We start from the raw sequence: 245,269 nt of genomic DNA on the forward strand, positions 1-245,269 counted from the left end.
CATATCGCTGCATCCCTATCCCTACAAAACTCAAAATGCTGTTTGACATGTTCAAAATCAGATATAGTGCACTGCCATAAAATGCATTAATAAAGTTCTAAGTTTCACCCTTCAATTTTCTATGGAATAACAAATTAAGTGTCTCTGTTTATTAAAGGGTTAATAAAATATTTATATAAAAAATAATTATTGTGCCTTCGTATGCTACTAGAAATTTAAGAAGTTTACTACCGATTCATCGCGACTTATCTTGTTATCCACAGAATAAAGTAAAGTTTTAGAACAACTGAGCAGGTTTCGTTTTTCATCCGAATTTACATGTTCTCCTCATAGCCTACCTCAATTTTTAAAAACAACAGAGGCACAGCTGTTGATTTCAGATATCGTCGTACATTTCCCTCGTCTGATTTGAAATCGTCTCGTGAGAAATGATCACTGCACAGCCTCAAAACTTCGAGAGACTGAATGGGTAAACTCGTATCCCGTTGAACCGCGAGCAGCCAGAGCCTCAGTCGCTCAGGATCATTGAGTGGGAATCTGTGGAAAGTCAGCCTTTCCCCTGGAGATAACGCCCGCGGACGTAATCTCACTGCTTTCTGTCGGTTGAAGCATCCAGGAAAAGCACACATACGCACCATTTTGAAAAAAGAAACAAATACAGCTCTGAATCACATTTAAATTAGAGCATATAACCCATGAAGCGTGTGTCCTCTGTTGTAAATAGCGCTCGCGGTTGTATCGTTATCACGTTACCCCTGTCGTAAAACGCGCATGTGTCAAGATTCATTCATGCACTTTCAGCTTGAGTTTTATACCCTTCTCTCGGTCCCAAAAACAATAATCATAATGAAACGGCTATTTTAAAAGATTGTCCCTAATGCTCTATGTAACTTAGTCATGCCATGATACATATTATTTCTTTCCCTCGGTCAGTCTCGACTAACTTGACCTAAAGGTGAAACGTAGAGCTCTTAATAGCCAATCAAATCTAAGGAGGCGAGGTTTTTAAAAAATGTTCACTAAAAAAAATATGTATGTAGATTTATAACACTTACTATACTTATTATTACACTACATTTACATAAAATAAAACTAGTTAACGCTCTTTGTAAAATTGACAGTAAAATTAACATATTCTGACTGCCTTCATCCACCTCTCTTTTTTTCCCTCTTTTTGAATGTTGTGAACACTATGTGTTTTTCTTGCTATTTTCTTATTCAACACTATTAGTCCTGGTGATATGTGAAAATGATGTTCGCTTTTTCATAAAAGCACGAAAATAGTGGTAGTACACATACATTTTGGAGCCCTGCACATTTTCAGAAATGGAGCCATCGCAAAAACACTTATGGCGACCATTTTGCTTTCCGCCATTACTTGAATTATGTATTTTGTATTATATCTCCTGAACCAAACAGGATAACTTGGGAAATGTGATGTCTGACCCTATGTTTTGATGGTCAAGGATTACAATGATACCATACAACATCATAAACTGTTCATGTCCCTGAATTCACCTAAACATTTTATGATATTTTATATGGTATGATTGTAATCCCTGGTCATCAAAAGATAGGGTTATACATCATAGTTTCTGTGCTATGTTTGATTCAGGAGATGTGATACAACATACATAATTTGGTTAGGGCGGAAAAGTAAAGTGGTTGCAATGGTTATCACTAGGCGTTTCAGTCCCAGTGTAGTCCCCCATGACATAATGTGGTTTATTTTGGTCAAAAATGACCCAATACTGGTTTCTAAACATTCATTTGACATAGTTAACCCCACTCTACCATAAATCAGAATATATATCCAGGATTATTTAAAATAATTACTTTGATTTTAGTGCTAGTTCTTTTTCAACATTCTTATTTATAATAATTCCTCACCAAAATATAGTTTTATTAATACATTTTAATGCTTAAACTCTTTAAAATATGTTGCGTGTTGCGTCCCTAATATATTGAACAACTGTTACTCTGATGGAAAGTCCATCTGAACACACCCCTCTAATCACATGACTCAGGAAGTAGAATACTTTTTGGCTGCAAACTATTTATAAGCTGAGAAAATATCACACCGACCTTAATTCAATCCTTTTTCAATGTTTTAGAATGAATCATTTATGTGGTAAAACATAAAATGTCCACATTTATAATGGAAACTGATAATTGTTTCTAATTTTGAAAATATGGTTAATAGGTTAAAAATCATCCTCAGTGATCACTGCGCACTAGCTTGTTGTTCATTACATCAAATGGTTTGTATGTATTTGTCTGGAAATTGCTGTTGTCTGCTGCAGAAAAGCACCAACACTACAGGGTACGTCATGATGCAGACCCTGAAATAAGGCAGATTACCTTAATAAAGAGAAGGTGAGGTGGATAAACATCATTGAAGAAAATAGCTAAGGAAATTAAGCTGTGGCCCCCTTTTAGTTTAGGTCGCCCCTGACTGGGATGCCTTATGTATGAAGAATTTCTAAATAGGAGAACAATTGACCATTATTTCTAAATAGTGTTGTTTTAATTTGCCCCAAAGCAGAAGCGTACCCGTATATGTATACGTGGTGGCTCAGAAGTGATCAGGGGTTAGGGGCATTTAAATTTAAACCCAATGCACGGGGTCCATCAATAGCGGACATTCTCTCATATGAGTGCCGTTTTACTGTAAAATGATAGGTAACACTGATTAATTACATTAAACAAAGGGGCCATGAATATATTCTCCTTTCACAGAATACAGACTAAACAAAGATGAATTATTAAAAACAGTCAGGAAGATTATGAGGAATGCTGGAAGTTTAATAAAAGAAAGGAAAAACAAAAACAGTAGTAGCAATTATTTAAGGCATAAAATGTGTTAAATTTCACATCTAATTTGCTATGACTGAACAGCTAGGAATTGCCAAGAATGCACCAGTTTTTATAACTACATTAAAAGAAGCAATGCCTCAGTCTAATAATTTTTTTAGAAAAAAAATCAAACATACTAAAAAAAAAAGAAAATGCGATCACAGGGACGTAATGGACATATTAACAGATGTTCCAGCGTCAATGGTTCATTTCTTCGTCCCGTTACTCTGTGCTTTGGCTTTCTCCTTTTCCAAATATTTCTGATAAGAAGAAAACAACATGTTTAAAAAAAAATATACTGAACAACAACAAAAATGTCAATGTAATAATGCTAATATTGACTAATAAAAAAAAGTGAATCCTCAAAATGTAAAGCATAAAGATCTCAGTCCTGCTCTGACATCATTGATCAAGGATAGATAAAAGGAAAATATATATCACCTTAAGTTTATCGTAGTGTGCTTGGCTACTGCAGTGAATTTTCTTAGCAGTGTCCTCATTAGAGTAAAACAGGAAGCAGATTCTGCAGTAGTACCCCATCTTCACAAACTCCACACCTGAAACAGGACAAATGAGATTCATTAATGAGGCTTCTTCTTATAATAATAATAATGAAATATTTACTTAGTGGGGGTCCATCACTTTTTACAATCCATTTATGGTTTGGTTTAAAGCATTTTATAGCAAGCCAAAAAATGATTTAGTGTCGCATCTGTTCAAAAAGCTGAAGAAAATTCATATAAAACATCTTAAGTCAAACACCTTATTTCTTGTGAAAAACAAAGTCATCTTACCCACTGGGACATTAGGATCATATGGCTCTAGGGTAGAATGGCTAGTTTCAGGCTTTATTTCAGATGGTGCTATTGTAATTGTCTTTTCCTCAGTCTTCACACTCTTCTCTGAAGCAACAGTTTCTTCATCTTCAGCCTCCTGGTCAAAGGATACATCAAGCAAAGCAGTGGTTGAATCAATTCTCTTTCTTTTCTTTCTTTTTTTTTTTTTTAATGCTTTGTCTACTGCTTGGGGGGGCTGAATTCACTACGTTTAGACTGCCGATAAATGCTGCCCAAATCTGATTTTGCTCACATGCGACTCACATCTGTTTCGCATGACAGTGTGAACAGCACAAACCATATGGAATCTCATCTTTTCAATAACGATTATATCGGAATCCATGCGACTTTTACGTCACGCTAGATCAACATTCATCACAATTCTGAGTTCATGCGAGTCACTTAAAAGATTTTACATGCCTGACATTTTCGAGAGTTGCTAAAGGTAGAAGGACAGTGATGTGTCAGAACTCAAAAGTATTACAATGACACCTCTTAGTCCAGGTGATATGTACATTTTTTCATAAAAGCATGAAACTTGGTACTCTTGTACAGTTTGGGGCCCTGAACATTTTCAGAAATGGAGCCATCCCAAAAAGTCTTGTGGTAAACATGGCAGCCATTTTACTTCCACCATAATCAAATTATGTATTTTGCATTCTATTTCCTGAATCAAACATAAGATGTCTACTCCAATGTTTTGATGGTCAAAGATCACAATGATACCATATAACACATTATAAACTGTTCAGGTGAAAAGCTAATAGTGAATTCAGGGATGTGAGAAGGAAATCGCAGTATCTGAGAACCTACTAGACTTTATAAAAAATAATAGTCTGTTGCTTGCATGCATGTTGTGTAGAGTTTAAAATAAGTTTAACCAAAGCTTGATTCTTTGGTTCATTAACCTTGATAATACAGTGACTGTGTAAAGAGTAGAATATTCAATATGATCTTTCAATATGAAAAATTATTTCCAAAATTCTGGAGAAGCTTTTTGTTTAAAAAAAAAAAAGATTGTTTTCTTAAATCATTCTTTGATAAACTATAATCAGTTTGGGTTTCGAAGCACCCGCTAAAAAGCTATGGCTTTGATGAAAATCACAGAAGATATTACTACAGAATTGGAGAATAAAAATTATACGTTGGTGTTTATTGATCTTAAAAAGGCTTACGACACTCTTGATCATGGTATATTGATATCTAAATTACCGACATACGGAATTAGAGGTGTAGTATTAGTTATTTAGTAAATAGACAACAATATGTGGCGTATATAGGCCATGAAGCATCGTCCGTCATGATGGCTGACAGCCATTGCTATGAATGCTATTGTTAGACCAATTCAAAAATTGTCTTCATTTGTGTCTTTCTTTATTCTATTGTATTTATTTGTGGTACTTTTTCAATTTAATTAAACAATTTACATCAAGCTTCTTTGTGTTGTGTAAATTCTTAACAAAATTACCCCACTGTAAAAATGCAATGAGGGCAAACATCAGGCAAGATAAATAATCATTTTGTTTGAAAAAAAAAAAAAAAAAAAAAAAAAAAACGCGTAATCGCTTACTTTTATGTCGTCTGTGTTAACTTCCGTATGACAGCATATGCTGCGTGACGTCTTTTTATCATACTGGACTGACCATATACGGGTCGGTCCAGGGCCATGATCTGATCACACTGGAATCTGATATTGGCCACATTCAAACAATGTGAAAGAAAAAAAAGGGTCTGAGCAATAAATAGGAATTGAGCACCAAGGCTCACAGTATGAAAGTTTTAAACTCCAAAAACAACCGATCATGTCGTTTGACAAGTTGTAATCAGATATAAGGCAGACTCGTAATGTTACAAGAGTGACGTAGTTTTAAAACACTCCATGGAATATCAAATGAATTTCTATGTTTCTCCACCACATTCCTCTCGGTCAGGTTGTAGCGCAAACATTTGTGCCAAGAGCACTGGAGCTGTCAGATAAAATTTCATCTTTTGTGTTCTAACCTCATCCAATTCATAATATGAACAAAAATAATGAAGTCACTCACAGGTTCAGTCTCCATATTCTGGAGCTCTGATGTGTCTTCGCATTGTTTCTCCTCTGACTCTTTCTTCACCTCAGGAGTGATTTCTGCTGAAACATTTTGACTTTCCTTCTCTTCATGACTCTCCATCTCTTTAGCTTTATCAGCGACAGGCTCATCCACTTTGATCTTCTTGACAGAAGGTTCTTCCTCTTTCTTGTCTTTACTTTTTCCAGATGAGTTCCTCTGAGCCTCATCCTCTTCGGAGCGTTCTCTCTTGAGTGACCGTTTATCCTCGGTCTCTGGGCTTGGAGGTCTTTGTCTGTGAGAAGATAAAATTATCAAACAGATTTCCATGTAACATTCTTTGGAAATCCATTTTATTATTTTCCATTAAAAAAAATCTTAAATGTCCAACTCACCCACGTTTCAGCTGCTTATATTTCCTGCTCACGTAGACAACCAGTCGTTTGCCTTCAAATTTAGGTCGATTTTCTTTGTAGGCCTCTGCCATTTTCTCTGCATCTTCCCCTCTTTCCATCTCAATGAAGCACTGAGAAAATATACAAATATTATTTATTTTGTCCTTGTAAATCCAATAGAAAGTTACATTTTTATAATCACCTCACTGCGCAATGGATTCAGAAAATATCTTCTGATTTTTCCAAATGGTTCTGCGATTTTTAGAAGTGATGCATCTGAGCCTTTGAAGGGTGGAACATTACCAATGTAGATGACTCTGCCACTCTGTAGATGTTGCACAGATATTGGCGACGTTAGCTTTTGCTTTTAGATTCACATTTTATTCATGGTATGGTGAGCTAATAAGCCCAAATCTTACCTGGATGGTTGCATAGGTGTGTGAATGAAAAACCTTCACAGGTTTTCCACACACAGATGGTAAGACATTTCCACTGTAGAAACTAACCATTGCTCTTGCCTCTTGTTCATTGGAGAACTCCAGAAATGCCTAACACAGAGCACAACCACAATTCATCAAGGAAAAATCTCTACAATCTGTCTCTACAACAGACAGAATGCCACAAAGACATGTGGCATCGGTCAAGCATAGGGTTGGGTATTGTTTAAATTTTAACGATTCCGATTTTGCTTATTGATTCATATTGTTATTGATTCCTAATTTTGATAGAATAAATGTAAATGAGATAAAAACACTTTTTTTAAGCCATATTACAATACATTTCATTGTGGCTGAATACCATGAACAAAATCAACAGGCTAAAGAGCACTTACACAAGGAACTTTTGCCTATGGTTTAAAAATACCATGAAAACAACTAACCAAATGAATATAAAATTCAAGTAAAAGAAAACACTCTTTAAAAATTATTTATAAATAAATAAATACAACAGAACAAAGATACAAAGTTAAGGTTTTCAGGTATTCAGATATAGAAACTAATCAAATGTAAAATAACTGCACATTATGAATAAAATATACAGCATACATTACAAATATAGTTAAATGTTATTCAGTCTTTTGTTGTTTAATTAACGTTATTATTATAGAGAAGGCAGCAGCAATAGTATAGCATCAGAAATCTGCATGAATAGCTGCAGTGAATGAAGCGGTCTGAACTATCAAGAACAGAATATATCTGAGAGCTGTTACCTCAGGCCTCACGTCTAAGACCAGGTTCCGCACCACTTTACCAAATGGCTTGGCAAGATTAAGGATTTCATCTAGATAACCGTAGCCACGTTTAAATCCAACGACATTCACAACTCTCAATCCCTAAACAAAACACACATTCATATTTTTTCCAATAAATAAATCAATGCACAGAGATTAGTTGTAAACTATTTTAAAACGACAATTAAAAAGTGACTTACTCCACTATCCTTGGAGCTTCCTGAAACATTAAAGATGAAATAAAGCATTATTAAATGGACTGACTTTGGTTTAAAAAAAGTCAGAGAACACCGACATAGTAGTTTATTAACAATATGACTACAATCTTTTATTATTATTTAACACTGTCAACTCAGTCATTGACATGCATTGACACTGTTCAAGGGCATTACCTGATGTGTTTGTAGCTTTGGACTTTGAGTCTTGTCTCTCGCCTTCCTCCTCTTCTCCTAGCTCATCAAGAGTAACAAACTCATCCATGTTCTCAGGAAAGTCAGTTTCAGTTTGACTGTCCTAAAAGCAGATACAGATAGTCAAGCAGATTTGCATGTCAAAATAGTGAACATGCAATTTATATTAAAGGAGTAGTTAGAAGTAGCTCCAAAGATGACAAAAGAACACCATAAAAGTGGTCCATACGATTGTACAGCTTCAGAAAACTTGGAATGGTTAAAAAACCAGTTTATGGAACATAAAAAAAGTTACTTTTTAAGTTAAAAGGTTAAAATATTATTTCAATAATTAAAAAAAAAGTTTTTTAGGTTAACTAAGTTATAGTAACACAGTAAAAAAAAGACTACAAAGACTTCTGTAAAGACTACAAGCACTAGTTCCCACCCTTTCAAACTCGCCCATAGGTGGTTGGACCTAATGCCCTAACAGACGCATCACAGGTCAGCGCCAGATCAGTTTGATTTCAACGGGTATAAAGTTTTGAAAATAAGGACAAGGGTACTGAATATGCAGACAGATGCATTATGGAGGATTGGGATTACACAAAGTCAGACAGTTTTTTGAAAGCTAAGCTAGGATGCTCTTGCTCAGTGGAGAAAGCTAAGTATTAGGGGTTACCATCCCCTTTTTCCGGACATGTCTGGCCGTCGATGTCCAGGATTCAGATTTTGCTTTCTGCAGTCGCCGTTCATTGTTTACATGCACATATTTTGTTTCAATCTAACTGAATTCATTCTGATTGGTAGTATTTACGTGAACGCTAAAGAAGTGATCGGTTGATGTGGGTTTTAACATTGCTAAGAAAATTCCCGCTCCTCCGTGAGAGATACGAGACCGGAGCGTCTTACAGTTGTCGCTCATCAGTAATTACGCCACCGGCCTCACGCGGTTCTCCACTTTCGGGGTGGGACTTAACATGCCGATTGGTTCTTACCACTTGTACTTTCTGCCCGATGGCGCACGTTCGTCCCATCCATCTCACGGTCAATGTCCGCTGATAACAAACGTCTACTTTTATATCTAGCATTACGTGCATTCTGAATACACTTAGGGTGCTCATCTCTTTTCTGCAGTTTTGTTAATTACCTCGTTAGTAAACCAATCGCACACAAAAGCAGCACAGCTTGAATCTCCTCCATACAAAACTCAAAACACACTCAAAACTCAAAACAAATGCGCAGACTGGGAGGAGCAGTCGCACACAGTTCAACGTCACTGCATAATCTTCCCGCCCTGGAACGGTACTTTAGTCCACGGTGTAAACGCAGTAAGCAAGCGGTCTGGGGCAAAAAAAGTTCCTATGAAAAAAAAGTTCAAATAGTTCCTGATAATTGCGGTGTAAATGCGGCTTTAGAATGGCTTAAGCAGAGGCATTTCACTTCAGATTATGTGCTAATGTGCAAAAGATCCTACCTGCTCTTCGTTGTCCTCCTCAGCACCCTCATCTTCTGGTTGGTCATCATTCTGTTCCTCAAGGTCTTTAGGAAGTTCATCTGTGTTCTCCTGCTCAGCCTCAGATGTTGTAGGTTCCTCCTGTGGAGTCTCTTCCTGTTTTTCACCAGAGTCTTTTTGGTTTTCTGTGGTCTCATCGCTGGATTCATTTCTGGCTTGCTGCTCTTCAGGGTCCTCCTCATCCTCTTTGTTGGCGTCATCAATATCTGGTGCTTGTTCACTGGTTTGCTCTGGATCACATGATAGGTCGACATCATCTGCAGAGGGATCTTCATCAAAACCCTCTTCGTCTCCATCACGTGCTTCCATAACATCAGCTTCATCTCCTGCCCCATCTCCCAGGGCCTCTACTTCCTCAGGCTTTGGTTCCTCTTTTTTGTTATCAGAGCTCTCTCTGGCTTTGGAAGTAGAGGACCTTTGATTCTTTGATGAAGGTTTTTCCCCAGTTCTGCTGGTGGCACTGCTGCTACCGCTTCTCTTACGGGCTGGTTCTTCTCTTCCTTGGTCGCCCTTTCCTGGTGGGACCCTGGAACAACATGTATAGCACATTTGGTTTTGTTTTCTTTCTAAAGATATCATTGGTCTCTCAGGATAGTAAGGAAAACTTACGTTAGAGTCTTATACTTTGTGCAGATGTTCAGTCGAATAGATCTTCCACTGATAGTCAAAGGATTGACAGTGTAGTACTTCACCAACATCTCTGCATCCTCAGCATTGCCCATTTGAACAAATGCCTGTTTTAAAAATGATCAACATATACATTCATTTCCAGGACATACATTTTTAAAATGTATGTTCTGGAAATTGCTGCAAATGTAACTTGCCTCATCATTAAGAAAGAGATGTTTCTCAACAGTACCAAATCGACGAGATATTGTGAGGAGCTCCATTTTCTTGTCACTCCCTCGTGGTAAATTGGAGAAAAACACCACCTGGCTGACTCCTCTCTTCACAGGCCTAGGGTCTCTGCCTGGCCTTCCACTTTTCTGTATTGATAAAGCAAATAAGCTTAATTGAGCCATTATACTTATTTATACTTAACTAATTAAAAAAAAAATCATCTTACCTCAATTGCCATCAGTTCCTTTGACAAATAAATGTGTATCTCTTTCCCATGCAAAATGGCTGGTTTTCGCTGATAATAATTAGCCATGGCTAAAGCCTCCTCATGAGTCTGCAGCTCCAGGAAAGCCTTTGAGAGAGAAAGAACGATTTACTTTATTTCATTATCATGACTTTTGATCTTGAATAACTGTTCATACATGCAGACTCTACCTTGTTTTTCAGTATTAGATTCTCACAGATGGTGCCAAAGGGTTTTGCCAAGTCAAACAGGCTGTTTGTTGACATCGGTTTTCTTTCGTATTTTACCACGACCACCCTACTTCTTATCTAAAATAAAGATATTTATTAGTGCAAGCACCAAGATATCCATCCACTCAAACAAAAGATCCCATACTGAAAAGGACATCCTTGCAGAACTGCAATTTAAAGGCGTGGTAAAACACATTTTTTCAAAGACTTGATTGTGTTTGTGGGGTGCACTGTAACATGTTCATGCTTTGTTTTTTTAAAAATGTAATTTAATTTATTTTTCCTTTATTCTACACTGCTCTGTCCCTCGTAAAAACAGTCTGATGGTTTCCGGGTTCTATGAAGCCAGTAACTCAAAAATACGCAATGGGCTCAGATTGGTTTGCTGGCCCAGTGTGTTGTGATTCGCTCATTTCTCTATATGGCTCTGGATTTGCTAACCGCCTGGTGCACGTTTTTCGGAAAAGTCACACCCCTTACCTTTACTGGTAGTTTGTGTGTTATAAACAATAAATCCATACCAATTTGAGCCTGAATCGAACCCAGAGAATGTTAGTGAAGATGATTGAGCAGAACCTGTTCAAGAACGGCTGTTAAACGACATTTCAGAATAGTTTGTTTTTTGTTGTTGTCATACTTTTTAGATACGCTGTTTTTAGAATGATTGTCAAATATCTGGCACCAGAACTAATAACCATTAATTATCAAAACGAACACTAAACATTGGCTTTACTATAGTAGCCAAATCAAACACAGAACCATGTTTAGCATGCCTGTAGATAAACATATACATAAAAGCTCTAACGTTAATCAAATAATAATTTACACTAATTCCAACTTCGCTGTTGAGATTTAAAAAAAAATATTTGTAACGTTAGGTGTTAGTCGGATAACGTTAAGCATGAATTTGAATGAGCATTTAACAAACTGTTTTGCAGAGCCAAACAGCATTGTCATTTGTTTACTTCCTTACTACAACGTAAAATGAACAATAGAAACTATTACAGGAAAACACATCAACGAAAAATAAATCATACTTACAGGGCTTACATGGCCTGTAAACAATAGCTTCTGTTCTTAAATTTGGAACTGCTCCATCTTTCAGGACAAGCCGTTGTGCAAATCCTGCATTGAACTCTTATGGAAGCTTTCCTCCGTAAAATGTGCAGCACAGAGAGCACGCGTGAGATTTGGATAATAATTATGAGGGACCGAGTTAAAAATAAAATGTAACCACTGATCCCTAACTCCCCCGTCCCCAGTAAGGCTGAACAAAGTGGACCTGCATTTACGGCATTGCGGCAACAACACTCCAGCCTACTATACTACAACAACTCTTCTCCAAAGCAATATAAAATAGACTCGCCCACTTTATTTAGTATTCTCGGAGGAGGGGTTTATGTAAATATTGGGGTTTGTGACATCAGCAACCCTGGAGAAATGTTGTGTAGTCCTTATCGGCCATTTGCTGTAGTTCTTAGAAATGTATTTCTTTAAAAGCAAATATCTCCCTTTAAACTTTGTGTCGTAACTTCGCAGATGTTGTTTGTTAAAACAGCAACATTACACACTAGCTAAAGTTAGAAAAGTGAGATTGTGTTTTACCACCCCTTTAAACAATAACAGATAACACATTCAGTGCATTATTACCTTGGGTGCCGCTGCATATGATGTCATTTTATTTGTCATTCCCACACTGGAATCAGAGCCTAAAAAAGTTGTTCAAAAATTGCGTGACCGATTTAAATTAAGCAGCTAAACAATAAGACACAGGGAATTAACAGTGTTAATGTAGCAAAGTTCTGAAATGAATACAAATTCAGCTATAAAAAGACTACAGCATCATCATTATTCAGCTCAATTTAGTTCAATAACACTGTCAATACGTTGCAGACATCAAAAGAAATGTTTGTCATCTTCAAGTTACTTTTACAAGTTAACAAAGTGCATCTTTAAAGATTACAGAAACTCTTCTTTGATTACTGAATTTACTGGAATCTTTATTCATCATATGACTACTTATTGCTTTAGGGGTAAAACTTATTTTACAGGGAAAAATAATTTAGCGCGTGTAGAGGTGTAACTTAGTGCACCTTTAACCCAAGTCACAAGTAAAGCCTTACATTCAAACAAAAAAAATTGTGGAAAGATAGCAGACCAGGCTACATCCTCTCATGGATTTATTACCCCAGCTGGAGCTCATCCCTGTTCTCTGTAGACCACCACCAATTGGAGCTGGTCCCAGCAATCCATCCGAACGACTCTTTGAGTCCATGGAAAGGGATGTCGACCTGAGAGGAATTCATGTTTAATATGCTTTTCTATACAGATGCTTGTAATAAGCAGGATGTATCATAGGATGCATCATGAAAAAAAAAAATAGTAACATACATGCGACTAGAGGGCATTTGAGGATCCCAGTCCGGGTACCTATAAAACAACAGGAATGAGTTTTTAGTTATATATGTATATTTTACAAGGTGAGGTTAGCATTTAATCAAATTGTTCATGTTCTTATTTTTGCTTTTCAACTGAACCTTCTGGTTATCACCATGAACTGAGCAGTATCCACTGGATAATGACTGATGATCCAATAATAGATCCATAGTGGACCTGTACTGTAGGCCAAGTTTAGGCTTGTTTCTAAATGACTATCAAGAAGGTTTTCTATTGAAGCTAATTTCAGCCACCACTAAATAAAAAATAAAGCTAATTTCTACTCATTCATCTCACAATTCTGACTTTTGTCTTCTTCTCAGAATTGCATGATATAAACTCGTAATTGTGAGTTATAAGGTCAGAATTGCATGATATACAATTGTGAGTTTATATCTCTGTTATGAGAAAGTAAATAAAAAATAGCATTTATCTTTTAATTCCATGGTTAAAACATGCTTCTGTAGTTTAACATCTGAACAATCAGTTCACCAGTTTTCACTAAGTAGTCTACTTACATTTGCAGAAGGAGTTTGCGGTTTTCAGAGTGACGAATCCCAGTCGTGTGTTGAGTCCATTCCTTAAACACAAGGAAGGATGAAAAAAATATCCTTAATAAATTACATGACCTTTATAATAGTAATTAGCTGACAAGCCTTGAAGCATACTGAATAGAAGAGCTAACTTGACAAGCTACCCTTCCTGGCTATGAATGCAATCTACAAATGAGTACTGTAATGGATCTAAAAAAGTAGTTCTAGATACTAAATGTCCTAACTGGAACCAAGCATAAAGAACAAGTCAGAAATACAGCTAACAGCAGTGTATACTATAAGTGTTCAATGAGATTTATGGCCATTTTCTCTTACACAAAATTGACACTGAGAAAAACTAAGAGGTGCTGATTTAAATGCAACAAATGATGCATAAAGATGGTCTTCTGAACAAGTAGGACTCAAGAAAAGGAAGTGTGTGTGCAGGAGCCAAGCAGCTTGAATTACTCACCATGACAGAGTGCACATCAAAATCACAAAGGGAGCACACATGGGGAAACATGAGGGGCATGACTCCCAAGAAATCCTGCACTTTTCTCTGAGACGGGGTGCCCATTCTTCTCTGCATGAACATGTCGTCAGATGTTGATGATGTTGACATGCCAAGGTTGCGGTAGGAATCATGAGAAAGCTCAGAATATTGGCGGTCTCTGCCGCTACCGCTCCTGTAATCTAACATGTCGTACCCTCGACCAGATGTCTCTTGCATGGAAGAATAACCAAAGTCACCTTGTGAGCGGCTTTGAGTCTGCCCACTGGGACGGTCCAACCGTCCACCCTGCACGTCGCCCCAATCGTCTCGGCCGCCTCTGTACGAAGTTTCTGAAGAAAGAGTCGGCAGATCGCTAGCAATGTGGCGGCCGACTTCCATCTTGCGGTTCTTAAGTTGCATGATAAGATGGGGCAAGGTCTCCACACTGATGTTCTCCTCTGGAACCTGTGCTAGTGCGTCCAGATCAGTCGGCGACAGACCTAGGCTGGCGAACAGTTTCATGGTATTGCTAATGTGGCTACCTGCTCGGCGGTGCAGCTGAGAGTCGTGGTCTTTTCCCTCCCCTCCACCCAGACCAGACATGCCACTATGTGACTGGGAAGATGAGCCGTAGGGGTCCGAGTGCGTCTCACCCATACTAAAGTTCAAAGTCTCAGCGGCAGCCAAAAGCCCACGGCCAACAGCAAAGCCTTTCTGAGCATCAGAACCGGTCAATTTCTGGGACATGTCTTTGAAATGGTGGTGCTTTGGCGAGTGGAAGAAGAGAACAATAAAGTGAATCAAAAAGTCCCCAAAAAGACAATCCGTCAATTTAAGCCTGGATCGAGAAAAAGAAGCTCCTCCAGAATGAAACAGCTCTGCAGAAACACAATGGAGCAATGATTTCTAGCATGCTCACAAAATGGTTAGCAGTGGCATAGGAAAGCAAGACAGTGAGCTCCACAAATCCATACAATGCAAGTAACAGAAGTAAAACTTATTTACAATGACAGAGGTACAAATGGTGCACTGACCAAATAGTCCATAAAATGAAGATTTACAAGTACCATGAAGAGCAATCAGTATAATTTAATAAGAAAGTTCAATGGAGCTTTGAAGGGGGGAAAAACTTCAATCAAATTTAGATCCTTAAAATGTGTATGGGAAAGACATGGAAAGGATTGCAGTTTCTTGGTCAGGAGAGAACCAAAGAGAGACAGTGTTCATGTCTTTACGTTGTACTGTATGACCCAAAACAAAAAGAGATCAATGAGCAAAAAATAAGTGATATAAAGCTAATCAACTTTAATGCTTAACTGCAAAAATAATTTGGCATCAAGTCGTCTTGACAACAGACAAACAAATAATCGGGCTCAAGTAAAATATAAGGGTGCAAAGAGAGCAGATGGTTATCTGAACAAGATTAGCATCTTCATCCAAAGAAAAGCGAAATTTTATACATTAACTGTGACTTGAAACTGGTGGTCATAATGGAAAAGACTATATCAAAATGGCCAAAAAATAGAAAGAATATCATGTGACACTTGACAAGCTATTAATTTTTACTATTTTATTCAGATGGAAACAAATGATGTAAAAGTTTGTCATCGCTGTTTTTGGATAATATTGTTTTCGAAAAGCTGAAATAACGTTCTAAGAAAAGTGTATAAAATGGGCTGCCATGCAGACCGTGCCAGTACCATGAAGTCAAAAAAAAAAGGTTAACAAATAATGACAATGTTATAAAAGTAAAAAATAAAACCAAATTAGTTAACATAGAAAGTTTTGATGGACATTATGAACATGTTTCACATGGACAGGAACAATCAAAACTGTAGGCACTAGCTATATTAGTGAAAAATATAAAAAACAAAATTACTAAGCAACAGAATTTAGCATACCTTTAAACCGAACTCACTAGTGCAAAACCTTAAATAGAAATAATTATATGTTTTTCTCCGAATTATAAAAAGCATTATAGAGTTCCAGCCATATATCACTGCATAGCACCCACTGGAGAGATTGTTTTTTTTTTTTGTTGTTGTTGTTTTGTTTTTTGCATAATGTTTTTATCTTCGAATTGAAGAACATCACATAAACACAGTTAAAAAAGACTTTTAAAAAATCCCAAAAGGAAAAATGCTTCTGGAACCAAGGCCGCTGAAAAAGTTCACGTTCCAAAAATGAAAAGTGGAAAGAGTCCATTGTACAATTGGGTCTAGTCGTCCATGACTACGGACCATTGGATAAACTTCTGATGTACAAGGCACACAAAAAAGGGCAACAATTCGGGGGTTTCGTCGTCATTTGATTGGTTGAATTCTAAAGGAGACTTGCAATGCATTCTTTAATGGTCTGCCTGGAAACAAAGCCATTGTGATGCCAAGCCCCCTCAAGGAAGAAGAAAGCCTGAAGTCATGTTTACAACTGTGACAATGAGCGCTTATCAGGATCAACTAAACGCTGGATTTTTGAAAGTTTGTGAAGTTCATGATATATACTCTTTTAAAGACATCCAAGAGTTTGAGGCACTTTGTTGAAAAGAAGAGATATTTTTACTGTTTTGCCGATGGGATATGGGAAGAGTATTATTTTCCAAGCCTGATTTGAAATTGTCAGAACGAAGTCTACAGATGTGTCCAACCGTCTCTTGGTGAGCCATTTGGGCAGTAAATTTGAACAAAGTTCTTGAAAGTATGATTTACTGGTCGCATGCTGTTCTGTTATTGTATGAACATCAACTTTCCATGTTCATACCCCTAAACATAACGCAAAACAAAACAAACTGCAATTGGTTGCTGCTTACATGTCAGTCTGGCCTCTTGGCTGGTCTTTGACCAATGAAAGTTGCAAAGTCCCTTTCAAGGAAAGTCTGTTAATTTGGCAGCCATATTTGCAAAACCTCTGAAATTGCAGATTCTCCCATTCATAAATAATAGAGTGAATATTCTTTCTAAATCTAAAGTCTTTGATGGAGTCCAGACCTTCTGTCGTCAGTCTGAAGGTTTGGCTGTGTGAGACTAGCAGTTCAAAATCCTTAAATTTAAAGCATTCTGCGCAGTAATGAAATGCAAATTGGTCAAGACCAGAAAGGATGGTAGAAGAGTAACGTTATAAAAACTATGATGCAAGCCATAATGCAACTACAGCTGCAATGGCATAACTTGCAAAATGACAACACTGTATCGATGAGACTGATTAACTTAAGTTAGTTTGAAATTATATGCATACAATTATATGCATTAGTAAAGAAAATATATCGGAACAGAGTAAGTTAACTAACAACATGAATTCATGATATTATTAATCTGTATTATGCAGAAATATGAATTTAAAACCATAAAATGTTTTTGTACAATATATTAATAGCATAGCGTTAAGTCTTGCAAATGCTGAAGAAACATACCACATCACATAAACATATTGTATGTATATTATATCTTTAAATGTAAGGTTAGTGTCCGCTGAGCGTGAATCAGAGGTTAACTAATACGATAACACTTACGAACAATCAGATAAACGTTACATTAAATGCAAATTAAGTTAAACGTAAAACTTTATTTAGGCGAAGATTTCTGACACATGGACGATTAAATCCAAGAAAATAGCCGCTTTAAACGCAACACGGAGTGTGAAAATAACTAACTAAGAAAATGCCACCGGACTATGTGCACAACAAGGCCTAAACAGCAACCGCTATCTAAAATATACAATTATGTAGCTTTGGTTTATAGTCAGTAAGTTAATTAAAACAAATTATATAACATTAAATCCTTTATTCGAATGCAACGAGTTGCTACTTACATTTTTTTTCTTATTCTTCTCAACCTTCGGGATGAAGTCCTTTGGGTCGCACGAGTAAAATGAGACGAAGCGCTCTGGCAACCGCGCACAACGTGAACTAGGAAACGATTACGAAACAGAATTTCACTTCCGAGGTGAATTTCAAAATAAAAGCACTAATAATAAAATAGGTGTTTGACAATGCTCTTGGATGATGCAAACAGCCTTGACTTGCCCCTGAAGAAAACAAGCTATCGTGTGTGGTTCACACTTGCAATAAGCTAAATTCAAAAAAAAAAAAAAAAACTTTCTAATCTAGGCTACTTTCCGAAAATGAAAACCCATGTTGGTGTTGGAAAAATAAATGTTTAAGATATAGCCTCTTGCCAAAATCCTAGGCTACTGTGGGGAGGAAAGCCACAGCATTGACTACATTTTTGCTTTATTTTGTTTATGTTAGTTATTGGGGTTTCATTTATAGACCTATTGCTATAAATGATGACATAATCACCCTAATTGTTTTGCTGTCGAGGAATAAAGCTCTGATCTGTGACGAAGACACTCAGTGGTGGCTGGAGAAAAAAAATATTCTAGGTGGGGCTGTTTGTACGGGGGTCGTCATTGTTTACGTTTGTCGCGTTGCATCATGGGAATCGAAACACCGCTAGATACCTGCAATTTGATTGTTTTGCACGTTTGGAGGAGGATTTACAGAAGAGGATGGTTCACTCTTGCTGTGTGGTCGATTGTAGGCCTACGGCTTGTTGGGGGCCTGATAAAAAGTTTTTCATTTTATTTTAAATAAATAAATAAATAGAACACTGATCAATGAAGACTTACCCGGCTTTGCAGTGAGCAGTGATTATTTCTCCATTCTGCGATCACCCATGCTAGATGCGAATCACGCTGTGCTTGGCCAGGTCTAACCTCTGCTTTTACAGACTGATCTCATGAAATGGCGCATGTATAACACGCCAATTCCTATTTCCAACACGCATAATCGCTTTTCAGCGTGTTTATGAATGCCATTGACTTAATGTTACATTACTGTATATAAATATGACCTACCCCAACCCCGTCCCTAAACCTACCCGTCACTGTGGTTAATACCATTTATGAGTCTTCCCCTACCATCCAAGGAAAAAAATATCGCTCCCCAGATGTAGATCTACATTTTGCTTCAGTTAAAGGCATAGATATCTCAAAATGCATAAAGACAACGCCACTTGATTTGAAAGTGGCGTCTATGTTTAAGCAAAAGTCAAGATGTCATGTTGATTTTAGCACTATCACTGCTTTCTGTTTGGCAGAAAAGATCAGCCCAACTTTTCGAGAAGCAAAATAATCATAGGCCTCCCGACTTTTGAAAGCCTTTAATCTTTCATGAGTGAAGGGTCCAGGGGTTTCTATTAAATAAGAATAAATGTCTCCCCAGCAGATTATAGTGACCAAGACACGGAGCCAACGTTTATTGACATCCCAAATCACATATGGGCTTTGAATAACTTCAATTTTGTCACCAATACAAATTTTGAGCTTCTCTCCAAACCTCCGGTCGTCAGATATTAAAGTGCTTATATATTGTGGATTTTGCCTGCTAACTCTCTTGAAAATGATTGTCGTGTCTTTACAGCCGGTCATTCTATTTGTTTTCTTGCCACACAACGACTCGCGCATGCGTACAATGATGTCAACAAAGATCCTCCTATTGGATGACACTAGAAAAGTGTGCCTACTCTGAACGGAAAGGGACACTAAGGAAACCACATCATGCCTGTAGAGAGGAAACATTTGGAGTTACACATATGGATTGGCCATTAGAGCTACATATGGAAGGTCTCTGTGGTGGATCCACCCAAGGGTGGCATCAATACCGAACGGCTCTGCCAAAGGGAAAACCATGGGCTCGCCGACAAGGAAGCTGTACCGTGGATGAATACAAATGTGGGATCACACGTAACAGGGGTGCCCAACCCTGCTCCTACCGGTCGACTGTCCTGCACAGTTCATCTCCAACCCTAATTAAACACACCTGCCTTTAATTTTCAAGTGATCCTGAAGACCTTAATTGGTTGCTTCAGGTTTGTTTGATTAGGGTTGGAGATAAACTGTGCAGGACAGTCGATCAGCAGGAGCAGGGTTGGACACCCCCTGATGTAGGAAAATCAAAATACATAGGCACCTAGTCTAGCACAGGGGCTGACCTACTGGGAATACACACGAGTGCTAGACCTAGCGCCAGACGCCTCCCCCACGTCTGTCAGCCAAGGGGGCTGGAGTAACTCCAGGATTTGATAGGCGCGAGGTAGCAGGATAGGCGTATTCCATCCATTCCAGAGGGAATGCCACTGCAAACAAGACACGAAAGGAGTCCCCTCCCTTACTGGCAACTTGTAGACAGTACACGGGAGGACACAGACTCTACATGCTCTACATAAAACCTTGCAAAGGTGTTAGGTGTCACCCAGCCCACAGCTCTAAAAGTATCTGCCAGCGAGGAGGCAAAACTCAGAGTGGAGTGAGCTTTCACCCCAAGGCACAGCTGGTCTTGAGCTGCCAAGACTATGGCATCCACTATCCAGTGGGCCAACCTCTGCTTGAAGACAGCCTTTCCCTTCTGCTGGCGTCCACAGCAGACAATAACCTGGTCTGAGGTTGTGAAGTTCTGTGTGCGGCCCACGTACATGTGCAAAACTGGACAGAGCAAGGGCTGGGTCTGCCTCCTCCAGGGGCAGTGTTTGCAAGTTCACCACCTGGTCTCTAAAAGGGAGTGGTGTGTCGGGGTCTCAGGATTATCGAGAGCTGGCTGGCCCGAATTCTAGGAACGATTTGTCGACCGAAAAAGCCTGCAGGTGTAACCCCTCACACCTGGGTCCAACTGGACCCGCTCCGAGTGGGCCTCGAACCCGGGTCTCCAGCATGAGAGTCGGGCGCTCTAACAAGGAGGCTAAAGACTGCAGCCTCTAGCTTCTGTCGCTAGAGAGCCTATTGAGATCGGGGAGTGAGGTTTACCCGCACAGCAACTACTAGCTGGCCTCCGTTACACTCACTCCCCTAAACCTCACTCTCATCCGGGTCACGGCACCAATATAACCCCTCACACCCGGGTCCAACTCGACCCGCTCCGAGTGGGCCTCGAACCCGGGTCTCCAGCATGAGAGTCGGGCGCTCTAACAAGGAGGCTAAAGACTGCAGCCTCTAGCTTCTGTCGCTAGAGAGCCTATTGAGATCGGGGAGTGAGGTTTACCCGCACAGCAACTACTAGCTGGCCTCCGTTACACTCACTCCCCTAAACCTCACTCTCATCCGGGTCACGGCACCAATATAACCCCTCACACCCGGGTCCAACTCGACCCGCTCCGAGCGGGCCTCGAACCCAGATCTCCGGCATGAGAGTCAGGCGCTGTAACAAGGAGGCTAAAGACTGCAGCCTGAAAAAACAGTCGAACAGAAATGCTAAATACACAAGTATGGTGTAAATACCAGACAAAAATAAATCTATCAGTGTTTGGCGGTGTTGGTTCAAATAAAATCACACAAGAACTAAAAAAGTGAAGCATTCAGTGTTCTAGTCAATGAGATTAAGGACATGAAAATGAACAAATTTCACTGGGCCTGAGATGAACATGTCTGATTAGTGACCTGGGAAAACTCAGAATTCAGCTGTTCAAAGCAAGAGCATTGCCTACAGAGAGAATGAGAATGTGAAGCTACGTCAAGTGGCTGTTTTGTAATTTACAATTATAATAAACTCCAAGAGTCATACTCGCAAAGATAATGTTAATTAAACCAAACAAAATCAAAGACTTTTAATGAACACTCAGGAATGTGAACATTTTACACTACTGAAAAAAAGAGAGAAAAAAAAAAAACATTACATCATGCTCAGTTTTCTCCCTGACTTTTGCAATCCTGCTCATAGCAGGAATGAAGTATGGAGATATTTTTTTTTTACAATCACAACAGAAAACTCGCTAGCAGAAAGGCGCAATCATCCTAATATAGTTACCCAGACCTCAACATGACGTCAGCTTCACAATCTCTATTGATGAAAAAGTAAAATGAATAATGAACGTTCATGTGATGGTTTTTATATTGTAGAGCAGAATAGTGTTGTCTAATAATTTTCAGGCTTTTGTGCAGTGCCACATTTAATTTATTACCACCTATCTTAGGGCACTGCACAAGAGTCTAAAATTATGGCCAATGTTTTGCTGTTAAGCTAAACAAGGTTAAGTGATCAAGGGTTTAGGGCTTTTAAATGGACGTTCTGTTAATAGCGGACATTCACACACCATAAGCAATGGAATTAAAATAATAGCTAAAAGAAACAATCACAATATGCCCATTATGTCAAAAGGAATTTTATGGGATCTTATATTACAGGGCAGAGAAATTAATTAGGAAAAAAAAATTCTAATTTGTGCAGTTTTACTGTAGAATGCTGGGTAACACCAATTAATTACATTAAACAAAGGGACCATGAATATCTCCTTTCACAAAATACAAAATAAAATATATTAAACAGTCAGACAGAGTATGAGGAATGCTGGTTTAAAGTTTAATAAAAGAAAGGAAAAACAAAAACAGTAGTAGTAGCAATTTAGGTGTAAATGTTAAACTTCACATCTAAATCGCTATGACTGAACAGCTAGGAATTGCTTATGAATGCACCAGCTTTCATAACTACATTAAAAGAAGCAATGCCTCAGTCTATGATTTTTTTTATTATTTGTTCATACCGAACAAAAGAGCTGAACACAAGAAAACAAAAAATGACAGGGACATAATGGACATATTAACAGATGTTCCAGCATCAGTGGTTCATTTCTTCGTCCCGTTACTCTGTGCTTTGGCTTTCTCCTTTTCCAAATATTTCTGATAAGAAGAAAATAACATGTTTCAAAAAAAATATATATACTGAACAACAACAAAAATGTCAATGTAATAATGCTAATATTGACTAATAAAAAAAGTGAATCCTCAAAATGTAAAGCATAAAGATCTCAATCCTGCTCTGACATCAAGGATAGATAAAAGGAAAATATATATCACCTTAAGTTTATCGTAGTGTGCTTGGCTACTGCAGTGAATTTTCTTAGCAGTGTCCTCATTAGAGTAAAACAGGAAGCAGATTCTGCAGTAGTACCCCATCTTCACAAACTCCACACCTGAAACAGGACAAATGAGATTCATTAATGAGGCTTCTTATAATAATGAAATAATAATAATGAAATATTTCCTTAGTGGGGGTCCATCACTTTTTACAATCCATTTATGGTTTGGTTTAAAGCATTTTCTAGCAAGCCAAACTGATTTAGTGTCAAATCTGTCCAAAAAGCTGAAGAAAATTCATATAAAACACTAAATTAATAGCTTTATTAAGTCAAACACCTTATTTCTTGCGAAAAACAAAGTCATCTTACCCACTGGGACATTAGGATCATATGGCTCTAGGGTAGAATGGCTAGTTTCAGGCTTTATTTCAGATGGTGCTGTTGTAATGGTTTTTTCCTCAGTCTTCACACTCTTCTCTGACGCAACAGTTTCTTCATCTTCAGCCTCCTGGTCAAAGGATCAAGCAAAACAGTGGTTCAATCAAGTATATCCTGTTAGCAGTGAGAAAGCATTTTCAAAAGTACAATCTTTTGTCTATTGCTTGGAGAACTTGTCTGGGCTGAATTCACTGTGATTCTCCTAAAACAACCCACCACATCGTTTGACAAGTTGTAATCAGATATAATGCGCAGTCATAATGTAACAAGAGAGTGACTTAGTTCTAACACTCCATCTTGTAGAATATCCAACTAATTAATATGTTTGTAGCTCCCATGATGTTTCTACATCACATTTCTCTCACTGTGGTTCGCACGTTGCAAATCATAATTTTCATAAACACCTAGAAGTGCTGAATGAAAAGTTAACTTGTTCACTGTTTGCTGGGTTGTGAATGGCACACATATCATAATTCGGATGCTGGAGTATTTATTAATTTTGCCAGAGAGCCTTGGAGCTGTAGCCAGAAACAATTTTTCATGCACTTCTATCCAGACAACCTTCTTTTCTACTAAAGACAAAATGTCATATGGGTTTGGAAGAACAAGAGGGTGAATAAATGATCAAATCATCTCCGGGACACAAATGAAGACCTTATTGATGAAATCTGAGAACTTTTTATCCTTTGTTTCTAAAGAGAAACGATGGGCACATGTACGATCCCTAGTTGACATTGTGACTATTGCAGAATCACACATCACAATGTCGATACTGAAACGATGTATCGTGCTGAAACAATATAAAGTGTTGCCCTACATATGAGATAAATAATGAAGTAACTCACAGGTTCAGTCTCCATATTTTGGAGCTCTGATGCGTCTTCGCATTGTTTCTCCTCTGACTCTTTCTTCTCCTCAGGAGTGATTTCTTCTGAAACATTTTGGCTTTGCTTCTCTTCATGACTCTCCATCTCCTTAGCTTTATCAGCGACAGGCTCATCCACTTTGATCTTCTTGACAGAAGGTTCTTCCTCTTTTTTGTCTTTACTTTTTCCAGATGAGTTCCTCTGAGCCTCATCATCTTCGGAGCGTTCTCTCTTGAGTGTCTGTTTATCCTCGGCCTCTGGGCTTGGAGGTCTTTTTCTGTGAGAGGATAAATTTTTGTCAAACAGATTTCCATGTAACATCTTTGGAAACCATTGTTTTCCCAAGAAAAAAAAAGTCCAACTGACCCACATTTCAGCGTCTTAAATTTCCTGCTCACGTAGACAACCAGTCGTTTGCCTTCAAATTTAGGTTGCTTTTCCTTGTAGGTCTCTGCCATTTTCTCAGCATCTTCCCCTCTATCCATCTCAATGAAGCACTGAGCAAACAATACAAATATCATAAACACCAAATCATTTATTATTGCCACATAAATCCATCAGAAATCGTTCTATTTTTGCAATTACCTCATTGCGTAATCGATTCATATAATATCTTCTGATTTTTCCAAATGGTTCAGCGATTTTTAGAAGTAATGCATCTGAGCCTTTGAAGGGTGGAATATTACCAACGTAGATGACTTTTCCACTCTGTAGAAGTTGCACAGATGTATGCGTTAGAGTCACATACTTTTTATTCATGGTGAGTTAATTAAGACCAAGTCTTACCTGGATGGTTGTATAGGTGTGTGAATGATAAACTCTCACAGGTCTTCCACACACAGATGGTAAGGCATTCCTGGAGTAGAAGCTAACCATTGCTTTTGCCTCTTTTTCTTTGGAGAACTGAAGAAAGGCCTACAACACAGCACAAACATTTAAGGAAAACAAAATCGTACATTTCAGGCCATCTCTGAGAATTTCTGATTGACAGAACACCACGAAAACATGTTCCCTCCAACCAAATGGGAATGAATTCATAAACACAGCTTGCCAATGAATAATAAACATATTATATACAGTATTATTATAAACATATTATATATTAAACATATTATAAACAATATACATACATTCTTAAATGGTCTAGCATCAGAAATCTGTTTGGATAGCTACACTACAGTAAAGCTGCAGTGAATGAAGCGGTCTGAACAACCAAGAGGAGAATATCTGAGAGCTGTTACCTCAGGCCTCACGTCTAAGATCAGGTGCCGGACCACTTTACCAAATGGCTTGGCAAGAGCAAGGATTTCATCTTTATAATCGTGGCCACGTTTAAATCCAATGACATTTATAACTCTATATCCCTACAATTAGAACATACACATAATTATTCAACACAATCAATAAACTAATGAACAGTGATTAGTTGTAAACTATTTTAATAAATTTTAAAGTGCCCAAGAAGTTAGACTTACCCCACTATCCTTGGAGCTTCCTGAAACATACAAGATGAAATAAGTCATTTTAACAGACTGACTAGAGGGGGGAAACATGCTCAATCAGCAGCTATTTAGAGACTACACAACCATTTAAAAGTTTGGAGTCGTAAGGATTTTTTTGTGTGTTTTTGGCAGAAGTCTCATTCTGACCAAGTCTGCATTTATTTGATCAAAAATACAGTAAAAGTAGTAATATTGTGAAATAGTTAAAATTTAAAATAACCCGTTTTTTGTTTTAAAACATTTTTAAATGTAATTAAAGCTGAATTTTCAGCATCATTACTCCAGTCTTCAGTATCAGATGATCGTTGGTTCTCTGAAACATCGAGTGGTGAGATCCACCAGACCTATGGGAAGGGCATCCGCACCTGACCTCTGCAGAAGCATCCAATTGCACTAAGTCTGGCCTGACAGACAGAAGCGCGTGTCCAATGCTCGGGAAGGGACCCACCCTTTACCAAGAGTATAAAACACTAGCACGCGCCATCTTACCTTAGTGAGCAAATACGGCCCTCTCAAGCAACAAGCGGGGCAAGCTTGGTGGATCTCTCAACTCGATGTTTCAGAGAACTGAGGGTTAAGATTATTAACCTATTGTTCTCTTTCATCATCTCATGTTTGAGATCCACCTATGGGAGATATGGACAGCTCCTCGATTGCCCAATACACTACAATGAGGCGGTCACAAGGAAACCACCACACAAAGTGAGGAAGCAAAGAATAGCATATGGTAACATGCATTTGTGAATAAACCTGACCACACACATAATGGTGAATATATGGTGCCAGGGGCAGATTAGAAACATGCTTAGTGACTTTAAAGTGCTGGACTAGGCAGCCCAGACTTAAAGAGGGGTGGAAGGCCTAAGAGCACAAATCTACAGAGGGCCGACACCCAGGACAGAATGAGCTACCAGGGTTCTGGTGACATCAAGCAGGTAGTATCAGACAAACGTATGAGGAGAGGCCCAGCTTGCAGCGGCACATGTCCTGCAAAGAGACTCCCTTAAATAGAGCCCAAGAGGCAGCCATACCTTTGGCATAAAGGCCGGGTTGGGCCTGAGAAAAACCTCATCTCCACTGAGAGAGAATTTAGTGCACGAAGGATGAACAGAGAGTGCATGCATATCACTATCAAAACCAGAGGGCATAGTAGTTTTTACAGACAATATGACCGTAACCGGACTTAAAACTGACTGCGAAATCCAAAGAAAAGAGCCTTGTCATGGATCACTGCTAAAGCCACTGACATTGGGCATTACCTGATGTGTATTCAGCTTTGGATTTTGAGTCTTTTCTCTTAGTGTTCTCCTCCTCCACTAGCTCATCAAGAGTAACAAACTCATCCATGTTCTCAGGAAAGTCAGTTTCAGTTTGACCCTCCTAGAAGCATATACAGAAATAAAATAGTGGACATGTAATTTACAGTTGTAATCAAAATTATTTAACACCCATTGAAAATCATAAGCAAAATTTACAGACGTTCGGCTGTTTGCAATGAACAAATCAAACAAAATGAATTGAGGTCTCAACCCAACTCATATTTCATAAAATTTAGTTAATATTTAACTAATATATTTAAGTTTTCCTAAAATTCAACTGAACTTCAACCCTACTTTTAATGACGTCTGTAGTCTCAAAATGCTAATCAAGAGTTTAATTAGTTGCAGCAGGTGTTCTTGAGCTAGAAAACATGAAATACCTGAACTGGCTAGGTTCATTGAGTGTCACATTTGACTGCATGTTAGAAATATGGATTAGTCAAAGGAATGGTCCAAAGGCTTAAGAGAAAATATCACTTCCCTTCACAAACAAGGAACAGGATACAAAATATAGTAAAGGCACAGTTTCACTATGAGATTTCACATAGTGAAACAGCACAAAGCTTCTAGGTTGCACGTCACACACAGGCTCACTATTGGCAAACGCTGGTCATGTGTGTGATGCATGTGACATACAACCTAGATGCTTTGCGTAGTTTCACTTTGTGAAATCTCGAGGGCCACAGAGGAGGAAATTAATAGTTGAATAACGTTCGAATAAGAGTCGTTATTTTTGTTTGTTTATTGCGCACAAACAGTATTCTTGTCACTTGATAAACCTAAGATTGAACCACTGTAGTCACTCAGACTATTTTAACGATGTCTTTCATAACTTTTGGGCCGGCCAGTTTAGGTCCCTTAAGAAGCCAATGGAGGAGTGATCCAGCTGAACATCCAGAATGATATGCAGAACACTGATACGCATTTTACTGGCTTTGAGGCGAAGTCTCTCAGTTGAGTCTTTGAGACAAGTTTCATCATCGGCGAAAAGCACAATGTTGTTGGCAAAATTTAGATCCGTCAGGCGATTTAGGTCCATTCAAGGGATGCCTGCTCCAATATGCTTCCTGATAAGCAATATGGGTTGAATAAATTCGATTACAAGTGTATATTAAAACCCTAAAGAGGGCAAAACAGCATCAGAAAAGTAGTCTATGAACTTGTACAACTTCAGAAGACTTGGATTAAAGCGGTTTGTGAAATATAAAAAGAGTTACATAAAATATTATATAAATGGTAAACATTCTAAGTTACCGTACGACGAACAGTGGAAAAACCTATATTTACATATATTCTATTAGCAGGCGCTTTTATCCAAAGTGACTTACAAGTGAGGAATACGACAAGCGATTTATCTATAGAGGCAATAAACACAAGAAGTGCTATTAACAAAAAAGTTGTATGCTTTCATAATGTGGAAAAGATCTGCATGCACATTCTTCAAAATATCTCCTGTGTTCATGAGGGGTGAGTAAATGTTTAACACAGAATATATATATTTTTTAGTGAACTATTCCTAATCCTTTAATGCCCATGGCATTTTAGATGATGTGCTACTGTGCAAAAGATCCTACCTGCTCTTCGTTGTCCTCTTCAGCACCCTCATCTTCAGTTTGATCACCATTCTGTTCCTCAAGGTCTTTAGGAAGTTCATCTGTGTTCTCCTGCTCAGCCTCAGATGTCGTAGGTTCCTCCAGTGGAGTCTCTTCCTGTTTTTCACCAGAGTCTTTTTGGTTTTCTGTGGTCTCATCGCTGGTCTCATCCTCTTTGTTGGCGTCATCAATATCTGGTGCTTGTTCACTGGTTTGCTCTGGATCACATGATAGGTCGACATCATCTACAGAGGGATCTTCATCACACCTGTCTTGGTCGTCGTCACAAGCTTCCATAACATCAGCTTCATCTCCTGCCCCATCTCCCAGGGCCTCTACTTCCTTAGGCTTTGGTTCCTCTTCTTTTTTATCAGAGCGCTCTTTGGCTTTGGAAGTAGAGGACCTTCGATTCTTTGATGAATGTTTATCAGCAGTTCTGCTGGTGGCACTGCTGCTACCGCTTCTCTTACGAGCTGGTTCTTCTCCTCCATGGTCATCCTTTCCTGGTGGGTCCCTGGAACAACATCATGTATAGCACATTTGGTTTTGTTTTCTTTCTAAATATATCATTGGTTTCTCTGGATAGAAAGGACAACTTACGTTAGAGTCTTATACTTTGTGCAGATGTTCAGTCGAACAGATCTTCCACTGATAGTCAAAGGATTGACAGTGTAGTACTTCACCAACATCTCTGCATCCTTAGAATTGCCCATTTGAACATATGCCTGTTTTTTTAATATAAGAAATATGAGCCATGTCAAATATCTGCAGTATATTATAATATACTGTGTAATTTGGTTAGTTTCACAATCCCTTCTTTTTCAGCAATTTTCAAGTATATAAGATTGTAATAGCATCCCCTTTTGAAACTTCACTAGAGTTTGTAAGCTTGATTCATTGATTCATCTTTATATCAGATTAAAGTTTTAACGAATCATTTAAACATTCTGATTTGTTAGCATCACTCAAAATAAGTTCATAAAAGTCATGAACTTATTTTGCATGACAAAAGCAAAAAAAAGTTCAAATATGTAGATGATTACTGCCAGTTATTATAATATAATGTTATATTGGCACATTAATAAATTATTATCATTTAAATATTATTCTTTCCCTTCACCAAACAAAGAGCAGTGGGAAAAAAAACATGGACAATGCCTGGATTACAAAACATTTACTGTATTTTACATGATTCCTGTAGTTCACAGTAGAGTGACGTTGCAAAATTATGGTTCCTTAGATATTAAAATAGTTAAATTAATTATATACTGTATATAATAATAATAATTCACCCTTTAGACTATTGAAGATTATTATTATTATTATTATTGAAATAATAAAATAATAAATAAAAAAAATCTATGAAACAGGACAGATTTTAATAATGCATTTTCTGAAAATTGCTGCATATGTAACTTACCCCTTTATCTACAAACAAATGTTTCTCAACAGTGCCAAATCGACGAGCTATTTTGAGGAGCTCCATTTTCTTGTCACTTTCCCGTGGCAAATGATAGAAAAACACCACCTGGCTGACATCTTTCTTCTCTCTGGTTCTAGTTTCTCTGACCGGCCTTTCACTTTTCTGTATTGATAAAGCAAATAAGCTTAATGGATCTAATTGCTTGATTTGGTTAACTTTTAACAAAAGAAGAGGAGGGAGGCAATTAACCTTACCTTAATTCCAATCAGTTCCTTTGACAAATAAACTTGCATCTCTTTCCCATGCAAAATGGCTGGTTTTCGCTTGTAATAATTAGCCATAGCCAAAGCCTCCTCATGAGTCTGCAGCTCCAGGAAAGCCTTTGAAAAAATTAAACAAATAATGAATAAATAAAACAGACTTAATGGCATGATTTACTCAAAATGAGCATTCTTATTCCAAATTACGAATGGCTGCTTATTACATACACAGGCAATACCTTGTTCACGTTCTTCAGTACTAGATGCTTACTGATGGTGCCAAAGGGTTTTGCCAGGTCAAACAGGCTGTTTGTTGACTTCGGTTTCCTTTCGTATTTCAACACGACCACCCTACTTTTTATCTAAAAAAAACAAAACGAAACAAAACAAACACACACCAAGATATAGCCATCCACATTCAAACAAAAGATCACAAACTGAAAAGGACATCCTGATTATATGAAATAATAATAATAAAATATATATTTTAATTGAGGGTGCATTTTTAATGCAACAGAACTGATGGACCATTTAACAAAAACAGATAACATTGTGCATTATTACCTTGGGTGCCGTTGAATATGATGTCATTTTACTTGTCATTCCCAGACTGGACTCAGACCCTAAAAAAGTTGTTTAAAAATTGTGAGAATGATTGAAATTCTTAGCCAATGCGTCAAGTCAAGTGAATCACATTTATTTATATAGAGCTATACAACACAGATGGTTGGAAAGCAGCTTCACAGTAAGAAACGAAAAAAATAACAGTGATAGGCCGTGTGTCCACCAAAGCGTTTTTAGACGCTCTGCTAAAGACGCCGTGCTTTGGACGCTTAAGAGCGTTTTGGCAGTGCAGCGGTTTTTTTGTTGAAACGTTTCGTTGCTATGATACAGAATATCCGCAGCAGTTGAATGTTGTGACAGTTGGTCGGTGTGATATTAGTCCCGCGCCTCCTCCACTGTGATTGGACGACTGGGTAAAAAGTGATAGTGAGGAGCGCTGCGTTTATCCAAAGTTGAACATTTTTCAACTCCCAGCGACCAGTAAAAAACACTGGGCGCTTCAGCGTGAAAAAAAGGCTCAGCGCCTCGGTACGCTCATGGCGTTTAAAAAACGCGGCGCTCCCATTGAAAACAAACGCCAGGCGCGTGGAAAAACGCTTTGGTGGACACACCGCCATAATGTTGCAAAGTTCTTCATTATGAAACTAATACAATAAAAAAAAACAGTCCTGTATACACATCAATTTAGTTGGATGCTGATTCAATTTAGGTTAATAACATGGTCAGTGTTGCAAAGTCACAAGAATCATCTTCAAGTTACCTGTACACGTTCTTTGTTAAAGCTGCTGTAGTTAACTTTTGTAAAAAAAAAAATTTTTTTGTTAAACTGTTATTGATCAAAATTACTTAATGCAACTTTAACCAAAAAGAATTGACCAAACCAGGTTGAAACTGAAAGGAAGATAAATGTATTCCACATATATGCTCTAAACAAGACAGAGTTGAGTTGTTCCATGAAAGTGGATTACTGCTTCAACAAAAAGATCAACTTGTAGAAAAGTAGCAGACCAGACTGCATCCTCTCACAAATGTATTACCCCAGCTGGAGCTCATCCCTGTTCTCTGTAGACCACCACCAATTGAATCTGCTCCCAGCAATCTATCCGAACGACTCTTTGTGTCCAAGGAAAGGGATGTCGACCTGAGAGGAGTACATTTTTTAAATGTGCTTTTCTATACAGACACTTCTAAAAAGTAGGATTTATCATACATATAAGAGCATATACACACACACACACACACACACACACACACACACACACACAAAAAAAAACTAGTAACATACGTGCGATTAGAGGGCATTTGAGGATCCCAGTCCGGGTACCTATAAAACAACAGGAATGAGTTTTCACATGTTTTTAAATTACAGAAATGTAAATGTTGAACACTTGCAGAACAAATTCATTTTTCAAAAACGGATACAACTTCTTTATTTCTGTTTTTGAACTGAACCGTCATGTTCGAAATAGGTAACTGTTTAACCTATTTAGAACAACTAAAAGGTTCATAAAAGAATAGATTCATTAGCTTTATGAATCCGATTCACTTTTCTGTGGTTCTCGGAAGAAGTAGTTGTCTTATTTGGGTAAACCTCTATAGTGTCGAATGGGAGACGACGGCAGTCAAAATTCTAGTATTACCCCCCCCCCAAAAAAATATATATATATATAGCATTTTCAAACTTTTCAAAAGAGGTAAAAATTAAATATTGATTACGTAATACGACAATGTCAATTAGAAACAGCAGCTTTAATTCTTTTTTTGCCATTTACAAGTGTTGAGTTAAATGCGTATTAATTAATAATAATAATAATGAAAATCTTTACTAGATTTGCAATATTGATTACTGTGAAACCTGGAAACACATCATCGCAGTCTGTGAAAATAGTTAATACTTTCAAACTAGACAGAATTTTAATTTGTGGGTGAATTTCTTTTTATTATTATTATTATTATTTTGATAGTGGAATGCTGTCACTCCAATAAAAGTGACAGAAAAACAAATGAGATTTTACAACAATTCCTCTCTCACAGCTATTATGGAGCATGAAAAGAAGGCATGAAATATAGAGCACAATATAGGCTAATTTATGATGCTGCTTTTTCAAGCTAGACAGCAGTAGTAAATGCTTCAGGTTATTAACATGAACTGATAGTGGATAACTCAATCCCAATCCCCAGTTCCACGTGGCCAAGTGTCGAGGTGTCCATGAGAAAGACATCTAACCCCAGCTGTCCCCGACAAACTGGATGCCTTGTATGGCTGACACCGCCGTAGGTGTATGAATTCGTGTATGTGAGGCAAAATGTAAAGCACTTCGGTGGCCATTGGGTCTGTGAAAGCGCTATATAAATGGAGTCCATTTACCATGTATAACTGGGTAATGTCTGATCCAAAAGATCCATAGTGGAACTGCACCTACTGTAAGCCAAGTTTAGCTATGTTTCTAAGTCAAAGTGACTATCAGAAGGTTTTCAACATCTGAACAAACAGTTCACACAAAGGAGTCTACTTACATTTGCAGAAGGAGTTTTTGGTTTTCGGAGTGACGAATCCCAGTCGTGTGTTGAGTCCATTCCTTTACAAATACAGGGAAGGGAGAAAAAATACACTTAAAAATTAATAATACAAAAAAAGCCTTGACATACTGGATCACAGCTAACTGGACAAGCTACCCTTCCTGGCTATGAATGCAATCTACAAACGTACTGTAATGGATCTAAAATGAGTTCTAGATACTAACTGTCCTAACTGGAACCAAGCATAAAGAACAAGTCAGAAATACAGCTAACAACAGTGTATACTATAAGCGTTCATTGAGATTAAGGGCCATTTTATCTTTTAGGGCCATTATATCAAATTTAATACTATGCCAAACTCAGAGGTGTTGATTTAAATGCAAAAAAAAATATATGTTTAAAGAGGTTCTTCTTCAACAAGCAGGATTCACGAAGAGGAAGTGAAGTGTGTGTGCAGAAGGCAACCAGCATGATTTACTCACCATGACAGAGAGCACTTCAAAATCACAAAGAGAGCACAAATGGGGAAACATGAGGGGCATGACTCCCAAGAAATCCTGCACTTTTCTCTGAGACGGGGAGCCCATTCTTCTCTGCATGAACATGTCGTCAGATGGCGATGACGCTGACATGCCATGGTTGCGGTAGGAGTCACAGGAAAGCTCAGAATATTGGCCGTCTCTGCCGCTACCGCTCGTGTAATCTAACATGTCGTACCCTCGACCAGATGTCTCTTGCATGGAAGAATAACCGAAGTCACCTTGTGAGCGACTTTGAGCCTGCCCACTGGAAAGGTCCAATCGTCCGCCCGGAATGTCACCCCAGCTGGCTTCCATCTTGCGGTTCTTAAGCAGCATGAGAAGATGGGGCAAGGTCTCCATGCATAAGTTCTCCTCTGGAACCTGTGCCAGTACATCCAGATCAGTCGATGACAGACCTAGGCTGGCGAACAGTTGAACGGTATTGATGTTGCTGCCCGCTCGGCGGTACAGCGGAGAGTCATGGTCTTTTCCCTCCCCTCCAACCAGACCAGACCGGGATCGGGACCGGGACGACGAGCTGTAGGGGTCCGAGTGTGTCTCACCCATACTAAAGTTCAAAGTCTCAGAGCCAGCCAAAAGCCCACGGCCAACAGCAAAGCCTTTCTGAGCATTAGAACCAGTCCGTTTCTGGGACATGGCCTGGAAATGGTGGCACTTTGGGGCGAGTGGAAAAAGAGGGGAACAAAGCGAATCAAAAAGTCCCCAAAAAAGACAATCCGTCAATTTAAGCCTGGATCGAGAAAAAGAAGCTCCTCCAGAATGAAACAGCTCTGCAGAAACACAATGGAGCAATGATTTCTAGCATGCTCACAAAATGGTTAGCAGTGGCATAGGAAAGCAAGACTTTCCTGCATATATATATATATATATATATATATATATATATATATATATATTATATGCAGGAAAGAGAGGGAAAGCATTGCAGTTTCTTGTTCAGGAGAGAACCAGGGAGAGATATTGTTCATGACTAGTATTCTGTGCCCAGTGCTAAATATGTAAATGAATAATTGCTGGATCAAAACAGCAATTAAAAGGTGCTGTGACCGACACTAACCGACCGTATAACTTCAGTTTACCCAGAACATACAATAATGTCACTTAACTGTAAGAGCATCATTCACAAGTTTCTGCATGGCCCGAACTACAGCCTAGTGTATTATTCTGTGAAGGCATGTAGGCTATCGCTATGTTGAGATCAAAAATCATTCAGTTGATATTCTCTCACCAACAAGGTCGGAGCCTTTTCCTTTAAATCGATTTCTGATTCTGACTGATCTATCTCGTTGCTCGTGTCTCCCGCTATCCTAATTAGCATTAGCAGCAATTCCACATTCGGGATCATTACTCATTATTTTCCATAATGTAATGATAAAAATTAAACTTTCATATATTTTAGATTCAATGCACACCAACTGAAATATTTCAGGTCTTTTAATGTTTTTAATACTGATGATTTTGGCATTCAGCTAATGCTAAGTTCACACTACAGGATTTTAAACCTGATTTATGCCCGATTTGCAAATCGTTGAGCTCGCCGACAGGTCAGGGTGTTATCGCGTGCAAATCGCGGGGGATTAGCGGATGATGAACGCTTGCCAATCTGTTAGTATGAAAGAGCCAACAACGCAGCGAAAACGCTCGCAGACGGGTCGCCGAGCCCAGAAAAATATCTAGCCTGCTAGATATCCAGAGCCATCGCGCGACACAAACAGAGTGATGTCATGAGTACAGCCAATCATAGCAAAGCATGGGTTGAGGACACCAGGTAAATCTTAGTTTTTCTTTTTTTTTTTTTGCTTTTTTTTCCTCAGAGCAGATCGTCATGCAAACAGTGTGCAGCACTAGTTTCTGTCTGACGTCCATAGTTACGTGTTTTGTTCTCTTCTTCGCTGGGTATTGGCGCAATATTTATTTGTTTATTGCGGGGTTTTTTATGACAAAACATGGTTTGTAGACAAGATAGAATCGTTGGGTGACAGATAATGAAAACCCCAAATTCCTGTCTCAAAAAATTAGCATATCATGAAAAGGTTCTCAAAACGAGCTATTAACCTAATCATCTGAATCAACTAATTAACTCTAAACACCTGGAAAAGATTCCTGAGGCTTTTCAAAACTCCCAGCCTGCTTCCTTACTCAAAACCGCAATCATGGGTACGACTGCCGACCTGACTGCTGTCCAGAAGGCCATCATTGACACCCTCAAGCAGGTAAGACACAGAAAGAAATTTCTGAACAAATAGCCTGTTCCCAAAGTGCTGTATCAAGGCACCTCAGTGGGAAGTCTGTGGGAAGGAAAAAGTGTGACAAAAAACGCTGCACAGAGAGAAGAGGTGACCGGACCCTGAGGAAGATTGTGGAGAAGGACCGATTCCAGACCTTGGGGGACCTGCGGAAGCAGTGGACTGAGTCTGGAGTAGAAACATCCAGAGCCACCGTGCACAGGCGTGTGCAGGAAATGGGCTACAGGTGCCGCATTCCCCAGGTCAAGACACTTTTAAACCAGAAACAGCGGCAGAAGCACCTGACTTGGGCTACAGAGAAGCAGCACTGGGCTGTTGCTCAGTGGTTGCATGTCATTTGGAAATCAAGGTGCCAGAGTCTGGAGGAAGACTGGGGAGAAGGAAATGCCAAAATGCCTGAAGTCCAGTGTCAAGTACCCACAGTCAGTGATGGTCTGGGGTGCCATGTCAGCTGCTGGTGTTGGTCCACTGTGTTTTATCAAGGGCAGGGTCAATGCAGCTAGCTATCAGGAGATTTTGGAGCACTTCATGCTTCCATCTGCTGAAAAGCTTTATTGAGATGAAGCTTTCATATTTCAGCACGACCTGGCACCTGCTCACAGCGCCAAAACCACTGGTAAATGGTTTACTGACCATGGTGTGCTCAATTGGCCTGGCAACTCTCCAGACCTGAACCCCATAGAGAATCTGTGGGATATTGTGAAGAGAAAGTTGAGAGACGCAAGACCCAACACTCTGGATGAGCTTAAGGCCGCTATCGAAGCATCCTGGGCTTCCATAACACCTCAGCAGTGCCACAGGCTGATTCCCGCCACGCCGCACTGAAGCAGTCATTTCTGCAAAAGGATTCCCGACCAAGTATTGAACTGCATAACTGAACATAATTATTTGAAGGTTGACTTTTTTTTGTATTAAAAACACTTCTTTTATTGGTCGGATGAAATATGCTAATTTTTTGAGACAGGAATTTGGGGTTTTCATGAGCTGTATGCCGAAATCATCAGTATTAAAACAATAAAAGACCTGAAATCTTTCAGTTGGTGTGCAATGAATCTAAAATATATGAAAGTTTAATTTTTATCATTACATTATGGAAAATAATGAACTTTATCACAATATGCTACTTTTTGAGAAGGGCCTGTATATGCTGAGGGCCAATAGCAAAACATAACCTCCAAATACATCTGCATTAACTTGCTCGGTCTCTCACATGCACACACTGTCACCATGAAATGCACTTGTGTATGCTGGAAAGTTTAAACCCAAATGCCGGAACGCAAATATCCAAAATCTTGTCTGTAACAGGACCCAGTTCAAATAAAGCACTGTATATGACCACAAACTAAAAACATGTAATCCATTAACTAATTTTAGGGCTATCTGACGTATGGCTCCAAACAAATGCACTTCCAGTCCAATACTGCATTAATCTTAATTTGTCTCAGTTCTGATGCTCAAACACATTGCAATCACCAGTTAGCATGTCCTGACGTTATCTTGACACGGTCAACAATTGTTTGCTTCCCTCATTCATTGCAAGTGACATCTATTGCTCTCTGGTTACCTATATACCAAGTTAAACCCATACTCCAGCCAGTGTTTCCAAGCAGTGGAACTAAAAAGACATTGAAATAGAGCATAATGGCTCTTACAACACAAATTATATGTTGTGAAGATATTTACAAATCTTTATCATCTTAGGCTAGAGTTGAACAAATGTGGGTACTTTCTAATCTTCTCACACAATCTCTCATTCATGTAGACATCCATTGTTGTCTATCGCAGCTTTTCTTGACGCAGGACCGACCAAGCAGATGTTAGACTGACATTTAACGCAACCAATCACAGTTCGTTTTGTTTCACGTCATGTTTAGGGGCATGAAAACATATTGTCTATGTCTTTACAATAAAAGACTGGCGTGCATCTAATAAACAATCAATTGAAGAACATGTAAGATTACTGCAACAATGGAGCCGCAAACTTTACATAGGCCTACTTTTAAAAATCCAGCGTTTAGTTGAGCCTGGTAAGCGCTCATTGTCAAGTTATAAACACAACAGGGTTCTTCCACGAGGGGTTTTGCTGTCACACGGCATTTGTTTCCAGGCGGACTGTTGAAGAACACGTCTCCCGGACATCCTGTAGAATTCAACCAATCAGATCGCGACTTCGAAACTCCTGAAGAGCTTCTAGAAAAATGTGCCATATGCATCAGACTTTCAGCCAACGGTCTGTGGGTGTGACATCTAAAACTGAAACTACCCTACACCTGACCTTAACCTTAACCAGTGAAATTGAGTAAGATTGATGAGATCGCCGAGCAGATCAGTTCATGCAGTTTATTGTTCACCGAGTACTAGTATGTCATTATAGGTTTATCTCCACCAAAAGTGTTTATTATAAGCAAGACACTCGCGTTGCTAACTTATGGCATTCTAGAACCATTCTAGAGCCAGATGGGCAAGGACCTCTGAGGTCAGAAGGTCATCTAGTTAAGGGGGCTTAAAGGGTTGGTAAGTGATAAATCAAAGCTAGCAGTAAAGGGCATTTTGTCTATGGAAAACTACTGGGAAGCTCTGCAGGGAAAAGGACCTTGAAAGAGCAGTATAAAGATTGCCCATTTCTTCCTGTCTGTGTCTCACTCACTCCACAGGGTAACTGCTGTGTTGGCGAATGGGCCTATTCTTAAAAAAGAATAAACTTCTCTTTTATACATTTGATTAAGAGTTGTTCTTTTTTTTTACTATATTTTTAAATGTAATTTATTTCTGTGATATGGCAAAGCTGAATTTTCAGCAACCATAACTCCTGTCTTCAATCCAATATTGCAGTATTTAATTATTTTAAAATATATGAACGTTACCCTTCGTAATCTTTAATTAAATTAACGTCCACTCCCTCTAGCAATCTCATCTTTGACGACGCGTTTACTGTCGCTGTCACTCACATGACATCACAGCAACAACAACTAACGTTACAACAACAACAACAAGTACAGCTTACACTTTTTCCTTCTACATAGGCCGTTTGAATCGAAAAACACTATCGCAACTTCCGTTTTGGAGCATTCTCTCTGTGCAGTAGCAAACTAATGACAACCAGAAAGGACGGTGAAAGGATATAGCCAAATGCAGAATATTGGAAAGGAACCTTCCATATGCTTACGAAATATCCCACATCAGATAAACACGATTTTTTTACAGCCTTAATAATTAACCTAACTTAAGTGCCCGCTGAGCGTGGATACGATAATTACATTCATCTCACTTACGGACAATCAGATAACATTAATCGCAAATTGGTTAACTTTACTTAGGCGAACATTTATGAAGCACGTTCTTAAATCTGAGAAAACAGACACGTTAAATGCAACTCATGAACGAAGGTTGATGATAAAAACTAACGTTAAGAAAAAGAAAGCAAGCCACGGGCCTGAATGTGAACGACAATGTCAGGTTTATTATATAGCCTTTACTTAAAAATCAAGTTAAATAATTGTATAAATTATTCTAATGCAGTGTGTTGCTGCTTACATTTTCATATTTTTCTTCTTCCCGATCCAAAACTTCGGGTTAAGGTCCTTTATGTCGCACAAAATGAAACGCTCAGTCAACAGAATCACGTGAAGGTGGAAACGAGAAACGACTACGAAACAGGATTTTACTTCCGAATCCGAGATGAATTTCAAAATAAAAGCACTAATAATAATCAAAACAATCCAGAGCTGTGTCCTAAAGTCGTTCCCTATACCGGGCAGCCATTTGTATTGCACTCACTCAATCCCATAATGTACTGTAACTACAACCAATGTACACTCAATCGGCTAACCGGTAAGTTAGCTGCTAACGTTAGTTTGCATCACTGCAGCCCGTTCCCACGAGAAAAAAAACAAACAAGATTTTTCCACAGGCTCTTAAAGTATCGCAACAACAACGACAAAATCAGCTATGTGATCAACAAAAGTTTATGATACTTACACGTTTTGTCCATCAAGACCATTTTCAAAGATTAACATAACGAGCTGTTAAAGCGGATTGAGTTTACCTGTTCGGCGTGATGACGTTTATTCTCCTCGACCGCCTAATGCATGAAAAACAAAAAAAAACAAAAAAAAAACAGTTGATAGCAACCTACCCCTCACGGTGAAGTTAATTAGGTTTGGTTTTTGTCTGGAAAACAAAGAGTTTTATTTTGTAATTCATTTCATGTTATGTTTTGGAAAGTTTTTCATTCACAAATGCTAAACCCATTTTTTTAAATCAGTGGATGAATGAACTATTGTGCAAATCTTTAAAATGTGTTAAAAAAAAACAGAAAGGCCTTAAAATGATGTATCTTTTGGATATGTTTAGATTAATTTAAAAAGCACCTTTTGATTTAATTTAATTTTGTATGTATTTTCATTTAATTAGCCTATTTGTTTGTTCTTTTGTGATTTTTTTTGTTTTTGTACAATGCTCAACCTAAGGCTGAATAATAGAGGTTATATGCAGAGATTTAATAATGTATCTTGTTTGTTTGTTATTGAAGCATGATAATAATAAAATAAAATTAAAAAAAAAAAAAAACTTGATTGCAACCGCTTTTTCAAGATGCAACACTAGCTTAAAAAAGTGGGGTAATACAGTATACTGATTTTATATTATCGGATAAAACTACTTGGTTACTATCGTAACCTCAGTTCCCTGAGAGAGGGAACGAGTATTGTGTAGGCTAGCTATTGTGCGTCAGACGTGCTCATAGGCTGTGCTGCAGCAACTGCACATCCAATGGCACGGGCGACTCTGACGTGCAACCAATGGGCTAGCCTTATGTCAGAGCCCGCCAAGGGTGCATGACCCAGCCTATAAAGACCCCTGAATTCGCCATTATAGCAGGTTTATACGACTGAAACGACAACTTTAACCGTTTCTCTTGTGCGGCCGGCTACGCAATATAAAGTGATATGAATAAGTTTTGGCACCCATGCTAAAGTTGCCTAAAAAGAGGAATAAAAAATCATCTTTCAGATATTGATCTTAATGCCTTAATTAGAAAAATGAGGAAAAGTCCAACCTTTAAGGACACCAATTTTCTTTGTGAATGAATAATGTATCATAAATAAATAACTGTTTTTCCTTAAAATACAGGGTGCATAAGTCAGGGCACCCCTATGTTAAATTCCCATAGAGTCAGGCAGATTTTTATTTTTAAAAGCCAGTTATTTCATGGATCCAGGATAATATGCATCCTGATAAAGTTCCCTTGGCCTTTGGAATTAAAATATCCCCACATCATCACACACCTTCCACCACACCTAGAGATTGGCATGGGGTACTTTCCATAAGATCATCTTTCAATGCAAATCAAACCAGCTATTAGGCTAACTGAAGTAAAACCATGCCAATCTCTAGGTGTGGTGGAAGGTGTGTGATGATGTGGGGATATTTTAATTCCAAAGGCCAAGGGAACTTTATCAGGATGCATATTATCCTGGATCCATGAAATAACTGGCTTTTAAAAATAAAAATCTGCCTGACTCTATGGGAATTTAACATAGGGGTGCCCTGACTTATGCACCCTGTATTTTAAGGAAAAACATTTATTTATTAATGATACATTATTCATTCACAAAGAAAATTGGTGTCCTTAAAGGTTGGACTTTTCCTCATTTTTCTAATTAAGGCATTAAGATCAATATCCGAAAGATGATTTTTTATTCCTCTTTTTAGGCAACTTTAGCATGGGTGCCAAAACTTATTCACACCACTGTACTTGTTTCCTCTCTCCGGGTCAGGGAACTGAGGTTAAGATAGTAACCGAGTAGTTCCCTTTCAAATGGTCACTGCTTGGCTATAAGCAGAGTTAAAGATACATCTTTTAGGATTTTACCACTGGAGCTGTCAGTTTGCCTAGTTTCGCGATTATTAAACATCAAGCACAAACTATGCAAATTAGCAGCCATTTGGCGCACCTAATTGTCTAAATTCACTCACTTGTTTTCATTCACACATTCAAGTGAACTAGGCCTATTAATGCACTAAAGTAGCCTGGTGTTTGTCAATGCTCTCGGTTGACGCAAACAGTCTTGACCTGTCCCTGAATAAAACATGTATATGGTTCACACTTGCAAACAATACAATTTTACAAAACTGGGAAAATAAATACCAATATGAAAACCCATATATGTTGGAGTTGGAACAACGGATAAGCTTAAACAAATATATATATTTCCCATGATGTGGGGAGGGCTTTTTTTCCGGCCATAGCTTTACATTTTAGCCTTTTATTTATGCATGTCATTTATTAGGGGTTACTTTATATTTCTATCATTTATGATACTTAAATCATCCCCTAAATTATTTTGATGTTGATGAATGTTGAGGAATGAAACTGACCAGTGATGATGTCATCAGATTTTTAAAATATTCTGAGCAAAGCTGTCAGTTTATGATTATCTTGATCTGACTGAGGCATCCACACAGCAGTTGTGCTCTGTACTCAGAGCTTTTTGAGAATAATCTACAGTATCTTCTTTTAAGGACAATCGAAATGACAGCATCTTACAATTGGTTTTCAGGTGAGGATATCGGTCAACCAGGGGTCATCACGGCTCGTAAATAATTTGCACCCAGATGTGACCGAACGTGTGTTGCATACAATATACCACCCATTTGGACCACTTTCTGTGTCCGTGTGCAGAGATACAATGACCAACAAGTCTCGTGGATATAGTTGTGTAACCTTTGAACACCGTGAAGCAGAAAATACCTTGGCCTAAAGGCTCTGAAATGTTCTGACCTCATGGGCAAACCAGTGCGCATCATGAGGGGCCATGCAATGGGCAAAGAAAGCAGCTCCCAAGACAAATTTGTTGAACAAATAAACTGGACCAAACTAATTGAGCAATTACGGGGAAGAAGGTTTGCAAATACTAGTACAACACTTATTCAATTAAATTTATTTAGTTATATACAAATGAAAACAAGGCTGTGACACAGTCCATTCAATGGGTCATACTGTCTTAAAAGCATAGGCCTATCTAATTTTTACTGGACAAGAGTTTTATTTTAATACCACACGATGTTCTAAAATCGTGCTAGGTTTCCATGCGTCAGTTTATTGATCATCGCCATCTACATCATAAACCCATTCATATATCCCATCCTCGTCTACACAAGACTCATGGTAGCAGGCCTTACAGTTGCTACATCGGATCCATGCTTCAGAAGCTTTCGGATCATCATCTGCGCCGTGTTTTATGAGGCAGCCCCCGCAGGAAGTGGTTTTAAATGGTTTTTGTTTTAAATGTTCATTAGAAAGAATGTGTTCTGTGTCTTTGTGGAAATGTGGTATTGTCTTGGCTCTGGGCGTCTTCGTACCCCTGCTACATTTTTGAATGACCACAAAGTCTTCGAATGATGTCACTTCAACAGCTAAGCCGCTTTCTGTGCTGCAACGTGCAGTGTCTTCAGTGGGCGGCGTGTGACTTTCCAAACGGGATGGGTTGGCAGGAGGAGGCTCGTGCTCAATGAAGGCCAACTCATTCAATGGGAACATCCCCGTTGTTCTGAACCCATCCTGGGCTCTTTCCACTGTTGCAGTTGTCTTCCATGCTTCCATAAAAACAGAACAATAATGTGCTTTGGGTAACTTCGTGCTTGCATATTGCTGGTTCCACTTGCGACTCACTTCACACCAGTTGTGTTTGAGACTCCTAAACAGAGCTCTGTTTTCCAGTTGCAGTGCAGGATAGCATATGACTTCCACGTTGTTCTGTTTCATTAGATTGAAAAAGCCAAGGTTGAACACGTGACTGCTTTGGCCATCGAGGAGCAGAAGGTGGGGTCTGGCGTCATCTTTTGGGAGCTGTGCCACAAACATTTCGCCCCACTCAACAAAAAGTTCTGCTGTTATCCAGCCATCATTCGACGCTCTAATGCAAACGTTTTCCATGGATTCGTTCAACCACTTACTTCTCACCCCATTATCTTTTAAAATGAGAAGCGGAGGAGCAAATGTACCACTGGCATTGAATGCTGATAGTACCGTGGTGGCAGTTTCCTCTTCCTCCTCAGCTTCAAACTGAAAGCAGGGCTCTTCTCCTTCCCTGACATTTTGTTGAGAGGAGATGTCATCTTTTAGTCCTGATAAATCACACTTCCAAATACGTGAGGGGACGTCTTTAATTCCCAAGGCATCAAGGGTGATTTCATACATTTTAAACCATTTCCCCAGGCCTTCTTCATTCTTCTTTGTCGCTGGAGATATGGCCCCTGGTTTCTTTATCTTCAGCTCTGGGTTTCGCTTTATAAAGCCCTCGTACCAGTGATAGCCCGCCTTTTGCTTCTCTTCTGAAAACCCACGGAAGCCCTTTATCTTGGCAAACTCAAAAGCAAGAGACTGAACATCAGTCCTCCTTAACGGGAAGCCTCTCTGTGAAAGCAAGGTGAGAAGATGCACTAACTCCTGCTCAGATTCAACAGGGATGAATGGCTTTCTTCCAGACGCATGCTCTGATCCCTCAACAAGCCCTTTCACGCGTCTTTGAAGGGTTGTTTTTGGCACGTTCCACTTCCTTGCGAGCAATCGCAGCGCAGGCCTCCCTGACTCGACCTGCTCTTTATATTCCTCTATTGCAGCTTTCATTTGGTCTTCTCTCCACTGATTCATCTTCAGACCTTTTCTTCCTTTATGCTCTCCTTCATCTTGCTGTTTTCTCTGCAGTTTTCCTGACTTCTTTGGGTTAGGTGCCATTTTTCTATAAAAAAAGTGAGAATTTAGTTGAATTAGTTTTAATATTCTGGGCCGTCTACTCCGATCAAATTATTCATGAGCATTTAAGTATATCTGAAGGCCTATATATATATATATATATATATATATATATATAACTTATTAAAATGTTTAACGCAATTAACACAGCATCTGTTAATTTTTGCCATACTTTGGCTACCTTTACATTATTTGATCCCCCTCTTATTCATGCAAATGCTTTTAAACCCTTCAAGCACGACAAGACATTAGAGACCACGCTGCCTGTGAATGTGCAACACATTCTCATCCTAGGGTGTCATATAGTGACACTTTTTTAATTTTGTTTAAATCCAACGCACATGGCACCCTTTAGCGTCTATATAACACGCACAGAGCTTTGTTCGGTTATGGGTAGGTTTAGTTCTGGGGTAGGGTTAGGGTTACACCACTAGGAGGCGCCTTCTGGCCCATATATATCTGCATCTCATATTGACGCTAAAGGGTGCCGTGTGCGTTGGATGTAGACGAAATGTCAAAAGCATCAGTATATGACGCCTTAGGATGAGAATGGGCTGAAATGTCTTGTCTATGTGACGCACACACGACAGAACGTGCCAGAATGTAGTTTGCGTTTGAACTAACAATAACACACAATTAAGCCAAAATGACAGTTTTGTGAAGGAACCTCCTAACATTAGAGCAGTCTTAAATTAGTTAAATAGTCTTAAATGAACGCAAAGAGTTGTGAGAAAATGAGGTGCGTGTGAGATCTGCATTATGTGCAGCAGCGGCTGGTTTTAAAGGGACATTAGCTAATGCCAGTAAAGTTAATCAAAGAACAAAGGTACAATTATTACTCACTGCTCTTGACTAAAGAGCTTTTGTAGCCTTAATAAGGATTAGTCTGTATTTAATTTATAATTCAATACAGTGCAGACTGTTTAATTAATAATTTTACTCCATTTCATATTGTTCTGCATATGTTAGACAGAAAGGAAGGGCACAGGTAAATTTGACAGTTAGTATGGGTTTATGGTGAAATTCACTTAAATTAAAAATTGTTATATTTTTTGAAACCTAATAAATGTTTTAAAAAAAAATGATAGCTTTCAATTACAATGTAATGTTGAATGGCTATCAATGTTTAAAACTGAGGGGAAAAATCATTTTTATCCAAAAATCAATAGCCATATTGGTATCAGTGATAATGACCGACATTCATAAAAGGATGCCATTAAACAAGTATTTAAAATATACCATCTTTATGTTGTCTCGATATTAATTTGGAGATTAACTGAACTTATTAAATTATAAAATATATAAACTAAATATAAACCAATAAAAACGTAAGTGTTTTTAATTGCGATTAATCACAGAATTGTGCACTTAATTGAGTAAATTTTTTATTGATTGATTGACAGCACTAATATATATATATATATATATATATATATATATAAAAATATAGTCCTGTGCAAAAGTATGAGACACATTAGTATTTTCACCCCATTTGATATTACATTGTGGGTTTAAATGAATAGGTTTGGACTTGCTGCTTTTAACCCAATGACTATGGTGACACCAGAATAAATATATTCATGATTCTGAAGCTGAAAATACAGAATTATTGTAGACGAATATTCTTGCACTCTTTTACTGACTAGATATATTTAAAATAATGTCGGCCACTTTTTACTGGTAACATAAGACATTTGACATTATCAGAGCCCACAAATATTCCCCCATTGCATTATTATACATTATAATCAAGATTAATATATAGTAGTTTAATGTAGTACTGGCACTAAACCTCTGAAAGAATTGAATTTTTTCTCACACGGTATTTTTTATTTTGGAGAAACTATCCACAATACATATTGTCACTATCCACGATACGTATTGTTGAATTTTTCTATTGCGATATATTGTGGCACGATATATTGTTACATCCCTAATCCTGTGCCTTGTTTGTGAAGGGCGATTATATCTTCTCTTAACTTTTTGGACCGACGGTACTGCAGTACTCTCATGGCGTACTGAGCCTACATTTAAATTATTTAAAGTACAAGCCAATGTAACATGAATGTATATCATATACGTATATATCAATGAGACGAGGGTGATTTCTTACGTTTTCAACCACTTCCCCAGCCCTTCTTCATTCATCTTTGTCACTGGTGATATGGGCCCTGGTTTCTTTATTTTCAGCTCTGGGTTTCGCTTTATAAAGCCCTTGTACCAGTGATAGCCCGCCTTTTGCTTCTCTTCTGAAAACCCACGGAAGCCCTTTATCTTGGCAAACTCAAAAGCAAGAGACTGAACATCAGTCCTCCTTAACGGGAAGCCTCTCTGTGAAAGCAAGGTGAGAAGATGCACTAACTCCTGCTCAGATTCAACAGGGATGAATGGCTTTCTTCCAGATGCATGCTCTGATCCCTCAACAAGCCCTTTCACGCGTCTTTGAAGGGTTGTTTTTGGCACGTTCCACTTCCTTGCGAGCAATCGCAGCGCAGGCCTCCCAGAGTCGACCTGCTCTTTATATTCCTCTATTGCAGCTTTCATTTGGTCTTCTCTCCACTGATTCGTCTTCAGGCCTTTTCTTCCTTTATGCTCTCCTTCATCTTGCTGTTTTCTCTTCAGTTTTCCTGACTTCTTTGGGTTAGGTGCCATTTTTTCTATAAAAAGATAAAAGTCAGAATGTTGTTGAATAAGGTCTAATATTTTGGCCCCAACTACTCCAATTAAATTATTCATTAGCACAAATAGTATCTATCTATCTATCTATCTATCTATCTATCTATCTATCTATCTATCTATCTATCTATCTATCTATCTATCTATCTATATGCTGTATATACACACAGTGTATTGTAAGTAATTCTGTATGTAATGTGGTTAATGACACATTCACTATAATGACAACAATACAATCATGTAAAGATGTCAATCAGACATGTTAATGAAATATGTGTATCAAATATTTGAAATATTTTATATCAAAACAATTGTTATAATAATTGCCCCAAACAGTCTCATATTGTAATGTGAGACTGTTTCCAGATAAAGCTGAAATGTTCAAGTTCAAACTTCAACCAGTGTTAGAGAAACATTAAATATCATATTAGCATCGGGTTTTACCTATATGCTACAGTGGGACTATTAGAAAATATTTGTGACATGCTTGTGACATAATAAGTCTTGTAGGATGACGAACGATCATATTTTATTAGAATGGCTCTGAAGTGTCCCACATTAATGGACAGCTAATGTCCCACTTTATGTTACCTTACGCCTTAAGCTAAGCTAAATGGGTCACTACTCTATACATCCTTACAAATAAGATTATGCGACCTTTTTAAAGCCCATTGAATCATTACTTTGAAAGAAAAGTACACAACGCAATATTTTATGAATTATTGCTATTTTCATGAAAATGACTGTAGGCAGAGCATTTGTCTTACCATGTGGTTGTTGTTGCGATCGCTTGTTGAAGCTTGACCACGCCCACCACAAAGTGACGTCAGGTCAACGAAAACAGCACATTGCAGATTTGGCGTAATTATTCATGATTGTTTAAATATGACCCACTTTACCTGATATCTGGAAATGCAAAGATTTGTTTTTCTGCAGTCACTACTACAACCATTTTTTTGTTCGTTTTGTTTTTTTGCAATCACTAAACCGGATTTCATTCAAGGCAGGTTATGACGTGTACCCTTATTAACGAGGATGGAAAGGCCATACAAAAGGTTTCTAAATGGCACAATCAATTTACAGACCCTGACATTTCTTAATTACATGCTATTTACCAGACACTTTTTATTCAATCTCATACTGCATCTCAAATGCATGAACAGTCCCATTAAAACAGCCCGTGGTGGTAGTGCATTATTACAGGAATAATGATGAAAAAATATGAAATGATGCAAAACAAAAATTAATAGTAGCCTACATAAATAATAGTAAAATAACAATGGATCAGGAGGATTAGCATTCATTAAGCATATCCTCATATACATTTCAAATACTATATGAAACATTATAAGGGCTATAATATCATAGAGAATTAAAAAAAAAAATAATGCTTAATGTTCCTTGGTTTTTGTGTGCATGTGATTTTGTTAAAATGACATTTCATTCTAATGCTGATCATTTACTCTGCTTTGAACTTTGTATACTCTACTGACCTTTAAGGACAAGTAAATTGCCACAATATCAGACAATGTCTAAAAGAACAAGCCAATGCAACATTTTGATGCATGTGTGAGACAAGGCAAAATTCTGCACAGCACTCCTTTATATTTTATCGATCCAAGTGTAAAATAAATAAAAACGTTTCACTCCCAATATGTTTATTATTAGGGGTTAGAAAGTAAATACTGTAATCTTGAGATCATCCAAGATGTAAAAATGTCAGTAATTTGAACTGAAAAGAATAATTAAAGCTACAGTAAAAACTGTTAACTGGTTAACCACAAGTCACCTTGTCATAAACAATCAAAAATATATTTTTTGCATGTTTGTTTATTTGAAATGATGTTTTATACTGATAATCTGTCATGTTTCTTGAAAGGCTGAACTTGAAGTCCGAACCAGCAGAGGGCAGTGTAACACTTTAAAATATAGCGGTCAGATGATGACATGTGGTTACGTACAAAGTTCGGTTAGTTTTTTGAGAATATTTTTGAAATTGGCCACTCTATGTAAAGTGTGCTCTGCACAGTTTCTCATTGATTTGCCCATCTTATAACGTCCGTCCTGTGATGCTTTTAAGCAGTATTGAAGGGGTTCACTTACTTAGCCTACATTCTGGAAGGTAGAAAGGTTGCAGAATGTACAGTATGCTATCAACATAAAACATATAATGCTACAAAATGTATAGATTTGACATTAGTGGAAAAAATCAGGTGGAGAGGACTAAACGAATCTAACACTTTATAATAATGCTGATTAGTTAACATTTTGTTAAATGGATTAACATGAACTAAGGGCAATACATTTTGTTAAAGTGTTTATTAATCTTTGCTAATGTTAGTTAATAAAAATAGGCTATAGCTGTTCATTGTTTGTTCATGTTAGTTCACAGTGCTACAACCTTTGATTTTAATAATAGTAAATGTTGAAATTAATATTAACTAAGATTATTAAATGCTGAAGAAGTATTGTTCATTCTTAGCTCATATTAGTTTAGCCTACTAATGAACTTTATTGTAGCCTAAAGAGTTACCCCTTCATCCCATCTCTTTCTGCAGATCTGGGACATGCATAATCTTGCGGTTTTCTTCATAAAATTAATTTTGTTTATCTAGTTTCATGTGTATATGCATATTCATGGATTATCTAAATTTATTCATCATACATAATGACTGATTGTGCCGCCTAGGAGTTCATCCCGGGTTTCCACTTCAATGCAGTCAATTTTAAACTCTATTTATGATGGTGATTATTGACTTGTTCTTTCAACTAAAAAGTGACTAAAAAGAAAGGGTAACACTTTACTTGAAGGGGTGTTCATAAGACTGACATGACACCTTCATAACCATAACATGACATATGTCTTGAATATGAAGTAGGCACGTGACAAAGTAGCTGACAGGTTATGATGTAGGCTATTGGTTTATGTCAAGGTGTCATGACAAAGACATCTCAAACAATGTCATATTTGCATTAAACAAGTCATAACTGAGCAAATTACACTTAATGCCAGTTGTCACAAATGCATTAAACTTCCTTCATATTTAAAACATTTGTCATGTCATGATTTATGAAGGTGTCATGTTAGTCTTATGCACACCCCTTCAAGTAAAGTGTTACCAAAGAAAGATAATGGATATTCAAAATAGAGGCAGGGGGACTGAATGAATAGGTACAATTTTGTTTAACTCAACCTTACAAATGGCTGAGCACTTATAAGCATAACACATAGCAAAAACATCTAACTTTATATCAAGTTCAATATCACATTATATCCATTATAATGAGCTTTCACATCCCTCCCCCAAAAAAGAAAAGCAAAAATCCAGACTCCTTTACCGCAATATTTAGAAAAGTGGTTCATCAATTTCTGCGTCTCTATGATTATTAAACTCTTAGATTTCTTCCCTGCAGTCTTGAACATTCGGTTACATCCCTCCTTTGATCTTTTATTACCCAGCAGCCTGAAGGACTCATCCGCTGTAAGTTACTTAAGTCTCTCTCATGTAAAATAAATTAAATAAATAAATATTGTGCATTAGGTTATAAATCAGCGTGAGAACAGCTTTGAAAGCCACTTCTCATAAGGCCACTTTATTTGCAAAATTGATGGTTTGCATTCCACTTTTTCAGAGATAGGCTATTTCAGGATAAATGAAGATTTTTGACTTTTTCTCTCCCTTTTGATTCTCACGATTTGCTTATTGCTGCTTATGCACACGTTTAAAGGGGTCATTAACTGGCTTTTTAAATTTTATTATATTGTTGTCTGAGGTCAACTTATGACGTTCGCTTGGCTTTTGCATTCAAAAACTTCAAAATAAGTAAGTAATAGGCTATTTTCTACCCTAGTTTTGAGCCTAGCTGGAAAACGCTCAGTTTTTATGGACATCTCGCACTGAAGACGGATAACAGTTTTGCATATTATAATGAGTTTCAACTCACCCGTCAATGCACTTGGCGGAAATTGGTTTGAAAACGTCCAGTGTTGTAAAATGGCGACCGGAATGATTCGACCCAGAGTCCGTGTGTTGCACAATTCCTGTCAGATCCAATATAGTTGGAACAGCACCGTTCTTTACTCTTAATTGGTCTGCAAATCCAGTCTTGTTTACAAAACAATCCTCAGTGAAATGAAGCGAACAGACGGACAATGTTTTACCTCATCAGCTGGAACGTCATTAAAAATAAAGTTTAACTATTGGGAATCCAGAGGAAACTTATGCAGCGACTGCTTCTTCCACAACCAGGCGCTGCACAATATTCTGTATTGCTCGGTAGCTCGATCCGGTTTGTCATCATGAGGTAGGCCTATGTTATTTAGCTGTGCGTGTATGTGCGAATAGGTGGGCGGGGCTAAACCGGCCGCGTTGATCTGCTTCTTCTGCGGGGGTGGTGTTTTATCCTCTTTGACTTCATAGTTCCCCACTTTGAAAATTAGTCGTTTGCTAAAGCTGGTGTCAATAAAAGCTTTTATTGGACTAACAAGGACGTTTTCAGTTCTAAAACGTACAGGATATTATTCTTATAATATGATGACCTCTTAGATGTCAAAAGCTTAAGGAAAATTTGATTTCTTAGTTCATAACCCCTTTAAGGTTCACATGTTTGTGAACAGGTTTCCAGCATCGAAAGCGTGCTGTATGAACTGATGTCATTCCAGTGACTGATGCGGCCTGGGCAGACAGAAAAGAAAAGCACCATTTGATGTATCAAACAGCAGCCCCATAAAAGCGAGATATGAAGAAAAAACGCTGTGTCTCACAGAATCTGAAAGCATTTCAAGCTCAGGTCAAAGTTATAAACCTTCAAGAGGATAACAACCACCTATTCAGTTTCCATTCCCTGCGTGACTTGCTGCGTAAGCCTTATGAGTTACTCTCCGGGAAAATACCCCTTTTATCCAAAAAGGACTGAAAAGCATGCAATACTCACATAAAAAGTCCTTTAAGTCCGCCCGCATGTGTTTAGCCTAAAACAAGGCTAACCGTCGACGTTCCTTTGTAAATCATTTCATTACAGGGCTTCTCAACACACCTCAGTCTACTTTTTCAACTCTTCAGTCGGTGCAAGACGTCAGATTTAAAACTCGGGCTTAAGGCCTCCGCATTTAAAGGTTATATTCATTATTAGCATCCCGCGAGGGACATGAAAGCTTCAAATATGCAAAAAGGCCAACGTGAATGAGCAGAGGTCCCACAAGCACATTAAGAGGGAGGAAAATAAGCAAAATAACCTCATAGCTAAGTTGCATTAAAAATTGAAGAGCTGAAAAGCAAACTGAGAGCTTCACACGGAATTGCTTGGCTGTGTGTTTGAGTGCTAATTGCTATGTTCGATTTCCCACAGGCCGGTCAGCCGGCACTCTGCTTAGACTTTGATTAAGCCAGAGCTCACCAAGCACAAACGCTATTATCACACTTGACATTTGAGTTGTGTAAATGAAGCATTTTGAGAATTTCACCTAAAAAAAACACCAAAAAAACGCCAAAGTCTGTTCTCCAAGGCTGATGAGGGAGCACTTAACTCAGCAAGTCACTCCAAAATGCAATCAGGGGAAAAGACATTCCTCAGCCCTTCAGATAACTCCCTCAGTATGGCTCCCGTGATCAACCGCAAAGCACGGGGTCACACGGATTTAGCGATGATGGCCGCGCTGACGTTTTTAAGTCTGAGAAAAGTTCTACAAGTCTGAAAGCTTCTCGCACCCAATTTAAATTCGACAGCACACCGACTTGGAAACGTTGACGCACGCTCTTAAAAATACCCATAGACGCCATAATGCCAAGGTGAAAGTTCAATGAACGTGACTCAGGAGAGCACGGGGAGAGCTTTTAAAGCAGTTTATGGTCCATCAAATTGGTAAAGGGAAATGAGCTCTGGCATGGGTAAAGGTGAGTGTGGAGCTGTACGCTCTGCTGGGAGTAAACTTGAGCAGTCTGCACCTCATTACTGCCAGTCTGTTGTTTTTCACATTGATGAATTATTAAATGCTAGGTCCATCTCTCAACAAGAAAAGCAGTAGATTAAGGGGATGACAGAGAGAATGAGGATATTTAGGAAAACACAAAATGCATCTCGTATTAATCATAGTTTTATTTCGAGCTGTCACATAGCAACAGCAAAAGTAATACACATAGCTCCCTGAAAGAGAAGCCTTACATGAAAAGATCAATCTGAAATCCACCAAAATAAATACTGAGTTTACAAAAGTTCTACAACTTCTTGGGAGATTTACAACACATTCATGCTTAGCACTTCTGCCTTCGGGGCTATGAGGCGTTCGCTTCATACGTGTGGCTGATTGGAATGATTACCCTGAAGGTCCATGAAGGTTTGGGGAGAAGGTTCTGAATGTTATTGATGTCATATCTGACACACATCTTTTGGCCCGCTCTGTTAGAAGCGATAACTCATGGCTCGTATAGTTGTGTTTTTGGTTCCGTCATCATTTTCTCAAATCCTTACGTATCGGTGCTACTTTTCATAACCCAGGCAAAGTCTTTTTCAGCTCACGGTCATGGTTCCTAAGCTTCAAACATTACCAAATCTCCACCTTTAAAAAATATGACATCCAAAGAAAGGAAATTGTGCAAGCTGTTCACTGCTGTCACCAACAACAACAAAAAATGCGTATTGTTAACTAAGCTTAGAATCAAAGGGTGCTACATAATCGAAAGTGTACTAATGAAATGAAATCAATAATTTGGACTTTATAACTCACCAAAGCCCTGCGGTTGGCTGGGGAAATCATTTGATTGTACATTATAACCTCTTACAAAGGAATATTTTCAAACACAACCAGCATTTATTGGTGTTCACTTGCACAGTTTCACTGCGAATCACAATGCTCTGTACATCCCGTGAAGGCACGACCATGTACATGTTTGATTGTAAAAAAAACACACAAAAAAAACAAGTAGCCTAGCATACAGCTTACTTGGACATTGCTTTGAAAAACACTGTAGATTCATGGTCAGCATTTGCAGATACACCAGACTGGAGGAAGAAACGCATTGGACTAAAGCATTTAAAAGGAACACGTGGACGGACCACTATCAAATCTTTTGCATAAAAATATACTCCTATTTACAATAAAACCAAACTAAACTCTACCTTTAGAAATTAAATATCGCTTGATAAAAACATGAGAAGATGAGAAAAGAAAGCCATTCTCTCGAGGTGTAAGCTCTGTTCGCATTCAAACAAAGCCATAATAGACCGAATCTTAATGTGTCTTATTTGTTCCATCATCACATCACCACGCCGCGTTTATGAAAACTGATCACGAAAGTCAAACTCATTCATCCACTGTCCTGTCCAGAATACTGAATGACTTGTGGATGAATAATCTTCATATTATCAAAGTGCTACAAGTGCTTTATTTGCAGGAGAGGTCATCATTTTAAAATAAACTGGACGCTAATGCATGAGGACAGACATGTTTGATATTACATTTTTTAGTGTTGTACATGTTACACTGCCTGTTCATCCCAACAACCAAACCTGCTTTTCTGATGAAACTGGCTGACACATAAAATGTAATTATTTCAAAATAGTTTAGATCAATTCAAACAATTGGTGTTCCCAAAGGTAATTCGTTTTAGGTAGAGGCACAGTTCAGCTGACTGGCAAATGCTGAAATGAGGGATGGAGATTGTTCTGGGTCACTTCTGCTATATCGAGGCTCTCCTAGGAGCAAGTTTGATGTTTATTGGGGTCCTCAGCTCTGGAAGAGAGCTTTATTATGGCACATCACTGGTTTGGGAGGTTTTAGTTATAAATGTCAAGGAACGAAAATGCAACGCATTTTCCCCCCATGAAATCGGCATAAAAAAGAGAGAAGCAGCTGTATTTCCTCCCCTGATGCCTATAGGAAGCATTCACATGACATTCTCTTAAAGGGATAGTTCACCCACAAATGAAAATGAAATTCTGTCATCATTTACTCCAAATTTGAATGGGCTAGATGTTATTTCGCGAATTTTCAACCCGCTTTATATTGTTGCCAGTAGTATAGGTAAATGAACAATATCTTCTCCACGTTACCTCGACCGAGAAATTCATATTTATTTGTCGGCAAAAGTTGGTCTATACCTGTGCATTTTTGTATTCCCTGCCCATGGACAGTTGGATTGACAGAGGGTTATTAACAAAACGGTTATTGTATACGTACAATACTGTACACGTGACAGCATTTTTCTTCGGGGGGTTGGATGTAACTGACCGAATGGCATCCAGTTTGACTAAAAACACAGTTTTTTTCAGATTTTCCATTGTGCCATTCGCTCCGTATTTACGATTCTTTACAGTCTTTAGCCACTGCCTACAATGCACTGAATCCTTCTCTTGAAACTGAAAGTAACTCACTCCCGCTAACGTTTACTCTTTGTTTTCTTTCAACTGGAACAATACAAGTCAAGAAGTGGTATTACTCTGGTTAGCGTATCCACAGCATACTGGTGGATGTAACCTTGGACGGAAACATGCACAGTGCATAATGGGTATTGTTTTTCATACCTATTAGACAAAAGGAAAGACAACAGCCCTTTTTTAGTCAGGTTGCACTGATTTAAATGGTTCGCCTTTCGACTGTATAGGCAGCCAAATTTTATTGAAAGCCAATTTTGTCAGCAGTAAATTACTTGAATTGTTTCCGTGGGACATGAATTGAGAATTTCCTCTTATTTCCATTAACATATTTCCACTAGAGAAATTTAGGCTAAATATTGGCTATCTATTGTCAATAATGTACACTGTAAAAATGAATATGCTTTATCTAATCAAAACAAAAATTGTGCAAAAGATTACAAGCAATATTATTAATTAAATTTAACAAATTAGAATTGAGTAACAATTAATCAAATTAATTCCTTAAAAGTTAACCATTTAAAATGAGTCAAACTTAAAACAACAACCAAAAAAACAGACATTTAAGTCACCATTACTGTGATCGGTGTTGGTTTTAGGTTTGTTTTAAAATGACGATTTTCTCCTTCAGTGATTCTGCTTGTTAGCATCAGGTGTCTTCAATGTTGGCAATATAAAATAAGTCTGTCTGTTCGTGAGATATTTTTGTTACATTTTTTTGGTGTAAACTTTACTCATTTTAAATGGTTAACTTTTAATGAATAATTTGATTAATTATTACTCAATTATACTTTGTTAAATTTAATTAATAATAATGCTTGTAATCTGTTGCCACAATTCTATTGATTAGATAAAGTACATTAATTTTTACAGTGTATGAAGCACAACTCACACAGAAGTCCCTTTCAAACCAAGTGCCAAGCTTGGTCAACGCGGTGAATTTGCGGCTGTTGCGAAATCTGCGTGGGGAATTCTCGGTCGCCTTGATTTCTATCGAAATGACTGAAAAATTAGCTGAACGTCGGTTAATGTGAGTTGTTATTCCCTTTGAATTACTGGCGTTTTGCATCATTGACATCCTTTTTGTGTTCCACAAAAAAAAAAAAAAACCAGAAGCCCGTATAGTTTGGAATAACTTGAGGGTGAACAAATAATGAATTTCCACTTTTTGGCGAACTATCCCTTCAAGTACTTTTGGAAGAACAACTTCAGGCTATTTCCTTTCCTAAAACCATTTTTATCCTTGCAGCAACCGATGGTCATCTTTGGCTAAGATTAAAACAGTTTAAGACACGGTATCTGGGAGCACAGGCCCTGGTTGCTGTCACCAGAGGTTTTGTTTGGAGTGGGCTGACACATTCTCAGTAACAGGCATCACATTGTTTTAACACTCTCAGAAAATCACTGGGCTGTTTATTCCAGTGAATCATGTCAGAGGAGATCCTCATAACGGAAATCGTTGTGGAAATGGAAGCATTTATGCGAAGCACAAAGCTGACCTGACTGAGAATGGTCACCCGTAGATCTGAGCTACGGTGACCAGTGCATCATCTCATTCCCCAAAGAGCTTTAGAAGTCGTACATAAATGAGATTTCAGTTCACAATATGAAAATGAGATAGTATGTATGTTTTCTTCAAACCAATTTCAAGGCTGGAAGAAAAAGTTGTTTAATCCTTTAATCACGATTAATTGCATCTGACATAAAAGTTTGTGTTTATATAATATATGTGAATATTTTCTTTTGTCAGATTGTATATATACAATTTTGCGGGGGAAAACAATTGAGAAATCGCTCCTGCAATGCTCCCAGCTCTACCTCTTAATACTGTGTTTTTTTTTTATTTATAGAACAAAAATAAATCTTTATTTAGCGTTTGTGCCGTACCTTTCGGGAAGTGTTATCCTGACTCTAAAGCTAATACAAAGCCTCTCTGGATAAAGCTTGAAAGATTGTTGTTATATTTTTTAAATAATATTCCCAAGAGAACCAAAAAGGAAATAAACACATTTGGGGGGGGGGGGGGGTAAGAAAACTTACCAACATTCCTCTGCAATGGAAATTCATATCCTAAAATATAGACTTTTGGCAACATTGTCATTTCCTTCATTGTTCAGCAGCTCTTTGAGCAAACAGTTCAGTCCAGCTCCCAGTCCTCAAGTCCTGAAATGCTCCTGTGGCGTCTGAGCTGCAGGCAGGGCGGTAAGAAATGGCACCTTCCAGTGATGTTCCTCATGAGAGCGTAGCCTGTGTCAGAAACATGACTCCTGGGACTCTGTGTCGTTCTGTATTGACAGTTTCTCCTGTTCAATGTTGTTTCCATTGTGAAGAACTGAATACCTGAATGAAAAAAAGAAACCAGGACACCGCTTCAATGACAGTGACACATGTAAAAGCACCACAGAATCTCATATTCGTCTCTCTACAAGCTTTTGGAAGAATTTTCAAGCAATGTGGAGAAATGTACCTCACCTCATTTGGCAGAAGAGCCAATGTTGCCCTTTCACTAATATGAAAAAAAAGGTTCTTTAATAAGGGCGAAATCTTTACATCACCTACTACTGATAATGGTGAGGGCCAAAAGCAGCGCAGGTTTAAATATGATATCAAAATGTGGCTTTTATAGCTTTGAGGCTAACTATATGACAGAATTATCTTTTATCAGATGTGTAGTGCACAATTACAATCTTGCTTACATGACTTTTGTTCTTTTTTCATTTCATTGATTCATAAACTACTCAGTAGACCCAAGTGCTGTAGATAAAATGATACATATACAATATATCAATACCATATGTATTAACAGCCCATTCTCACCCCCAAGGCGTCACTTAACTGACGCCTTGGGAAGCATTTGGACATGCTTCAATATCTGACGCTTTAGGCGTCCTTTAGCGTCAGTTAGATGACGCCCTAGGATCGCGTGTACCCTACCCCCACCCCACACCTAAACCTAACCGCGTCCTCTAACTGACGCTTTCCTTTAGCGTCAGTTAGATGACGTTGTAGGATCGCGTCATGTAAGTGACGCTAAAGGGCGCCTAAAACGTCAAATATTGAAGCATGGTCAAAGGTGACGCCTTGGGGTGAGAATGCGTTGGTATTAAAAGACAAATAAGTGTTTAACCAACCTTTAAAAACAGTAAAAGACATAGAAGATACAAAAATATTTTTGTCCAGTCAAATACTTTCTAGAATGAGAATAAGGTCCCATCCCTCATTACTGAACAGCAATGGCAAGTAGAAAATATATCTTTTTTAATAGTTTAAATATGTAGACATGGCATTCAACAGCTTGTGTGCAGTATCTCAATCAGTAGAGGGTTAGATTTCCAGGGAATGCAAGAACGGACAAAACGTGTATTTTGAATGTAATATAAGACAGGCAAATGCATTTAAATGCATTCTGATGTTGATGAAAGATTATTGCATAGTTAAATCAGATATAAATTAAGTTCTTCAGCAAAGAAATCCTCAAAATCCTTATGGATTTCAGAATCTTCAAAGGAATTGTAACACTCCAATTTTCAATGATTTAATAAAGATTATTGGAGTGTTTTAAAGGGGAAAAAAAGTATTTTTCAGTCTTTAAATATACACCTAATTGAATGTGTCGCTTGCCATTTCTTTGTAACTATTTGTAGTATTTACTGTTTCAAAGAAAATCAATGTTTTAGTGTAGCCAGACAAAAAATAAATAAATAAAATACACACATTTGTGCATCTATAGACCTCCTCTCCATTTCTTGTTTTGTTAAATTACTGAGACAGAAAACATTGCCCCATACGATTACTCATTTGTATATAGCCGTACCGGCCATGAACCTAGTTTTCTTCAAGAAAAAAAAAAATCATTACAATCTATTTATAAACAAACAATCTAAAGTCAATTCCTGCAGAGCAACTGGGCATGAAATGTGCCTGAACAAAAGAAAACCGCACAAAAGAAAAACCTTTTTCCTTTTGAAAGGAAACATGCATCAGCTTTTCAATGAAGCAGAACCCAAAATTACTGCCACATTGCCACTTTCTAACTATACTGTTCACTGCGAGACAGCTCTGCACAGCCTGAGCACAGCCTGATACATCTGTCAAATTAACATGATTCACTGCAAACATTCAATACTCCCCAATACACTTCAGTAATAATTTCTTGATCATGCTGGTACATCCAATCTAGACATTAGCTGGCTGGATCAGAGGCAGAGCTCCTTAATTTACATAAACATGAACACACACACACAGAGGAAGTATCTACATCAATCCGACAACTTCATTCTTAATTATGTGTCTGGGCATCAGAGAAATGCACTAAAGCCCTGAAGACTGATGGGAAAGAAGGCAGTGGTGTAGGGCACATAACTTATTTACAGTAAATCTAGAGAGATAAATTCTCCGGGAAATCATTTAGATATAGAAAAATAGGCAAACAAACATTTTGACTTTAATTAAATAATTTCCTCTTAGAAAAAAAGTGTTCATTGGGGTTATATATATGAAGCACAGGGTTCTTTACTCAACTCCAAAGGAACTTTTATGCTAAAAAATGTTCTATAATGACAAGAAATAACCCTTTTGGCACAAAGGTTCTTTATAGGCTATTATTCATTCATATATTACATTATTCTGCAACATTTTGTTGTTGTAATTAAGTTATTGTTTATTAAACTGTTGAATTAACTTAATGTCACATATTAAACATGCTGATTTTTGGAAGATAAAAACTGAAATGTCACTCTTTGTGTGATGTTGATTAATTTTGTGATCATTCACATGCATTGCATTTTAGGGGTTCCAAATACGTAGCACTTTAGAACATTTTAAGGTCCTATATAGAACCTTTTCTATATATGAAGAGTTCAGATGCAAAAGCCTCTAAGTGCCATTTGAAATTTTCTTCTAGAATGACCATTTTTATCAAGCTTGTATATTTAATTTCAGTGATTTCACTTAAATGGCAATGATAATTACCTATTAATTGTTATTTAAGTGAAATTACTGAACTTAAATATACAAGTTTGACAAAAATCATCATTAAAGAAGAACATTTCAAATGGCATTTAGAGGCTTTTGCATCTGAACTCTTCATATATATATATATATTTCTTTTTAAAGAAGAAGAAATGCACTGTACTTTTCAAAAAATTGGGGTTAGTATGTTTTTGTCGCTTATGATTGTGTATGAAAACGATTAAAAGTGCTTGCTGTTTTACTGCCTCTAGTGTTCATTTTGGTACATATTTAGCATTTTGTATACGGTATACGTTTTCCAATGAGCCTGTTTTGAAAAATTCCATGTTTGGCTGGGAAAGAGTTCACTTTAGATACTAGCATGCATTTAACATATGATTTCATAGCTGTTAAAATCACATCATTACCACAAACCACATGTTTTATTTGTTTGTGCCATCTGCAAATGCTGCTTTGATAGACTTGCCGGACTTTATAGAGCAATAAATTATCTAATAAATATATGCATGCTGTAGGCATTATTTTAAATGACTTTTTTAAATGCATTATTTGTGTATTAAATAGGAAACACAAAGTTCTCAGTCAACGAGCCGTGGGGTTTGCACCTAGACCCTGGATCGGGATTTTCAATGTGATCACCAAACGTGACGACAACTCGCAGGTCCAGGAAGTGATGACGTTCCAGGCATCTGCGATTCTCCACGCTCACTGACGTATGAAATTGGCAGCAGCTTACCTAAAATGCCTACAAATTTAGATCTGAGCTGCAGCATAACTCAGTCACGGAGTAACCACAGCAACCAGAGCAAAGAAGTGACCAACCAACAGTGGAAAAATATGTTCAAGTTCATCACAAATGCAGGATTTTTGGACATTGATATGGGAACGATCTCACCACTGTTTTCTGTTAACTGCACACGTGAGGGGTCACACGCTTCTGATTTTGCTGCAGCCCAGGCAGAAAATGCTAGACTCAGAATGAAATGTGTGGTGGAAAAAAACAATTAATTTCCTGAACGAATGGATGCGGCATTTCAACTGAAGTCCATTTCCATGTCCATTGATTTTCAGTACGGAACTGAAGCTGTCAGAAATGTACATGGAAATATGCAGCTCTGATTAATTTGCAAGATAAGTGTCGCTCCCTCTAGAATCAGAATTTCGCAATAAAACAAAACAGCCTAATGATAAATAGCCAAATAAACAGAGGAACTGCTCCACATTAGATTAATTTCGTTTCCTAAAAAGTGGGATTAGGCTAATCAATCTTGAAATATCAATACTTCTGAGACTGATAAGCATGCTTGTGATTTTATAATGATTTCAATGCAACATTAACGCATATGCTACCACTCAAAAGTAGGACACAATAAATTGACTAAAAGTGACAATAAAGATATAATGTTACAAAAAAATGTCTATTTCAAATAAATGCAGTTCTTTTTAACTGTCTATTCACCAGAGAATCCTGAAAAAAGAATGCATCACGGTTTGCCATTCCACCAAAAGGGTATTTCTGTCCATTTCTGTCCCCAGGAGATTATATGTATAAAATTGCATGAAAATGAACTCTAAAATATTTTGTCATGCACATTAAGCTAACAACAAATTTAAAACATATAATTAAAAACATTAACGACACATAACACTAAAAAATAGCATTTTCTGCATGTCCCAACTCTCCATCTCTAAACTTTACCATGAAAAATTATGATTAAAATCCTTCAGAAATCTGTTGTGTGACTTTATATACTAACTGCTTTAAAAAAAAAAAAAAAAAAAACATTTGATTTTAGATAAAATACACATTTTAGTCATGTCCCCGAGTTTTCACTCAGTCCTGTTACACTATTACATCCCCTCTCTGAAAAACGTAGAATATTCCACAAGACACATTTTCAACAGTATGATCATCATCTGGATCTTCTGAAGGCAATGGGGCGACTATAAGTCATTTCTGTATATCATGAAATTGTAACTATGAATGAGAAGGTCAATCTCAACATACAGTCCTGTTACCTAAACTTTTTCTTTGATTTAAGTTTTTTATTTTTAAAATATTAACTTTTGGTAAGGCACTAGAAATGGCTCAGTGTCCTCACGCTATTACCATCAATGCTATGTGGCCATATGCCATACATTTAATATCTTTTTTGCTTAAAAACTCAATCCTGTTACTTTCAGTCCTGTTACTATTTTTTTTTTCTTCACTTTTGGTGAGCATAGGAGACTGTTCAAAAAAATTTCTTCTCCAAACTTTTCAAAGGTAGTATATTTAAAAGTGAAAACTCTGACTTTAAGATCAACTTGTTGCAAAGGAGTATACTCACTTCACTATAATCATCATAAATACTGAAAAAAGATCAAGCAGTCAGTCAGTTGTCAGTATTTTTGCCTTGATAATACTTGGTAACAAATCGAAATGAAGTGTTATCGCTCATTCCCACTAAGAAATAGATTTTGCTTAGTAAGAACAAAGGGAATATTTGTCCAAACTGCCCACTGTAAATCTAACTGAGAGAGAGAGAGGGATAGAGGGCAGAGAGGAGAGAAGGAGGGAGGGAGATTTCTTCATTCTCACTTCTATTCCACAGTTTCCTGACATCATTAAAGTCAGAAGGCTCTGTTTAGCTGTGCAAGCCACAGTCGCACCAATCCATGGCCATCTGGAGTGCAGAGAAGCAAAAAAAAGCAAAGCGTGAAATACTGTAGTGGTTGAAGAAATGATAATCTAATGAAATCTTCAATTTCCTTTGAAAAAACGTCTGGGCTTACTGTTATAATCAGTGCTAAATGCAAACTTTTTGCCATGCCTCATACTGGGTTTTAATGAATTTAACAGATACACAAACTAGTACTTTTCCATCTTTAAATGTCCTCAAAATGAGGTTTTATAGAACAAAAATAGAATTATTTGGCATCATCATAAGTTATATTTTTAAATGCAGGTAACTAATACTAGATATTTTGGTCTGAAATCAAAGCTGAAATCTGAGTGCAAATATTGGCACAAAACCCAGAAATTTGACTGCTGATAACAGTCTCAATATTGCCACAATTTCATTATAAGCAAAAAGGTGATAGACAAACAATTTTTCCATTTAAAACACACATCTCATGCAGCTGCTGATAACAGAAGACTCATTTAATTGGAGCCCTAAAGCCTGTTTATCAAGCCATCATCTTATCTGATAAAAGAACCTCTTAGTGATGTATTTTGTGACATGCTCACTATCACTTGAGTTTGAGAGAGGAGGCAAAGCAGGAAAATCTCTCCTAACTGAACTGTTTAGGATTAACAAGTAAAGGCAGGGCAAGATATAGCTTTCTTTTGGTGTCTGATACCATCTCTAATTCCAGTCCACTTCACAAGAAGAGTGGCTAGGCAATATATTACAAACTTATCTATTCAGACATATTCCAGTTCCTGTCAGGTCAGAAAGGGCAGTGCAAAATGAGTCCAATCTCATCTCAGTGCCTGCCGCGTCACAGCTCTCGTCTCATTCAGGGTCAGACTAACAGGCCTTGACAGTCCTCAGAAAATACTTGCGAAACACTATTCACTAGTACTTTTATATTTACACTACCATAGGGGCAGCAAGAAATTAATACTTTTTATTCGGCAAGGATGCATTAAACTGATCAAAACTGACAGTAATCCATCCATCCATCCATCCATCCACTCTATAACTATTTATAATATAATTAAAGCTGCTGTACGTAGCTTTTTTGGAGTTAAAAATGATCCAAAATACATTTTTGAGAAATTACATAACCAGCCAGTGTTCAAAACTATCTGCTTGCCTTAGCTCGATTCAAAGCGGTAAGCTTAATGGTTTTAATTCCAGTGGTACTGGTGGATTTCCGCAGGAGATTCAAGCATGTTTTTGCGTCATTACTAGAGTAGGCGACAGCCGCGGACTTGACGAGACGAAATTATTATTATTTTTTAATTAAATTCGGGCGGGTGGCGTGCGATTGAACACTGTAAAAAATAAAACCTTAATTTTTACGGTAAAAAAACGGCAGCTGTGGTTGCCAGAACTTTACCGTTAAAAATACGGTAGGAAAGTTAATGGTTTTGCAAACTTTATTTAAAATTTAAAGTAATAAACCGTATTTTATTTTCTGATAAAATGTTGATTTGCCAACTTAATGACGAATTGATATCTGTTTTAGACAATTGTAATATTCTGACAATCAACAATCATCACAGCATGCAGTGATGAGAGTTACATGAGCAATCACAGCTCATCACAAGTGAATACTTATATAAAATAATACTTATATAAAGAAGCTGCACAGTGTCATTCACACAAACATTAAACACCATCATGGTAACACACATGAAATTAAAAAAATGCATTAAAAATTAATTTAACAACATTTAATGTAACATAAAACCCTAATGTACATAACTGATTAGAAAAACTAACAATAAAACTATGAGGAACTAGTTGTTTCAACAAAAACTCATCAAATGTGAAGTGTCACGCAGGGAATTGTGGGAATGTCAATTTACGTTTTTTTATTTAAATACAATGATTTGTTCTTTTTCACTTTCAAACCTGTAAATTTAACGGTATTTTACTGTAAAATTATATCACAGTAATTTACCGTGTATAGTACGGAAACTTTCTGTTAACCAATTAACAGTTTTGCACTGTAGAATTTTTACTGTATTTTACCGTTAAAATCAATGTTATTTTTTTTTACAGTGAACCAATCAAATTAAATATATATATATATATATATATATATATATATATATATAGAGAGATTCTTAAATATTGTTATCTGACTATACCTACCTCCAAAAAAAAACAAAATAAAAATAAATCAAGCACACTTTGAAAGTCAAAATTTCATCATGCAGCTAGTCGAGTCTATGCAGAGACTGCTTGTTATTATCAGAGATGGCAACACCGGCGAAGGAAGTACGGGACAAAATCCAAAAAGGTGAATTAAAAACAAAGGAAATAGAAGGTCAGAAAAGTGTTGCCTGGAATAGGTTTTACTGAGTGAAAAAAAACAGGATGACACCAGTGCAGGCTTCGTAATTTGCAAAAACCTGCGAAGCAATTTATGTTCATGACAGCCACAAGATGGGTGAAGTTACGTCTAATATGCTGCATCACAAGTGTGCTGCTAAAACCCAAACCGCACGAACACCTTGACAAGTTTCGTCCATTAATTTAGGCAATTTGTTTATTTTTGTCCCTGCGCGCCGATTGGAGACAGAGTTCACTGCTGATGTTCTGAGAGCTTTCTATCGGGGCTGTCATCAGCAGTGCCTCGTATCGTCCAATCAGCGGTTGGTGGGCGGGTGCGGTTTTGAAAATTGGTCAAAAACATTGGTGCGGATGGATGGCGGACGGATGATGAGTTTTGTAATGCGATTGCGGATAAAATAATAGCCCATCTGTGCATCTCTAGTCATTACGTCACATCAGTACACATAAAAAAGAGTCTCGGCTAGTGTAAGCTATATACTGTATTTGTTAATTTATTCCAAATGTTGTTTAATTACATGTATTTAGAATACATACAATGCTTGCATGAAGTTAGCTTATTAAATCGAGACAAAAGGATACAACAGATAATTTTTGAAATGATATTGTGGTGGAAATATTTATGACTGAATTTTCCATAGGTGCAGGTATGTCCGCAGGGCCAAGACACCACATGGTCTCCTTGAATAACATAACAAAAAAACTAGCTTAAACACAAATGGCATAATAATGTGTTTTCAATGATTTCTCTTAACTGAATGATTCTGCACTCGACGGCATTGACTCGTCTCAGTAACTTCCACTGTTCAGGGAGCACAGCTAACTAAAAAACATATTGATGACCACCAAGAAAAATAAGTGTGGTCAGTCAGACGGCCCCTTCCAGTCTAAATGGGCATTTCTGTTATTTATGCCATGTCTGTCAAGTCAAATGTCTGGCTACGTGACCCTAGACCTTCACTGTCAGTCAGATGGTTGTGTCAATCCATGGCAGATCATCCATTTTCCTCAGCTGGAACGTTTATGAGTGTGTTTGTCATCCTCGAACTGTCTGAGGCTTTTCAAACACACGCGTCCACATAGAAAACCTGATTATTGTGGAGTTGAGTGGCACCAGAACAGGGCCATGACCTGATTGTTTTCTGAAAGAAATGCAGGTATGGTGTGGAGGAGGCTGGTGACTGGATTGAGAATGAGACAGACAGAAAGAGAGGAAAACAAAGGAAGGAAGGACAAATGCACTTATAGGAGATAAATAATCCTACAAGTAAAGTAAAACCTGAATGCATCTGCACCACAAGGAAAATGAATATATATATATATATATATCCCTAAATAAAAATCAGAATTTGGGACTGAAAATATAATTAGCTCAGTATAAAAACAGTAGAAGTCACCATGACAGGAAATCAAACTTGTGTGTATTTCTATCAGAACTTAGTGAATAAACCAAGACCAGAAGGGAGTGCAAATCCATCTAGATCAATATCCGATTCATTTTTCCATGACATAGACCAGAGCAAAATCTAATACAATTTCTCAAGTCTTCCTTCAGGCGAAGGCTGAAGTTAACAGAAGGACATAATACCACACTGCATAACAGAGACGGGTTTGATCCTAACATCCAATCCCAGCAGGCCACTCTTTACTCTTTATACGCTTTACACTCTTTACACAGGATTATCCAGCAAGCCTATAAGGCAACTGCACCAGGTAAGAACCAGCAACTATCGCATGAATAATGGAAATAGCTAGACTAGTCTGTTATCAGTGAGGAAAGCCTTGTAAGATAGCAGCTGGTGTGTACCTGCCTGTACCGTCTCGGGTAACTCGGGTAACTGCTCATTTTTAGCATTCATTATTCAAAATCAAACAACACTGTGGCGAGGGGGGCGTGGATCAGCGAAGTCTGAGTTTATGTGATCTGAGTTTATGTGAAAGCCCCAGTGCGCCGGTGATCTGTCGCTTTTAAGAATGCTAAAAGTGTACGAGTCCCAGTTCTTCTTCCATCACCCTTACAGGGATACTCCACTTTTTTTGGAAATAGGCTCATTTTACAACTCCCTCAGAGTTAAACAGTTGAGTTTTACCGTTTTCGAATCCATTCAGTTGATTTTCTGATATTTAGAAGCAAATCAGTAACCAGACAGTTTCTGGTCTCATTGACTTCCATAGTAGGAAAAAAATATACTATGGAAGTCAATGAGACCAGAAACTGTCTGGTTACTGATATTCTTTTAAACATCAGAAAATCAGCTGAATGCATTTGAAAACGGTAAAACCCAACTGTTTAACTCTGGGGGAGTTGAAAATGAGCCTATTTCCAAAAAAAGTGGAGTATTTGTCTACATTCTTTTGTCTGTAAGTAACTTTGCAACTACACATCAACTAACTCTCACATAGAAATAAAGTGAAACCCACAAATTTTTGTTTTGCATTTGTAACAATTTCAACCTATGAATCACTCACAATTTAAATGTTTACAAGGATTTTTTTCTTCGTTTTGGTCTTTATCCGATCTTTTACCCTGTGTTACATTCATTGTTTTGCATGATAGGTTTAATTATTTTAACACTTTTAACACATTATTTAAACACAGTTTCTTATGATTCATTCAAACAGTTCTTAAAAAAATACTAGATCATTTCAAGGCCATCACTATTGGAAAATAAATGAGCCTTAATTTTATGACATTAAATGGAGCGAAAGTTGAAAGTCTCGCTTCAGATGTCACAACAATGTTTAAGTTTAAATACATTTCATTCATACGGTTATCCTCAGTTGCTCCAAGATCTATGCTCTATTAATTAATACCCGTTTGTCAAAAGCTGACTCATTTTGTTCTAATTTATTCAGGCTCTTAAAATTGATTTATTAATGGATGTGGTTAATTACATCTTAATTATGTGTTTAACATCATGAATTTACACCATTAGACATCATAACTGATTTATTCTGTTGTTCTGTGAGTGAGATCTATAAAAACTGATCAGAACGATCACAGGGCAATATTTTTGTATAACGCAGTATCGTGACTCATGAGTGAAACACAATTTGTCATTCCTGTCATTCCTCACTCCTCAGAAGTAGCAAATACACGTTTGTACATCTTTATCTATACATGGATTTCAGTAATATTCCAGGAATTATGATTTCAATTCACAGCCTTCTATTCCTGTCCAGTTCACAAAAAATAATCTTTCACAAAAAAGAAAATCGGAAAAATTGAGATTTTTCCATGACCTGCAAAGTGTTTCTAGGAAGTGTTCATGTTCTAACCCTCAGTCAAGGATCATTTACATTCTGTATTGTATACGGGATTTTTTTTCATCTGAATGCGAGTCTTTTTCTTGCACAAAAGCCAGTGATGGAGATGACAAAATTGCTTGCCATTTATACAGCGATTTTCATTTATTTAAAAGCAATATTACATGAAAGGAGCAAAAATAATCCCACAGTATATTCATCCTTTGCTATAACGAGAATCAAAAGGCCTTTGTGCTTTATGACTGAATCAATTAATGAGATGAACCTTATTTCCCAAAGGATAGGCTTGGGAATTTGGGAGACATTTTAGACTATCATATCTATTGAATTTTTATTATAGTTATTGGAAATGCATGCTTTCAAAATTTCCCTTTAAGCTAAATTAATCTTAATGAATGTACAGCATTTTAAAGCACAATTGCAGTGGTATGTGCTGATCTAATAAGTACCAGCAATAAATACCTATTAAAAAAGAATCAATAAAGATTTTACTTCACATGTTTAGTCTTATCAAGGCCATAACCATGCCTTGAACACTGAGACCATGTCTCATTGTTTTTTTTTATAAAGGATAACTAAATAGAACAGTAAATGATATTCTATGTCTAATTCTTGTTGGGAAATAATCATTTTTATCTATTTGCCATTATTTTTGCATCACAATATGAGCACTTTTATTTGAATGCCTAATATGTCGAAACTAAAAGAATAAAACGCTTCGTCTTCACACTCAGTTAGGAATTACATCAATCACATACATTTTCAATTCAAAACAGACAAATTTGAGGAAAAAAGTCGTCAAGTCAAGTTACCTTTATTTATATTGAGCTTTACATTGATAACAGGAGAATGATTCAATGATGCAAACAGTTATTTTTGGCTGCAGCTTTTAAAGAAAATAGTGCCATTGCTCAGCTGAAGTCAGTTCAGAGTTGTAAAGATCTTAAGTTATTAAATTAGTTCATTCACTGTCAGAAAAAAAAGGTACAAAAGCTGTCACTGGGGCGGTACCTTTTCAAAAGGTACACTTTTGTACCTAAAGGGTGCATATTGGTACCTTCATGGTACATATTTGTACAATTATGGTACCAATATGCACGGTTTAGGTACAAAAGTGTACCTTTTTGAAAAAGGTACCGCCCCAGTGACAGCTTTTGTACCTTTTTTCTGACAGTCATAAAGCAGTTCTGCAGAAAAAAAGTCCAGTAGTTTGCATCACTGAATATTAATGTCAGTCGTTTAACATCTGTAAAACAGTTGACAAGTTTTAATTGTTTTGTCATTTACACTCTATAATTCGCTGTAATTCACACTCAGCTTCTGTGAAAGGTAAACAACCCCGCCTACTTTGATTGGCCATGTCAATCATTTTGACATTGACAAGCGCTGTTGGACCGCTGAGGCAGGCCACACTAAAAATGTTGTAATCCTAACAACATTCAGAGAGCTGTATAATGGAGTACAGCAGAGAAGTGCTAGACTTTCAAATATTGGATGGGACAATTTTGCCATTTCTAATTATTGTCCCCCTCAATGTCTATGGTGGTTAGATCTTATAGTCTTATAGTGATGTTTGTGGGAGACATTGGTGGCAAATGGAGTCAGTTACAGTTTTTCTACGTCGCTTTGGTGCATTTCTCACATCATTATTCACATTTACAGTTAGTTCAATCTCCACAACATTTAAACATTTGTACACATCATAGTAGCAGTTTTTCATTCCTTCCAAGTCCAACACACTGCAAATGCATTTGGTCGCGCATCAATTGCTTTCATACAACTCTCTGCTGATTTATAGCATTATGATTTGCTTATGTCACGTCAGTCAAATAAAAGGAGCTGTATGCAAGATTGTGGCCAAAACTGGTACTGCAATCACTTTCAATTTAGGGTGTATCCCCGCCTTCCCGCATAACTCGAGGTTGCCAGATATGCTACGTAGGCTCAGGCTGCTACTAGAAGCTTCCAATTGCAAGTGACGAGTTCTACAGTGAGTGTAACAAAGTATTTCGGATTCATATTGAGATTTTTCGGGGTTTCGCAACGTTCTGTTTTTTTTTTTTATCCGATTCTGACACATTTGTATCTGCAGCTGTGGTAACTAGAGAACAGCTGGCAACCTGAATGCCACAACATTACTGAGTGCGTGATTGATAGATCGGTGGAGGGTGACGCATCAGAACAAAACAATATTGTAACTTGACAATATCAACATCAGTCAAGGGCTGCGACTTCACTTTTTAAATGACAATATCCTGGCCGGACTACTGTTGTCAGTGAAATAAGTATTTGAAATGAACATGATTTCTTAATGTCTAGTGACGTATCAGGGAAAATGTATGATTAATTAAAATAAATTTCTTGCATTCAGCTCCTTTACTTGTGAATGCTGAACAGTCATTCCATATAAAACTAATTAGTCTTCATTTCATTGCTTGAGTCATCACATACAAAAATGTTAAACTAGTTGTCAAAATCTGTCACACAAATTCTACATTTTTTTAAAATATTTTTTTTTATCCTAAATTGAACCATTTCTCTCAGTTGAACCTCAGCTTTCACTGATGAGAAGGGATGTGCATGAATGATTTATGCAATTTGTGCATGTATCTTGTATGTTCAGTTTCAATATGTACTGCAATATTACTTACTTAGTTGTGCACAGCTCTACCCAAAGGGCGTTTATGTTGGTTGTAAATAAGGGTGTATTTTTTCTTTTGCACAATGCTGTGAAAAAAAAAAAAAAGAATTGCAAAGAGCAAATGGCTGTGCAAATAGTATAGTGCTGTCCTGAGTATTTTCAGGTCGTCAAGATCTGACTTTTTTGCATTGGAAAACATTTACAGAGTAAACTGTCATAATGAAATGACAAAGCCATTTGATCTTGTTCATAAACAATGGTGTCAGGACTTTTCCAGCCCGTTCTCCTTTAGCGTCACATAGAACGCTATATGACAAAACGGCGCTATACTACGCACATGGCACCCTTTATCGTTAATATTCACGCGAACCCAAGGCGTCATAAATCCTTTAGCGTAATATGAGACTACCCTACCCCACACCTAAACCTAACCATCACAGCGCGTGTTATATTAACAATAACGGGTGCCATGTGCGTAGTATAGCGCCATTTTGTCATATAGCGTTCTATATGACGCTAAAGGATGCGAATACATTGGATTTTTCATAATTGATGACACTAACACTTTCATTGACATGAATACTTGCTTTTGAGGAATGAGCTATCCATTTTGAGCAAGTGACATGCTTTTGCAGGTTTTCAATAGGTTCGCAGTTGTCTGTACTAATTGTTTTGAGAACTGCATTAACTGTTGCGCAAATGTAAATAGTGATGTGAGAAATGCACCAATGCGACTGAGAAAAACTGTAATACATAAAACTTAAAAAAAATAAATAAATAAAAGCAACATTTTAAACAAAAAGCTTTATCAAAAGCAAGGTATGATCAGGTTCAGAATGATGATTCAAACATAGTTTGAGTAGTTTGAGTCCATCACCACCCCAAAAGTTTGCACAGTTTGTCCTAAATTGACATTTCATTCAGTAACATAAGGCAGTTTTGGTTTATATGCTGTTGTATGTTTGTTCATCATGTAAGCTGCTTCTTCTTCACTTGTTTTAGCACTCCTACCATATAACAATGACTTTACATTACATCTTTACATTGATTTTACATCTGTGCCCAGAGGGTAAAATAAACTCAGACTATTATGCAAAATTTATATTTTAAAAAATCCCTATAAACAGGCCATGAAATGGCATATGAAGTGATCACAAGAAATGCAATTAGAAGAAAAATAGTGGTTTACGAGGGAAAGAGAGCAAAAGAGGAGAACAATGCACCTTTTGGAAAACAAACAATCACCAATATTAAAAGTTTGGCTGAAATTCCCCCAACTGGGATTAGGACTGCTGGATAAAAACAAGGAATGCTGGGCATTGCTGGACTCGAAGTGCCCCATTATTCTCCAGCAATGATTGCTGTTACATAACTTATAAGAGCTAATAATAGAGCTACCTCTTTGTTTTTACTTTATGACCTGATATAGAAACAGCACTCAACCATAAAAACTCCTCTCGGTTTATCAAGGTTCACCCCCTTCTGCTTGAGTCAATGCACTCAGTGGGGATTCACAGCGCTGAGCATTTTCCTAAAGTTTCCTAAAGTTTTCCAGCAGAGATTTGAGAACACTCTGCAATCCTAATGCTTGCCACATTGATCCACTCCCCAAATACTGACTTCTTAGCACTAGTGAACAAAATACAGGAGGTGCCTCTTTGACTGATATGACTGTTAAAAGCAGTTTTGAGTATGTTACCTTTGGATACAGTGGTGCGTCGAGTTGTTCAAGGGTCAGATTTGCTAACGGCTTATCTAGTTTGCTAGAGCAAACTCTTCTGGCGTTAAAAACTACTGTCAGGATTCACTAAAGACGCAGTGAATAATTAGCGCTGAAAAGGCGTGGACAGGGTTATTTTTGTAGCTGACTTTATTTGCATATGCATTTGCAGGAGTTTCTCTCTCACCAGTGGACACTGTAATTGTGTCTCGGCATGCTACAATAAATGTTCAGCCTTTTTTCAAAGCTCACTTAGAGAGAAGTAACTAATTAGAGAGCACGACTACACTTTTGCATTTCTCGCAAAACTCAGCCAGGGTATTTCTTATGTGTTCAGATGGCTGTTCTGAGGTGAGTGAGTTTACATTTGCACAAGGGCCTCTGAGAAATCATGTAACAATTGGATAGAGAAGAAACGCAAATATGAAACAAACCAATTAAGAAACAACGGTACAAACAGATTAAGTACTTAAATGAAATGAACGACTTGCATGAAAAAAGAGATTAACAGGCGGAGCCGCTCACTGAGGGAGCGAGATGCTGATAGTTCAGTGCATATGGCAGTACCATTCAAAGAGCTATGATGACCATGATGCTTATAGCTCTGTAAATGGCGCTGCTATCTGCACCACACAAGTTCTTCCTGACCCTCTTCCTGTGGGTCTTTGCTGCGTCTTGGGTGCACAATAAATCCACTAACAGCCATGAAATTAAAAACACAAATCAAATATGGTACACCAAGATTACATTTGGCTTTTAAGAGGAATGGTGTAACAATCAGCCCCTTTGAGCTGGACGATTCCAAGCTAAGAGGGTGGAAATGAAAAATAGCAATGTCAGACTGAGTTATGAGTACTCTATCCATGTACACCCACTCAATGGCTCCCAAAATCCACACTCTAATCCAGCTGTTTATGCACCGAGCTGAGTGACATAATTCTCTCAAGTAGAATAATATTCCTGCCAGGAGCCACTTTCACTGAGCTTGTATTTAAATAAATGAAACATTAAATAATCCAATAATTTGAGCTCTCTTACCACTGTGTAAATATAAATGTTATATCAGGCAAATCCAATCATTTTAACATAAACTATCAAATACCACACACTGTTGAAAGTCATTGTGGAGCGACTGTTCAAACGAGCGTGACATATTTCAAGATAAGTTAAACCAGGCTTGAACATATGAGTGTATCTCGTGTAACATGGCAAAGCAAAATTAAGCACAAATAAGAACCTGTCATGGGGATTTAAATTAAAAAAGAAATGGCCTTAGCTACTATGTACTTAACCATTTGATGTCGGTGCATTGTAATTACATTTGAAATAGGCTACATGCATTTACGGTAATTAAAATTTACAATTACCCCTACCTGTAACTTAACACATACCCCAAAACCTCCATAACCTGTATAATAACCATAACCCCACCAAACATCCAACTTACTAGCAGTAAACATGAAAATTTTCTTTAAACAAAATATAAGTTTTTATTTTTTGGAAAATTGAAAGTAAGAAATGGCTATATATCTCAAAGATGTCTCAAAAGTAGCTGCAGAGTTGTAATTGCAGTATTTATACTGTGTTTTGAACACTGGGTAAAATCCATGTGCTCTCAGTTTTTTTTTTCTTATGACCTTGAAGAACCGCTCTTGTTAAAAGCACTTGATAAAAGCTACTTCTCCAGTCAAGCCAATTCTACAGTCAAGAGATCAAATGCCCTGACACATCTCATGAGACTTTGCAACAACAAATAAAAGTTGTTTCAAAGAAAATAAAAACATAAATAGCTTGATAAATGGTTACTACAAAATGCATTTACCCATATTATGAAGGTTATCTGTATGCGGTGTATTTTTTTTTTTCAAGATTGTTCCTCCCCTTGTGAAAAATAAATATACCAAAATACATTTATTTTATGCTAAGTATACAACAAATACATTTACAGATTCACGACATGTACTTAATATAAATACCCAGCAATTGTACTTTTGGCATACTAAATTGATATCCTTAAACTCTGCTAAATTGGAAAAAACTAATTTTGTACTTAATGCACTTTAGTTATCTGGAAATAGTGCTGAGGTCCAACTAAATATATTTGAAGTTTTAGGTGCACTTCAACTAACTTGCATTTAAAGATTGATATACAGTGATTATACTATGATATTCCAGGCTTAATATAAAGAAATGTGCATTGTACAACAAAGAAGTACTCCAAATTTATTTTTATTTTGATATTTATATCTGCAAGTCTCAAGTGATATGTCTCAAGTAAGTATGTTAATAGAATTGTAATAATCTTAGTATGAAATAAATTTATTTTAAATACATTTTGGTATGTTTTCACTATGAAAAGTGAAAAATGTCTGATCTTTATGAACCTAACAGCACTATAATATTAGGACCAAAACGAGAGAATGAAATCTGACTAGAAATGTCCATTTGACACATTTGTTCTCGAATGACACAGTACCTTGTGTCCACAACGCCCATAATAAGCCACCCAAATGTCTTGTTAGAAGCAATGGTCTCTCGGCTCTGGTCCTTTGTTTTCAAAAACCTGGGCTGCTAGGCCATTGATTTGCTATAATAACAGTCAAATTACCATAAGCTCAAGGCTGTGAACGTTTCATAGCTCTGGATACATCAGCCCAGACAATTAGAAGAATATTGATGTCTGATGTGAGTTCACTCACGGCCCGGCACGGCACTCCTCTGAGGTACGTTTGTGCATGTCACGTTGAATAAAGTGTGTTCCACCGGTACAGGGAGATAATAATTCACTCTCAATGCTGAATAATAATGTTCTCTTATGCTAACACAGACTTAGCTGCCCCTGACTTCCTGTTTAAATGCCCTCTTCTCAATTTATCCCAGCTATTGATCTTTAGAAACTTGTGAACTGAGAAGAAAGCCTCAAAACTTTCTGAGGTGATGAGACATCAACACTGGAAGTAAACATGAGTGAAACGGCAATTATTGGCAAAAGATAATTTAGCAAGACCTGTGTTAGAGGAATGCGGTCCTCACATGGTTCAACCACGAGCGTGTGCTCATTAGAAGGAAAGTGGGAGCCTGTCTCATGGAAACAAGCTATGAGCATATATGACACCTCAATCATGATACTTAGATCTGTTTTTTAATGCTTTGATATAGAGGTGGGTGATATAAGTAAAGCAAAACAAGGCTGTACATCATGATATCGAGCCTTAAAAATGGTTTGCTAACATTTTAACAAACAGTGCTAGCATAATGAACACACTCATGCTAAAGTTGACTAAAAAGAGGAATAAAAAATCCTCTTTTGGAAATTGATCTTAATGCCTTTATTTAAAAAAAAGAGGAAAAGTCCAACCTTTAAGGACACCAATTTTAATTGTGAATGAATAATGTATCGTAAACAAGTAAATGTTGTTCCATAAGTCAGGACACCCTTGTGTTAAATTTCCATAGAGGAAGGCAGATTTTTATTTTTAAAGGCCAGTTATTTAATGGATCCAGGATACTATGCATCGTGATAAAGTTCCCTTGCCTTTGGAATTAAAATAGCCCCACATCATCACACACCCTTCACCATACCTAGAAATTTCCATAAGATCATCTCTCAATGCAAATAAAACCAGCTATAGGCTAACCGAAATAAAACCATGCCAATCTCTAGGTGATGATGAGGGGCTATTTTAATTCCAAAGGAAAAGGGAACTTTATCATGATGCACAGTCTCCTGGATCCATTAAATAACTGGCCTTTAAAGTGGTTATATAATGGTACATGCACTTTTTAAGTTGGTTGTACTGAAATGTGTGTTGCCTGTACACAGCCATCATATAAAGATACAAATCTATCCAGTGTTTTTGTTTTAGGCCACGTGTACACAAAGCCGGGTATTTAGCGAAACTAATATTTTCCTCCTCTCCGTTTTCAAAAATAACATTGTTCACACACCCGCATAAATACGCCGTCGAGCGCCATCATATCTATACCAAACCTATTGGCGGCAGTGTAGGGGTTAAAGATAAAGCCATGCAAGCCAATCAGAATCCTCAGAATCGACAAGAGAGAACCTAAAACGCCGTTTCTCCCAGTTCACACGACAACACATAACCAGCGTTTCCAGAAATCTCCACTTTGGCCGGAGATTTTAGAAATAATTGTTTTCTGTGATAAAAATGGGGTTTTCGTGTAAACAAGAGGCCAATCAGCAGGGAAATATCTGCGTTTACCCTTCGTGTAAACGGGGCCTTAATCTCCTTATATGTTTTTCCCAGTCTCGGTACCAACTATTCATGATCCTGCAGGGTTCCAGACTGCGACCATTTTTTGAGAATGTGCGAGTTAAAATTTCATGTGGTCGCATATGTGCGAGTGGACGCTCGCGCAACCGTTGTATCAGCTGTTTCAGTCCGTAACTTACTGTATGTTCAAAATGAACGAGTAGGCTACATCATGAATCCATTTTCCAAATCGTGTTTTTGACTTATCCTGAATCACTACAGTATGCCTATGATAAGTGTTTATATTCGGACTATTTTATCCCAGGGTCGACTCGGATGCGGAGTTGCCCAGTGCCTGTGTGACTCACCATAGACATTAAAGAAGAGAAGTAGCTCCAGCTACAGTGTTCTTCCTTTTATTTATTGACGAACGTAGATGTCACGATCCTTAGATTGTATATAATTCAAATGTAAAATGCTTAAAATTACAGATTAAAATTACTGTCCAAAATCCATGAAAATCCTGAAATTTGCAATGATAATTACTATGTTACAGATGCTGCAACCCAGAAAGCCTTTGCTAGCTTTGGTCCATTAAAACCACTATTCATCAGCATGCATTGATTAATCCCACGGCATGCAGAAAAAAAAGGTGCGACCAAATCATATGCTGGTGCAACCAACTGAGAAAGTTGGTAGCACCAGTGCAACCAGTGGAAAAGTTAGTATGGAGCCCCATCCTGCTGCACCTCCAGAAGAAGTGAGTTTTTACATTACAGTACGATGTTCTCAAATTAATAAACCCACGTTTATAATGAACAACGCGATATGGTTATTGTGTTATTACAAACTGAGTACACATACATCAGTATACACATTCGTAGATCTCACTAAGTTACTCTAACATTACCCTGTCAGTACATACAAAGATAGATCAAAGTGACATTACGTTAACCAACCAGGCTGTTGTGATGTTGTTCCCTCATCACTCTCTTATGTAAATTGCATGAAGGAGACTTACACTGAAAGCAATGTACCTATAGCATATTTACTGCACTATAAACAAGCACAATCCAAGGTATCATTCAAGGTGTTATAAGGAGTTTGTTCAAACCCCTAACCAAAGTGATGTTTACCTTTAGTAATTAATAGAGACTTTTTTTTTTTTTAAAGAACACAATATTTGAACCTTTTGAAAGTTTCATAAAGAACATGATAATTGGATTGCACGATTATAGACTATGATCCACCTGTGCAGGAATACTGAATGAATGAACCCGTTCACAGCGGCAGCGGTAAACAAAAAAGCGGAATAATGAAAGCGTCATTATTGGCTCACTAAAGCATGAAGTAGTATCTAGCGCAGAATAAATCTGCATTTACATAAAGGACACACACAAATACAAGCACGCATTACAAACCATTAAGCCTTTTAAATGGAAATGACAGATGCCATGCTGAAAGAATATGAGACGAAGTCAGATGCTGAAAGAAACCTTGAAGTGATGGGAAGGAAAAGTGTGTGTGTGTGCGAGCGTGAAAAGGACTCACTTGAGAACTCCCCACACAGCACTAGACAGGAACAGGCCTAGTGTTGCAGAACCAGAGGAGCAGTTTGGAGGCAGAGGAGCAGCCGCTGGAGGAGAGGAGGACAGGGGGCAGCAGAGGGCAGCAGGACACATGAAGGACAGAGAGGAAGAAACAGGAGGAGAGAACAGGACACGCAGGTTATTTCCATCCGGATTGATTCATTATTTTTAAACAACAACAAAAAATTACTAGGAGGGAGAATTGAAAGGGCAAATAGAAGGTCTGAGGATTATATTGGCCATACAGACAGTGATGCTTGCCTGACATTTTGATTGGGAAAACATGAATAGGCTATCTGAGTAAAAATTTGAACAGTCTGTCAAAGTAGCTACAATAAGTGTAAATTCACAGGGATCAGGACACATTCTCACATCAGTGTGCGCAGGTTTTCTATGCAAATACACACAAATGGACGTCTTTGACCATTACACAAAGAGTATTTTGCCATGGTTTCCACATTTTTGAGATCATGTTCTGTTAAAAACAGTCATGGATTGCTCTTAATCTCAAGACTCATGTGTTTTTGTCTGTTCTATTTCCCATCTACCTATTATTACAAGTGTTGTTGTGTGAATTTCCCTTAAATGAGAACAGACCGAAGATCTTCGTTCAGTTGGGTGGACGTACACGACCAATAAAGTTTGTGGTCGTTTACTTACTTACTTAAGATATTAATACTTTCATTAAGCGAGGATGTATTCATTTGTTCAAAATTGACAGTAAAGACTTTAACATTGTAACAAAAGATTCATATTTCAAATAAGAAAGTTACTTAGGGCCAATCCCAATTCTACCCCTTACCCCTTCACTTTCCCCTTCCCCTCCGTTTTGCGCGTCCACGTGAAGGGGTAGGGCTGTCCCAATTCTCTTTTGGTTGGAGGGGGAGGGCTAGGGGGAAGGGCCAGATAGCCCTTCAAACGAAGATTTTTCGGGAGCACACTTCAAACGAAGGGGTATGAGAAGTGTCACTGCTAACCCAGGCTGGCTGCCCAAGCGACAAAGGAGACCCATAAATTTAAGTATTTGTGGCTTTAATAAGTATTATAACGACAAATAATGATTTGCTGTATGTTACATTCAATATTGTGTTCATATTTACGGTCAGTTTCTTCACAGAAACGTTTGTAAAAAAAAAAAAAAAAAAAAAAAAAAAAAAAAATCGCTAAAATTACTGTAGTTTGCTAACGATAGTCCTGCAACATATTTTCGTTGTCTCCGTTGTTTCCTGCGAACTTCACAAGATAAATGCAAGAAAATAGCTGTAACCCACGCGACTGAGATAACTGCAGCTGTCGACGGCATCTTGGAAGTTGTGATAAACATCGGTGCATCTCCTGTGACGTAGGCGCTAGCGACGACTTATAATGACGTTTAACGGAGGCGTAGTGGTGTCCCATTTCTTAGGGGAATATTTTCACCCCTACGCATTGCCACTCTGTTTCAAGGGTCAAGGGGAAGGCGAAGGGGTAGGGCTAGGGGAAAGTGAAGGGGTAAGGGGTAGAATTGGGATTGGCCCTTATAGTCAGTAGAGTGTCTCTTGTGGATCATCAAAATAAATATTTAGCAGATATTCAGCAGAAAGTCTACTAATATTATGCTACTACTCTAATGAGAGTTAGTAGACATGTAGGTGTAACATTACAGAATGTTTTTAACGGACCATCAAAATAAAGTGTTTTTGAAAAAAAAAATCAATTAAAATACTAAGCAGCTCAACTGGTTTCAACTTTGATAAGAAATGTTTCTTAAGCAGCAAATCAGCATCTGAACGATTTCTGAAGAATCACGTGACACTGAAGACTGCAGTAATGATGTTAAAAAAATATTAAAATAGAAACCAGTTATTTTAAATTGTATTAATATTTCACAATATTACTGTTTTACTTTATTTTTGATCAAATAAATGCTGCTTTGGTGAGAATAACAGACTTCTTATACAACTGTTGAATAGTAACATAGCTTGAATGCTATAGAACAAGTTACAATGTAAATATTGGCATTGGGTTAGGCATTTAAAAAGTCCTAGTGCCCAAGTTTATATAAAAATATGAGCTTAAAAAAACAAGAATAAGAGATATTTAAAGAAAAGAAAGAAAAAGAAATATGTTATAATTAGAAAAATCTGTTTCACTGTATAAAGAAAGTATTATTCTTTGGGGTGTTGTAAATGATGCTGTATTCCAAGTTTATTAGCTGAGAAAGCATAAGGTTATTGTAATAAATTAAGTTTATAAAGAAACGTGCTACAAACAAACAACCAAAACACATGCAAGGCAATGTAGGTTGGGCATGACGGTGAACAAATTGTGACCGCTTTGATATGTCACTACTTGCTACTCATGAAAAACTCAATGAGATCAATGCTAGACCTTGTGTCAATGTACACACACACAATCAATAAGATATGGAAAACTTTAGCATAAAGTTCATCCCACTTTAAGCAAAGTAAACACCTCTCAATGAATGAGAACTTGACAGATTGCCATGGCTTTTATGTGCCATGTAAACAGCTCTTTTCCGGGTTTTGAGTAGGTGGCACTTAAAATACACAGTATCTATGGTTCCTCTTTGTTGGCTTCATAATAGGCCAATAACATAAATTACTCAAACACAGATGCTCACAAGGGACCCAAGAATAATTGCATGACTCACTGTGCTGCCTCTCATAAAGGTTATGGATCAACGTTCAATCTCCAAGCTGATGATAAGGACGCCATTCATATATGTGCGCGTCAAAGCAAACAGTGCTGACGCGTAGACTTGTAGACCTCTGTAATGAAATCCTAACTCCTGCCTTTAAAAAGTCTGGCATCAATAAATAGTGCAAGTCAACTCTCCCTGCAGAAACCTTAAGCCAAGTGTAATAAAAATTGATGCACACCGGCAGTATGAATATAAGAACTCTGAAGGTGCACTTCCCTCATCTCAGACGTCACATCTTGAGTAAAAACAAAACCAGTTTCAATACACTGTCTTTGCACTGTAAAGGTGGCTATACTGAGGCCAATCACTATTCAGTATGCAAATATTGCAGTAACACATTTGACTTGATTGGAAAATGAGAGTTTGATGGGCTTAATTGTGATGCAATTAAAGTCATAGGCCATAAAACAGGCTGCTTTTTTTTTTCTTGGTTGTCTTTTTGGAGAAAATGTGACCACGGTCAAGGTCTATTCCTAAATCATTTTAATAAATCAGAATCCATGACATGTATTTACCAAATTTCAGTGAGAGCAAAACCCTAATTTCATAACTACAGTGTATCACTTACTATAAAAGCCACAGAAGTATGTAGTGAAGTGTGCCCACATTTAATCTAATTTCTTGCTAGCACAAGTGCACTGACAGCACCAATCAGGAAAAAAACTTCACTAAAAATGACAAATAAGATATTGCTTCCTTTTCACTGGGCATTTTGTTTGATCTGGCTGTCAGTCCTTGTTTCATTTTGAGGAAGTTTATTTTCAAAAAGCAAAGCACTTGAGGCATGCTGCTCGTCTACGTCTGAACATTGGTAAGAGCTGACATATGTGTTATGTAGTTTCAGTCTGAGGTTTGTTGAAGAAAACATCCTGTCCCGAGTGAGAGATCGCTCATCCAAGATAACATATGCTTATAATCAAAATCCAGACCCAAGAGCGGGAAAATACTTAATCAAATGCAAAACCAATACGATGGCCTCATTTACGCCGACCCCTCTGTAAATTGTACGACATGCATGAACGATAACGACACAGGTAAATGATATTGTTGAAATCACTTTCAGAATGATTTTTTTCCCAGCTTTTTCATTCAGAACGCATCTGGCTTTAAAGAGCTAGAGAATTTAAAGCGGCAGATGACATAACTGTAGTTTGCACTAACAACAGCTTAAACAGAGCGTTATCATATGCTGGTGTGGACCATAGACTATATATATATATTTTTTTTTTTATTATTTATTTATTTTTTTTTTCTGCTGTAAAGTTGGGCATATTGTCACGGTTCGATACAGTTAGACATCGGATACAGTCAGTCACATGCGATCCACACTCCAATCCAGAAGGGGGCGATACATTACCCGCACATTACATTACCCGCACATTACAATTGCTAAACATCACAACAAGAAAAACAGCAGAAGAAGAAACATTTAATCTATGCAAAAACCCAAAACATGGCAACAAGAGTTTGCTAGTAGCCTATACGCTGAGGTTTGCGTCATTTTTTGTGCTCCACAAACTTCACATAAAGGAACCCGGGTTGGCAGAAAGCGGCATCCTGATTGTTTTCTTTATTTTACAAAAGCACAAGGTTTGGTTTTGTTTTTTTGTGAGTGCACACAGATAAAATAGTTAAGAGTTTTAAATGATGTCTTACTCTTATTAGTAAGTTTTAAGTTGTTAATTAGGTAGAAAAAGACAACAGAAGTGCAAAAAGTTTTATTTTTCATTATTTTATTTATTTTGTACTTTTATAACACAGGAAATGCTTTTCAGTTTTGAGCAAATACTCTTTTTCTGTTAGTGCTTAGTACACTTAAGGAGGTTGTACTGCACCAATGACCTCAGGGGGGACTAAATGCTGCTTTGAAACAAATTGTAATTTGTACTGTGAGTTCAAAATAAATAAAAAGATTTTTTTTCTTCCAGTTGCACTAAACTCCTATCAAACCGTGACCCCAAATCCAAGGTACACACTACACTGTGACTTCTGTGTACCACTATACCCCTAATAGTTATCATTACAGTTTCTTTATAAAGTACTTTGTGTGAAAGGGCCTTTGCGTAGTCCATAGCTAAAGTCATCAAAAACATAACTGTTTCCCTTCATAAACTCAATGGGTCATACATCAATATTAATTTTACAAGCAAAAACACTGCAAGCTGGATGGTTTTACAGGGGCTGGAGACAAGAATTATACCTTTAAAATATGAGGCATGAGTTTGAACTGGCATCAGTGAAAGCGCAATGCTCTATTAGACTGAGTTTTGAGTTTGCTTCTGAATGGCTGATGATGTGCACAAAAGCCAACTGTCATCGGCATTGGCTGTGTGTTGTGCCGTGAAACGCATTTCCATCATTGCAGACAGGACTCACTCACGCAGACATGCATGTAATCTGTCTCTCACTGAAACTCATATATCACTGCAGCTCAAGCGCAGCTAACGCATAAAACTGCTGTTGGTTTTTGTAGCGCCACCCGGGTGTTATGTAGCTAAACTCTGCTTTGCACGCGCACTATGTGCTAACGTTTGTTGGGCAAAGCTTTTCGCAAACCAAAACCTAATTAGCTGCCTTGCTGTTTATGATTTAGAGATATAGAGCATCAGCTGATTGCAATTGAGTTTAACATTAGCATAATGCTAAGCTAACAACACAACAATTATGTGACCCATCTTTCTACAGTAACAATGCATCACAAACTTGTAGTGTAAACAGCCTTGTTGTTTATACCTAGATTGATCTAGTTTTGTTATGTAGATGGGGTGTCAGGGTGAGGAAATGACTAATCTTTCAGGAAGAAGCTTTTAAACAGACTGTCACTGAAATGTGCTGACTGGTTCATCGTGATGTGCCCATGAGATGTTTGAACGATTGATATCTCAAGTGAATATACCAGCAGACTGTGCAGTGTGATATGTAGGTTTCATGCCTCCCCAGACCTCATTTTAGATACAGCTCAATGCTCTCATCTCTCACAAACCTCTAATGTGTTCAGTGCATAATGAGTTTATGGGTCAATGACAAATAAGGATGTCTAGGATGCTGGGAAGGTGAAATCCTTGAAAAATCTACCTTTAAATATGTGTGCTAGGTTATTAGGAATTACTGTTTTTGTTTACTGACCACAACAATATATATATATATATATATATATATATATATATATATATATATATATATATATATATATATATATATATATTAGAAATGTAAAACTTAATAAATTAGATTAAACATTTTTTTAAAAATGAATCCATCTGACTAACTAGTCCCACAAATTAAAAAAAAAAATCTAAAATCAAACCACATTGACTATGATTTTATATTTGATATTGATATTTAGATAAATCACATTAATATCTAAATATTTATATTAATTATTGTTATGTAATATTTGAATAATAATAAAAAAATGCTTCAATTCTTTTTTTTAAAGAAGTAATAATAATATCATGACAAACTAATAATGCCAAAATTTTGTTTTAAGGAATATCAGTATTTTATGAGATATTTTTTTTACACCACCTAGACATTTTTAACTCTTAAGGCCACCATTAAGGCCTCATTAAGGCGTGTAACCCATTGTTGGTGAGTGTAATGTTTCAAGTTTAGTTCATGTTATTTCAAGTAAAGTCAAGCCAATTCACGCTTTGTCAAGTATTTTGTTGATTTTGTATCTGAAGAGTTCAGATGCAAAAGCCTCTAAATGTCATTTCAAATTTTCCTCTTTAATGATGATTTTATCAAACTTGTATATTTCAGTTCAGTAATTTCACTTAAATGGCAATGATAATTATCTATTAATTGTTATTTAAGTGAAATTACTCAACTTAAATATACAAGTTTGATAAAAATCATCATTAAAGAAGAAAATTTCAAATGGCATTTAGAGGCTTTTGCATCTGAACTCTTCATCTGTTAACGTTTTCAATAAAACTGCACAAGGGTTCACTTCAGTGGACTGTGTTACACATACTTTCATTCAGAAATTGAAAACATGTTAATCATAAAATATGACGGTTTTCAAGCCACTGTCAGTATGAATTCCATTGAATAATCCAGACGAAAACAAAATGATTGTCACAACATTGACTCATATATAATAGCTCTGCAAGTTTATTCTAGGAATGGATTTTGATGCAGTCTGTCAGAAATGATTGGGCTTCCTCATTAAGCCAACCATAACTTTCACATATAATTCTTAATAGGGGTGATTTATGACATGCAGTACGAGCCAGAGACCTCAGCCCAACACAAACACAAACCTCTCAGAGCAGCAGACACCACATTTACTTTTCCGCCTGGCCCACATTAAATCACCCACACAAAAGCCATTTATTTTTAATCAGGTGTGTGTGTTCTTGTCCTGAGAGAGTCATACTGAAAGAACAATGAAGAATCCACTAGATCAAAAAATAGTGCTGATGTTAGATCAGGACCCTGGAGCATTTCTAGGCATTCACGACTCGAAATCAAGTTTCTAAAGCAAGTGCTGCTAACTCAGTCAATATTTCTGCCGTTCTTTGCGATTCCATTTTTCAAACGTTAGTTTGAATTGTTGCTGTTAGAGCATAAATAATACGTGTAAAATTATAAAGCTCAAAGTTCAATGCCTAGCGAGATAGTTTATTTAACAGAAGTCTTCTTTCAAAGCCTACAGCGAACGTCCGGTTTGGACTACATCCCTCTTCCTTTTTTAATGACGTAATTAGAACAGTTTTTTGACTAATCTCCGCCCACAGGAATACCTATAGAACATATTACTAATCAAAACTCGTGTACGCGTGTAACTAAGGTAGGAATAAACAATGGCCTTATTTTAAAAATTCAAAAACACTATTGTTAATTCGACAGACGGAAAAAAAAAAACATATACCACAAACTTTTATAACAGTTTGTAACATTTAACATTACAATTTAACCAATTAAAAGTATGACAACTACTAAATAAACAGTTTTTTTTTACACGCGAAACATGAACACATATTATATTGCCAGGAGCAGGTGGCCAATAGAGGGGGCTAGGGGGGCGCCCCCCTCGATGAGCCAGACCACAGTTTATGAGCCAAATGCAATAAATAAGTAAATACATAAATCATGTATACAAATTGTCAATATTAGTGTGTTTGAGATGTTAAATGCACCCAGTATGTGAAAAATAAAATAGAAATTCAATAGAAATTTCTACACGTCCCCTTCCTGTAGTGCACGTGATCAGCTCTGGAGTGCTGCAGATATCGCCCCGGGAAGGCGGGTCTCTGGAGCAGCTTAGCCAATCGCTGATTTAAGATAAATGTTTGACAAAAACTGTAGCCAATCAGCAAGCTCAAACTCTAGTCAGCTATGGGCGATTCTTGTAGCGCCCCAAGCAAGCATGCGGCCACTCCTGCGCCCATGCGCACCACTACTAAAGTCAGGACAAGTCTTATTTATGTACATGTGGAATATTTGCTAGAAAAATCACTCAAAATTGGGTAACACTTTATAATAACTACACGCTAATAATCATTAGTTAAGCATGAGTAAACCATTAATTCATTATTCATAAAGCATTAATAGACATTAATAAGCAGTTCATAAATACAGCTATAAATGCTTTCTTCTTGATTTAAAAGCATATCTATAATTTGTTAAATTATTGTATTTTCATCCTTTATTAATGATCAATTTATCATTTCTAAATGAAGAATTGCATTTTTTTATAAACCAGTTATTTAAGAGTTTTCCGTGGTTCATACGATTACTTAGAGCGAGTAAGTAAATGATTAATAAACTATTTAAATGTACATTCATACTTCTTATTATTCAGACATATAGTGATGGTTACTTAATGTGTTAATAAATGCTTTATTAACATGTATTAATGCTTTAATTAAGGATTAATTTGGGTAGTTATAAAGCATTTAGTAGTGGTCAGTTAACTATTTTTGTGACCTAATCTAAAGTGAGGACTAGTCATGCCTTGTAAAGCATTTTTAAAGGCTGTTAAATATTTCTATGTTCTGTATCACTGTGTTGTGTTTGTTACATTTTACTGTTTAGAAGATTGACGAGTCTTTAAATCGCCTTTATAAATGCTTTACAAAGCATGAATAGTCCTCACTTTAGATTAGCTCACAAAAATAGTTAACTAACCACTACTAAATGCTTTATAACTACCTGTATTTACTACATTTACTTACACTTTCCAAGTGGTCTTATAAATGACTGACAACTCTTAAACAACTGGTTTGCAAATAATGTTATACTTCATTTACTGTAGAAATTATTAATTGATCATTAACAAAGTATGAAAATACAATCATTAAACGCATTATAGATATGCTTATAAATCAAGAAAAAAGCATGTATAGCTATATTTATAAACTGCATATTAATGTCTATTAATGTTTTATAAATGATGTATTAACTGTTTACTCATGCTTAACTAATGATTAATAGCGTGCAGTTATTATAAAGTGTTACCCAAAATTGTTGTGGGTAATACTTTTTTATTTAATCAGCTAATTAAGTAATCACTAAGTACTGTATATTGTTTGAATTCAATTTCAAATGGAAAGTTTATGCAATACGTTTGTTTTTGTGCAAGAATGCCTCAACCTTTTAATATTGGCATTAAATACTTTTTCACAGAGCACTGGTATCCTTAAATTGTATTTGGGTGGTTATTATAATAAGAAATGTTAATTATATACTCTTTCCAACACCCTAGGTCGCTTTACAATAGGTTAAGAAAAAAAAAAAACCCCTCAACATCAAAGATGGCAGAAAGTAATATTCAGAGGTTACTTACAATAATCTCTTACAATATCCATAACAAGGCAGAGGCCTACATCAAAGCGTACAAAAATAAGCATGTCATGGTGGAACCTTTAAATATTGTGAGCTGAAGAGTAATATTCAGATTTTTTTAAAGTGTTTTTAAGAGGTTTTTCATGGAGAGAAGGGTGGATGCTTGACGGATGTCTTGAGGAAGAGCATGCCACAATGCTAAAAGACCTGAGTCCCATGGGTACTAGACTATTGAAAATGCCAAATATGATACAGCCCCACCTAAGATATTTTTTACCAGCTGCCACTGTATATTGCACACTGTAAACACAATCAAAGCTTCAAAACAACATGAAGAACGGCACCTTTAACACAACAAGGAAAACAGTTTAGTTGAAAACTGATCTGAAAACTGATGAAGTAGCTGATCTGTGTGTTTAGGATCCTTTACATTTGTATGTACTTTCTGCACTAAAACTGAACATGAAAAATGATGAATATGTATATGAGGATTTACAAACGAACCCCTTCAATTATTCTACGACAACTCAAGGGACAAGAATTAAACAGCGGCTATTAATGCCTGAACTATATCGCTACTGATTATTAATTAAAGTAATGCAGCTGAAGCCAGTTATTAGACAGATGCATTAAAAACTCCACAAAACAAATTAGAGTCTTAATGTATGCATATATACAGTATATACAGATCTCCACAGGGGAAGTAGTATATGCAATAAAATATTTTTTTTGTCTAGTACACTGCAAAACATTCAGTGCCTTTTAGATTATAATCAATAACACCCACCCACCTATTTACACACACGCACCACCCCCTAGACACACACACACACACACACACACATTCAAATTTGAACAGTTTTATTGGATACATAATTTGATATGCAAGTCATAAAGTCAAATATTTATATATTACAACACACTTTAATTTGGTGGACAAATGTTTAATAATAATGGGCCTGCTGTTATCTTGGGTCTGTAAATATATATATATATATAAATATAAAAATTCAAAACTTCAAATTCAAACATAAATTAACACAGTCAGTTTTAATGTATATTAAATAAAGGAATAGATCAAGGCGAGACAAAATTGAGAAATACGTCATGGATCCATTAACCTTAAAACTGCGGTCTGTAGATTTGTTTGGGTTAAAAATGATCCAAAATACATATTTGAGAAAATACATAACCAGCCAATGTTCAAAACTATCTGCTTGCCTTAGCTCGATTCAAAGCGGTAAGCTTGTAATAATGTTTTTTAATTCCAGTGGTACTGGTGGATTTCTACTGGAGATTCAAATGTCTTTGTATCATTACCTCACATCTGTACACATAAAGAAGAGTCTTGGCTAGTAGACTTTATTGAGACATCACCTCACATCTGTACACATAAAGAAGAGTCGGTAACGCTTCCTTTTACAGTCCAGTTACCCATGTATGTACTTATTTTAGTAACTACAATTACTGGGTAATAACTAGTACTAACCCTGAACCAACCCCAAAACCTACCCCTGTTCCATGTACTTACCTTATACAAGCCAGTACTTTCTAGGTAAGTACACTGTAAGTACACTGTAAGTACTGTACTGTAAGAGTCTCGGCTAGTAGGTTACCGGCTAGTAGGTAAACCGTTACCGAAGAGTCTCGGCTAGTAGACTATATTGAGTCATTACGTCACATCTGTACACATAAAGAAGAGTCACGGCTAGTAGGCTATATTGAGTCATTACATCACATCAGTACACATAAAGAAGAGTCACGGCTAGTAGGCTATATTGAGTCATTACGTCACATCTGTACACATAAAGAAGAGTCACGGCTAGTAGGCTATATTGAGTCATTACATCACATCTGTACACATAAAGAAGAGTCTCGGCTAGTAGACTATATTGAGTCATTACATCACATCTGTACACATAAAGAAGAGTCACGGCTAGTAGGCTATATTGAGTCATTACGTCACATCTGTACAAATAAAGAAGAGTCTCGGCTAGAAGACTATATTGAGTCATTACGTCACATCAGTACACATAAAGAAGAGTCACGGCTAGTAGGCTATATTGAGTCATTACATCACATCTGTACACATAAAGAAGAGTCTCAGCTAGAAGACTATATTGAGTCATTACATCACATCTGTACACATAAAGAAGAGTCACGGCTAGTAGGCTATATTGAGTCATTACATCACATCAGTACACATAAAGAAGAGTCACGGCTAGTAGGCTATATTGAGTCATTACATCACATCTGTACACATAAAGAAGAGTCACGGCTAGTAGACTATATTGAGTTATTACGCCACATCTGTACACATAAAGAAGAGTCTCGGCTAGAAGACTATATTGAGTCATTACGTCACATCTGTACACATAAAGAAGAGTCACGGCTAGTAGGCTATATTGAGTCATTACATCACATCTGTACACATAAAGAAGAGTCTCGGCTAGTAGACTATATTGAGTCATTACATCACATCTGTACACATAAAGAAGAGTCACGGCTAGTAGGCTATATTGAGTCATTACGTCACATCTGTACAAATAAAGAAGAGTCTCGGCTAGAAGACTATATTGAGTCATTACGTCACATCAGTACACATAAAGAAGAGTCACGGCTAGTAGGCTATATTGAGTCATTACATCACATCTGTACACATAAAGAAGAGTCTCAGCTAGAAGACTATATTGAGTCATTACATCACATCTGTACACATAAAGAAGAGTCACGGCTAGTAGGCTATATTGAGTCATTACATCACATCAGTACACATAAAGAAGAGTCACGGCTAGTAGGCTATATTGAGTCATTACATCACATCTGTACACATAAAGAAGAGTCACGGCTAGAAGACTATATTGAGTCATTACGTCACATCAGTACACATAAAGAAGAGTCACGGCTAGTAGGCTATATTGAGTCATTACATCACATCTGTACACATAAAGAAGAGTCACGGCTAGAAGACTATATTGAGTCATTACGTCACATCAGTACACATAAAGAAGAGTCACGGCTAGTAGGCTATATTGAGTCATTACATCACATCTGTACACATAAAGAAGAGTCACGGCTAGTAGACTATATTGAGTTATTACGCCACATCTGTACACATAAAGAAGAGTCTCGGCTAGAAGACTATATTGAGTCATTACGTCACATCAGTACACATAAAGAAGAGTCACGGCTAGTAGGCTATATTGAGTTATTACGCCACATCTGTACACATAAAGAAGAGTCACGGCTAGTAGGCTACACTGTAAAAAATTTCTTGTCAAATTAACAGTAACTTACTGGCAACAATTATCCAGTACTTGCTGTATTTCATTTAACAGTAAAATTACCGTAACACTAACTACAGTACTGTTAAGCATACTGCAAATTAAATAACATTATTTTACTGTAATTTCTTACCATATTAAAGTACAGAATTACACTGTTAATTTTTAATAATACTGTATAGTATGAAATGTTATTGTATTTATTTTATAGTGCTACTGTGTAACCTGTAGAAAATCCTTAGAAATATTATTTTAACTGTTAATGGGAAATAGAAAAAAGAACAATTGAAGCTTTAACTGCACAAGGTTTATTGTGTATTTTCAAACACATTAGTACATTTACATAATATACATTTAAATACATTAATACAATTAAATACATTGATAATAAAAATGTAATATAATACAATAAAAATCATGCATGACAATCATGAACAATTATGCATAAATACATGCAAGAATTATCATGAACAGGTAAAATAGAAAAGATTAAAGGGGTGCTATCTGATCAATCTATTAGAAAGATAGTTCATAACAACTCATCCACCCACTCCCTGCTGGGGTAAAACAGCTTAAACTAGTCTAAGATTGTCTATTGGTTTGAGATAGACTGTCTAACTGGTCAGTTGCTGATTTTAAAGGGTTTTTGGCTGCTTTCTATCTAAGGGACCAGATTTGCAGGGCTGGGAGACACATATAAACTTATAAACTATAAAAGCTTTGACGAGTAAACCACCAATCCAGATGAGTATAACAAAATGACAAGTTATCCAGTGTCCTTTAAAAAAAAAAAAATAAATAAACACAAAACAACCTCATCATGCACATGTGCCATGAAAAACTTGCATTACGGATATCAATAATTATTTATATGCAGACTTATGTTCTAACTTTTGCAATAGGAAGTTTTCTATCCAAGCTTTTATGCAATTAAACCTTAAACTGTACTGTAACGTTTATTTTCACACAACAATTCTAAACAACTTGCAGATAGACAAAATTCACAGATGGATAAAAATCCGTTTAAAATGTTCTCAGTGGGTCAGTACTGGACCAAGGTATAGTAGTAGTAGTTAGATAAATAGAATAATTAAATTAGATTAGATTTACAATTCATCGGTCATCAAGATGGATAGGGGTCTTCTTAACATGCACAGCTCACACCTGTGAAAAAGGAGAACAGACAAGACAGTTAAAATATAGTACGTTTTGGTTGTTGTTTTGGCTAAACAGCAAAAACAGACAAAATGATGTCTAAAGTGTAATTCACTTAATACTAAAATCTTGTTTGTTGGACTGTTGTTTAAAATCAATTCATTTACGATCACGTGAAAACGTAGGCTAAATCTTGCTTGATAAGTTACATGACTTAAAAAAAGCTTGACAAGGCATCGTTCCTTTCAAATGAGTACATGTCAGTTTACACATAGTAAAAAAACAAAAAACAAAAAAACAATGATATTATAGCCGACAATACTGTAAATGTCACACATAGCTTTGCATTTTGGACAAAAATACACCTTGGGCGCTTTCCGCGGTCCAACTTTATCACTGAGGTAACGTTATAATGGCAGAACGCCAGGTCAGGATTTACACGAAAATAAGCGTGAAAAAATCAATAAGAGGAATCGACACTTTAATTTTATAACAATAAATCCGAATCCTAACCTTGGATGTCCGATTTCAGGATACATTTATCGATTATCAATTCCTAACCCCTGTAAGTCATAAAATAATGAACGTGCAGGCGCTTACACCGACTTAACGTGGTAAATAACAAAATGATTAGACCATTTTGACCTTATAAGAGGTTACATATGAAATATATGTTAATAAAATCACATTTAATCAAGTAAGGCTATCAACATAAAAGAAATCCGCGTCTGACTTATACAGACGTTATAGAACATTCCGCGGCCACTTCTTTCTAACGTTAATCTGTTAACGTAAGTAACTCATGGTTTGCATAAAAATATAAATTACTAACCAGATGTATGGCGAAAACGTTGCCGACAGCGACGCGATGCACGGCCTGTGTGTTCTTACAGAGGGAAGGGAACTGAAGAGTTCTTCATAAAATGGCAGCTTGTTGTGGTTATTTTTCGCGGTCATTTCGTACTAATGTATTTGAATTTACAGTAACATCCCAAATGGCTACATTGAAGAGTAGCCTATCATATTATATTAAAATGTCTAGAATAGATTAAATTGAATATAGAAATCGTGGTCAGCTAAATAACTTTAAAGTTATTAGCTAGAATCCGTATGCATACACATTATAAGAATTATTACTTACCAGATGAAGAAGTTGCAGGTCGGCAGAAAAGACAGCAGCACCACTGACACGACAGAGAAACTCTTCCAAAGTCCCCACTGACATAAATTATGTCATAAATTATGACTGTTAATGGTCAACCAGTGCTACATTTTTATTTTAAATGTAAGAATAACATTAGTAGGCTAGCAATTTTACCCGTGGAACTGTGTGTGGTGTTTTTCGCGGTCATTGCACTGCTGTATTTAGATTAACAGTAACTGATAATTTCCCAGAATGCATTGAAATTCTACAGTAACATACTGTCAACTGTGTGCACAGTACATAACTGTTGAAAAAACAATTTAATACTGTGAAAACAACTAAATCTACTGTAACTTACTGTACATAGATTATACAGTAAGAAACTGTTGAGAAAAACAGTATAATCCTGTGAAAACAACAGAAATCATTTACAGTGTATATTGAGTCATTACATCACATCAGTACACATAAAGAAGAGTCACGGCTAGTAGACTATATTGAGTCATTACATCACATCTGTACACATAAAGAAGAGTCACGGCTAGAAGACTATATTGAGTTATTACGCCACATCTGTACACATAAAGAAGAGTCACGGCTAGAAGACTATATTGAGTTATTACGCCACATCTGTACACATAAAGAAGAGTCTCGGCTAGTAGACTATATTGAGTCATTACGTCACATCAGTACACATAAAGAAGAGTCACGGCTAGTAGGCTATATTGAGTTATTACGCCACATCTGTACACATAAAGAAGAGTCTCGGCTAGAAGACTATATTGAGTCATTACATCACATCAGTACACATAAAGAAGAGTCTCGGCTAGTAGGCTACATTGAGTTATTACGTCAGATCTGTACACATAAAGAAGGGGTCTCGGCTAGTAGGCTTTTAGCCTTGGCCACTTGGCTACTAGACTTGGCCACTGTCCAAGTGCCTGGACAATGAGGAGGAAACATCTCCATGTGCGCAGCTATCTCTGAAGATGGTGTCGTAGCATGTAGGCCATTACTTGCCTCCTATAATGCTGCACATTTAATTGTGTTTCTCAGTGAAATTGAACCAGCCTGTCAAGGTGAAGGGGTGGCCAATGTAATTGTGTGGGACAATGTCAGGTTCCACCACGCAGAGGTAGTTCAAGCATGGTTTCAGGCCAATCCCCGATTCATGACCCTCTACCTGCCTCATTACTCTCCTTTACTCAACCCTATTGATGATTTTTTTTTCAGCATGGAGGTGGAAGGTCTATGATCGGCAACCCCTTGAGCATACCACCGTACCTTCAGGCCATGGATGATGGATGTGACACATCAGTGTAGACCAATTTCAAGCATGGATTCGTCACTAAAAAGGTTTTTCCCAAGGTGCACGTACAATAATAACATTCACTGTGATGTGGACGAGAATCTATGGCCAAATGCTCAAGACAGGCTTGATCCAAATTAATGTAATGTGTGCATTAAATGTTATGTTTTGTTCTCATTTAGTTACATTTCATTATAGACAGTATACCTATGTTACAATTATATTTGAAAATAAAAAAGAAATTTTCCCAAATGATTGTAGAGGATGTCTTCATTGATCCTTCTCTTGATTACACATGAATATTTTGTAAATTATAATTCTAAATGTAGAGTAAAGTAAATGTATTACCTAATGTGAAAACTGTCTTTTATAGTACTGTAGCATATTCATTTCAGCACTTCTAAGGCTTCTTTTTTTCTGTTGGATGAACTGATTGTTAAAAAGACTAAACTGAAAGAAGATCATACTGTTGTGTTTCGGGGATTAAACCAAACGTTCTCATTACATTTCATATTACAATAATCTTGTGTTAGAATCAGAGATTATGTGGACTGAAAACGGGAGACTGACAAAAAGCATAACATCAGGTTTTGAAAGAATGACTAGCTGCGTTACAAGTGTGATCAGATTGGATTTTTCAAGTGTGAAGAGTTTTGAAAATGTACACCTTGTGAAAATATTACTAAAGCGAATAAAACTGTAATCTGCATGGATCCCTAAACTCATTTGCCAGTCCCACAGCTCCTGCCTCCAGCGTCTCCGGCAGAGCCACTGAGATCCCAACATACTTCACTCCAATGTTTATCAGCCAGATTAACATGTTGACAGCCCCACCATTTGGAAACAGTTCCACGATTTATGTTCCGGGCAGGTTTCCAAAAGGCTGTGAAAAACAAAGAGCGGTAGGACATACTGAAGAGCTGTTACAGTCATTTACACAGCCCGATCTGGACCCGTTTTCAGTGGGACATATTTAGACAACAACTTCTGTGGTGGAGAGGCCTTTGAAGGCTTTCAAACATCTGTGGGTTCATTGTTCAAGCTGGGTGAACAACCAGTGTCTCTGATCTTGTTTGTTTGTTTGTATACTGTGGAGGTCTGGAAGGCTATATTCAATTCTTGGGTTTAGCATTGACAGTGAACAGGGAAACATTCCTGCTAGCTGTATTAGTTAAGTATGAAAAAATTGCTCTATCTATTAGTTCGACTGATTTAATTGTTTAGTCAAAGGTGCACAAATGCATTCTGCATATAACCATAATAGATGACGTTTGGACTCGTTTGGGGAAGAATAAAAGCTGTTAAGCTCACAAGTCTCACACGCACCAGCAGTCTCCACCAGTTAAAGCAAACATCCTGTTTGCATTGTTTGTAGCTGATGAAGCAACTGAAGCACAGCTGCTTACACATGAAGATGAATTTGATGAACAAGTAATCCAAATATATGTATTTCTCCCTCAAAAATGTATTTTTGATTAATTTGTAGTTTAATAACAGCATGGTGAATCATTTAAGTGATATTATGTATACTAATACCACATATTTGTTTAAGTGCTTGCACCAAAGCTGAGAATGCAAAAATAAATAATAATAATACAAATAAAAAAAGAATAAAAAAAGACAAGGAGAAAAAAATAGCAGTAAATTGGGACATAAGGTCAGTGATATGGAAATGACAGTGACATGCCACTCTGTAATTGCTGTCCCTATAAGGCCCAACACTGTTGATAGTGCAGTGTGTCTCATTCCCATGAATCATTAGGTTTGAGTAGGCACTGAGATACCTGAAGCAGAAAGGGCATTGGACACTGACAAAACCCATTATTCTGACCACGTCCAACTAGGTGTCACAGATAAGGGAAATAACAAATGGCTTTTCTGGACATACACTGTAAACCTGAACGATGAAATGAACTGAATGAAATTAGTTTATTTCACTCAAATATTGTATCACTCAAATATTACTCATTGTACTTTATAGAAAGATAAGGGAACTCAATAACCGATTATATAAAACTGAACTTAGTAAATTTAGAGTTTGTTAAATAATAATTAAAATAATAATAATAAAAAAAAAATGATTGACCCAACTTTTTTGAGTTCTGCCAAATTATTAGGCTTTTTACCCCAAAATAATTATCATCACTGTAGGAGTGACAGATAATTTTTTTTCTCATGATAAAATCAGCATTTAAATGCAGTACAACAAATAATACTGTATGGTGCATAAAAGTTCAGGGTGATCATGTAAGATATTGTTTTGATGCCAATCTATAGATGCCAATGAAGAAGCTTTACCGGGGTTCAAATCCACTGTGAGGCACCAATGTGTCCCTGAGCAACACACCTAACCCCTAGGCGTGCGACCTCTGACATATATAGCAATTTTTAAGTCGATTTGGATAAAAGCGTCAGCTTATTATAAGTTCATGTTGAAATAAGTATTAATTCAGGCATTAGAACATGCTTGCATTGTTACCATTATCATTCTTTTTTTTTATACATTAGAGTGGACTAATACAAATTACATACAGAATTGCACTTAATTGTAATGAAAATCAAAATACAAATAAAATACAAATAAAAATACAAAATACAAATAAAAACTTAAAAAAGCATAATTAATTTAAATGAAATATGAAACATGTATCTTGTCAGTTTTCGGAAGAACAACTTTCATTTCACTTGTCCTGTTTAAAATGCAGAAACTAAAGGATAGATTAACAAATGCATTAAGGCTACCTCCCTACGGTAAAGTGTAGTGTGAGATGGCCAAACATAAAGACATTGTATAAATGGAGGTAATCCATTGGAGTCTCTATGGAAACAAAATCCACAGATATCTTTTGATGAGGTGATTTAAAAGACTTGCAACATATTATTAGAATGAGAAGTGACAGGACACCAATATTCACAGTGTGCTCATTATTACCATGATGGCAAGAAACAGTCAGAACTGTAAGGAGAAGGCAAAGCTGAAATAGCTTCAAATTAAACTTTGGCCCTGAGGACTTGGACCACTCTGTTTCATATTTTGCAGGAAATGAATTATAAGAGAAACGACAAACAGAGCCGCAGCGATCTTTATGGAAACCTGCTGAAAGAGTATCAGAATATTTTCATTTGTCCTCTTCCTAGCAGACCTACCACTAAATGTAACCAAAAACATGCATAAAAGCACTCAAAATTGGCAAACTATATAAATTATTGAAAGAATAAATCATTTTAGATTATTGATTCTATTTTTCATCTATTATTGATTACAGTATTGTTTTTTGCTTTATTTTCACTGCTTTGAGTTGTGACTTAATATGGAAGCTTGTTTCCGTCACAGAATAAAAAAAATAAAAATAAAAATTGGTCTTACAATTGCGAGTTTGCATCTCGCAATTCTGACTTTTATTCCCTTAAAGTGCAAGAATTGCGAGTTTTAAAGTCAGAATTGTCCAATACAAACACACAATTGTGAGAAAAAAAGTCTAAATTGTGAGTTATGAAGTCAGAATTGCACAATATAAATGCACAATTGGGAGAAAAAAGTTGATGAAAAGAAGTGAAAAGTTGCAAATTATCTGTTAATTCTGTTTTTATTTTGTGGTGGAAACAAACTTCTAAATAAGGTTCAAGTGCTGCATTGCAAAATTCAGATACAAATTTAAATTAGGGCTTGGTGATAAAACGATAACGATAATTATCGCGGTATAATTTTTCTCGATAAAACGATATCAAGAGGTCGATAAATGTTCGATAATGTTTATGCACCAAAAGCGGAACGAAACTCATTTGAACCATCATCCAATAATAGATCTTTGTGAGCATTTAAATACATGTAAATGAATGTGAGCATCACATTTTAACCTGGAAGTTCATATTCTACTGGCTACAATGAAGGACTAAAGAGCACATGCAGGTGAACATGATTTCACCAAGGACCACCATTCCAATCAACCAATCAGATCATTTAAGGGACAAGTTTACAAGTTAGGTTCAACCAGGGTTAGGTGCATCTACAAATCAGTGTTATTCAACAATCATTTTCCTCTAATTTTAGAGATAGGTTATGGGTAGGATTAGGTTTAAGGATAGGGATATGGTTAGGACAGCATTTTCAGACAGGAATGATGTTCAATGATCTTACTAGGCAAAATCACAGTGACCCAATATGCAAAATAGCCTTATGTCATTTTGTACATTTTACTTGAAAGAAAATATATATTTATGTCACTGCTCTGGTCTGCTGTAAAATATCATCTTTACTCATAGGAAAAAAATATATATATATATTTGAAATGAAAAAGGGTCAGTTGCTCCCATACGACTATATGCTTCTCAACAACACAATAAGTTACATCATATTAATGAATCCATTTTATTTATGGCCTTCATTCAGCATATTGTACATCTTTCATAATGTCTGGTTGCATTAATAACAAGTTACATCCTTGCATTCTAGATTTCCCTTGAGAGATTTGGCCAGCTGTCTTAAATCTTTAATCTTTTCTGTATCAAAAATGACATGCAACATTGTGGTTAGAGCCAGAGGGAGTGCCCCTCCACAGACCCCTTACAGCGAAGAGCATCTTTCGCTCCTCTCATCTCATCACCACCAACATGCTACCGACATTGTAACCTAATGTATGTTACAGGAAAGTTTAAAGGGTCAAATCATGACAGATCAAATAGTCCTTTAGCCTTTGAGATAAAACAGTTTGTTGAATTATGAAAACATAATGTAAGTACCTAAACGAGATCCTGAGAGCCTTTCCCAGAGTAGGGCTTAAACCAGTGCTATAGGAACTACCAGTGATGTTAGTGTATGCTGATTAGCCGAATGCACGCAAAACACCAGCACTTAAAAAAAAAAAGCTGTGTACACACAGATTATAGCCTATATATTTACACCACAAACTAACTCCACGAACATGGAAAACAGTGATAAATAGACCTCTCAACCTTTAACCCTCTGGGGTCCAAGGTGTTTCTTGTGAGCTAGCAACATTGGGTATCAACAATATGGCAAATGCTAATAATTTTTCATATACCGTCTACTTTCTCTGTTTAACAGTTCTATCTAATAACATATTAGAAAGGACTGTTAAATAAGTTGTATATTAATGAAGACAGAGAATGGGAGAGCTGTGTGTTCAGGCTCAGGGATTCTCAGCACCTTCAAAATAAATGTCTACCGCACCATCAAAATAAAATTTACATAACTTACGTCACTTAAGAGTTCCTACAGGTGGTGCAAAGGCAGCCAGGGAAAAAATCTCGGGTTACGACTGTAACCCTTGTTCCCTGAGAAAGGGAACGAGAACCGTTTTGAAAGACACTTTGGGGGAACGCCCCTCAGTGTAGCGCCTCTGAAGCATGAATGAAACTAAGCCAATCTTGATTAGTTTCGCGTAATGATGGCATATGTGGATGCTACAAAGGGGAGCCGGCACACAACAGTGTTAGCTTCTGTGATGAAGCAAGTGCTCCCAGGCATGGCGAAGGGACGCAGTTCTTGTTCCCTTTCTCAGGGAACAAGGGTTACAGTTGTAACCCGAGACTTTCCCTTTCGAGGGTACTTGAACTGCTTCGAATGACACTTTGGGGGAACGAGTACCCACTATGCCACAACGCTCCCTGCTGTCCTAGTGTGAAGCTGCTCACAGGCACATTTAGGATGAGAGCACAAGAGTGCCAGGCATAGATGGAATGTCCAGACTATAAAACCTAATAAAGGTGTGGGGGGTGGCCCATCCTGCTGCATCGCAGACCTCCTGGATCGGAGCCCCCGAGAGGAGGGCTCTAGAGGACACCATGCCGCTGGTTGAATAAGCCACTGAGGGGCGTTCCCCCAAAGTGTCATTCTATGCAGTTCGAGTTCCCTCGAAAGGGAACGTTCCTAGGGGAACTATTAGTTCTATGATAACCACCCTATGATAACTACCCAGTGCAAAAGCCACAACTAGTACCTATTAAAAGGATACTGACCCAGTGACACATTTTGTACCTTTTCTTTTCTGAGAGTGTGTGAATTTTTTTTTATAAAGTGCAAGTTCCAACAGATCTTGTACCCTCGTTAAAATGACCAAATTTACACATCATTCCTGCCAAGTAAAACCCAATAGCATAAACACTATTATCATAACAGCAGAACCACTTATTAGTTCATTAAAAGCACAGCAGCAGCTATGAAATGGACCCCTGCAAAATACAAATATTTTTTTAAATAATATACAACTCCTATAAGACATATTGGATAACTGCATAAAACAGCATTTTTTAAGAGACAAAATGAAGTTTTGTGATAAAGTAAATGGATGAACAACACTTGAAGCGGGAAAGACAATATTTCTTAGTTTTACGCCAACATATTGCAGGACAGAAAGGCTCTTTATTTGTGAAACAATAACTCTTCTCTGTCACAATGTTTCTGAGTATAGTTTAAAAATAAAGCAGATGGGGAGCAAGAGTTTTAAGAGCTCTAGCAAAGGTGCAGTCTAACTGAGATGACCAAAGCTCAGGTTTTTGTTTCCATGACAATATACAGATGTTCATGCTGTGCTGTTTTCTGAGTAAATGTTGTTAGGTCAAGAGGTGAGCAAACTAGAAATGCCTGATGAAGTAGTGGAAAACTACACCTGACAGTGAATGTGAAAGGTATACACAGCAAGCCATGGACTTATTCTTTGCTGTATGTTGCTCCAAGAACGTATACAAATGACCACCAAAAGGCAAATACAAGCCAATACACCAAGCAACCAATGAAAAGAAGTAGTATATGCAAATGAATCAATCTGAAAGTCTTCTTTACAGAAAATTAACACCTTTAAGCGTGATTTCACACTTTGATTGCTTGGTCCGAACCTGAGTTTTGTTTCTAAAGCATCATCTATCCGCAAACTAAATAATTGGAGAAGTCAACAGAGAGAAGTCAGTCATTTTCACAAAATGATTGACCTTTTGATTAAACAGTAATAAACATTTCCAAAAAAAGAAACATAGTCCTTGACCAACGGTTTACAATATTATCAATAACATGCATTTACAAAGTAGATCTCCCATAGATAGGGCAACAACAATTTCAAACTTAAATTTAGTCAATATTTCATCATGTTATATGCATTCATTTTGGTAAAATTTTCTCTGAGTTGACTACTTTTTTTTCTTGTCTACGTTATTGTATCAACACAAAATACACGTTACCCGAGCCACCTTAAAAAAAGAGAGAACGAGGGAAATATAATTCTTGTCTCACTTACTTCAGGACGTGTGTAGAGCCGTTGATCTGCGTGGCCGTGCAAGTCGTTCCAGGGCCTATCAGTGAAGGTCGGCGGTAGCGCTTGTGTCCGCAGCAGAGAATGATAAGGAAGGCACGACGGAAGGACTTGTTGAGGAAGGCGTAGAGGATGGGGTTGAGCATGGAGTTGATGTAGCCCAGCCAGAGGCAGGCCGCCCACAGTTGCTCAGGAACACTGTAATCTATGAAGGGGTCCACCACGTTCGTGATGAAGAAAGGGGCCCAGCACAGGCAGAAGCAGCCCATGATGATACACAGAGTCTTGGCCGCCTTGGTCTCGGTACGCATGCGGTGGTTGCGTTGGTGGTCTGCGCTGTTTGCGTTCGCCGCTCCTCCGGCCCGCTGCAGCATACTGATCTGTCGGGCATGTGCCCGCGCCGTGACGTAAATGCGTTGATACGCCAGCACCATCAGGATGAGCGGTACGTAGAAGGCCACGACTGAGCAGGTCAGAGCGTATGGCTTGTTCACCATGAACACACACACCGTGGAGTTGCCGGAGAACTTCCGCTTCTCTATCTGTCAAAAAGATGTTAACATATTCAGCTTACGCAAACACAAAATAATGTACACTAAAAATTACAGGTTCCAAAAGGGTTTTTTTCACACTGATGATTTTTGGTTTTCTGAACAACCTTTAAAACAAATTTTCCACTATAAAGTAGAAACCTCCCGTGCAATGGAAAGTTAACATGGATGTTAAAGATTCTTCATGGAACTATAGATGCCAATGAAGAAGTTCCAAGACCAATTCCAATTCAATGTTCAATCAGCGAAAACAAGCATCGACCAATTTCAACAGACGCTATCAGGGGTAACACACTTCCTTAAGAGTTAAGAAAATTCTTTTACTAGGTTTCTAGCGTTCCCTTTGTGTCCATTCATTATTTACCGTTACCAATAGGTTGGGCCCTGCATGTCTTTGGCTTCAGGGAACAGTCATTTGAGGAGACCTTTATAGAGCAGAGGTGGCTAATACTTCTTCTGGTAAAACACAAGGACCTCTAGATGTGGATGAGAACTTAGCTAGAGGGCATGAGTCTTTAATACACTATTTAGAGACTCTCACCTCTTCATATTAATGAAACAAGCCTGACATTCAAATACTATGATGTACAGCACTACATCAGGTATATTAAGTTTGTAACTGGTAAATGAATTACTCTCCCCAATAATTAAATTCACCATCTGATGCATGATGTCCTTTGGAGTGGACATATTTTTAAAAGTCATATTAACCTTTCAGGGTGTGATCATGATTCAAAAAACATTCAAATCGTCAGGAGTGATGACTTTTGACCCTTAGCCATAATTACATTTGAATTTCATCTTTATGGCCAAATATAAATATTTTGGGGAGTGACATTCACCTAATTAAATTAAACCCCAGGTCAGCAAGGCAATTTCTTGGAGGAGTTGGATGTGTTACTCTCATCCCTCCCTAAGGATGGTACTCCTCTGGTAGTTCTTGGAGACTTTAACATCCACCTAGAAAAACCTCAGGCTGTTGATTTCCACACTCTGCTTGCCTTGTTTTACCCCAATTGGACCTTATTTATATGCGTTACTGCTCCACTGACCATATGATTGGTCACTCCAGAAACTAGCTCAGAAACCAACACACACTTCTTCACAGGTCACCTTTCGGCAAAACCTACGCTCACTCTCACCCTCCTGCCTATCCTCTTTGGTCTCATCCACACTTCCTCCCCCTAATCAGCTCTCATCACTTGACACTAACCGTGCAATTCAACATGCATATCTTAACAGCTGACACACACATTCTCCCCTCTTTCTCTCTGCTCTCGGAGGCAGAAGACTCCAAACTCATCCTTTCCAATCACCCTACTACCTGTCTGCTCGATCCTATACTTACTGTACTCATCTCCTTCAAGCCATTTCTCCTTCAGTTGTACCTGCACTCACTCACATCATCAACACCTCTCTTCACACTGGTACCTTTCCCACATCTTATAAGCAGGCGCGGTTAACCCCACTGCTTAAGCCCACTCTAAATATAGCACATCTAGAAAAATAATAACTTTTTTTCAACCTCCTGGACAACAACCAGTAGCCACTCAACTAACACTGCCCTGCTCTTGGTTATTGAAGCTCTAAGACTGGCAATAACAGCTTCCAAATCCTCAGTACTCATGTTTCTGGCTATATGCAGCTTGACGATCCTCCTTGTCTAAGATAAAGGGAATCTCAGGAACCGCTTTCCAATAGTCCAAGTCTTAACTCTCAAGTAAGTCCGTGGACGCGTGAGGTGTCTAAGTCAAAACATCAGCCTGCCTGATATATATATATCTTGCTAAATGGAAGACCACCAACTTCACTTAAAAACACAACCAGCACAACTTCTCAATTCAGGTAGGTTTGTCAACCTTTACTCCATCCAGGGCAGCTGATTTGTGATTGATGAACAGTTGAACTTCACAGACCACATTGCTAGAACTGCCCGGTTCTGCAGATATGCCTTATTATACAACACTAGGAAAATCAGGCCTTTCCCTTTTGGAGCATCCTACACAAATTATTATCCAAGCTCTTGTTCTATCCAGAAAATAAATAAACAAATAAACAAATAAACAAACAAATAAGTTGCTACCCCTACTGTGCTGGAATATCTGGGACTGGACACAGTACTTGTGTATTGTTGCCCTGTTGTTGGTGCTATTGCTCTCCTCATGTGTAATATCACTTTGGATAAAAAAGTCTGCTAAACTGTAATGTAAATGTATAAAGAGTGTGCTGTTTAAAAGCCGCAGCTTGTGTCAATTTGTTTGTTTTATGACAGTAATTTAGCAAAAGTTTGGGGTAAGTAATTTATACTTTTATTAAGCAAGGATGCAATAAATTGATAAAGTAAAGTTAAAGTTAATATTTAAAATATAATTACACAATATATATATATATATATATATATATGAAGAGTTCAGATGCAAAAGCCTCTAAATGCCATTTGAAATTTTCTTCTTTAATGATCATTTTTTATCAAACTTGTATATTTAAGTTCAGTAATTTCACTTCAATAACAATTAATAGGTAATTATCATTGCCATTTAAGTGAAATCACTGAACTTAAATATACAAGCTTGATAAAAATGATCATTCTAGAAGAAAATTTCAAATGGCACTTAGAGGCTTTTGCATCTGAACTCTTCATATATATATATATATATAGTAATACATGCTGTTATTTCAAACTATTTATCAAAGCATTCTGGAAAAACAAACATCTTGATTTCCACTAAATACCAATCAGCAAAACGGTTTTCAACATTGATAATAACAAGAAACCAAATAACCAAATCAGCGTATTAAAAATGATTTCTGAAGGATTATGTGACACTGAAGCTTTTCCATCACAGTGAAATCACATTGTTACTGTATTTCAAAACTACATTTTAAAATATATTCAAATAGAAGCCAGTTATTTAAAATTGTAATAATATTTTACAATATTACTATTGTAATGTATTTTTGATCAAATAAATGAAGCGAGAATAAGAAACTCAAGTCAAAAACATTTAAAAAAATCTTTTTCACCACAAACTTTTGATTGGTAGAATACATACACACATATTCCTGTTTTTTGGTCATTAAAGTCCTTTAAAAGTTACAGAAAACCATTTCAGATTTTATGAAGCCATGTTCCAATTAGAAATGTTATTTGCTTTAAGTAAAGTGCAATTAGTGACATACATTATAAACATTCTTAACCCCACAATTAATATCAACAACATCTAAGATTAAATGGCTAGATATTGTAGTTGAAGAGAGCTTGATGGGAGTAATTAACACAGATTTTTTCAAATCTGATGGTTTGTGAGAATCATATACTCATGCATACAGATTTATACTGTTTACAAACAGCCTATTATTGATTAGATCCACAGAAGGAAGTGATATGATAAGAATAAACATTAATCACTGTTCATTTAAGCCTCTTTCCTGCCTGCTCCTCACATAAATCTGCTCTCCAAACCATAAACCCAACACCAACCCAATCATTAATAATGAGAAACGTCAGTACATTTTTCTCCCATGAACCGCAAACAAATTTCACATCAGTGTCAGACTGCTTTTTTCTTTTTCAGAATAAGATGGACTTTGGCCCGTGCCATCATTGGTATTCAATATCAAACTGCTAATTAGTTCCTTTGAGAAGAGCTTTTGGCGGAATGGGAAGCTTCTGTGAAAATGTCAAGTATAGGTAGCTATTAATGTAGTGTCTGAAATAACCCAAGATACTCCAGACTGCAGAATGCCAAGTGTTTACTTTAAAGAGAAAGCATTCATTCATTCTTTTAGATTTTTTTCCTCATTAAACATGCAGTTTGAAGGAAGCTAAAATAAATACACAAATATTATCCAATAAATGTGGGCAGAGAAAACAACTCAGCTGTTTCCAAAGACCGAAAATGGCAAAGTAAAATAGAAATGGTGTCACATGAATCTCATGAAACATTACATTTACAACATGCACATGAAAACCAGAGATAATTACTTTCCGCGTGACATTTCCTTTCTCTAGCATGAATTTAATTATGGTGCATCAGGCAGGACCGTTTTTGTTTGTTTACTGGAAAGTAAGTTCCCTACCTGAGACTGTGGCATTTCATTTTCTCCTCAATCATCCCAACCCTCAAAGCTGATCTTTATGAGAGCCCCTACGTACCTCAATTGCTTTCCTAGAAACATTTACAGTGGCTTGGGTTCTATGGATGAATAATTGCCTTTTGAAAACTGCATATAGAGCGGAGAAGATGGCTGAAAATGACTTTACATGCATTGCAAGTTTCTCTCATCTCTCCCTGGATTTGTTATAAAGCATTTTTATAATCCACACTTGATTGCAAGGTGAGAGAAAATGAAAGAAACATCATTACAAGAATCAAAGTCAGACTGCTGTCACACACCTTATCAGCACAAACTACCATCTGACGGTTGTGACTCACCAAATCATTTATTCCAATACTGTTCCAGCCTTGCATTATGGGTAAGAAGGAAATAACGGTTGGGATTATCCAGCATCCTCCGATCATTAAAGTCACTCTCAGTGGTGTCATCTTATTCCTGTAGACCAGAGGCTGGCAACAGATGGCATAGTACCTGTAAGGAAGGGTGAAATAAACAATATATTGAATATTCTTCATTTGGCCACCCATTAATGAAGAGTTCAGATGCAAAAGCCTCTAAGTGCCATTTGAAATTTTCTTCTAGAATGATAATTTTTATCAAGCTTGTAAATTTAAGTTCAGTAATTTCACTTAAATTACAATTAATCTTCATTGCAATTTAAGTGAAATTACTGAACTTAAATATACAAGCTTGATAAAAATTATCATTCTAGAAGAAAATTTCAAACGGCACTTAGAGGCTTTTGCATCTGAACTCTTCGTATACAAAATAATTGTACATTAATGTGGTGCTGAAAAGTATTACGATGTGTTGGTGAAAAACATCAACCTTGAAAAACCTGAATGATGATGACCTGCAGTGCCCCTGACTGACAAAATGTCAACCTACCAAGCATCTGGAAAACAGATTCCGTCAACCGGCTATAGCTTCTTAACCTTTCTGATCTGCCGGTCTACCCAGCTCAAGGTTGTTGGTTAAATGACACTGTCGAAACCATTAGTATTCTGAGGTACCAAAGAGAAATCAACACAGCCAGACCTGTATAGAAATCCATTTGGCCCAAACAACAACACTGTGAAACAGTTGTAAACCAATATTTATAGATTAAAGACAAACTACCATTAAAAAATTTGGGTTTGGTAAGATTTTTAAAATGTTTTTGAAAGATATCTCTTGGAGAACGGTGCATTCAATCAAAAATACAGTAAAACTGTAATATTGTAAAATATTTTCACAATTTAAAATAACTATTTTCTATCTTAATATCTTTTGAAATGTAATTTATTCCTCGGATGCAAATTTGTATTATCAGCATCGTTACTCCAGTCTTTAGGGTCACATGATCCTTCAGAAAACATTATTATTTTATTATAATATTATTATATATATTATATAATATATATATATATATATATATATTATTATTATCAATATTGAAAACGTCTCAGGTTACGTATGTAACCCTGGTTCCCTGAGAGGGAACGAGACGCTGCGTTTGAGACGCGGTGGGAACGCCCTGCGTGACGTCGTGAAGCACATGTAAAATCAGTCCAATGGAAGCCCGAAACGTCAAGGCGGGTGACGTCATAGACCAGGAAACTATAAAGCACCCTTGAAATCAGACCGCGCCAGCTTCTGAAAAAACAAGTCGATCAGGGCATGCAGGAAGTATGGCAGAAAAACGCAGCATCTCGTTCCCTCTCGGGGAACCAGGGTTACATACGTAACCTGAGACGTTCCCTTTCAAGGGAACTTCGAGCTGCGTTGAGATGCGGTGGGAACCCCATACCCACTACGCCATAGTGACAAATGCCCATTCTGTGTGAAGTCCTTGCGCACACTAAGAAGCAAGCAACCTCGTCCCTGTAGTGGAGAGGTCAAGGTCATAAAATCGGACAAATGTATGCGGAGAGGACATTCCTGCCGCACTACAAATATCAAGAAGGGAAACACCCGAAATAAAGGCTGTAGAGGCCGCCATACTCCTGGTAGAATGGGCCCGAAAAGCCATAGGTGAAGGCTGTACGGCCGCTTCATAAGCCAATGATATAGCCTCGACTATCCATTTGCTCATGACCTGTTTAGATGCATGGCACCCTCTTTTTCTTAATGACCCAAAGCAGACAACTAATTGTTCAGACTTACGCCACAGAACAGTTCTGTGAACGTAGGAATCTAATGCCCGAACCGTACATAACAGGTTCAGTCGTTCCTAAACTGGGGTGTTAAAATGTGGAAGATAAAAGACCTGCAGCACTATAGGGCCCCCAACATTAACTGGGCCCTTAAGAGTATAACTTGGTCTAGGGTATAGAAATGCTTTCACCATACCAGGTGCAAATTCCAGAAATGAGGGAGCAACCAACAGGGCATGTAGATCTCCAATTCCTTTGATAGAAGAAATAGCAAGGAGAAAAGAGTCTTTAGAATGAGGATTTTTTCTGAAACCTCGTCAATGGGCTCAAAAGGGAGTCAAAGCCAGACTTTCAAGTACAATAGCTAAATCCCAGGCCAGTGTTCTAGAGTGCAGTGCAGGTCTAAACCTCATTGTACCATGGAGAAAACAAGTAATAAGAGGATCTCTCAGAAAAGAAATACGCCCCCTCCCATAGGGGTGTGGTAGGCAGATATAGCCACCATTTAAACCTTTAGGGTGGAAGGAGCAAAGAAACGGTCTAGCCGAGAAACGGTCTTGCAAAAAAATCGAGAACTTAACCAACAGGGCAGTTAACAGGATCTAAATAATGTTCGCCACACCAGGTGGAGAATAATTTCCATTTCAATGCATACAGTCTTCCTGTGGAAGGGGCTCTAGAATGGAGAATGGTCTCAAAGACCTCAGTCGAGAGACCAGATTCTATGTTTTATAAGTAACATCCACTTTTGTTCTTCTGTTTAACTAACTGAAAAAAGCATTCCAGTAAATCGTGCTAATTAAATCTAACGATCGTTTATCATAAGTGCAAATATACTTTGTTCTCAAAGTGTTAATGTTAACAATGTCAGCATTGCGTGACTACATTTAAAGCCATTCAGATATTTATCCTTGATTTCGAATGGGCCCGGATTCAGAGGAAAAAAAAAAATATGTGAAAGGTAAATAAAACCTTGACCTTTAATAGATTTAACATGCGAGACAGAATGACCTTGCAAAGGTGTCACTGTGAATAAAAATAAAATTGATGATAAAAGTGTAACTGCACAGTACAAGCCCTCAAAGTATCTACCAGGTTTTGCTATGTGGCTATCAACTACTAACACAAAAAGCTCAAAAGGTAAACTATTTTTGTTTTGATTGAAACCATCTTTGACTTATCGAAAAACTGAAGATTTAAGGACCATGTCCCTAAAGGGCCAAATGCCCAACCCCTTGCCCAACCTTTCACCCTTCACTTCCCATTTCGTTCTAAATCTAACACTTTGTCATCTACTGCATATTGTGAGATGAACCTCGGATGAACATTTTGTACCTTGTGGCTGTCAAGGATGTATGGTTGGATAGGTCTGGTATCTCAAATAGTGAGAGAAAGGATTGAGGAAAAGCCATAGAGGACAGACTTTACTTACAATCCCTTTGACTAAATGGGACAGGTCTCTCTTGTTTCTCTCTCTTTAAACCAAATGTGTCAATACTTCAGTCTGCATGTGTCGAGGTTCCTGTTTATATCCATTTATCTGGCCATGTGTTCACCACAGCATGTTTCAAGCTCCGCTTTACCCCACTGGACGTGCAATCTGTCAATGTGGCCTCTGCCCCTACATGTCAAGTGTTTGGGTTTTATTTGAATTATATTGGCATCAATGCATTTACAAATTCTAGAATCTTGTTTTTGCAATCCCATTTAGCATTGCTGGTGGTGCAAAAATGACAGATTTCACCTTGCAAGAAACATAACAGGTGTTCTGAGTCAACTGTTCTGTCTAACTGACAACATAACATAAAATGCCTGCGTTAGGTCCCCAAATAATATCCCAGTGCAGTTTATTGACTCTTTATATGGGGTGTTTTAATGAGACTCACATTTTTTTGGGAAATTTCTGTGGAAAAAATGGGCCATTTGAGATTTGAATCAGCAAAGGGAAATATTTGTTAGTGAGTCAGCAGAAGCCCTGACCAAACATACTTAGTCTTAAATCATTCCCAGCTAGTGTCAGATAACTCTCTGCTGTAATTGAGGACTGGAGTCTTTCTGAATTGGACTTAAATGTCATTTTCTAGAATGTCGGATGGGTCAGTTTTCTATTTTAGTATATTTAGTATATTTCTATTTTACTATTTTTTCTATTTAAAATATTATTTATTACTGTGATGGCAAACGCTAAATTTTCAGCATCATTACTCCATACTAGGGATGCATGATATATAAAAATTAGATTTAAATGTATTAGCCAATATATCAGCCTTTAAATATAAACATTTATTGGTTATCCATGTTCCAGTCCTTTAGAAATCATTCTAATATTCTGATTTAATATTCTGATATTCAATCTAATGCTTTGGTGAATAAAAGAATTAATTTCTTCCAAACCTCCAAAAATTTTACAGACCCCCACATTTTTATTGTATTGAAGTTCAAATTTACTGTGACTTTACCCAGGACGTCTTAGCTTTTAGCTTTTCTTTTCAGTTATATATTGTGCCTGTTTTGAATTGAATCAATTTGATGCATAATAAAAGCCCTACACTATCTTTGAGTATTCCCATTTCTCTAAACAGCTGAACTGAGACAGTATAAATAAGACAAATGGGCTTAATGTTCTCTCATTGTTCTGGCTGCATTTACTCCAGCCAGTGTTAATAAAACGAAACTTAATTAAAATGAGGTGACAAAATTATAGCAATTGCTTTATTGTATAATATACAATATGCAAGATGCTCATAAAAGTCATCAAATGGCCAAGATGTCTTTAGGGATTTTATATTTTCATTTGTGTGTCTGGCTGATATAAGAGTGATAAACAAATTACTGTACTACTGTTCGGCCTTTCACAACTACATCCTATAATCTGCTGTGAAATACTGTGAAGAAATTCTGGCTGGAAGTCTTGTGATACTCGGGCTGACTGTCAGCCATGGTCCATTGCTGCTAATGGCAACCACAGCCCTGTCAAAGAAGGATGTCACAGAGCCAGCTCTGTGTACTTGCTCAACCAGCTTATTGAATTTTTACCATAGAAAAAGGCAGGCTTGAGACAACATTAGAGTTCCATGGTGCCCGAGGCAATGAATGAGCTACCTTTTTTTTTTTAAATAGAATAAATAATCAACAACAAAGTAAGATCTGATCTTACTTTGATCAAAGTTATGATCAAATGTAATACAACACAGTTAAGGTAATCCAGGGTATGGTTGCAACAGCCATTTGTACGTTTTTTCTTAAATTGAAATGTTAAGTCCACACCACTGATCTATATAATGACTGGATAGCTCATGCCGTTCTAAACTGCCACTAGGCAGTGAAGCCAACGGAAGTGTTCGAGCGGCCATCTTACGATTCCCTTCCACTAGAGGGCTCCAACGGCCGTTATACAGAGATAGTAGCTCCAAAGGAACTTTTAAGATGACCCGCTGTGCATCAACAAGTGTAAATCAAAGTTCACAAAAGGATCAACAAAAACTGTAGATCCTTTTGAGACTTATAGCTAGTTTGAAACTAACTAGCTAGTTTGCAGTTCTTAAGGCAGAACGTAGCTAGTAGTTTGTAAGCTCTCCGTAAATGAATGCGTAGTCACATATTTGACGTTTACCCTCAATGATTCATGCAGTCTTCAAATTCGTGAGCAGAAGTTGTCTTGAAATGCTGTAAATTTAATACTTAATCATGAACAACATAATAAGGGCCAGATTTACTAAACAGGGCAAATTGGTGAGAGAGCGCAATTCCAAAAAAGTACATATGGGGGTGGAAAGTTCAGCGCGTGATCTACTGACGACGCACAAATTAAGGAACACAGATGCAGTTGGATCATTTCCATAATGACCAACACAATCTACCAGTTAGCATCTGGTTTATGCTTTTTTTGGACAGTGAATAATAGTGCAAACACCAGTAAATTGATGAGCGCACATGGCTTTGTAAATCAACTTGCATGCATGATTAATTTAAATACTCCACTCACATAAATAGGAAACTCCTACAAATGCATATGCAATAAGGTCAAGGCACAAAAATAACTGTCCACACCTTTTCAGTGCTAATTTTTCATTGTGTGTCTAGTAAATCCTGACAGTATTTTTTTTTAACGGCAAAAGAGGGTTTGCACTGGTGCAAGCTTCCGTAAAATATTTATTATTTAATATGTGAATAAGGTAAAAAAATATAACCAATATCACCATACTTCTTCATTTGATTGTTTACAAGAATTGCAAGCCTTCTGCAAACAGGTTTTCTGAAATGTGGAGATTTCTCGCTCAGTGCATGAAAAAAAACCCTCCTTTTGAGAAAGCAGGCTTTAAAGATATGTATTGTAATGGGAAAACCGTGGTATCTGTAATAATGTATTAAGCAGAGAAACACATGAAACAGGAGTAGCAATCTTCATCATTCTTGTTTACTAGCATACACCGTTCTCAAAAACACATCAGAACACAACACTTCAAAACAGGCTATCAATCCACAACTAAATTTACTCCAGAACACAACAAAAACCTCAGTTGCAAACAGATAAAGTGCAATAATTTAACACTTAAAAGTGTAGTTTTGGTGTTTTAATTCCACTAGTCTGAAACAATATGTGATGAAAAGCCAAACAGCCCAAAAATGCTAAATTGATGGAAAATTCACAGAAAATTTTACATGTAATGTCATGCCTTTAGCAATAAATGTGAATGATGTCAAACTGCTCATTGGTCATAAATATGATTATCTGTAATAAAATATAAAAGTTAACATTTTCAAAGACTGTAGAAAAGCATAAAAATATCATAATATGTTTGCAGATATAGGAATAATGCTCATGCAGTACCCATTTCAATCACTAGCTGTCGATATTAACCTTTAAGGTACAGTATGTAACTTTGCTTCGTTCAAAACTAACAAAATTTAAATAATGAGTGAATACACCATCAATCCTTCTTCCAAAACACGTTTTTGTCAGACCCTAATTCACTGTTATAAGTGTTTATATTTTAAATCTGACAGGATGGTTTTCAGAGGAAGTTGCATGCATACGTCACTCGCACGTTCGTGTCTCTTCATATCCGTAAATAGAGAAAATGTGCTCCTGGCTACTTTGACATGTGTATCGTGTGGGAGTGTGTCACAACGAGCGAGAAATGTTGACAAGGAGCATGCTAAAATTTGAACCTTTGGGGAATCACTTGTTTAAAAAAATACTGAACAGAGCAGAGTCGTCTAGCAAAAAGAGAACGCCACAGAGCTCGTAATAAAACCAGTATCAACATTGACTTGGGTTTTCGGAGATGACGAGAACTGCGGGATTTGATATTTTGTAAAAGCAATATGGAGATGGCGTTATTATTCAACAGATACTGAGGCATTTTATTAGATATGACATATAAACTGCCATAGAGTAAGTAGCTTTCTAACAGAGTTCATTGTAAAGCATTATCTATTGTGAAGGGTCATTTCATTATGGTTGTAGCATTGTGCTGGAATTTATTTTCAAGGAAGTACTGTGTCTATTAATGAGTATAGCTACCGCAACGTCTTCAGCTAGTCAGCTTGAGATCCTTTCCATCAAAACTGGTTATTTCTCTTATGCCAAGCAGTGAATGTACAAGCAGTAACAGTCATTAGCAGTCACGTACAGTTGATTGAAGCACAACCAAAACAATGTTCTTCAGCAAAATTCATGCAGTTTTTCTTTTAAAGGTTAGTGTGCCTTTCAATATTAAAAAAAAACACTACACCACGAATCACCGACCCTTCTATAGCAAAATGCCCATCAGGGATATGCATGGCTTCCCTCTGAGAAGTCAAATTGAATTTCAAGAACTACTGTCGTTATGGTGCCCATTGGCTTTACATTGATCAGTCAGACAAATCTGTGATCAGAACCAACAATATGCAGTTCCCAAAGCATGCATGAATGATCAGTCATGCAAACATTTTTCCCTGAGGGTCGGGCACGTGGGGAAATAGTATCTTGAAAGTCTGCGTAAAAATCCAATTCCAAGCTTGGCTGGCATTGGACAAGCTGTGATGTGGAGAAATTAACCTCCAGTCAAATGAAAAGCAAACTTCTGGGCTGATTGAGCAGTCACCCAGTTCTAATGACTATAAGCTCATGAGTAAGATCCACCGATGTCTCTGTTTTCATAGGCCAATGTCTCTGCTGACCATTTCCTGCTCTCTATGGCTCTTTCAAGTGACGCTTCATTCATAAATGGACTAATATGAATGCAGAGCTGCTTAAGAGAATTGCATTTTTTAGGGGGTTTATAAAGTGGCTCATACAAACACTCACTCTTGTGGAGATCTAGTAGTCTAGATAGAAAGCCCATGTGATGTCCATATAGATTCCAAAAACATTTATAGATTCTGGCAGTAAACCAGGGTGATGTATCAGGTATGCTTGGAGAACACACTTTTTATTGTTGTCATATAAAATGCACTACAGAGGAGTGCAAAGTTCTTTACATTAAAACTGGAAGCTGAGATACAAGCGGAAGTATCACACTCATGCTGCTTTGCCAATAAAAATGACATACTGAAGTGTGTATTTTTATTTAAATGATTACTACCTAAAATTAAATCTTACAGGAATGCATCAGCTTAATGACACTGCAGTCAAATTGCACAAGAGTGTACAACATTTTGTAACCGCCGCAGAAAGACCTCGAGACAGCTCCCCTGTTGCTCTTTTGTTCCCCGTGTTGAGGCTGATCAGGTGCGGCACTCCACATTTCATTTCTGTCGTGCCATATGGGTCTCTTTCTTGTATGCTGCTGAGGTGTGCAAACATTTGTGACAACAAAAGCTCTTAGATCAGTTTACAACTTACAGACATTTCTTGCAAGGTCAAAGGCTCTGTGTCAAGCTCTGAATCTCAAACGTTTGCACAAATCATGACTAGATCATGTAGTAACACTTGAGTAATTACTAGTTAGTTCCAATGATCTTCACTTTATAATACGGATCCCAATACTTAGTAATTCCCACAGAAGTATCTAGTAACACTTTCATCTGTGAGCTATTACTTACTAATTATTTGGATCCGTATTATAAAGTGAAGATCATTGGAATGAACTAGTAATGACTCAAGTGTTACTACATGATCTAGTCATGATTTGTGCAACCGTTTGAGATTTTTGGTGAACTTTAGTATACTTTTAGAAAATGTCTTTAGTAACACTTGAGTAATTACTAGTTAGTTCCAATGATCTTCACTTTATAATACGAATCCAAATAATTAGTAATTCCCACAGAAGTATCTAGTAACACTTTCATCTGTGAGCTATTACTTACTAATTCATTAATAAGAGTTTCTTTTAGTTAATAGTAGTTACTAAATTGTTAATAAACTTTTTCAGTAGTTCTCTGGGAAGTATTAAAAAAATAGTAGTTATTGATTACTTAATAGTGAACTACCACTTTCGTCTGTGCACTATTACTTACTAGTTCATTAATCAGAGTTTCTTGTTAGTTAATAATAGTTACTAGATTGTTAATATTGTGTTACTCATTAGTTCTTGTGTAGTTATTCATTAACGAAGGAACCGTATTCTAAAGTGTTACCATGTTTCTGTAAAAATAACTAAACATCTTTAAAAGCAGTAGGTACTATGACTTGTGGAAGTATCCTTAATTAAGTTAATATGAACAGCGTTCACAAGCCATTTTACTTATGTAATGTGTGACGTTTTCCAAGTGAAACTATTTGTTTAGCTACAATTTCCTTTTTATCTTTTGCAGATTTATTGATTCATGTAAAGTGGGTGTTCATATCAAAATAGAGCCAGGTCTCTATAGAAATTTGGAGTCAATTGTGGAGTAGCAAACTTTAAAGGAGGGTTTTAAACCAGGATTCACCCTGAAGACGGATGGTAACAGTTCGTCTTCAAAAATATCAATATCATTTATTGATGTTACCTTCATAACATAATTGCCGTTACATTCCTAAGTATTACCTATTGGTTAACGTTAATTACAGCACTAAATACTGACCCGTTTTTAGAATGGTTCATTTATCAGGAATCATTAATAAATGTCTAAATAGAACTAAATAGATGTACATTTAAATAGATTATACTATAGTCTTTATCAATGTCTTAATTTTATTTCCAAATTCTAAATCTAATGCCCTGTAGATAGGGCTTAGTCAGTGTGAATATGAAACAGTGTCAATCCCCAGTGGGTCAATGCAATGCAATGTTGTGAGAACATGAACGTAACCAACAAACATGGATGACACTCGAGACAGTTCATAGGCCACCACTGCCAATTTAAATATTCAAAGGGATGCAAAGTGAACTCAATTTGTTACTCGCTGTGTGAAATGTTTTGTGCACACAGATCCAAAGTGCATGCCCTGAAAGATGTGACTGAACGCAAAAACTGAATTGAGCTCACATTCACTGACATGTTTTATCCCAGGGATGAAGAAGGTGGGCGAAGTAGACTTAAGTATAACTTGATTTATTAACAAAAAGAAAACTAATACAATGCAATAACAACAAACACAAACAAAACAGGTGAATGCGGCTTGACAACAGAACCGGAAGAGAATACAATGCTGAATAAAATCGTAGTTTCTGTTATTTTTGGATCAAAATTTGGAACGACATGAGGGTGAGTCATTAATGACTATATACTGTGTATATATATATATATATATATATATATATATATATATATACACACACACACACACACACACACACACACACAGTATATACAGTGTATACACTGGTATATGGTATATATGAAGAGTTCAGATGCAAAAGCCTCTAAGTGCCATTTGAAATTTTCTTCTAGAATGATCATTTTTATCAAGCTTGTATATTTAAGTTCAGTGATTTCACTTAAATGGCAATGATAATTACCTATTAATTGTTATTTAAGTAAAATTACTGAACTTAAATATACAAGTTTGATAAAAAATCATCATTAAAGAAGAAAATTTCAAATGGCATTTAGAGGCTTTTGCATCTGAACTCTTCATATATTATATTATATATTTATATATATATATATATATATATATATATATATATATATATATATACATATATATACAGACATACACACATTCATATATATATACTGTACAGTATATATATTACTAACCCTATAATTACAAACAGGTGTGGTGGTTAAATGACATTCACATGAATTGACACATTGACATTGCTGGTGTCTGTTTTTGTAATTTTAATCAAACAAAGGACAAAAAGAAAAAAATCATTCACTGCTCTTGACTGAATAACTGTTGTATCTATTATATCTGTTGAATTTATACAGTGAAGTCTATGCAGTGTAATTTTACATTTAATTTTTTATTCAATGTACCTACCTGAAAACTACTGTTAGTTGGCTTTATCAGTGTTTCAAATACATATTAGTTAGGCTATTTTTGGTGTCCTAGTGTCACTGCCTTTTACAAAATTTGTTTAATGGTTGGTAAAAACGAACAAATGATGGCTGGTCATTTTCCCTAGCCACCAGCCATTGGCAGACGTAGCAAAAAGTTAGTTTAAACCCCTGCCTCTAGATAAAACTTAAATGTATTGTTATTTTTATCCATCGAGTCAAATTTTGTATTGTAAACAACAATGCCAATTTTAACTTGTCCATGAGAAAATACACGGCTAAGTGTGCATTCACATTGGGTGGTTCTATATCTTCATATTGTGCATTACAATCATTTATCATTAAAATAAGAGTGAACAATGCAGGCAATAGTAAATATGCATTCTGTGAAAATAACTATTAAAGGGATAGTTCAACCAGAAATGAAAATTCTGTCATCAGAAGATATATTTATTTCTAAATCCATAGAAAGAAGATATGTTTATTTTATCTTATTCAGTTATGCTTCTCAATAGGATGTCACAAGGCAAAGATGATATTAATGAGAACAATAATTTTTGTGCTATGATTAGAACGTGTTTTCAGTTCAAAAAAACATATTTTCTCTATGAAAGCGTAATGAAAGCACAAAAAACTTTGGGACAGTTTTGTGCATGTTATAATCTCTAAGTGTACCTTTTTATAGTGCCATAAAGTATATAACCTTGCTTTTCGTGGATATTTCACCAAGAAGACTATTCTCACCTGCTGATATACACAGCGATTATCAAGAGGAACTACAGAAGCTTCGGAAACATGTAAGTGGAGGCTTGTAACGCACTAATTACACAGCTAATGAGCACCTACAATTAGTATTCAACCAGAATAAGTCAGATGAATGGAAGCATAATAGAGAGCACTAAATTAAGCAGTAAATCAACACTGAGACTGCAAATCATCTGAAGAGACTCACGCTGTATCACAGACTCTAAACACATGCTGCTCAGTGAGTGAGGTTTGTGTGAGAAATGAGAAGAGACTGCTACTAACCCGAAGGCCGGAGAAGAATTACATTGGAGAAAGCAGCTTTTAAGAACAAGGCGGAGCGCATTTTACACAGTTTAAATTGAGATGACATGGCTATTATTGCTGTATGTGCTAAGTGAGTGCCTGAAGGACACCCGGCCAGCCTCATTGTCAAAACTCAGAGAGGCAAATGACTTGTGAAATATCCAGAATGGGTGCCGTTTCCTTTCCACAAGGACCCGTGATTGTCATATGTGCCGCCTCAACCTCTTCATTCCTTCGTACTCAGGAAAACATTACTGTCTTGATGAAAAGCAGACCACTGGAGCGTGAATGCAAGGTGCGATACATAGTGATAGTAACGGGAAAAGACGGATAGGAAAAAGATAGATAACGAACTGACTGCTATAATAGTCTCTCACAAAAACATCTTCAACATTGCTATTACCATTTGGCTATTAGCGGGTTAGAGGAAATATATTTCCATTCAATAAAAGTATTTCAAAACAGGTTTCACTGTCTTTAACATGCAGTATTTAATATAATAATACTGTATTTCTTTAAAGTAAATTGTTTCCATAGTAAGTATTGTTTTTAAAAGTACGCTTACGTGTACTTATTCACAAGCAATCATCGTAAATTGATTGCTATGTTTAAAAAAAAAAAAATATATATATATTATTTAATTGCATTTAAATTATGGCTGTTCGTCAAAAGCAACTCATGATGACATAAAGTTGAATCAGTTCATATGCTCTCAAAACTAGAAGTAAGACTAGTACACACAGACTGTAATGCCACATGTTTGTTTGTAGGCAGGGAATTTACTGTAGCAACGAGATGGTTACATCATTCTTTGACTCTCAATTCAGTGGAACCGTGGGCCAGAATAAAGAAAGAGAGAGAGAGAGGTGCAAACGTCAAACGGAGAAAGAGGTACATTTTGTAACAAACCAAATATTATCAGTCCCCCTCCTCTCAGTGTGGCCTCATGCCCCCTTTAACAAGCGAGGCATTGGAAGGCGGTCTGTGTGACTGCAGGGGCAGAATGACGCAAACTAGGGAAGCAGCTGAGCACTCAAAGCTCATCCTGAATATCAGTCCTCTGGTCTAATGCATCACTCTGGGGTAAAGGACTGGAGCTGAAAGGGTGGTTCACTTCAGAGGGAAGTGCATACTAAGGCTTAGTGCTTTATTGAACTTCTAAGTGGAGTAGCCTTACAATGCAATGTGTGACACAAGAGTTTGAGATACAAAACCACGTTCGAGCACCTCTTATTTTATCCTTTTATTATTCACAATGGAGCATTTGCTGCAGACGGGAACAAGGTCATAAACTAAATAGAATGTCAAAGCATAAAATGTATTGCAGCTTAATGCCCATTCACAGAGTTTAGACGAATTGTACATTATAGTTATGAGCAGAAAAAAAGATAGTGATGTACATGAAGCCAAGTAGATGGAAGCGGAACAAAATTGCAGCTACTCCCACAAACAACCTTAACGTTTCGCAAAGAGCAAGACTCTTTAATGAAACCTTCTGTGTTTATGGATCGTAAATAATAAATGTGTGCCAAAGCGAGCTTAAGAACTGTTTATTCATATTTATTTGTCACCACTGTGCCTTTGAGCAAGGCAATTGAATCCGGGTTGCTCCAAAAAAATGTTTTTCCAATAATAGCTCTACTGCATAAAAGTATCTGCTACATATGAGGTTTTCAAACTTTCTGATATCAAGCACTATCAAATATGATGATCCCCTGCAGGAGACCCACTTCTTAAAATATAAAGGTATATATTTGTAAATGTTGTAAAAATATATTGATAATTTTAAGATCATGATAGTTAATCCAACTAATGTTAACAAATTAGACCTTATTTTTAAAGTGTTACCAAACAATGCATCACGGTTTATAAAATAAAATAAAATAAATAAATACATAAAAAAATTAATACAATTATTATTTTTCTCTCTCAAATGTTCCCTGAACCCATTAGCACCTTTTTGCGCTCTCCTGGTGTGAAAAGCCATCTCTAACATGACTATTTGCTAATTCTAAGTTGTCTGGCAACATGTTTCTCTTTTAAAGGTTTGCTCGTTGTTTGACTTTAAGAATTTGTTAGGTTCATAATCACATGTGATCACTGCAGTGTTGGTGAACGATTTACTTGGCAAGGGACTTTGAGTGGCCACACATAGATCACCATGGAAACAGCATCACCACACAGTCCGCAGAACTAAACTCTCAAGTGCTTGTCCTTGGTGGCGAAACAATTTATGGATGCCATGACAACAGCAACTGCAGTCATGTGTCAAGAATATACGTTTATGGAATTTCAATTAATAGCATGTGATTTATGCACAACCAAGACGCATCATGAGCATCCTGAACTGAAAGGGCAAGGTCTTTTTTCTTGTTTTTTACCTGTCAAGGGATATGCAGCACAGGTGTAGGATGGAGGCGGTGGTCAGCAGAACATCCAGAGAGGTGCGGACCAGGCAGAAGGTCTCTCCGTAGATCCAGTTCTGATGGATCAGTTCTATGGCACCAAACGGCATCACCAGCACTGACACCAACAGGTCAGCAAACGCCAGCGAGACGATGAAGTAGTTGGTTTTGATTTTCCTGCAGCAGAAACAAAGATATATTACTTTTGGTAACACTTTAATTTAGAGTCAAATTCTAACTAGTTGCTTATTAGTTTGCATATTATATGATATTGGTGGTATATTAGTACTTAAAAACACATAGGGGAGCGCGGGGCACAACCTAACGTGGAGGTAAATGTAACACAGACCTTTTACATAGTTAGTCAGGATCAAGCAGGTTGTGTTTCCGCCATCTTTCCGCTCTATTATTATTTTAATACTGATGATTTTGGCATACAGCTCATGAAAACCCAAAATTCCTATCTCAAAAAAATTGCATATCATGAAAAGCTTCTCTAAACGAGCTATTAACCTAATCATCTGAATCAAATAATTAACTCTAAACACCTGCAAAACATTCCTGAGGCTTTTCAAAAATCCCAGCCTGTTTCATTACTCAAAACCGCAATCATGGGTACGACTGCCGACCTGACTGCTGTCCTGAAGGCCATCATTGACACCCTCAAGCAGGTAAGACACAAATAGGAACAAATAGGCTGTTCCCAGAGTGCTGTATCAATGCACCTCAGTGGGAAGTCTGTGGGAAGGAAAAAGTGTGGCAAAAACACAGAGAGAAGAGGTGACCGGACCCTGAGGAAGATTGTCGAGAAGGACCGATTCCAGACCTTGGGGGACCTGCGGAAGAAGTGGACTGAGTCTGGAGTAGAAACATCCAGAGCCACCGTGCACAGGCGTGTGCATGAAATTAAATATAAATGAATATTCACTAAATCATTTGGAGAAAACTGTATAAGATATCTACTAAATGTGTCTGTGCTATGTGTGTGGTACGTTGCTTATAGGTTGTCATAATGTTCGCTCCCCTTGATAATATCCAGAGCTCTGGGCACCCTATTAATGAGTAATAAAATCTTGCTTGAGCTTCTGAACACAGATATCTATATATAGCTCACTGAGAAGCATTAATAGGCTCAAATCATCCTGTCACGTAACCATAACTTGGCATAAAATCCGCATACCAGCTGCCTGTGAACAATATACATCTTTGAAAGAATGCAGAGAGGGGGACTGATTGGCTTTCATGAACATTTGACAGCAATTCTGAAGAATGAAAAGCAACATGCATCCAATAATTACACCATCAGATAGTGTGTCAGTATTTACAAATCCCTTTTGGATGCATCATTAAAGCAAAATGGCACCAGATGTTCCATTTGACCCTAGCAGCCTCTTTTAAAGACATTTGTCATTACTATCACAACATAATATTTGGCATGTGATTCGGGTGGTGACATTGAGATTATTTTTAGATTATTTTTCTCAGGACTTCTATTATCAGATAAGCAGTACACACGTGGTAGAGTGGAAACATGACCTTTGAGTGAAATAATCTGGGTGGTATGGGACAGGATAAGCAATTTATAAATCAGAAGGAAGTACAGTACGTGAAATAGAGGAAGGAATGTGAGAAGTGATGTGTGGCATGACGTTTGAGGAGATAAGAAGCCTAGCGCTGCCTCCTGGCTTTAGACACAAAAGAAACCAACAGCTTTTTCAGTACAGCTCCCTAAATTGTTTCTTCTCTCCTTCACAAGTGTTCATAAGAGATAAAACATGAAAACAACAGTTTGCAACTGTACATATACAGTATATATATGTATATAAACAATCCATTTCAAGGGGCAGCTCCTTTAAGCCTTGTCAGTAAATGGCCACTGTTATGATTTGCTAATGTCATTGCATAGGAAACAGTGTCAACATCCACTCACTATTGTATGCCAGTAAGTGTTTTGAAACCTTATCCACTGTGCCTTGTTTACAAAACAAACTGTAGTCAAATGCTCCGAACAATCAAAATACCCAGATTTGATTCAGGATGCATCAAAGCGACCATTCGTTCAATCTTCTATTTCTCCTGTTGTCGACAGACTTAAGTGTGTGGAGTATCTATTCATGTCTACTTTCATATTCATATCATTCAATTCATATCATATCATATCTATGTCAGTGTAGACAGCATCAGTGATTAAAATGGGTTCTATTTTCTTTAGACGCGATACTAGGGCTGGGTATTTTAGGCACCGACAGATTTGCCTCAATGCCATCAAGTATCAAAAAATGTCTTGTCGTTTGGAACCAAATTTTGATACCTAAGGGGTGAATCTCATCAACGTCAGTGAGCCAATAAGCGTGGATCATAATTGGCTGTGGCGAGGCATCAAGGAAAAACGCTAGTTTACACCGGTTGCGTCCAGACCAGACGTGGCTCACAGGTGATGGTATATTTAAGCGTCCCAATCCCAAAAGTGTCACAGTTTGTGAATTCATTGTTTCCTTCTTGTCTCATTTTACTGTTGTTATGTTTGTGTGTCGTATCTGTTTCGGTCTCCGTTCGTCTGGCTCACGCTCCGGTCTGGATAACATCACCACTGACTTCACGTTGTCTCATCACTTCAATGTTCCATTGGTGACCATCTGTGAACCTGGACTATGCACTTCATTTACTCAATAAAGAGTTGTTTGGCATCATTGCTTCTGTCTCCTTGATCATGACAGAACGATATTACCTGCAAATGGAAGCAGCGAGCAATTGTACGTCATTGGAGGAATTTGTGAATTCTAGCCTGCTGTGCATGGACAATCAGGAGAAGAATCTGAACGACACAGCACGGGCCGTTATGTAAGCGCTGGTGACGCAGGTGTCCGAGCTCACCCAGCAATTACAACATCTGTGAGCTCCCACTGCGCCACCCATACCGGCCATTCCCCTCCACCCCACGAGAGGTGGCAAGAGCCTTCCCCCCACCCCACCAGAACCTTCGTCCATGAGCAAGTCAAGGTGGCTTTTGTGCTCACATTATTGACCGGGAAAGCTGTGCTATGGGGGACGGCAGTGTGGGAGAACCAAGATCCATGCTGTGCCTCTTTCCAGACACTCTCCGCCGAAATTAAGAGAGTCAATGATCGAACCATCGCCGGGAGAGAGGCCCAGATGCTCGCGGCCAAGATGCTCACGGAACTCAAAACAAGGAGAGAAGTCCTCCTGGTAAGACTAAGATGGTCAGCCCACAATCATGACTGTCAAGCACTGGTGGATTCAGGGGCTGAAGGTCACTTTACGGACCATTTGTTTGCGCAAAAATTTCAAGTTCCCATTTTACCCCTCACCTGTAAAATAACTGTACATGCACTCAACGGTCAAGGTCTACCCACCATCTCCCTCATCACTGGACCATTGCTCGGTTTGTGCCACTGGTAAGACTTCAAATCGACCTCCAGATGGGTTACTTCAACCGCTGCCTGTCTCTTCGAGACCCTGGTCCCATATCGCACTAGATTTTATTACCGCCCTACCAGGGTAACACAGTCGTTTTGACTGTGGTGGACCGGTTCTCGAAGGCGGCTCACTTTATTCCCTTATACAAATTACCTTCAGCTACAACACATTCTCACCCCAAGGCGTCACCTTTGACCATGCTTCAATATTTGACGTTTTAGGCGCCCTTTAGCGTCACTTACATGACTCGATCCTACGGCGTCATCTAACTGACGCTAAAGGAAAGCGTCAGTTAGAGGACGCGGTTAGGTTTAGGTATGGGGTGGGGGTAGGGTACACGCGATCCTAGGGCGTCATCTAATTGACGCTAATGGGCGCCTAAAGCGTCAGATATTGAAGCATGGTCAAATGCTTCCCAAGGCGTCAGTTAGGTGACGCCTTGGGAGTGAGAATGGGCTGTCAGCTAAGGAGACAGCGTTGACAGCCATAGATCAAGTCTTTCGCTTACATGGCCTCCCGATGAACATGGTCTCCGACAGGGGACCCCAGTTTATGTCCAAATTTTAGTGAGAGTTTTGTAAATTACCAGGAGCGACTGTTAGTCTGTCCTCAGGGTTTCATCCCCAGAACAATGGCCAAACCAAGAGAGCCAACCAGGATCTGGAGAGAGTGTTGCGATGTTTGGTTTCCTCATGGAGCCAACAACTGTCCATGGTGGATGCCCACAATGCATTACCAGTGTCATCCACGGGTCTATCTCCATTTGAATGTAGTTTAGGCTACCAGCCACCAATTTTTTCCAGTCTGGAATCCGAGGTCGCGGTTCCCTTCGCTAACGCCTTCGTCCAGAGGTGTCACTATAGAAGGCGAACCAACAAATTTGGTTAATCGTATTCTGGACTCAAGGCAGAGGGGACATGGATTCGAGTGCTTGGTAGACTGGGAAGGTTATGGTCCAGAGGAGATAAGTTGGGGACCTGCCAGTTACATCCCGGATCACTCTATTATTGATGATTACAATCGACAGGTTAGGGAGTCTGGGAATGTCAGGAGGCGTTCCTAGGAGGGGGGTTTCCTTCTCATCTCATGTTACTGTTGTTAAGTGTGTATGTGGGCATCACCACTCATTCTCGCTGATCAGCGATCCAGCTGATCGCACTTCTTTCACCAGCTGCATCCCATTCACTCACCTTTAAATGCTCATCGCACTTTCCTCTCTTTGTAAGATCATTGTTTGAGGTCCTTCGTGTGTGTTGGTCCTGTTCCAGTTGGCGTTGTTGTTGTGTCCTGTTCCGGTCTCAGTTGGCCTGGCTCATGCTCCGGTCTGGATTACATCACCACTCACTTCACGTCGTCTCATCACTTCAATGATGTGGAAAAGTTCAAAAGTGTGGCTACATTTAAACAGCACGTGATGCAATATTTGCGAGAAGATAATGGCAGCCAAGACTGGCAACACAACAAATCTGATGAAGCACTTGACACTGCACGGAATAAAAGTTGCTCTGTCTTTGACAGCAAAAAGAACTGGAGTGCGCCACAAATGAGCCGAAACTCTGCATATAGGCTACTTGCCTCAAATACATGAGAAACAAACAAAAATATCGTTCAGAAACCGGTATCGGTATCAGTATTGGTATCTAAAATGATTGAACTCAACCCTACAGTATATGACACTCATATCCAGTGTAGGCAAATGTCAGCCTTTAAACTATTTTCCTGTCTTGCTCTGGGGAAAATCAAAAACAACTTTAAATCAAACGGGTAAAAGGTCAAACAATGCAACCATATTGTTTATTCATGCTCTAGTGCATGCTGGGAATTCCAGCACAGGGTAACCTGTATCTGTGCTGCTAGTTAGCACCTAAAAAAACTACTTATACAATTTATAATAGAAAAGCTGCTTTGACATGCTACAACAAACCCTACAACAATTGGTTATTTTGGCAGCATTGAAGGGAGAGTGGAAGACAAAGAAGGTACTGTAAGAAATGTCTCAGTGTTTTTTTTGTCCATACAATGATAGTAACCAACATGCTTGAAAATATCTTATTTTATGTGCCACAAAACATGAGAGCAATGACATAATTTTTGGACTGACGTTTTTGGGTGAATTAAGAACCTAAGAATTGGTTTACAGATTCAGAAGGAAATTGGCTGTCTCAGAAGGTCTGTACATTCGAATTTTCACATTCGTGATGGTGCTGGCACTTTCTAGACAGTCTGAAATGATGGTAATTGCAGTAAGATATGATAGAATGCGGGTGTAGATCTGGAGCTTAAGCAAAAAACCACGTTTTAACCAGACTTGCACTATTTCTGTTAAAAAAGGACTCGGAGCTCCATTCAGCCAGTGGCTTTCATTGATATAAAAACAATAGCAGTATAGTTTTCCAAGAACCCAGCAGGACCCCAAAGGAGTAATTAACAAGCTGCTAATTAAGCAAAAGAGGCTTTGTAGAAGTGTTTATGAGCTGTTGAACTGCTTAACTAAACACTGTTGATGAGCTTCTTCACTGTTAAACATTAACCTGTTGTGTGTGAAAGACAAGATTACATGTTCGGACGGCCTATTTTAAGGACATTTATCACTATCATCATGACATCACGTTTAGTGCATTACTCCCTCTTTGACACTTCAAAGAGCTTCTTGGTAACCTTGATGAATGTAGATAATTGACATGACTTCAGAGATTTCATGACAAAAAAAATGTCTATAGGCTTGAGAGACAAATAAAAACCTACAATGTTGTTTTAATTACTGTTTTCACAAGGTGAGCATAAGAGACTGGGTGAGCATAAAAAACTAAAAACTAAAACTAAAACTAAAAAACATCACTAACTTTTGATTGATAGTCTACTGTCTTAATATTTTGGATAAAATATTAATCTTGCAATTCATCATATAAGTCATATTGTATCATATTGTCTTTTTTTTTTATCACAGTTCAGTGGATATATATTCAAGAAATTCCCAGTTCTCTAACACGAGGTTCTCTCATATTGCGTAAGTTGCTTATGCTACAGGTCATCTTTTCTCGAGATATGAAGCCAAAAATTTTCCTTAATTTTGTATTTATTGTGTGACGACCCCTGCTGTTGGTCTTGAGTGTTGCTGTTGGTACCTGAGCCCGCTAATTGCATCAAATGGCCTAATTGCCTCAATGGAAACACCTGTGACCTTAGACGCTTAAAAGATCACCATCTGAGCCAAGGGAGGAGGGCTCTTTGGTTTCGGACTTTGCTTTGGTGTTTGGCTTGCGTTGTATTTTGTTGCTTTTTGCATTCACATTTCAAACCTCAACATTGCATTACACTTTCAACCATGCACCGTGCTCTACACACTGATTTTGCTGATTACTACAGAAACACTTTTATTTTCTTTAATTGTTTTCATTTCATTATTCTGTTTTGTCTTATTATTTGTAGTTAAATAAACATTATTTTTGAGCCTATAATTTGGTTTGCGTGTGTCCCTTGTTTTTGTTGCTTCCCTTGAGCCAAGGGTCGTAACAAATTGGGGGCTCGTCCGTCCTTTGATAATTTGATTGCTTACATTTTTGGATGCTTAATTTGATAATTGATTATTTGTTGGACACACGAAAATGTTTTTTGCCAAAGTCAATTTGTTCACCGTGTGAAATCACCAGTTGGTAAGTGAATGTGCAATATTGTTTTTTGAACGTGAGTTTTCTCTGATAGGCATAGCGGCATGTTTCTTTTGAGATGTGTCGGGTTTGTTATTTTTGTGTAGTGTTGCGGTGAAAGTGGGTAGTAGTAATTATCTCGGGAGCACATCCGTGGTGTTGAAGGCGTCGCTGGTTTGACCAGTTGCGTTTTTCACCCAGCGGGCTACAGTGCATAAATACCCCCCACCGGTAATCGCATGAAGACTAGGGTTGAGTTAGGTAGAGTATTGGAAAGGTAGAGGGAAAACTCTCGTTATTTGATTGCACTGTGCTGATTATATTTGTTCTGGTGATTTCAGCATGGCTGATATTGATGAGTTTGTTAGTTCACCTTCTCATGAACTTTTGAACGGGTGTACTAAAGAGCAATTATTGAGTATTGCTGAACATTATGAAATTGTGATAAAAGATAAAAGGCTCAAAGAAAATGTTAAGACAGCTTTGAAAATTGAGTTAATTAAACAAGGTATCTTAGATATCGAGATGGAGGAAAAAGATGTACCGATTGCACCTGACTTAAAAAGTAATTTGTCTTTTGAACAGCAAAAAGAGCTGCTACTTCTACAGATGGACCATGAGAACATAAAACTGCGTGCTGAACAAGGTAAAAGGGAATTAGAAAAGGCAAAGTTGGATTTGGAATTTCTCAAGCTCAACCTAGTGAAAGAAGGTAAGCTTTCTGGTTCTGGTCAGGAACAGAATGTGTTTTTTTCGATCAATTCAAACTTAAAACTCATTCCTAAATTCAACGAGGAAGATCCTGATACTTTCTTTACTCTATTTGAACGCATGGCAGAATTAAGGAACTGGTCCGATGATAATCGTGTTGCTCTACTACAGTGTGTGTTAACGGGGAAAGCACAAGTAGTCTTTTCTTCATTGTCGCTTGACGATTGTAAAGATTATGAACGAGTTAAATCTTTAATTTTAAAGGCGTATGAATGTGTACCCGAAGCATACAGACAGCGCTTTCGAGGGCAGAAAAAAGACCAGTTACAAACAAACTTAGAATTTGTGCGTGATCTGAGAAAACACTTTAATCATTGGTGTTCATCATTAGACATTAAAACACTGGAGGATTTAACGCATTTGATGGTGTTGGAACAATTTAAAAATTCAGTCCCAAGCCGTATAGCTGTGTACATTGGTGAGCATAATGTTAAAACACCAGAGGAAGCGGCTAGGTTGGCCGATGATTTTGTACTGACGCACAAAACCACTTTTGTCGATTGGCATGCTCGTGATGTTCAGTACATAAAGTCTCCGTCTAACGGTAACCGCGTTTCCACAGGAACTTTTGATCCAAACAAGATTTGCAATTACTGTCATGAGAAAGGACACTGGAAAGCAGATTGTCCGGTCCTTAAAAAGAAGTCCAAACATAATGCACAGAGCTCACATGTTAAACCTTCTGCTCTCGCGGCACCAGTCCTGTCTTCAGGGAGTGAAATTTTTGAAAATCAAAAATTTGATGTTGATTTATCTTCTTACTCGCCTTTTATTACAGAGGGGCGTGTATCCCTGGTTGGAGAGAAAGAGGAAATCCCTGTTAAAATCTTGCGGGATACTGGCGCAATGGATTCATTTATTTTGGAATCAGTATTGCCTTTTTCCTCACAGTCTCATACTGGTGAGAGTGTGTTAATTCGTGGAATAGGACTGAATACTCTGTCTGTGCCTCTTCATAAGGTAAGGCTTCAGTCTGATTTGATTCAAGGTGAGGTTGTAATGGGAGTACGACCAGCTTTGCCAGTGGAGGGAGTCCATATAATTCTGGGGAATGGACTGGTGGGTGAAAGAGTGTGGGCTGATACTTCAGTGTTTCCCATAGTGATCACTGATAAGAAAGTTGAATCTGGACTGAGTTCTTTGTGTCAGGATTCAGCGTGTGTCGTCACTCGTGCAATGAAAGGTGCCAATAGGGATGTAGTATGTGGTCAAAAAGAGGTTAAATCTGATAAAGTCGGCATGAAGTTGTTTATGCCTGATTTGTCTGCTTTGTCTTTTCCTGTTTCTGCAGAGGAATTAGGGAAGGAACAGCGGAATGACTCCTCTTTGGATGAACTCTTCCGGAGTGCAGTGCCTCCAGTAGAGGAGTGTAACGTTTCCCGTGGATATTTTGTTCAAGATGGAGTGTTGTTGAGAAAATGGAGTCCTCACAAAAATTTTGTGGGAGATCCTGTCTTTCAGGTTGTTGTTCCTACTAAATTTCAACAAATGATGATCGAAATTGCGCATGATCAATCTGGTCACCAGGGGGTGCGTAAGACTTATGATCGCTTGTTGCGATATTTTTTTTGGCCGCGTTTAAAACGAGACATCTCTGCTTATATTAAGACATGTAAAACCTGCCAATTAACGAGTAAACCAAACCAGGTGTTGAAACCAGCTCCACTGAAACCAATTCAGGCTACTGGTGAACCTTTCGAACATCTTATTGTTGATTGCGTAGGGCCACTTCCCCGTTCGAAGTCAGGTAGCAGTTATTTATTCACTGTGATGTGTTTGAACACGCGCTTTCCTGCGGCATATCCACTACGTACCATTACGTCCCGTTCTATTGTGAAAGCTTTGACCCAGTTTATATCTGTTTTTGGGATTCCAAAAATCATTCAAAGTGATCAAGGTTCAAATCTCACTTCGCATCTCTTCCAGCAGGTGTTAAAACAGCTGCACATTAAGCATAATCAATCGACGGCGTATCATGCACAAAGTCAGGGTGCATTGGAGAGATTCCACCAGTCGTTAAAGTCACTTCTCCGTGCGTACTGTGTGCAACTGGATAGAGATTGGGAGGAGGGTTTGCCGTGGATGATGTTGGCTGCCCGTGAAGTAGTGCAGGAAAGTACGGGTTTCAGCCCTAATGACTTGGTCTTTGGCCATAATGTTCGTGGATTGTTGTCTGTCTTTCAGCAGGTTGGTGAAGCTGTAGAACCTCCTAAAAACTTGGCGTCATATGTTTTGGGGTTTAAAAATCGACTCATCCAGGCTAGAGAATTAGCTAAATTAAATCTAGGAAAACATCAGAAAGATATGAAGCAATTGTATGACCGTACGGTTGAACATCGAGTGTTTGAACCAGGCGATCAAGTTCTTGTCTTACGGCCGATCGTATCCTCTCCTTTTGAAGCTAAATTTGATGGCCCATTTGTTGTACAACGAAAATTGACTGATGAAAATTATGACGTCTCGATGCCATCGCGTAAAAAGTCAGTTAAACGGTGCCATGTAAATCTATTAAAACCCTATTATGAAAAAGAAACCAAACCTGTAGCAAATGTGATTTCTTTACATTCAGCACTTCCCACCGTTTCTATCGGGGGGGGTAATGTTGAGAGTTTGGTGGGTGAGGAAGAGGAGACTCTCTCACCCGATGATTGTGTCTTTCGTGGCCGTTTGAATAATTCCGAGTCATTGCACAATTTGGAGTTTAGTCTCTGTCATTTATCGCCTGAAAAATGTCAGGAATTATGTAGAATATTGCGTAGTTTTCCTGAATTGTTTGGAGATGTGCCATCGCGTACCGATTGGGTAGAACATGATATCGATGTTGGGGACGCAAAGCCTATTAAACAGCGTTTTTATCGTGTTGCGCCTGAGAAACGAGAACTGATGGAGAGGGAAATTAAGTATATGCAGGATCACGATATTGCAGTACCTTCTTTTTCTGATTGGGCTTCTCCGTGTATCTTAGTTGGAAAGTCAGACGGTACTGTAAGATTTTGTACGGATTTCCGTAAAGTTAACGCCTTAACAAAGCCGGACTGTTTTCCTTTGCCCCGAGTCGAGGATTGTGTGGACCAAGTTGGTTCAGCCAAGTTCGTCAGCAAGTTTGACTTGCTGAAGGGCTATTGGCAAGTGCCTTTAACCAAGAGAGCACAAGAAATTTCATCTTTTGTCACCCCGTCAGGGTTACATTCTTACCGGGTCATGAGTTTTGGTCTACGAAATGCTCCGGCGACTTTTCAACGCCTCATGAATCGTGTAATCTGTGGTCTTGAGGGTTGTGCCGTCTATTTGGACGACTTAGTCGTTTTTAGTGACAGTTGGGAGTCTCATTTAACACGGTTGCGTTCGGTGTTGAGACGTTTGTCTGATGCTCGACTTACCGTGAATTTGGCCAAATGCGAGTTTGCGAAAGCGACCATCACGTATCTTGGGAAGGTAGTGGGGAATGGAGAAGTGCGTCCGATACAGGCTAAAGTGCAAGCCATCCAGAATTTTCCTTCCCCAACGACCAAGAAAGAGCTTATGAGGTTTTTAGGGTTGGTAGGATATTATCGATCTTTCTGTTGCAATTTCTCTACTGTGGTAGCACCACTGACAGACTTGTTAAAGGGTAAGACAAAGTTTTTATGGTCTAACAGTTGCGAATTAGCTTTTGAGAACGTAAAATCCCTGCTGTGTTCAGCGCCCGTGCTTATGGCTCCGTGCTTTGATAAACCCTTCACGTTGCACGTTGATGCCAGTAATGTTGGGGCTGGAGCTGTTCTTCAGCAGTCGAATGTGGACGGAGTAGACCATCCAGTTAGTTTCTTTTCGAGAAAGTTTAACTCATACCAACGTAACTATTCTGTGGTCGAAAAGGAAGCGTTAGCCCTGATTTGGGCCTTGCAGCATTTTGCGGTTTACCTTAACGCCTGTGCACCTATTGTGATATACACCGATCATAATCCATTAATCTTTCTCAATTCTTTGCAGTGTCCTAACCAGAGGTTGGTTCGCTGGTCCTTGTTTTTGCAATCCTTCTGTCTGGATATTCGACACATAAGAGGGTTGGAAAATGTGGTGGCTGATGCGCTGTCACGCGCTCCTGATGCATTTTAATCTATTGGATTTAAATGTATCATTCCTTTTGGCGTTATTGGGAGCTGTCTTTGGTCCTGAACTTGAGTAATATATTATGCCTATTTATTGAGATTTGTTTGTTCTGTTACAGGGATCTTTGTGGGAGTCCCTGTCTTTATGGGGAGGGGTGTGACGACCCCTGCTGTTGGTCTTGAGTGTTGCTGTTGGTACCTGAGCCCGCTAATTGCATCAAATGGCCTAATTGCCTCAATGGAAACACCTGTGACCTTAGACGCTTAAAAGATCACCATCTGAGCCAAGGGAGGAGGGCTCTTTGATTTCGGACTTTGCTTTGGTGTTTGGCTTGCGTTGTATTTTGTTGCTTCCCTTGAGCCAAGGGTCGTAACAATTGTCAACGCAGTGCAGCAGCTAGCAGACCAAGAGCAGGCTGTCTATGAGGCTACTCTCAAGTGACTTTTAGTGCTCCTAGTTGAGATGCACTATATGGGTTGATATGCTTTATGTAGACCGGCAACGAGGCTCTGTATTCTCTATGGATGCTTATGTACATGTGCCAACGCGTGTTGCTGGCCGCTTGTTTTCCGCTTATCTGTGTTCCCCGGGATTCCCTGGGACTCATGGAGTGGATGCTTTGTGCGCACAGCGTTGACAAGGGGTTCCCGTAGTGTAAGTAACTTACGCAATACTCATTCACTCTTCAAGAGAGAACCGAGGTTACATTAGGTAACCGAGTACGTTCTTCACTTTTTTTTTCTAATCAAAATGTGTGTTTTCTCAACAGAGCATGTTTTCTTGTGAATACTGTTTTAATTGATAAATGTACTGTTATGTATGTTTTCCCCCTGCAAGGTCCATGGTTTTACTTTCCCTTCTCTTAGTCTTTTGTAAAATCCAAACTAACAAAGCACACCCTGCTCCAGGAAGTAAAATAATTTTCTGTTTTAAAACAACACCACAAACACCAGTAATTATTCATTCAATTATTCATTAAATTAATTCTGTGATGTTTGTGGTATTTAATGGTTTAAAAAGCATTCCATCTGTTTAACAAAAAACATTCCTCAGTCATGTAGCTAAACCAATTTCTGAAAGTCTGAATGCTCTCCCTGAATAATGTGAGGTCTGCCCCTTCATTTGACATTTTAAAATTTACTTTGAAAACACATTTTTATTCTTTAGCTTTTGGAAACCTGTAATTTGTTGTCGTTGTTTTATTTTATTTTATTTTATAGTGTAGTCCTGCTATGTACTATGCACAGCACTTTGGATCAATTTTATTGTGTTAAAAAGTGCTTTATAAATAAAGGTTGTTGTTGTTACAATATCCTTTAACAGAAACCACATTAATTATTTGATTAGTGAGAAAAAACTACAATATCTGGCATTCAGATTTAAACCCTGCAAAACCTAAAAAGAACCATCCAGTAAGAATTACCTCGAACATGAGTCATGTCAGTTCACTTGAGCTGCACAAATGAAATGCTAAAAAGGGATGTGTTCCCCTGTGGTGTCAGATAAGTGGAGAGGCAGTGGGAGGAGATGGGCGGTTTCTGACCTGAGCTGCCGGTCCTTGCAGACGGCCACCATAACCAGCAGGTTGCCCAGGACACTCATGAGCATGACCAGTGACAGGAAGCTGATGAGAGCAACCGTCTTCACCAAGCTGTTGCTGTGGTAAAAGAGAGAAGAAACAAACTTATTGAAAATCAGTTGATTGTATGGAAAAAAGAAAATCCTGATAAGTGCCATAGTCTTGAAGGCCACTAACAATAGCACAGGCATTTCAGTTCTAGAAGATACAACTTGTGCATAATTTTCAGTAAAGAAATGCTGGCTTTATAATTCATTTAAAGTAAGTTTGATTGGCTAATTGTTAAATGTTCCAATTCCCATGGAAACAGCTGCGTAAGAGCACTGCCCAGGAATAGAAAGCAGATTGCCCACACAGTGTGGTCGAAAAAGAAAAAGATGATTTTTTATGTTATTGTATGAGCATTTTTGTTTAGAGTTTTTATTTAAATTAGATTTAGATTACTGCGGTAAATCTGCATATTATTATGCTTTGTGAAGGATCATGTGACTGAAGACTGAAGTAATGATGCTAAAAATTCAGCTTTGCCATCACAGGTATAAATTACATTTAAAAATATATTAACATAGAAAATAGTTATTTTAAATGGATATAATATTTCACAATATTACTGTTTTTACTGTAATCAAATAAATGCAGTCTTGGTGAGAGACTTTCAAAAATATTTAAATAATCTTACCATCCCCAACACTGTAAAAATGTTTTAATTAATTTCAACTTAAATTAAAATAAACAGACTTAAAAAAATTTGAATCTTTTATAACTTATTAAAAATGTTAAAAAATTGCATAACTTCTTTTGATGCGTTAAAGCAATGTGGAAAAAAAACATTAACATTAATAACATCTGAATAATAGTGTATCTTGGTTTTTTTTGGATAAAATATTAGTCATTAGTCAACAAATTAGTCATATTGTATAATATATATATATATATATATATATTATTTCATCACAGTTTAGTGGAAATAATAATATAGTTTTAATATTTTATAATGCTTAAAAGACTTATATGGTAAATCACATAGTGAAACTCATTTTTGTGTATTTTAGAGACAGATAACCTATAGTATAACCTAGAAACTCAAAAGTAGCTATTATCCAACACAATGTTTTCCCTCAAGGTTGACACTGACTATGTAATTGTAGGCTAAAGTGTGTTATTTTGACTGCAGGCTTTAAGAGGAAATAACCCCCTACCACACATTTGAGACAAATGAACGGAAGGGAATTTGAGATAACTGATAGAGTCAAAGAGAGTCAACCGCAGAACGTTTGACACATGAGCTATAAAGCTATACCTGTCTAAAGACATAGTAGAAATCTGGGTTGATTGACAGTGAATGACATATCATGTCCAACGTGAATTTGTTGTTTAAAGAAACAAATTAGAATAAATCCAAAAAGACATGACAGCATGAAATGCCCAGTGAGAATTTAATAAACTCTAATTAGACCATTCACTTAGATTACTTGGATATGCAACTTTCTGTGACATTATTTTGTTAATTTCAGGAGTTTATATAATTCTAGAGTAAGATACTGTAGATTCAATTGGCATTCATCCATTATGGTGGGGCTAGAGACTACTGGAGTAAAGAAAGAAATCCAAATAGACAGAGAATTGAATATTAAGTGCTAAGAAGTGAAGCAGGAGATCTGAATGAGGAGGGAGATGGAAGAAAAATGATCTCTGGAGAGAGGTAAGCAGTTGCTTATACAGTATGTCTTTGAAATATGACTGGCGGTTTGTTATATCCATACAAATGAACATAAGTCTACAGTCCATAAAAAGTTTTCTCAGTGGTACTTTTCAAGTTTTCACCACATCAAGTCATCCTCTTTTGCAGAAGACTTCTCTTTTTTCATCAAATATCCTGCGTTGGAGTTGGATATCTGTTAATAAAGTAAAAGGTCTGCTAATGTCAAGTTTCAGTTTGTGCGTTGATTTTCTGTTTGTATTTTTGATCAGCTCTTGTGGTCATTATTTTGTTCTGTTTCCAGCCACTCCTTTGTTTCTATGGTTACTGTCATTATGAGTTCATTTGTCCAAGCAGTGTCTGATGATTAATTACCTCGTTTCTGTTTGCTATTCAAGAGGCACCCTTGCTTTCAGTCTTTAGCCCTATTCGTACAGGATAAGTATTACCTGGTGACCTCTAGTCATTTGTAATAATTGCAGAGGATGTCTGTAATTTGTGAAGTAACAATTCCCCCGCAAATGACCTACTATACTTCGCCGAACACAGAGGTCCTGTGATAATATTAGTCCAGTGCGAATCGGCATCTCTGTGATAGGCTACCTTATTTTTTTCAAGGTTTTTGTTTCACGTGCAACTTTTTATCCAAGGTTTCGTTTGTCCCGTGCGAACGCGCCTCATGAAATTCAGATGTGGCAGGGTAATTTCTAAATCACACAAGGTTGCCAGATAATACTAATCCTGTGCTAATAGGGCTTTAGTCTGGTCTCTGTTGTTTTAAAGGATAAGTTCGGTATTTTTCACTTAAATTCCTGTTTTAGGATCCTTTCTGATGAAATAGAACAGTTAAGATTAATATTTGGATTCTGCTGTCCCGAGGATTTTACGTTTCGGTGGTGACATTTTACATTGCTAAAATCAGATGCTTTCTTACTGCTGCTTTCTCAATGCTCACAAAGAATGAAAAAAGAATGTTACACTTTTCACAGTCTTTTACCATTAAAATTTCGATATTTTATTTATTTATTTTTTGAAAAGCTGGGCAGAAAACTGGACAAACGTCAAGTAGTGTATCCCAGCCTTTAAGTTCACACAAGTGTCTGACTCATAACATGGTAGTTTTTCACAGTAGCTGTGTTTACATGGTTCAGTCGGAATGAAATCAATCCGATTGATGAATCTGAACACGGTGTTTACATGAATGATAAATAAAATAAATAATCGGGTTGATGTGCGTGTTTACTGTATATGTCACAAGATTCAAATCGGGGTAAGCACTGACTCTTTCACTAAGCTGAACAGCCAATCAGAGTTCTCTCTTTCCTCGACGGCCCGACGCCAATTCAACATGTTGAATCAGGCAAAACAAAGCCGACGAGGACTATTTTAAGCTGACGGCATTGAACCGTCCAGAACACATTGAGGAAACTTAGTTGGCCGATGCACAAAAACTGCCCGACGGCCGACCGTCGGCTTGGTGTGTTCCGGGCCTCGGTGTAAAGCATATTGTTGATGTTTTGTCCCTACTAGTGAATGTGCCATAACTGTTCATCCGCGGTCATCGGTGGCCCTGCTTACTAGCCTTGGTGTTCACGGCAGGGAGGAGCTGTGGAGGGAGGGCTGTAGCGCAGTAGAGAACAAGGGGGTGGGACCTGTAAATTGTGTTTGTTCAAATTTTCAGGCTAAGTCAGCGTTCACACAACCGGTGATATAAAGACAATGTAAAGATGTAAAGATATTGTTGACTGTGAGCTATTTTAGGTAAAGTCTGTTTTCCAAATGCTGCAGAAAGTTTAAATTGCATTGATTAAGGAAATCAGCCAAATAAAGACCAAAGTCAATGCCTGCAGATGGCCGCTCCCTCCACTGTGTTCACTTTGTGTAATGACTGGTGAAACCTTTGACCCCTAGAATGTAATTGAACTGAGGGTGCAATCAGAACATAGCAGCTCAATCAAAGCACTCTGTGAGTCAACCCTAGGTCAGCTGGTACACGCTTTCCCTTTGGTTAGCTTCCGCTGCAAAACACCACATTTCACAGCATGTTGAAATGCTTTATAAGTTCTCATTTAAACTAATTAACAGCTTTTGTGTCACATGCACACATTATATGAGTCAGAAAAGGCTCTCAATATAAAAACTATACGTTAAATGAAGTAGACATCAGTGTTATTTTTAACTTAATCTAAAACTAAAAATTCCAAATTTTGTCAGTAATTTATATAAAGCTGAAATAAAAATTAAATATCAATATTAGACAAACACTAAACTTAAATGAGAATGATACATTTTGTCTTAGCAACAAACTGAAATAAGTGTACAAACTTTTCTAGAGCTAAAAAAAAAATCTAAACCAAATAGAAATACAAAAACGTATATACTACAAAGGTATTATTTCTATTTTGTCTTATTTCTTCTCTTGATTTTCCAAACGCAGAAAACAGTCTCACATCTGCTGTGACTCAGTACAGGGACTTTGACTTTGAGTAGTCTATCTGTAATATGATGTCATGTAATTAGGGCAAACAGTACTTAAGTCCAATATAACATGTTTCTTTCTTTCTTTTCTTTTTTTTTTTTTTGGTGTGAGAGCCGTGCCAAAAATCCCAGACTCCAAACTCTAACTGAAAACATGCTTTTCCCTGAGAACAATGGCAACAGATCAAGTTAAATTGAAGTCCTCCTCAATCTACTTATTATATAATAAATGATTTATTATATAAGTGTACTATAAATAAACACTACTATTTTAACAATGAATTACTTTCTCTGCTAAGAAAAAACGTCTAAAATATCGAGCCAGTCAAAAGGGGGGAAGTACGCTTTTTTTGTTGCTGCAATCTCAGTTTATTTATTATATACAGAGACATTTAATGCCAGAAAAGTGAAGTTATGCAGCCCTGTGTAAAAAAAAAAATAATTCTCCACCAAAAATGGAACAAAGACAGCTGGTGAAAAAACACAGTACTCTGAAAGCCCAGCACTGCAGCGTGGCCAGTTTGAACATTCATGTTGTCTGCCATGTCACGTATTTAGCCCTACCTGTTGATTTTCAATTGCTAGTGATATGAAGGTTAGAAAGAAATTTGTCCTCAATTGCTTGGAAACCGTCCAAGAGTGGAAGCGCTGACAATCTAAACTGAACTTAGGCCCTTCATTTTCATTAATTCTCTGTGCAAAATGGCCAACAACTTGTTCTGATTACACAGCAACACTTGTGAAGGACAAATATGCTGATTAAAGGCACAAAGTGCACAGTGTGAATTTACCAAGATCAATGAACAATTGACCCTCACAAAAGCAGGCATTTGCAATTCTAAATGTGCAGCGAATTCTCCTAATAAACCTTAATATGATCAGAATCTGTGAGTTTTTTAATTAACTAAACAAACTCGTTAATAGTGTGGATAATGAACAACATTAGAACATGCAGGGGTTTTGTTCATATGGCTTTTAAATCATAAACTGCTTCTTTTGAATGTGTAGTATAGAGCAGGGATTGGCATTGTCTTCAGGATTATTAATTCTAAAGGCAGGCGAGTTTATATCAGGGTTGGAGCTAAACTCTGCAGGACAGCGGCAATCCAGGATCGACATTGCCTTGCTCTGGTGCACAACATGATGATAAACTCATTTTACGTTTATATGTATAAACTTTTATTTGAAGCGATTTTTTTTGTTTGTTTTGAAAATTGCCAAAAAGAAAAAAGATACAATATTGTGTACTAAATGTCTTTAAAGGCTTAGTTCACACAAAAATGAAAATATGTCATTAATGACTCACCCTCATGTCGCCCCAAGCACGTAAGACCTCCATTTATCTTCGGAACACAGTTTAAGATATTTTAGATTTAGCCTGAGAGTTTTCTGTCCCTCGATTGAAAATGAATGTACGCTATACTGTCCTTGTCCAGAAAAGAAATAAATACATCAAAGTACTCCATGACATCAGTGGGTTAGTTAGAATTTTTGAAGCTTCAAAAATACATTTTGGTCCAAAAATAACAAAAACGTCTCAGGTTACGTATGTGACCCTGGTTCCCTGATAGGGAACAAGACACTGCGTTTGAGACGCTCGAGTTCCCTTGAAAGGCAACTACGACTTTTATCATCATTGCATCTTCGGTTCTGTTGTCAGTGTGTGACGCTGTGCGGAGAAACAGAGCTGAGGCTGGGTCCAAACGCAGTGTAGCTTTATTAAACCAACTTAAAACAAGACACTAGAAACAAGACTCGAGAGACGTGAAAGCACCAACGTAGCACACATAAATACAACAACCAACAAAGACAGGGCAGAACCACAGGGCTTAAATAATCAATGACAAACGAGCTAGACAAGATAACAAGGGGGCGTGAGAAATGAGAAACACCTGGGATAAATAATAGACGGGCAAAAACTAATAACGAAAACACACAAAACCACTACGTGACATAGCCTCCCCCCTATGGGCGGCTCCCGACGCCCATACAAACAACAAACAGTTCAGGAGGGCGGTGAAGCGGAGACAGTCTTGGGGGAGGGACGGAGGGCCAGGCCCGTGCAGGGGAACAGGACCAGGAGGTAGCCAAGGCGGGCCTGGGCCGCAGAGCATGGGCATACCAGACTGGGCCGGAGACCAAGGCGGAGCAGGACGAGGCGGAGGCCAGGGCGGAGCAGGACGAGATGGCGGCCAGGGTGGAGCAGGGCGTGATGGCGGCCAGGGCGGAGCAGGGCGTGATGGCGGCCAGGGCGGAGCAGGGCGTGAAGGCGGCCAGGGCGGAGCAGGGCGTGAAGGCGGCCAGGGCGGGGCAGGACTTGATGGCGGCCAGGGCGGAGCAGGCTCAGGCAGAGACGAGGTCGGAGCAGACTCAGGTGCGGTCCATGTCAGTGTCGCCTCCAAGGCCCCCACAGAGTACCTACTGCCCCCCCCCAAAAAATACTTGGGGAAATTCACGGGAGGAGCCTCTGGGTGGTGAACGGGTACAGGAAAGGCCTCCCGGAGCTTGAAGGGTGCAGGCAGAGCGAGGCGCAGAGGCGGGGCCGGCAGGGCGAGGCGCAGAGGCGGGGCCGGCAGAGCGAGGCGCAGAGGCGGGGCCGGCAGAGCGAGGCGCAGAGGCGGGGCCGGCAGAGCGCGGCGCAGAGGCGGGGCCGGCAGGGCGAGGAGTCTGGGCACGCTCACCGGGGCCTGGCGAACCAAACGAGTCCTCCTTCTCCTCCTCCTGCGGCGGCGCGTCACAGGGCTAGACACACTCGCTGGGCTGGACAACTCACTCACTTGAAGAGGAGATGCAGCGCTCACTTGAAGAGGAGATTCAGCGCTCACTTGAAGAGGAGATTCAGCGCTCACTTGAAGAGGAGATTCAGCGCTCACTTGAAGAGGAGATTCAGCGCTCACTTGAAGAGGAGATGCAGCGCTCACTTGAAGAGGAGATGCAGCGCTCACTTGAAGAGGAGATGCAGCGCTCACTTGAAGAGGAGATGCAGCGCTCACTTGAAGAGGAGATGCAGCGCTCACTTGAAGAGGAGATGCAGCGCTCACTTGAAGAGGAGATTCATCCACTTGAACCGGAGATTCATCCACTTGAACTGAAGATTCACTCACTTGAATAGGAGACTCGCTCACTTGAACTGGAGATTCATCCACTTGAACTGGAGATTCATCCACTTGAACTGGAGATTCATCCACTTGAACAGGAGATTCATCCACTTGAACAGGAGATTCCCTCGCGGGGCTCACGTGAATCGCGAGTTCGGCTGGGCTGACGTGAAGCGCGGGCTCGGCTGGGCTGACGTGAGTCGCGGGCTCGTCAATGTGCACGTGAAGCGCGGGCTCGTCGTGACTGACGTGAACCAGCGGTGAAGACGACGAGGGCTTCGCGGGTAAAGTACACTCGGCAGGTGTCGAGTAGAATAAGCGCGCAGTAGTGAAGAGGTCCTGCAAGGAACAAGCCCGAGCGACATACCCGTCAAGAGTCCAGTTGGCAAGGTCCCGCGGCATCCATCGAGCGATCTCATAATCCAGCCCATTCAGAAACAGGCCCATGAGCTGGATATCATCTAGCGCTCCCACACTGCTAATGGACAGGAACTCCTTCGCGTACCTTTGGACAGACCGGCCCTCTTGCAAGACTGACGACAGGTATTCTGTCATAGCCCGGTTGCTGACGACTGCTGGACCCATCTTGAGGTTGGTTGTTCTGTGACGCTGTGCGGAGAAACAGAGCTGAGGCTGGGTCCAAACGCAGTGTAGCTTTATTAAACCAACTTAAAACAAGACACTAGAAACAAGACTCGAGAGACGTGAAAGCACCAACGTAGCACACATAAATACAACAACCAACAAAGACAGGGCAGAACCACAGGGCTTAAATAATCAATGACAAACGAGCTAGACAAGATAACAAGGGGGCGTGAGAAATGAGAAACACCTGGGATAAATAATAGACGGGCAAAAACTAATAACGAAAACACACAAAACCACTACGTGACACAGTGGAAGCAAGTGGAAGCAAGACGTGATGACGTCAGATGCCACAGAAAACTCTGTGACTAAATCTAAAATATCTTAAACTGTGTCCCAAAGAAGACTTAAGGGAGTCATTAATGACATATATTTCATTTTTGGGTGAACTAACCCTTTAAAGGGACACTCCACCCATTTGCATTAAGATTTCCACTGTTAGAAATCGCATTGCATTGCAATGCACTATATGGGGATTGTTGTCTACAACCCACAAAAAGTCATTTTCTGCCTTTTATCGGCCAAGAAGGACCCAAATTAGAAATGTACGTATGATACTATTCTACTAAATATATGACCCACTTTCAATACATTTTCATGTCTTCACTGGTGGAATTACCCTTTAATGATGGAAATAACTACAATTGCATTTATCATTGTGGATGACGATACAATAACAATAGAGAAATGTACAACTAAAGATATACAGTATATAGTGTAGGGTAGGCTATAAACAATATATTTCAAATTGACAGTATTGCAAATATAAGTAGTTTGAGAGCATAGGGAGACCGACTTGATTGCATCATTTGCAATGCTCAGACTCAATTCCATCATTCACAATGCTTTGTGGTCAGGTCAAAATTGGTCAGGTGGTGATTTCTTTTGCAGAATCATGGGTATAGATTTTTCACCAGGAATACAGCTCTTAAACACAATTATTTAAAAAAAAATGCTTGAAATAATGTAAGCTAATGGTTTTAAACAAAAGTATTTAGCCTGCCATCATTTAACAACCTCGTGTCTGTTGTTTAAGGTTTACAAGTTATTGTTAAAAAAAATTCCCTATAGAGAAAAATGAATGGAACCCAACTGGAAGCCTCTATTTCAGTCCTCAGGCTGCCACCGAGAATGGTGGGACAAGTAGTTTTGTCACTTAAATAAATGCATTTCACTTTTTTTATCAACAGTGCAAAAAAAGCTAAATTGTACAGTTAACATTGACTAACTAAATGATGGCCCATTCCAATCAAGTGTGCTGCACAAGTCCTGAAAAGTGACGCCAGAATGGATCCAGTATAGCTCATAAACCCCACCCTCTCCATAATCCAATGGGACGTGAGACAAACAAAAACAATCAAATTATACTTCCAATAATTTTTTTTCCAAATTTTCTGCCAATTTAGGTGGTTCCCTTTCGAAGGGAACTCAACAATACGTCGAATGACGCTATGGGGAACGCCTCAGGCGTGACAGGTGTCTGAAATCAAATATCAACTCACAGTAATCAGGTTGACCGGCGACAGCCCGTGCATCATCAGCTTGAATGATGAGCGCGTCAATCTGGATGTATAAGAAGGGCGCCTTGAAACCGTGACAACATCTTTTCGTCTTCAGGGACTGTTTGTCTGTGTGATAGTATCAACGATTAAACGCGCAGAGACGTGGAGAAACACTTTGCGCGAGTGTGCCGACTTGTGTCCAGATATTTGACACCGGAGGATTCACACGATCTGTGCGTGTTCTGCCTGAGAGAAGAGCATTCGCGGGAAGCTCTCGAGGGAGTTTTTTGCGCGAACTGAGAGTTTTTCCTTTCAGAAATCTCTGCTCTCGTCTGACCCACTTCTCGAGGGAAGTGGGCGCGGAATCTGAACCCCGCGGTTCCGGTTCCCGCTCGGGCTGAGGCTCAGTGGCGGTTGAGCTCGTGGAGCTTTCAGATGGAGCTGGCAGATTATCGGGAGAGGGGCGTTAACCTCGCGGATGATCTACCAGCTGACGAGGGTGAGTTACAGATTAATGTTGAACATCTAAGAAGAGAGAAAATGAGCGCTCTCTCTCTTTGGTGAATCTGTAACTGTTCTCTTTGGGCAGGGCAGGAGTTGGCTGTAATATATATATATATATATATATATATATATATATATATATATAGAAAAGGATGTCAGTTTGGTTGAGACCGAATCATTTCAGCCCTCCTGCCCAGTGTACGCTGAGCTGGTTGACATTATGGGGCGCGCCTCAGACAGATTGCTGTTGCAGTGGAGGCGCGTCTGGGAGGAACCCGCTCATGGTATTTTGGATGGCTGGTTCCTCCCCACCCATAAGCCACCAGCCCGGATGAGCCTTCCATTCGTTTCCGATCTCCACGCTGGGATCGAGAGGGTATGGAAGAATCCGTTCTCCTCACGTCTCTATCTGCATCAGCGGGCTAGTTTCGCTGCTGTGGAGGGAGCCGTGGAGAACGGATAAGTGTCGAGGCCGCCAGTGGACGAGACGTTGGCTAACTATCTCGTCTCTGGTTGGTCCTCTTCACTAAGAGCTCTGACCCTGTCATCCAAGCTGCTCAAGACATCTTCATGCTTGAATGACAGAGCGTACACGGCAGCAGGTCAGGCAGGTGCGGTTCTGCACGCCCTTGTGGTCCTCAGGCCTACCAGACCGATCTGTTGCGGGACTCCGGGCCACCAAGCAAGCTGCTGTTCTGTCGGTGCTATGGTGGCCACGGAGAGACATCTGTGGGAGCTCCCACATACTGTGGTTGCCAGGTTACAGGCCTCACCAGGCCTTCCTGGTTATGAGCTCCCACTGATTGTGGTCACCGGGTTACAGGCCTCACCAGGCCTTCCTGGTTATGAGCTCCCACATGCTGTGGTCGCTGGGTTACAGGCTTCACCAGGCCTTCCTGGTTATGAGCTCCCACATACTGTGGTTGCCAGGTTAAAGGCCTCACCAGGCCTTCCTGGTTATGAGCTCCCACACATTGTGGTCGCCAGGTTACAGGCCTCACCAGGCCTTCCTGGTTATGAGCTCCCACATACTGTGGTCGCCAGGTTACAGGCCTCACCAGGCCTTCCTGGTTATGAGCTCCCACATACTGTGGTCGCCAGGTTACAGGCCTCACCAGGCCTTCCTGGTTATGAGCTCCCACATACTGTGGTCACCAGGATACGAGCTCTCACGTACTGTGGTCGCCAGGTTAAAGGCCTCACCAGGCCTTCCTGGTTATGAGCTCCCACACATTGTGGTCGCCAGGTTACAGGCCTCACCAGGCCTTCCTGGTTATGAGCTCCCACACATTGTGGTTGCTAGGTTACAGGCCTCAAAGGGGCCTTCCTGGTTATGAGTTCCCACTTTCTGTGGTGGTCAGGTTATAGGCCTCACCAGGCCTTCCTGGTGATGAGCTCCCACACATTGTGGTTGCTAGGTTACAGGCCTCAAAGGGGCCTTCCTGGTTATGAGTTCCCATATTCTGTGGTAGTCAGTTTACAGGCCTCACCCAGCCTTCCTGAATGTGGGCTCCCACATGATGCGGTAGCCAGACTACAGCCTCACCACCTTCCCTGAGCACTTTGCTCCCACTCTGTGGTCACCAGGCTTCAGGCTTCATTGGCCTTCCTGGTTGTGAGTTGTCACATGTCAGGTTGCAGGCTTCACCAGGCCTTCCTGAATGTGAAACCCCCACTTTTCGTGGTCGCTAAGTTGTAGTGGTGAGTCTTCACATGTCAGGCTGAAGGCCTCAGCGGCCTTCCTGAATGTGAGCTCCCCATGCATTGGGACTATCGGGTGTTAGGCCTTGTCAGGCCTTCCTGATTATGGGTTCCCACTTGTTGTGGCTGCCAGGTTACAGGCCTCAAGTTCGGCCTTTCTGAATTCAGAGTGAAGTACACTAACCCCTACTTCACCTATTATTGTGGTAAATCACATGACGGGATGTCTTGTGTACTTTCTAAAATCCATTTTGTATGGTAAGGGTCACGCGTGGTATGCTTCGGTCCCTTCTTATGTGGCTCAGACCCCGGTCTTCCCTTGGGTCCCACTTTAAGTGGCGTCCTGTCACTGGCTACAGGGACGCCCTTCTCTGGCTAACTTCTGGAAGAAGTAGCTTCCACTTGGTGGAGTAAGCTCCCACAGGTTGTGGTCACCAGGCTGGGTCTCACTGACCTTCCTGAGTACGAGCTCCCACCCAATGTGGTCGCCAGGTTACAGGCCTTACCAGGCCTTCCTGGTCATGAGCTCCCACACACTGTGGTCGCCAGGTTACAGGCCTCAACAGGCCTTCCTGGTTATGAGCTCCCACATATTGTGGTTGCTGGGTTACAGGCCTCACCAGGCCTTCCTGAATTCAGAGTGAAGTACACAAACCCATACTTCACCTATTATTGTGGTAAGTCACCCGACGAGATGTCCTGTGCACTTTTTAAAATCCATTTCTTATGGTGAGGGTCACGCGCAGTATGCTTCGGTCCCTTCTTATGTGGCTCAGACCCCGGTCTTTCCTCGGGTCCCACTTTAAGAGTTCTTAAGAGCTAACTTCTGGAAGTAGCTCCCACTTGGTGTGGTTTTTCAGGTACACCAGGCTGGGTCTCACTGACCTTCCTGAGTACGAGCTCCCACCGGATGTGGTCGCCAGGTTACAGGCCTCACTAGGCCTTCCTGGTTATGAGCTCCCACATACTGTGGTCGCCAGGTTACGAGCTCCCGCATACTGTGGTCGCCAGGTTACAGGCCTTACCAGGCCTTCCTGGCCATGAGCTCCCACACACTGTGGACGCCAGGTTACAGGCCTCAACAGGCCTTCCTGAATTCAGAGTGAAGTACACAAACCCATACTTCACCTATTATTGTGGTAAGTCACCTGACGAGATGTCTTGTGCAGTTTTTAAAATCCATTTCATATGGTGAGGGTCACGCGCGGTATGCTTCGGTCCCTTCTTATGTGGTTCAGACTCCGGTTCTTCACTTTGGGTCCCACTGTAGATGTGTCTTTGTCGCAATACATTACGACAGGCACTTCCCTTGTTCAAGCTATCTCCCACAACTGTGGTTTTAGGTCTGACTAGACCTTTTTCGAGGTAGCCCAACATTGTGGGTCTGTCAGGTTTCTAGCCTCTGGCTTTCCTGAAGGATGAGCTTCCACATGCTGTGGTCGTTGGGTTTCAGGCCGCACAACGTACGGCCTTCCTGACATGAGCCCTCATGTATCGGAGCTCCCCACACATGGGGTCATCAGGTCTTAGGTCTCTTTGACCTTCCTGATTTTTGATCCCTCTCTTACTTCCTCAGTGCTCAAAAGCGAGCACTGGGTGGAAACTCGTGGATTGAGTGTACGATTCCCATTGGTTCGAGGTTGAGTCACACTCTCCGGAGGATCCCGTCTCTGTGATCCGAAACTCGATGGTTTCCGCCAGCTTCGCGGGCCTTCAGTTTTTGGATGCCTTTTCTAGGCAATTTCCAGAGGCTCTGTCTTGGACGGACAGGCTATGGCCAGACTGTGTGTCTTAGTACAGATCACCAGGCCAGCCTGGGGGCATTTCAGGAGGAGTGTTCTCCTGAATAGTGACTGGCTGGGGGTCTCTTTGGCCCCCTAGCCACACTCCCTAGAAGGGACCCCTTCTATTTTGAAGTTGTGGTCCTAAAGCCTTTGAGCTGGCCCTGATTTACTCACGTTATTACGTTCTGGTTTTTCTTGGTTCATTAGCTTGGGCTATGACCGGTAGGGAGTGCTGTCACTGACAGCCCGATGTAACATAGGGTGAGTGGTTTCAGTGTTTCTTGGAATTACTGGTTCTGACAGTTGTCACTGCCTTTCGGCATGCACTCCCCTCAGCATGGCGGAGTGGGTATTTCGTTCCCCATAGCGTCATTCGACGTATTGTTGAGTTCCCTTCGAAAGGGAACGTCTCAGGTTACAACTGTAACCTATGTTCCCTGAGAACAGGGAACGAGACAATACGTCTCGTTGCCATGCCTCGGGGCCTGCCTGCAACAGTCCCTTCAGACGATAGGATGTTGTCACGGTTTCAAGGCGCCCTTCTTATACATCCAGATTGACGCGCTCATCATTCAAGCTGATGATGCACGGGCTGTCGCCGGTCAACCTGATTACTGTGAGTTGATATTTGATTTCAGACACCTGTCACGCCTGAGGCGTTCCCCATAGCGTCATTCGACGTATTGTCTCGTTCCCTGTTCTCAGGGAACATAGGTTACAGTTGTAACCTGAGACGTTTTCATCTAGTTGATGCAAGTTCAAGTGTTCGAGTTAGTTATTTGATGCTATAAACACGGGAAAGTGACATGATGATTGACACCTGTGATTGACAGCTTCTCTGAGTGGATTTTTGGGAGGAGATTGGAGAGTCTCAGGGAGTGTGGGTGAGGCCTTGAAACCGCAGCTCCACTTCACGGTCAATACTGCGTAGACTTGGGTCCTGAATCAGCACCATATTGGGACATTGGCGGCTTCACTTTTATGGAAAAGAGTGAAGGGTAGTTGTCCATTTTTTTTTTTTTACAGTCTGTGATTCCAATTCACATTTATCCACCATGATTTTTTTCATTGTCATGTTCCCAACTCCGAAAGCCAGAGACATTTTCCTTCACCATGCAAACTTTGCCCAAAGTAAACTTTGGAAAACATTCATGCAATTTATCCTGACATGCTGCCCCAATAAATCAGCCCTGGCCTTTGCTCATTCTTTTTTTTTTTTAGACAAATGTGCCTTTGCTGTCCAAGACCAGTAAGTTGAGCAGACACCCTGCAGAATCATGGGAGAAATCAGCAGTGACCATGCAAATTATTCTAGATATTCTCCGTAGGTCAGTGAATATCAGACCTAATTTGGCTATAGATTTGCCACACAAGTAGGAAGGGCAGATTGAAATATTCTTGACGTACAGTAAATCAGTATAGATTCTGTATAATGCATTCTATAATGTAATACATCTAAGTGTTTTAAATGGTATACATTCAGTCCATTCAAGACTGTTAATCACATGATATGCATCAGCCTGGTTTCACTAGAGCACTACTGCTATTTGCTGAATGCCTCAGGTGAAGTATTTCAAGAGAATGAGAAAATTCACATGAGACAAAGACCACACTTTTAGAAGTGCAAATACAAGGCTTACTTTCCATAAATCCAAGATGTGATATCATTTCCCCAATTCCATTTGCAGATGAACACTTCGCATCCCTGAATGAATACGGCATCTCAATGGAATTGAACTCTCATCCAATAGGCACGCATTGGGAAATGCGTTTCCTGACTATTATAAATCATCATTTATTTATTTTTTTTTTTTTCATCCTGTTCTGCAGATTGACAGTAATTAAATGGGAAATTTGTTAATAACTTGCACCTGGGAATGGGTTGGGCTACGTGTCAAGCATACATTTTCTAAGGGCACATGTGACTCTTCCATCCTTGAGGACAAAGGAGCCTTTTGGGAAAATTGTGAAAGAGTGTGGATCTCCAAAGGATGACTGGCATGGACTCAAATACGGATCATTCAGGGCTTGTAAGCTTCATACTTCTGGGTAATTTACAGGCATTATGTCATCAATGCTGAATGTACGTATTTTGAGGACTGTCAGAAACCTCTACCCTTGATGAGGAGTGTTTGAAAACATGTCAAAGCTCAGATTTTCTCCCCATTTTGGCACATGTCAGACTTATTTAAGAAAGAAAATAGGCATATGTGTGTGGCCAACAGATTTATGTACTGCAATAGACATGTTAGGCCATTTTTCTTGTCATGCTGAGTAAAGCGGTGTTCTATACCCTCACTGTTATCACAACGCATTCTCACCCCAAGGTGTCACCTTTGACCATGCTTCAATATTTGACGTTTTAGGCGCCCTTTAGCGTTACTTACATGACGCGATCCTACGGCGTCATCTAACTGACGCTAAAGGAAAGCGTCAGTTAGAGGACGCGGTTAGGTTTAGGTGTGGGGTGGGGGTAGGGTACACGCGATCCTAGGGCGTCATCTAACTGACGCTAAAGGGCGCCTAAAGCGTCAGATATTGAAGCATGTCCAAATGCTTCCCAAGGCGTCAGTTAGGTGACGCCTTGGGGGTGAGAATGGGCTGGTTATCAGTGTTACACATAACATCCTTATAATAAATCTTCTTTTTTTTTCTGTTCCACTTTATGGTTCTGACAATGCTGAAATGCTAGAGTTAAATCACATCTTCTAAATTCTAAGTCCAGATTCTTTATGGAATCTGTATAATTTAAATTTAGCATTTCACACTGTTTACCCACAATTATAATCAGTGGTATGTATATTTGTAGACAAGCCTTAATTTTACTATAGATCTCACTTAATCCATTTAATCCCACAAGTTACATGTGACCAATATTACCGTTACTTTAAAGTGAAAAACGTTTGTTTTTGTTTTTTTTTCACTTTAAAATAATGGTCCAGATTACTAGTAGTTCTTGTAGATATACTAGGTAATACTTGAGTAATATGATACATTTTATGACCACATTGAGAGTAAATAAACTGGTCACACTTAATGTAGTGATTAGAAAAGTAATTAGTAATTCTTTATAATTTGTTATACTGTAGTTATTAGATCTTAATAAGGCCAATCGCATTCAGTAATTATTAATTACCTAATAAGGATCTTTCTTAGTCCTAAATTTAATATTACTTACCAATTAGTTCATTTTGTTTCCAGTTACTTTCTAGTTAATAGTAGTAGCTGAAGTGTTATTGTACTACTCATTTATCCTGAATTACTTCCTGCATAGTTACCTGACGGACCATTATTCTAAAGTGTTACCAGATGCATACCAAACCCGTCATTAAACATTTACAACAGCTACTTTTGACATGTGTTAGACGTAAGAAAGTAAACAGGCTAATGTGTGCAGTAGTCTATGGATTTATGTACCTATACCACATATGTTGGGCCAAAAACAACCAAACCTATCAAAACATATTCTAAGTCCACTATAAAAGTATAATGATTAAACAGTCTATTTTTAATTTATTAATAATATATCTGGAGCTTAATAAATTTTGCTCACATCACAAATGTTAAGTGGTCACAATTGAGTCCCGTGGGGAAAAAAAGAGAGCACCATTTTTGGATTAAGTAACTCATTATGACTCATTATTGTTTGTAATATTCTACTGGGCCATTTTGAACTCAAACATTTCCCACCAGATATGACTGTGACCAAGAATAAACCACATACTTTCACTTACTTCAAAAAAACTTTTTTTTAGAAAAGGCATGTAGTTTGTTTAAATGGTTGATCCGAAGGAGAACAAATGCATTAGCTGGGGACAACAGTTTTATATGAAATGGGTTCAGAATAGTAATTTGAACAAACACCTATATATTTAAAATACATTCAAGTATAGACCTAAACCATAGTGATACCATAGACCATTTTGCGCGATGTAAACAACACTGGTCCAGAAGCACTTCCTGTTTCAGTTTTTTAACACTACATAAACGTTGGAATAAAATACAACCAACAGAACATGTGCAACTGAATCAAAAAGTTAAACACGCATATTTATTTATTTATTTATTTTTTTACATTTGAAATAAAGAAACCATTTACAAACTGAAACAGGAAGTGTTTCTGGACAAGTGTTTTTTACATCTTGGTCTATATGGTCTATATCAGAATATCATATATCTCTTAACTAGCTTTTTTATAATAAGCGAGTTAAAGGTTCTCAAAGCGATCCTGGGTGTTGACGTTCGAATATTTTCAAACAAATCGGAGCTAGACCCTCCCTCCTCCGCATCTCATCTCCTCCCCCTCCCTTCCGTGCTTCCTGAAATAATTGTGAACGTGCATAGTTCTAGCTAATTATATCCTTGTGTGGGTTTGGCGAACATAAGCGTCAATTTAGAAGAAAAAAAAACTATTTAACGTTACCCACCTGTCCAGCAAAAACAGAGCAACCTGAATGTCGGACTGGAAGCCCTTCTGCCGCCGGAGTTCTCGCCATCGTTCAAAAGCTTTGCTACCGATGTAAATTCGGAACTTCGCACGTTCTTTATCCGACTCCTTCTTCTTTTTAATTTGTTCCTCAGAACGACGTCTCTTTGGTCGTGTGTCGGTAATTTTTCAAACTTCCCTCTGATGCTTCGCTGCTCTCCTTCACACACACACACCCTTCATGTGCACGCGCACTAACCCCCCAGACCCACCCTCAAATACTTCTTGCCAGTGATAGGCTGGAACACTGTTTGTTAGGTTCCGTGGTCCGGGTAAGACATGATTGTTTTTGTTGCCGTTTGTGGAGCCTGTGGTGTCTACAGAGACGGCGTTTTTTTACAGTGTGTTTAGGGGACAGGCAGCTAGCCGATAGTGAGGAGACGTTTGATGTATGTGACAAAAATGTTTTGGCCCAGCATCGCTTAGAGAACCTTTAACAACCATATAGCGACTACCACAAACATCCAAGGAACCACGCAGCAAAGCCCTGGAAAGCACCCCTCCATTGTGGGTGTGATTTTTACAGAGCCAAACACCACACAAAAACTTAATGGATCATTATTAATCAACATGTTGCTTAAGACTAAAAGTGTTCGAACAGCTTATCTTTCGATCAACTAAACTAAATCATTCCTCCAGAAACAGCATCAAAGGCTCACTGTTTGTTTCTGATCGTGTTATCATTATTACAGTTGGAAATCACCAGGATGAGGTGGACTATGCGCCCGGGTAAATTTATTGCAGCTGAGCAGATCCAGTGGATAATCCAAAAAAGCAATGCTCCCGTTTGAGCAGCGCTGGCTTTCCCTGTCCCCCGAGGCCTACCTCTGACTGCTCTGAGCCGCTGGAAAAGGGCCAGCTGCTCACACAGAGGTTTCTGGTCTTTCTTCCTGGCTAACACAGAACTGTACATAACACACAAGAGACCGTGCACCTTTAGTTACAGAGATCGTATGAAATAAGGTTTTACCTGCTATTTCAAACAAAGGACATAAATTGTGCATGAATTCTCAAAACTGCATATCATTAAGAAAGAGCCATGCAGGTCGTGAATAGATCTGTTGCCCTGCTCATAGCAGCAGTTCACATGTCAGTTCAATAGTAAAGTTCAGAACAGCCTAGTAATTTGCAGGGTGAGTTGTGGAGATTAAAAGCCAGTGACATCTCTAAAATAGAGATGGTCTCAACATGTTCAAGTAGAGAAACGAAGAGCATCCTTCTGTCTGTGTCATTTGTTCTCGCTTTACACATGTCTCTTCTATGGGCACTTCGGGCTGTGTGGTCTTTTTAGAAAATCAAGAATTATGAAAATAAAAATCAACCACTGGAAAATAAAAGTGCCCCAACCATGCTGAAATTCATTAACATAGACTCAGCTGAATCTTCCTGCATGCTGGGATTTACCTCTTATGATGATGCAGAGGACAGGCTCTAATTATAAAATGATGATCTTCAAATTTTATTCTGCTGTGGTACCATCATTCTTTCTTAATTCATGCCAGCTCTGATTAAAGTTACCGCACGTTTATAATCTCAAAACGCTACATCAAAGAATTCCTCATCTAAGCACGCCACACACCCGTAATACCCTCCGCTGTCCTCTTCAGCATAAACTGCAGTCGCTTCCAAGACACTTTGGAGAGATTCTTCAAGAAGAGTGGTGATCCAAAATGTCATACACAGAGACAAAGGGATAAGGAGTTCGGCTTTCCCCAGAGAAAAGGACTTTCTGCAGATAAACAACTGAAAGGAGGGAGATATTGCCATGTGGCTTGTTGTGATATAGAGCACACGGTGGTATCGACGATGTTAGCCGGTATGAATGAAAATGTTTGGAGAGACATTGCATCATACCCGATGAAGTGTGACACTGCGGGTGCAGTAATAATCACACACTCAGACAGCAGTGTTGTTTCCCCAATGGGGGATCTGACACTTTTATTATGCAATTCTCAGAGGCTTGGATCACTGCCGGGGCTGTCTAGCTTTACCATACCATTTGAATTGTGAGAATGACATTGTACCTGAATTTCCCTTTCTTTTTTCATATTTAATTCATTAGTGGAATTTGAATTGACATAGAGGAGTTGACACTGAAATGCTGAAATATAATTAAATACATACTTTACGATAAGGTCCCATTAGTTAACTAAAGTTAACATCTATCTATCTATCTATCTATCTATCTATCTATCTATCTATCTATCTATCTATCTATCTATCTATCTATCTATCTATCTATCTATCTATCTATCTATCTATCTATCTATTATTTTAAAAGCAATTGTTTTTGTTTAAAAAAGAGCTCATTATCAGGACCAGACTGCAACCCATATTGTCTGTGAAGAAAATCTCTCATGTCGCATTCAGGACAAGTTAACACAACAATATCGCTTGTAAGCAATAAGGTACGAGAGGCTGTGCTGTATCGTGAATAAGTAACGGCTGAAGGGCGTTGTTAGGCACGACGTGAAGCGGAGCAGATGAGCAGATGAATTACGCATAGTTCAACCCCAGGTTGCCAGGTCCCTGGCTTTCCCTACACCAAATATTATTTTTGGCATGCCATCCATCTCTTAATCTCAAAGAGCTTTGTGTTTTATTACTTCTGATAAGAAACAAAGTCTTAGCTTTAAATTTCTCTAGCATGCCAGATCGCTTTAGCACCCAGTTCAAGCGGCAGCACAGAGCGCAAATCATCTCCTCCTCTTAATACAAGTTAAAGTACAAAAAAAAAACCCAAAAAAACATGAACATCAGAAGGTATGTTGAATGATGTACTACAACTTTTCAAAATGAATCATGTCTCATGCAATTGCTTAATCAGTGTTTCAACCACAGCGAGACATTAATTAAACAGTCAACAATGTGTCACTTAAAGTCCCTGTAAAGGCAATTCTACAAAAAAATTCTAAACACATTATAAATGTTACAAATGTATTGCTACAACATACTACAAAGACTGTGAACTGTGAAGTACAGAAATACGGAATACATTACACCGTTTTTCACCATTGCTATTTTACGGATTTTTTGGGCAGGGCTAAAACAGGCCTCGATGACGCACTGGAGCCCCTGAGCTCTTGGACACGCCCCTACTTGATGACGCACTGAGGCCACTGAGACTGATCTCTCCCCTAACAATAGAGCACATTCGCTTTCGCCGCTCAATCGCTAGTTACTCTCAGTACTATTAGTTACTACAGCCTACACTTTGCTAGCTAGTTATGCCTTCGACACGGCTATGCTTCATCCCGTCCCGAAAGCAGTTTCAGCTAATATCACCGTCGACAGCTTTCCCGCGAGTGGGCGTGATTTCAGTGCAGCCAGCGGACACGCCCCCAGCTTTTGAGAAAAGAGAAAATTGCTAATTTTTTCAAGATTTTGATAGTTTATTTTATGTACTTGCCGCCTTTTTTTATCATTCAAATTTGGCTGGGTGGCTACAACACATTTTTCCGTGGTGTGACTCAGAACACATACTTAATTTTGACTTTACAGGGACTTTAATGTTGCATTTTCCTCAGGAAAGTTATCGAGTGTTCAGTTCAGTTAGCTATAAAAAAGCTAGACATGAGCTTGTTTACTGTTAATTATGTATAAATTGGTCATAAAGACACATTTTTATGAAAACTACCTTATGTGCAACCCAAGTTGCATACAAACATTTAACTTTTTATTTGAGTGTTTATTTGAGTGTTATCATATCTGGAAAAAAAAAATAGTTGAACATATTAACTTTATTAATTTTAACCTCTAATATTATAGTAGTATACCAAATGAAAGGGTTCCCTGTATGGTATGCGGCATTATTTTTGGAGAGTTTTTTTTTTTTTTTCCTTAAGAAACCAAACTATCAATATAATACTGAATATCGGTCTCTGCAGAGAAATGTATTATCGGTGAATCTCTTTAAATATATATATTTATGAATAAAATAGGTATACATTTTTAAAAATCCAATAATCATGAACTATCATTAAAAATGTGTTTGTCAAAAGTCGGTAAAAGTCAGCCGCTTACAGTACCAAACAGAACACCTGTAGTCAGCATTTTGAACATAAACAACAACGTAACAGCACCATAACATCTCATTGACAGCAGCGGACCTGACAACAACACAAATAAAAAAAGAGCACACACAGACTATTTATAAGTGTCATTACTGTGTTGTTTAGTGGTTTGAGACTCCTGTGATGTTAGAGGATACTGATGGTTTGTAAGTAGAAACCGGAATGCAGAAAGCTAATACCAACATAGAAAGACCATATTTCATCTGTCCTGCTGAGCAAACAGGCCCACCTCCTCTGGAGACCTTCAAGTCCCCCTGATGCTGTAGCTTCCCGAGAAGTCCCAGAGACATTGCATTCCTGTCATTTCTGAGGGAACCAGTGCATTTACACAAATGACATTTCAAAAAGGAGATGAACATATGGTAGTATCTCAATGTTGCGCCAAACGAGTGAATTCATGCAAAGGCCTCAGGCGGGGTTAAAACACTTTCATTGATTTATGCATGAACCAGGTCTATTTATAAGCCATCTTGGGACTCAGGGTCGGGTAAAACAGTTACAGAAAAAAAAAAAAAAAAAAAAAAACTTGTAATGGTGGTGGTGCTCTAACCTCTCATTGGTATCTACTTCTTCCAACTCAGGCATCTGGCCGATGGAACTCAGATTCATGTACCCGTAGATGCGGAGCGGCCCTGTGAAACGAGGAGAAACAAGGGTTACATGATGAACTGTCAGGACACAGCATTTATTTTACCTCATAACCCATCAGTTTATTTTATGTAGGCTGTTGTGATGATTTGCGGTTGCTTTTTTCTCTGTGCAGATAACAAAAAAGAGCTGCACAATGAAATTGGGTCAGCCTAAATTTAGTAGGAGGGAAAATACAGTATTTCAATGGATGATGTGTGATATCTTTTAACCCAGGGAACAACATGAAAGACCAGCTGTAACGTGGCAGGTAAAATTTACAACTGTTGTTGAATGTCATGTGTCACAGAGGAGGGTAAAATGACAAACGAGCTCAGCAGCCAGTTTATATGAAAACAAGAAATGTGCTAGTAAGGTAACGAAAAAAAAAAAAGAAAGGACCTCTCAATACATAAGGTTATCCATGAAAAATCCAGTTCTATTAGATAAAGATGTAAAAAATTATTTTACAAAGAATGCACAAACATACACAGTTCAAAAAGAAAAAAAAAACTATATCAACTATAGAAATTTACATGATTTTTTAGTCCTGGAAATCAAAACTGAAGAACTGGTGTTAAATGTATATTGCATCTACTGTATGTGGGAACCATGCTCATAGACCCTCGGTTTTTAATGGATTAAAGCTGCAGTCCGTAGCTTTTTTTGGGTTAAAAATTATCCAAAATACATATTTGAGAAAATACATAACCAGCCAGTGTTCAAAACTATCTGCCCGCTTAGCTCCTTGGCTCGATTCAAAGCGGTAAGCTTGTAATAATGTTTTTAATTCCAGTGGCACTGGTGGATTTCCGCGGGAGATTCAAGCATGTATTTGCGTCATTACCTCACATATGTACACATAAAGAGAAGGAGTCTCAGCTAGTAGGCTATAGTGAGAGTAAGGATGTTGGAGGTGGAGATTTATAGCTATCACAGAGCCGGAAGACACAGATGGGCAAGTTCAGGTGAGTAACTGGAATCAGAGAATTGCAGATCAGGATGAACAGGTTATAAACAGACAGAGTCTCTTATCTTTATGCAGATGGACCAGAACTGAAGACAGACTGAAGACAAGAATCGGGAGGAATGGATCAGGACCGGAATGCAGACAGGTGGAGAACTGGATGAGGACTTTGAGAAGGTAAGTGGCTCTTCAGGTAAGCGGGAGTCTGTTTGTCGTGTGTATCGATGAGACCAGACAATGGGTGAGTGAACTGAAGTGTCTTAAGTAGTGAGGGTAGATTGGTTGAGGATTGCAGGCAGGTGGTGGTGACAGGTGACGATGATTAGAATTCCGGTGAAGCAGATCGAGTGGGCGGAGTGAAGGTGTCTGGCGCTGAATCTGGCGTTGGTGTATCCGTGACAATAGCCTTTTCTCACAGCACTTAATATAATTAAACTAGGGCTGTGCAAAAGTTAATTGCGATTAATCGCATCCAAAATAAAAGTCTGTGTTTACATAATATATTTGTGTGTGCTGAATATAATTATTTTGTATATATAAATATACACACATGCATGTATATATTTAAGAAAATATGTTATTAATATATAAAATATTTATATTTATATAATATAGATTATGTATTTATAAATATATACAGAATTTAAGCGCAAATAATTCTTAAATATATACATGCATGCATAGGTATTTATATATACAAAATAATTATATACAGCACACACAAATATATTATGTAAACACGGACTTTTATTTTGGATGCGATTAATCGCAATTAACTTTTGCACAGCCCTAAATTAAACATAAAGGTTAAAACGACGATCACCAGTGACAAGAGATTCACCCATTGTAAAATGCAAAAGACTTCTTTTGGACTTCGGAGTGGCTACAAAAAGAGACTGAAACCGGACCCATGCGAAAACAAGGATAGATATCGGAAGGACATTACTGTACATGTAGTCACGCAATGCTGATGTTGTTAACATTAACAATTTGAGAACAAAGTATAATTTGCACGGTTTTGCATGATATGATAATGTATAAGCGATTGTTAGATTTAATCAGCGCGATTTACTGAAATGTCAGAGCCAGAACAAAAGTGGATGTTTCTTCCTAGTTCAACTGACATTTTCCAGTGAAAATTCTTATGTTGGTCATACTTCCAAAAATAATAATCTGTGATTTTGAATGCAAGTATCCACACCGGCACGGTGACTGACAGCCTCACACTCTCCTCAAACATTGTGTACATCTGTGCAGTGCCGTGTCGAAGTACAACTCACATTAATTTGATAATTCCATGAATGACTGCAATTGTAGATTTCGAACAGATAAGGTAACAAACAGGAAAAACTGCGGACTGCAGCTTTACCTCATGTAACAAACACTGCTGATTGCAGGGGAGTGGAGAACATAAGAGTTAGAGAGTTAAAAGTAACTTATGTCTGTTCCCTTTCAGTCGAGAACATAGTCCCCTGAATGGGGATCACGCCAAGGAGCCAATCGTCTTTGAGTACTATTGAACGAGCCAATGGGAATTGGTGTGCGTGATGACATCACACACTCCACCTGGGTTTAAATACAGAAGTGACTGCACGCACTAGTTGCTTTTCGCTTCGGAGCAGATCGTTTGATGTCTTGTTTACAACGAGCGAGTGTGTTGGTGTTCTTCAGGAAGACTCTCCCAGTGCTGGTGTTCTACGGCTGCAACGCATTCTCACCCCAAGGCGTCACCTTTGACCATGCTTCAATATTTGACGTTTTAGGCGGCCTTTAGCATCACTTACATGACGCGATCCTACACCGTCATCTAACTGACGCTAAAGGAAAGCGTCAGTTAGATGACGCGGTTAGGTTTAGGTCTGGGGTGGGGGTAGGATTACACGCGATCCTAGGGCGTCATCTAACTGACGCTAAAGGGCGCCTAAAGCGTCAGATATTGAAGCATGGTCAAAATGCAGGTCAGTTAGGTGACGCCTTGGGGGTGAGAATGGGCTGGTTCTACAGCGTGAGTGCAGCAGTGATTGCAAGGTTTGAGCTCTCAACTGCAAGCTTGGCAAGCCAGACCTACATCAAGATGTTAGGTCTGGGAACTCACAATTGGCATGCCTCAATCCGAGGGGCGGGATAAACAGTTGTCTTTCAAAATCCCTCTGCACGCAATAGGATAGCGCTACAACCAACCAGAGCTGTGAATGACTGAGTGCCATGCGTTTTCCATAGACGGTAAAAAAGGCGTTTTTTTGTTATAGTTGATATACTAAACTTTTGCCGTATCCGGTCGTCAAAACTTAAAACTTAACACGACTTAAGTGACGTTCCCTTAACTCCAAGTCATCCAGAGTCGCGGCCAAAGCCGATTCAAAAGACTGCTATTCGCCAGCAGCATCTTGTTTGTTTTCAAGTAGCAGGGAAATCACGTGGAACTGTCACAACTCTGCTGTCATTATGTTAAGCCCGCCCACCAACTTTATACGATTGGCCTGACCAGAGTTTGGTTTTTCCAGCTCGCAAGCCAACGGAGAGTTGCTAGACCACACTGGCTGCAAAATCATTTTTTGCTGCCGCTAGGATGCGTCTAGATTTCTAGGCTACTCAACTGCTGTTTTAACAGCAACAAATGTCTAAATGTTTGTGTGTTGACGGCTGGCTAGAGGACGGAAAAGTCAGTGCTGCACTGTTTCTGATCTGTTCAGTGTTGCCGTCGTCATTCCCCTGTGTGCTCCGGCACAAGAGATGGGTCCTATTTGCTGAAAGAGCAACACCAGTACGTTTGCGTCTTTTTCAAGATGTCATTCCACCTGTGCGTTTCTGGATGTGGTCGTACCCTTTTCCACTCTGATGGTCACCATTGTTGCATCATGTGTTTGGGCTCACAGCATTCTAAATCAGCTTTCGTGGATGATTTATGTTCCCATTGCGGCAATACGACTGTCGTGTTGTTGAGATCGACTCGCCTTGACCGCGAAGGTCCATGCCCCACCTTCAGGTGCCATCTGGGATGGGTGATCAGAGGATAGGGATGGATGTCTCGCCCGGTAACCCAGACAGTAACCGAGACTTGTGGGCTCCTCACTCCTCCATCACACCGCACCCAATGGACTACGTCTGAAGTTCTCAACTGAAAGGGAACGTCCTGGTTGCGTATGAAGGGAAGGAGGGAACGGAGGAAGTCGTCCACTTGCCACTATCGCTGGATAACCGCTGACTTACGCTCGGCTCCTCAGCGAAAAGCAACTATTGGGTGTATCCACTTCTGTATTTATACCGTGTCTCGGGGGCGGAGTGTGTTATGTCATCATGCACAGCAATTCTCATTGGCTCGTTGAATAGTACTCGAGGATGATTAGTTCCCTGGCGTGATCCCCATTCAGTCGATGTCGACTAAGTCCGGCATTCCCTCCTTCAGGGAACAGTGGGTCGCATATGCAAACAGGATATTCTGTCTTCACCCCTAGTGCGCCAAACAATAAATTCACGGCTTATATAATGCCCATAATTAAAACCAAGTTTTACTCTTCATTGTCAAGGTAAATCATGTCACGAACTCTATTGTATTGCACTTTGTGGTGACACATAGTCTCTTTCAAATGAATGTAGACTTTTCCCTTTATTCTAACCTGGCTTAAAGTGATAGTTGACTTTGAAATTAATTTTTGGTGTGCTTTAGCTTAGCTCAAGGGCATCCAAGACGTAGCTGTCTTTGTTTCCGCAGTAGTTTCAATTTTGATATTTTTAGGTCAAACCGTTTGTGTCTATCAGTCATATAATGGAGGTCTGTGGTCACCAAGAGCATGCAGAGAGAAGTCCAAATTAATCATGATTTAATTACTCGTAAATGTAAGTACACATTGATGGCCTAAGACACAAAACAAACACTTTGTGTGAGAAAACAAACAGTATTTATATCGTTTTTACCTCAGACACAAAGCGATCGCGCCCTCAGATCACTTGGACGTGTGCTGAAGTAAAATACAATACTGTATAACACAATAATACTGTTCGCTTTCTCACACAAACCTGCTCTAATTGGATCAGAGAAGATCTATTGTTTCTCAGATATGGGTACTTTCGTTTGTTATGTTTTATGACATATTGTTCTGTTATACTTTTTGTTTGTGCTGCCTATCTTTACCAGGGCTCCCTGGTAGAAGAGATATTTTATCTCACTGGGACCTTCCTGGTAAAATAAATGAATAAAATATTTGAAAAAGCATTTAAGAGGCACTTTAAAAATTAATTAAACAATTAAAATGGAATTAAAATGGAATAATTAAAATGTAATAATTAAAAAAAGTAAACAGAACAGAACTGAGGAAAAAATTAAATATTTCATATGGACATAGCATTTTTTGTTTGTTAAACGTTTAATAAATTGTTGTTACATTTTCTGACTTCAATTAATTACACATGCTTTTTGACTGCCCTTTTTAGACATGCTTTTTAAAATGACTAATCATTAAATTGGAATCCAGGAGGAAAAAAGAATTTGGGAAAAAAAATAAAACATATTTCATATACTATGATCAAAATGTAATTGTACATAGATCCAAACAGAGAGCAAGATCTGAAGGTAAAATTTTCAGTGAAAACTTTTAATCGATTAATCACAAAAAGTGATGATGCATTAGCGCATGAGTGTTTTTTTTGTGTTATTTTCGTAATTCAACAGAATTTTCCCCTAATAAAAATGTATTCATTGTGTGAGAAGACAAGAGGCAGTTTTGTTTTGAATAGTCAATAGTGGAGAAGCCTCAGCATGCTGAATTGCTTTTGTGAGAAACGGCTAATTTAATGAATCAACAGCTAATGGGCTATTCATTAACATATTTGCTGTTATTTTTGTTTATTTATTTTTTTTTTTTTGCATTGATCTAAGTTCGGAGTTTGTTTACAGCATTTCTCATTCACGTCTGATGCCGTCCGCAAAACAATGACTGACTGCTTTCAAACTTCAACAGCAAGTCAATGACATTAAAGGGTTAGTTCGCCCAAAAATGAAAATTCTGTCAGTATTTACTCACCCTCATGTTGTTCCAAACCTCTTTGTGTTTATTTGTTCTGCTGAACACAAAGGAAGATATTTGGAAGAATGTTTTAATCAAACAGATCTCAATCCCCATTGACTATATGTATTTTTTCCTACTATGGAAGTCAATAGGGAATGAGATCTGTTTGATTAAAACATTCTTCCAAATATCTTCCTTTGTGTTCAGCAGAACAAATAAACACATAGAGGTTTGGAACAACATGAGGGTGAGTAAATACTGACAGAATTTTCATTTTTGGGTGAATTACTAACCCTTTAAGCCCATAATTTTGTTATCAAGGCACACATGATCCAAGTAGAATGGTACACTTTCTCCAATAGAGCCGTGGAGGTTGTGATCTCCCCATAATAAGAGTATCTCTGCTCCTGTGTTTCACAAAACAAGAAAGACATAGAAGTCTGGAATGACATGAGTGTGAGGGTGGTATAAATAATAATGGAAATGAAGATAACACACAGCTAGTTTTCTCCCCCCCCCCCCTCAACTTGACGAACATTAACAAGGTTAAGAATGTCAGAAGAGTGTCAGAACTATAAGCTCTTAAGACTTCACTCAAGTACCAAGGGCACTTATGAGAGGGTTGATTCATTCTTCTGGAGAGCGCTCCATGTCAAATGAATAGTCTCCTGTTTTCTTTCACATCTGAAGCTAAGAGATTTGTAACAGCAATAAGTGTCTGCGTTCGGCACATGCACAGACGTATAAATCCATGCTGGCACGATAGTTGGGAAGCGTGCCCACATTAAGAACACACACACACACACACACAGAGAGAGAGAGAGAGAGAGAGAGAGAGAGAGAGAGAGAGAGAGAGAGAGAGAGAGAGAGAGAGATAGAGAGAGAGAGAGAGAGAGAGAGAGAGAGAGAGAGAGAGAGAGAGAGAGAGAGAGAGAGAGAGACTGGTAAAGGTTTACAGTAAATGTGGCTGGACTGGTGGGATTCTCATCAACCCTGCAGAGAGGAGAATTCCAGCATGAGCCCACCAACATGTTAAACCTCCAGACAGAACAAAATCCTCCTGGTTGGTGCCCATTATGTGTTTTACATTCTCCTGAACGTACAAACAGCCACACATGGATCTCTACTGATACATATACCTGCAGCAGGCAGATAGAATGACACCCATTTAAGAGAAGTGCAATCATTACTGTCAAGTTTAAATGACTACACATCGACCGCAACATACATAAACAGGATTGGAGTTCTGACATAATCTAATAAACATAGAAAAGAAGAAATGACTAAAGCAAATAGTTTGCCAAATGACATTAGTTTTAGAACAACACATGCCAAACATTTGCCAAAGTCATAAAACACAGACACAGTTTGTTTTAACTCAGAGCACCTTTTGATTTCGCGAGCAAGTGACTTCAAAAGCCTTTTAAATTCTGAGTGAATTAAATAAACTGGATAGTTATGAAATCTGAAAGCTACACAATGAGTTTGGCTAATCTAGTTTAGAGTGGCATGTAAGAACCGAAAAGAAAAAAAAAAGGCTCCTCAGTATTTACATTTTATGCTCATTTAGAAGCAAATCCTTATGTAGTCTATTCAGAAAAAAACTACACACATTACACAATACAGTTTAATTAAAATATCACTTGCTTTAACCTTCAACCTTCAAATAGCCACAGAACTTTCAAAAAGGACAAGAAGATGATTCACAGGATGTACTGTAAGATGTGGAGGTGTCATTGCTGCTGTTAGGTAATACTAGACAAAGAATAACATTATCTGTGGTGACATGGAGGATCATTCCGGTGGTAAAACTTTTCTTCTGTCTGCCTATATCTCAAGTTACACTGATGGAAGTAGTCCCAGTATCAGACAGCATGCTTACAGATCAGGGCACATTTTGATATTGGAAGCTGGTGAAAATGCTAGTTCTAATCTGATTGGTTTAGCACTAGTCCTACCTTGTTCTATCTATTCAAAAAAACTTCAAGTTGTTATCCGCTGAAAATCTTTCTTCCTGCCATAGCCCTCATATCTCATTTGTGCTTGCGCAAACTGGGTTTGTCATGAGTCACAGCAGGTTTGACGCCAAACATCATTGGTTCTTAAATGTCGTGTATGCGACAAGTATGAATATATGCAAATGTTAATGGTCTTATATACTGTAGGTTTGTGAAGATGAGAAATTGTGAGATTGTGAAGATGCTGTAAGACCAAATAAAAAAGATATTGTTGAGAGCACCTAATAATTCAACTTTTTAAAAATTGTCTAACTGTCCATAAGAGACTACTTTTACATATAGGGCTCTATCTTGCACGGCACTTTATGCACTAATGCATGTCTCATTCCTATGGGCTCTATGCACGGCGTTATTTCCGGTGAAGGATTAAGGATGCTCGATAACTTCCGCCGATCATAGAGTCCAATGCAATACCGAGAATTTATATTGAATTTTACACTCCAAGGTTATACTAATGAAACGTTAGTCACAAAAACAGATAAAACAGACACCCCTCGTTGTGTTTATGCTTCTTTTTAAAATTATATTAAATAAACATAACTATATATAAAATTACATCTAAACGTATGTACGTTTCGTTTCAAAGACGGGAGGACAGTAAATATTGAAGACTCTGCCATAATCCCGTTTTCTCCGGTTTTCCTCCGCTTTAATCTACACAACCGGAAATGGACGAGCATCCTTACGTCAAATGCGGAACTTATGCGTGCATATAGGCCATTTTGCACCCGCGCAAAGCGGGCTTTTTCCCTCCACAGATGCACGTCGGTAAACTAGGAAATGAACTTGTGCTCCCTGGGCGGATCGTTGCAAAAAGGAGGCGTGTTTTGGCTCAAACATTCCCTAATGGTATTTTACAGATCCAGAAAACAATTGTGCCACTGACCAGAAAAAAAACTGGTCTAAAGTCAGTGGAACTTTGCGCGTTGTTCATAATGCTATTTTAAGCGCGCATGCTTGGCCATAATGTAGCGGGTGCACAACGAGCATACACTTTGATTCTCTCATCAACACAGATGCAGCAGTTTTTAATTTTGCAAATGATACATTAAAAGAAGAAAAAATATTAACATGATATTAACACCCATTTTTTTAAGGCTAATTGTAGTACTGAAAGATCAGACCTGTTTGCCCAATTGTGGCAAGTAACATATGTGAAGAGTTCAGATGCAAAAGCCTCTAAATGCCATTTGAAATTTTCTTTTTTAATGATGATTTTTATCAAACTTGTATATTTAAGTTCAGTAATTTCACTTAAATAACAATTAATAGGTAATTATCATTGCCATTTAAGTGAAATCACTGAACTTAAATATACAAGCTTGATAAAAATGATAATTCTAGAAGAAAATTTCAAATGGCACTTAGAGGCTTTTGCATCTGAACTCTTCATGTATAGAATGTTTAACCAACGCTTATTTGTGTTGTTTCTCCCATCCCCATACAATATCACTTCTCTATCTTTCAATGCCCTGACAAGAACGTTAGTCTCACCGGCTGTGAACGCTACTGGGTTGCGCCTGGTAAACCTGCCGTTATAATAACAATCCGCCATGCAACTTGCACACCTGCTCTTAAAGGGTATGTTGGATGATGCTCTAATTGGTTTATTTCACGTTATGCCCAAACCACACCTTTGAATAATGAGGCTACTTCAGACCAACCCCTTTTAAACTTGCGCCCGGTGCAAGAGTCAATTATCCCGCCGGTAAAATAGCAACAAAACCCAAGACCCGCCCAAAAAGTTACTTACGCTTCGCGCTTGATACTTGCATTTCAGATCGTTAAAATAGGGCCCATACTGTACACTAACTTTTAAACAATAGCATGTGTGGATATAATATTGTTCATTATCACCACATAGATATTTGCATATGAAATTAAAAAGGTTTTCATTATGATATTATTATTAATTTTCCCTTAGTAAAAACATTTGAGTTCTTCCTCCACTGGAAGACACGGGAATTTAGACTAGAAGGTTTTGTCAGTGACACTTTTCATAAATTTATTGATACAAGTCATGTTCCCTTTCAAGAGAACTCAAGCTGCATTTGGAACGCGGTGGGAACGCTCTGCGTGACTGCCTCAGGACCAAGGGGTTTTCCCCGAGGGGAAATCCGTTTCGCTTGATCAAGGTCACGCGGCGTTGCCTTCATGCCTTGGTCATGTGGAGCAAACCTTGGTTCCTCGCCCAGGGCCCAGTGTTGGGTGCTTCTTGTCGACGCAAGAAGGGAGCAGATATTCTGTCAAGGCACGGACTGAGGCCCGGGAAGTGGAGACTTCACCCTGAGGTGGTAGAGATCCTGTGGGATAAATTTGGTCATGCTCAATTAGACCTTTTCACATCATCAGATTCAACTCATTGTCGAATGTGGTTTTCCCTCACGAGCCAGCTCCTCTTGGACTGGATGCGATGGGTCAGGTTTGGCCGAGGCTGCGCCTGTACGCTTTTTCCCTGATATCTCTGATTCCAGGAGTTCTGGAGAGGGTTCGCCGGTAAGGGGTCAGTCTTTGGATGCTTATGTCCACAGAGCTTCCCTGTGGCGTAAATCAGATCAATTGTTTGTCTGTTTTGGGTCAACTAATAGAGGTTGCCCTGCCTCCAAGCAGGTTATGAGCAAGTGGGTAGTTGAGGCTATTACACTTGCTTACGAAGCGCCCGGTCAGCCTTCACCTTTGGCTGTCCGCGCCCACTCGACTAGGAGTATTGCGGCCTAGAAAGCCTCAATGTCTGGGGTTTCGTTGCACGATATTTGTAGTGCGGCAGGTTGGTCCTCACCGCATACATTTGTTCATTTATGACTTGGACCTAGGCTCCACTCCAGGGTCTAGGGTGCTTGTGTCTTAGTGTGCTATTTTATTTCATACAGTACAGGCATTTGTCATATGGCGTCGTGGGTATGGAGTTCCCACCGCATTCCAAACGCAGCTCTCGTTCCCTTGAAAGGGAACGTCTCAGGTTACGTATGTAACCCTGGTTCCCTGAGAGGGAACGAGAGCTGCATTCGCCTGCCATACTTCCTGCATGACTGTGATCGACTTGCTTCAGGCCATTTCAGAAGCTGATGCGGTCTGTTTTCTGGGGTGCTTTATAGTTTTCCTGGTCATGACGTCACCGCCCATGACGTCTCGTTCTTCAATTGGACTGATTATACAGCGCTTCATGACGCAATCACGCAGAGCGTTCTCACCGCGTTCCAAACGCAGCTCTCGTTCTCTCTCAGGGAACCAGGGTTACATACGTAACCTGAGACGTTTTATATAATGTGACTAAATTAAAAGACAAAGTCGTTAGTGAAGATTATGCAACAGTATTTATAATATAAAATAATATAACATGCAATGCAAACTAGTTTGTTTACAGCTCAAATATATCATTCTCATTCTATCATTCACCCTGTCTCCATTACATATCTTTGTCACAAAAAAGTGATCATTGCAAAACCTTTATACATTTATTCTGATCATACTTTGTATTCTATATACAGTACCCATCAAAAGTTTGTACACACCAATAGGAAAGTGTGTCCAAACTGGTACAGACTGGTACTGTACTATATATAATATTGATACTATATTATAATATACACATATATTATATACATACATATGATTTATAATATGTTATAATAATATCGGCCGATATATCGGTATCTGGCTTTTTTTTTCGGTATAGGCCCCCAAAAATCCAAATCGGTTGGGCTCTGATGTTTACACCTGTTTTTCCAATAGTATAAGACACTAATCAGAGGGAAAGATCAGTCTTTCATGTAGATCACAGATACACAGCTCTGCAGGTAGACTCAATCTCCTGGATCAAAATTGAAAGATCTTTTGAATTTCAATCACCAACTCAGCCATCCACTGAAAACTGAGATGGTCTTTCAAACTTCCTTCCATCTCAATAAAACAAGCCTGGCTGAGTCAGCCCTCTTCACTGGGGAAATTGAATTAACGCCGAAGAGACTGTCTCCCAGATGAGAGGAGGGTCCCCCAGGTGGTGGAGGAGAGGATGGAGGTGAATGGAAGCGTCAGCATCTGCGAACTCAAACGTGTAAGTTTCGAACTTTTATATTACGAGTATTTAGAGCATGATTGGATAAAGTGAAGGTAAACGGTGACGTAATGATTGAGTCTTCCACAAAAGCTTCATTTCTCCCTGTATAGCACTCTGCGAGTAATGGAGAGAGAAAAGAGTGCAGAAAAAGGTTCCCCTTTCCAAATGAGTCTCATCATTATGCCTGAGGCTGTGTAACGCTCTGAGGAATTTCACATTTCATTTAAATGCAAATTTTGGGTTTAATGACAATCTGGGGCATCTACCTTTTAAAGATCTTGTATCTGCTGATTCTCTGGATCATATTTTTTGGGCCATTCATTTGTTGTTGATTTGCACTATATTGTTGATTTTTTTTACATTTTCACCCACCTGGTTGCAACCGAGTCATGTGTCTCTTTTGCTTTGTAAATAATTAATGGCTTACAATTGAATGCCATACTTTCAGCAACTAAATCACTGTGCACTCTCCTCACCATTTGAGTTATAAAGAAAAAATTACAAATTTTGCCAAGACAAGCCAATTAAATCGCTTGTTTATTTAAGTGTGCGCTGTATAAGAATGAAATGTTATTTTAAAACATATGGATATTAGTCTGCTCAGAAATGGTTATGTAATATCTGATTGTAGTCACTCGGTAGTGGTGAGTGCTGATGGGAAATAGATGATGGGAGATGAATTTCCTACAATAGCAGGCACAACCTTAACTGCACTCAAAAAACACTCAGCGTGCTGTTGCTCTTTAGAAAAGACATATTAAACCTCTCCATGCGGTGCTTACTGTGCAGTGATCGTATGTTCTTTGAATGGTAGAGAAAAATAAAAATAAGCAATGAGACTATTTAAATATTTTTAAAATAATTTCTTCTTATCACTACTGATATCATATTCAGAGTAAAATTGAGAGAGATAAGAGAGAGAGAGAGAAATAGACCCCAATAATAGTTTCTAGAGAGATCTCAATATGAACAATAACATTTGTATTTTATAAAGAGCAACGTACTTTTCTGGGAGGCCTCACATGATGGGAAGCATGACTCATCCACAGAAAATTTGACCTATGAATCGAGACACTTGATCTGGATTTTAGGAATGAATGTAAATAACTTCAAGGGCCCTATTTTAACGATCTGAAACGCAAGTGTCAAAACGCAAAGCGCAAGTAACTTTGTGGGCGGATCCCGGCGCTGTTGCTATTTTCCTGGTGGGATAAATGCCTCTTGCGCCTGGCGCAAATCTAAAAGAGGTTGCTTTGAAATAGCTTCATTATTCATAGGTGTGGTTTGGGCGTAACGGAAATAAACTAATGAGAGCGTCATATCACATTCCCTTTAAGAGCGTGATGAACAAGGTGCTCTTGTTCCATGGCGCAATTCTATTTTACCGGCACATTGATTTACCAGGCGCGCTTCACAATCGGTTCACAGCCGAGAAGATCGATGTTCTCGTCAGGGCCGTAAAAGAAAGAGGAGTGACATTGGGGATGGGACAAAGACACCCAAATTAACTTCGGTTAAACATGCATATAATAATTTGGGTAAATGTGTAAGCTTTATGCCTATTTTTCCCATCGTCATGGACACAACAATGATTTCCCTCATGTTTATATATTTTCTTTATAATAATGTATCATTTGCAAAAAGTAAAATGCATCTGTTTAGATGAGAGAATCATCTACAGTATATGCGCGTTGTTCACACTCTGTATTATGGCCAAGCATGCGCCAAGCATGCTATTAAAATAGCATCTGAATGTACGCGCAACGCGCCACTGACTTTAGACCAGGTTTTTTCTGGTCATTGGCGCAATTGTTTTCTGGAACTGCAAAATATCACTAGGGATTGTTTGCGCCGACACACGCCTCCTTTTTGCGCTGACCCGCCCAGGGAGCGCAAACTCATTTCCTAGTTTACCGGCGTGCGTCTGTGGAGGAAAAAATCCCGCTTTACGCGAGTGCAAAATAGGAATGATAAATGCGTCAGTGAATAAAGTCATTTGCGCCGGGTGCAAGATGCCTCAAGTGTGTTAAATCCTCTAAATTTCCAGGCCAATGCATTAAACTGAGAGTTATCTGTGTCGAAGGGAAATAAAAATACAAAATCCAGAAAATTAAACACTATACGGTAAATAAATAGATTGTAATAGATAAAATAAGATTCATTATAAATTCAATAAATTGTTTAAAAAAAAAAAAAACACCTTCTGACAGCATGGTACAGCAAGCGCTTATGTCCATAGAAAATAAATACAATGCTGCATGCATACCAACAACAGACACCATGCATGCACAGCCCACAGCTGAACTTTTCAGTGAACAAGGTAATTTCTCCAACCTGTGATTAAACACAACTTTGATGTGCCTAACGTCCTGATAGGGCACAAACCTCTCCTTTTAAAGACTTTTATCAGATGTTCATAATGTAGTCTTGGTGGTACATTAGCCAGTAACACTCTGGTGATTTCACAGATCTAACTACTTTCTAGAGAGGCCAGTAAATAGCCCTGCCTTGAGCCAAAATCAAGTAATTTCGCTGAGAACTATATAGTCACCATATCTAATTCAATAGTGGATGCAATGGTTTTACAACCTTAACAACCACTGAAATTTTATGACCAATTTCTGGGTTCCTTGATGTACCAGAGGCTGAGAGCAGAGTCCAAGGACTCTCATACTGTGTAGCATTTTCCTACCACACACAACCACAAGTTTATCAAAAACACAATTGTTCTTGTTGCTTGAATTGTTCATTTTCAAGCCTATGGGCAACATAGCATCAGCCGGTTACTGAATAAATTTGAATCGCTCTAACCCTACCTAGACAGGGGATGATTGGTATGTTTTGATGCCCAACAATGCTGTTTAGATTGAAGCCTAATGGGCTTTGAAACAACCACTGACACTGTGGGGACTCTGAACTGTATAACATGACAAAATCCAGAGCAGTGAAAAACTCCATGAGAGACTCTAGTTGACGAATTATTCATCACAGTGGCGAGTCATTCTGAAAGCATGTCTTCTCAGTGGGTTTTAGCTCAAGATCATCCAGCCCTCAAAAGCACAGTGAAAAGCATCGCAAAAGTAGAAAACATGTTACTTTGCGTCTTGGAGTTGTTTTATCTTTATGGTTCAGTTGGTCAACACAAGGGTGTCTTTGCTATGATAAACTTACTGTCCTGTGCATGAACTCAAGGTAAGCTTTGAGCTGCACCCACTTTAATGTATATGCTGAACTAAAGTAAATGCTTTATACCTCAAACAGACCTCAAATTAAAAGCCTTAGTAATCAATTGTATGTTTAAATCCCAGAAAAATGGGATTGTTTGAAAGGCTGCCTCAGGCAGGCAGAGAAAATGAAATACTGATTTGAAATGAGAATGCTGATTGTCAGGCATCTTAAATGAATAACACGGATAGATAAAAAATAAATAAATAATGCTCTTCCGATGTCCCCTGGTCAAATTATAACCTTATGAAATGTGAGAATGAATGAGTGTCACATTCCTCCATAGTCAACAAATTTTCTCTGTGAACAAACTCATATTACTTATTCTGCTAACCAACTGAGGCTGTCCATGAGAGAAGTCATCTGTTATTTGAGCCAATTATTTGCACAAAAGTGTAAAAGCAAGACTGAAGGAATTTTGGAATTTTCTGAAATTAATTTCAGAAAGTTTGCAGTCATCATTTGCACACAGTTATGTCTAGGGTTGCCAACTTTTACCAAGCAGGAAATGGAATACTGGCAATTTACATATTGTTGCATAAATTAGTTTTTACCATTACATGCTGAACATTTTAAACGTTTATTGTTGAGGCTATATTCATAACAAGCTTCTTATGCATCCAACATCCAAACTGTTAAAAATTACAGTATAGTCCAGGTTAATGATTGCATTACTTTCACAGTAATTCCATAGTAGGCTATGACTTCTCTTGTATCTAATTGACCTATGGCTAAGCCACGCCCTCAAATGAGCCAATCACTAACCCAATACACTCGGACATTCTCTGCTTCCACTTCCATTGAAATGCATTGGAGTTAGTCAGTTTTCATTCGTTTTGTTCTTGTTATTTTAAGTTTAAAATGGTCAAATGGTGTGCATGGGGTACATGCAACTCTGACAGTAGGTTCCTGAGAGGCTGGACGACGGTGTGTATTTTTTTTACCCTTTCCCAAGCCACATCTCAACTGAGATAAGTGTCTGCTCTGGATAAAGTTATGCGGTAGCTAGACCACATGCCCTTTAGGTGACTTCAAGATGATATATAATCTTTCTGTCTCCAAAAATCACAAATTGCCTCCTGTGAAATGTCTCCTACTTTGACAGCTGCCATAGCGCCTGTGCCCGAATGTTGACTGTGTGTCCGAGTGAGTGGAGGGGACGTGGCTTAGCCATAGGTCAATTGCACTCTAGGAAAATTTCTTGTAAAATCTATAATATCATACTGTAATGTATTTCTACAGAGCATATGCACTATGAAGGTACCCAGCATGCAGTGTGGCATATGAATTGATAATGCTGTGAAGTTTCTTGATTCTTGTTGGTTTTATCTGTGCTGCTGAAATGATTTTTGGTTTACTTTTAGCAGTTTGTGTTTTTTTGTTTATTTTGCAATGTTCAGAATTTATCTTTATTATTATTATTATTATTATTATTATTATTATCATTTGTTGGGTGCCACTATTGTTGTGTTTTGTATGTGTTTAGATTAGAAATTGGAATATGAATATATCCACGATCCCAAGCAAATGGAACACTAATCACCACTATAGTGACTTTTACAATTACAGTACTAAACTAAACAATTTCTTACAGTGAATTAAATCTAAATCTATAAATCTCTATATATATATATATATATATATATATATATATATATATATATCAACCCGATCTCACGTCCAAGTCGTACGAATTCGACGAATGATTAAAAAGTGGCTAATTCGTAACAATTCATACGACCTCACTCGTACGAATTAATACGATTTTGCTAAATCGTACATATTTTACGAATTGGCAAATTCGTATGAATTCGTACAAATGACCTACCCCTGACCCCGCCCCTAAACATAACCATCACGTGGGTTTAGACAAATCGTTCGAATTAGTACGAGTGAGGTCGTATGAATTGTTACGAATTAGCCACTTTTTAATCATGCGTCAAATTCGTACGAATTGGTCGTGAGATAGTGTTGATATATATATATATATATATAATGGAATATTTTACTGTAAATAATCTGAAAAGCTGCTAAAAATAAATGATGAATGATAAATGAAAATCATGGTGAAGTTTTCAAGACAGTTTTAAAGACAGGAAGAAGAAGAAGAAGAAGAAGAAGGAGAAGAAGAAGAAGAAGAAGAAGAAGAAGAAGAAGAAGAATAAGAAGAAGAAGAAGAAGAATGTTAGTTTAGTAAAAATCAACAATTAGAACATCCAAATACAGTTGAAGAATCAAAATGCAATGTCCTGCCTAAAACATGACATCTGCAACCCTTTTTGTGCCCCACACAAATTAGGACTCTAGTCATTCACACAGATCCGACAAAATAGCATAGATTTGAGAGTTGACAACTTGACAATCCGTATGTGTCCTTTTAACGTTTAAGCAATCCTTTATTCTTATTCACAAATAACTGTAATTACTATGGAAGGTCTTTTGTCATTTTCTGTAATTTCATTTCAATTCATGGAGGGTTTAATAATAGCAAATGTGTTTCTCAGCTCTCCAATCTAGTGGGTAGATGGAAGTGCAGAGAACTCAATTTGCAAGCATTCAAGGTGAGCTCCTGCCATCAGAGAACATGAAGAACCACTGACGTCAGTACAGATATTGCTCTAGCCGGCCTGTCTGGACTGACATGGTAGACTAATGCAAGAGTTGTCAGTGGCATTTAGTGAGAGGTTTTTTGATTTATATTTAATTTTTTTAAATAAATCCCATTGAAATTATACTTAGTAGGATTACTGCAGATATCTAGAGAATTGCTTGTGTGTGTATATATATATATATATATATATATATATATATATATATATATATATATATATAGCTTGTGTATGTTACAGTATGAATACAATTCTTAACTGAGTTTGACCAAAGAAGTCGCTGTTACTAGGAAAGTAAAAATCCCGACAAAGGAGCTCATCAATCCGATGAAACATTGCAAATGAAGTAAGTCTAGTCTCACTGCTTACTTCAACACAAGGTTACTTGTTGTGATTCATCTCAGAGCTGGTTGGTTTGCTTTGAAACTCTTTACTGAAGAATTGACTGAAATGGGGAAAATGAATGAGAAAAATGCTTCCAGACTTCTGAGGAAGTGGGCGATCACTGTAATGATCTATTGTCTTCTCGAGTCTACCTGCAAACCTCAATGCTTTTTGACAGAAAACTTGCATCTTGTATAATGTGAAAATGAATTGATTGATTGCCGTTCTTACATAGCAGAGCATGTTCGCACATGCAGTCTTTAAAAATGGTGCTTTAAATCTCTTGACAAACTCAGAGACGTAAATCATCACATTTGTATGTATTCTTTCTATTAATACAATGCTTAATGCTAACCTAAATCATTAAGTATCCCTTTAAGTCCACGTCATGCAATCTAAAAACTATGCTTCTAACCACAGGTCAAGAGTTGTCGTTCCAAACACACAACTTTGTGATGCTATTAGTGAATGTTCGTTGGAATGATGGTTTCGGGAAAAATCTACTCGTTGAACTATGCTGATAACAACGGAACTTGCGACCATATGCGAACTTAGTTAACGATGCTATCGGGAAACGCACCCCAGAAAGGCAGCCAACTAAAAGCGTAAGAAGGATGTCTTGAGTTACCAGTCTACCATTTTTGGTACCATTTTTTTTTATCAGCCAGACTATGTATATAACAATAAATACATAATTTTTTTTGTTTACTTCTTTAGAATTACTAAAATAAACCCATATGAAAGCTTATTGGCCGCAATGCGTAGTTGTGCCATTGCTTGTCACCTGTTTTTAAAATCTAAGGCATGAAAAAATAAAGGCTTTTTAAATTTTTCTAAAAACGAATTAATCGAGTGCCTTGGATTGTTTTTTTTTTCTTATGAGTGAAACCCATGAGAATATCTACACATGCATTTCTCTTTTTTAAAACGCGGTAAATACTTGCTTCATTTATTTCATTTACAACATACTGTAATGTTTTAAATATCATGCTGAGTTTACAAGGAATGATTTACTAAGAATCACAATGATGTATGGGACGTATCTATATAAAGAACAGAACGGTAAAAGCTTATTTTGGGTTGTTTGTATTTTATTCCATCTCCATTGTAAAGCAAATGTGTTTGTTTTTTTCTACGCAAACATTTTGAGGGAATTCGTTCAGTAAATCAAGTTTAAGTCAATTTGCACAAAGCAAAATGCTGGACAAAATAAGCCAGTCCGCATTTGTGCCACATCCGAATGGATTTAATGGATGAAGCCCAGAAGGGGGAAAAATACTTGGGGGAATCCATTTTCACATTGTAAAGTGGGCTGTAGCTCTAAGTGTTTATTTTTTGGAGTCTGCGGGTGTGGAGGACGCGGTGGCATCTCATATATGGGTTATAAAGCTGATGCACTTCTGCCAGGGTAAACTATGATGATTTCTCTCTTGCCTTTCTTCAGAGGTAAATACTTCACAGTTTGCTGTCTGGGATTCATGCAGTCCTAGTCTAAGTGTCAAATGTGGAGCTTTTGGATTGCAGTAGACCTGGAATTCAGACTCTGTGCAAACTCGTGTGCAGAGCAGACACGGAGGACTTGGATGGATTGCGGAGCGCTGTTTTTGTTAGAGTTAAAGCCAGTCTGCTTCATCTGAACTAAGAGGGGTTTGCAGAGACAATGCAATGTGCAATGCGGCTGCACAGCACTGTAAATCATGGATCAGGTATACAAGCAGCTGGAAGTGCCGAATTTACCAGTCAGGTGGCAAGCTTTTCCCTAACTCTTACTACAATACCCCGTGGGATTGATTTACATATAACCCTGAAATAATGACTTTTCTTGGAATCAGCAGAGATAATGTCACGGCTCATTGCAATGCATGCATTAAAATGACAATGCACAGAAAATAAATTTGACTGTTTGCAGAGGTCACCTTCAAGAAGGAGCATATCTTTTCTTTTTTTTTTTTTTTATCTGATTATTTACCACACTTGAATTTAAACTGGTTCTTGCATGGAAATAGAAATGTCAAAAACCTGAGCAGAATATCAAGTTTGCTTTCTTTGGAGAGAAAGGCATCTTTATGGAGCCCTGGCAGCAGTAAAACTACTTGTAATAAAACAACAAGCCTAATTATTAGGATCTACTGGTATTATGCAGAACAAATATTATCCTTACTGTGTCAATACCCTACTAATTTCAAACACTCAGTGACTTCTGCCTCCATAAGTACACATTCTGCAACTCTGCCTCCCCACCATGCAAATTGAAGTAAGATTTACATTTGCATTGGTCGTGGCAAGACAAATTGATCTGATCTAAAGCATACAGAACGTTTTAACATTCCCAGAGAAACTGTACATTTCTTCTATTGAGTCCAGAGACGACTGACACAGATAAATCAGAGTCGGGGGCCGGCCACATTTACACAAGCCAGAAGAGCATGTGGAAGCGCAAGTGCTCTGTTCCTGGGTTTGTTTTCTGTCCACCGGCAGGAGAGCTGACAGGAACAAGCTTGTTTTTTTTTCTTCAAATCTCCTAAGTAGCCTCATGTCAGTGTTGCACAGCAGAACAGCCAATTTGCTGCACGAAAAGAGTGAGACTTTAAATAAAATCATTAATGTGCAACGCTGGAAAAACTCCTAATGTTTTATAAACAAACCTAGAGTACATTTCCTGAACTAATATGCACACTGCAAATCAATGTCAGATGCTTAATTGTCTAGTTTTGCATCTTTGTTGCTATTGATTTCCATTAAGCACACATTCAGACCCACACAAGCAGTCTCTTGGAAAATGGCCCAGATGCTACCAAATATGTCCTATTGTTTTAGTTCACAGAGGGATTGGAGTGGATGTTTGAGCGAGCGAAGCCAGAATTCAAAACATATGAAGCCTTAGTACACACATTTGATGAAGACCAAGAACAATTTGAAATAGTTAAAGCAATAGCGTAATTATGTCCATAAAACAAGTCTGTTTAGTATGTACTTCAGTCTCTGAGCCGCTGTAAAAATGTACTTTCTCAGAAATAACTAACTAGAGCCTTTTAATACCTCTCAAAGAGCAGCATTGGTAATAACCGTGCTTTCATGGCTCCAGCACTGCAGGAGATGGTCTGCTGTGATCTTCACTGTAATTCTGGTGGACATCAGGCTAATGAAGAGAACTCCAGGTATTTCTGTGGGGTCATGCCTCCCATGAGTCCCAGTCTAATACTGTGGCCATCAGTCCTCTGATATCTCACACTAGGTGCCACAGCCCCTGGACTTTTTTTTTTTTCTTTTTTTTTTTAAAAAAAGCTGTAAATGACTGAGAAACTGTAACAGGACTCTTGGAACATCAATAACCTACAGCACACGGTGCCTGTTAAGGTTAAGGAGACTCAATATTATATATGAACAAATGTTTAATAAATGTGTAAAACACACAAAAATGCTTTTTCATAAGATAGATCTGGAGATTCTTCTATTTTTTTAAAGCATATTAAAATTCTTTAGTAATATTTGACATTTAATTGCATGTTATGAAGCAAATTCACATTATTCTATGTGATTTCAAGAAAAAAATTGCTATGGGCTGAACATTTTTGTCTAAATTTTGAATAATTAGAATAATCAGTGACTTTATTCAGTCAATTCTATGTTTATTAAAAAATAATTCTGACAAATAGACAAAGAAGTGAGACGAACCCCAACCCCTTGTTTACACTGAGAGAATCGTGTCAGCACCTCATTAAAACATCCTAAAAGTCTAGCCTAATATTGCAGTAAGCTAAACACTGAGAAGACCATTAACGGTGCTGTAACACATTTACACTGTGATTGACAGCAGTGAGCTGGATCTTCAAGTTCTTTCTCTAGAACAACTAATGATCTTTCCTCTACAAGCTGCCCAACACCAGGGACAGAATGAAATCGCCCAAATCTCTTCAGTGACCTAAACTCATTAATCCTTAAAGACTATTTATGCCAAAATCGAAGCATGTCTGTCATGGCTCCCACTGAAAACGGAAAACTTTATTCAATGGATTTACAACTTCAGACCAGAAATCTTGTCCGTTTTGTCTTTGTTTCTCCATGAATTCAAAATCGACGTTTTCTTTGGCTTTTAGAATGAATATGTTAGCCTTACTGTCATCTACTGTGTGCTCCAAAACAATGACAGAATTCGTATTTCGAAGATATAAGCATTCAAAACTTTCAGTTTCATACTTCTGCCAATATGGATAAATGATTTTGACTCACTCTGCCCTTCAGCTTCTAATCAGATTTTCTGTCCAATCAAATCATCTCTAGAATATGAAGCATCCCACCGGTCACTTGTTAACTCAAAATCGGTCACTTGTTAACTCATTTACTATGGTGAATGGTACATAGTGCACTATACGAATGAAATCTGGTTTCACGTCAGTGTCACTGAACCGCGCACACAGTCTTCTCCGTTCCAGAGACAAGACAAGAACAGAGCAGACCATTTGTGTGAGTCTAGACATAGGCTATCAGAACACGTACCTGACCCATTTGAATTCTGCACAGAATGCTATATTTAGGATTATATATGATTAGGAGGAGAAACGGTTAGATATTAGGAGGAAACTGCGGCTTTAAACGCTAATTAGGTATTTTTTAAAAAGGGAGAGCAGTTTGATGTGTCCATCTCTGTCTTCCTGTTTCAGTGGAAATTATGTAAACACATTGAATAATGTTGCACGTTTCAAGGCACTTCAGTGGTTGTTTAATGTTTCCTTGTTTGTCGTGTGCTTGAGCACATGGCTCAGTCTTTGTTTGTGTTGGCCATGTGCTTCTCTTATTCCACCTTAGTCGTTGTCCAGCCTGATTGTGTTCACCTGTTTTCATTGTGAGTTAGCATTTATGGGCTCTATGCACGGCACGGCGGTATTTCCGGTGAAGGTGTAAGATGCCCGATAACTTTCGCCGATCGTAGAGTCCAATGCAATACAGAGAATTTATATTGAATTTTATACTCCGTGGTTATACTAAAGAACAGCCCATTCTCACCCCCAAGGCGTCACTTAACTGACGCCTTGGGAAGCATTTGGACATGCTTCAATATCTGACGCTTTAGGCACCCTTTAGCGTCAGTTAGATGACGCCCTAGGATCGCGTGTACCCTACCCCCACCCCACCCCTAAACCTAACCGCGTCCTCTAACTGACGCTTTCCTTTAGCGTCAGTTAGATGACGCCGTAGGATCGCGTCATGTAAGTGACGCTAAAGGGCGCCTAAAACGTCAAATATTGAAGCATGGTCAAAGGTGACGCCTTGGGGTGAGAATGCATTGTAAAGAAACGTTAGCCACAAAAACAGACAAAACAACGCATTCTCACCCCAAGGCGTCACCTTTGACCATGCTTCAATATTTGACGTTTTAGGCGCCCTTTAGCGTCAGTTAAGTGACGCCTTGGGGGTGAGAATGGGCTGGACAAAAAGACACCCCTCGTGTTTATGCTTCTTTTTAAAATTATATTAAATGAACATAACTATATATAAAATTACATCTTAACATACAAAAGTTTCGTTTCAAAGACGGGAGGACAGTAAATTTTGAAGACTCTGCCATAATCCTGTTTCCTCGGTTTTCCACCTCTTTAATCTCCCCAACCGGAAACTGATGAGCATCCTTGCGTCAAATGCGGAACTTATGCGTGCATATAGCCCATTGCTTGTCTTCAAGGCTTGTCAATCAGTGCTATAGGTTTCCTTGTAAGTCCTAGCTTTGGATTTATTTCCTTTGGACTTGGTTTTTTATTCTAGTCAAGTTCTGCAAAGCCACATTTTTTTTCTCTCCTGATTTTTATTTTATTGCTAACTAATCTTTCATTTTGTTTTATTTTTGCCTTTGTGATCTCACTTTTGTTGTCTTGTTGAATCTTGTCATGTTGGTTACAGCTCTGCAGTGCTTCTTGTGTCTTCCCAGGTCACTGCTGCAGTTACTTTCAAGTGTCGAGGCTCTGGTTTCCTGAGCCGCTGCCTTGTCTCCATCATTGCCTTAGCATCTGGAGCTGCCTCATCCCCGACTAGCCTGTTCTCCTGTTCTGTGCCCTGCCCTATTGTTTGGACTGTGTTCCTCCTGCCTCACCTATATTATGCTGCATGTTCACATCAACCGAGCTTCACCTTTGTTTCTTTGAGTAGCGCTCTAATGCAATGTAAAAGAGAGCTTACTGATTTTCTGGCTAGAGCCATTTACAAAGCCATCTATCAAAACACATTCGTTCCACAGCAATATTGACTGCTGAACCCACTACTGCGTAAACACAAATTGACCTAGGACCTCCTCTGGATTAGTGATAACTCCTCCCATTGCTATAGGTCCATATATTAGCACAGAGGACTAGTTTCTGCACTCATTTTTTTTAGGACACACTATGAAAAGCATCCCACCAGAGCTTTTCTGAATTATCTGTATTTCTGTGTTCATTTACCTTAAAATGAACAAATAACTGTGACCTGCAAAATGCCTCAAAGAGTCCCCCAATCTGTGTCACTCCCATACGGGTAAAGTATATATGATATAAGGTAGGCTAATTGTTTTGAAAGAACCCAAAAAGTTTTGTCTCATCCGACTGTGGTGAGCTCAAACAAGCTGTTGGTTTTATCAAGTTGGCTTTGGCATGCTTCAAATGAGTGCAGAAGATATTTTTGAGAGCAGTAATTTGTATGTTCGGGGTCTTACACATTTTGATTTCTTAGCAATTGCAAGAAAAACTAAATTGTAATAAAACAAAAACCTTGAATTCTGAGAAACCTCCGGTTTTTGAGAGCTCCTGAAGTGCAGTATTATGCATTTAATATGATGCATAGCTGCACACTAATATGAGCAGACACAATGCTGTTGGATTTCCTCATTTCAACACTATCTAGTTAACCAGTGAATTTATGGAGGTCAAAGTCTTTAGCCTTAAGTATTGTTTTGTAAGTCATTCCAGTCTCATTAATATAGACACGTCTTTTTTTCAGAAAGTCTCATTTAATCATGTCATGACTGAGTTTAGAACCGTAGATGGGAGCATAATATGCGATAGCAACAGCCAAAGTCTGTGTTTGCTTTATAGGGAACGGCGCTGAAACTTACTCCTGATTGTCATCTCACTGATTGGAACATCTAACTGAAATTACCCTTTTTAGAGAGACGAAAAATCTAGATTCACATTTCCGGTAAATAGATTGTGAGTAAAAACATGCTCTGTGACTTAGATGAGGATTGGCTCACAATTTAAGTTACATTCAAAACTGATTGCAGTTATTCAAAAGGGTTAAAAACGTTCTACTACCACTGTGTGAGGTTTGCAATCATTCATATTTCAAAAACAGACAACTCTAAAGTGTTCATTCTCTTCTCTCTCTTTCTGCGTCACTGGAGAACTTCATAATTGCAAATCATGGAGGAGGATTTCTGCCTGGTGAGGTGAAAGAGCACTTTCTAAATGTGACAATCATGAAATTACCTTGCCATTAACTGTACCGGACTGTCAGCATCTAGTCAACACAGCTGATTGTGGAGTGTAAGCCACTAAAATCCACAGTAAAATGCTGAACACAATGGTGAAACTTAAGACATTTGAAAAATGGGTATTTCTATGCAAAATCTTAAGTTGGCATCAGCTAAAAACTATTTAAATAACATGATGCTATATTTAAGTGCCTGTTGTTTCATTACAGCCTCTTAATATTTAAATATGATAATGCATCAGTATTTAATGGAAGCTTTAATTAATCCACATTTCAAGCACCTGAAAGTCACACTATCTCAGTCAAGTTGCTTCTTGCACCTTAGGTCAAGGTACACAGATCTGTCCTTACAGACAGTTTGTGTAGATTACATAACGCTATGCCAAATATGAAGAACGTCTGTCATAGCCTATGACATTTGTATTCATGCATAATAAATGATCTTCGCAGACATGGGAAGCAGTAGCAGCGTTATTGCCAAGCAACTTGTTGAAATTTCTTTAAAAAATGAACATTAAAATGTGTTTCAAAAGGGGATTAGATAATTTTGATAAGGAACTGAATGCGAAAGTTGTTTTCTCTTTCGAATATTATTTAACGAAATGCCAGAGAAGTTCATAAAAACAGAATTAATTATGATTCATGTCAAAAGAAGTAAAGTCTCTATGTTTATGATTACTATAAAAGACTGTGACAAATAAGAACACAATAATAACTCCCATATAAGGACACTTTTCGCTTTTAAGCTGTGTATGTTTCACAGCAGTCCAACCATTTCTGTGAAGACTATTCATCTTTAGCACATAAATAAGTGAATAGTTTTTTAAGCACTTCGGTGTAGCTATTTCAGTTAATGATGAATGAATCACTCACCATTTCTGTGAGGAGCACGCAGGTCAAAACCATGGCACGACTCTAAATCCTTCTGTGGAAATTCACATCCTCGCATGGAAGAGAGTCGATTGCAAAGAAAAGGACAACTTCTATAGGCTTTACCGGGTTTGCGGAATGTCCACTGTCGGCAGTGGGCACAGTTGTGAGAGTTTAACGTGTGACGCTTATGTCAGAGCAAACTAGATACGCGCGTGAGAAGCGCACGGGCAGATCCGTGGCTTAACGGTCAGAACCCAGCTCGAGCGCCCTTCAGTTTCCACAGTGAAAAGCGAACTAAAGTCTCAAGTCCCTCCTCTTTCACACCACTTCCACCTCCAATGTGTTTATTGCCCTTTTAAAAAAACGTGTGTCGTGTGTACCACATTAGGAAGCGCGCGGGTTTGTTTCAATTAAGCGCAGGCACGTAATGTATGCAACTATGCATATTCTTCACAAACGTATTTGTTAAATTAAAGAAACGAATTTATTAATAATGATCGTTTAGATGTTTTTGTTAAACTAACTCAATTTGCTCATGAGGATCTAGCCACTATTGTGCCCATAGCTTATTATAGACACTAGCATCTGCAGCTTGCTATTTACATTCATACTAAATATATTTATTTAGAACATCACCATATTTACCGTTACCAATAGTAGATTACATAGATAGATAGATGGAATATTGTTTCCCCCTTTATTTGGAGAGTATGCTGGTCAAATTAAAATGTAAAAATTAGAATGTTTAAATCTTAAATGTGATCATTCTTTCCTGGAATGTCATGTCTACAGTTGAATACAATTCAGATTATAATACAAAATTGACACTTATTTTTGATATTTTTGATTAAAATGTGAGTCTCACTGCTTTGACATTGTTATACACTATAATAAAAGGTACCTGTAGGCTATAATACACTTTAAAAATGTACAACAAGAAGTCGTTAAATATTACTTAAGTTAGAAGTGGTACTGAGGGAGGTAAAAACCATAAAGGGAACTGAAAATAACGCACAATTGAACAGAAACTACAACTGGAGACACCGCTTGAAATGTCAGTCATTTTATTTGTTTTCCGTGTTCCAGTCAAACATGGATTTGCTCTCTACTCCCTTGATCCTCTGTAACCTTTTTAATCCACATGTCTCACAGCCTCTTTTAGCTTCTCAAATTCTCCAATCTATATAGCCTAAAAAATACATAGGCACACATAAGGCATATGAATCTTCACTCACAAAGCTTGAAAGGCCAGGTCCAACAACAACTCTGTTAACAGACCTCGATGAAAACACCAGTATATGTTGTGATTTGAATGCTGATGTGCATTTGTCCTCTAAACCAGCATAAATCAACCTGAACCAGCAAGGATATTCTTCTTTACCCAAGATGCTTTTAAAGCAGGAATGGTATATATAGATATAAACCATTAGCATACCATATATATACCATACCAAAGAAAAATAAGAAATATTTATGAGCAATTGTACAAAAGTCAGAAACACCAAGACCCCTTACAGTCCTGTTAAAGAGTCAAGGGGGCATGAGAACTGGAGATCTCCCTAAATTATTTCCTGGAGGAATTAATTAAATATTTTGAAAAGACTTCTGTGACGAGGTGGACGTGGTTCAGCGACCGCTGCAACAGGAGAAAGAGCTGAGAGGTGAGTGGCAAGTAAGAGGGTTAAGTGAGAAATGATGAACACCTGATCTCGTTTGCAGTGATTGCTGTGGGGAGACATAAAAATCCACCTGGAAGCGGGAAGCAGGTTGAGAGAAAGTAGGACTTGGGACTCGCGCACTACAGAGAGTGAGAGCTGGAGAAACAGTGGAAAGGGAGTTCATCTGGTTGAACTAAGAAAGAGTCTGTTCGGTGAACGTTGCTGAAGCTGAGTCTACGGTGAAGGCGAATGTTGCGCAACTTTTGTTTGTTTTTTTTAAATTTTGTATTGATTTTGTATTGACTTGTTCCAGTCCAGCTGACCCCGTCTCCTTCCTTCCAAATCTGAGTGTGAACCTTGAACTTTGCTACAAAGGTGCTGAAACCTGGGAGGAAGAAGAACGACGCCGCCATTATGTCGACCTTACCAGGACAGCCATTTGCAGACATCAACCGATCGCTCGCGGCCCTCCACCAGGAGAACCATCAAGTCACAGAGGCTTGCTGAGCCGGGAGGTTCGGACCGAAGTCTCTCCCTCCAGCCCAGCCACCGTCGCCGCTCACATGTCCCACAGCAAAATGGGCCCCTTGGACGAACCCGAGGCATTGCTGAACTTCGAGCGGACCGCGGAGGCATGTGAGTGGCCCTTGTCCAGCTGGCTGGTGCGCCCGATTCTGCTGATTTCGGGGGAGGCTCAGAAGGCTTCCCAACATCTCCTGGTCCAGAACCTCCTGGCCTACAAAGACTTCAAGAAGGCCATCCTCCAAAGGGTCGGCCTGAGCCCGGAGCAACATCACCAATACTTCCGCTCGAACAGTTGGAAGAAGGCGGCTGGCCCTTTGTGATGGCCCAGCAGATCCAAGATGCAAATGTCTTTTGGCTGGGGAAAGTGATGTCGAGGCTGTCATACTTATCAGGCTCTGGTGGATTCAGGTTGTAACCAGACCTCCATACACCAGAGCCTGGTACAATCAGGGGCATTGGATAAGAGCCACACAGTTAAGGTGAGGTGTGTGCAGAGTTTACCCCCTTTTAAGCTTCTTTACGGACGTCATCCTCGCAGCATTTTCAATGTCCTGAGAGAAGCTTGGGAGGACGGACCTTCTGAAAGTAAAAACGGAATACAGTATTTTCTGGACCTGCGAGCAAAACTCCATACACTGGGGCGGCTCTCTATGGAGAATTTCCTGCAGGCTCAGAACAAACAAAGCCAGCTATACAACTGGGGGGCCAAACTGCGTAAATTTGCACCGGGAGAGAAAGTCTTTGTATTACTCCCAACATCCAGCTCAAAATTGTTGGCAAAGTGGCAAGAACCCTTTGAGAATTTGTATTAATAAAATGTGAGTCCTGGTCCAGCTGACCCCTTCTCCTTCCTTCCAAATGCAACCATCCGATTCAAAATGTTTCAATTCTTTGCGTTCTCTCCACCGTTCAAAAGCCTTCCCGGTTATTATTCGTTTCTTTGACGAAAAATGATATTCCCTCCCCCTAATCCTCCTTCTCATCTTGGGGATTGCCTCTTCCATGTTAAATGTATCTGGTCCATTGATAGCATAGGGTTGATAGACGGTGGATTATTCTTCAGCTTCGACTCCGCGTGAAGGCCCCTTGCACGAGCATAAAAACAAACAACACCCGCCCCTGTTGGTGATTGGTTAGAACACTGTTTATTTTGATTTTGAGTTGTGGTTGTACCCATTTGTTTTTGTGTGCAGATCTCAGAGCCTAGGCTGCCTACAGAGACGCGTTTTTTTGGTTTTTTGGCAGCCTGCTTATGGGGCGGGCAGATTGTTAGGAAAGATTAGATGAATGTGATCATTTTTGTTTGGGCCTGAAATCGCTGATACAACCTTCAAGAGCATTTTTCCATGCCCTTGAGCCTCAAACATTTCCTTGTCTCTAACCCCATTGTTCTCTCTGTACAACCAATATTGCTGTCTAGTCCAGTCATCAGCCAGAAAGGACCATTATTATGCCTTTTTACTCTGTCATGCCATATAAAAATGGAAGGCACTAACTAAATCAACAAAACAGAGGCTTGTGTGTTGAGACTGAGCATGCGCTCCTTTCAATAGTGTTAAGTTCACTATATGTACTGAATGGCACTATGTGCCTTCACCTTGCTCTAAACTAACATATTCTCTCGCACTATATAATATATAAAGTATTCCATTGCATTCAGATTTTTCTGCTCTGTAGAGCTAAATTACTAAGGCACCTATTCATTGTTCCTGTGAAATCTTACTCCCACTCCTTCTGCAGAGTGCTAGAAAAGTTGAAAAAGATTCCTCATCAAAATAGTCAATTTTCTGTTCTGCATCGTGGTACAATGCCTCTTTCAATGCATTAATAGAAAAATGTGCAAATGCTGGTATTTCACTTCGTTATGGAAAATAGGTCGACTGCTTCCCTTTAGGTGTGTGTAAAGGGTGAATGAACAGCTAGTACATACAAATGTTAGTCAGACATCTTTCATGAATGTGAACCTATTTGTGCTGACGTGAAGTATATATTCAAAGTTTGCTCTTGAAACATTCAGACAAAGCAACTGTGAACTGTAGAGTAATTTAAAATAAGCTTTTTTATTATTACACATTTAATTAAATTGATGCCAGGTTAAGGCCAGAAGCATCAATACAAGTACAAGTATATGAATGCAGATGCTTCTAGCTACACAAGCTAAAGCACATTTCAGTTACATATTGGTTATTATCGGTATCAGCTGATGTTAGATATTGAACTGTGCAATAAATTAAAGTAATATTGGCAATTTAACGGTTATCAGTCTTAACGTGAATATACTTTTCGGTTTTATTATCACTTGCAAGCTCAATTACATGTGTTATTACCAAAATATGCCAGACCATAATTCATAACACAATGCAAGTACATACTCCATTGCATACTCTATAACACAGTTATTATCAATTGGGACTTGCTTATCAAATATCATTATTTTTTTTGGCATCTAATTAAATATAGTGTTAAGGGGATAGTTAACTAAAATAATTAATTTTTAAATTACAATTCTGTCATCATTTACATGACCCTCAGTTTGTTAATTTCACCTGTATGACTTTATTTTCTCTGAATATAATATAATTATTTTGAAGAATGCTGGTAACCAAACTTTGGTGAGAATTGACTTCCATTGTATGGACAAAAACCACTATGACATTTCTTAAAAAAAAAAAGAAAAAAGATATATATACAATAATGATCAAAAAACATTTAGGTTCCCCGAGTGGAAATATGTAAAAGTTTAACACCGATTGTTCATTAAATAATATTGTTAAGTGATATTTTAAGGTAAAGTTCGGGTCAATGACCTTGTTCTTACATGATCTTAGTTAATGTGGTCTCCAAACAACATTCTTAATGCAAAATGAATAATGACTGACATATTAGGAAGGGCTCCATCTTTAACTGCTTCCAGACTACTTAGCACTTGACCCACACGTTTCATTGACTCCAAGTTAAAAATGTCAATATTGTTGGCAGCCTGTTTCGTCCTGCCCTTCCGCGCAGTGGCCGGTGTCAGAGTTCAATGGTCTGATTTAGCACAATTTCTTTGATAGACGCAATGAATGACCTTTGATTTGCTTGCGATAAGAGACCTTATTCGCGCCAGAGAGAAAGAAAGAAAGGTTGGGAAGAGTAAAGGAAGAAATGAGGCTGAGAAACACCTCTCTAGCCCTTCTGCCCTTCCATGCTATTACTTGCACCTGGCAAGGATTTCAGAAAAAAAGTTCTGCCAATGCTTAAGGCAGCAAATGTTCCTCCTGAACTTTGAGAGTTTTCTGTACCCAGAGGAATTAAGTCTGATTGAAAAGTAATGCTGAGCAATATTATTGGCTTTAAGTCCTCCTCATAACATGTCTATAAAGGACAAACAAGGAAGGACTTGAAGCTCATTTACTTGAACTTGTTTAGACAGCTACAATTTTTTCATCTCACTGCACTATGTGAACTTATGATGCACCCTGAGCACAAAGTGATAACCAAACTGGATAGTGCACATGTGTTTTTGCCCTGACCGTTAAGTGACCAAGTGTCTCTTTCTTAATGATTTTTAAATTCTCACCCAGACAAATGCTCTTAGACTAGTAAATATAGCTTTTATCTTAGATGACAGCGGTTGCATTTTTATGGAGCATCTTTCCTTTTTAGAGATTTCACTTTTGAATTTGTAATGCACTGCATTATTTTAAGTCTAAACAGGGCATTTTGTGCAAGTTTATGAGAACATGCTTGGCTACATCAAACAGTTGTAGAATAGGGCAACGTTTCTTTGGAGAGGTACACAAAATGTATGTGGACTGAAATCTTATAAAGGAGAAATCGTGGAAAATAAAATAAAACTAAAATAAAAAACTATTGCACAAAAGCCTACCCCCCATGAGTCTATACAGACATGGACAGATGCTGAATGTTTGCAAGAATATTTGAAGAGTTCAGATGCAAAAGCCTCTATAATGCCATTTGAAATTTTCTTCTAAAATGACCATTTTTATCAAGCTTGTATATTTAAGTTCAGTAATTTCACTTAAATGACAATTAATAGGTAATCTTCATTGCCATTTAAGTGAAATTGCTGAACTTAAATATACAAGCTTGATAAAAATGATAATTTTAGAAGAAAATTTCAAATGGCACTTAGAGGCTTTTGCATCTGAACTCTTCATTTGTTGTGTCTGGTAGCCTAGTTGGCTTTAATCATCGTTTTTTTCCCCAACAAAGTTCACAGCTGAGTCTGCGTCAAGATCTCTGGTCTTTTAAGGCAAGCTGATCAACATCAAACAAATGATAAAAAATAAATAAATAAAAAATCGTCCTCTATATCTAACAAGTGGCCTCAGCTGCAGCATACACCCAAACATGGCAGTTTTGCCTTGTTTGTGTGTCCGTCTGATCCAAATTGATGCCATTGCACATCGGTGCGTTTGATACATGTCTGGATGCCAAATAGACTTTTTAGTAAATTGGTAGGGGAATGTAAATACAGTTTTTGATGAGCTAAGATTTCTGCACTTGTAATTCACTCAAAATACAGAGGTGATAGTGATATTGATTTGGGAGTAAGATAAAAAATAAAATTATGTTAAAAGATAATACACCACATTCATTCACCAAAATTGACAAAAATACCAACACAGTTAACAGGAGGGGAAAGTGACATAGTTGATTACTCATTCACTGCAGCTGCAGAGGTTGTGTTGTGTATTATGACAAATACAGACTCTCACAGACTGCCTATGATAAGCTGAAATGCTTCAGTTTTACTTGTGATCATTTCATGGTTCTCTTTTAATACAATGTTGTTTCTTTTATACACATTCGCATACTTGCAGCAGAATGATCAATGAATTCAGTGAGAAAAAAAAAAAACAACCTCAAGAATAAAATGTACAGTCACGTTCGCTTTGCACACTAGAGTCTTCTAAGTATCCAGAACACAATATACAAGATTTATGTATAGAAAGAAAGGCAGACTCCAACACTTTCCCATGTCATTATATTGGCACAATCTGTTGGTGGGCAGCAATGCATGAGGATAATTAACTCTATGATCTAACTGTGCAAGAATGACTAAGATCTGTAAAAATACCTTCTCTTTATGAGCCCTGCTGTGTACTGGGTTTACATAATTGTCCAAGAAATGATACTCGCCCCACATGCACTTTCAAAGACTGAAATTTTATATATATATATATATATATATATATATATATATATATATATATATGTATGTATGTATGTATGTATATTATTTTTCTAGTGAGCGTGGCATTTGTGCCAGACGGGCCGGACTGAGAATTTCACAATCTGCTCAGTTACTGGGATTTTAACGCACAACTATTTCTATAGGGTTTACAAAGAATGTTATGAAAACAGAAAAACATCCAGTATGCTGCAGTCCTGTGGGCGAAAATGCCTTGTTGATGCAAGAGGTCAGAGGAGAATGGGCTGACTGATTCAAGCTGATTAAAGAGCAACATTGACTGAAAGAACCACTCGTTACAACTGAGTTATGCAGCAAAGCATTTGTGAAGCCACAACACACACAACCTTAAAGTGAATGGCTACAACAGCAGAAGACCCAACACATTCTCATCCTTTAACGTCATATAGAACGCATATGACAAAACGGCGCTATACTATGCACATGGCACCCGTTATCGTTAATATAACAAGCGCTGTGAGGGCTAAGTTTAGGTGTGGGGTAGGGTGTGCGTGTCATATTCACGCTAAAGGATTTATAACGTCTTGGGTTCGCGTGTTATATTAACAATAAAGGGTGCCATGTGCGTAGTACTGCGCCGTTTTTGCATATAGCGTTCTATATGACGTTAAAGGATGAGAACGGGCTGGAAGACCCCACCGGGCACCACTCATCTCCAGTACAAATAGGAAAAAGAGGCTACAATTTGCATGAGCTCACCAAAATTGGACAGTTGAAGCCTGGAAAAATGTTCCCTGGTCTGCTGAGATACATTCAGATGGTTGAGTCAGAATTTGGCGTAAACAGAATGAGAACATGGACCCATCATGCCTTGTTACCACTGTGCAGGCTGGTGGTGGTGGTGTAATGGTGTGGGGGATGTTTTCTTGGCACACTTTAGGCCCCTTAGTGCCAATTGGGCATCGTTTAAATGCCACGGCCTACATGAGCATTGTTTCGGACCATGTCCATCCCTTTATGGCCACCACGTACCCATCGTCTGATGGCTACTTCCAGCAGGACAATCCACCATGTCACAAAGCTCGAATCATTTCAAATTGGTTTCTTGAACATGACAATGAGTTCACTGTACTAAAACGGCCCCCACAGTCACCAGATCTCAACCCAATAGAGCATCTTTGGGATGTGGTGGAACGGGAGCTTAGTGCCCTGGATGTGCATCCTACAAATCTCCATCCACTGCAATATGCTATCCTATCAATATGGGCCAACATTTCTAAAGAAAGCTTTCAGCACCTTGTTCTGCGCCACGAAGAATTAAGGATGTTCTGAAGGTGAAAGAGGGTCAAACACTGTATTAGTATGCTCATAATAGTTCATAATATTCCTTTAGGTGAGTGTACACACACACACACACACACACATACATATATATATATATATATATATATATATATAGGAACCACCCGTCAGCCCGCAACGATGGAATCCAAAGGTGTGGACGAATGTATAATATATATATTGTACATCTTTTCAGCGCTTCTTTGAAGTTCACTTAATTTATTCGAATTTAGTTTCAAATTTTAACTGACTCAAATTTCAAATGATTATTAAATGTAGACTTTGTTTCTAATTATGATGAAATAATTAGAAATTGAAATATTGAAATATTCTGGGTATTCCATGCTTTCAATTATTCATTGACTAGAGTCACACACCGGCTAGGATCTGCATGGACAAAAACTCACCAGTCCGATCTTAGAGAGAGGGTGCAGGGTTAGCTATTAGCTTTTTAATCGGTTTCCTACTGTTTACTTGTACAGAAAAGTGTAGTTTATTTAGCCACCTTTACGAGATTCTAAAACCTCTGGGAGTCTTCCTGTGTGTTGAGTACAAACAGGTAATGTGTGGGAAGACTTGCTCTGTCTCTCGCTTGCGCCAATTCCCTCTAGTAAAGGATACGAGTGCCTTGCTCTTCGGATGAGTTCCATACTTGGCAAACTTTATCAAGTTCCTCCAGCATCCTTCAGGAGTCCAACGTGATGCCAGGCACATTAATCGGTCAGCCCTTTTACTGGGGTAGATGTCCATATGCTGTGGTAATTATGTGTACTGTCCAAGATGTGTTTATACTGGTATCTGTCTTATTTGGCTGCTTTTACCAAATGATAAAAATGTGAATAAAAACTATTTTATATTAATGGGATAGTTAAAAAAAACAAAAAAACGTTGAAGTGTTGGTCTCCGGACAGCTGACGGTATAGACTTCCACAGCATTTTTTTTCCTATATGGACGTCAATGTCTACCATAAATTGGTTGGTTATCAAATTTTTTCAAAATATCTTCTTTTTTGTTCAACAGAAGAGACTCCACAGGTTTGGAACAACTTCGGGGTGAGTAAATGATGACATATCATTGTGGGGTAAACTATCATTTATGAATAAAAGCTATAGGAAGTTTAGTTTAGATTTAGTTTAGTTTTTTGTCATCCTCCAAAGCTTCTATGTTGTCTGCAAATGTTATATTTTCTTCTTTCTTCTATTTTTTATATTTTCTTTCTTCTATATTATAGAATTTTCTTTCTTCTATATTTTCTTGTTATATTTCATATTAAATATATGAAGAGTTCAGATGCAAAAGCCTCTAAGTGCCATTTGAAATTTTCTTCTAAAATAATAATTTTTATCAAGCTTGTATATTTAAGTTCAGTAATTTCACTTAAATGGCAATGAAGATTACCTATTAATTGTCATTTAAGTGAAATTACTGAACTTAAATATACAAGCTTCATAAAAATGATCATTTTAGAAGAAAATTTCAAATGGCATTTAGAGGCTTTTGCATCTGAACTCTTCATATGAAAAATATATTTTTCATAGTGAAAAACCTTTTAAAAATAGGTTTTAAAAAGCATTGTCTCCTCTTCTTTAAAAGTAAAAGTCTTTATTTATTTGGATGTCCTAATTATTCATTATTATATAGTTGTATTTTATTTATTACTATTTTAACTATTGTCCATGCCTACCAAATGAGAACCACATATATAAATCAAACACCTCAGAAATTCACCCAATTCAATGTATGCTGACTGAAAGATTGAATGTGTGTGTGTGTATTGTTCTATTTGGCAGAGACTATGAGCTGTACACTTTTCTTTGACAGAAAACCTCTAATCATCCTTTGTGAGATGAGTTGAGGTCAGGGTCAGCACAGACACTCATGAAGCTTGCCGATTTTTAATAGGTTTTTCACTTCCATTGACAAAAGATAACATTTGCAGACAACGTTGAAGCTGTGAGGCATGACAAAATGCAACCTTGATAAGGAATATGGTTAGAAATGCTGAATTAATATTTATCTATGAAATTTTCCGGCAGACAATGTGTTTTGTTCTACTGAGTTAATTGGGTGTCGTTTATCAAGTGTGGACTAACAACTGTGCTGACATAACAAGTGCACAGTTGTGCCAAAAGACTAACAAAGAGATGTGACAAATTAACATGCAAGAGCTGTGTCAACACAACAAAAGGCTGGACTTGGTCTACAGAGCCTCTCTTGAGACAAAATTGAAACTTTCACACTGATGAGTTTGTGCAACTTGTTATTGTAACTTGCCAGTGTTATGCTAATGTGAACACATAAACTGAACACTAAGGGTAAGTTTACACAACAATGATATGCTTAAAACGGAGAAGTGTTTCCTTTGAGTTTTCCGCATACAGACGACACCATTGTCAAAACGATCAGGGCCCGTATTCATAAAGATTCTAAGATTCTGAAGACTGTGATTGGTTGGTTGTCCAAGAAGGAAAAAAGAGAGCAATTTTAAGTATAGAGTTTCCTCATACATACACACACAGACATTTTATACATTATGTATATATAAATCTTTTTTTTTTTTTTTACCATGCTGTTAATTTCCTAAGGTATTGATTGGCTTAGAATGATAAAAAATGTTCCACTCTTTCCAATTACTTTGATTGCTGTCTATTTAAGTGGTGGTTTGAATGTTGGTTTTAATATAGCCTAGCAAACATGGAATAAAAAAACTAGAAAGATGAGAAAGCCCAACTGGACAAAGGAACAGTGTTTACTGTTAGACCAGTTAGTGCATGAACACTAGACCATCATTAAAGAAAAAATTTGGGCAGGGTGTCACGGCACGGAGCAAGAAGCAGAAGTGGGAGCTTATAGTGCAAATTATTAACGGTTCATTCCCCTGCATGTGCGCACCAGGGAAGCCTGCTATATTCATAAATGCAGTTTTTTTGAGCCTGCAAGGTGGGACATAATAAGGTGGGACATAAGAACTGCGACATAATAAGAGGTTCTGAAATTGCTGTAATTGTTTGTGTGATCACTGCTTACAGAAGGTTGTGACAGACCCAAATCACTGCTGCATTATTGCATTTTCCCATTCGCCAAATATCTTAATGTAGTGATTACTTTCATTTCTGCCGTTATGGCATTGCGCTGTGTCTGAAATATTAGCGTGTCTCCAATAAGATCAGTCACAAACATCCTTGCACGCTTGTCTATCTTATTAAAGGGTTAGTTCACCCAAAAATGAAAATCAAGTCATTAATTACTCAACCTCATGCTGTACCAACCCCGTAAGACCTTCGCTCATCTTTGGAACACAAATGAAGATATTTTTGATTAAATCTGAGAGGTGGATCACTGCTACATAGGCTGCCTAAGGGATTGAAACTTGACGGCCCAGAAAGTCATTTAAGAAAATGTTTAAATATTTCATGTGACTACAGTGGCTCCACTATAAGCTTATCAAGCGAAAAGAATACTTTTTTGTGCGGAAAAACAAATAAAAATAACTACCTTATTCGACTATTCCATTACTTCCTTGTAGGCCTGAGACGTTTAAGAGATTTCCAGGATGCATGCGTGAGAACTGCGACGAGGACTTCTTCTACTCCTCCTTTTTACCGGCTGCTCACTGCTTAGGTGTATTACCGCCACTGTATAAGATGCCATGCTGATATAGCCGGAAGCACAAAACGTTCTGTTTACAAGCAGAGGAAGACGCGCGCTGTACATAAAAAAACCCTAAAATTTTGATTTCATGGGGACTTTGAAGAGCCCATTATGCCCTAATACACACATCTATCATTTAAAAGACAGCTAGAGCTACTGGTTGTGATCTCAGGCTAATTACACTGGCATCAGTTCAGGTCACGCAGTGTTTGCATCTTTATTATATGCCTTTGTCAAAATCATCAAACCAAATAAGCCACCAGGCTCTTCAATAACAATGACTGTTCAAATACATGGGAGCTTGGCGGGTTTTCAAATATATTTGCATATATCAAAAGAGAGAAAACTAAATATTGCCTTTTATTCGTCTCATATTAAACTAAAGAACACCTGCTCCAAATAAACCTGAAACATCATCAATGCTCTTCGCAGTTCTAACTTATCATGAACTGAATTATCAACTGAACCCCAAACACTTGTTTTCATATTTTTAGAAAATCAACATTTAATGTCTCCACTTAGCTAGATTGGGAACATAAGGCTTGCACATCCTCACTAGCATCTCTTGAAATTGAGCAAACATTGGGATGACTTTAAAGTAGCTAAACATCCTGCCAGACTTGTTATCTCAGTGAACAGGCTGCCGCTACTGACTCCAGTTACTAATTTGTATTCTATGTGAATGTTTCCCTGGAACCAAACCCTCTGGTGACACAAGTCAGGGTGGAAAATTTGAGCTGGTGAGACTCTGGTCTACCTTCAAAAACCCAGAAAGGAATAGTTAATGTATTCTAAAAACATATAAATACGTCTAAAGTGACTATCGAAATAAAGTGTAACCATATAGGATTTTTTTTTTTCTTAAGCAACATTTTCCCATTAACAATTAGCATCCTGAGATATACATAAGATGTAGAAAACCACACTTTTTGAAAAATGCATTTTTTGATTTTACATTCTTGCTATCTAAGATATATTAAGTGAAAGCAAGTCTTAATGTCATATGCAAGTTTGCATTGAAATTAATCTTGTTAAGGATATTTAGATGTTTCTACTGGGAAAAAAATGAAATAAAAAAAAATATCTGCAGTGCAAACACAGGACTCTTGAGTGGAGCTCTTCGCTAATGCTTACAGCAGAACATTAAACCAATAAGTCTCTAAATTGTGCAATATGAGCAATAAAGCTAAGTGCCTGAATGAAAAAAATTGTGTGTGTGTGTGTGTGTGTCCTAAGGCATTTCAGACTTTGTTAGCACTGGTGCTACTACTTGGCAGTTGGAAGTAGATCTTGTCTGTCTCTGAGTAAACAGGGTGACAAGACTAATCAGACTTCAAACTGACGATGGAGATGGGTTGAGATGTGTCAGTGGATAAGATGCCGCATCAACCCCTTAATCCATCAAACTGCATAATTTTTACCATGTGACCATAAATTAAAAATGATACCGACCTGCCTGTGATGAATAGACATAAATTGAGGAAAAAAAGATTTGCTGAAAACTATTTTGATTTTTTTTTTACAAGGCAGGTAAAATTCTTAAAATTATGTCAGTGTGTAATTTTACAGTACTGTATAGGTAAATAAGACCTACATTTATTTGATAAAAAATACAGTAATATTGTGAAAGATTATTACAATTTAAAATATATATTTAAAGTGTAATTTATTTCTGTGATGGCAAAGCAGAATTTTCAGCATCATTACTCCAGTCTTCAGTGTAGCATGATAATTCATAAATCATTTAAATATAATAATTTGCTGCTCAAGTACTATTCCTTGTTATCAATGTTAAAAACAGTTAAATTACGCTGTTTACTATTTTTGTGGAAACCATGTCATAGTTGAATGATTTTACTGCCATTTTTCATCAATTTAATGTATCCCTGGGAAGAACAGTATTCATTTCTTACAAAACTTTTGAATGGTAGAGGGTGGTGTATAATATAGGCACATCTTACCCCACACTCCTCATCTGCACTTACACTTTACACTCTCCTTGCATAAAGAACATTGCAAGATCAAGACCTGGTGTCCTGTCCCTGGTATTCACACAAGACATCCTGTCCACCCACACTTACCCTTGGATGTGATCCATAATGTAAGGAACAGTCACTACTTATCCCTGATCAGGAATGTAAATGCACAATAGTAATGGACCAATCAAACTTTCCATCAGCGTAAAATGCACAAAGGCTCCTTTTGACTCCCTGCTGAGCGCATATGTCTCTCCTTGAGGCGTCCAGTCTGAAGCACTCGCTCTTTTACCATCTCGAGGGTATAGGGTTTCCCCGATTGCACTTCTAACTCCAACTCTCTCCTCACTTTCCAGCTAGACAAATATTTTGATACGCAGACGCAATCATTTTTGAAAGAATTGCAGGAAATTATTTCTGGAACTTAACCTGGAATAGAAGTTTTCAAAGTATCTCATACTCATTGTAACATGTGATTAAACAGTCTTTTGCTGAGAACTAGTAACATGATTATAGCGCAGATTATTCCAGCAGACAAAGACTCAATAGCGTGTGTGAGTAGGTTGCAATGTAGGTGGCTAGAGCGAAATGAAATGCCACCACCTGTAGATATCATTCATCTATGGTCTGTAAAATGGAGGAAAGTTGAATTATAAAACCTATTCTAATCATGAACTCTGCAGGGAGCACAAATACTCATTTTTCACACATCTCTCACACACTGATCTTCATCTGTTCTGCAGCGAATATTCACCATAGATTGTGCTTGCCATCAAATCAGTTTATTTCTCTTTAGCCACAGCTTTAGTAATTCAATAACATGTACTCATTGCCTTTTAACACAATGTGCATGTTCTCTAACGAGAGGTTCTCTCATATTGCATAAGTAGGCCTGTCACGATAACAAATTTTGCTGGACGATAATTTAAAAAAGCTGACAGTTCATTGCGATCTCACACATCTCTGTTATTATCAATGAAGCTGACTGCACAATGAATCTTTCATAATTTCTACACTTTGTTTGTTAGAATCAGAGGATTTGCCAGCATACAGAATTCAGCACTGAACAAAAAGTCAGTTTTGAGCGGCGAGGAGAGTCTATCTTAAATGCTTCTGATTGGCCATTGCATTCAAGAAATCAACACATAAGTCTGTGATTGGCTACATCGCTCAACGCTGGAAACATGTCATAAATAGAAACTCTGGCCTGTAAATTTGTTTTGCCTGTTTATTTTGTTTACTTATTTTGTCTACTTCAAGTATCTTGGCTCTTACCTCACATCGAGCACGAAAAGGACAAGCGTGAGGAGCATTCTGGAAAATGAAGGATGTAATTCTATCAAAAAGTCTTCCAATCAAACTCAAACTAAACATCTTTGAAGCAGCGTGCATCTCCATGCTCCTGTACGGCTGCAAAATTTGGATTATCAACCAGAAAATGCTAAACTCACTCAACAACTTTGCCACCAGTTGCTACAGAATCATCCTCGGCATCAAGAAGATGGATCGAATAAGTAACCAAGCTGTATACGAAGCTGTCGAAAAGAACCAGCTTATCCTTCAAATTCAACAAAGGCCACTCACTTAGAAGAGACACAAATGACCAAATTAATAAATATGTGTTTTATACGCCTGAAGAACGACATGGCAAATGAAGCCGAGGAAAGCCACACACATTATACCATACATAAATCTCAAACTAATCAACAATGACATGCCACAAACAGCTGACGAGATGCAAAGAGCTGCTAGTAATCGAACAGAATGGAGAAAACTTGTGACCGACTGCAAACCCGTTTTGTTCGCAGCGATTGATGATGATGATGACAGCAATAAACTTTATTATTAAAGGGTTAGTTCACCCAAAAATGAAAATTAAGTCATTAATTACTCACCCCCATGCTGTACCAACCCCGTAAGACCTTCGTTCGTCTTCGGAACACAAATGAAGATATTTTTGATTAAATTTGAGAGCTGTATAACTACCACATTGGCTCCTAAGGGACTGCCTCTTGACGGCCCAAAAAGTCAATGAAGAAAATGTTTAAATATCCCAAGTGACTACCGTGGCTCAACTATATGTTTATCAAGCGACGCGAATACTTTTTGTGCGAAAAAACAAACAAAAATAACGAGTTTATTCGACTATTTTTTTCTTCCTTGTAGGCCAGAACGAGACTTCCTTATAGATTTCCACGACGCATGCGCGAGATTTGCGATCTGCGTACACAGCTTACACCACTTCAGATCGCAAATCTCGCGCATGCGTCGTGGAAATCTATAAGGAAGTCTCGTTCTGGCCTACAAGGAAGAAAAAAATAGTCGAATAAACTCGTTATTTTTGTTTGTTTTTTCGCACAAAAAGTATTCGCGTCGCTTGGTAAACATATAGTTGAGCCACGGTAGTCACTTGGGATATTTAAACATTTTCTTCATTGACTTTTTGGGCCGTCAAGAGGCAGTCCCTTAGGAGCCAATGTGGTAGTTATACAGCTCTCAAATTTAATCAAAAATATCTTCATTTGTGTTCCGAAGACGAACGAAGGTCTTACGGGGTTGGTACAGCATGGGGGTGAGTAATTAATGACTTAATTTTCATTTTTGGGTGAACTAACCCTTTAATCTTTCTTAAGTGAAAAAGAGCTTAAAATGCAACCACACACCTAATACTATAAACTGAAAGGTATTTTAGATCTACAATATAACTGTATAAAAAAGTGCAACAAATAAATCTGGAATCTAAATATATATATATATATATATATATATATATATATGAATAATATTAGAAAATAATCTCTTTATAATTTAAAGTCCATAAACAATTTTGTTAAATAAACGCCATTTCAGTTTTGACAGCGACTGGCCATCCAGAACAATAAACTCAATACATGTTGTCAGTTATATTTATCTGTCACGTAGTCGAGAGGCCAGAGAGAAGTTAGAAAGACCCAGTATAGGGTAATAGATTTTTCAACATGCCAGTGGTGATTTATTTATTGCAGCAGGAGCTCACACAGTGCAGTCCACATGCAGTAAAAGAAAAACAAATTAAAAAAAAAAACAATAAAAAAACTTAAATGTAACATATACTGGTGCTAAAACAAAAAGAAAAATGCTGTGAGCAGCAAAAACTGGCACTAAACAATGCCCAGTGGCACATCCACCTAATCATCAGCATGTCTCACTTCAAACATGATCAAACTTTTTGCACAGTACTCACAGGAGGCAACCCCCTCAAACAAGATCAAACAATGGTTTAAATACTCAAGTTTCCCGCCAAACACTAGTGGGCTGTACCATTGTCACGGGGTGGAACCTTTCCCCATGACCCTCACTGAATTTCACAGCAACTCATTTTCATACAACTACAACTAATGTGCACAAACTCATTGATCATACTACAAACATAAATCGATAAATCATAATACAAACATGCATAACATATAAATGACAAACTCAAACTTTTAACACCTATCACAGCACTCATGTCTCCCTTCATATTGGAACATGGTATGTTCTGGCTATGCGCACTACCAGAACCCCAAGTCCAAAACACTGGCTCAGACAGGTTGCTCTAACATATACTATAATATGCAAATGTTTATCAATAAAGAAATAGTTGACTCGGTTATCATCAGTAACATTTACACCTTAAACACTCAATGTTGACATTGTCCATTCATCAAAATAGCACCAGGTTGGCACACTAGTGATGATGTCCTTGACCTGGTTCATCATCACATTATCCCTTGTTGGCTGTCTTTTAAAAACATTTCTCTTTGTTTGAATGAAGCTTTCAGAGATTGTTGATTCTGGCACCGTCTGCCATTGTAAAGTCTGCAAGAGTTTTAAATCTGCCCAGATGAAGATCAGGGGAAAAAAAAAACAGTGGAAACGAACTGGCAATGTTAGTTCCACGAGTGATTTATTGCGGCACTTCCCTAGTTAGGCACACTGTTCACATATATGTTGAAAGATGCCAACAGGGAAATTACAACGCATTCTCACCCCAAGGCGTCACCTTTGACCATGCTTCAATATTTGACGTTTTAGGTGCCCTTTAGCGTCACTTACATGACGCGATCCTACGGCGTCATCTAACTGACGCTAAAGGAAAGCGTCAGTTAGAGGACGCGGTTAGGTTTAGGTGTGGGGTGGGGGTAGGGTACACGCGATCCTAGGGCGTCATCTAACTGACGCTAAAGGGCGCCTAAAGTGTCAGATATTGAAGCATGTCCAAATGCTTCCTAAGGCATCAGTTAAGTGACGCCTTGGGGGTGAGAATGGGCTGGGAAATTAACACTGCAAAACGTCACAAAAACAAAGTGGAAGCAAAACACAATACAACAAAATAACAGCCAGCGATAGAGCGGTCATCTCTCTTCGCAAACATCTTCACTCTACTGAGCGTGCGTGCGCGCTCACATTATAACAGCACGCATACAATAACGTACGCAATAGACGTAGCTATCTTAAAGGCGTATTAACATGTCACCAACACTTCTTAACCTTAGGTGGCTGTTACACTAACACAGTCTCATCCCAAAAAGTCATATAACTGACGTCTTGGGACGTCTTTTGACCATACGTCAATATCCGCCTTTTTAGGGCCCCCTTAAACGTCGGTAGATGGCGATCCCGGGCCGTCATACAACTGACGCTTTACCTTTAACGTCAGTTAGGTGACGGGTTAGGTTTAGGTCTGGGGTAGAGTTAGGATCCCATAACCTCATCTACCTCCTTGTCTTAATGATAGCGGTCAAGAACGCGCTGAAGCGCTTCCTCCCATTCAGACAGGACCACCATGTTCTAGACAGCCGGCTCTAGGTCTGCTAGCTGCTGCACTGCGTTGACAATGAATACAAAAATTAAGGATAATTTTTTGGCTTCAATATCTCGAAAAGATGAATCTTTCCAATAGTGTAAGCTAACTTACGCTATACTGGTTCCCTCTTCCAGAGAGAACCGAGATTACATAAGCTAACAGTTGCAATTTCAATTACCAACAAAGCATTGTTTAACCATCCAATCTATCTGATATCAATATGATGTGGTTCTCATGTGAACGAGACGCAGAAGGAAAACAACCTTGCTGGGAGGCAAACAGCAGAAAAGCAGTGTGCTGTGCATGTTTTATGAGTAAGGGTAAAACTACAACTGTTTGAACAAGGGTCATGTCTTTACAAAAACTACAAGCATCCACCGCTGCCAGACTGTGAAAAAAAAGTGTTTCTAATGTATCCCAAGCCCTTGAGACATTGCTATTCATAGTCCATTCAGCCAAATGTCACTGATGCAGGGTTACGTATAGGCCATTCATCTACTAATGTCTTGTTCCTTTAGGTTAGTCAAATTGAAAAGAGCATAGTGGAAACTGTGTTTTGATGAGGAACTTTCTGTTTATAGGGCTTCAAGAATTCAGATACCTGCCTGCATCCTGCATACTGGAGGGCATATTCCTGCAGCGAAGAATATGAGTCAGACACTATTCTGGACCTTTCGTACTTGTTTGAGGATGTTTTTACACTAAAAAGAGGTTGGGTGAAGTGAAAATGGTTTTCTAATAATAGGCAAAACGTTGTCTGGGGTTTGGTTTGTGGTTGTTATGAACACAATCTACCCAAAATAGCAAATTTACAACGTAAAATAAAGGAAGAGTAATATTTATGATGGAAACTTGGTGGTCAGTAAAACGGCAAACTAATGTGTCCATTATAGTCCAGTGTCTCGCCTGGTCTCGCCACGTTTACTTCCGGTATACTGCACGCTGATTTTTGTATGCGCCGATAAGTTTCTTTACTCAAAAGACCAAGATTCCTTGTGAGTAAAAAGTGTTCATTTTTAACAATACATAGGCTATAACAATGCACAACAAACTTGGTGTTCATATATATTTAATAAATGTAACCAGAAAAATAAAAAATGTATTCCCAAAACTGTGCAGCCCTATAATTTCTCTTGATATCAGCATGTTCACATGTGTTTATTTTTTTACAGGGACCAGATGCCACTGATGAGTCCTGCTGACTTCATCATTCACAGGAGACTCAAACACCTTAAAAAAATCAAACACCTTGGAAATGACAGACGTTATGTTTCAGGAATGACAAAGTGTGACGGTTCAAGCCTCTGTCTTTAGATTAGTCCGTTGTTGTGTATTTTTGGATTATGTTGTGTTGTGTGATTATGTTGTTGTGTAAATAAAACCAAACAATCCCTTCTTTTTTAAATCACATTCTTTGTGCAAGGCTTCTTATAATTGATGTAGGGACCCAGAGCACCTAATAGAGTGATTAGGGGAGGGTCTGTGTCTTTCTCAGGTGTGAAAAGCAGTAATATTAATGGGTGGTTAACGCTTCCCCGCATAAATCTATCTTCCCCAAAACACATCAAACAATTTTTAAAAGACATAATTGTCTTATCTGAATGAGTAGTCAGGAAGATTTTCACATAGTTTTGAAGCAAATACTCTAGGCTATGTGATACAATTTTCAAAAGTCTTGTGAAGAAATAATCAGTATGGGTTTTATGACCTTATTTCAGTGGGTTTTTTTCAGTGAAATCACGCATAAATTTCATTATCCCAAAACTAAAACATTTTACATGCATGCTGCTGACATATTATTGTAGCAGAGTTTGTGCTGAATACAGTGTAATACTACTTTAGCCATGAAAATGTCACGAGTAACAGAAAAAAGCATACATGTCAGAGCATGTCAGAACACTTCCAGGACCCAGAAAACAGCTCAGACCCCTAAGGGTTAATGAAGAATGTCTTATCTATACCTTTCCTTTAACTATCGAGATGCTCCTTGATTTAGAGGGCTTAAATTGCGTTTGTGCCCATTCAATATTATCTGTTAACTTCCCCAATAACCGACTAGTGCAGGCTATTGTTGTAGTCATGTTTGTCATGTCATCCATGTATGCTCTGATTGATGGTAGTCGCATCCCAGAAGCCAAACGCTCTCCTCCTACAATCCATCTTGATGCCCTAATGATTACTCCCATTGACATGGTAAAAGCCAGTGGAGAAATGGTGCATCCTGCCATTATTCCAACCTCTAAGCATTGCCATGCAGTGCTGAATTTTGGAGTTGAGAAACTAAATTGCAAATCTCCAAAATAGGCTTTTACAAAATTTGTTATTGACATTCTCTGAAAAAAACTAAAGCTGCCCAAAGAAGCTCATGTGGCACTGAACCTTATGCATTAGCCAAATCCAGCAATGTCACATTGAGCCCCTTCCTCTCCTTTTTAGCAGAGTGAATTCGTTGCCAGATAACATTGATGTGTTCAAAAAATCCTGAGAACCCTGGAATGCCTGCTTTTTGAACTGAAGTGTCAATGAAGCCATTCTTTTATAGGTAGGTGGACAATCTCTGGGGAATAATGCTAAAGAAAATCTTACATTCAACGTTTAATAGTGAAATAGGACGAAACTGACTGATGCTTGTAGCATCTTTTTCTTTAGGTATAAAGACTCCACCTGCTCTGCGCCATGCTCAATGTACAACCTGTTTTTCCCATGCCACTTTTATCACTTTCTACAGAATTCGCAGAACTCCTGAAACACTCTGTACCGAACTCCATTATCTCCATTAAAGGTCCAAATGATTGCAGCTTTAACCTCCTCTTGTGTGATGGGAAGGTCTAGAGACTTGGATTGCAATACATCTAATTTAACTCAATGTTTGAAAAAAAGTTATTTCGTTTCTCTCCATCCAGACTACCTGAAGACGTTTACAGATGTTTATAGAACTTCTGAAAAACCTTGTTTATATCTTGTGTCAATGATACCATAGAATTTCCTTTCTTAATTGCCGGAATAATGTTATAATGTTTTAACTGTCTGGACAGGAGCTTGTCTGCTCTTTCACTTCCTTCATAAAACCTTGTCCGTAGTCTAAATAGAGCATATTCTGCTTTTTTATTGTATATCTCATGTAATTGAAATTTGTATTTTTACAAATGTTCTGATATAAATCATTAGAGTAATGTCTAGCCAGCTTCTTCAGTGTACAAATTGTTACTTCTAAATTCTTAGGCAAATCATTGTCTTAACGATTGAGTCATTGAATCAATCAGTAAAACATTTTTTTTTTTTCAAATCTGATTTAGAGACAAAGGATTTATGAGTGAATTGTTCAATTATTCATTGGAGTACTTCATTCAAAAACCGTGATCATTCTGTAACGAAAAATTACTGTGTTTCTCCCAGAGACGTGCAATGCTACTGTGGATTTCATTCTTGCTTGTATGGTATTGCTTAAATATATCCTTTACAAATGTTAAAAATAAGAACTCACACAAGCCTCTTTTCCACTAAAGCATTTTGAGAGCCGGTTCGGAACTGGTGCCTGCGCGCGAATCAGTTCTTTGTGTTTCGACAGCCAAAGAACTGGTTCTCAGCCAGGAGAACTGTCCAAAGCGGCACCAACTCTTTGCTAGACTAGAACAGTTCTTTTACAACGTCATGCTTACGTCGGGGGCAGGGGCAGGTTTAGATGTCCTCTAAATATCTTTTCTGGCCATAATAAAGGATCGCAAAGCCAAGAGAAACATTTGCAGAAACACGATGGAGTCTGCCTTTGTAATGCTTGAAGTTAACGCAAGCGTATTTTTGTAATTTTTTTTATTGAAGATATTATAAGCAAAGAAGAAAACAGTCACAATATAGTACAAATAAATGGAAAGACACAAGACAGGGGTACATAACTTATCATAAAAGATTACATATTTCAATTGTTTTTAAAGCCTTCTTGGTACACGAGTGTGAGATAATCCCAAAGTAATGTTGTACTTGCAAGTGTTTCTAGCTAAGACATATGGCGACGTACACAATGACGTAACGACGTCATTCCCTGGGCGCTCTAGTCAGTGGAAAAACAAACAGGTTCTGAAGAGGTTCGCAAGTTGAACCAACTCCGAACCAACTTTGAACCAGCACCAGTTCCGAACCAGTTCTTTTTTTTTTTTTTTGGTGGAAAAGGGGTAACAGAGATGTTTTTGCCCCAAGCCCATGTTAATTTCTGACGTTGTGTGGGAGAATAAAGTTGAAAAAACATTAACCCCATTACCATTAACATATTTTTGAAATATGCATGTATAATGTAAATGCATGTATACAGTACATAGACATTAACATTTTTCATTGCATCACTCTACTAGCTTTTGTTGCTCAATATTAGTAATATGAGTAATGGTATCAGATGGTAATTGCCATGCATTGAATGATAATCATGTACCATGGTACTCCCATGTACTGTACATGTCAATGCTGTTTTCGTGTACTGTTCTCATACTCTACTTGTAGTGAGTCGTTTTCAAGCTGCATGTGCAGGTAAGTTAATACATAAATATCCACTTGTAAATATCCACTTTATAAATATCGCTGATTTTGTTTCATGTTCTGAAGTAGGAAGTGAGCTGGGTGTGCTGTCTGAATTCTGGATTCAGAATAAATCACAAATCAATTCAAACTTTTCTTCAGAGGTGGAAAGAGTAATACAATATTCTACTCAAGTAAAAGTACTACTACTTCAATGAAATTTTAGTTAAGTACTTTGAAAGGGAACTGACTCTGTGAATGATTATCTCACAAGACAATTATTGTACTGGCCCTGGAGCTCATGCATCTGGAAAATTACTTGGATTATTGCTGACCTTAGGTGACGTTATTTTCATATTTGTATTGTAGGTAAAAAAAAAAATCTTTTTCACCACTATTTTCTTTTGTTGTTTATGAAGTATAGTGTATTTGAAACTGTTCCAAAGGATCCACTGCGTGAATACTCTGTCTTGGATTCAGACTGAAACAGACACTCATGTGGTCGAATGTGTTTGACTTCAGCCACAAAAGACAGCCTACCTTCCGCCTACTAACCTAATGTTTAAACATTATGGGAAGCGCGCTAGCCAGGCAGAATTTAAACTTTGTCGGCTGAAGACCCAAGTTTGGTTTGAAGATGAAAAATGTACCAAGCACAATGTTCTGCAACTTTCCTGATTTCTAACACACACTCAGCGTTCACCAGGGGCAGATTGGCCATCGGGAATCGGGAATACCGGGAGCAATCCCGAATGGCTGGTCCATTTTAACATGGACCGCCTCATCCCAAGGCGTCACCTACTGTAACTGACGCCTTGGGAAGCATTTTGACCATGCTTCAATATCTGACGCTTTAGGCACCCTTAGATGAGTTAGATGACGCCCTAGGATCCTTACCCTACCCCAGACCTAAACCTACCCGCATCATTTAACTGACTCTTTACCTTTAGCGTCAGTTAGATGACGCCCCAGGATCGCGTCATGTAACTGACGCTAAAGGGCGCCTAAAGCGTTGAATATTGAAGCATGGTCAAAAGGTGACACCTTGGGGTGAGAATGCGTTGGAGGTGCAGATGTGGATGGACCCAGCATGGACAGGACAAGTGTATGATTAGTGATATATTAGTGATTTATCTACACTGAAATTGTTTGCATTTAAATATAGGCATTTATTACATGCCTTGGTAGAATTCCAATAATAACAGACGCTGCTAAGTATAACACACACATTGCAATGATAAACAGAGCGTTGCCATCGACGCAGTTCAGAGAGGGAACAGACTATTTTCTTTAGCGGAAGCAATACAGTCGTTTTAAAATCAATAAACTGCTTATTAAATCAACATTTTGTTACATATTGGTTTATTTGGTAGGTAGCCATCATGTAATAATCATACGCTTCAAAAATTATTAACCGCATCGCTATACATTATCCCTTACATATGTTGTATTTTTATAGATATATTATAAACTGACTGTACACCTGTCATGTCATACTGTGACTTTTGTGTTCGACATTAGGTTTTGCTGACCTGGTTGTGTTTAGTGCAGCGGTGACTTGCTTATTCAACCTGAAGAGGCAGATGTCATCCTAAAATTTCTTAAATGTCTTCAGTGTAATCTGATTCTCTTTATACAATAAAAACACTATTAGAATTAAAATAACTGCAAAAAATCCTTCTGCTCGTGCACCAAGGTCACCAGCATAAGGCTTTCACCTTTCAATTGCATGAGCTAATTTTGTCCATTAGATCAATATATCTGAAAAAGCCCATACATTTACTCACTCATAGAACCACTATGCCTATATGGGATCAATATAAGAACTGCCCTCAAAGAAATCAGTACAGAAGTGGTTGAAAGTGGACAAAAGAGATGGATTAAAAGACCAGGTGTAAACAGAAATGTCTCCCTTGTCTACTTTTGATCTGATCGAACAAAAAGCATGTTAATAACAGCTGTAAACTGGGCCTTGGAACGTATAGCTAACCATAGTCTAGCTGATCATTCTATAAATAACTCACTCAAAGAAATGATTCATTTCTGAGGAAGGCATCACAAGTGATTCTAAACAAGTATTTTGATAAAATAGTTCTCAGGTCAGTAAACCTCTCGCTAGACAAAGGTATGTTTTGATGGTAAATTCAACATGTCATAAATTATGGTGCAGTTCTCTTTCATAGGTTCACTCAATGCTGCGTAGGTTTAAGCCGCAGTGGGAACGCCCTCTGGGTGTGCCGATTGTCTGAAGCTCTTAAAGAATCACGCCAATTCATTGGCTGATGGTGTGGTCCCCGCCCCAGTGCTCTTACATCGTAACATTATATAAGTGCACTGTGCGCGTGCGCCATCTGCTCCTCAGATTTTTGTGCCTTCACGCAGCGCCCATTTCATGCCCTACGCTTTCGGTTTTTCTGAGCCCAAAAAATGCAGATTACTACTGCTTTGTCGACTTCTGCAATTGAATATCATGCGTTCCCTGGAGCACGCGAGACGGTTTCTTTCGGGCTGGAAGACGTAATTTATACTGCAGCTTCTGACTTTTTTAACACACGGTTTTATCATAGCCAGCTTAAAGGTTTTTGGTACGTATCCTAGTGGACCTAGAGAAGAAGACGATCTATAACATCCAGAAGCATCTCTTTCAGTAGCTTAGTTGGAATAGGGTCTAGCATATAAGTTGTTGATTTAGATGAATTAACGAGTTTGCAAAAATTCTTCCTCTCCTATAGCAGCAAATGAACACAATTGTTCCTCAGGGCGACTAAAATGCACTAATGTGATACTGTAGTAGACAGTTGCATGGTTATAATTTTTTTACTAATATTATCAATCTTATAAGTGAAGAAATCCATAAAGTCATTACTGCTATGTTGCTTGGACTTCTGGGCTTGAAGCTTTCTTATATTCTATAACAATACCTTTTTAAGTATCAATGAATTTGTAAAGCACGTAGCTTTGGATCATACATGGGACTTGTATATGACCAAGAGACAGTCAATCAAATGAATGTAATATATTTTAATAAAGGAAATTAAAGGAACACTCCAATTTTGGTCTTTAGCTTATTCACTATGTCCGCCAGATGTCTTTAGCTTGTTCACTATGTCCGCCATAATATCTGCGAGGATTTTCAGTCAGGATTTAGACTGTACCATAGTACTGAGACAGCTCTCATCAGAGTCACAAATGATTTGCTCTTATCATCCGATCGTGGTTGTATCTCTCTATTAGTGTTACTTGATCTCAGTGCTGCATTTGACACAATTGACCACAACATTCTTTTAAATAGACTAGAACACTATGGCATTTGTGGAATTGCATAAGCATGGTTTAAATCATACCTATCTGACCGTTATCAGTTTGTAGCTGTAAATGAAGAGATGTCTTATCGATCACAAGCTCAGTATGCCGTGCCACAAGGCTCAGTACTAGGATCGCTGCTATTTACTCTGTACATGCTGTCATTAAGAGATATCATCAGGAAACATGGAATTAGCTTTCAATGTTATGATGATACTCAGCTATATATTTCTTCAAAGCCTAACGAAACTTACCAACTCACGAAATTAATGGAATGCATAGCTAATATAAAAAAAATGGGTTGACTAGTAATTCCTACTACTAAATTCTGAAAAAAAAAACAGAGATTCTAATTATTGGACAAAAAGCTTCCACACGTAACAGCCTAGAATACTGTAACACTTGATGGCTGCTCTGTTAAGTCTTCGTCGTCGGTTAAGAACCTGGGTGTGCTCTTTGATACCAATCATTCATTTGAAAGTCACGTGTCTAGTATCTGTAAAACCACATTTTCCATCTTAAAAATATATCTAAATTACACCATATGCTCTCATTGACAAATGCGGAACAATTAGTTAATGCGTTCATGACATCAAGACTTATTATGCATTAGCTCTACTGGGCTGGCCCTGCACGCTTAATAAACAAACTACAACTATTTTAAAACGCAGCAGCTCGATTTCTTACCAGAACCAGAAAGAATGACCATATTGGCCCGGTTTTGTCAACACTGCATTGGCTGCCTATTAAACATCATATACATTTTAAAATATTGCTGATTACTTACAAAGCACTAAATGGTTTAGCTCACAGTACTTGAGCAAGCTCTTAACGCATTATACTCCTTCACGTCTTTTGCGATCTCGGAATTCCGGCCAGTTGTTAATACCTACAATATCAAAATCGACTGCAGGCGGTAGATCCTTTTCTCATTTAGCACCAAAACTCTGGAACAATCTTCCTAACATTATCCGGGAAGCAGACACACTCTGTCAGTTCGAATCTAGACTAAAAACACAGATCTTTGGCCTAGGACACACATAACAAATTACTTCGACTTCCAAACAGATGGATATGGACAAATACTCTTAGTGTTTCGATCCAATTTGTCTTGTATTGCTACCCGAACACTGTTCCTTCGTTGGCCAGAGGAGAACTGGCCCCCGACTGAGCCTGGTTTCTCCCAAGATTTTTTTGTGCATTCTGTCACCTGATGGAGTTTTGGTTCCTTGCCACTGTTGCCTTGGCTTTTGGCTTGCTTAGTTGGGGACATTTAATATTCAACAATATTATTGATCTGTGTTGTATTATTTTCATGTTATCACTGTGAAGCTGCTTTGATACAATCTGTATTGTAAAAAGCGCTATATAAATAAAAGTGACTTGACTTGACTTGAATAGGGAATGAAAAGCTCCTTGCGCTGCTGGCAAATTGTCTTTTTCGACAGAGAAATCTGATTACGCAAGTAATTAGAGACGTTTTGTCTTGAGTCATTACCTGGTTACACTAGAAAACAGTCCTACTACATGACATAAGTCCAGTTGGGGGAGGAGAGGGGGGTGTAATCATATTCTTCATTCACACCAAGTAACCAAAAAACAGCCTTGAAGTAAATTCAGACTCTTCGCTAAGCCAGGCCAACATCAAGCATTCAAAGATATGACAAGATGCCTTTGACATTTCTGGATAAGGATTGCCGATAAACAGTTCGCAGTTAATGACATAGTCTATGTGGGAGTATCTGCACGAGCAGACAAGCCTAGATGCCAAGGGTCTTACATCAAAGCCTCCTTCTTTGTCCAATCTGATGGACCCAACTTATACCAGAATTTCAATACCTCAGACGAGGGATGGTTTGGCAGAATGCTTGCTCATGCAGATAGTTCAGCCTGTGCTCCCACAGTTCTGCCTGACTAATTCATAATCCGAAATACAACTGCTCATTATTTATCCCTGGGAATGACAAGACACAATACAAAGGAAATATGTGATGCTTGGCTGTTATGAATGGGTCACTTATGAATTTACATGACATCCTGCAGTGCGACAGGGAGAAGAACATTATTGGATTGCACGTTGAACAATATGGCAGTAGCTACTGGTAGGGGGGACTTGGCAAAAGGGCAGCCCACTCATGTCTCAGACCTTTAGTCAGCCAGAAATAGCATCAGTAGAAAAGGATCTGAAGGAGGCAATTAATATGCCAGGCTCTAAACAAACATGTTGCAGTGGCATCTAAATGTTGTGGTTAATATCCACAGCTGCTGAACACATATGACTCAATGAGCCTTGGTCTATCAAACAAACCCTGTATATTTGATAAACCACACAATTACCTTTTAAACGTCTTCATCTGACAGACATTTCGGCTTAATTTACCTTCTCTGCCTTTATCTGTTATGTTTGTCTCATTAAAATGTTTGTAGGAAGAGAACCCTTTAACATTGCCTCTAACAGTAGAGGGAGTGGGATACTACAAATTCCTATTGCGTAGTAAAAACAAACACTTTATCATTAGGCTGTTGTGTCATAAAGGGGTTCTTGTGTGCCAGTCATGGACTATCAGGTTGATTTGAACTGGAAGGGAATGAATGACATTGTTTCTAAATTTGAATTGGGTGCACATTTGAGGGTTAGGGGACGCTTCACCACAATCCAATAATTTTCCTGCACAGACTCCTGCACCTCTTTGTCAACAGCAAAGCAAAGGCAATTAGGAGGGCGGTTTAATTATTTGCTGAGATAACCAAGGACAGAGCAGCCAGAAACATGTTGCAAAGGTTCTAGGGAAAAACACAATATATTTTGTGTAAATTACAACTTTAACAGGTGCTAAAATGTTATGAATAATGTGTTTGGATGCAATAATATAGGCACTCAAATGTTGTTCCTCTTTTTGACTATGTTTGCAGACATTAAATTGTCAGTATATTTAGTAGGGTATGTGGTTTAGGTTCAGGTTTATTGATATAGCCCATTTCATACACAGAATGGTAGCCCAATATGCTTTACATAATCATAAGAGTTAAGAAATGATTAAAACAAATTACGTCAATCAATTCAAATAGTTAAAATGAAAACTTCACAGGGAACATAATACACAAAAAAGATAAGAGCTTACAGACCACAGGTACAAGGGAAGGTTAGAAGAAGGCATCGTAAAAGAGTTTCGTTCTTAATCTGGGTTTAAAAATGGAGATAGTGGGAGAGGTCTTAATGTCTACAGGAAGACGGTTCCAAAGACGAACCGCATTGCAGCAAAGGCTGCCTTTCCCTGCTTGATACGAGCGCTGGATTCTACTGTACCAGTTGGAGTTTTCCTGCAGATCTAAGTGATCTTGAGAGGCTATATGTTTCAAACATCTCTGCTATATAGAGAGGTCCTTGACCATTTAAAAACAAGAAAAAGAACTTTAAAATGAATTCTATAGATCACTGGTAACCAGTGTAGAGATTTTAAAATTGGTGTGAAATTATCTTTTCTTTCGGTTCTGTTCAATAGCCTTGCTGCTGCATTATTTTGAAGAGGGTTTTATTTTTATTTTTATGGAGACCAGTGAAAAGACTATTACAGTAATCCACCCTACTAGTGATGAAAGCATGAATAAGCTTTTCTAAGTCTACCAGTAATATAACGTTTTTAACCTTTGCAATGTTTTTTAAGTGATAAAAAGCCAATTTTGTGACTGCCTTCATATGGCTATTGAAGCTTAGGCAGTGGTGGAAAGAGTACTGACAAATTGTACTTAAGTAAAAGTATTGCTACTTAAGTAAAAATTTACTTGAGTACAAGTAGAAGTACTGAAATATAATATGACTCAAGTAAGAGTAAATAAGTAGTTTGCTTAAAAACTACTCAAGTAAATGCGTTACAAAGTACTTTATTATTTTTCTATTTTCACCCAAAATGGGGAGATGACAGCGAAATGGAGCCCTAAAATCTCTCACATCATCTGTTTCATTCATACTGAAGGCTCAGTACTGATGCATAGAAGTATTAAACTTACACATTTCAGGAAATGCCTTATATGGATTTAATAACTTGCAAATAGTGATGTTTTGACTGATGAAACATGAAGATAAACACATAATAGCTATAATATATCTGAGTTTATCAAACTTTCAGGTATTTTCAAAAGAATGATGTATGACTTTAAAGGGATAGTTCACCCGAAAATTAAAATTAGCCCACGATTTACTCTCCTTCAAGTCATCTTAGAAGATATGACTTTCTGCTTTCAGTCGAATACAATCATAGTTATATTAAAAAATCAAACTTTATAATGGCAGTGAATGACTGGAGAAAATTTGAAGCCCAAAAAAAGTGCATACATCAATGATAAAAGTGCTCCATATAGACTACTAGCTTCCTCTGTTGTCAAGAGCAATTTTTTATTACTAATTTTGAAAAGTAAGTCCAGGTAAGATCATTTGAATGTTTTGATTTGAATCATTCAAAATTGATAGCAAAGAAGGTTATTTGAGAGGTGCGATAAAAAAAGGTATGAAAAACAATAAAACAGCATGAATAAAAAATTCCCAGTAAAAATAAAAAATAAAAATAAGTGGGGGGTGAGGTTAACATGTTAAATTAAATGATTTTTTTTTTTTTTCATTGTAGCCAACCGAAAATGTGCTGGGAGCCCACTGTTGCTATAGGAACGAACTACACTTTTACATGCATCTGATTGACAGATTAATCATGCGATCTTATTTCACTGTTTTTTCAGCTTTGTACAAAGTTTGCTTCGTATATTTAGTTTAAATGTATTGTTAAACAGGGAGAGCTTTACCATTAATTGAACTGTGCATGTATTTTAGACACTTACATTCTTGCTCCGTCCATTGCAAACCGAGTCCATGTTGAGCCGAGCTTTTTTATTTACTTCAACTGCTCAGTGCTCTGGTATTATCAATGGTGTGACCCATTTAAGTACTTGCCATAATTAAATATGAGCAGAATACTCACTTACATTCACTGAAATATTGAAACGTTAGCGCTACTGATTCAAACACGAGCACCATGATTGAATGTCAAAGCGCGGGTTGAACGCCCCGCCCCCCAGCCGAACTGGAGGTTTTGATTGGTTTTGCACCCGAGTCAGACCTGTCTGTTATTGGCTGAAGTGCTTCAGATATGTCTGTTATTGGCTGAAGCGCAGGGCTCCACCGCAGTGGTTTTGAAAAGTGTCTGTCAAATGTCAGCTTGCGCTGTCCGTCGGCACCATAGACTCCATGTAAAAAATAGGTCGGCACCTTTGTCAAAGTACTTTGTACTTTTTATGAAATATAAATGTAGAGAAGTTGAATACTTTATTTTTATTTTACTCAAGTAAGAGTAAAAGTACCACAATTTAATTATACTCAAGAAAGTAGAAAAAATGAAAAAATCTACTCAGTACTGTAACGAAAGTATTTGTAATTAGTTACTTTCCACCACTGAGCTTAGGTCATTGTCAATAATGACCCCGAGGTTCTTCACTGTTTCCACTACCTCAAAATCTTTCATTCCTTTCATCAACTTTTAGTCTCTGATTCTTTTTCCCAAAGATAATTACTTCCGTTTTGTCTGTGTTTAATTTAAAGGTGCCATGTGTAACAATTCAGGTAAAAATATCCAAAAAGTTAGCTACACTCATCAAGAGAATGAGAAGAAATAAGGGCGATGAAAAACAATGCCAAGTTAAAAAAAAAATGCCAAGTTATAGTGCTGCAGAGATATTAACATGAATTAGCATGCTTAATTACTAGCCCCGGCCCAACAGGTGTCATAATACCAGTTTCGGCCATGGGAGGCTATAGGATATAGTTTATATTCTACATCACTCGCCATCAAAATTTGCTTTGGCGGCTGCCAAAAAGCGGGCGATCTGACGGTTTTAGAAGATTAACAACCCAAAACTAAAAAACAGACCCGACTTCTATTTGAGACCAAATTTATTTACCCAAACCTGCAACCACATCAGGCGTGTAAAACAGGTAGGCGTCTGTTTTGGACTCGGCTATTATTTGAAGTTTTACGGTATGAACATATTCACTGGTAAAGGTGAAGAGAAGTAGCTTGAAGATGTCATATTTAAAAATCACTTGACATCGACCAACGTTTCTCTAGAGTCAAAATGTCCTCTATTAGGTGTTGGCTTGGCTTCAGCTATGGCTCCAGGGTTGTTGTGAAGGTAGAGGCGGAGCATAGAGACTATGCTGTTTCTCGTTTGTTACTCTAGAGTAGACCCACTCACTTTCTGGAGGTATACTGCCCCCATCTGGTATGGAATGTGGAGTATGAATTGATTTTTTGACACAAGGCACCTTTAAGAAAATTTTTAGACATCCAGTCTTACTCAACTCGTTGGGAGACAAGGATAGGTAACTGTGTGTCGTCAATTGCACACAATTGTGTTACAACTATTGATTCAAATTTACAATGGCACATTGAAAAACTCAAACAAAACTGTGTAGTGAAAACATGTTTACTGATTAATGTTCTTTCATTCTCTCAAAAAATTGCCTTATTTCTATTATAACCTATTTTAAGAACTACATTTGAGCAAATCTGAAATATTGAAAATGAAATATTGATCAAATGTTACTAAATGTACATCAAACAAATCAATGTTGTATAACGTTAGCTCAACATGATGTTTGTTACAATATGGTCAGTATGTTATTCTAATGTTGATCCAGCTTACTGCTAGTTTATTTATTTATTTATTTATATACAGGCCATAAAATACATGGCCTGTGTGTATATATATATATAAAGAGTTCAGATGCAAAAGCCTCTAAGTGCCATTTGAAATTTTCTTCTAAAATGATCATTTTTATCAAGCTTGTATTTTTTAATTCAGTAATTTCACTTAAATGGCAATGAAGATTACCTATTAATTGTCATTTAAGTGAAATTACTGAACTTAAATATACAAGCTTGATAAAAATGGTCATTTTAGAAGAAAATTTCAAATGGCATTTAGAGGCTTTTGCATCTGAACTCTTCATATATATATATATATATATATATATATATATATAATAGCTAGCCTATTTATATATGTTGCCACCTTATTAAAAGATAAAAAATAAAATTCTGGCAACATAATAATAAAATATAAAACAAAACAATAGCAATAAAATATAAAACAAAACAATGGCAATATCCAATTCTGGCTTCATAGATGTTAACTCAGTGTTACCAAATTAATGATCAGGATGGCATATGCACTCGTGCAATTAGGAGCGGTAATCAGGAACAGCTGGTTGCACGATTAGGAAATCCAAGGCTACATGGTGCGTTCTTCGAAAGACGAACATGCTGCATCCTTCGAAGTCCGTGGCCTTCGAAGGATGCAGCCTTCACATTGGGACACAGCTTATAGACTCATGTCATCCTCATGTCAAAAGTAAATGCCACCATTAAACCTGCTATGGTTTGGATACCATAACTGCAGTAACTACAAATAAACATCACATATAATTTGCATTTAACAAACATCTCTGTTGAGGAAACTTGGGCAATTCTCTTTGCAGAACTCTGACAGACTGGTAGATACTCAAGAATGAATGACACTTTTCAGGTCCTGCCACATCGTCTCTGATTCAAGTCAGAACTTTGACCTTTTCACAACCTATGTTTCAGATGTGGAAATCCTTCTGGGCTTATAGGTTCATTTGGTCTTGCTCACCAATTACACTAGCTTCAGCTCACACTCTTGTGCTCAGATATTCTCATTAATAATTGTACAGCAGAATTCATGTGTCCAGGATTCCAGGAGAGCTGCATTCGCTTTACTCCACATGACTCGCCTCATGTGAAAGATCCATTTTGACTTATCTGTCCATAGAATATAATATTGCATATATTCACAATTCTTGGGGATCATCTTAGAGCTTTTGAGCAAACATGAGATGAGCTTTGATGATCCTCCTGGTGGGCTGTACTTTCTGCCATGCTACTCTTTCTTGATGCCAACATTTTTGCCTCTTTCATATAAGTGAGTCATAAATTATGACCTTAGCTGAAGCTGGAAATGCCTGCAGTTCTGTGAAACTTTTTAAAGATTTTTTTAACTTAACTTCCTGGATCAGGTCCCTCTGTGCCTATTTGATTGGCCTATTTGGCCTATGATCTGTGCCTATTTGATTGATGATTACACATCATAAACCCACTTATAAAAACTTGTTTGAAAATTCATTCAATGGCTGACGTCCCTGTGTGACCCACCTATATATATATATATATATATATATATATTTAAAGTAAATTTGTGCTGGTGTTTTTGTAAATGTGTGAGTGCATTTTTTAATGTAAGTGTCTGCATAATTAGTCATGTTGATGGCTAATTCATAATGTAAATGATTTGCATTAACTTGCTAAGTTCAGAATAGCACATAAAAACACAAGATGAACTGAGGAAATCTCAACTGACAACAGACATCCATAATAAAGAAAAGAAATTATTAGTTATATATTTTTTTGTCTTACGTTAAAACATCCTCAATTCCACAAGATAAATTAAGATGTCAAGACTTGTTTTCATAGGATATATCTTAAAACAAGTTTAGTTTTTTTATTGTTTTAAGCATTTTTTTACATTTCACCCACATACTTCCACAGTGTCTCTTGATGTTGAAGCACATAACCACAAGACTTTAACATGATTCAATTCTATTTTTATATATATATATATATATATATTTTTTTTTTTTACCTTTGTCTCCAAACATTATGGACAGCTCAAACTCAGAGCCTCACCTTGTGACTGAAGGTTCAATTGACGGCCCATTTCATATACAGGAGTTAATGGCTCAGATCTGGTGTAATCAGGAAGCAAACAAACGAATGCATAACATAATGATCTTCCAGTAAGGCCAGGCCTACTATACACAACCTTACTTTAAGAGCCCTGTTATTTATTTGTCACAAACTGAACTATTTGTATGTACATCTAGTTGAACCTTGAATCACACTGAGGTCTTTCACATTACACATGCTACTGGAGAGACCGAGGTGTTTTTACCCCCTCTTATTCCCAACCAATGGCATATGTCAGTGGAGATAAGGGAGGCTGAGTCGAGATCTAAGAGATCGTCATCAAAAGCATTCTGCTCAGAGGAAAAAGGTTGTCTGCAGACATCACAAGGGAATATGATTATGCTGGCTAGAAACAATGTCAGACATACCTGGACTTGGTGAATAGGCACAATGTGTGGTCGTTAATTAAAAGCTGTTATTTGCACAAAACCATAGAGATTTTAATATTTGATCTAAATGTATTTGGATAATTGGGTGTTGGTCAAGCTGCGATGCTAATGATCTAATTATCCTTCATTTTGTAATTCAATTCTTGCTTTTTCCACATTATCACAGTTTGTTTCTTGAATTTGCATTTAAATGGTTATGAAACCCTAAACCCAATTTTCTGAAATTTTAACAGAGGTATGTGTGTTGAACACCATTGAAGACAATATTAGCATCTGTTAGATCTTATAGTATTTTTAGTATTTTTAATAGTAGTTTTTTTCCTCCCATTTTTGTATTCTGGGTTCATCGTTTCCACGTCAGAGGCAGTGGCAGTGCACTGTGCGTGATTTGATGACTCATCGGTGTCTCATAATTATTCATGAGACTGAGTTTGTCACAGACTTTGATGTGATAATTCGGTAACACTTTTTAATAACTGCACGCTATTAATCATTTGTTAACCATGAGTACACAGTTAATTCATCATTTATTAAGCATTAATAGACATTAATAAGCAGTTTATAAATACAGCTATAAATGATTTTTTCCTTGATTTATAAGCATATCTATAATGTGTTTAATAATTGTATTTTCTTACTTTGTTAATGATCAATTAATATTTTCTAAATGAAGTATAGCATTATTTACAAACCAATTATTTAAGAGTTGTCAGTCATTAATAAGATCACTTAGAAAGTGTAAGTAAATGTAGTAAATACAGGTAGTTATAACAAATTTAGTAGTGGTCAGTTAACTATCTGTGTGAGCTCATCTAAAGTGAGCTCATCTAAAGCATTTATAAAGGAGATCAATCTTCTAAACAGTAAAATGTATCAAACACAACACAGTGATACAGAACATATATATTTAACAGCCTTTCAATCTTCTTTATAAATGATGTACAATGCATGAATAGTCCTCACTTTAGATGAGCTCACAATAGTTAACTGACCACTACTAAATGCTTTATAACTACCCGAATTAACCCTGAATTTATTTTTAGCATTTATTAACACACTAAGTAACCATCAGTCTGAATGATAAGATGTATGAATGTAAATTTAAATTGTTTATCAATCATTTACTTACACGTTCTAAGTAATCTCATGAACCATTGACAACTCTTAAATAACTGCTTTATAAACAAATGCAATTCTTCATTTAGAAATGTTAAATTGATCATCAATAAATGATGAAAATACAATTATTAAACAATAGATATGCATTTAAATCAAGAAGAAAGCATTTATAGCTGTATAAACTGCTTATTAAAGGGTTAGTTCACCCAAAAATGAAAATTAAGTCATTAATTACTCACCCCCATGCTGTACCAACCCCGTAAGACCTTCGTTCGTCTTCGGAACACAAATGAAGATATTTTTGATTAAATTTGAGAGCTGTATAACTACCACATTGGCTCCTAAAGGACTGCCTCTTGACGGCCCAGAAAGTCAATGAAGAAAATGTTTAAATATCCCAAGTGACTACCGTGGCTCAACTATATGTTTATCAAGCGACGCGAATACTTTTTGTGCGAAAAAACAAACAAAAATAACGAGTTTATTCGACTATTTCTTTTCTTCCTTGTAGGCCAGAACGAGAATTCCTTAGATTTCCACGACGCATGCGCGAGATTTGCGATCTGCTCACACCAGCCTTCACTACTTCAGATCGCAATTCTCGCGCATGCGTCGTGGAAATCTATAAGGAAGTCTCGTTCTGGCCTACAAGGAAGAAAAGAAATAGTCGAATAAACTCGTTATTTTTGTTTGTTTTTTCGCACAAAAGTATTCGCGTCGCTTGATAAACATATAGTTGAGCCACGGTAGTCACTTGGGATATTTAAACATTTTCTTCATTGACTTTTTGGGCCGTCAAGAGGCAGTCCCTTAGGAGCCAATGTGGTAGTTATACAGCTCTCAAATTTAATCAAAAATATCTTCATTTGTGTTCCGAAGACGAACGAAGGTCTTACGGGGTTGGTACAGCATGGGGGTGAGTAATTAATGACTTAATTTTCATTTTTGGGTGAACTAACCCTTTAATGTCTATTCATGCTTTATGAATGATGAACTAACTGTTTACTCATGTTTAACTAATGAGTATTAGCGTGTAGTTATTATAAAGTGTTGCCAATAATTCTTCTAATTCGTTTTTGTATACATTTTTTGATAGTCCTGTTAGTTTAAATTAGGTTTAAGAAATGTATTTGTCTGATTAAGGAGGGACTTTTATTTTGAGGTTTGAATTAGAACGGCTAACATCCATGACGTTTTTGGCTATCTGTTTATCACCATTTACTATTGTCTGTGTCTTATAAACAATTGCCTTGTTTCTTTTGACTTCATTAGAGACTCTTCTCTCTGGAGGTGACTTGCGTGAATGAAGAGCGTGTAAAGTGATAGGATTACAGATAATCTCTGCTTCAGTTGAAAGGAACTTTACAAGGTCTTGAAAGATTGAAAATCCCTTACTATCCATAAGCATTGTTGTGACCTGGCGGTTCCACCTGGAGGCTGCCTAGTCAGGATGTTTCTGTACCAGCTTTTGGTTCTCTCCACAATAGTTCAGTATTCTAAGCCTTTAACATGCGGTATGGCATGCAGACATGCATTTAAGAAGTCTGAAAATGTTCTCAGACCTTCTGCATCTTTAGACTGTTTTCTATGCCACTTAGACAGCTTTTAACAGTATGCTCTATGAATGATGAAGGGCTGGCCATATTGTTGGTTAAGCTTATTCCAAGCATCTTTGTAAGCTTCTTCATCACTTCTTTAAAAGGTGCCTTCAAGATATCTTTGTGCTGAACCACTGACATACTTTTTCAAATAATAGAGTTTATCAGCTGCAGAGACACCTTTTCTATCTATAAGTGACATAAATGAGGCTTTCCAGTCTACAAACTGTATTGGGTCTCCATTGAACACTGATGGCTCTGGTATGGGTAACCTGTTGATTGCTATGCTATCCTGAACTGCCTGAGCAAGCTGAGACACTTCACTGAGATTCGTTGATAACGTTGTATTGTCGTTCTGTCGCAGAGAAGATTTTCTTTTTCTGACTTTCGTGTTCAGACTGTATTGACTGACTCTTAGTCTCTTGCTTTATTTCTTCATCATGCGATTTTACTCTGGCTCGAGCATCAGAGTAAAATGTCCTTTTCTACATGTCAAGATGACAACCATCAACTGAATGAGTGTCCAATCGTGCAGAAGTCTCTGAAAGACAGAAGGTCATATGTCAAAGATAACAAACTCTGTTTGAGACCAGGTGAAACCAGGTCACTTTGCATTAAAGAATGTCGTTGTCGTCACACATGTGATGTGTGTAAATTGAGACATCTCACAAGTCTTCATGACTACAACTATGAGTATTATGAAAACTGAAAGCAACCAACGGTAAACATCGAGAGTGCATATTGAAAGTGAGATTACTGATGCCCCGTCACTTAACGCCACAAGGGAAGTTTGTTCAGTCATTACATATATGATTGTACCTGTATGGGTGACGTCCATCAAAAATTAGCTTGTCTATGCTTTGCTTGAGACTCAAAGTGACACCACTCTCATTGATGAAGGAGTGTGTAAAGTACTGCAAGTGGATGCTCATCCAATCAAACTCAACCTTACTACTCTGATGGGAGACAGTATGATCATTAATAGTAAAAGGATAGCTGATCTTCAAGTAAGAGGATATAATTCATCAGTATGTATCAATCTGCCTCCGTTGTACGCCAAAAAGTGTATTCCTGTCAATCGTGACCACATACCAATGCAGGAAATGGCAAAGATCTGGAGTCACTTGAAGGTAATCACAAAGGAAGTGTTGCCTCTTCTCGGCTGTGAAGTAGGTTTACTGATTGACAATTGCCACAGAGTGTTAGCTCCTAGAGAAGTCATTCTAGATAAAGAAGTTGAACCCTATGCTATTCTAACTGACTTAGGTTGGATTATTGTTGGCAGCTCCAAATCAGGCATTCATGAATCCACAGCAATAGTCACAGAATAGTCACAAATGACACCTGTGGATGCCATGCGTGTGCTCAAGTCTGACTTTAAAGATGTCAATGTACTGTAGGTGACAAGACAATTTCACAAGATGATATTGTGTTTTTGGACAAACGGAAAGAAGGCATAAAGAGAAATGCTCAAGGACATTATGAAATGTCTCTTCCGTTTAAACAATGTCCATACTTACCTTGCCGAAGTCAGATTCAATCACTTGAACAAAACAGTTCTGTAAAAATGAGAAATACAAGACAGACTAAATTGCTTATATGAATGATATCATTGAAAGAGGTGATGTACTGTAGAAACAGTGAATGATGATGGAACTGATGGTGAAAAGTGATACATGCCTCATCATGGCATTTACCATCCGAAAAAGCCAGACAAGCTACGTGTTGTGTTTAATTGCTTCACTAGATTTAAAGGCACAAGTCTCAATGAACATTTGTTACCAGGGCCAGACATGATAAACAATCTCACAGGAGTCCTCGTCAGGTTCAAAAAGATTATGTTTCTCATAAAAGCAGAGCCCCAAAACTGACATCGACCCCCATCGTGCCAAGAGCCTGTATGAGCTGCTCTCAAAGCATTCAGTTTGAGCAGTTAGCCACGTCGCTTTGCTCTACTCTCTGATTTTCTCATAATGCTCATCTGAGCCAATTCAAGATAAGAACATATTCCACACCGATTTAATTCTGGGTTTTATTGCTCTTTAAAACGGTCAGTACTCTGTAAAAAAAATTATCGTGATTTTAACAGTAAAAGACTGTAAAAATGCTACAGTGTAAAACTGTTAATTGGTTAACAGAAAGTTGTCTTACTATATACAGTAAATAACTGTGATATATATATATATATATATATAAATAATGGTACATTTAATGTAGTTTTACTGTAAAATACTGTTAAATTTACAGTTTTTGGAAGTGAAAAAGAAGACGTATAATTTACAGTGAAAAAATGTAAATTGACTTTCCCACAATTCCCCACGTGACACTTCACATTTAATGTGTTTTAACTGTTTATTCATAATTTTCTTAGTTTTTTTTCATTAAGGTTTTATGTTACATTTAACGTTGTTAAATTAATTCTTATTTCATTTTTAAAATTTCAACATGTTACCATGGTGGTGTTTAATGTTTGTGTGAATGACACTGTGCAGCTTCTATGTAGTAGTATGAACTCTCTTGTGAAAGAGCTGATAATGATGAGCTTTGATTGATCATTTGACTCTCATTATTGCTGTGATTGATGGCTGTCGGTGTATTGCAATTGAACAAAACAGATATTAATACTTCAAAATGTCAGTAAATTAACGTCATATCAAATAATGAAATACGGTTTATTGCTGTAAAATTAAATACGGTCAAAGTCTGTAAAACCTAAAATGTTGCTACCGTACTTTTAACAGGAAAACTCTGGTAACCACAGCTGCCGGAGTTTTCCCATAAATTTAACAGATTTTTTTTTACAGTGTAGCCTACGTTTTTTTTTTTTTTTTTTTTTAAAGAAGTTAATACTTTTATTCTGTAAAAGGATGCATTAAAGTGATGATGTAACAATACCCTCATGTCACGATTCAATAAATATCATGATACTGAACTCACGATACAATATTATTGCGACACTCCAAGACATATGATAAAAGGTTAGCAAAAAATTAACTGTTGATTAAAATGCTAAATTTGGTATTACATTGGGTGTGTAAATGAATAGGCTTGGACTTGTGTTGATACCCCTAAGCTCAGGACAATAGAGGCACTAGAATACAAATATTCATGATTCTGAGGCTGAAAAATAGATGATTTCAAACAATTATGCTTGCACTCTGTCACTGAGTTATATTTGAAATGATGTAATGAAATGATGCACTTTTTACTGGAAACATGAGACATTTGGCATTATCAGGAGCCACAAATATTCCCCCATTCATTGTTATACATTATATTCAACATTATATGGTAGTTTAATGTAGTACTGCACTAAACCTCTGTACACTTGAATTTTTTCACACACAGTGACAATTAATTTTTCCAAAAAAATCTCATTTTGGCTGAGCTATACACATATATATTGTCACAATCCACAATATTGTTGCATTTTGTATTGTGATATATTGTGACATGTTATATTGCCACACCACTAATCAATAATGTTTATATTTTAAATGCTATTCTTTTGAACTTTATATTCACTATTCTGAAAATAAATATGTATCACAGTTTTCACTAAAAATATTAAGGAGCACAACAGTTTTCAGAATTGCAAATCTTAGCAAATCAGCATGTTAGATTTCTGAAGGATCATGTGACACTGAAGACTGGAGTACTGATGCTGAAAATTCAGCTTTGCCATCACAGGAATAAATTACTGAATTTTTAAATATATTACAATAGAAAACAGTTCTTTGAATTTTAAATAACATTTTACAATATTACTGTTCTTACTTTGATCAAATAAGTGCAGCCTTGGTGAGAAGATACTTCCTTCAAAAAAGTCCATCAAAGTTGTCCTAAGACAAGAATGAGTATTGTTCAAAATTCATGTATAAATGTGATGAAAGGATTTGACCCACTTCAAATTTTGACTACTGTAATTTGGAAAGATACCCAAAAAGAGTCCACTTACAGTGCCAGGAACAGTTTGACTTTTTCACCCAGCTTATGTTTTTGTTCTCTGCTTAAAGAGTTAATTCTATTACTGTCTGAATCAAGAGTTCAAGAGTTCATTATATTACTGTTTGAGCATGACTGTGATCTATGGTGTTATTGCTGGAGTTGACTTGACATTGACAGTATGCTTTATCTCTTGCGTGTGGCTAATCTGAGGTTGATTTCCATCAGTGAGTACTGATTTGTAAAGCCTCTTCTCTGTCAGCACCATCAGGGCCAGTTAGCATCAGCCTTTGGCATTCAACGAGGGTCCCTTGCCCCTTGCCGTCCCTATCAATCACAGCCTATACTGTCAGACAAGTCGAGTTGTACTGGCGGCTGTCCTTGTGGAGGAGGAAGACAAGAATGTGTGCCCCAGTGTGTTCTGCAGATTCTTAGATGACCTGTAAGACTGAAGACTGTAACACTGTAAGAACATCTTTTAAATCCGCAGGGACTGGACTCAGGGTCAACTGAGACTGAAGTATCCCTCGAGACCTGATGTCTTACGATGGAGACAGTTGGAAAAAGGGAAGAGAGAAAGACAAACGGATAGAAACACGCCTCTATTGCCCCAAAATACCCTTTTAACCTGCGTTTCTCCCTTTACTGGCCCTTGAATTATTAAAATAGTGGTAATATCTTAAAGGAACAGTTCACCTATAATTTAAACTGCCATTTTGTATTTACCCTTATGACAAACTACTGACATCCGTTCTGCTATAGAAGAAAAAAAGAAGTTCAGAATGTCTGAGATGCTTTTTTCTACACAATAAAAGTTGGTCTTCTACTTTTCAGGTCTTCTGAAGCCCTGAAGTGTGATAGCTGAGATGTGTGGAACAGACTAAATATATATATATTTTTTTGTAAATTTAAATATTGTTTGACTTCCATTGTACGGAAACCAGCAGCTGTCATCACTGTAGTGTTCATCATACATTTAGGGGTGCTATTGGTAAAGAAAGCCAATAGCAATCTGTATAGTTCAGCAAAGAATAATGCCTTTTTTATCATGTTTACCTATGACAACTGTAATCAATTTATAACATAATATAATTTAAAAATTATGATATCAGTCTCGGTAGAAAATAATACAGGCCTTTTAAATGACTGATTAATGGTTAAATGTAATTAGATTAATTAATGGCTTTCCATCTTCACTTACACCACCCTGCACACACAAGCACTAAACTCATATACTGTAAAGGCTCATTGTACACATTGTGATTCAAAAAATTTTAAAACATAAATTTCAAAAAAACAAAAATCCCTGTGAAATGTTACTTGATCTGACGTTGTATAATAGAGACACATATTTTAGAGGTACTTGGTGGTTCACGACTTTTGTCAGCCACGTTGAATTTATGTTGCCATAAATGAAACGCACAATGTCAAAAAAAGAGGACAGCCATATAATCGTATGGGAATATGGGTAAAATGTGTATGTAAATCACATCCTGAATGGTTATATAAGGTTTTAAATACATTTTTACAGTTGTGGACATTTTTACAGTTGTGTGGTTTTTAGCATAAAATCATAATTATGTTAAATAGATCCAGAGGTTTTTTTCACTGATTTATTTGATTAACATTCATCTCTGAGGAGCAAACATTTTATAAGAGGTCAATGCACTTGAGTAAATCATGTTTACGTCTTTAGAGGATCTAATATGAGACTTCTAATAGGAGATTTCTGAAAATAAATCCTGCTCCTTAACAGGAAATGTTTTGTGCATTCATGGGCAGATGTTAATAATTCTTTTATCCACTTCAGTTTCACTCCATTGAGCATAGACAGTGATTTAGTGACCTCACAGAAAAGATGTATTGGAGTTTTCGCATGCAAATTAAAGGACATTGTCATACTTCTTTGTATTCATTAAGATTATGTGTATGACTGAAAGATATCCATTAATGACTACTCCTTTATCTAGCAGCTGATGGCTTCCAATCTTTTCTCTAGTGGCGTAATATTCCCATCTGACTATTAGCTTTAAGAGATAAAGTCTGGCCATGCAGTACTAATAAATGAAGGGTGAGCTTCTGTAGAAGACTTGATTAAGACACACTTCTGTAGGTATCTGTTCTAAAAGCAGCACCCCAGCTGCCTCACAGTAGGGGTGATCTGATTGCCACAGCTGTGCGTCTCAATGCTTGAACTATAGCCCATTTTTCTCACTAATCTGCATGCATGGTGTAAAAATAACACTACTTTCTTTGAATGTCTCAGAAATATGGAATAATGTGAATCTTAGGTGATTTCTGAAGTGATTCATGTTATATTGAGATGCTTCGGCAGACACTCAGCCCTTGAATGAGTCCACTTTGACTGCTGGCATCAAATGGAAACCACTGTGGTGAAAGACTACATTGTTCAGAATGGGGAAGCCTGCATTGAAAGTAAGAGAAGCAAAACACTTTAAGCTGCTGCTAGATCCAGACGTAGTATTGTCTGTGACTACGGGAGGTAAGAAGGTGTTGATTTTCCACAGGCGAAAGGAAAGGTTGTGCCCTTTATCTTCATGATATACTGGGCGCACTTGAACGATTATAATCCTTAGTCCACTTCTGTCACTACTGGTGGTCCTTAAGCCTTGTCCTTGTGAAGGCCAAATACCTGTCCTGTGCATGAATTAGTCATTAGACCACTACATAATCATATCTACAAGCTGTTCCAGGAAACTTAAAAATCTGATAAGTTTTGTTTTTGTTGGTGGGGGGAAGCTTTGCATGAATCTATTTCTGAAGGTAATATGTTTTGATGATGTGTTTCTGGTAAGCCAAATAAAGACCTTTAAGTTCCTCAAGCTAATTGTTGGTAAATGTCCATATTCAAAAGTTTTTAAGTGACTCCAGTGATGTGTAAGTCCTAACTGGGCTCAGCTTGATGGTAAGTTTTTTTTTGTGTGTTTTATTTTTATTCTTTATCAGGAACTTTATGATAAGCATCTATGGGATGTGTTCAGTGACATTGAGTGCTAATTTGCCACCTCTAACCGCCAAGTAATGCAAGCATAAAACAAATGAGAAGATTTTCAGATTGTGTCCTACAGAACAAAAAGTTGGATAGTTTGATATACCTCAAAAGTTGATCGAAGAGCAGGTCAAACATTGTATAATAATGTTCTCACCATTGCAAGGCCCAACAAAACAATGTATTCTCTAGACAGGAATGGATCTTACTCAATGAGACATTAACATCAGTTAGCCTGTCGCATGTCTGTCTTTTTAAGGACTGCGTTTGCTTGAGCCGAGGAGCACAGTAATTAAACACTTGCCTACGATAGAGCAGGAAAAGTAATTGTCCTCACCCGCCTTCATGTAAACTATACACATCTGCAGAAGAAGTCAGGCACTGTTACAGCAACAATTTGACAGGTCTTTCTTAACTTATTTCACAGGAATCAATCCATGCGGTATCTTGAAATGATTCAGAGTTTAGTAAATGACTGTTTGTGGCACTGCATACAATCTTCACAGTATCTCAACTGGATGTATTTCACTCAAGGGCCTGCAGTTCACAGATCAATCTGGTGTCATTCTATTTGTGGCTCTCTCTGACTCCAGGGCAACATAACACTGATGCCTGTCGAAAATGTGGCTCCTAACAGGTCAATAACTTGACCTGTTACTAATATCATGCCATACATTATGTCACACAAATCAGTTAATTAAGATAAATTGATTTGCACTTCGATGGAAAGTTGCTGCTAAGCTTAATTAGAAAATAATGTTTTAGGGGATGTCCCATTGTGTAGGCTACTCTGAGGTCAGGCTGATGTGTCCCGTGGGAATTCATTCAACTTGCATTTTGATAGTTCTCAAAAATCTATGTGTGTAAATGGATCAAGTATCCAAATAATACAACTATGATGCATTTATACAAGGTATTTAGAAGGTGCACAGTTGTTATCGAAATTATTCAACCCCCATTGCAAATCAGGTTTATTGGCAAAATGTACAGACTTTCAGCTATTTGCAATGATCAAATCAAACAAAAATATTGGACTAGCTCAAAAGCAAATGTTTCAGATGGTTTCTGTGAATTCAACTGAAAATGCAACTTGTAATGTCTTCTCCAGTCTCAAAATTATTCAACCACCTGAATATAATCTCTCACAACACAGCAAATCAAGCACAACTTAAAGTTAAGAGAAGATAATAGCCCTTCACAAACAAGGAACGGTATACAAAAAAGATAGCCAAAGAACTAAATGTTCATAGAGACACCATTGGAAGTTCAAAGGAACAGTTACACTACCTGGACAGGGCAGAGAAAGAAATCTATCAACAGCTGCAACCAGATTTCTTTTTCTTTTTTTTTCTTTTTTTTTGGTCACCTGACATGAACCCCAAAGAAGATCCCTTTTGTGATTTAAAGAAGGTGGTTGCAGCACACAAACCCAAGAATATTACCGAACAAGGCCATTGCTCAAGAGGAATGGGCTATCAGAAACTCTGCCAGAAGCTTGTGTCTCTCGTTTGCAGCAGGTCACAACAATAAAAGCGTGCTCTAGTAAGTACTAAAGATTCTTGCCATGAAGGGGTTGGATAATTTTCAAACAGCAGAAGACATTAAAAGTTGCATTTTCAGTCGAAATTGACCTATGGCTAAACCACGCCCCCAAATGTGATGAGCCAATCACAGTGCGCAGCTAACCCAATACACTCGGACATTCTCTGCTTCCACGTCCATTGAAATGTATTGCAGTTAGTCAGTTTTCATTCGTTTTTTTCTTGTCATTTTAAGTTTAAAATGGTCAAACGGTGTGTATGGGGTACATGCAACTCCAACACTAGGTTCCCTAGAGTCTGGGTGACGGTGTATATTTTTTACCCTTTCCCAAGCCACATCTCAACCGAGATACGTGTCTGGGTATTTGCCAGATAGGGTATTTTTTTTCGCTACATATTAAGGCCTTTTGTGTTTTAGCCGGGAAATCTGGCACCCGATTGAAAGAAGTTAAACTGAGAAAGCGTGTGTTCACAGACACCATAAGGAATGTGTTCACACTCACAGTAATGTTCATCAAGCAGTAATACAGTACAGTTCACGTTCACACAAAATATGAATGAGTTCATGAACTATTGTTCAATGAACGCGTTCAGGCACAACAAAGCGCCATCTTTATGACACCGCATTGATTATGGCTTTTTTTCACACAGCGCATGTTCTCAGGCTTTGGCCTTGGGATCTTGCTATGTCCCCAACCTGGCATCAATCCCGGGTCATGTTTGCGTTCTCACAGAATGTCTTTGTTCTGGCAATTTCCTGGGATCAACGCGCTGTGTGAAAGGTTGGGAATTAAGTTGCTTCAATGTCGCAGACTGGGTGGGGCGGAGTTACATGACTACATATTGTACGCTGTAATATGTTTTAAGGGGGAAGTACATTAAAGTCCCCATGAACTGGAAGTTCCAAACAACTTTTCTCCAGAGTTGTGAAGTATTTCTGAGAGAAACGGAATACTGAATTAGGCAAAATAGTGGGTGTAGCTTTTTTTTCCAACTAGCACCTGATTGGATCTAGAAAAGTAGGTGTTTCAATCAGAAATGAAGGCAGATCTTAACGCAAGTTTACAATTGGTTTTGCCGCATAAAACACCGCCAGCAGCCCCTTTCCTGCAGCAGCAGGAGGAGTAAGATGAAGAATAACAGAAGCACACGGAGGATCATGTCGTCATGGGGGAAATCAGACCTTACATGTTTGAGCCGCTACATGTGGAGGGTTCGAATGGTCACCTGGACGTTTCGGTTCAGGAGAAAGTTCACACTCGCGAGCATCTCAATGTGTCCCAATGGTAACACTAATTGGAATTATAAAACTATGTTTATTTACTAGTACTGCTGCAACCTTAACCGTTATGATTATTAACCTGTGAGTAACTCACTAATCCATTAGTGCCACAATCAAAAATGCACCTCCTCCCCACCTCTCCTTTCACACGCTATCAATGCTCGCAAACCTACAGGCAGCTAGCCTGGATGCCAGTCTGAACTCCGCCCACAACATTTTTTGGTCGGGAAGTTCGGTCTGGGCTCGATCCATTGAGGAGTAATTATGATCAGTCAAAAAAAGATCGGGCCAATCAAATTGCCAGGGTGGGCTTTATACGATGATGGACAGATGATCTGCAGAGAAGTAATCATCACGTTATCAAAGAGCGCTTAAATGGTTTCTCTTAGAGATGACTGCAGCTGGAGAATTGAGATTTATAGATTCCGCTGCCGCGTCTGTTGTAAAATAAATCGACAGCGCATTCATTTTAATAGATGAACAGAAAACTGCAATCAAGGCATTTGTCGATCGGAAAGATATTTTTGCCGTCCTTCTTACATGATTTGGCAAAAGTGTAACTGATCACCTGGCTCTGATGGCCGCTGGGACGTAATGAAAAGCCTGTGGTCGTTGTGGTTTCTCCTTTGGTCGCACTCATGGAGGATCAAGTAAAAAAAAAGTTGACAACTGTGATATGCAAAGTAGTTGACTTACTGCGTTGCTCTGATTGGTTGTAGGTCTACCGACTCACATGCTGACAGGAATAAGAGTATGACGAAGTCAGGCTAACAGGAAGCCTGTCTACTGTGAGTTGGAGGGGCGTGGTTACGGATGTTAAGCAGTCTCCCAAACCGTCAAACCTACGTCCATCACGGAAGGTCCTACAATGCAGAGGGGAGGGGAATTTTCAGATTTTGATTAAAGATTATGAAGCCAAAAATTGTTTTTGTGTGGATTGACTTGCAATTGTTAACCACAAAATGATCAATTTAAGCAAACAAAGTAAGTATGGTCAATTTTGAATTTATGGGGACTATAAAAGACAGTGGGTAGATATATTAATAGGATAAAACAAACCCGAAATAACCGACATGAAAAAATTACGTCGGTTATAGGCTCTGAATTTCGGTTTGGATTAGTTTTCAATTAATCATCCAGCCCTAGGCCTGACCAGAGTTTGTTTCCAGCTCGCAATTAAGCCAACGGAGAGTTGCTAGATCACATTGGCTGCAAAATAATTTTTAGGGTGCATCTAGATTTCTAGGCTATTTAATAGTATAGACAACTAGAAATGATGGTTAAAAACAGAAAGAAATACAAAGCTAATACGAGGTTTAGGCGAAGAAACACACAGCAGTCAGGAGCAACCGATCAACCAACTGTATAAACTGTGTATGTGTATAGAAATGCAATTTTTGAAACGTGGAAAAAGTGATATGACCGTTTCAGAATGTACTGTACAGGCCCTTGGCAAATTGTTACATCATAATATAGATCACTTAAGATAGTCAGAGATCATATCTAATGTCCAGTGTCAGGTTCAGTCATGCAGTAGTTTAAAAGAACACTCTTGCACGTCATGTCAATGAACAGTTGCACTTAATTTAACATAATTTGTAGGAGGCAGTATGAGTATGCTGACTAACACAAAGGACAGAGTGTTGCCTACTGGCATAGGATAGTGTTTATTGATCAGAGCCACTGATGCCTACTGAGTGAGAACAATGAGGGGGTGGTAGACTGCTGCTAAGCTTCACAGGGCCTGGAATAAAATTTGTATGGGTGGTCCCCTTCTCCCCTGGGCCCAATGAGAAGCTGATGCCATAGGGAACCTCAGTGTGCCCCACGGACGACGGCCCTGGGTTGATAAACACCATGATGCATAACAATAAAAATATGTAGTTACACCAAGTATTTTGTAAAATACAGAATATGGTTCTGTTTTGAAAAGCTGGAGTTTTCACACGTAATAGTGAGTGATAATGACTAATCTGTCGCTCGCCTCTAATTGAGTTGTAGGGTACCATTACTGTATTGATGGAATGACATATAGAGCACTTCCTATGCATCCCTCAAGCTGGATCTGCAGTTAAAGCCTGAAAACCATTTGTCACGTAACACTTTGACTGTGGAAAAAGTAATTGGTCTGTTCAGTTGGATGTAATGACAATGGGACATCAGTGTTCAAAAACAGGATTTATCCAGTTCCAAGCTGTGAAATCACTATTCTTGGCAGATTTGACAACATGCTTGTGTGTGCACAGTTAAAGTACATGCAGAGATTTGTGGGTAAAATGGGCTTTATTGTTAATCTATCAGGCTTTTGTTATTTTAGCTCATGCACTAAGCCTCACAGATTGATTGTAGCTGCTCCAAATCACATGTAGCACATTTTGAAAACCAGAGATTAAATACAGGTTAACAGTATGGTGAGCAATTACTATTTAGACCAAATGTATCATAATGATTTATTTGGATCCATTGGGCATCTAAACAGACCTGCTCTTTGGTTAAATGGATGCCTGTCTCTCTGTCCTGGAGCCAGAGCTGTCTGATGACAGAGAACTCTATTCATGAGGCTTCACCCAAATGCTAACTGTCACCAAAGTTCATTGCACAATTAAAATGAAAGATGTACTATATTAAATTGCTTATTCTGCAGCTGTGAGTTGCCTTTTTGACTGTACTTTTTCACTAAGTCAGATATTCAAGGGAATATCAAAACAACAACAAGCACACAAGGGATTTGATGTTTATTGTGTTTTGTTCTTGAATTGACTTTAAAAAGTTTATGCAATTATACAGTTGGTACTTGATTTACAGTACTTGTCAGTGCTTGATAGTTGCTAGATAGAAATCTGTAATATAATATTGCCGCACATGTGAAGAGAAATCTGGAGAGCGCTCAGCCGGCAGTAACAAATGGCAACTTGTGCATGTACAGGTTGAATAGGTATGAAAATCATAGCTTTAGCTAATGAAGAAAAAGGTGGAAAAAAGTTTAGTATAAATATTGTGTTTAAATGTACAAATGAATTTAATATATTTATAGACCCAGGCCGGGTCTATCAATTCATTTTGGACTGCTGGGCCAACACGAGCTTGGAAGAAGAAAGGCTCTGATCGGCGTGCTAGTGTGTTTATTCCACTGGCAAAATTTGTCGAAAAATCGTGCAACACTTTACACAAGTTTGCCCTTTACAACGTCCGTTCTATCAACATCACCAACAAAGGCCTCCTGATCAATGATCTTATTATGGACCAAAACTTGGATTGTTTGGGTCTAGTTGAAACTTGGCAACAACAGAACGATTTTTTTCCATTTAATTTCTGCTACTCCGTCTGGATTTGATTATCTGTCAAAACCCCGAGCTTCCGGGAAAGGGGGTGGTCTTGCGTTAAGTCTCTTAAAGTGGAATTACTTAATTTACCAGAACAGCCCTCATTTGAGATGAGGTCCTCTTCTCCACATCACTGGGACCCATCATACAGGCACATGTTTTCTCTTACCATTGCTATGCTGACAACACCCAGCTCTACCTCTCATTTCAACCAGATGATTCCAGAGTAGCTGCATGAATCTCAAGCTGTCTAGCGGACATCTTGGAATGGATGAAGGAACATGACCTGCAGCTCAACCTGGCAAAGACTGAGCTTCTCATCCTCCCTGCCAGTTGTGGTAACACTTTCCAGCCCGTTCTCATCCTTTAACGTCATATAGAATGCTATATGACAAAACGGCGCTATACTACGCACATGGCACCCTTTATCGTTAATATAACATGCGAACCCAAGACGTTATAAATCCTTTAGCGTGAATATGACACGCACACCCTACCCCACACCTAAACTTTGCCCTCACCAGGGCCTGAAGTTAATTTTTTCGGCCACCGGCCACTGTGGCAGGTGGATTTAAAAATTCACCTGCCACAGAGACTTTTTACCAGCCTTTTTTTTTTTTTGCCTCATAAACGTAAAAAAAAAAAAAAACCCGGGAATTTCACAATATTGTCCTTTAACTTGTAAGAATACACATTTAAGTGCTGTCAAGTAATAATAACTCTAATAACATACATTTTAAAAAAAAAAAATCTTTTTATTCATTGATTTTGACAGACACACACTACATATATAGTATAGGCTATAGTATATACTCAACAGATAGACCTACCGCAGCTCGTAAACAAATCACACGTGGCTGTGTTGATGGCGGATTTAGTCACGTACAGGTCTTACTCTTAACAGCTTTTAGTTACAGCGTTCAAGAACGGTTAAATATGAACTAAATTAATACTATTACTGATAAAATTACCGGGTACCGGACATTTTCTCACCGGTTCCCAACTCCCAACATGCACAGTTGCACACGCACACACATCTGTGCAACTGTCATTGTACTTTAACCTACAACAGCGACGCATTACATTATCTCATCCCATCTCACCAACAGTTTAATACTCGCACACGTAGTCAAAAAAAGAGCCTCATCTTCTTTCTGATCGCATGAACGTTACGAAACAACAGTCGCTGTCATAAATCAGCCACTCACGAACCTTGCCATTGCCGCCGATTGTTCACTTTGTATTAAAATGTCTTCTTTTTCTCATCCTCATCTTTTTGTTGGTCATTTGTTTCAGCTGGCCTCTTTACCCCAGTAATGTGCCGCCACATTTTAGCTAAAGTCAAACGCAATGGTGGACTTAGTTGAAAAGTAAAAATCCTAATGAATCACTCAATTCTCATTGGCTACCTGCCAATGTGGCAGGTAGATTGACAGTGTTACCCGCCAATAGCAAAATTCACCCGCATTTGGCAGGTGGTCGGGTGTTAATTTCAGGCCCTGGCCCTCACACAGCACGTGTTATATTAACGATAACGGGTGCCATGTGCGTAGTATAGCACCGTTTTGTCATATAGCGTTCTATATGACGTTAAAGGATGAGAATGCGTTGCACTTTCTTGAGCACAGTGATGAATCATCTACAAATTACTTCACCTCACCAAATACCAGTGCAAATTGCCCGAGGAGAAACCTGTAGATGCCCTATTCACGTCAGGATAATACCCTTGGCGCTGCAGTGAACATCAGGGATGTCAAACTCTTCAGGGAAGGGAAGTTTGACACCCTGTTGTTTTCACCCTATCCATTAAAGCCCATTGTGGACAAGAATGCCTTCCGAATACCTGCACTGATGCTATCTGGCCTTTTATGGCATGTCTGCCCAGGATGTTTTTCTTCGAATTTAGACTTAGTTGTCATGGAGACCCACCAAACCGTCACTGCCCAAAAAGTGGCATTACGCAGAAGCAATTTTGCTGTGTTTACCCTTGTCTGGTGGAGTCAAGGAAATATGACACATTAAAGTGATGGCTCATATAAAAGAAAAAGGGAACAAATAAACAATAGATTGTGTGGCATAACAGAAGGCTCAAAGCCCTCAGGGAGCCTAAGAAACAGAATGAGTTCATTTAAATAATTTTTATCCTCTTATTTCAGGCCAAAATGCTTCAAATTTCTAGTAATGCAAATGTCACTGCTTCATCATATGAATAGTTTTTTTTTTTTTTTTGGTCCGCTACATGCAAATAGGCTTATTGGAAATGTGCCTCTTCTTACATTTTACATCTTATTCTAAAAACAAAATATACAGTTCATTGCAGTGCTGCATGAAATGACCACGAGAGGCAATTCAATTCCTTGTTATGTTTTACACAAATTACGGGGAAGATTATTCATCAAGACTTATTTTCTTGTGGTTCCTTGCACAATATTATGACCTTAGAATGTTTTTGCATTGCATGTGATTTTCATACTAATACATTTCGACATTTGCACAACATAATCAGCTCCGTACCTTTGGCTTTTCCACTGTGGTAAACTCAGTATCTGCTTCAGCATTGCAGTAGTGATGCAGATCGTTTGGTTAACAGCATGAAACACAATGTCATGAGGCGAAGTCAGATGATGGATAGATAGATCCAAATGCAGAGGATTTACGAATAATTTGTGTTTTGATATTACTCTGTTAAATCCTCTGCAATGAGATCCATCTCTCCTTTGTCTCTGACTTTGCTTCATGACATGAGAAACTACAATGCAAACATACAAGAAAACAGAACTGAGAACACCAACACAACAGCTATAACAAGACCTGACAAACAACATGGGGAACACAATGATATATTTAAAGGGTCATGAAACCCCCCTCTTTCAGCTCAAGTCTAGCTCACAATATATTTGAAAAATGCAACTGAAATGGGCGTGGCTAGCTGTGAGAAGAAGGGAGGGAGTGGGTGTGGTATGGCCATCACGTTAATGTCCCATGCATATCGACTGTCACTAAAAAGCAATGGTAAAACGTGAGGAAATGCTAGATTTTTATATATGTAGCTGGCAAAGTTAAAGTCTTATGAAATACACTGACACTTTATTATTGTCCTTTCAAAAGTAACTGAATGCCCTGCTACATTAGCCTACAGTAATCGTAATTCTATTTAAAACATATTAATGTTGGCTACATGCATAATTATAATGACATTATAAATAGTGGTTTATATAGACATTATAAACACATTTCAGAAAAAAATATTAATTTTCCGCTTAAAAAAAATCATTCCGTGTATAGTCTACGTGCCCTCTGAACCCTCATAATAAAGATGGCTCTGCGGAGGTGGATGAATTTTCATTTTAGACACACACCTCTGAAGGGATAGAAAGTCCTCGGGATACCGCATCACTCGCAAGACGCAACTTGGTTTAGTTGTCAACAAGGCGTCATTCTCCACTTGTCGCAGCTCTCTCGCGAAAATGTTCGCGGCACACACTAGTTTAGATCACGTTTAGATGTGTCCGTGGTGGATGGCAAACCAACCGTCCAGAGTCAGAGTCTAGCCCTGGCAATATCGCGGGGAACATATTCAACGCACTTGGACTTTGCACCATGAAAATAAATACTTGCGTCCCATGATTGCCTCTCTCATCTACTACGCGATAGTTTAACATGTCTGTCGTTGGAAAGATCCACGTGGTGTCATGAATAATTAAGAGGCCGTGTCTTCTCATTGGATAAGAAAACTCAGTCTCATAAATAATAATGAGACAGCGATGAGTCATCAACGCACTAGTGCATGGCCACGTCACCCGCTCCGATGAAGATTTTAAACCCGGAAGACGAAAAAAGCGTAAAAAACCTCAAATTTAACCATTTTAACCTTATTATTAAATCTAACAGATGCTAACATTGTCTTCAATGGTGTTCAACACACATACCTCTGTTATAATCTCAGAAAATTTGGTTTGGGGTTTCATGACCCTTTAAAGCCACACGTTGTAACTTTTTAACCTTTATAATATACCAAAACCCACTGAGATGCATACATCGACTTACAGTATAATAGGTTGAATGTCGCGTCTGCTGTAGCCTGAAGGTGTCTGTATCGCTTTTAGCACTTTTCCCATGAACACAATCATGCAAAGAAAAAAATCAGTAAACCACCCCTTTAATCTGCGTGATTAATGTCAGAACCAGAACAAAAGTGAATGTTTCTTACTTGTTCAGATGACATTTTCCAGTAAAAATTCTTGGTCATACTTCCAAAAAGAATAATCTGTGAATGTAAACACCAATATCCACACCGGCACGGTGACTGACAGCCTCAAACATTGTGTTCCAACGCATTCTCACCCCAAGGCGTCACCTTTTGACCATGCTTCAATATTCGACGCTTTAGGCGCCCTTTAGCGTCAGTTACATGACGCGATCCTACGTCATCTAACTGACGCTAAAGGAAAAGCGTCAGTTAGATGACGCGGGTATGTTTAGGTCTGGGGTGGGGGTAGGGTACACGCGATCCTAGGGGGTCATTGAAGCATGGTCAAAATGCTTCCCAAGGCATCAGTTAGGTGACGCCTTGGGGGTGAGAATGGGCTCCGCGCTGTGCCGTGTTGAGGGTGTCGAAGTACAACTCACGTTTAAGTTGATAATACAGTGAATGACTGCAATTGCAGATTTCGAGCAGAGATGGCGACAAAGAGGAAAAATGCCGGAGTGCAGCTTTATTGCAATATTTCAAATATCAGACCAGAAACTAGAACAATAATGTCAATAATGAGGTTTCGTAGGAAACAGTGGTACAGATGCTACAATATTTGCAAACACGATAGAGAGACTTTTAGTGCCACTTCGTCCCCTTGGAATTATAAGGTTCTATCTGACATTTTTGTCAAAATTGAGTTATTCACATATTCTTATTCTGTGACAATTTATTTACATTATGTGATGTGTTTTGTACATTTAGGGTCCCTGTTATTTTTATGTTTGAAAGAAACTTGTTCCCCATACACATTTTCCTATATGGAATGCAAAAACTTTGAAGCTCAATATCTCAAAACTGTTCAGAACGCAGATAGAACCTTATAATTCCAAGGGGACGACTTACTAGACATTTAATTTCCAAAATGTTGAGATATATACAACAACCTATACGTGATAAAATAGTGTCAGGTTCACGTTAATCTGTTTTAGATTCAATTAGATTAAATTAGATCTGTTTTAGATTTTAGATTTAGGTCCATCACTGGACATTTCACTTTGATTTTGTTGCGAAACTAATTTGTACAGGCTCTCAGTCTCTTTCCTAGAGGCGGTTTACATATCAATGTTCCAACATGTGTTCTTCTACCGAGTGCTCAAGTGGAAGGATCATGCAAAAATGAAATTCCGTCACGCCCTGAGTTTGATTGCACCCATGGCACACAATCTTCCTAGAAATGCATCTGGGATTGCAACACTATTAAATATGATCATTCTGGATATAGTCGGAGGGGTGTTCTTTGGACAGCACAGTGTGTGCCAATCAGATATAGAACGCAGGGTCCTGATGTTTTAAACCTCAAAGACCAGCACCAGGATTTTGAAGAAGTAATGGCCTTAAGAGAGAGCCACTTCACCCTGAAACCAGACACTAAAGAGAGGCAGTAATGAGACTGCTTGGAGAAACTGCTAATGAGTACTGTGGACTTTCCATTTAAGCGTTAACAAGATGTATAATAGTCCTGACCAGCCAATTTACACAAAGTGCTAGAGGTTAAAGCTTATGGTATACTGGCAACAGCTTCAGCAAATCACTAACTCAAGAGATGACGTCGTTTCACGAGGAGGAAATTGCATCACAACAGGAACAGATTCCCCCACATTTAGTCAGTATAACAGAATGCTATACTCTGTTATCTGGTTGTTCCTATTTGTTCCTGAAGGTCGGAGTAAACTTTGGCCATCGTCCATAAATCTTTTTTTTAAGAATTATATTTTGTAGTTGTTGTTTTTTTACTAGACAGCAAGACAAAATACTCTTTATTATTATTATTTTCATGAGCATACAGTTCAAATTTACCTCTACTGTATGTTGTAGTGCAAAAGTGCAATATGCCTGTAATAATCCTGCTGGAACAGGAGCAAAGGTTGCATTTACAACTTCCTTGAAGACTGATTCATTTCATCATAGTCTCATTAAAATGTCAGGTATAGGGAATTACTGTGCAATAGGGGAGTACTCTGAATACTTCTCTACAATTCTAATCAGGACAATTACAATGTATTGGAAACAACCATGTTTACTTAGATTGAATTATTTGAAACTCTGTATTCTCTGTGGTTCTGAAATATTTAATCAAGCAATAGTTAAAAGAGGCCATTCTGTATTGTGAATATATATCGTGCAGAAAAAGTTGTAATTTCAGTTACTTCTAAGTAAAAAAGTGACTTCAGATTTTAAAGTTACTTCATAATAAAAGTATAAAGAAGACATGTATTTATTTATTAAACAAATCAAAGTGTCCATTTATCTTTAATTAAGTGGAAGTCCCTGACATAGACTGCTATGCAAATAATAATAATACTAACATTGAATTCAGCTGCAAATAGTGGATATGTGATTTACGTTGTAATTGTCTCAATGTAGTTGACTGCACCTTGACTCGAACACTCAATTTAACTGCTCGATTAAATGTTAAATGAGCACAGCAAGTGAAATGTATCCCCATTGATGAAACAAACACAATTTGTATAGTCCAAATGGTGTGATTAACCCACACAATTAACTTTCTGAGCCACCATTTGTAGGCAATAGTTTGCTTAGTCATTGATACCAGAATAATTTTCTCATTATTGGAAAGCAGTAGAGAGTCTGACACCAATTTACTTGCTATAAAAGTTTTGCAAAGGCCCTAAGTATGACCTTACTATAAAGACCTAAAGTTAACTTTTAGAAATCATTATAAGTGAGACTTTGGGTGGGAGTTAGGGTTAAGACATTGAGGACACTTAATATTACACACCCCACCTTATTTCCTTTAAAAAACGAGAGAGAATAACATAGAATTGTTAAAGCTATATACATCTTAAATATTTGAATATATTTTTAAATACAATGTATAGAAATCTTTTGAAACAATATACACTATACTATTAAAAGAGTTTGGGGTATCTTTTCTCTTTCTTTTTGAAAGAAATTAATACTTTTTATTCAGCAAGGATGTGTTAATGTCGGGTATTGGAGTAATGGTTGATGAAAATTCAGCTTCACATCACAGAAATTATATTTTAAAGTATATTAAAATAGAAAACATATTTTATTGTAATAATATGTTCACAATATTACTGTTTTTTTCAGGATTTTGGATCAAATAAATGTAGGCTCGATGAGCATAATACTCCTTTTAAAAACATGAAAAATATTAATGTTTTCCAACGTGTGTGTGTTTTACTCACTTTATATTGCATGCCCTCACCTTTAAATCAGTGTTCCAGCAAAAGTGCTGTGACAGATCTGCTGTCCGGATCAAATCAGATTTATTGAGGGGATGGAATGTGAGATTTGTCATCCCATTTATTCCATGTCATATTCATTTTTGGAAGCAGAAAACATCTTTGTCGTTGTAGGGATCAAAGCCAGAGGCTTCTGGCTGCTTTGACGTGTGTAAAGAGAACCTACAATCTGACAGCTCAGACCACCGGTTAAGGTTATGGATTCTTTTCACAGGACGTGATTTTTATGAGCCAGGGAGAGGCTTCATAAGATTTAATAATGATGTTTACATCAGAGCTCTTGCAGTCTAATGGACAGTGACAGCATGTCATACAACAACAGAAGTAAGTGACTATATAACTTGTACCGGGGATCAGTCAATTCAGCCAATTAAGTGTGCCATAGTTTGTCACTTTCTGTCACGTAGTGATTTTGTGTGTTTTCGTTATTAGTTATTGCCCGT

General features: G+C 38.1%; 4 protein-coding genes across 6 annotated transcripts; all 4 read right to left on the bottom strand.

The window, feature by feature from the left end:
* Positions 1 to 2,784: 2,784 nt before the first annotated feature.
* Positions 2,785 to 18,431, bottom strand: LOC120464881 (uncharacterized). The gene is made up of 21 exons (XM_039654444.2): positions 17,852 to 18,431; positions 14,027 to 14,925; positions 13,540 to 13,601; positions 12,977 to 13,015; positions 12,773 to 12,876; positions 12,236 to 12,294; positions 10,547 to 10,663; positions 10,338 to 10,463; positions 10,096 to 10,257; positions 9,881 to 10,005; positions 9,233 to 9,797; positions 7,759 to 7,879; positions 7,567 to 7,586; positions 7,346 to 7,468; positions 6,555 to 6,683; positions 6,338 to 6,460; positions 6,136 to 6,266; positions 5,738 to 6,035; positions 3,651 to 3,789; positions 3,298 to 3,413; positions 2,785 to 3,116 (listed from the first exon to the last, which is right to left on the bottom strand). Exons 2-21 carry the CDS (start codon positions 14,792 to 14,794, stop codon positions 3,063 to 3,065), a joined length of 3,381 nt encoding a protein of 1,126 aa, XP_039510378.2. The 5' UTR covers positions 14,795 to 14,925; positions 17,852 to 18,431; the 3' UTR covers positions 2,785 to 3,062.
* Positions 18,432 to 22,368: 3,937 nt separating this feature from the next.
* On the bottom strand, positions 22,369 to 39,848 carry LOC120464882 (uncharacterized). The gene is made up of 21 exons (XM_039654445.2): positions 39,694 to 39,848; positions 33,854 to 34,683; positions 33,369 to 33,430; positions 32,137 to 32,175; positions 31,889 to 31,992; positions 30,852 to 30,910; positions 30,527 to 30,649; positions 30,282 to 30,407; positions 30,025 to 30,189; positions 29,205 to 29,329; positions 28,587 to 29,118; positions 26,953 to 27,073; positions 25,667 to 25,686; positions 25,433 to 25,555; positions 24,978 to 25,106; positions 24,777 to 24,899; positions 24,558 to 24,688; positions 24,171 to 24,468; positions 23,257 to 23,395; positions 22,886 to 23,001; positions 22,369 to 22,708 (listed from the first exon to the last, which is right to left on the bottom strand). The coding sequence occupies exons 2-21, from the start codon at positions 34,547 to 34,549 to the stop codon at positions 22,655 to 22,657; spliced, it is 3,285 nt and encodes a 1,094-aa protein (XP_039510379.2). The 5' UTR covers positions 34,550 to 34,683; positions 39,694 to 39,848; the 3' UTR covers positions 22,369 to 22,654.
* A 3,232-nt stretch (positions 39,849 to 43,080) lies between these two features.
* LOC120464883 (uncharacterized) lies at positions 43,081 to 48,508 on the bottom strand. The gene is made up of 3 exons (XM_039654448.2): positions 48,358 to 48,508; positions 47,028 to 47,571; positions 43,081 to 44,900 (listed from the first exon to the last, which is right to left on the bottom strand). The coding sequence occupies exons 2-3, from the start codon at positions 47,564 to 47,566 to the stop codon at positions 43,259 to 43,261; spliced, it is 2,181 nt and encodes a 726-aa protein (XP_039510382.2). The 5' UTR covers positions 47,567 to 47,571; positions 48,358 to 48,508; the 3' UTR covers positions 43,081 to 43,258.
* Positions 48,509 to 53,668: 5,160 nt separating this feature from the next.
* On the bottom strand, positions 53,669 to 185,674 carry htr4 (5-hydroxytryptamine receptor 4). 3 transcript variants are annotated; one of them, XM_039654408.2, is made up of 8 exons: positions 185,375 to 185,674; positions 158,701 to 158,782; positions 136,145 to 136,258; positions 122,630 to 122,830; positions 108,021 to 108,174; positions 103,019 to 103,575; positions 79,340 to 79,424; positions 53,669 to 58,300 (listed from the first exon to the last, which is right to left on the bottom strand). In XM_039654408.2, exons 1-7 carry the CDS (start codon positions 185,448 to 185,450, stop codon positions 79,361 to 79,363), a joined length of 1,248 nt encoding a protein of 415 aa, XP_039510342.2. In that variant the 5' UTR covers positions 185,451 to 185,674; the 3' UTR covers positions 53,669 to 58,300; positions 79,340 to 79,360. The 3 variants fall into 3 exon arrangements, with proteins under 3 accessions (XP_039510342.2, XP_039510340.2, XP_088990935.1); XM_039654406.2 differs by lacking the exon at positions 79,340 to 79,424; XM_089134809.1 differs by lacking the exons at positions 79,340 to 79,424; positions 158,701 to 158,782; positions 185,375 to 185,674 and adding an exon at positions 154,019 to 154,564.
* Between the last annotated feature and the right edge of the window lie 59,595 nt (positions 185,675 to 245,269).

Source organism: Pimephales promelas, chromosome 9 (assembly GCF_988280905.1).
Source record: "Pimephales promelas chromosome 9, fPimPro1.hap1.1, whole genome shotgun sequence".
Lineage (NCBI taxonomy): Eukaryota > Metazoa > Chordata > Actinopteri > Cypriniformes > Leuciscidae > Pimephales > Pimephales promelas.

Bases quoted from the DNA above. Each gene is read 5' to 3' on its own strand.
- htr4 (XM_039654406.2), bottom strand. From the start codon at position 185,450: ATGCGAGGATGTGAATTTCCACAGAAGGATTTAGAGTCGTGCCATGGT. The intron at 158,783-185,374 runs GTGAGTGATTCA...CTCGTTTCACAG, and splicing joins GCGTGCTCCTCACAGAAATG to GGCCGCTCCGCATCTACGGG. The intron at 103,576-108,020 runs GTGAGTCACAAC...TCTTTTTGACAG, and splicing joins GTATTGGAATAAATGATTTG to ATAGAGAAGCGGAAGTTCTC.
- LOC120464883 (XM_039654448.2), bottom strand. From the start codon at position 47,566: ATGGCACCTAACCCAAAGAAGTCAGGAAAACTGAAGAGAAAACAGCAA. The intron at 44,901-47,027 runs GTAAGAAATCAC...CTTTTTTTATAG, and splicing joins CTGGGGAAGTGGTTGAAAAC to AAAAATGGCACCTAACCCAA.
- LOC120464881 (XM_039654444.2), bottom strand. From the start codon at position 14,794: ATGTCCCAGAAATTGACCGGTTCTGATGCTCAGAAAGGCTTTGCTGTT. The intron at 7,880-9,232 runs GTAGGATCTTTT...ATCTGCTTTTAG, and splicing joins AGGAGGACAACGAAGAGCAG to GACAGTCAAACTGAAACTGA. The intron at 6,461-6,554 runs GTAAGATTTGGG...CAACATCTACAG, and splicing joins ACACCTATGCAACCATCCAG to AGTGGCAGAGTCATCTACAT.
- LOC120464882 (XM_039654445.2), bottom strand. From the start codon at position 34,549: ATGTCCCAGAAACGGACTGGTTCTAATGCTCAGAAAGGCTTTGCTGTT. The intron at 30,408-30,526 runs GTATTGCCTGTG...ATTTTTTCAAAG, and splicing joins TACTGAAGAACGTGAACAAG to GCTTTCCTGGAGCTGCAGAC. The intron at 30,190-30,281 runs GTAAGGTTAATT...TTATCAATACAG, and splicing joins AGGAACTGATTGGAATTAAG to AAAAGTGAAAGGCCGGTCAG.